The 272,870-nt window shown below is 41.8% G+C and overlaps 10 protein-coding genes and 1 non-coding gene across 21 annotated transcripts; 8 read left to right on the forward strand and 3 right to left on the reverse strand.

Annotated features, from left to right (window-relative positions):
* The first annotated feature begins 51,413 nt into the window (after positions 1-51,413).
* On the forward strand, positions 51,414-62,441 carry LOC143318143 (complement factor H-like). Its single transcript, XM_076726156.1, has 16 exons — positions 51,414-51,431; positions 52,057-52,173; positions 52,273-52,455; positions 52,694-52,799; positions 52,939-53,015; positions 53,198-53,380; positions 54,406-54,588; positions 54,736-54,930; positions 55,064-55,240; positions 56,166-56,333; positions 57,091-57,258; positions 58,274-58,441; positions 59,187-59,345; positions 59,477-59,665; positions 59,754-59,939; positions 62,176-62,441. The coding sequence occupies exons 2-16, from the start codon at positions 52,104-52,106 to the stop codon at positions 62,193-62,195; spliced, it is 2,232 nt and encodes a 743-aa protein (XP_076582271.1). The 5' UTR covers positions 51,414-51,431; positions 52,057-52,103; the 3' UTR covers positions 62,196-62,441.
* A 1,617-nt stretch (positions 62,442-64,058) lies between these two features.
* On the forward strand, positions 64,059-71,264 carry LOC143318144 (complement factor H-related protein 1-like). The gene is made up of 9 exons (XM_076726158.1): positions 64,059-64,223; positions 64,523-64,705; positions 65,155-65,260; positions 66,909-66,985; positions 67,511-67,702; positions 67,883-68,071; positions 68,698-68,883; positions 69,986-70,165; positions 70,914-71,264. Exons 1-9 carry the CDS (start codon positions 64,154-64,156, stop codon positions 71,105-71,107), a joined length of 1,377 nt encoding a protein of 458 aa, XP_076582273.1. The 5' UTR covers positions 64,059-64,153; the 3' UTR covers positions 71,108-71,264.
* A 1,131-nt stretch (positions 71,265-72,395) lies between these two features.
* On the forward strand, positions 72,396-80,334 carry LOC143318145 (complement factor H-related protein 1-like). Its single transcript, XM_076726159.1, has 8 exons — positions 72,396-72,570; positions 73,453-73,632; positions 75,425-75,604; positions 76,559-76,750; positions 77,528-77,716; positions 78,139-78,324; positions 78,823-79,002; positions 79,975-80,334. The coding sequence occupies exons 1-8, from the start codon at positions 72,501-72,503 to the stop codon at positions 80,166-80,168; spliced, it is 1,371 nt and encodes a 456-aa protein (XP_076582274.1). The 5' UTR covers positions 72,396-72,500; the 3' UTR covers positions 80,169-80,334.
* A 5,169-nt stretch (positions 80,335-85,503) lies between these two features.
* On the reverse strand, positions 85,504-105,724 carry aspm (assembly factor for spindle microtubules). Its single transcript, XM_076721588.1, has 26 exons — positions 105,439-105,724; positions 105,139-105,282; positions 103,205-104,768; positions 102,898-102,993; positions 102,674-102,775; positions 102,434-102,580; positions 101,985-102,224; positions 101,794-101,861; positions 101,562-101,703; positions 100,368-100,498; positions 99,551-99,726; positions 98,403-98,548; positions 97,396-97,481; positions 97,098-97,310; positions 96,429-96,633; positions 95,872-96,020; positions 95,486-95,614; positions 95,089-95,283; positions 90,046-94,887; positions 89,591-89,740; positions 89,269-89,460; positions 88,831-89,023; positions 88,067-88,221; positions 86,044-86,220; positions 85,745-85,917; positions 85,504-85,642 (listed from the first exon to the last, which is right to left on the reverse strand). Exons 1-26 carry the CDS (start codon positions 105,712-105,714, stop codon positions 85,540-85,542), a joined length of 10,194 nt encoding a protein of 3,397 aa, XP_076577703.1. The 5' UTR covers positions 105,715-105,724; the 3' UTR covers positions 85,504-85,539.
* Positions 105,725-106,490: 766 nt separating this feature from the next.
* On the forward strand, positions 106,491-106,562 carry trnah-gug (transfer RNA histidin (anticodon GUG)). Its single transcript has one exon. It is a non-coding gene; the product is annotated as a tRNA-His (tRNA).
* Positions 106,563-108,193: 1,631 nt separating this feature from the next.
* depdc1a (DEP domain containing 1a) lies at positions 108,194-115,899 on the forward strand. The gene is made up of 11 exons (XM_076726484.1): positions 108,194-108,329; positions 109,271-109,536; positions 109,657-109,804; positions 110,011-110,132; positions 110,418-110,548; positions 110,789-110,836; positions 111,231-111,368; positions 114,060-114,232; positions 114,340-114,516; positions 114,710-114,916; positions 115,052-115,899. The coding sequence occupies exons 1-11, from the start codon at positions 108,282-108,284 to the stop codon at positions 115,178-115,180; spliced, it is 1,587 nt and encodes a 528-aa protein (XP_076582599.1). The 5' UTR covers positions 108,194-108,281; the 3' UTR covers positions 115,181-115,899.
* A 2,686-nt stretch (positions 115,900-118,585) lies between these two features.
* Positions 118,586-125,855, forward strand: LOC143318691 (retinal Mueller cells isomerohydrolase-like). The gene is made up of 14 exons (XM_076727151.1): positions 118,586-118,711; positions 119,596-119,678; positions 119,851-120,001; positions 120,494-120,601; positions 121,225-121,366; positions 121,769-121,916; positions 122,097-122,178; positions 122,353-122,485; positions 123,099-123,241; positions 123,325-123,454; positions 123,652-123,766; positions 124,471-124,565; positions 124,654-124,765; positions 124,918-125,855. The coding sequence occupies exons 1-14, from the start codon at positions 118,701-118,703 to the stop codon at positions 125,061-125,063; spliced, it is 1,599 nt and encodes a 532-aa protein (XP_076583266.1). The 5' UTR covers positions 118,586-118,700; the 3' UTR covers positions 125,064-125,855.
* On the reverse strand, positions 125,841-132,438 carry LOC143318690 (biotin-dependent 3-methylcrotonyl-coenzyme A carboxylase beta1 subunit). The gene is made up of 13 exons (XM_076727149.1): positions 132,281-132,438; positions 131,109-131,210; positions 130,782-130,946; positions 130,510-130,706; positions 130,147-130,325; positions 129,918-129,998; positions 128,764-128,942; positions 128,466-128,658; positions 128,200-128,291; positions 127,854-128,010; positions 127,613-127,735; positions 126,949-127,182; positions 125,841-126,854 (listed from the first exon to the last, which is right to left on the reverse strand). Exons 1-13 carry the CDS (start codon positions 132,298-132,300, stop codon positions 126,768-126,770), a joined length of 1,809 nt encoding a protein of 602 aa, XP_076583264.1. The 5' UTR covers positions 132,301-132,438; the 3' UTR covers positions 125,841-126,767.
* A 1,992-nt stretch (positions 132,439-134,430) lies between these two features.
* fnbp1l (formin binding protein 1-like) lies at positions 134,431-177,992 on the forward strand. 5 transcript variants are annotated; one of them, XM_076723530.1, is made up of 17 exons: positions 134,443-134,562; positions 158,631-158,746; positions 159,956-160,006; positions 160,757-160,904; positions 162,038-162,100; positions 163,141-163,245; positions 163,932-164,060; positions 164,688-164,834; positions 164,977-165,204; positions 168,210-168,224; positions 168,957-169,066; positions 169,421-169,553; positions 169,768-169,862; positions 170,000-170,175; positions 170,684-170,721; positions 170,929-171,049; positions 173,129-177,992. In XM_076723530.1, the coding sequence occupies exons 1-17, from the start codon at positions 134,539-134,541 to the stop codon at positions 173,134-173,136; spliced, it is 1,707 nt and encodes a 568-aa protein (XP_076579645.1). In that variant the 5' UTR covers positions 134,443-134,538; the 3' UTR covers positions 173,137-177,992. The 5 variants fall into 5 exon arrangements, with proteins under 5 accessions (XP_076579651.1, XP_076579660.1, XP_076579645.1 ...); XM_076723545.1 differs by lacking the exon at positions 168,210-168,224 and having other exon boundaries at positions 134,435-134,562; XM_076723554.1 differs by lacking the exon at positions 168,210-168,224 and adding an exon at positions 166,382-166,555 and having other exon boundaries at positions 170,929-177,992.
* Positions 177,993-177,994: 2 nt separating this feature from the next.
* bcar3 (BCAR3 adaptor protein, NSP family member) lies at positions 177,995-221,090 on the reverse strand. 3 transcript variants are annotated; one of them, XM_076723488.1, is made up of 17 exons: positions 220,947-221,090; positions 213,689-213,884; positions 212,727-212,978; positions 207,212-207,254; positions 188,409-188,537; positions 186,744-186,869; positions 186,194-186,310; positions 185,661-185,893; positions 184,809-184,909; positions 184,119-184,253; positions 183,491-183,715; positions 182,717-183,330; positions 181,667-181,782; positions 181,085-181,256; positions 180,673-180,784; positions 179,688-179,891; positions 177,995-179,596 (listed from the first exon to the last, which is right to left on the reverse strand). In XM_076723488.1, the coding sequence occupies exons 2-17, from the start codon at positions 213,874-213,876 to the stop codon at positions 179,418-179,420; spliced, it is 2,946 nt and encodes a 981-aa protein (XP_076579603.1). In that variant the 5' UTR covers positions 213,877-213,884; positions 220,947-221,090; the 3' UTR covers positions 177,995-179,417. The 3 variants fall into 3 exon arrangements, with proteins under 3 accessions (XP_076579603.1, XP_076579612.1, XP_076579620.1); XM_076723497.1 differs by lacking the exons at positions 207,212-207,254; positions 212,727-212,978; positions 213,689-213,884; positions 220,947-221,090 and adding an exon at positions 198,874-199,301; XM_076723505.1 differs by lacking the exons at positions 207,212-207,254; positions 212,727-212,978; positions 213,689-213,884; positions 220,947-221,090 and adding an exon at positions 190,162-190,323.
* Positions 221,091-248,319: 27,229 nt separating this feature from the next.
* hps3 (HPS3 biogenesis of lysosomal organelles complex 2 subunit 1) lies at positions 248,320-262,078 on the forward strand. Of its 5 annotated transcripts, none has more exons than XM_076727088.1 (25): positions 248,331-248,619; positions 249,136-249,317; positions 249,429-249,500; positions 249,748-249,841; positions 250,069-250,142; positions 250,583-250,795; positions 251,086-251,149; positions 251,983-252,071; positions 252,536-252,650; positions 252,905-253,058; positions 253,154-253,236; positions 253,861-254,035; positions 254,246-254,327; positions 254,603-254,760; positions 255,006-255,107; positions 257,123-257,231; positions 257,336-257,598; positions 258,161-258,338; positions 258,440-258,673; positions 259,040-259,243; positions 259,490-259,693; positions 260,008-260,112; positions 260,568-260,774; positions 260,890-260,977; positions 261,246-262,078. In XM_076727088.1, the coding sequence occupies exons 2-25, from the start codon at positions 249,267-249,269 to the stop codon at positions 261,371-261,373; spliced, it is 3,246 nt and encodes a 1,081-aa protein (XP_076583203.1). In that variant the 5' UTR covers positions 248,331-248,619; positions 249,136-249,266; the 3' UTR covers positions 261,374-262,078. The 5 variants fall into 5 exon arrangements, with proteins under 5 accessions (XP_076583208.1, XP_076583205.1, XP_076583203.1 ...); XM_076727089.1 differs by having other exon boundaries at positions 252,908-253,058; XM_076727093.1 differs by lacking the exon at positions 255,006-255,107 and having other exon boundaries at positions 248,320-248,619; positions 249,127-249,317; positions 252,908-253,058.
* Positions 262,079-272,870: the final 10,792 nt, after the last annotated feature.

A 272,870-nucleotide genomic window follows, 5' to 3' on the forward strand; every position in this document is an offset into this window, starting at 1 on the left:
AGAAACGCTGCAGTGCCATCATAAACCAGTGCTATTTGCCTGGCATGGAGGAAGACGTCTGTGAATATAACACAAAACTAAGGTTTACAGTTATCATCATAATTTTAAATGATATTTGTCTGCTTTAGGTTGCTCAGTGTCCACAGTGCCAGTCCAAGAGGGCAAGTATTAAAGAAAAGAGTGAGTACAATCCAATAGAGGTAAAGAACAGCAGACACTTTCAGTGATGTTTCATTCTCGCATCCTTTTTTTCTCCTCTGTTTTTCTCTCAGGTAACAGATACTCTCCAACTTGTTGGGATGGACTAACACATGGTGGCAACCAGTGCATATGTGTCATGGTTGATTATATTACCAAATGGAAAGAGGCTTACGCACTACAAAAGAGCAAAACTCAGAGTTTTGCAATACAGTAATGATGCTTTATGCATCCCCAATACAGTATGTAGGTACTGCTCTGCTGTCTTTTTTCATCTTTGCCCAGCTGATCATGTTAAGGTCATCTACATCTGGCATGAAAGGCTAGCCAATGAAAGGAGCCTCTGCTCTCCCTACTGCACCATCCACAGACCAGTGGCCTTGTGGAGAAACTGAATGGTATGACACAGAGGGATATTTTGTTTTCAATACTTAAATGAATCCTCGCTCTCATAGAACAAGCTGTGCTGATTTGCTGTTCTGAGCAGTCCAGGTTTTTATGATCTGAAATTCTCCTCTGCCTTTCCATGCCTCTATCTAGATTCTGCATTTGAACAAACTGGTGACTGCTTGCCCAATATGTTGTCGCGATGGGTGGGGGGGGGATGCAGACCCTGTTTCAGGCAAGGGGAAATAAATAGCTAAACATTGATGGCTTGATACATTATGGCCAGCCAGAGGACAGGATCCCTGCCAAATTGAAGAAAGTTTTAAGTTTTAATAAGTTCTCCTCTGGCTGGTCCATCACAACAGACACACATAACACAACACACACACACACACAAGCACCACATCTGCTGACTGACCAACATCTGGCATACCATCCATGTGCTACACGCCCCAGAACCTTTAAACAATGCAGAAATCCGTGAGTAAACCTTCACTAAGCACAACTTCAAGAATGCATTTGACAAATGACTACTGTTTTTACAGTATTCAGAGACATTTTGGCAGGACAGAGGTAAGGAGACCCTTTCGTCAAAGATTGGGCCAAACACAGTGTATTCAGGGAAGGAGCTGGGCAGTCAGATACTTTCTTTTCAAAAAAATAAAATTATTATTGTTCTGATATAGATGATTGGTGGTCAGTGTCTGTGACAAAAAAAAAAAAACATGATTGGGACATCACTAACAATAATCAGATACAACTGGGTGACAAATTAAAGGAAAATACTTTACCTTTGTTAAGATGTGGTGCACCATGAGCCTCTACAGCAGCTTCACTGCTCCTTGTCACAGATTGTCCTCAGTCTCTGTAACTCGTCTTCCAAAAGACATTTCCTCATTTGGTGTTTTGATGTTGTAATGTCTCCCATAGGGGTTCAGTTTGGATGAGCTTTGTTGACTGAGTCTATAGCAGATGGTTTATCTCATTTTTATACTCATCAAATCATCAAATGACCCCTTGTGTCCTATAGGAATGCATCTGCTGCAGTAATGTTCGTCTGCTTTATTCTGTTTTTTCCTTTAATTTGTCACCTGTCTGTACAATTCTAATGAACAAATGTTTGTGTCAGTGGATGTTTTTTAATGGAATATTTCATACATTTCCATAGATTTCCTTAAAAATGGATAGTGACTTTTACTTGGAGACAATGGGGCTAAAGTCTGACTCAGCTTGAGTGAGCAGTGTTGCCTCTGATTCATAGACAGTGACTTCAAATGAAGAGCAAACAGAAGAAAATTGAGTGTAATGACCATATAACACGTGGATGATGCAAACCTCAGTCACATCATGTCTGTCCTGTCGGTCACTCATTACTGTGGCAGCCATCACTGAAATGAAGTGAGCCAACATGTAGCAGGATGAAAGGCTTGGGAGTTCCTTTACAGGGCAGAAATAATACAGCAGACACCCGTGGAAGACATCATCCGAACATCATCCTTAGATCATCCTTTGTGACGAGAATGATTGTCGCAGAATGAGTACAAATCACATGGAAGCCACATAACACCCCTTAGATTGTGTTTTTCATCATCCCTCATTAGCACCTAGACCTTGCACCGCTTAAGTATGCAGACTCATAACTTTACCAAGTCTTCACACAAAACAGTCTGAGGAAATTCTAATTGGGCAGTTTTATTAATGCTTTGCAACCACTCAGTCTGTCTCTCTTGCAAATGCGTCGGCATTGTGTTGCTATTTAAGAAGTCGGGGCATTGTGATCGGTTTCCTGGGAGTGCAGTGGTTGTTTTTCCCATTTTTTAGGTAATTAAATTTCTTTCTGCAAGCCCTTTATCAACTACTCTAGCATTTGCAGTTTATCTGTCACTCTAATGAGGCTGTGTTTTTTTCCCCTCCCTCCGGGTGTATGAAAGAATTTAAATCTATCAAATTATGCAATCCGACTGCACATGGAAAACTAATGAAAACAAGGCAGTGGGAAATTAATTTGAAGTGATTTGAAAGTGAAGTCTGCACCAGGAAACTCAGAAGAGAAATGGGAGAAACCTCATTCAGTGGGAGGAAACATGACTGAGCCCTTTAGAAAATCCAGTTGTCTCCAGTTGAAACAGTTGTCTCTCTGTACAGGCTGGAAGTTTCCCCCTGCAGTGCTGTAAAAGGTTCACTTTGAATACTCATATCACATGCCCTTAATTGGATCAGTGGTCATGTGAAGACTTCAGGGATGCAAATTGATTTTATAGATCACGTTCCCCTCATAGAAATATGCATAGATCAGATATAAGTGCTCTGCAGGCGAGGCCGTGAGAGATCAGACAGGTATCAGAAGTGTCTTTTTCTCAGTTATTCTTAACTTGTTATAAAATCTCTCTGATCTCCTCAAGCACCACTGCTTGGAAAGGCACTGTAAAGAATATGTTGTATTCAGTAAAGAAGATAAAAGACATTACAACTCTCTTGGAGATGATTTAGAAACCTAATGCATCAGTCAAAAGGTGAGATATCTGAATTCATCACCATCATCATTATCATTCCCACTACTGCTGTCTACCGTACTGTATATCCCGATTCATATAGACGTCCAAGACTTGTAATAATGTCAGCATTTTTTCTATGTGGCCATTTTGAATCCCAAACAGGTGTCTGTTACTTCAGCCCACACATTGTGACCACAAAGACCCAAACACCTCTGACAACCTGGTGAGGAAATGAAAGATCTTTCAAATCACTGAAGTTGTAGGAGGATAAAAGTCTGTCTTTTCCTTACAAATATAATGTCTTATCCTTAGCTGGTCCCCATAAATCCTCCAAAAATCCAAAACAATTGCATATAAGTGTTTGACTGGAGTGTGGGTGACATATTTCAAAGTACTTCATTTACATGAGAAAGTATATGTTCTTAATTACTGCACAGGGGAATAATTATTCTTTCACTAATTGTTTTGAATGGCATGTCTGCCCTGATTTTGTGTGGGGAAACACAAAATGTCAGTACTCACAAATTCTCCAAACACATTTTATAAATATTTAACTGTACTTAGTAGGGAACGTGTATTTGTAATGAAGTAGCAAAGCATTTTCTTCAACTGTGAACATTTTCTGTTAGTGGTAGTGGAGCAGTTAGGTCAGCCTGAATATGGATGGGTTTTGGGTTTTTTTAGCTGGCTTCCATCAGAATGTACACTGACCAATAACTGTTTTAACCACACTCTCAACCTTTTTGTGACATACGACATTAAAACTGTCTCCTCACAGAATCCTCTTTTATCGGATCATCATCTAATAACTTTTGAATTCATATTACCAGACTACCCGCCATTAGGCAAAAATTCTGACACCAGATTCCTATCTGATAGTGTTGTAGCTAAATTTAAGGATATGATCCCATCAGCATTTAATTCAATGGCATGCCTTAATGCAACAAATGACAAATGCAAACTTTAGTCCCTCCCCAGTTGACTATCTGGTTGATGATTGAAACTGGTAAGGGTTCATTGCGTATGATACTTGACTCTGTTGCTCCTTTCAAGAAGGTTAAAAAAAACAAAAAAAAAACCAGAAGAGGTTAGCTCCATGGTATACCCTCCAAACCTGCAAATTAAAGCAAACTTCAAGAAAAGAAGAAAGGACATGGCGTTCCACCAATTTGGGAGAATTTTGTTTCGCCCAACAAGACAGTCTTAAAACATACAAGAAAGCCCTCCGCAGTGCTAGAGCAGCCTTCTACTCTTCACTTATGGAGGAAAAGAAGAACAATCCCAGGTTTCTCTTCAGCACTGTAGCCAGGCTGACAGAGGGTAGAAACAGAATTCCTTTAGCCCTCAGCAGTAACAACTTCATGAGCTTCTTTAATGATAAAATTCTTACTATTAGAGACATAATTCATTATCTCCTGCCCTCAACAGGTACTGATTTATTTTCAAACACAGAAACTATAGAAATAGTTATTAAACCTGTCATATTTTTAGACCAGATTTCTCCTGTCCACCTCAACAAACTAATTTCAATAATTTCACCGTCAAAATTGTCAGCCCTCTTTATTAGATATGATCAATCTGTCTTTGACAACAGGCTACGTAACACAGTCCTTTAAAGTAGCTGTAATAAAATCTCTTCTTAAAAAGCCAACTCTTGATGCAGGGGTTTTAGCCAGCTATAGACCTACATCTAACCTCCCCTTTCTCTCAAAAATTCTTGAGAAAGCAGTTGCTCATCAGCTATGTGACTTTCTACACAACAATAGTTTATTTGAGGATTTCCAGTCAGGATTTAGAGTGCATCATAGCACAGAGACAGCACTGGTTAAAGTTATAAATGACCCTCTATCTGCATCAGAAAAAGGACTTGTCTCTGTACTACTCTTTTTAGATCTTAGCCCTGCATTCGACACCATTGACCATGGGATCCTATTGCAGAGAGGTTTATTGCTGGCTTAAATCCTACTTTTCAGATTGATCTCAGTTTATACATATTAATGATGACGCGTGTACACTAAAGCCAGTCTTTGTTTTGCAGGGTTCTGTCCTTGGACTAATTCTATTCACCAAATATATGCTTCCTTCAGGGAACAGCATCAGGAAACAATAATTTTTTATTGCTATGCAGGTAATACCCAGCTATGTTTATCAATGAAGCCAGAAGAAACCAATCAGTTAACTAGAATAGTAGTGTGTCTTAAGGACATAAAGACTTGGATGATTTCTTGTTGCTAAACTCGGACAAAACTAAAGTTATAGTACTAGGTCCTAAACACCTTAGAAACTCACTTTCTGATGATCTAGCAGTTATGGATGGCATTGTGGTGGCCTACAGCACCACTGTAAAGTACCTAGGAGTTATCATGGGGGTTATCGTGGGGAGGCTGTGGCTCAGGAGGTAGAGCGGTCGTCGGCCAATCAGGAGGTAGGTGGTTTGATCCCCGGCCTCGGCCACCTAAAACCTTCTGCAAAAAAGGCTAAAACTTCACTTAAAAGTGCTAAAATGTACACAACATTCAAAGTCTTTCTTAGGCATAGGTACAGAAGTATTAGCAGCAAAATATACTTAAAATTACAGGTAAAATTACTCAAATGGCAGATGAATGACCCATGTCAGTGTGATATTTATATCATAACATTATTATTATGAAGGCACCACCATGTATGCAACATTTTATGTCATAGGTGGATGGAGATGGGCTACTTTTAACTACTTTATATACTGTTGGGTAGTTTAATGTAATGGTATCCAGTCTAACTGAGTAAACTGACTAAGCAAAAAGTAAAATATTTGCCTTTGAAATGAGTAGAAAAGAGCAGAAGTAAAGCAGTATTTAATGGATATATAAAAACTACAATGCTTTCCACCACTGTGAACGATATGTATATCTGTTATATTTCTGGTACTAAACCTGTTTGAAAAACATTGTCAGCATGAAACAAGGCTCATTATTACAGCTCAAGACGAAATCATTTTGAAAAACAATCATTTATTTATAGCATATATATACCTTGAGGGGGTTGTTGTGGTTGCTGACCAATGTCTATATTTTTTTCATTTTAACTTGTTTGTGTCACAGACCTGTGTAGGAGGAAATCATAAATCCCACCGTTGTTATTGCATATGCTGTTAATCCTGCATATTAACACTAACAGGGAATTAAAGGTCCTGCAAAGTTTTCTTGTAAACAAAAAAGTTCTGTTTCCATTCAGTGTTAATGACCAAAATGCATTGCGTATGTCCTTGAGATCATGTTAGACCAGTGGAGTCGTGTGAAACCACAAAGGACTGTTTCACCTTTCTTATGAAAATAAGATTCTTCAGTATCACCCTCCATAATAATAAGTGTGTCATATAGATAATTGTTGTTACTTCTTCGCATTGGTGTTTGCACCACTCAAAACACTTATTTGATATCGTGTTAAAGCTGTCGCATTAGTAATCTAGCCAACATGTTAGCACATTTTATATATGCAGTATACTCATAAAAGACTCCAGTATATGCTGTGTGTTAAGTCATATGAGCATCAATGACTTACATGTACTGAGCAACAATTTATTGAGTCATAATCTTTTTTGTCATTGTCTTTTTCTTGCATTGAAAAGTACTTTAAATCAATTATTCAGTTTCATTACAGCAGCAAGTATGAGCAAGGGCAGCAAAAGTTATATTTCCTTAATTGTGTCCTTACATGGAGCTCTTACTGTTCATAGGCTGTATGTAATTTAAATTTATCTTAATTAAATCAATAATATTACGTTCATTATGCCTGGTTTAATTGCATGCTAATATATCCACTGGGATTTTTTTCTTTCTTTTTTTTGTCCTGTTTGTGTTTCTTTCTCTCATTTAGTCGACCTTGAGTCTGAAATCCCTGTGTGTCCTTCATTAGTAATTAACAGCTGTGTGTTCTTCTCCAGAGATGTATAGATGCCTGTTGCCTTTGTCGACATACGTGCTCTCTTCTGTTTCTGTGGGGGTGTGAGTGCTGATGGTCTACAGTTCTCTGCAAAGCTGAGGAAATTATCAGGACTTTCTGAACTCCAAATCTCCCCCCACCCCCCTCCCCCTCGTGAGATGAAGGGGCTGAATTTATTTCTCAGAATTACCACTTCCAGTATATGGTTGAGCTCTCCCTGGAAAGCCAGCAGATGCCACTCAAACTACCAGAGAGACTCCTGGCTTTCCATCCACTGGGTTTTGCTGTCAAATATTCATGATTTTCTCATAATACTGGAAGAATATTCTAAATCCAGCTTGCATTGTCATGAATATGAGTCTTCAGCTATGGCTTGTATTTGAATACAGTCTGTTATAAAATGACAATCATCTATTAATGAATTAAAATAAACATCAGTCTCCATTAATGATGTGCTCTGTGGTTTTTGAACAAAATGTGTTGTTTGTCTGGCAGACGCTCACAGTTCTGGCATTTATACAGTTTACAGTTATGAGGATCAAACTGTCAACACAAATCCAGAGGGACCCCTTCACTAATCTCACTGGGGCACTTAAGAATCTTGACCAGTGTTCGGTTTAGTTTTGGTAAGCTTAAACATTATTGTATGTGACGAAATGGGAGCAAACATACAAAGCTGCAGTTTCAAATTTAATTAAGGGCTCAACATTAAAGTAAAGGGAATCTAAAGTCTCTTAATCTCACTTAAGTTACAGCAATTACATAGCAATTTACATGTTATGTTACATATAATACCTGACAAAGCAGCTCATTGATTTAATGATAGGGCACTAAATATTATTTTAGGTTGTCTTAAAAAAACATGAGCAATCCAAAACAGCAATGAATTGATCCCGTTGAGAAATGTTGCCTTTTTTCTGCCCTCACTGTGTCTGTGCTCAGCCATGCAGTGATGAAAACACACTTCCAATAAAGGTTGACTGTAGTTGGCCTTGGACATTTTTACTGGATCACAAATTACAAGTCAGAAAAAGAGATATACTGTGAACAAGAGTTGGACTAAAAGGAGTGTGGAAATGAATTAATAAAGCATCAAGGAAACTGGACTCACAAAGTAAAAGACTTCACATGGGTTTACCATGGCAGGGGGGGTTGGGGAATGAATCCTCACTGTGCTCCTTTGTGATAGTGTTGAGTCGTTTGCGAACGTTGCGTTCAAAAGAGCAAATCTTTTGGAGGAACAAACTGAAGTGAGTCATTTCTGGAAACAATCTGTCCATTAGTCAGTTCAGTTGTGCTCTCAGTCATTTGCAGACGTGCAGGGATCCGGCTCATTCGCTGAGTGAGTGATGGAAGTCATTCGTTCACAGGAGGAACAGGATGTGTTCAAGACAGCAAATACACAGCTGACTGGGGTTGCTAACATTTAGCTGCAATGATTCAATAACCTTGGTCTTGATTGATCTTATATGTATAGACATACATGCATATAACATTTAATCTGTGGTGTTTTCTCCCTGTTCTGCTCCACACTGTTGATCACTGAAACTGTGAGAAGGTTTGATCGTATTGTAACAGGCAATCAAGGTGCAGTTTATTAGCTCATTCTCAGAATACAAGGCAGTCTCGAACTTGAAAGTATACCACTAGCCAGTCTCAACACATGAACTTATCACCCCTATGGTGATTGTTACTGTGAGACCAGGCACATAGCTTACAGACAAGGAAATATGAAAAGACAGGTGGCTGAGCCTGAGCCTGTCTCAGATCCTTGATGATGCTCAGTGATTTGTTCAACACTGAACACACAACACAGTGAATGTGAGCCCTGAGTGACCATGTCTTAAAGTCTCAGAGTACTCAAATATTTTATTGCAAACAGTATCTTTATCCAACTAAATTCTCAGCTCACTGGCTTATCCTTCATGAACGACGTGTTTCAGTTCAATGAGTGGGATTTGGTAGTTGGAGCTCCGGTCAAGCGCTGAACAATTCTGTGAGCAAATCTTCTGATGAATCTTTTAATAAATGATTCTAATGATTCAGTAAACTGAAAGAACAGCTTTACCCATCATTACCCAGTGTTAAACTCACTGTTCCGCATGGACTATTGCAAAATTACAGCATGTGATGGACATTCTGCAGGGTGAGACCAGTACAACAGACATTAAAACAACAAATTTGATGAGCTCTTGCTCTCCTGATGGTTTTCATTTTATTTCTATCATTATATTCGTTCTCAAACTGGCCAACAGGATATGTTTCTGTTATCATAATTCCATCTATTAGACTTTCAAAAACATTTTTCACTGCCTGTTTTTTTGAAAAGTCAAATTTCACACTGAGCTGATCTGAAAAAAATAAGTAATGTAGAAGGACAAGCAGTTCTTTTAAAATACCAGGGAAACTATAAAAGAAGGAAGGGCCATAACGTCGCTGTGCAGCACATGGATGCACATCGGTGCATTAGGAAATTAGCTAAATTGTAATAATCACTGAATTAACTCTGAGCCCATTAGCTAACATTAGGTCACATAATGTAGAGTTTTTGATATGGTGACCATGCGTTAGGTAGATGAGCCACACCAGGGCACCAGACAAATGGGATTACCGCCCAGGTGTTCGTTTTATCACAGCAGAGTTTGCCTTATTCATGATTACAATGCATTACTTTCTGATGATCAGATTAATCGTCTGTTATTGGCTCTCGTCTGAGGCAAAGCAGCCTCTGGATCAAAATAACAGGAAGAGTGAAGGAATGAAGAACACAGATTTTGTTAACGATACTGATTTATCTAAAACTTAACTGTTTTCTTCATTTGCCATATTGAGCATTTTAATGGGACTGTAAATTATGCTTCTAATCATCTTTGGATACTATCTGAAGGTCAACAGCAAATAAATAAACATTTGGAAACATCAGTAACTCTTCTCTCAAATGCACTCTTTTGTTAGGTAGAGGCATTTCTTCATCAAAGGCCACACAATGTACACATGTTGGGTTTAACTGTACTCCTCCATGCATCTCCCATAGGCTTCAACAGACACCAAAGTCTGGCCCCAAGCTGAGCATTAAAATGTTGGCATTTTGACTTAATGACCATTCCTCCTTTTATAGCTTCCTTGTAAAATACTAGGTAGTCGCTCTGGACTGGTTTTAAACTAAAGGAGGGTCCGCAAGTTTGGCAATAAATAATAGCCTAATTGCAGCTGTAATTATTACAAGGGTAATGGTGAAAAATTATCCACATACATGTGCCGGGTTTGGGATTAAAATCACTGGAGAGTGCACATCATGTTAAAATCACCTCAACCCTCTAGAGAAATAAATCCAGTCCAAATGGGACTTCATCACATTAGGTACACAGAAGCACAGACAGACAGGGTGGGGAAGTCAGGAAGTATCGAGAGACAGACAGCAGATTGTTGATTTTGGTCTTCTAATGGGATGTATTGCCAAAAACTAAATATAGACTGTTGTCATAGATTTATGTTACAGTCTGTGTTTGAATCCCAGATTCATTTAATTACATGTTGTATTACACAGCTTTAACTCCACACACAATAAATCCTACTAGAACTGATGAAAAGAGAAAATAGAAAGGAAATAGAAGAAGCCAATAATGCAATTAAAGATGAACACCTGGTGGCAATGATCCAGAATCCAGAAAAAAAGGATTTTTGTTTGAAGTGACAGTGAAGACAAAGCTGCTCACCATCAGGATACAGGTCCCACACTGCACCAGTGGAGGTTCACCACCCTGGACAGCAACCGCCACACACAGCTCCCCTGGAGAAGACGGGGAACAGGAACAGGGATGTCAACCTGCAGACCCGGACACAGCCGGTGAACCACAAAGAGAGCGGAGGAGGCAGTCCAAGGTGAGCTACTGCACGGCCTCATGGATGCAGCTCTCACCATTGTATCCCCACACTCAGACCTTGACAATGTCGAGGACTCTCAGGTCAGCTGTGCCGCCTGTCCTTTATCCTCTATACACTGAACTGTCCTGGCTTGCTCCACACTCTGCCGTCCTAGGTCAAGGATTGTTTTTCATGGTGTTGCACAGGTTGTCTTTGTTCCAAATGTGTTCCACTCTTTTTCTTCAAAGTCTGTGGACAATATGAATAGGGTTTCTGTTTTTGTTGAGCCAAAACTGTTTCAAGAATCAATGAATTACCTCTCTTTCATCTGTAAACAACACTGATCTGTTAGCAACAAGTCAAAAACTGTTTATTTATTGTGCTCTTGTATCCTTTAATATCTGCGTCATTTCACACCCATAATAAGGCTCACTGATGGCTTTGATGATTAGTCGAACTGACTGAAAGCTTTAATTCATGTGCTGTTTTTGTCAAACTTCCACAGCCAACTTTCACAATAAAAGCTCTTTGCTGAAAGTGGAGTATCAGACACATTTATCAAGCAGCTGATGGTATAGTATGGAGTGCAGAAGACTCTCAAACTATCACATGATTAATCTAGCCTGTGCTCAGAGCCAGGAAACCAGAAAGAGCCAATCAGAGACAAGGATTTACGCTCACATAAATCCTCACATTTCACCCAGTTAGACATTAATGATATTGATTTAATTTTTCAGTGTAATACATTGGTAATACAGTATATAAATAATAGAAATAGATAATATGGAAAAGGAATGGATACTGTCGCTGTGCTACAGGTGTGTAAGATCTACTCTTGATCAATTTAAGAGAGAGCTTTCTTAAATTTAAGAGCACTTTTAAGTGATTAATAGCATCTGTCCATCTATCTGCTAGTCATATATTGTTGAATATGGGGAGCCCCCCTGACACCAATCACCAATTTGCCCAACACCCAGTTTATCCTCCCTCTTTTCTGTGGATAAATTATTCCTTTGATCCCCAACTCTCTGGTCCCTCCCTCTCTCTCTCTGTCTTACAAAAAGCCCTTTCGAATGTGATGCCTTATGTCCAAGTCAAACATTTCCTTAAAGTGAGAGCTTGAGCTAACCTGGACTAACCCACACAGGTACGTTTTGTGGTTGCTGTATGAAAGTGGATGAAAAAATTAAAAAACAACTGGCTCGTCAAGTGAATAAATTGGTGTACACAATTTCTTCCTTGCAGTCTCTTCGTCTGCACCTGTCCCTTCAACACATACAACACCAGGTACATTTACTGTATACTAAAATCCAGAGTGGCCCCACCTGTGGCCAGATGGGTTGAACGAATGGTTTGCTGAATGCTGAGTGGGACACAACTGTTCATCAATCCAAACCAATGAACAGCTGCTCACGGCTACAGACTCAGATGCTGATTCTTAGGAATGTGCAGTGCAGTGCAACAAGCTGTAAACACAACACTGACATATTATCACATTATAAATTTGATGTCAAACAGCTGCATATTACACATCCAGAGGATAGAGCAAGATTGGCTTTCATTCTGAGTCATGTGTCTGGAAATCTGATGGAAGCAAATCCATTGTTTGTTCTCCTTTAGCTCTGTTTTGGAGTTTATCTGGTTGCTAAATGCTCCACTGTGTTCACCAGCTAGTTGATAACTATGTCTGCCTGCTGTCTGGTGCTGAGCAGGTACTGTACCATGGGTTTATCTGAGCTTTTTCTTTTTTCTTTTTTTTTTTGCCAAAAACAGGCATGCAGTGTAGAGACAGAACCAAAACAGTGAGCTGAAAGATGCTCAAATTCTCCACAGCACTGAGGTGAACTGCGGGGTTGGTTGATGATTCTCTGGGGGTTTGCCACTACGGGCAACACTTTTCACTTTCCATGTATCCATTTGACTGATTTTTCACATGAAAGCATTGATCAGTGCAGCTTTAATTCAACAACACTCATAAGGCAACATTTAAGGCAATGTAAAAGTTCTAAAAATATTTTTGGGACTGTCTACTGTTTTAAAATTAAGTTTGGCCTTAGAGAATGACTTCCCCAAAAAGTACACTAAAGTCTGTGAGCACACATTGCCTTCTTGCTGTTACCTGTATGTTGGCTGATGTGAAAAAGATGCTACTGAAAATTTAATCCCCTTGTTTTTCCTCAATGAACTGTATGGTTTGGAAGGGGAGTTGCTCAAAGCAACAGTGGACTGGAGTACATTGGAGGTGTCCCGTAATCGTGAAAGACTGTAAAGCCACCTCGCATTGTCTGCGAGAGGAAAACAATGGTATCAGTAACACAAATCCACTTGTTTGCTGGTGCACCTTCAGCCAGGAGAACATCCAGTAAATGTGTTGAATGTGTGAAAATCAGCCTGCTCTCTTTCTTCCACCGCATGGTTGTGTTCACTGTCACACACAAACACACACACACACACAACACAGGCACTCACAAACCTTCCCATACGCCTCAGTTCGGAGATTGTCTGGATCTTGCCTATTTCATGGATTAGTTACAGGAGGGGCTTTTAAAATTGTATCTGAGTGAACATTTTCAAAAGGAACCTCTGTGTAACCTTGCCGCTTCCACACTGTCTGCCAGACTTAGGCTCATCTTCTCTGTAATAAAGGCAGACACAAAAGAATATCCTTGCTCTTGCCCTGTACGCTGTGAATGTTGCACTTCTTTGTCGATCAGTCTTTTGGCTGCACTATTCAGGAGGTAGTTTTCAGCAAAATACCTAATTTAGAATTGTTGAAACTTTGAGCACAACAGAAAATGTCAGGCTTAGAACATGTAGAGAAAGAAATAATTAGCCAGGTTTCTTAAACAGAGTGAATAAATCAAACAAAGCTGAAAAGAAAAACAAGCAAATGTCATCAAATTACAGAAAGCTTCATGGCTGAACAAAGAGAAGCCCTCATGTAAAAAGTAAAACCCTTAACAATGAAACACTGCCAACACACTGTCAGGCCTTGAGAGTTGCAATATTTGAATTGTGATATTTGGTTTGAATGCAAATCCTGCTTTTACATTGGAACAGACCGACCAGAACTCCTTTGGGTTTTGCTTGTGTTCATTTCTTGCACCTTGTCTGGAGCCAGTAAGCTGCTTTTTATCAGTTAAAAGACCCTGTATACCCATTTCACCGTCTTAGTTAACATTTAAGCTAACTTTTTCTAATTAGCACTAAAAACAAAGTATAGCTGAGGCTGGTGGGAATGTGGTTAGGTTTGTAGATATTTAGTAACAAACCAAAGAATCTGACAAATTAAAAATTTGACCTGACGATGGCACTACAGGAAAAGTGAAAGGTTCACCAAAGTTCATCCTAAGAGAACCAGGAAATGTTTGCCAAATGTCATGACAATCCATCCAGCAGTTGTTGAGACATTTCACTTGAAAGCACGAATGTGAGCCTCATGGTGGCGCTAGAGAAAATGCCACAGCATCACAAAAGTCAGTATAAGTCATCTTCTGAGGACCATGAATGCCTCAACCAGCCTAAGCAATATGTTTGTTGAGATATGATACAACCAACATAGCCATTCTAACGTTGCCAAGTCACTTAAAGTGAGAAAGGTTTAGGACTAAGAACATGCCAATTCAATTGCTACACTTAGGATGCCCTTTAGCAAAATTTTCTATACCACTTGTTGAAGTGAAGCAACTCCATGGCAAAAGGGTTCAAATTAACATCACTTTCATTGAACAACAGAAAAACGTAGCAGGGGGGTGAATATCTGAAACTGAATGCATGGCTAAATAAAATAGCTTTTTCATGTGTAATGATGTAATGTACCAAAGGCAGCCTTTCCTCATCCCTTTTATATTTCGGGAATCAAGACCTTGGTTCTTTAATGTACATCAAAAGGATTCTTGTTGACAGAGTTCTGGTAACATTAAAAATAGATGTCCCTTACCTTTAATGAACAAGTACAAGCCTCAGGACATTCTGCTGAAAGTCTCACTTCAAAGTTTGCCGGCCCTGTTATGAAAGAGAACCTCCAAAGCTCCTCCTGTCCTTCAGGACTTCTCATCAATTCACTTTTCATGACCCGATCACACATGCCAAAGTGGAATACATCAAGGGGAATTAGATTATGGTGCCCACTGCTGTTTGTTAATGAGCTATCACTTTGTGAAAAATCAACTTGAAGGTTTATTTATTGTTAACTCGTTGCCCTGGAGTGCCAATTAAGCAGCTTCTGGGACCTTTGAATGCCAGTAATTAACAGTCATGATGAGGTGGGTTTTGGCCAAAGAAGAACGAGCATGTAAATATTAGATTTCTAGTAGACAGCCTTGCAGAAATGCAAAAATACAGCCATAAAATCATAATAAATATCACATCATAGTTGTGTCAAAGAAAAGTCTGCTCCACCCACAGTTACACGGTACAACACAAATACAAAACACAAATACAAGACACAAACTAGAGACACATTTTCTGAAGAAACTGGATGAGATTGCTGCATGACCCTAATGTGTTTTGGCTGACTTTCAGATGAAAGAGAGTGAGTGGGGGCTTTAAAATCTAAGACTCTGTATTTGTTATTAAAATGAGCTCCGTCACAGCCAGTCAGCATGTAATATCAAGCCTTTTGAATTTTGAATGGAGTTTGTTCTATGTACAGCTGCAGTGTTTACACACACTTTAATTTATTATATAGTATCTCATGAACTGTACATGTCATCACAATGAACTTAGGTACAGCTGACCAGTGTGGAATACTGTACATTTGGAATATGCAAAGAGTTGGTATTATGATGATATTATGATTATGATGCTGAGTTATAAAAACTAGGGGACTGCTCAGCCTCCTTTGACTTTAATGCAATATAAACTATATATGCCACCATTAGCTTGCACATGTACAGTTGATCAGTGTGTAATTTTAAGCATTTTGAAATATAATTGGACTTTGCACTGTATACAGATACTGAGTTATAAATACAGTGGGGCTGAAGAACATAACATTGGCACATATACAACATATTTGTATTTTAAATTGTTTTTTATGTGTGTAAATGAAAAGTTTATGTGTATTTGTGTTTCCTAGCTTGCCCCAAATTGCCCCCTAAATGGATGGAATAAAGAATTTTGCATTTACAGTAAATTAAAATGTATTTAATATTCAGACTGTAACTTGTACATTACCTGGAGCATGAAAAGTTGATCAGTGTGTAACAATGAACATTTTCAAGCCTAAGTTTTTATGGAGTACAATGGAGGTAAAAACACTGTCCGAAAAAAGTCAGAAAAAATCCTAGCCATTGACAGAATTAAGCATTTGACAGTTGTCTTGGTGGGACTAAAAGAAGTAGAAATAGAACAAATCTTTGTTTAAAAAATGTTACAAATATTTCTTAAAAACTCATGTGGACACATTAGAAATTAGAGCTCTCGAAAGAGTCATTTCTTTAATTTGTGACTCTCAAACCACTTATTATGAATGTTTCATTAAAATGACATTTTTCCATTCCTTCCATGCTCACTGAACACATTTGGTTTTACTCTTTGTCCACATCCTGCACCAAGTGATTCTGGGAGCCTGTGAAAATCTGCTTACACTGGAGGCTCTGCAGGACTAGCAAATGGATGAGATGCTTAAAACCAGACAGGATTTTTTTTTTTTTTTTTTTTTTTCTAATAAATGTGCCTCAGCTTTTAGAAATGGCAGAGAATAACACCTGTGAATAGCCACACATTCAATATAAATCCCCTATTCAAAACGACAGATATGGTTTTGAGTTGTGGTAAATGTGGGTACTCTGCCAGTGAAAGCAGTTGACCCTCTCCGCTCTCCACTTTTTTGTGCTACCTAGTCGCAGGCTGCTGTATCCATGCCAGTGCTTTATCGCTTAGGCTTTCTCCAGGGCCCTTTCTTTTTTTTCCTGGCAGCCCTCTGGGGGAGCATGAGCTCACTCTTCAATACACTGTGAAAACAACAGCAGAGGATGCGGCCTCTCTCTTTACAAAAAAAAAAAAAAAAATTGGCTCCTATTTACCTGAGATGTCACCGGCTGATGATGTAGGTGCCAGCTTGTCTTGGCTACTCATTCTGCAGCGGTCTGACTGCCTGTTAAGAACACCAGGCTAGGTGTTTAACAAGTTAACATTTTGCAGATGGACCTGGCCACACAGCAGTCCTGCAATTTGTTGGCACTTCTCAATCAAATGGTCTCAGGAACTAAGGAGCAGTAACTAAACCCAGGAGCCAAATTAGGACCTAAAAATACCTTTATGTGCACGTCTGTTTGTTTCCTTTGCATCTGAAGACCTGTAGAGATTAGGCAAACTGCCAGTAACAGATAACAATGCAAAAGCTTTGTCTGAGATACAATTTTCAGATGAAAGCAGTCACGTTCTCTCTCTGGCATTTACTGCGACAAGACTTTGATGTTTGAACTGAGGTTGGAAAAGGCTTATGGAGTGATAGAAAAAGATAAAGGCAAGATGCTCATCTCCAAAGTACCAATGATGTGCCATGGGTTTTTTACTTGACTTTATTTTTCTACTTCAGAGCATTAACTCTTTGACATTGGCTTTTCTTCCTCAATGTTTGGGGTCTCATAGACTCTTCAATACTTCTTTAAATGCTTTTTTTGCTTTCAGCCTTCCTTTTGCCATACACTGGCCCCAGTGATCGTCCACTAATCAGAAGGTCAGTAGTTCAGTCCCCTGCAGTCCACATGTCGTTGTCTACTTGTGCAAGATACTGAACCCCAAATTGCCATTGAATGGTTCTCACTCCTGATCAGGTATCTCTGCCACCAGAGTGTCAATGGTTGAACGCTGATTTGTTATGTAAAGTGCCTTTAGTGGTTGGTAAGACTAGAGAAGCACTGTGCAAATGCAGTTTATTTTTCATTTACATATACTCAATTGAAAAAAGTACAAAGACAATATATTTAAGGTTTGACCTCATCAACTCAATTGATTTTTGTAAATATCTGCTTATTCTTATTTTGATTCAGAAACACACTTCAAACAAGCTGGAACAGGAGGAACTAAAGACTGGGAAAGATGTGGAACGCTCCAAAAACACCTGTTTGGAACATTCCACAGGTAAACAGGTTCATTGGTAACAGGTGATAGTATCATGATTGGGTATGAAAGGGGCATCCTGGAAAAGCTCAGTAGTAAAACCGTTGGCGGTAAACACAGTTCATTTGCAAATGAAAAACTGTTTTTATTTATGTTTTACACAGCATCCAAACTTTCTTGACTCAGAATTAGTTGTTTTATAGCAGGAGCGTCTGTGACTGCAGAAGTAGCAGAAGTAACTCTTGCCTGTTTTCTGTGGCTGACTGAAACATGTAATCACTTCAAAATCATGTTTGTGAGCAATTCACAATGTTATGTACATTTGCACAAGACCCAGGCTCTCCATGGCCCCAAATATAACACTAGGATTCAACATAATTTTACTGAAAAGTATTAGAGTAGTAGTATTTACCAATAATACAATGTAAAATATGTAGTATTGGTAAAGAAAATATTTAAAATACTCAATTACAAGTAAAAGTCCTGTATTTAAAACCTTTTTAAGTGGTACATAAGGCTTATCAGCAAAGTAATAGCGGTCGTTATGCAGAAATTCAGCCCCTTTCAGGATTATATTATTAAATACTATTGGATAATTAACAAAGAAGCATTAACATGTAAGCATTTTAGAGTCAACTGTGTCCACGTGAAAAGCTGTTGGTTCTTTTGTCTTTAACAATGCATCATATTTTAAAAATTTATCCTTTGTTGCAAACTGTACAGAGACATTCAACACTGTAAACTCCTACCTTAGGGGCATTGGAAAGTACTGCCATCACAGCAGGGGTGCTTTTTCAGGTCAGGTCTTAAATTTAGACCCAGGTCCCCATATTTAAGAAGCAGGTAAAGTTCCTGAGTTACTAAAAGGTCCCTGGCTTTCTGGAAAGGTTCCTGCAGTAGAGCTTTATTTGTCCTGACTAGCTGACTGGCTGTTTTCCCTTCTGGGTGGCAGCGAGGGATACACAGCAGCTCGGCCCGATCAGGATTCATGTCACACGTCTCAGGGATGCGTAATCGTTCAGCTGTAGACCCAGCAGGTCAGGGTCTGACTCAAGGGTCCTTTCATGGTCGCTAACCTCAGCAGGGACATTGCATTTCAGCAGAATGAGGATCAGTTGAAGACACATTACAGAGGTGGCCACAGCATTGGGCTGGCGATGATGATCTTTGACTGTTCTGCCTCAGCAGCCACTGTGAAATTTATATCAATCAGGAGAAGTGACTCTTTGCTGCGGTACTTGCTGTGCATTCCAATGTGTTTATCTTAATGCAGTAGAATGAATTTTGAATGAATCCCTCAAATGCTGATATTTATATTTCCCCAGTCTGCTGCTTTTGTTGTATCACTTGAGACTGAAAAAAGTTCTGTGGCCAAACCCAAATACAAAGCTTTGAAATGCAGCTTGAAATTCTACCAAACAGGTCATTCTGACATCAACAAACACATTTTCAGACTGCAGCAGATGACTATTTTTATTCAGTTTGGATTTTTAGAAACTTTCAGTCATCTTTGTTGGCAGTCGTGAGCAAACTGCTTCATCATCGACCTCAACATCCCCTCTACCCTTCCCGAGAAGATCTATCTATTCAAAACAGTCATGGCTTACATAAATACCCCACTTCCATTCAATTTCAAATGTCTCATATCTGGATAAAGTCAGTTGCTGTATCACCTGAAGCTGTTTGAGAACTGCCAAAAACAACTCCGGAAGAAGAATGACTGTTGCACTTTAGCAATTTAGGTACAAGACGACAGTTTAACTTGCATTAGCTAGCGAACAGTAATCTATAAAGTAGCACAAACACGAGGATGAGTTGCGTTTAGAAGCTACAAGCAAGATAAGCTTTATCATCTTCACAGCTCTCACGCACCACGGTCCCTCGACCCTAAAGATCATTAAATACCTGAACTGATCTGGGATCAGACAAACACTAGCACAGCTCAGTGCACCTTCTGTATGGTTGTATAGGTTGAAATCACTGGAGCAGTTTTTTCCTGTTGCTTTAATGAGACAGACACATTTCACTGTAATTTCAGCTGCTGTTATCACAGGGGACAGACCCTATGAGTAACAGATGCAATTACACTTTCAGGAAGAAAGCTTATGGAAGCATCATAGAGAGACAGACGGATTTAAAGGATCTCATGCATTTACCCTTGGTGACTTTGTGCCATCAGAATCCTATTGAGAATCAAAAGCTGAGTGGGAATGGGGTCTAACTGTTTGCACCATGGCGTGCACTGGAGCCAAAAGTCAAAATGATGCAAAGGCAGAGAACGTTGCATCAACACTGAATCTCTGTCCATTCATAGCAAGATATTTGCTGTGCGTTAAAAATCACAAAACACACATATCTACATGCACATGCATAGCCCCACTCACTTGCCAAGTGATGTTGCCTGATTTTTCAGAAGGACAAATTTTGATAATTGCAGGTGAAAAAAGTAAGCAAATAATTGTTCCTGGCAGACTGAGATGGGCTGTAACGCCGTTGGGAGGACGGCGTGTTTACTGTTGCCACGTTATCAAAGGGTTTTCAGTGCCCACAAGGGTCTGGTTACCTGTGCTTGTGTGTGCTTTAGCAAAAACTGTGAATGAGTGTGGGCGTGTGTGTGTGTGTGTGCACCTTTGTACATGTGAATGTTGATAAGCTCTGAGACACACTGGGGTGCCTTTCTCTCCTCTGTCCCTCAGCCTAGCAGTAATCGCTGATTAGACGCTCAGCATGTCTCCTCACATTGGAAGGTTTTTCTCCTGATTCACAAAACGTGCCTCATCTGAGCCGTCAGAAAGCCATCGCCTGACACTCAGCCACTTTTGTGGGGGAGACACGAGTGTATCACAAGACACAATGTGCCTGCTGAGTCTGTATGTGTTTGTGAATATGTTTATGTTTCTTAAACAAGCGTAGAAAAGCCTGGAGTCTGAGAGGATGCAGGTCCTCAGTTGGTTGAAATGATAGGAAAGGTTTAAGGAGGATTTATATTCCTGCATGTTAAGAAGGTCTTGTGGATGCCTTCAGCATGGGAATGGATTTATAGGTCAGTGTAGAATTTCCACTCCAGTACAAGACGGATATGTCATAAATTATCGGCCCATATCGGTAAGTAAACTTGCTTCATTTTTTTCATTTACTTTGACATATAGAATGATGGTAGGAAGGTTTGCCTTGTCTCCTTGCTTACAAGGAAGGAATTCATCAGCGACTGAGACAGGACTGGCAAAAAAAATAATGACCAAACCTTTTCAACTGAGACTTTTCCGAGTTTGGTAAGTAACAAGTTTGGGCTGCTGTGTGTTGCTTCCAGAAAACAGCCACAGCTTCAGACTCTGTGTGAAACTCAATGAAACTCACTGTCTGATAAAGTTTAGCAACTTTAAGCACCTTGAGGCTCCCTGTAGCTGCATATGCTGAGATCACTCAGTACTAAACTCCTTCTCCTCACTCTCAAGCCCTTCATGACCAGACCCCATCTTGCCTCACCGACCTGCTCCACCACCTCACTCCTTCACACAGCCTCTGCTCCTCTGATGCCAACCTCATGTCTCCACCACTCAGGACCAAGCACCGGACCTGGGGTGACAGAGCCTTCTCCATAGCTGACCCTGACCTCTGGAACACATCTGAGACTGCACCGATCCGTTCATGTTAAAATCACTAATCAAACCTCAACTCTTCAGAACCGTTGAATTAATGTTATGTGTTATGTAGAATATTTAATGTGTTGTTTTCTATGACCATTTTAACTTGTGTAAAGTGTCTGTGGGTACCCTGAAAAGTACTCTATTAATAAAATTCATTATTCGTAGTAGTAGCAGTAGCAGTAGTAGAAGAAGAAGGAACCTAATGATTTAATAGGTTATCAGCCTTGTGTATCTTTCAACTTAATATTTTAGAGAGATAATGACACATAAAATTCTGCTTCCACTCAATAGCAGCACATCCTATTTGCATGCCCTGTGCTTTTGTAGCCTAAAAATGGGCAAAGCCACTGCTCAAAAACACCCCAAAACTCAAAGGTTTGATATATTTAGAGACCCAGCTCGACATATACGGAGGCAATATAACACTCTAACTTCCAGCATGAGTAACCATTTTACAGCCTTTAATCCAATTTGTGATATCACAATCACCACAAGCAGAAGGTTTGCAGTGAAAATAGCTGTGCTACATCACAACATACAGTGAATCTGGTGTTAATGAACAAGATAAATCTGCTGAGCTTTTCTTCAATTTGTCCAGTCAGTATGAGCCCTTCAGTAAACATTTACCCCGTGACCCCCCAACAGTTTAATCCACCCATGGGTAGGGGTTTGGATGTGGTCAGTAATGTCCGCTCAAAGTCTCAAAAATGAAGACGCGACAAAAAAAATGACTACACAGAACAAAATCATCCTGCACTCCTTTCGTCTTCTCCCATTCACACAAACTGTCTGCAACAAGAAGCCTCCCTCCCTCTCAACAGTCTCTTTGCCAAGTGGTGGGTAGGGCCATGGTGAGTTTCCAGAAAATGAATGTAAGTCTACAACTCCGCTTCCAAAAAGGTTGAGACGCTGTGTAAAATGTAAAATGTAACATTGATTATACGTTATATATTCATTTAGAATTTGATTCCAGCAACACTTTTTAAAAAAAAAAAAAGTTGCAGTAGTGGCAACAACAGACTGGAAAATTTGTGAAATGCTAAAAGAACAGAACAGCTGGTGGAGCATCTCACAGTAAATTAGATCAACTGGCAACAGGTGAGTAACATGATTGGGTATAAAAAAAGAGCATCCCAGAGAGGCTGAGTCTTTCTGAGGAAAAGATGGGGAGGGGTTCGCCACTCTGTGACAGACTGCGCTATTGTGTTCCAGCACTTATTGTCTGGGTAGGAACAGAAAATGTGTATATGTAGCACACGCACAGTTCCACCTTTTCAGCTTTAGTTTGGCAGTGTTATCATCCACATCACATGGCTATATAAAAACAGGAGCCCTTTTCATACAGAGTTCCCCAATTTTAAACGGACAGAAATATGTTGGACAAATTAAAATAGTCCATACCACAGTGTGCCCAGTGGCTGCATTTCATTCTGGTCTATCGATCATACTGTCAGCATAAGAATCTGACTTCAGTCTCTGTGATGGATATCCTGCATGACTGCTGAACATCAATGCAGCCCTAAAGAAACCCATGTATATTTTTATTCTCAGGAACTAGACAACGTGACATTTTCCAGTGACGATGAGTGAAAACTTGTCTCCTAATAAACCACATTTTAGCCATGCTGAACATTATTTCAACATTTTCAGACTGTGAGCTACGCAGGTTGTGAAAACATGCACCTCCAGATATGAAAAATGGCTGCTCAGAGTGGATTTTTAATAATTCCAAAATCTTAGAAATGCTTTAAAAATCCTCCATTATTTACTTCCAGCCCTTCTATAGGACTGCTATAAATATGAGATTATTACAATTTTAAATCCTTTGAGAGTATTAGTGGATCTCCTGGGCACACTACAAGGGGGCAGCTAAGACCAGGATTGGAGAGATAAACCAATGATTGCTCAGCTTACATTTAGCCCATGACCCTGTGGTCAGCAATCCCAAAAGATCTATGGCACTCTGATGAAGTCCTTTATCAACGCGTGAGAAACCACTGTGTTTGGACTCAGGAGACTCTTTGAAAGGGCAACAGAAAGACACTGGTCCCTGACGCTTTAATAAAGGACTTTAAACTGACATCAGAGTGCCTCAGAACTCTTGGGATTGCTGTCCACGGGGTTGTGACCTTAACGTGAGCTGAGTAATCAATTGTTTTATGTCTTACTTGCTCCATCTTGAAAAGTGTATGATTGTGTAGAGATTATCCTCCACAAGACCCAGTGGAGCTTTCACTATTGTCTGTAGCCATGCAAATGGTGAGGCTCTACGGATGGCAATGTCAGATGGTCAGTTGGTTTCAGTATTATGATAACATTGGATGGATTCCCATGAATTTTGGTACACACATTCATGGTGCTCAAGGGACAGACCCACTTTTCTGATCCCCTGACTTTTCCTCTGGCACCACCATGAGTTTGACACTAATTGATTTTGAATTAAATATCTCAAAAACTATGGGATGATTTTATTTATTTATTTATTTATTTATTTATTTATTTATTTTCAGATATTCTGATCCACCTCAGAATGAATTGTGTTCCTTCCAGGAATAATTGGACATTTTGGGAAATACATTTGTTTCTTGCAGAGAGTTAGATGAGGAGACTGATACCACTTTAGTGTCCACATGGCAAATATGAAGCCACTGTTGGCAGCTGGTTAGCATGAAGACTGGAAACAGGGGGAAACAGCTGGCATGTCTCTGTGCAAAGGTAACAATAAGTCTTCCTAGCAGAACTGCTGAGACTCACTAATAAGGAGAACATGTTACATCTCATCAATATCTCATCATGAGGGTAAAAACAGCACATGGCTTTATGAGTTTTCAGTCTATTGCTTGGCTGAGACCAGTAACTTCCTGGACTCTCTGCTGGTTGCCTGGCAATCAGGAAACAGTCCTGAATCTCCATAAATCGAATTGTCAAATTGTCAAATTGTGAAACAACTACACTCAACCCCAACACCAAAAATCATTTGCTAATCTCTTTTGACATATACTCAATTGAAAACAGTACAAAGACTATTTGTAATGTTTGACCTCATCAGCTTCATTGATTTTTGTAAATATGTACTTATTCTGATTTTGATTCAGCAACACATTTCAAACAAGCTGGGACAGGAGCAACTAAAGGCTGAGAAAGAAGTGGAATGCTCCAAAAACACCTGTTTGGAACATTCCAGGTAAAAAGGTTCATTGGTAACAGGTGATAGTATCATGATCGGGTATGAAAGGAGCATCCTGGAAAGGCTCAGTCACTCACAGACAAGGAAGGAGTGAGGTTAACCACTTTGTGAACGTGGCAAATATAATATATAAGATGTCACTGCATGGACTCAGGAGCACTTTGTAAAACTGTTGTCAGTAAACACAGTTTGTTTGCAATGATTGTGTTCTGTTTTCAATTCTGTTTTATGTCACACAGACATTGCAATCATCCTCAGCTGTACCTTCTGTTTGGTTCTAATTAGATTCTAAATATTGAATATATTTTAATATTAATATCAGATATTAAATATACCTGCTTAACACTTGGATGAATTGAAAGAAATTTAGACCAGACTATTTATTTGAATGAGCCAAAAAAGTGTCCTAGCTCCTGAGTCTGCAATGCAAGAACTGAAGCTCAAAGTGTTTTACAATAAATCCATGCACCAAGTGTTTCATATTAAAAAACAGAGTGAACAGAAAACACGGATAGAAAATTAATGTAAAATAAGATGGAGAATAAAACCCACTTCATAATAATGATTAAAATTCAATCAAATTTAAGATGAAAATAGAAGTGTTAAAGGTCTCCAAACTTCTTCCTTTCATATGACAACAGTCAGCAATTTTGCCTTGTGTGCACTCTGCTGAGTGGCCATTTTGTCAGCATTGCAAAGTGGCAGAGCTCTATTCCTTCTATTAGAACATCCATGGTTTAATATCAGCATGTTAGCAATATTATTTCGAGCATGTTAGCACGCTGACATTAGCATTTAGATCAAAGCATCAGTTTGCCTACACATACCCCCTACAGTGTAAGGGCCTGATTTTAATTTTGCAAGCACAACGACAAGTGCAAAGTTGTAGGTCTTCGGAACACAGACCATAAGGGCGTCTTCAAGCACCTGCTAATTTGTTTTATGCAACAGCGTAAAGCACAGAAGAGCTGGATGAAGCGGAATATAGATCAGAGGGTTGTTGAATGATACCCACTCTCAACCAGTCACATCACTGGTCCTATCGGTCTGAAACAGTCGTGCCAATTACACTGAAGCATGACAACAACTCAACAAATGGAAATCATATTTTTGTCTGGATAGCACAGAGTAACACAACATGAACACACAACACAATTTTGCAAGCAAAGGTAAACGGTGTGGGTTTTTATTTCATTTGCACAATGATGTCAGATTTTTCCAGGGTTTTTTTAAGGGCTGCTGAACCCACATCTCGTCTCACAAATAGTCACATAATAGCAGAAAATGTGACACAACAGCACTTGCACTGTTTTTTGCGTTTGAAGAATAAAACAAGAAATGTTACTTTTGCTTCAAAGAATGTTCCTGTGACGCACAGGATTTATGAGCTCCAGTATCTGTCTCCTATTTTGACTGGCAGAATACCAAGTTCTAATAACTGACCAGTCTGAAGTGTGTGGAGGTCTGTGTGGTTATTGTGTAGCTGCATTGTATCATTTGCACGTGATTTAATGAAGGTCAATGCAGTGGACATAGAGACATTCTGGTGTAGAACTTCCCAAATGAGTGGCTGCAGATTTATCAACATATTGGTTGTTGCACCACCACGAAAAGAGGGCCCTTGGTCTTGTTTTCTTTTTAGGAGCAGGATTGATGGTCCTCTTGTAGCATACACCTCCTAATTAGATCATGAATTATTCTCGTTGTATCCTTTATTCTATTTGCTTTAACAGCCAAATCTAAAAATTTAACTGCAGATCTCTCAATATTAGACCATAAAGAGCACGCTGGCAGTCCTTTTAACTGTACACACAGCACCCATTGCAGTCTCTGCGTTACTTAGGGTGTCTTAATTTTCGAAGCATTTACAAACAACACCTGCTCTAAACGCCGGCAATACATTTCAACCTAGCTCTCCCCAGCCAGTGAGCTGTGTGGTCTGAATGGCTCATTGGCTTTATGATGATTACATTTTCTGAGATAACCTTTTCTTGCTTTCCACAGATGTCAGTAATTTGGGGGGCAGTTTGTTCACAACCGCTCATTTCTGTTAATAGTCAGGGCCCTTTGGTATCCAGCATCCTCAAAAATCAGTGGTGGGTGAGTGTAAACGAAATCTTCTCCCGTCACCACCTCTGTTTGAAGGTTAGATGACAATGTGCGATGCATGAATCTGAATTGATCTTCTTCTTATGTTCACCACTTTTCATTTCCTCTAATATCTTATTTGTCTGTGTTTCTCTCTCACTGTCTGTTCCCAGTGAGCTAAAAATGGTGTGAGTTGCTTCCTAATGACCTATCCTCTCGTGCATATTTTATGCAATGTTCTCATTCACATTTGAAAAGAGGCTAATTCACAGCATAAATATTTGATAAGGACCTTTTATATCCCCACCTCCCACGTTTCAATTAACTGCAAAATGTATCTTTGGGCTCACAATTTACAGCTTTGCTATCCACCATGGAAACGATTCCCCTCATTACCTTTATGTTTGTTATGCTACCATAAAACCAGGCTACACAAAGCATTAGTAAAATTGCATTTCCTATTGATTAACCTTTGAAAACCTCTTCAAGTCTTCCCTCTTGACCACACAGGCCATGAGTAGACTGTTAATTTCTGATCATTCTGAGACAAGTGACCACAGCTTTAAATGTCATGAGGTGCCTTCACATCTTACAGCGTCACCTCGGTTCTGCTGAAAGACCAAAGACGCAGGAGACCACAGCACCTCATCAATCAAACTGGGAGTAATCAGACACAGATTGCTGCAAATCGCCCAGGAGGATGTGAATCAATGTAAAGCAAAATTAACCTGGGGAAAAAAAATTGATGAAGATGAAGCAACTGTTACAAAATTGGATATGAATCCCAATTATGATAAATACCATGGCTCAAGGCGTAAAGCCTTGTTTGTTGGCACTGGATTCTTTGAAGGACGCCAAGTGGAAATCTTCTGCACGGGTTGATAAGGAATATGGAGTGGTCTCCTCGGCCAATAAGGAATAAAAAATATCTGTGTTCACCTTGTAAATGGAATCCCAATTTTGATTCTCAGAAGCACCTTGCAAGAGCCAGAAGGTAGTACGATACTGCAGGCCATACTGTGTGCTGTAATATGAAGAAAGTACACAGAGGAAAGCATCTTCAAACAGACATGTTTCAGCACCTGTCAGTCCCAATTAACAGTGCTTAAGCGCAGGTGACTCAGTGCACAAAGAACCAACAAGAAGCAATTCACAAGTCAACCTCACCTGGATGGACAGAAGACACAAAACCCACAAACATATGCACATACTCAATTTGTGGATGTGCTGAGAATGGCAGGTGGTGAAACATGCCAACCCATAAATGATGAAATAATTTGATTTTAGCTTTGCTTTTTCGGGACTGCAGGTACATTTTTCATCTCACCATAGTTATGACAGGCACTGATGCACCAGACAAGCTGTGAAAAAGCACAAGCTATTTATACAAGCTTTTTACATACTGTGTGGGCTTAGAATTGACTATTGTGGGCTTCTGAAGCTCCAAACATTGTTTTGGACCAAAGCTGTTGTGCTAGTACAAGACTTACTCACAAGAAAAACAATGACATTGGTCTATTGACTGTTCAGTTGCTTACAATAACCTATCTTTATGTTTACCTGACACTTCTTGTCGCTGTGCAAATAACGACAGTTGTGTGTCAGGAGCAAAGCTGGAAATACTGTCACCTTGTTGTCAAGACCACTGTTTACATCCTGTTTCCTCCCAACAGCCAGAGTTTGTTTCTTTCCCAAACCTTAAATCAGCACTGATCAATTATATGATTTTAACAATGGCAAGAGTTCATAGTTACAACAAACCCACCTATCACCCAACACTTTAGTCCCGTCAGCATTTCAGTGTCTTTCTATTCATTTTACTTTTTTCTTAATTGTTTTTTTGGCTGCCAGTCACTGTTTCCTTTTAGTCTCTCTGTACACTACCTGCCAAGCACCAAACAAAGTAGCAGACAAAGTTGGTGACTAGCTGGTGGACATATGGATCATTTAGCAGCTGAAGAGCCAAGTATTTCCCTCATGAGTTAAAACAGCTAAAAGGAGAATTCATATTAAATGTACATTCATCAGGTGGTCAGAGACAAGACCCACCAAATGAATGCCAATGTTGCTCCATGATATGTAAAGAGACAAAGGTGTGCTAACAAGTTTGTTGAGGTGCCAATTATTATAGCTTGTGTCATTGCTCTAATTGGTCAAAATATCAATTAAATCAGATTAAAGCAAGCAATGTTTGCCTAAACCTGACCCAACCTCAACAGCAGAGGAAGCAGATCAGTCGTACGAATCGTTTTTTTAAATGGTCACAAGTAAAGGTTTTGACAGCCTATTTAGTTATTTAATTTGGAGCACTTGGTTGCCAATAAATGTTTACAGGAATTTCCTTTCAAAGTTCTTTCATTCTCAGGACTTAGTCTATCTTGGGATACTTGGTACAGGTTTTCCCAGAATGTTCTATATTCCTTCCTGATAATGAGAAATACTCATTATGTACATCTTTTAAGAAGCCGGCATCAGTGTAATCCTGACACACAGTGAACTGAATGAACGGGAAGCCTTGACAGGCGTATAAAGCCCGAACAGAACCGAGCCATCGTCTCTATCTGTGACAAGCCGCTGAACCCTGACCAGTTTAACTGATCCTTCCTAGAGCCGAGTTCTGCCGTGCTCTTATCTGAAGCAGTGTGTTGATGTGACTGTGTCATGATAATGAAGTTAGGGCCACAGAAGCCTGTCTCGGTGACTGAGTGGTCGCCTGAGGGCTTCTGCCTCCACGCTCATTCATCACAGTGATGATAGTTTTCTCTCTCTCTCCTTCCCCCATCTCTTTCTCTCGTTCTGTCTTTCCATCTCTCGCTCTCATTTCCCATTCCTAGGCCCTGCATTTGCATTCATACCCTTTCAGCTGTTCATTAACACTTGATGAATGCTGCTGTGTTAAAAGGTTTCCTTAAAGTCATTTAGTTTGTGAGTCATGAATATTTTCTGCACCCCCGCTCAACCCCCACCGCACCATCACACACTCTTTTCTGGCTACACGACTGCAACACGGTTTCTAATGCAGGTCATCTGTCAGACGCCCACTCCTTATTATCTGTTACCTCTGCAGACGGGACGCGGTTCTGTGCACCAGCACCTCCTTTCACCCCCAAGCAACCTGAAACCTTTGAATATGGGCAGGCCCGGGAGATTGGTGCAGACTGACATCATGTCACTGTAATGTCTCTCTGTCGCCATCTCTATTTCACCCCACACATGGCAGAGGGATGGCGCAGAATCTGATTGGCCACCTCTTGTGCTCCCCGTACCATAGTCAGAGGGTGATAGGTAGTTGGCTTGTTAGTACTATATCATGAATGCATTATTGAACAGGCCGACTGGGTACAGGCCCAGGAGCCCTTCATTATTTTCACAGGATTTAATTTCTAAATTCTTTTTGGAAAATGACCATAAAGAGACTAAAAAAATGAGAACAGAGTGACACAAAATGAGCATCAAGAGATGTAAAATGACCATGAAGAGGTACAAAACAATCATAAAGACATCCAAAACGTCTATTTCTGGTAGAAAAAATACTTGTATTAGTTAAAACTGTAGAGAGCAAATTGTCCAATCAGCCTTTTTGTTAGAGACTGTGGTGATGTCATTTATATCCTCTGCCTCCGCTCTTAAATCTCTAGATGCAGTCTACATTCCGCCCTTAGGTTCATAACTGGGAATGGATTGAAAACGCATCGATGTTGACTGCATGAGAAAGGAAGGTGGCAGCTGTCACAGTCAGAAGAGAACAACACTGCATTCTGTTTATCTATAAAGCACTTCTTGGCAAACTACCTGTGTACCCCTCATGTCTTCTTAACTATAAATCAAGTTCACACTGCACTCGGTCCCAAGACTATTTGCTCCTCGAGGATCACCATGTCAGCACTGAGATTGGGAAACTGACTATAAAATACTATGCACCACACAAGTGGAACCACCTCCAGGAACCCTTAAAACTGGACAAGCTGATCCCTTTCAATCAATTTAACTCTCTTTTGACAGACAGAGTAGTGTGAATGTAGGTGTTTTATTTGAACTGATGTTATCTTTCATGTTTTGGTCCTTTGCCTGTTTGTTGTGAGACCTGATCTGTGTACCTCTATTGGTTTACGTGTGTTGCAGTCTAGTTTTATTGTTTCATGTAGTCTGTATTGTTATTTTTAGAGATATTTTGAGCCAGAGCCATTATTGCCAAGAACCAAGGCTTTAAATCTGGGTCTGAACACATTTTTACTTTTTACTAATTGTACAAATGTGCCCACCTTGTTCAAAAGTGTGGCCCAGTTCACCACTGCACATCCAAAAGTTTCTAAACCTGCCCCTGCCCATATCTCATGTCACCTCTCCTCACTCTTTTTCCTGCCATCTACCATTCTTTTTCAATCACTTTCACTGTCATTTCCTTTCCCTCTCCCTCACTTTTTTGCCTCTTACTGCTCTTTCTCCTCATATGGCCCGATTTTGCACTTTGCAAGTGCCATTAATCTAAAGTACCATCTCTCATGCATTAACCATTGGCCCATATTGGCTCCCATTACATCTGCCATCTCTCATAGAGGAAGCGCTGAGGTGTTAGAAGACAGACTGAGTGCAGGAGCCTGATGCTTTTTCAACAGCCACAAGAAGGCAAACCATCGTGTGCTTATTTACATCCTGCCCAGTCATCCCTTTAGCAAAAGTTAGCACTTTACAGCGGAAGGCTTCATATTAGCAGCAACAAAGGAACTGATGAAACATGCACCGTCATGAGCTTAATGACTCGTATGCTAATTGTGATTGGTTGATTTGCTGCCAGATGGAATAACGATTGAGGCACCAAGGCTTTTTGATTACGGGAACATGAATGTTAAGACATAATCACATTGAAAATGACCTTTACCACCCTTCTGCACCTGTTGCCGCTCTAATTGGCACAGTGTTTTGATGTTTCACTTTGTGTAAATAATTGAAATCTTTATTCAAGTCATATACTTTCACTGTCAGTGGAATATTAGCAGATAGAGGCAAATGTTAACTCACTGCAGTCTTATCTTCAGTGTTGGAGGTTTATCACATAGCTTTACTGTCAAAAAGATTCAACCTCAAAAATATCTGTGAATATTTACCACAGACTAAATCTTCAAAGGTAAGGCCATGACCTTAAAATTGAACTCAACTCTTAACATTAGAAAATAAATCGCCTGAAATCTGGGCTGGAAGTAGTCAAGGTTATAAGTCCTGATGGGTGGGGTGAGGTTAAATATGTGAATTAATGACTCAAGTCTATGCTGTATTTGTGTGTTTTGTTTTTTCCTTCATACTCATGACATCTGACAATTAGCGCTCCACTTTGCTTCTGCTGATTACATTTGCAGGGGATATCTATTAGGAAATTAAGTCCAGGTGAGTGCCTGTGTTTTACCCAAATGGTGCATTGTAATTACTCATTTAGACACTAGCTCTGTTAAATGCTGTGTTTGTGCTTTCTCACAGACAGATGCGTTGTGTTGGTCACGTTACAAAACCTCTGTGTAGACTGACGAATTGGCTTTCAAAAAAGGTCGTTTCAAACAGAATAAAATCCTGAGGTTTGCTAAAGCCCACCACCAAACAGTGACTGTCCAGTCATAGCTTAGCAACTGTGACTTGGTACAGCTGGTCTGCCAAGCTTTGATTTCACCATATGTTCCAGCAGTGTGCAAGGGGCTCTAATAAGAGAGATTTAAAGGTCCAGTGTGAAAGATTTAGGCAGATCAATAGGTAGAATATGGCAGAAATGGAATATAATATTCAGACTGTTTTCATCAGTGTATTATCATGTGAAAATACGAATCATTACCTCAAAATGAGCTCTTTATATCTACAGAGGGAATGGGTCCTCTGCTATGTTGCACCACCATGTGTCTATGGTAGCCCAGAACATACAAACCAAACACTTTGCCTTTGGTGTTTTTGCTCTTTTTCCACCATAGGGGAGGGTGAGACAAGGGGTATTGAATTGCAACCTCTGCAACCTCACCACTAGATGCCAATAAATCCTACATGTAGGACCTTTTAAAAGGATTAAGAGTTGTGTGTTATGTTAGCTTTTCCAAAATCAAATAAATAAACATATATCTTTGTCTTCTTTAACGTAATGTATGTGCATGTGTTAGCATGCCCGGCTGACTATCTTACTATTAAGCAGTAACCTCGCCTTTTTCCATGGGCATAAACTAACTGAGGAGTTACATGATACGCTTGAAAATAAGAGCATTTAGCAAAACCAGAGCAAAAAGAGAGTAAATATCACACTTTGAAAAATGACTCTAAGTGCATGATAATGTCGCTCCGTAACTGCTTGATGTGAAAATAAGCCACTATTTGCTAACGAGCTTGACATAAACTTAAAATCTGGGCTTCTTTTATTGTTGATAGTGCAGCTGATGAGAGGCTGGAAATGGGGCAGAGAGTGGGGATGGCATGCAGCGAAGGGATCAGGGTTGGAATCAAACGCAGATGGCTCCATTTCGGACATAGCCTTAGTACATGGGGTGCACAGTCCACCAGGTGAACTATCACGGTGCCCCAAATATGTCACTGTTTTGTTGTAATGAACAAGAAAAGAACAAACATGCATACTTAGATCTAACTTAGAGAATCAGAAGGAAAAATATATTGGTCTTGAAAAGTTTTCTCTTGCCAATTCTATGTGTGTCTATCCCACAGACAGGGGCTTGCCAGTTGGATGTGGCTGTGACAGGTGACAATACACTAGCCAAACGAGCTCGCTGTCACTGGAATGATACAGCAACCCCTTCAGGAACACCAATCCTACAGCAACAGTACATAGTAGCACAAGTATGAAACCCAGAAAAACAGTGCAATTAAAAGCCAACTCAAACTGTTTACTCCTTTCAAAATCGAGATTTCTAACTTCTGTCATTTCTTTGTATATCTCCATTAACTTGACATGCAAAATACTAACAACCATGTGTAAATGGTATAAAAGATCAGGCATTCATTTGTGTAATTCATACTTAAGTCCCATCTCCAAATGATAATGACATCTTGATAAACTCACTCAAAAGAGATTTAAAGGCTTTGTTACATTCACACAATGTCTGACAAATTGTTTATGATGAACCATAAAACAACAACAATCAAAATGTCTCCAAGGTCGAACTAGACAAACACACAAAATAGAGTTAAGTAGAAAATAAATCAGGTTTCTCTGTACAGCGACTGCAGTGTGGGTGTAGTTACAGGATTTTCTGGTGTGACTGCCTCAGTTAACATGTTGGATTAAGCACAGTGAGTTCTGTAAGACCCCAAACCCTGCAACCGGCACACAGAAACACAATGAGGTGAGCTATTGTAAAGACAGCTTTGGCACTCTTTGGTCAACTTTGAATTCCTGCTTCATCATAATATTTAAAAGTGAAATCAGTTTGCAGAAGCATCGCAGATCCCTAACTGCATCTTTTTGTATGAGAAATAGAGGGGGGATATGGAACGATGTCTCTATTTTGAGCTCTTGGTGCACTGCCTTCCTCGCAAGGAGAATGTTTGTTTTCCTTTTGCTACTAAAACAGTCTCTTTGAATCCCCGCAGGACTCAGAGGCCTCCTCTCTTCCAGCCTTGATATTGATGCAATTTGATGTTCACATCTGTGTATCTGTAAGGCATTTTTTTCTCTGGCTGGTTTCTTCAAGCACAATATATACTTCAGTTTCCCTGCTGGAAAGATGATATAATTGGCCGGCACACAGATATGGCTGCATCTTTTCGCAATGGCCAATCAGGCATCATTAGTACAGGCTACCAGCGAGCTTTCTGTGTGTCTGTGTGCAAGCTGCTCTTGTTTTCCATCCTGCCATGCTTATTGGGAGGATCAAGGGTCTATCTCACCATGAAGTGCGATACGGAATTGCAGAAGCTTACCCACACACATGCATTGTCTAAGGCAGGATTGCTATCAACCCACTGGCAAATGGAGAAATAGGTGGAAGGCTTTGCAGGGGTTTAGATGCCACATTAGATGTGGCTGACTCACATTCGAGGTGCGCGGTGGCCAGCAGGGGTGTAACACAAAGCTACCATCTGTATTTGTATCTTTTTTTTATTTTGCAACAAGAGTCTACAGTCATGCTTGTGGTTCCATGAGGCTGTCCTTAAGCACTGTGGTACTTTGTGCTGCCAGCAACGTAAGCATGCTAACATGCCAGTGTTTCGAAGGTGTAATGTTTACTATGTTCACCATCACGGTTAAGTGGTTTAGTGTGTTAGCAACTTGTATTTGAACTCCACCCTCAGAGATATAAAAAATCTGAATAGAAGTTGCAGATGTTTAACAGTAATTAGTTTATTGGGTCACACTGCATGATGAGTAGTTTTAAAGAGAGATGAGATATATATTTTCTTAAAGTCGTTAAAACCATAAAGTTGTTCAAATGAGTTGGAAAAACCAATCAGAGCTCAACCACCAAAGCCAACAACATTTTCTCTTCAGATATAATTTTATTTCTAATTTATTAAAGATGGAATTATACAGAGAGACTCAAAACAAATGTTATATTGCCTTAACAAAGTCATCAGTAAGAGATGATGTGTGTTGGATGCTTGCATATTAGAAATCAACAAATACACAAACATTTAGTTGTTCATTTCACGTTATACACATCATTTAATAGTCAAAAAACAAATCAAGTCATTTGAATTTATCTGATATCTCTTGATTAAAGAACTGGGTCTGATGTGCTGCTCCATAAACCAGATGAACCAGATGTTTTTATGTCAAACACTCTTGGTGAAGTAGGCAGTGGTTGGTAGTGGTGATGGAATAAAGTTAAAAAAAAAAAAATGTCTCCCACCTTTCATTGTTCCAGGTTGACTTTCTCACTGAAGTCTCTCTGATCATTGTTCTCTCACTCTCCAGCCACAATAGTCCAGATGAGAGAAGATCTCAGTTTATGACCTCGCCGATGCACTCACTCAAAGCAACAAGCTTGACAAGCAAAACTTACTTTGCCTTGGATTTCGCCTCTCAGGCTACATACAGGCTGCCCTAACTCGTTGGTGAAGGTTGTCAGAGCTGTATGCAAGCTGAAAAGAATATCTGCAAACACTACTCAAGGCTAAAAAAAAAAAAAAAAAGGTCAGTCAATGTAGTTTCATTATTGAAATTTAAAAGGTAATATGTTGGATCTGCCACAAAGAAGTGGCAGATCGACATCTTAGTGTACAAGATCACACTGATATTGCACATACTGTACATTATTTCTGGGTGTATGCATGTATGTATACACATGTATGTATATGTATGTATATGTATGTATGTATATAAGGCATTGTATATTGTTTAGTTTATTCTAATTTAAGGTAGGTATTTAAGGTTTCCATGTATTATTTCTCCTGGAAACCAGAATGAGTCTGTATTTTGTGGACCCTCTATGGTTTCCCTTCCCGTCTATGAGGTCACATCAGCAGATTATCATTCAATCCACATGTTTTTGGAACATGACAGGTCATCAGAGTGAAGAAGGGGAAGCATGTGAACTCCACACAGACCAGTCTGTGAATTGATGGTGGTCGCTCCCTTTCAGAGGTACCTGTGTGAGTCCTTGTGATGCTCTGCAAACATATTGAATTCGTTGATGAGCACCAGGGCCTCTAATGAAAATTAAATAGCCACTCAACTGTTTATAGGCCTGGAATAAATTAAATCTTATCCCAACAATTCACTCTTGTTCTGTATCTGTTTTGAGACAGAGGGGCAGAAACTGATTAAAGAGACAAAGAAAATTCTTGCTTGATGACAATGAAGCTCATCTCATCTAAACGTAATCTCTGTCATTCTGTCCCTCAGAGACCCAACTCATCTTACTGCCCCATCACTCTTTCTTCCTCCGATCCTTCATCCTCCCTTCCCTTTTTGCTCTCGCTCTTACCTCTTCAGTTTTAATACCAATTCTCAGAGGCCTGACTGTGCATATAACCCTCCATGGCTTGATAAGCCTCTGATAAGCAGTCTGTCTCCTCTCCCCGAGGACCCGGGGTTTGAGTTTCTCTTTCTGACCTCTCTTTGAGGTCCAGGTTTCTTCCCTGTGGAGGAGTCAGACCCACAGCTCTCATCCGGTGACCCGTCCGAGAGAGCCGCACAGAACTGACAGGATCAAAAGCAAAGGCATGGAGCTCAGGGAATAGAAAGCTCTGTACATGCTTAGACTGGAGAGAAGGGATGAGACTCACAGGCTTTTCATGCAGGTCTCTCTCTCTCTCTCTCTCTCTCTCTCTCTCTCTCTCTCTCTCTCTCTCTCTCTCCCTTTCTTATTGCGGGTGATTGTTACTACATGTCCGGTCAGACATGTTGCTGCATACAAATGCATTCATACTCTCTGCGGCTTTGTATTTTTCCTTTGCTAACGTTCCCTGGCAGAGGTGTGATGTGCTGACCACAAGATGTTCGTCGGTAGATGTAAACAGAAGCACTGAACCAGAAAGAAAGGTGGACATGTTTTCCCACAAGGCAAAACAACTAATCACAGGATATTGTAGTCAGGTTCCATCGGATCCCACAGCTGTTGCAAGAAGAATTACATTACTTTGACAAAGGCAGCATGCACTTGAGAAGTTGAAGTCAATACAACATATTCTGTTTCTTTATTCTCACAAAATTTACATGTGTTCAAGGGTGAGTTCAACCAAATTACAAAAAGACATATGTTTTCAATTACCTCTGTATACCTGTATCGCTGTATCTGGTCTTTAAGATTGTTTGGCTTTATGTGTTGGGGTTTTGAGATAACTGAGGTCTGATATATTTGCTGCCAACCCAACACAATGGGGCTGGAGAGGAATTTTATTCATTGTCCTCTAAGCCTTGAAAAATTACAAGCCTTGTACGAGGCTGCTCTTAGGCACAGTGGTGTTTTGAGCTAAACACTAACATGCTGACAATAATTCGAATATGCTAATATTTAGCAGGTATACGATAATGTTAACAATGTTAACTGTCTAAGTTTAGCATTAGTATGCTAACATTTGCTAATTGTGCACTAAACACACAGTACAGCCAAGCCAATGTCATTAGTTTTGCAGGTATCTGGTAATTTATATAAACTAAAGTACCACACTAACTAAGTTTTGAGTTCACCAAAGTTATTCTAATTCATCCATGGGACATCATGAACGCCTGTATAAAATTTCATGGCAATCCATCCAATAGTTGTTCAGAATCAGTGGTCCAGTCTGGAGCAGTGGACAAACCAACCAACCAATCAGCTAATACTGCCATTCTTACAGCCACGCTGCTTTCAGTGGCTAAATATCAACTTGTTTTTATCAGGAACAATGTTCTGCAAATTTGAGAAAATGGCCACTGATCTCTGTGTGAACAATCTGAAACACAATTAATCTGTACTGAAGAAATAGAAAACTGTTGACAGCCAGTTTTAGGACCATATCCAGAGTAACTGGAACATTGTTTTTGGAGAGAGATGTTGCTGTTGAGGTTTTCAAAATGTCACTTTTTGCAGCTTTTAGCACCCAAGACAGCATTCCTTTTACCTCCATTACATTACGGTGGCAAAGGAAATTTCAGAGGCTGATACCTCAAAGCTTCAGCACAGAAAACCAAAAGTCATGCAAAGCCTATGAGCAAGGCTGAGATGACCCTTTAGCATAGACAGTGTTAACTGTTTTGCTTTCTTTTCACTGAAATGCTTGCCGTTGTCTTTCCAGGTGGATTTATTAACATTCAGGACACCTGCAGCGCCGCAGCATGTGAAGTGTTTTGTTCTTTAAAAACTCTCTTCAGAGAAAACCGACAACTGCGCCAACATGTACAATTCCTGGCCGTATGCTTTCTTGTGATTCCTGAAATTTGACAAGATTAAATCTGGATTCAGAGGAGATAATTTCTACTCCTACCAGCAACCCATAATCTCCTTTTTTTAGAAGCCTGTCATCTTAACAGATCTTGCTATGAGAAACAAGTTATTTTAAATCCTAAATTATACTTGATGGGCTCTGGAGATTTTTCTCCTTTCCCTTCTCTTTTTCTGTAATGATATTTCTGAGTTTACGCACTGTTTTGTGTTAGTCCTGCTCAGTTTGTATAGGAGTTAGGATCATAGCGCTGAATGAAAAGCCAAAGTTACAGTCCATCCTGAGGGGAATATGAAGGTCTGTATCAAATTTCATGGAAATCCATCCAATTGCTGTTGAGACATTTCCCTCAAAACCACAAATGTTAACCTCCTGGTGGAGTTAGAGGAAAACTCGGAGGATCACCAAAGTCATTAGAAATTGTCATCCAGGGGCTGTAAATCTCTATAAAATTACATACTGAAGGCTGTCCATCCAGTGGGACATTGCACTGGGTAGTACAAAAACTGTGACTTTGCGAACCCCCAGCCCTTGCCGCTGTCCTTCAAAAATGTTGCGGATATTTTGCATTTGTCTTCAATTAAAAGTGACGTGAAAACAAGGAGAAACTGAAATAAATTCCTGTTTCAGTTCTGTGCAGCACCACACCTTCTCAGCAGGGCTGTGCTGCTGTTTAAACCTCATGATGCATTTCAGCTGCTGTTGACGCACACTTTCATGACAAGGTCTTTCGTGCCTCTGCAGACAATACGGTCATGGCATCCAGGAGATAGTGCCTGGCAGAGACTTGCTCGACCCAACTCTGTTGATCACCAGCAGCGAAAAAGCAGATAAGAAGTGACAACACAGTCTCCGAGATAACACGGGTTGGATTTAGGTGACAGTAACAAAGACTTGGGGCAGTTTTCTTTTTAAGTTTCAAGAGAAAGAACATTAAAAACAACATCAAAGGTCAGGAGATGAAATGCCAGTGTTAGCTGTGGGGGGGCTTCGCCAAACCCAGGCACAAAATGCAAACGTAACAGATAGCGTCTCTAAAAAACATCAGATCAATTATTCATAGACAGAAGAAAATACAACCGGAGACATACTTTGAGTGAAATACAAGCCACGGTTCCAAACCACCTGAGCTAAATTCAGACATTAGAATCAAACTGAACACAGTCTAAGACGAGGAGACACAAATGACAATGCACGATATTTGCAAACAGTATATCAAGACTATATCAAGATCCACTATAATCATAATACATGTGTATTTTTTTGTTTGTGGCTCTTTTTATGAAATCTGATCAGCGAAAGGAGCTTGTTATTGTACTTGGCAACAAAAAGAACTACAACATACAATCACTTTACCTTGGCAAAGTAGAGAAATTATTCTTCGTCCTTGCTCTTATACGAGCTTGAGGAAAAATTCAGCTGAGTTAACGGCATATCTGCTTGAGTAATATGTTTCAGAAATCTTTCTACTTCTGCCATTCTGACAAATTGATTTTCAGCATCAATGGGACAGTATGTTCCAGCTCCAGCCTTCACTACTGAGTTCTTGGTGCTGCACATAACTACTAACCACTGAGCAATTATACTGGACACTTACCTGCTAAAAGGTGACTATTCTGCATTATGACATAGATGAAGAAATTAGGGGGAGTTATGCTTCTACATGTCTGCTTCAGGCACCACGTAGCCCGGGTGGATGTTCCAGTGACGTTGATAGCAATATGTTTGGTGATAACAGGACATCAGTTTAATAGCAATAGCATAGCAATGCAAAAAAAAAAAAAAAAAAAAAAAAAAATCACCATAGCCAACAAAGGAAAATTGTCTTTAAAGCAGCGCTCATCAAGATTTGCATTATAACAATAAAGTAACGATATGTGACAAATTATATATGTGATGCACTAAAGGTGACATTTTAAGTCAAGCAATCTTTATTACTGTATATTCTCCTTGTCTCATTTTTAGGTACTTCTTCAGTCATATTTAGGCTTTATTCATCAGTGTAACACTTCAATAATATGTGTATCTTTGTTTATTTAAAATATTAGTTGACAAGTGAAATTTTTATAAAAAAAAAAAATAAAAAAAACAATAATAATAATAAAAACTTGCAAAAAAAAGAAGTGAAGTTGACCCTGCAGCTTCAGAGATGACAAGTTACTGTGGCCATTTGAATGCGGCAAACATCTGTAGCAACATCATGGAGTTAAGAATCTATTACTAAATGATGATAACTCTAGGTCCACTTATTAGCTTTCCTGGTTGAAAGCTCTGGATTAAGAAAATGAGACCATGAATTTAACATATATAATTAACCATTATATATTATATATGTACTGTATGATTCCATGAAAAATCAACATGATTTTTCATGAAGATACCCATCCAACAGTTGTACATTTGACTCAAAACCACATGCCAGCCACATGGTGGCATTACAGGAAAAGTCAGGGACCACCGAAGTTATGAGGATTCATCTTCTGAGCACCATGAATATATGTCCAAAATGTTATTGCAATCCATCGAACAGCTGTTGATATATTTTAGTCTGGACCGAAGCTATGCATCAACCTAAGGACAGACCAGCAGACCAACCTCGCCATCCCTTGAGCCATGCTGCAAGCATGAGAATGAGAAACTGCTTTCAGCTACACAAAGCAGGTGCTGTCCTTACAATAGCCATAGAAGAGATGGAGTTCAGCGATCGACAGAGGAGCAACAAGTGGAGCCATCAGGTCTGTACTGTATGTCATCACCTCAAATGCACCTGCGCCCCGTCAAGGTGTTCACTTAGTGCAAACCAGAACGTCACACTGCAGCACCAGTGATGCCTTGAGTGCATGTCTCCCTGCTTTAGCTGATTAACAATGTAAGGACACAACATGAGCATAAACAGATTCAGTGACCCGGTTTTGTGTGATGCTGCAGCTGAGCATTATCATGGGGCCATCTATAAATAATAGTGCAGCCGTGAGTCGGCTCCATTTTGTTCTGACCCCTCGGAGTGACTGATTTTAGATCCACTCTCCAGGGGAGCTACTCAAACTGACATCAGGGAGAGTTTACACAGAGTATGTGTCGTTGGAGGTTTTAGGTGGAAAGCTACAGTAGGTTTCCAGTTATCTCATGGGTGTACTATGACTTGCAGCATGAAAGCCATTGCTGTCTAATACCTCCTTTGTAGTCTCCTACATGAGCAGCTAAAGGTGTAAAGACTACAGGACATCCGTTTAGGAGAACAGAAAAATACATCTGCACTCTCACCCCTTTTGACCTGCCTCCATTGGAAGTCTGCCTGAAGCCTTTACCAAGCAAACAAAGAATAAAAACACACAAACACACACAGGGATCCACACGTGCACCGTTTCAGTGGATACTGTACATGCACAATGAGGCTGGAACGATTCCTCCTTCTTTTGGAGCACCTGGCAGGTTAAGTGCCTTTGAGGCAGGTTAAGTGCCTTAAGAAATTACACAGTTGCTGATGGAAGAGAGAGCAACGTTTCTCACTCATGCAAAGGCAAAAAATAGTTTCATGGCCAGTGCAGAGATTTCAACAACACTGTGTTATATTGGATCAGTAGCAGTAAGCCAACAGGAATCCTTGGCAGATATCATTATGTTGTTGGACTGTTGTGATGCTTTATCAAAAACAAAGTGCTACCTTGTAGGATAACACTTTTTTTTGCTGCTAATATTGCCAGATAACACATTCACAATCAGATTCACAAACAAGCTGTTGGGCAGAAACTGCAACATCTTTGAAGAGCAGCTCCACACCAGCTGAAATTTTTGCTTTTGCTGACCTCCAGTCTTTTAACTTCTCATCTTGCAGCACTGATGTAGAAGTGTGCTTCAAGGTGTGGTCAGTACACTGTGAGATCAGTGTGGTATCAGGTGCAACAAAGCACACAACACACAACCAGAGATGCAGCAGGCTTGAAACGTTCAAAAAGATAGAGCCTAAAACATTGCTTCTCTGCTACTTCTCTAGTACATTAGCTTGAGACACTATCACGCGTCATCAGATTTTAAGTTGATATGGCGAACATGTCAGCAAACCTTTTACACATTCAGCTTGATACAGAGCAACGCTATCATTCATTTTGAGCCATGTTTCTGGCCACCTGGTGAATGTAAATCCAATGTTCACTCTCTTTTTAGTTCTGTTGTATTCTCCACGAACACAGGGGGGGAATATCTGGTTCTTTATAGCAGCTTAAATGTTCCACTCCAGGATATTCATTTGCTAAAAATGACAATAATGATGAAATCAGTGAGCTTCGACTGAAACAGGGAATCTTAAATATTATATATATACACACTGTGTGTGTGTGTGTGTGTGTGTGTGTGTGTGTGTGTGTGTGTGTTTGTGTTCGTGTTCCTCACTACGAGAAACGCCTTTTACATGTACTGTGAATTCATGTGTCATGTGATCCATTGTTCATATATAAATATTGATTACAGTCGCTGCAAGACCAAAATCATTCAGTTATTGTCTGGCATCAGCGCCCACAACATAAACATGACGTCCGGCTGAATGAATTAAGTGGAAGAAAAGCAAATTCAGTGTGAGTCAGTAGATCATCTGGGGATTGTTTTCACTGTCCTTCACTTCCTGATACTTTCCTCCAATTCTGTTGTGTGTTGCCAGAAACGACATAGAGAACAGGTCTCTTTGTGTTTGTCGCCGCTTTATCAGCAACTTGTAACTACGTTCTTAAAATACATCCAAATTTTAGTTATATACAGTAAATGTTTCTTAATCATATGAGGAGGAAATAGTATTGATGAAGCTGAAAAAACGTGATACAAAGACCACACTGTGCAGCAGTAACTGGCTCTGAGTTTAAAACAGCTCTTTTTGCAAGTTAACTGACTTATTGTCCTGCCTGAAAACCTCAAATAATAACATAAGTTCTGTTTCCAGAGCAGCTCTGCATTTAAAAAAAAAATATATTTTCATTGATCAATCTGATCAGCAAATGGTCCATCAAAGTGACAATACATCGGCTCCATTAAATGGAGCTTTTTCCACTCACGACAAAGCAATCATGATGAAAAAGAACCTACAATTCACACATTGCTCACAAGTTGCTCCACAGTCATTTAACACAACTTTCTTTGCACATAAATCCACTGAGTGCAATTTCCGAACTCGGTGACAAAGCTGCAGTCCTAAGGTAAGTGACAAGTATTTCTTGCAAACACATATGAGGCATTCATCACACAAATCAGGAACAACGGTGTTAAGCTCAGTGGGAGAATCACACACAGCAATCCTTTCATTCCCTTTCAGCCCTCTCTGAACTAATGAAGAGTTATTACTGAGGGTAGTCGACCACAGGAAAACCCTGTCGCTGTCTCTCTCGCTGTGGAATTAAAGTTAATTGACTGTACCGGGGATTAGGTGTAGGCCAGAACCAAATCAGTCTGCCGTTTGAGGTGCAAAGTCATTCCACATCCTCAAATTGAAGTATTCCTTTCAAACCACGCAACATCGCTGTCCTCTATATTTTTGTCACTTTTAACAACTGCTGGTGGCAATGATGCAGCTACAGTGTGTGTTTTTTCTATGGTACCATTTAGCTCAAAGTGAGCTTAGACCACAAAATCCCTGACTTTTTTATTCCAAACCTTTCCCTAAGGATGACAATTCTACGCTCACACTCAGACTGTAATAATCAATAACTCATTCCAGCTTGGTGTTTTATGCCCCAGCGTCATGCTGCCAACTGCTCTGCGACTGATAAAAGACTGCTGAATTAAAACATATATACACTCTGAAAGAGAGTAGCACATGTATATTTTTAATGATTAGCTGGGGAGCTCTTTCACATTTGGTGTTTTTCTTGGTATGAAACTAACCAACCTAATCCACAACCAAGTTGCACTTGGGACCTTCAATAGGGTGAATTTAACCCCAACAGTGTAACTCACTCATGTAAAAACCTAAAGTACAACCATAAATTTACCCAAATTGACAGTGTTTTGGATTTTGTTATGTGTTATGAAAGAGTAATACTACTCTTGAAATGTGATTCACTCAAAAGTAACTCAACAAACGAGTATATGAGGCTTTTCACTCACTATAGGTAAACAACTGGTTACAATTTTGAAATATGTTCTGCAGTGTGCATAAGAGCTAATGACCACAATTACCAAGAAGGAATCAAGATAACCGGAAAATATCTGAATGCTGTTTTCATGCATTAATATCAATGAATCTAGCATATAAACATACCTGCCTGCAGCCAAATGGCAGAAAACATTAGCATTTACCAGGTGAGCATGATGGAGCATCTAGCTGCTACATAAATATTGCACTTACTTTCTATTTTATTCATCTGGCAAAAACAAAGGCAACTCGGAATAGTGATGTTGCTTTGGATGCGTCAGTAGACAATTGTTTGCCACCACATTAGCTGTAACAAATTTATAAGGCGATAATATGTCAGAGCTGTGGGTTTGTCAGCTTATTGTTGAGTTTTTTGCGCCCCCTAGTGGACTTTGCTCATTACAAGCCTCTAAACAGCCATTTGAATTAATTACAAGGTGTTCTGTGATTTGCTTTTCAGTGATCATCACAAACATACAGTGTCAGACATAAGCTGCATGATGTTTAAGATATGACGCAAACTCCCGCAAATGATTTCTGAGTGACTCTACTCCAACCATCTGGCTGCCATTACCTTATTTTCAGGTCTCCAGAGTCTCCATAGTTATAATCATGTATGGCCCAAACATTACAACGTTAGATATTTCAGAATGTGATTATTACAGTGGGCCATGATCAATCTGAGCTTCTGAAAGCGGATAGAGACAATGTTGAAGCTGAGATTTTGTCAATATGACCCCACAGAATGCAGCTGTCATGGAGTTCCTGTCCGTCAAAGCATTTGCCTTCAGGGAATAAAGTTCATTTCGTTACATCAGCTTCCCATGCTCTATTGTTGAATTATTTCTGCAGAGTGAGAACTGTGAGAGCAGTGAGCTTTGCAAACTTCTTACTTTCCCCACTGCTGACAGAGCAGAAAGACAGAGAGAGATACAGACTCAGTTCGGACTGATATGGGATTTTCAAGACACGTTTCCAGTGTGTTTAGATGGCTTTTCAAGATCGTTAAATGTTTTGACCCTTCAAAACATTGTGTTTTTCTTGCAGTATTATTCCTGTCAGGGTAGAAAACCCACTGAAACGCTACGGTAATATGTGTAGTTTACAGCTTCACAGCTCCTTTGACAGTAACCCTTCACACATATTTAGGGGCTTGAAAATAGCTTGGGTAAGGTGTTAAGTGAGATTATTTAAAAAAAAAATGAAATTTCATTGCAGGTTTGTCAACACTATAAACCTGCAATACCTTTCTCTATTTTTCTTTTTCTTTTTTTCTTTTTTTCTTTTCTTTTTTTTTTTTTGCCACTTGGGGGCAGCGACTCTCTTTTAGCTGCGTCTGCACCAAGTCCTTAGAAACATACTTGGCTTTTTAGCTGCTAAATGAGCCTATGAGAGTGTTGAGAGAAACAATATAGCTGAACAATGAGCTGAAACTCTCCATAAAGCTGATAATTCTCTGTGGGTTCATCAGTGTGATGGACACCTGTCATTGTTTTCAGGTGAGCTCCAGGAGGAACCCCTCATTGTAAGTTTCATGTAATAAAGGAGCGATCAATATTGTCACCTGTTAATCAGCACGGTAAGTTTATCCTAACACAAATATGTTGACATGCTTTGGCTGTCTGGAGTGATCCCACCTATCTATCAAGTCAGTCCTGACTAGTCGCTGTGCGTTGAAGGCACTGCTTGGTCAGTCTACGGGTTTTAAATAAATAATGTTCCTGGTGCATTGATGGGCCACGTTTGTGCTTTTTGAAACAAGAGTCTGAACTCTGCAGCGACCTCCTGTTTCATCACTCTGAATCATTCATTATTCTTTTCTGAGCAAAGAGCTGCAGGAGGCTGAGCTGCGTGGAGGAGATAGATCGGATTTGAGTCGGTCAGCCATGTGTTTTAACAGGACCTCTCCTCTTGACAGTCAGCTGTAAGAAACATGAGGATCAAAGCAGGAGAAGCACTGGAACATAAATGAGTATCGACTCTGTAGAAAAGCAATGACAAAGACTAAGCTTATCGTGACAATCTGTCATTTTCACACATCAGCCTCTGCAGCGTTGAGGAGGAAATCTCTCGCTCGGCCGACAATCACGCTGCGTTCATTAACCTGTGAAAAAAAATTTTTGCTGCTTACTGTATATCATTAGCATTAAGCTGAAATCCTAAGGGAGGGCTTGGCTGTTTGTTACCGCGAGCTTATACATTATTGCTCGTCCTGTTAAATAAACAGGCTTGGATTATCCTGGCAGTCAAAGACAAGGTGCTAGCTGTTCCAGCAACGATCTGAACGAAGCCGGCTCATTAGGAGCATTACAGTATTTGCTGTAGGTGGGAGACAAATAAAGACATCTGACCAGCACTAAAAATCTGTTCATTCATACATTCATTTAAAAATGTTCCAATTCACACAGTAAAAGTATTAATTGCTTGTAGTTCTTAAAATTAGTCTTCAATTTTGGAAGGAAAAACTGAGCAGGAGGAGACTTTTTTCAATCACGTCTTGCTATAATGACTCCATATGTGGTAAAAGGTGGCCACAACAGCAGTCAGAAATAGGCAAAATAGTCAGGATTTAGTTCCTCAGCACTCCATCTATCCCCTCTGAGTGGAAATGCACACCTAAATGAGTGTGAAGCACAGAGTTGCTGAAACAGAGCATAGAAAATGGGTGAATACATAAGCAGTGTAAAGGTCAGATAGCAGGCATTGCTTTTTCCTTTATGTCCTTTGCATTATGTTTTCTTAACGTGCAACCAAAACCAATAGGCAGAACGGGAAAGCTCAGGTCAATAATAGGGTTACTGGAAGTAATAAAACCAGCTGGTGTCCATTTTTGTTCCTGTCCAGGCGTGCCTTAATAATAGAAAATCTGTAATTTAAAGTAATCCAATTGATTTTTGTATTTTATTTATTTATTCAGTTAGTTACCTTTTTCCACATTTCAGCTCAGTTTGCTGCTCCAGCATCCTTGTGGATCGCTTCTGGCCTCTAGTGGCGAAATATGGAAAGGGTTGAAAAAAATACTGTTTACCAGGAGCCATTGTGTGGATATTATGGCTCTGATTAAACTGTGGCTTTATTTGTTTTTTTCACTGAATCTTTTTACCCACTTGTGGTCTGCACCAGTGCCCTCCATGACCCTTTATCTATTCCATATATACTGTAGGTGGATATTTTTAGCATGGGGAGCCCCTGTGGGAATGGAGAAGCGTGGGGGCGGCCCAGTGGGGTTTCAATCTGCCTCTCAGCTGTGCTCTGAACAAGACTGACCCACAAAGCACAGTAATCAAGTATTGATTTTAAATTTCTGTTAGCTTACTGCAAAGCTGAAACCAAGTACTCCTTATGAAGATTAAAAACTTCTTTATGACATTTCACACACTTTTATTACACACTACAAACAAACTAAAGCTTTTAAAAGCAGCAGAGCTGAATGAGCACAAGAACCTATAGAACATGTAGCAGATGTATCTGACTGCATTGCAATGAACAGGACTTCTGTGGTCCCTACAATGGAAATGTAGAGACAGAACAGAAGAAAGATCTTGTGCATAAACGTATAATGCTCCACGCTGTTTTACCTTAATATAATCAAACTGTACAGTGTCACATAGTTTGTAGCATGAAATGAATTGGAAAATTTAAAACATTTTTAATTGTAATTGTCTCTAAAATGCTCAAACCAGAAAGTCTTCTTACTGCTTTTCTTGTCCAGCCAACAGTCCCAAAACACCATTAGATTTTATATGAAAGACACATTTTGTTGTTTTGTTTGGAGAACAACAAAAGTGACACCACATCGTGTGACACTTGTTATATTTGGGGTGCTGTTAAATAAATTGGAGGTGGTGGTGAGAAAGCTTCAGAAAGGTCTTAAATTGTTTTAAGGCATTTGACTGTATTCATATGTGTGATACAGCTATGGTTTCAACAAACACTGTTAATCTGATGTCTTTCTAAACTGCATTCAGCCGAACACCCAGCAGATGGACTGTTTCTAGCAGAAGACCTAAACACATCTTTCACATCATTTTATTTCTATTTGTTGCATTCTGCTTGTCTGTAATTGCATATAATTTGAATATTCAGTGCCATCTGCTTTAACCTCTGTTCTATACATCCATCTGTCTGTGTCTGCACCAGTGACTGACTTCATAAACCCGATTCAAGGAGTATTTGCTCGATCTAAAGAGGAATTGCAGCAGTGTTGATGCTGATATTTAATTGCATGTTATGGAAGAAGCAATAAAGTAGAAAAGTGTTGAACTGTCTTAGCATAAAAATGGTTTGTTACATTGTTGAAAATAGCTGCTGTGTCTGACTTTGTGGTTTGGCAGCTCCAGGTTCTGATGACCTTTCTGTCAGTGTTTAGTGTCTGTGCTGAAACCACAAGGGGTCACTGTTGAACAATTCATGGAACAGCTGTGTCCTTCTGTGAAGGCATCAATATGTGGTAAGGGTAAATTAAATATTCCTCTATGACCAGTAAGTGTTTGTTTGTTTGTTTGTTTGTTTGTTTGTTTGTTTGTTTGTTTGTGAAGTTTTTAATGATCGGTGTCTGTTCTGGGGGATGGACAGACATGGAAACCTTTCATGTGCTGCTTTGGACGGGGTAAGAAACAAAGACATGAACATGCATATGCATATGCATACAGGTGTGGTCTTATACCTTTAAAACATGTAAACATTTAAAACCAGTTACATATATATAAAATATATCAAGTGCTGTTCATTTCTAAACAAATTCACCACCATGACAAAATTATGTTACAGTAAATCTTCTTTCTTCCATTTTTTTAACCTCAAAACCCAGAATCCTCCACATAATCCCATACTCGGTAAACATGCAAAGGTTCCTTAGATATGAATCAAAGAGGTCATTTTGTCATTTTCTAACGTTACATTAAACAGGCAGACATTTAACGAATATGTTTGAGTTGAGTTGTAGGTTAACGGATAAAATGATGAAACTTTTGGACAAATATCACAGACTGTATAAAATGAGGTCTTCATGATGTCACCCAGAGGTTCCTGAGGATCCACTGTGAAGGTTAGCTACGGGGCTCCAGCCGTCACCATCTTGGCAGTGCCTGACTCCACCAAACTCCAAGCTCATCCAAAAATGGGCAAAAAGGTGAAGTGTGGGTGGAGCTGACGTGGCCTGAATGAAGCCTGTTGAGTGGTGCTGCCAGCCTCAGGTGGCCAGCTTCAGAGGTTGCTGCTTGGTAAATAGGCTGTGACTGTGACTCTCTACTTCTCTGAACAGCCCTGCCCTAATTTTAGTGTCGTCAGATTGAATTTACGAATGCACCCATGGTTGGCATCCACTTGATCAAAATGTCGTTAAATGCTGTTACAATGGGGCTTTTATAAAGATTTCTTTTGGGGGGGCTAATGGGGTGCTAAACTTGTTACACACAAACTAAGTGATGGGCTTGTGAATAGCTTCAATGACCCAATCTAGAGCCTTTTTGTCAACCGAGAGTTCATCAGCAGTCCATAAAAACAATATTGGAAGTTTAACTGAAATGAACTGTTTGATTCTCTATAAACTGCTGTTAGCACCAACACATTAAAAATGCTCCAGTCAGTGTTCTCCTCCAGTATGGACAGGCTGCAGTATTTTTTTTTAAATTCAACTCATTCTATTTGATCATTTCATTATTAAGTTTGTGTTTTGTTTTTCCAAAGAATTTGTCATTTTGTCGCTGTAATAATAATGTTTCCAAAAGTTTTAACTTGCAGCCAACAAAAATTGAAAAATGTGCTTTAGCGGCTCCCTTAAGGCTGAGATATAAGATGGCAATATTCTATCTGCAACATCCCTGGTTCACGTAGACGCCTTTGCTGCATCTTTTTCTCCATTGAGAAAATCAGTCCTGCACCACCACCCCCACCCCCCATGATATTCTTTGCATATACATGAAAATACAATGTGTCAGCAGAAAAAATATCCAGCATCTGCAACTTCTGTGTAAACTTCAGACCCTCCAAATCACTCAAAAACTACTGCACATCTCTGTCTCTTTCTGCTTTGTCAGTAATGGAAGAGGACAGTCGTTTCCAAAGGGCCCATCTCTCAGTTCAACAGTTTATTGCAAATTAGCTTCATCTTCCGATGCTAAGTGCTTTGAGGCACGGGAAAAACAAGGCAAATAATTGTGTGATTTCATTTTCTCATGAGGCAGATATCAGATATCTGAAGGGAAAAATATAATATCAGCTGTACACACATTTCTGCCTCAGAATGTGTTTGGTATCTGACTCAGAGATCCCACCTGCTGATTGAATATCAGAATAGTTTCTTTTCACAGATCGGTAACAAATGTCCTGACTGATGAGTTTGTGCAATGGAGTGTTTTCAGTGACACAGACTCTTCAGAACAAGTGTGAGTAACATAAAGCCATGTTGAGAAATAAAGAAAAAGCCTGCATTGCACAACAGCCACATTTTTTGTAGATATTTCCAAACTGAGGTCAGAATCTGCATTATTTGTTTCACAGCCTTTTGGCAGCTGCTTTACAAGGTCATCAACAAACAAACATTTGTACAAACCGTGTCTACATGTAGCCTTAACACCAACACACTTCAGTGCATCCTGAAAGACACTCACGTGAGTTTTTTTTTTTTTTTTTAATGATAATAATTATAGTTTTGGTCTAGTTTTGAACTGAATTTGCTTTGCTTATTTTTTCATTTTCTCCAGAGAGGAAGAGCCACAGCAGACTCACTGAAATGCAACCTATTTTGTTTGTTCAATTGATTTCTGCAAATGATTACCAAAAGGAAAAAAAAAAAAAAAAAAACAAATAAGCCCTTACAGGAATACTCTTCTTTGTCACTGAATAATAAACATAGAAAGGCCTGACAATGCAGGGCCATGAAACCACTGAAGCACTGATTGCCTTGCAAAAAAAAACAAAAAAAAAAAAACATAGCCGTTAAAAAGAAAGACTACTCTCTGTGTTGTGTTATTTCGCGAAGTCATTTCAGTGATTCATTGAGTTTATTCTGCAGTATAAATCGTACTCATACATACGCCAATGCAAGGTGTTTTCAAGGTTATTTTAAGGATCTAGCGCGTCATATAAGGTGTTGTGCGTGGCCACTTCCCCTTTTTTTCTGTTCCCTGTGAGCCTGAGATTGTAGCTGGAGGCTGGAACAGACTTGTGTAAATCATTGAGCAATCTCTTTTTGCCTGTGAAATCCACAGCTCTCTGAGTATAACAGTGTTTCAGTCTCCAGGATCTGCTTCTGCTTGGCGGTTCAGGGTAATGAAGATAAAATGCACCTAATAACCCGAAGCTGTGTCCTATTTTTGTGGATGCATACAGTGACCTTCGTGAAAAGTCTAGGTAAGACCAAGGAGTTCAATTCATTTGTGGTCCGTTTCATCTTATCATTTCATTTATTGTTAAATGTTGTGTTGTTGTTGGTTTTTTGCCGTCTCACAGACTGTACACTTGAACAGTTTATAAACAGCCGTCTGTATGATTCAAATTTTGACACAACTGGTTTGGAAGCCAGCTACCCTGGTGGAAAGCAAGTGAGAGTGGGCTGCAATGTGGGCTACAGCGGCTTTTTCAAACTGATCTGTGTTGAGGGAGCCTGGCAGTCGAGAGGCACTAAATGTCAACGTAAGTTTGGAAATAAATACTGATCGTGCCAGTATGAATGGTGAACACTGCATCAGTACATTCTGTTAAATGGACATAGTGTCATGGTTTGAATGAGTGCACAGTGCCAAAGTATAATTGTTAACTATATATTATATGATATAGTGTTACATAAAAAATGGTGTATTATTATTAAATGGAACAACCACTTTCTGAACAGTATATGTACTCATATTCTCTCTCATTCTTACGTTATAAGCAAGATCATGTGGTCATCCTGGTGATGCCCAGTTTGCAGATTTTCATCTGGACAAGGGAGACGACTTTGTTTTTGGGTCGGAGGTTATATATACCTGCCACAAAGGGTATGAAAATATTTATAATGGCACATTAATGTTGTTGTTTCCTATGTAACTTTGTGAGTATTCTGCTGTATCTCTGCAGTATGCAAATCTGGCTCTTAATGAAGCATTTCCTTTTTCCACATCATACATATACATTCAGTTATCAAATGGTCAGTCGCACAAACCGTCGCCGTTGTATGGCTGAAGGCTGGGATGGAGTTGTTCCAATCTGTGAAGGTAAGAGCTGAAATAAAGGATCTTATTCATTAGGTACCTGACGCTCAGGGGAAATGTCACTCTGTGTTTATTTCTGTGTATATTCCCTCAGAAATATTGAAAAGCTTTATTGCTTACCTGCATTTACATTTGAAAGTTATTTGGTCATCCAATTTCTTTCCTTATCGTGTTTTTCCTTCCAGCCAAACAGTGCCCAGTGATCCATGCGCGCAGTAATGTCTTTGCGAATGGGGACCTGGAGGAAGCAACCGTTGGCAATGTTGTTCGATTTAGCTGCAAATTGAACAATGAAATCCTCGTTGGGTCATCAGAGATCTATTGTGAAGAAAATGGAGAGTGGAGTAACAAAGATCCAGAATGCAAAGGTAAAGTGAGCTGTCCGATATGAAAACAGGAGGAGCAGGAAAGTCTTCCTGTTAAGAAAAAAGAAGATATCATTAAACATCTGAAAGAAATAGTTCAACATTTTCTTGCGTAGTTACAGTTAATGACAAGATCCATACCACACTCATATTGGTCCATTCACTGTGGATTAATAATATAGTAATATGGTATTACAGGCACTAGATGGCTATCTTAGCTTAACACAAAGACTGGAAACAAGTGAAAGCAGCTAGTTTACCTCTGTCCAAAGGTGGGGTCACCGTGAAGGTGCTGGGAGGAAGTCATTGCACTATCCAAGAAACTGTCCGGCACACAATGCTTTTTATTAAAAGAAGACCTTTTATTGCAAGAAGAGAGCAATTCAACAGTTAAAATGCCTCTCATATTCTTCTCTCTAAACCTATTTCCTACCCAAACACTTCACAATCATGGCCTGATCTCAACATCAAGGTTTCAAATATGAATTAGCAAGCAAGACTAAGAATTTAAAAAAATGAAATTCCCATTTTCTTGTACCGATAAACAGAAAATGTGGGGGGAAAAAATGGAACTGAAACCAAACTGGTTCTAACCACCAGTTACTTCTGTTTTCTGAGTTTTCTAAGTGTAACAAAAGTATTACATTGACCCACATTCAATACTTCCTATGTTTTAAGGAGACATAGTCTTTCAAGAAGCATGATCATATTTATGTTTCTCAGGAATTCTTGCCTTTACTTTGACAGTCAAGGTGTGACAAGAAATGAGAAAGAGGAGCATCCAACAAAGTTCCCCAGCTGCTCTCAAACTGGGAAACACATGATCACTGTCTTAAATTATGTCAGTTTTTCAAATTCTACTGGAAATGTTGAGTTTCATTGAAAGCGAGAAAGAACATAAAAGAAGAATTACCAGACTGAATTAAGATGTATAACCATTCATGGTTATTGCCATTAAATTTAATCCCATACACAATATTTGACTTTTGAATAGTTGTATTCTTGCTTGTGTGTGTGTTCTTCTACAGAGGTAAAATGTGAAAAACCCCCAATTGAAAATGGTTATGTGCCTGGAGATGCCGAAGAGTATAAGGAAGATGATGTCCTGCATTTTGAGTGCAATCCTCAATACACACAGGCTGAAGCCAGACCTTCAAAATGCAAAAAAGTAGGCATGAGAGCAGAGTGGAGCCCCACACCTTTGTGTGAACGTAAGTATAAACTGAGTAATCCAATTAATTGGTTATATCACACTGACTAGTTAAAATTGGTGCTTGATGGATTGATGTCATGTTAGTATAATCTGCCTTCTTATAAATAACTAACAGATTATATGATTAATTTCCCAACAAATGCAGCAGTAAAATGTAAACTGGAGGGGCGGCTGCCGGCAGGAACCAGGTATCAACCAAGTTCCAGAAATTTGTTTTTACCTGGTGAAACACTTAAAGTCATTTGTGGAGACAGGTACTGGATTTCTGAACGACAGCACATCTCAGCAGTGTCGACATGCAAAGACGACGGAGAGTGGAGCATCAGACCAATATGCTATGGTATAAAACTACATAGCCAGATACAGATTACAAGATATTGTTCTTTACTGTGTGATGGTTCATGGACGTGGAATGATGATCATGAATCCAATCTCGATTTGCTTAAAATACAGAAGTCTTTCTTTTATTCTAGAGGTTACATGCACTCAATACGACCCACTTGTGAAAGAATGGTATTCCTCTTGGAATCATCCAGTAAGAATTGGTAACTCTTTAAGATACAGTTGTTACCCAAACTACAAAAGCACAAATGGCAACAACTGGGCCAAATGCACCAGAGATGGGTGGACACCAAAGCCACTTTGTAAAGGTATTGTGAAATTAACCTTGTGTTGTGACATTTCTGTTCATTTTGTTTGTGTATTTGTTGAGTGGGGAAGGAGCATTTTGTCCTGCTGTCCTGATTTTTTTCCACCAAAAAGTACCAGGAACTAAGAGCTTCTATCCTCTGGAACAAAATGCTAAAGGCCTAACTAAAACTCCATTTTCTACTACACAGAGTTACTTCATTATATTAGAATTTGATAGTGACTGCAACAGGATTTATTTGCCTTTTTCCAGATACAGTAAAGTCAGCCTAATGCTCTCCTGTAGACCAAAAAAAATCTTCATGTTGCCTGCTACTCCAAGGCCCTAAACTACAAGGCAACGTCACATTCACTCCAATACACAGGCCTCACCCCAAGACATAAATACAGAATTAAGATTCACATTCAAAAAGAGGCAAAGAAACCCGTTGTTCAATGCACAAACATCTCCAGGGACTCAAGAAGCTTTTTAGGAACTTCACTTAAGTTTCAACTGCAGGAACTATTGTCTAATTTAAGTTTCTCAGCCATTAGTTTCCACCCATTAAAGTCTTTACTCCAGGAGTAATGGATGGTCCAGGAACCATGTGGGACGAGTTTGCATGCTGAACATCTCACGGGTGCAACAACTTTAAAGCTTTCATTCACACAGTAGGCAAGCAGTGGGGGTCAGCAGTATAAATATCAGGACTAGAGATACACATTTCTTGCAATGTTTGCGGACGTTTAAACCAATGTGTAGTGGACTAGCTGTTTGTTTCCTGACTCTGAAAATAATACCAAAATAGCCAGCAGATCATTTCTATTTTGTCTGCAGGTGTGTCACTATTCTCGTTTGTCTCTGTTTCTACCTATATTTACATGTGTACCAACATAAATGTGAAATAAATGTGTACAGTAGTGTATAACTGCTTTTCTTTTTTTCAGAAATAACATGTGAGAGAAAGAACATCCCTAATGCAGATATTGTAGGTGAATACAAGCCGGAATACAAAAACGAAGACCGCGTCCATTATGTCTGCAGGGAGGGTTATGAAGGAGAATTTCATCAAACCTGTACTCAATATGGCTGGCGTGGGGAACAATATTGCAGAGGTAAGGCAGTCCTGGCCAACACATTCAGTGCTGGCACATTTTGTTTATTTCTGTTTTTACATAGAAACTCCCATCTGATCTTTTTAAAGTGAGCACAACAAGGGTGAAACTAAGTTCTACTCTACTGTGCTGCAATTCATTCATTCATTTTTTTATTTTTATGCTGTATGAAAGCCTTACCCTTCAGGAATTGACATCTTTACAGTGGTTAGTGAGGACTGACTGCAGATTACATATGTGTCCAATCTTCTGCCTGAAATGTGAAAAACATGTCTTGTCAAAGCTCAAAGCCATGACGCATGCTGATCCTAAGTCAGTACTTTGATTAAATCATGGCTACACTGAAACAAAAGGCTACTGTTGCTTTAATATTTTCTTTGTATCCATTTGGCACAATATCAAGGTTTATGCATGATTTCTAGATCAATGCTCAACAACAGCAAATTCAGTTTTAGAGTTATCATTGGTGGCATAGGAGTTACTGAAAATGCACGGTGTTGCAGTCAAAAGCGATTACTTAGGACCTAAGTGCTGTAATCGCTGTTGTAGTTCATCGTAAGAGGGCGCCATTTTGAGGGTGGAGAGATCAATGTCTATGTATGTATACCACTTTTACTGAAGGTGAAAGAGCTGAGTATCTTACTTAACTAAATGATCTGAGTCTGGTGTACCAACTGTGATTTCCACTTACCATTCAGTGGACAGACTAACGCATTTTGGTTTCTGGGTTGTTTTTTTGTTTTGTTTTGTTTTTCAGAGATAACATGCAACATAAAATATTATGAGAATGCAGAGATTGACGGATATGCTCAGAGCCTATACAGATACAACGACGTGGTTCATTATACCTGCAATCGTGACCATGAGGGACGTTTTAATCTAACTTGTGGGAAAAAAGGCTGGATCGGGACTGCACAATGCACAAGTAAGAGAATACAACACACTATAGAGTTAAGAGGATTGTCTCTTCCATGCCTTTGGATGGGCATGGGTATTATTATTCATGCTTATGCCACAATTAAAGATACTTTTAACAGGCTCGCCCAAACTTTTCAGGCTTGATAATTCCAATTTTCTTGAGGAGGTGTCTTATTTTGTGATTCCACTGTTGCAGAATATCAAACTGATACAGATTTTAAACTGATATTAATCAATGTTAAATGTACAAGTTTGCACTCCTTAATCCTGATGACTTGATGGATTAGTAGGGACAGCAGCTTCGTGCCTTTTGAGAGTTTTGTTTAATGTTCCACATGAATGTGCTCATTCTGGAGCACTGGAAGATATTCAGTTCAATTAAAAATACGGTATTCATCTCTCAAGGGGCCGCTTGAGGTAAGCAAGCATGCAAACAGAAGTACACATGGACACTTTATGTACACATTAAAAAAAAGTGTGTTAAACAAACAAATATGACATATGTTAGAAGACACACGAGGAGTAGGATAGGGTCAGAAGTGCAGGTAAATTATCAGCCAATACACAAAGTAAACTGACCATTTCTTGTAGTGTGACGGTTCACAAGTCTAGTGGACTCTGGAATAAAAGCAAACTTCCTTCTATTTGTTTGACATACAGGCAATCTAAAACACAATCCTGATGGCAGCAGCTTAAAGTAGTCAAAGAGGCCATGTGTGGGTTCGCTGATCATCTGATACGCTTCCTCAGTATGAAGCTGTACCAGAGATCTTCATGTTTGTCCAGTCATTCTGGAGCTGAGGTTGATGAAACTTTACAGCTGGCTCTTGTCATTTTGACAAAGGGATGTAAACCAGCAGATAAATGAAGGGAGGAAGAAGAATGAAAGAAGAAGAAAGCATTGTCAATATTCTTTGAAGGAGTTTAGTGTATGTTAACAGTAAAGACCCTGTTGAGTCTTTTTCACAACGACATCTGTATTTTTATTAAATCTCAATTTGGACATCTGGGGTGCATTTCAGGTGTACGGTGTGAAAGACTTCACATCCCCAACGCATACATTATTGGCAGTGCCAAGAGCAGTTACAGCCACAATGAACAAGTTCACTATGAATGCATGAACAACGCTGCAAGCCGTTTTACTGTTACCTGTGACAGACGTGTTTGGACTGGGATTCAGAACTGTACAGGTAAGAAAATACAACTACAACAAATAGAGTTTAAAGAATAACTACAGTTTGACTGGAGTTTGTCTGTTTTAACAGTAATAAAAATAGTAAACCTAACATTTACAATGACAGGGAGATTGAAATTGCATTATTGGTGTGATTAATATAAATAAACAACAGATTAAAGAGCTGAATTGCTGTTACTTAATGTCCCTCCGATCAAGACAGGCACATCTGCTTGAAAATGCGGAAACGCTGAACGCGGCTCATCAAGGCACAATGAAGATACTCAACCGTTTTCTCTCTTGTCTTTACAAGATTAAGAGCACAGTGGTGCTTTGAGCTAAACGTTAATGCTAGCATGCTAACATACTCACAATGACAAAATTGACCTGTGGCTGTTTAGCAGGTAGAGCATGTATAATGTTAACTGTCATAGTTTTGCATGAGAGCATACTAATAAAGGATGTCCTTAGTTTTTCAGGTATTTGGTGATGAAGCAAAGTACTGGACAAACCAAAATTTTGAGCATGTGATGGCGCTATGAAGGTTAAAAGATCACCAAAGTGTTTTGGGCAACACGAATATCAAATTTTATGACAATCCATGAAAGTTGAAAGGTTTCAGTCTGGACCAAAGTGGTGGACCAACAAACAGACAAATATTGCCATCCCTCATCCCTACAGCCCTCCATTAGCATGGAGAAAATGTGTTGCATCTATCCTTTGACTGGTTCTGTCTGAATAGAACTTCTTTTTTTGTGCAGCATGTCCCATAGCTAAAGTTCCAAATGGATTCACAATTGGCCCATACAATGACAAAGTGTACTACACCTGCAAAGAAGGTTACAAGCTCTCCACCAAAGGCTGGTGGGCTGAAGCCACATGTAATGACGGCGTGTGGTCCAGATTCGAGCAGTGCATCGGTAATTCATCTTTAATGGCTACTTGTAACCAGCATGAAGCAAACTGGCCACAGTGGCTCATCTATGTAGGATATCTGGCTAATTATGGCTGATATCATAAACCTAACTGTTTGTCATCTTATCCAATATAGAGAGAACAAAATGTGGAGAAATTCCTGCGATTCCTAACAGGGAAGTGACAGATCAACAAACTGTTTACGGACATAATCAAAGTGTTGAAATCATTTGTAAGGAAGGATACCAAGCTACTGTCAAAAACTTAACTTGTCGCCAGGGAAAGTGGCGTTCAGAGGACATAGTATTCAAAACCATCTGTATACGTGAGTCATCATTCTTACTTCATCAGATGTTAATATTTGTACAGAGAATCCAGTGTAATCTAATACTGCACATTTTCATCTCTTGCAGCTATTGCCAATCTCTGCAATCCCCCACCTCAAGTTGAGAACGCTGTTGTCATGACGCCATATAAAAAGGAATACCTGTCCAACTCTGAAGTAACTTATGAGTGCCGTGATGGGTATACAATGGAGGGAGAAAGAACACTGCAATGCAAAGATGGGAAATGGGAGGAGAAGATCATTAAGTGCACACGTACGTACATCCAAAAGCATTCCCCAACATGGCACAGAAAGCTCGAGGAAGATTTTCATTTTGAAGCAAAGTTATGTAGCCTGCTGACTTTTCATGTCATACTCTGTGTCAGCGAGCGTAGAGGGAACACAGTGGCATTAAGAAGTCTGCTGAAATTCAAAATGTGATGTAGAAAACACTGCTGATTTTTAATTAATGTAGTAAGATTTCAGCTCAGAAATAACGTCTTCAGAAAGCAAAACACTCTGCACTCCAATGTGTTGTTTTTTCTTGTTTACAGACACACACGTGAGGCAGAGTACACACTGGTTTTAGCTTCCAGATTGGAATTTATTGAAGGAATAGATTAATACATAATACCGCTAAAACTTGAATCCAGTGAAACACATTGAAAGTCTCAGATGACACATCAGGTCAACAACCCTGTTTCTGTTTATAGAGCTAATTTGCAACAGCAAATATGTTGTGGTTATGTAATTCCAGCCACAGCACATTTGGCTAATACTGATAACTGCATGTAACTGGAAAGACGCAAAATGTTGACACTGAACGTAACAGTAATATATTCACTGACTACGTGTTTCATTTGTTGTCCGGCAGAATATCCAGTCTTATCGCTACCATATCTGCTCATAACAACTACAGCATGATTAGACTTTTTTACGGTCATGGTTTGGTACTTACAGCTCTTGTTTAAGTTTAGGAAAAGGGTTACGGTCTTTGTTTTATATGGAAAAAGAGTGAAGGGATTTGACACACAGCATGAAGCCATGATCTTTCCTTGACTTGAACTGAAGTGCTGATTGTTGCCAGACTCAGGCTGTGAACCCCGAATGTGTTTGGCTCTGTGCCTCGACCACCTCCATACAAATCCTTTCTGGTGCACATAATTCAAACAGGGATTTCATTTGACACCACAGCTTAACCAGAACAAATTTGTATATCAAACTTCTTTCCTGTGAGACAGGTTTGGACAGGTTTTTTTTTTTTTTTTGTATTTTCAGCATACTGTGACAGGCTCAACAATGAGAAGCAGACAATGAACTTTATCGCAGATCAAGAAAGATATTTGGAGGGCGCTGTCATACATTATCAATGTAACACACATGGGGTGGAAATTGAAAGTCCATCTTAATGCGATATAATATGTAGGTTGACAGAGTCGTGAGTCATTGTAATCATTCCCCATCTCCACACTGAACATAGAGAGTCCCTTCATAGTACAACTGCAGTGTAAAAGGTGGCGATCAAAATCCACTGCCCTCATCATGTGAACAAGTACATTCCAAAGATAAGCCAAAGCTAAATAGGCTCCAACAGTCTTAGTTAGCTAAATCAAGTAATCTTTATCCTAGGTAGATTTATTTCTGCCAATGCAGCTAACAGGACGTTTCCCCACAATGAGGGAATTTCATACAGTACAGGCCATAACACTGGCAGATTTTCTGAATATATTATTATATTATTGATTTTGTCCCCATTTCTTACAGCATCGACATCTCTTCAGAGCTCAAAAGAATGATTACAGCAACCCATAACTCTTTCAGCATGTATGTCACATTATAGAGAAAAAGAGTTTTTCCAGACAAGATATAGATTACATTCATGAAAATATATAAACTGGTCAGGGTATGTTAGATTTCACCATTTTACACACTTCAGAGTAGCACAATTTGTATTTTTAATACAGGTACAGCAACAGTAGTGACTGAAAGGTTACAGGAAAGGTCATCAGGACTGTTTAAGACAGCTCTGTTACGTAGTACAAACTGAAATCCTTTTGGATTTTAAATGAGATGTTATGAGGACTGCAGAGAGACTGCAGATGAAAAGTGGTACCATGCAGATGTACCATGGGGTGAGAAATGAGAGCTATATTGACAGTTGACAGATGTATGTTTCAGTAAATCACTGCTTTTTTTAATATGTAACATCTCACGAGGAAAATCATAGTGTTCACACACCACAACACCTGGTGCTTTGCCTTAAAGTACAGCATATGGACCTCACAACACCATGAGTAAAAAACATGAAAAAATAAAATATGCCTGCTTAATATTATCCTCCAAAGAATCACACAAGACAAAGACACATTTCCCTTATATTTGTCAGCTCAGATTGGGTCAAAGTTGCTTTGTTTTATTGCAAAAACTCAACCAGTTATAGAAGTGGATGTTTGCTTTATACCCACTGCATGCTGAGATGTGATACTGACCACAGACATTTTCTCATACAGCTCCCTCTCAGGAACAGTGATGCTGATTTTGTCCGAGGGCCAAGGAAGTCTCAATAAAGAAGCCAAAAAAGAGGACTTTTCAACGATATCAAAGAAAGAAAACTGCATTTTCTCTGTGTATTATTCATAGTGATGTAGCGTCTCATACATAATGCTTATTCCTGATCCATATAATCAGTGGAAATGAGTGAATCAGTAATTTGTGTGATAATGTGACCTGAAATTATGAAGCTTTGTCATATTGAATAAAAGAGGAGAAAGAAAAAGGCTTTGTTTGCTGTATGTATGTGTTAGGGTTTGCTGCAGTATGATGGTGCAGAATTGCAGAAAAAGTTTTGAAAAGTGTAGCTTGTTTGTGCGGAGCTTTCTTACAAGCACAGAACCAGTCAATTCACATATGGCTTGATTCCTACAAACAAACAAAGTTTCAAAAGAGGTTTCAGGCTTTCAAAGCATGCCAGGAAAACTTTTCTGTCAGTCGCCTCTCAATAGCATGGCCTGCTTCTTAAGACACTTGTTTTCAGAGATGGGAAAGTGCATTTATGAAAAATCTCGGAAGGCAAAGGAATAGCCTTTGTCTAAATATGAGTACAAGAAATTACAGCAGAAGCACAATACAGACCAATCTCTACAGATGTTTTTCTTTTTGTGAGAGCAGTGTGAAGACATAAAGATCCCACTTAATATAAAGTGGAATCTTTATTCATTAATCCAATCTTTTCATGTCCAGAGTGACAAATTAGCTAAACACAGTACAGGTGTCAACCATAATTTCTCTTGCATATCTTTAAAAATCTTTAAGAAAAAATAAATACACAGATTATGCAATTTATAATATATATATTGTTATAATGTAATTATACCAGCAAATTGCAGAATTACGAAAAAGCAACGCTTTCAGCAAAGATTCAGAAGCAGACAATGACTCAGCAAACTTCAAACTGTCTGGCAGGTTTATCTACATTTAGATGAATCTGACTGTCTTCAGTTTGGTGCTGTAAACTGTAGACTTATAAGCAGTGTGTTTGATTTAATGCAGTTAGCAGGGCTTAACTAGCTTACGTACAGGACAGAGTTTAACTAAACTGCATTATTTCACTCTGCTCATGTTTGTATTGGAAAAGATTATATCTGGCTTTTGAAACTTATTATCCTATTTTCGGTTTTCAAGGTTAATACTTGCTTAAAATTAGAATCAAATGTAGGTTATGTTAGGTAAGACTAGGGGTTGAGCATGTAGCAGCTACAGGATTAATGTACAGTAAGTCAACACAATGTCCTCACACTGAGAACTACAGGTGATAGTGACTCATGTTTTGAAGGTTTCAACGGCGAAATTTCTCGAGCAGCATTGTTCATTTGATGTATGAAGCATGAATCATTGTAATGCAAATAAACAGTTTTGCTCTCTCTGTATCATTTAAGCTAACGTCATCATCTCTCCACTGAATGATTTTTACAGTGGACTTTGTTCTGTATTTGCAGCAGCGCTCATGCCACATCGAAGGTGGTGATCAATACTCGACAGAAAGCGTTTAATCATTAGCAGCTACAAACATGTCAGACATTTAAATTCTGCTTTCATCCAAAGTCTGCTCAAGACAGTCGCAAATGAGTCTGTATGTGCTGCATTTAAGATAAATAATTTATCTTTGCTTTGTTGCTGGTGTCTAATAGATATATATGGTTTGTTATATTTTTGTACGTTTGCAGTAAGTCTTCCCACGGCCATCCTGTCAGGTCAAATTTGATGTGATTTTTCCTAAATGTTTTCAGTACTGCATATGTGAACAGGGCGTGCTGTGTGTGTGTTCCCATGTGTCATGTTGTGTTCCTGCAGCCTTGTGCAATCCCACTGGGCAGTCCATGCTGTGACCCGTGGTGCACCCTGAGACAAACACGCAGGAACTGCACAGAATAAAAGAGTTTTTCAAAGGAGTTGGCCTCAGTTAGACTCTCTGCGCAGCTGCTTGTCGAAATGCGATTGCCCTTAATCGTTTTGTTCCTTCAACTGTGGGGGAACGTGCAAGTTTCTTTATCCCAGAATGGTAAGACAGACTTTTTTTAATGTTCACTCTCTGAAAGAGCAGACAACTGTTAAGTAAAGGGAGTGGGCTCACAAAGAGAGGAAAAACTGAAAGACTTCTGTTTTAATTGTAAGCTTTGATTTGTGCTCTTGCCTTATTACAGCATGATTAGTGTATATGTATGGGATGGTCGTCTTGAGTATTACAGTATAGTCTCAAACTTCTATTATTCACATGTTTTGATGACTCTGAAAACTGCTCACAGCTGTTGAGACGACTTGTCCAGTGACCTCTTTTCCTCTCATGCTGCTGTTTGTTAGTAACTTGTTCAGAGCTCCCAGATGTTCATCATGCCCATGTGTCAGAAGAGACCAAAAAAGCTGAGTACCGTGAAGGACATGTGATACATTTCACTTGTGAAACTGGTTATATATCAGGTCCAACTATCAGATATGTATGTACAAACACAGGCTGGTTGGCAGTCCATCGGGGAGCATGCTACTGTGAGTGAAATGGCTTTCTTTTTTACTCTTCACTTTGTTGCATGTTTGGTGGTTGCAGTAATCAGGTTACAACAAATCTTTCAACGCCTGCAATTCATTATATTTTTAAAATACTTATTGAAATTTTATACTTCCGTTAGACAGTTGAGTGAACGAGAATGTGTTTTTAAAAAGCTCCAGAGAAGTTTGATGGACTACTGGATGCTTGTAATTACTTGTATAACTAATTATCTAGCCAATTAATCAGATTATGGCACTGAAAGAGCTGGAAAAAGATGCATTACATTGCTAACATCAATCTGCCTCTTCAAAATAACAAACCAATAACATGGCTGCTGCACAACATAGTGTCAGTTTGCTTGTCCTTTTAACTAAAATCCATTGAAGAATAAAATCAAAAACTAGTAGAAATTGTTTGTTTGATGAATATTCTCTTTCATTCTTTTCAGTAAAGCCATGTGAACTTCCTGATGACACTCCCAATGGCTATTATCAAATTATCCACGGGGAAGAGTTTGTTTTTGGAACAAGGATCAAATACTTTTGTAATGAAGGGTATGTGGATCTTGAATGATTGATTTAAATAATGGCAACACAGCCACTGTAAGCAGTATATAGACCAGGGGTCAGCAACCTTAGACATACTTACCACCATCAGCACGCAGCAGTTTAACCATTGGCTAGCGTGCCATTAGCAATGAATGTGCATGGAGTGTTTTTGAAATGTTGAAGTGCATGCCAAAGCCCCTCTTTCACATTGGCAGGTGCAGCTTGTCATTCCTCATCATCGTTTTGTGAAGACTGGCCCTACTCTGCTTGTGATTGGCTAGCACTCAGTGCTTTCTTTGCAGAATGCAGTGGGGAAAAACGTAGCACTGACTCTTTGATGATGGCAGGCCCACTAGCTAAGAAAGCTAAAGTAATGGTTTAACACATATGGCTTTGCATATGTGGGGCTCTTTGTCCCGGTCTTTTTTTTTTTTTCTTTTTTTCATCTTCTAAGATGATGTTTTCATAAGGATGGCAGCATTCTTGTAAAGTGCTCATATTTGTTTGTTACAATTAATTCTCCCTTATTTACATTTACTGCCATTGCAACACTTAACACACTAAATAAGGGACTAAAACATGTTGCTATACATGTTGCCTGTATGAATTGAAGAGATGTGTTTGAGAGTTAAATCTCGATGGGATGTCATAATTCATGTCAACCGATTAACAAGAAGATTTAAATATGGCACTTCATATAAAAAAGATTGCCAACCCCTGATATAGACACTTGGGGCCCATCCGAAAGTCCATACTAACATACTATTGAGTATGATCAAACAGTACATGAGATTTTTTAGTATGTCTGAATCCATAGTGCCCTGCGATCGGCTGGCGACCGGTTCAGGGTGTACCCCGCCTCTCGTCCATTGCTAGCTGGGATAGGCTCCAGCCCCCCGCAACCCCGAAAGGGATACGCGGGTATAGAAGATGAATGAATGGATGAATCCATAGTATGAATTAGTAGTACTTGAGGTGAATACTTCAGTATACAAACACTGGACACTACACTGGCACGAATATCCCACAATACGAGTCAGCATTGACGACAACAACAATGGCTAGACGCTACACATTAAAAACCCGTTGGAGTAATAGTTGCTTACCTTTTGCAGTAATTTAAGGATTATGGGAGATCCACAACGAGTTTGTCTGTGACTCACATTTCTTCTTATATATCTTCTTAATGCATGCATATCAAGGATGCATTATGTGATTACCTTATCAGAACGATTGCTGCTGGATGATAGATTATTGCAAAAGCCAGGACAGGTGAGGTTGGTTGGTGTGGGTTACCATGGTGACACAGTTACAGATATGTTGAATTACATATATTGTGATATACTGTCACCTGGTGCACCAGTTTTACAGGAAGAGTAAAGCAATAATCTTTAATAATCATAACAATTCCCAAGAGATTGGTACTATTTGTTTTATAATACCTTAATAAACATGAACAAACGTCCCAATGTGTCTATATTATAGCACATATACTGCTTACAACTGCTAAATAGGGTGGGTTGTGGTGTGTCACTGACACCTGAAAGTACAAAACACAAAAAGAGATATCAACTTGGCATATTGCTTTCTGATAGTGCTGTAATCAGGTGTTTTCATCTCAGAATGGTAAGCTTTATCGTCCTGTTCGTTACAGGTATCAAATGGTGAGTAAGGAAGACACCAGAACTTGTTTGCTGGAAAAATGGACCAATCATGTGCCAATATGTGAGCGTAAGTATCGCTTGCTGCTATCAACTTTAAAGCTGCACTGGAAAGTTTTTGTACATTAAAACTTTGGGGTAGAGGTTAACTATGACACCTAATGTCCATTTTGGCCAGAAACATCCAACCCAGTTCCACTAACAGCACCCGGAAAACAGACTATACAATCTGCATCTTAAAACAACTGGATTTGGATTAATTCAGCAACCATGGTGGCATATTTTGATCAATTTGTTGTTGAATTTTCTACAACAATGATTGTGCCTCTGACTGCCTTCATCTCCATGGGAACGGTGGCAGAGACTCATTGGTACTGTAGTATTTTAACCCATCTGCCATCCCTTGGTTGTTGCATTATCTAGTCCCCTGTTCCTATGTTAAGTGACAATGAGGATATAACTAAAACTGAATTTCAGGGAGGTTTTGCTCTCTGGTGAAACCCCACTCTGGGATTTTGGATGATAAAATAAGTTTATTTATATGTGAAATTCTTGCCTTTTTTCCATCATTGATCTGACTGTTGTCCTAACGCAGCTTTGAGCTGTGACCCCCCGCCTGCAGATGTTCAAGTAACAGTACAAGGTTTGCCAGAAAATGAAGATCCTATACTTCCTGACCGCTTCCTCAAATTCAGCTGCAATGACCCTTGGAAACGCCTGAATGGCACTTCATTGCTGATATGTGGCAAAGATGGACAGTGGGATAATCCATTCCCCTCTTGTGAAGGTAAACCCTTTAAGATAAAAAGTCAATTATGCACACAACATTGACGTGATCCTTTTTAATAGTAGAACATGTTACAATGAATTCAAATTACTGCATACATTATAAGGATGGCCCTTGTGTGACAGAAACCTACATCCACTTAAGTTTTTCATTAGATATTATCTGTTTTATTTGCTCCAGACATCACTTGTGAAGTTCCAGTGATGCATCATCATCTCAGTGTAGCTGGACTACCAGCAGCAGATAAAACAGTGAAGACTGGACATAAATTACAGTTTCAATGCCATGATGAATATACACTGGATGGGTCTGAAGAAATTGAATGTTTACAGACTGGACAGTGGAGTGCCCCCTTTCCAACGTGTACTGGTATGTTCACTTTCATTTATTTGCATTTTGTGAGTTTATCCGATATGTCAAAGGTCATATTAAACTCAAAGTTTGACAAGGCTGAACTTATTAAAGGCTTTTTCATCATATGTGCTTTTTCCCCATGAAGAGTCTGTATTTTTAGCCATAATTAAACCTGCCATTATTGATTTTTTGGCCACTTGGAGGAAGCAGAAACAACGTTCATTTGGTGAACTTCTTAGCAAAGACTTGCCAATTTATGTATGCAGCAGATATAGAGCAACACTAGCATTCATTTGCAGTTGTGCTTCTGGCCACCCGAAAAATGAAAATCCACTATCCACTCTCCTTTTAGCTCTGTTTTGGTCCTCACTAACTCATACGAAAAGTATTTGGCTTTAAACTGCTAAATGTTCTACTATGCTAACTAGCTACTTGGTAACAGTGTCTAGTCTGTGTTTTATTCAAATGTATATAAAATTTACATACATTTACATCACAGAAAGTCGAGTAAAATAAACTTCCAGAGATTTGGACTTAGATTTTCATCAGATTTGGGTTGATGAAACCCAAAAAATCAGATTTTAAGTCTCACATGCAACTGTTTATGCTGTATAAACCTCAGATTCTCTCCTTCAAAACAGAAAAATGCATAATCAGAGGTGTTCCACAAAACGTACAGTACACCCCACGTGTGCGAAACAGTCAACTACGTAAAGGAGAAAAGTTAACGTTTTCTTGCCGCTGGCATGGAGAAGTTGTTCGAGGGAAGAAAGAGATTGAATGTTCAGCAAGCGGACAGTGGAGTGATCCCTTCCCAACATGTGGAGGTAAAACAGTTCTTTTCTTGTTCCCTTGTTCGTTGTCTATGTTGACCCTGCCAGCCTGCCCTAGAATGTTGTAGTTATGCTTCATTTGTTTCATTAAAATGACTAAGGACATTTTCACTGTATTTAACATTAAGTCAATATAAAACATAAGGTTGAAATCCCAACTTTCTAAAAGGGATCTGAGCAAGACCTGCATATTACAGCCTTCATGAAGGTAGGAGTTATTGTAGAACTGTTGTATTTGCACCACATTCTCATACCTAAACGCCTAAATAGGTTGATTCCCAATGACTCTCAGGACAACATACGACTGTTGGAGAGTACCACTGACAGGCGTACCAGACGTTTGCCGTCAACATTGTGAAAGGATCTCACTTTGGTTAGGTTTAGGCACCAAAACTATACAGCTAGATTTAGGCACCAAACTGCTCAGTTAGGTTTAGGAAAAGAGTATGGTTTGGGCTGAACTGTGTTACTGTAAATAATGTTTCGTAATTAGGTACACTGTGTAAGCTAAAATAAGTCAACACTGACTTCCGGCGTTGTCCTGGGTGAAAGTCCTGTGTTTGTTTTACCCATTCATCCACCCCACCTTCCTCCATATGCAGACGTTCTTGCTCTTTTGCCTTTATGCCTTTGTACCTCACGTCCTCCTTCACCCCAGTCTTATTAACTGTGGCCACTAAAAGGTCGCCACCAAACAGATATATCGTAAAAAGAAGACCTATACAGCTGTTTTTCTGGTGAGGACGGGCTGTGTATTTGACTGCATTAGCAAGTAGTAGTAAGCTAGGTGTACCTAATAAACTGACAGCATAAATACACACACACATACACACACACACACACACACACACACACACGTACATACTGTATTTACAGAATATAAGAAATGACTTTAAGAGCTTTTCTAGAAGTAAGCCATTTGTTGTTGTTGTTTGTGGTTGTTTACATTTACTACTAGCCACAAAACACATGACTACAAAATACCACTTGCTGATCAGTTGAGTCTAAGATCTGTCAATCTAGATGAAAATCATCATAAATGCACCACAATAACATCAAAAATGTACTGTGTCTGTCATTGCCCACATTGTTTTAGAACCTTTGGGCTGTGAGAGACCACCACCCCTGACAGATGGAGACACCAAGGAAAGTCTTCAATTCCGGTACAGACATAATGCCAGGGTTGAATACATCTGTCAGAATTATTACATTATGGAGGGTCGGCCTTACAAAACCTGCAACAATGGTGAATGGATTGGACATATGAGATGTCTGAGTAAGTTACAATTCACTTTATGTTTTTCTTATTACATTATGTGACTAAAATATAGAAAGCAGATTTCCATGAGGCAGCCTGTAAAATCATCAAGGAGAGACAAACATCTTGTCTGTTAAAGATATATGAAATCAAAGGAAGCTGAGGAGATAACCTCGGTTAGCCTTAGCTAAAGCTAAAGCTAAATTTACTTCCTGATTTTTGCCTCATGGCTATCTGTACTTGAAAAAAGCTCAGCAGAGCAGCAGTAATAGTCGGCTAACTGCCATCTCAGCTTTTGGGTAAAATTCACATGATTTAGTTTTGAGTAATCTACCTTTAAATCACAAATTTAGATTACATTTAAATTGTAGCTTGATTTCAGTATACTTTAAATAAAAATACAAATGATTCCAGTCATCTTTTAATAGGATAAGACGGGTGAAACAGCACATTTTGTTAGTAGATACTGTGTTTTCCTCTGAAGATTGTTTAAAAGTAGAGTGCAGTATCTGCATTTCTTTACATTTTACGTAGGTTTGTAATCAACCTAAAAAAGGTATCAAATAAAGGCGATTTTAGTCATCTGTTTTGCTCAACTGTAATGCTCTATATGTTGAGTATTATACCGAATATGTTACTCATTACATTTGGGATGATGTATTTACTTTTCACGCACCAAGACCAGCAATTATCACATATGGGGTACGCTGTACATTAATTCCTGACTTTAAGAATAATAATAACAATTTATCTGATTTCTCTACAGAGCCCTGCACCGTGACTGAAGAAGCCATGAGAAAACATAATATTGCCTTCTACTATAGACGTGACGATAAGCTCTATTCAACCCATGACGATGAAATCCAGTTCAGGTGTGTCGGAAGAACAAGACCTGATGGGATACATAACATGCGTCAGAGATGTGTTGATGGTGTGATGCAACTGCCCACTTGCCTGTAGAGGTTTTTAGTCAGCTGGATGTGATAAGCATGAGCTGGCTGGACAAACATGTAACTGATTAACCAAAGTAAAAAGTACTCATCCCGTGTCTTTACCTGCTGTGCTGACTAATGCTATGTTTGATCATTTTAATAAACATGTATTTTAACTTTGTCAATTTTCTGCCTCCAGAATCAGAATCCTCCAGAGAAAAATCTTATAGACTGTCTCAGTAATTAATGCCACACCCTAAAATACAAGACTGTTCTCACAAATATGTTTTGAAAGTATAGTTTGAATGAAACATAATTAAAGATAGATTACACTGTTTTGTCAGCATGAAGAGAAAAGTTTTAGGAAACTGCCAATGCAAAATGTTCTTTCTGAATATATCAGCAAAATGTTCATCTACATATTTTATTTGTTTTCACAATATCCAAAAGCAATGATTAACATGTTTATGGTATGTTAAGGGACCTCTTTGGTATGGTTAGGGAAAGATTGTGGTCTTGGTTAAAGGATAAGGCTGGTGATATATTTTTGCTGAAACGACCAAAAATGACAAAAATGTTTTAGTGGACCATTCAGTAGTTTTTGACATTTCTGAGGGACTATTTTCAGCCGTGGATTTGATGCACAAGTTAGTGTTATGAGTATGAAAACAGGACTGTGTGTGTGGGATTGACTTAAGTATAGTGCCCATGTTGACCATAATGAAGGAACATGTCAGCCTGTGCAAAGCTGTGGCTAGCTGATGCATTTTGAATAATTTTGAGACAATAATGGACCTCTATGGCACAGAGGAATGCAGAAACCCATCAGGTTTTGGTTACAATTGCAGTACAGTTACACATCGTTTGAATATTGAACAGATCAACACTGTATGTCCTTTTTCTACGCAACTACAATGAGTGCAATGTTTCAGATTCCTTGTATGTGCACACAGACTTGGCCAATAAAGCCCATTCTGATTCTGATTCTGAAGCATGGTATGATTGAAATTTTCAGGTTGAACCAGGGTTTCAGCTGTGTTTTAGCAGACTGAACACCATGTGGAGCACAAGACGAGAACCCCAGTCTCTAGTATCAAAGCCTTCTGATTGATTGTAGATTGTAAATGAATTGAAACCTTTCAATTACTGCCTGAGAACATATTACACCTTTATGGATTGGACTGATAGGATACTGAACAAATATGAGATTATGTAATTTGAATGTGATTGTGCAAAGGATTAGTGTATCTGAGCACCTCTGTCATTTCCAGTATCGGGAACAGTGCATGTTGGTGTGTTGCAATACGACATTTGTTGCACAGTCCCACTGAGCGGTCCATGTCGTGAACCTCTTTGCTCCCTGAGGACTCAAGTGGACAAAGAAACACCAAATCTGCACAGAAAACATCTGTTAAGGGAAAATGCGATTGTCTGTAATCCTTGTGTTTCTCCAGCTGTGGGCAAATGCGGAAGTCTGTCTATCACAGGATGGTAAGTGAGAGTTTTTAATTACTTTGGTGTTGTGATTTAGCTTTGTGGAGATACAGACCATGTTTGGGCTGAACAGGATACTGTATGCAAAGAGAAGAGAAAGACTCTCATGTAAAATGCAGGCTTTGATTTGTGGTATTTCCTTATTACAGAAGAATTAGTGTAAACAGTATATATATATATATATATACTATATATATATACGTGTGCGTGTGTGTGTGTGTGTGTGTGTGTGTGTGTATAGATAGATAGATAGATAGATAGATAGATAGATAGATATAGATAGATATATAAGTATAAGTAGTTCTATTCTGATGTTTCCATATAACTCAAAAATGATATTCGTGAATTATAAAAAGTAAAAGATTTTTGCAACACTAAACCTCTGTCAATTTAGTTTTTGCCTTTTTCAAAAAAATTTTAATGTATTAAACAAAACTGACAAAACTACACTTTGTGTAGCCCAGTTTATTCGCTCCAAAGCAGTTTATGGGAATATGCATATTTTGCATTTTCTTTGTTTTTTCTTTTTTTGTGGAATTTCGAAATTTGGCTTAAAATTTGTGTGATAATAGATGTTATGAATGTTTCCCACCATTAAACATATAATTTGGTTTTGTTAACAAACAGTCGGATGTACACAACATGTGTAAGAAGCTGTACTGTATCAAAAATGGTAAACCTGATGAAAATCATGCAATTGAAACATTGCTCACATGCTTTTTAGACGTATTTGGGGAGTCCTTCAGTGTGGTGGACATCCTTTAATTCTGTAATCGTGTTCTGTGTTTAGCTCTTTATCTATCTGTATATGAGGCAAACAATTGATAGGACAATGTAAGACAAGGATTTTTCTCATGCTGCCATGTTTTTGTCTCTCAGTGTGTTCGAGGCTCCCAGATGTCCCTCATGCCTTTGTGTCAGAAGAGACCACAAAACCTGATTATCAAGGAGGAGACGTGATATATTTCACCTGTGAACCTGGGTACACATCAAGCCAAAGCTCCAAATACGTGTGCACAGGAGATGGCTGGCTGGCAGTCAGTCGGGGAACATGCTACTGTAAGTTGATTGGCTGTCTGTTGTACTCTTTCAGCATTGACTGAGAGACTATTGTTGTTGCAGTTCAGGTGTAAGAGATGTTGAATGATTGATACATCATCTCATCTTTGTGGAGCCATGTACTGAAATAAAAGAGGACATTTAGTAACCACTGCATCCATAGAAGGCCTGCACTTCGGGCACATGCTGTTCTACACTGCATTTCATTAAGCAACCCTTTATTGTGCAATCACAACACATCTGAACCTTGAAGAATTTCTCACACATACAACCACATTTCCAAAAAGTTGGAACACTGTGTAACGCGTAAGACTGTGACGATTTGCAAAACACTGTAACTACCATATTTAATTGAAACTAGCACAAAAACAACATACTAAATGTTGAAACAGAAATTTCATTATTTTTTTGAAAATTATATCCTCAGTTAGAATTTGACTCCAACAATGACGCCAGTTCACGGACCCGCTAGAATGAGAGGTCTAACCCATAAAGCCATGTCAGAGGGTGATGTCTGTGTTGAATAGTATGTATGTCTTAATTTGTGTGAGGAATTGGTTTGTATATTTTCAAGTCAAAATTGCAAGAGTGGACAATAAAACAGGAAGGATTTCTACAACACTGAAGGACAGATCTTAGGCCTCTGCTTTCACTGGTTTTACTATGGGCTGGCAAAAAGAGCAGCAATATTATAAGGGAGTGGCCAGTCACTGTGGCTTGTGGACAGATGGTTCATTTCCATCGCTGGTCAGGGGCATATGCCAGCTCCCCTCCCCAACACTACTGACATAAGAAGGTAGCCTGTACATTGTCAGAAATTGTGAATTTGATGAGGATCAAGTGATTGATAAGCTGTTCATGTGCAGTTTATTGTTAAATGGTTCAGTGTTGTGGTCATTGTTCAGTTTTCGTAGTCACATGTGTTATGTGGCCAGCAGCTGAAAAGAAGTTTGGGTGAGCCAACCCCACACCCGCCCCTTCTTTTTACAGTACTATACATGCAGCACTCAAGTGATGAGATATTGCTGTGTTTGAAATGGCAGACTAAGGTACTGTCCACTACATACTCCATCAGTATGTACTGCATCCTGCCTGCTAAAGAAAAGATTAAGTATAAGTATGCCATGTTCACACACATGCCATGTTCACACGGAAGTATATGCAAGCAACACATCTTCTCTGATCACATGACTATATCAATCACAACATTACCAGTTTGAGCTACTATCGAATGAAAATTGTTTAGCACAAATGTAAATCAGTATTACCTCCTCCACTTACTGTAATATTTTCTAGTGCTATTTTAAGATGAAAGATGGACGGGGCAATGTTAGCAGCTGCCATCGGTATAATTTACCCACAACCAGAAGAGGAGGCTGCTGAGCTACCCCCACAGATGCTATTTTAAATCTCCTCAACTCCAAAAACACAATGAAAATCTTAAGGGTGAATTTAGTGATGAAACAGCATATGAAAACTGTAAACACAAAAAAAACAAAGAAAACTATAGTGTGGTGCTAGAACCGTCTGCCTTGCATTCATGTTCATGTTGTGGTGTTTCAGTATGTACTGTTAGCTCATGCCACATACTCAAAAACTCTTGATAATCTATTATTCATCCAGTCATTTCACACGTAGACAAAAGTAACATAGTGTGCAGCTGAAACGCACTGCATACTCAATTTGACGTCACATGCATTATGAGTAGTTCATGCATTAAGTATGCGATTCCGAACACAGCCAGTGTGTTTAATCTCCCCTTCTTTTCCCATGTTGTCTTGTTGTTTGTTAGCATGCTCGAAGCTCCCACATGTTCCTCATGCCGTTGTGTCGGAACAGACCAAAAAGGTTAATTACCAAGGAGGAGACGTGATATTTTTCACCTGTGAACCTGGTTACACATCAAGTCAAACCCCTAAATATGTATGTTCGACCGAGGGCTGGCTGGCAGTCCATCAGGGAACGTGCTACTGTAAGTTGATTGGCTTTCTGTTCTAATATTCCATCAACTAAATGACTGTTGCTGTTATTTAGCATGAAGCTAGATGGCAGTCATCCATTTGCACTGTTGTAAGTTGCAGTTGCTTCTATTTTTTAGAAATTCGCTTCCGTGTTAGCGTTTTTGGATGGGGTAAACATAAGTACCTTTCAAACACAGGCCACATTATGTTCTTTAATGTGACAGCAGTTTTAATCGCTTCAAAGCTTTGAACAAGCTTCACAGTCATTTAACTAGATTGACTTAGTCACATTTCCATAATATTTCCATCACAGTTCAACTCTGAATTGAACTTACTTGTTTGCTATTAATTGAAACAAGTTACCTCATTGCGATCAAAATGTGTTTTTCGAGAGAGAATCGCACACGAAAGTGTTTCTCCAACCCTAACCAAGTTGGGTTTGTACCTAAATGGAGCTAAACCTTAAGTATAAGAGTACAAGATCAGAAAACATTTTTATTTTTGAAACAACCCCCCTTGATAGCATCAGAAAATGTATCATTGCTGAGCTCATGGACCAACAATGCATTTTCTTGTGTAATTTGGAGAACCTGTTGCCAGAAGGCTATGAACAGATGGCAGAATTCAGAGCACAGTCTAAATTTTGTTTTAGAAACATTTAACACAAGCTTATGTTGGATGAAAGGTCTTTGAAATGCATAAAAAATGAACTGTAGGTTTGCAATGGATCAATAAAGTGAAGAGCAAGCGGTATATGAAATTGTGTCATCTGCATAAAAACATGCATTACAAAATTGGTGTCAAATGAACATAAAACAAATTTCAGTGGTGATGGGCTGTTTCCTGTCTTGCAAACCTATTTTGCGATGTTGACTGATGAAATGGGTGCTTTTATACATTAAAATGTTGCCTTGTTCAGCTATTTTTTTCCTTCCAGTGAGCTGACTGTTTGTGTTTACTTCCAGCTTCTAGCTGTGATGCCCCTTCTGTAGATGCAGGCATCACAGTGAAAGGTTTACCAGAAAATAACGATCCCATAGTTCCTAATCACATAATCACATTCAGCTGTGATGATCCTGAGAAATATCTGGAGGGCAGTTCGGTGCTGATATGTGGTGAAGATGGACAGTGGAATAATCCATTCCCTTCTTGCGCAGGTAAAGATCAAAGTGACAGCGTATGAAACACCCATATAAGAAGTGTTTTTCAATTTTACTGTGGGGCATTTGTTGACAAAGCTGATGTGATACACCCATTTACACTTGAATTGCAGTGGGCATGAACAGAACACTGACACTGATGATCACCAGTTAAGCTGATATAGTAATAGTGATATAGTATCGTTAGCAGAGAGTTGTACACAGAGCAACATAATTATTCATTTGGAGTCATGTTTAGCTCTGTTTTGCTCTCCACCAATGCATTTGTCTCCTTAGCTGCTAAATGCTCTGCTGTGTTCACCATCTCTAACTCTGTCTGTTAGATTTTTGGTGCTGAGCAGGTAGTGCACAGTGGGTTTTTGGAGCTGTAATGGAGAAAAACAGAGATGCTGAATCACAACAGTAAAGTTGAGACCAGAATATCAAAGCAATGGGCTAAAAGAGGCTATAAAGCTCCACAGAGCTGAGGGGTGCAGTGATAATTCTCACTGTGTTCATCACTATGACTCATTTCACATAAGACCAGTCATATGGTCCCTTATTAATGTAAAAATATTTACTATAGTGTTTTTAATCAAAACATCGACATCTAGATTTAATCCTTGGTAAGTAATATCTCCATCTGCTCTTCTGTGTCTTTATATAAGGGCAATATGTAGTACATGTACATGCATTTGCATTACTTGTAGAGCATGTTAAGAGTGGCCCCTGTGGGACAGAAACCTACATCCACTTAAGTTTTTCATTAGATATTATCTGTTTCATGTCTTCCAGACATCACTTGTGAAGTTCCAGTGATGCATCATCATCTCAGTGTAGCTGGACTACCAGCAGCAGATAAAACAGTGAAGACTGGACATAAATTACAGTTTCAATGCCATGATGAATATACTCTGGATGGGTCTGAAGAAATTGAATGTTTACAGACTGGACAGTGGAATGCACCCTTTCCAACGTGTACTGGTATGTTCACTTTCATTAGAAGTTATTCCCATTTACACTTACATTACCTACCTTTTCATTTGCTTTTGAGGCAAACGCTAACTCACAGTAGAGAGACAGAGAATAGAGGAGCACAGTACCACTCACAGAAAATAACAAAAAGTGATGATAATTAGATCTAGACAAAATCCAAATACTTTATGGTTCCCTAGAGATGAGAGACACAGAGGTGGTTGTTCATTTTTGGAGCTTTTTCAGTGAAAACAGCTGCCTGCTGATGATGAAAATGCTGTAGAGCAGTGAGAGTCAACCAAAACATTAAAGCTGCAGGCTGGCAAATCATTTACATCCGATTTGGGTTGATGAAACCAAAAAGTCAGATTTTAAGTCTCACATGCACCTGTTTATGCTGTATAAACCTCATATTCTCTTCTTCAAAACAGAAAAATGCATAATCAGAGATGTTCCACAAAACGTACAGTACACCCCACGTGTACGAAACAATCGACTACGTAAAGGAGAAAAGTTAACGTTTTCTTGCCGCCAGCGTGGAGAAGTTGTTCGAGGGAAGAAAGAGATTGAATGTTCAGCAGGCGGACAGTGGAGTGATCCCTTCCCGACATGTGGAGGTAAAACAGTTCTTTCCTTGTCCTCTTGTTTGTTATCTAGAGAGAGAAAAGGTGATTCAAGACCCAACTTTCAGATGTTTCCCACCGTGCACTGAGATCTGAGAGAGCTTCATTTGCTATGTCGACCCTGCTAGCCTGCCCCCTAGAATATAACAGTTATGCTTAGCACTTTTTAGTGTTTCAAGTTTCATAAGGAGCATAACTTAAGACATTTTCTCAAGTATTAACATTAATTCAACTTTAGCATAGCATTGAATTAACACCTTTCTAAAACAGATCTGAAAAAGACCTGAATATTATAGCCTTCGTGAAGGGAGGATTTAGGGGTTTTGCTGTTTTGTTTTGTTTTTTGTGGTTGTTTACGTTTACTTTAAAGGCCACAAGGCATGACTGCAAAATACTATGTGACTGCTGATCAGTTTCAAAGATCTCTCTGGGAAAATGTCATAATTGTGTTCCAATAACATCAAAAGTGTACTGTGTCTGTCATTGTTTTAGAACCTTCAGGCTGTGAGAGACCACCAACCCTGACAGATGGAGACACCAAGGAAAGTCTTCGATTACAGTACAGACATAATGAAAGGGTTGAATACATCTGTCAGAATTACTACGTTATGGAGGGTCAGCCTTACAAAACCTGCAACAATGGTGAATGGATTGGACAGATGAGATGTCTGAGTAAGTTACAATTCCCTTTACGTTTTTCTTATTGCATTCTGTGAGGATTTCACATCAAGAATTACTGATTTGGGTTTCTACTATAGCATATAGCTGCTTAATTATTAACATGATTTATTAATTATACAGAATCATTACACATTAGTCATTAAATATTGCTGACAATAGAGCACAACTCCGCCCTAAAAAGCCAAAATGCAGGAAGTACATATTTGATAAAAATTTAATGTATAATATAATTTAATATTAAGACAAGACAGAAATCTGACTTTTTGGTGTCTGCTTTGCCTAATAAATCATAGCAAATAGATTTCCATGAGGCAGCCTGTAAAATCATCCAGGAGAGACAAACATCTTGTCTGTTAAAGATATATGAAATCAAAGGAAGCTGAGGAGATAACCTCGGTTAGCCTTAGCTAAAGCTAAAGCTAAATTTACTGATTTTTGCCTCGCTGCTATCTGTCCTTGAAAAAAGGTCCTTAGCTCAGCAGAGCAGTGGTAAGAGTCTCAGCTTTTGGGTGAAATTAATATCATTTGGTTTTGAGTAACCTACCTTTAAATCACACATATAGATTACATTTAAATACTTATTTATGCTTCCTCTTGCAGAGCCCTTCCAGTCATCTTTTAATAGGATAAGACGGGTGAAACCGCACATTTTGTTAGTAGATACTGTGTTTTCCTCTGAAGATTGTTTAAAAGTAGAGTGCAGTATCTGCATTTCTTTACATTTTACGTAGGTTTGTAATCAACCTAAAAAGGGTATGAAATAAAGGCGATTTTAGTCATCTGTTTTGCTCAACTGTAATGCTCTATATGTTGAGTATTATACCGAATATGTTACTCATTACATTTGGGATGATGTATTTACTTCTCAAGCACCAAGACCAGCAATTATCACATATGGGGTACGCTGTACATTAATTCCTGACTTTAAGAATAATAATAACAATTTATCTGATTTCTCTACAGAGCCCTGCACCGTGACTGAAGAAACCATGAGCAAACATAATATTGCCTTCTACTATAGACATGCCGATAAGCTCTATTCAACCCATGGCGATGAAGTCCAGTTCAGGTGTGTCGGAAGAACAAGACATGATGGGATACATAGCATGCGTTCGAGATGTGTTGATGGTGTGATGCAACTGCCCACTTGCCTGTAGAGGTTTTAATTAACTCCAAGTGCAGCTGACCTAAGATGGCTGCAAACATGTAATGAATAACAGCAGTACACAGTACGACCGCTTATTAAGTACAGTTACAAACTGATCTTCTGTGTCTACTTCAACGCTGTCAACTGTGATAGATTCAATAAAACAGAAGTGTTCACTCTCTGTGTTTTTGTTCTCCTACAATCAGATACTGACACAAAACATCTACATATTTCCCCTTTAAGTATTTGGTAAAGTACCTCAGACACTCATTGTTACGTTGTAGTTTCAGGCCTGCAATGCTGTGAAAATTTAGCACGGCAGTGGCTTTTTGAGGATTTATTTTCATGTATTTAATAAAACATACATGTTTTTGAATACTTAAGGAATAATTTATTCAGTATAGCAGACACTACATACAGTATATAGCAATAACTAAGCACATTTAATCAAGTACTGTTCTTAAGTAGATTTTGAAGGTACTGACACTTTACTTGAGTATTTCCATGTGTGTGTGTGTGTGTGTGTGTATGTATATATATATATATATATATTCATTCATTCATTCATCTTCTATACCCGCGTATCCCTTTCGGGGTTGTGGGGGGCTGGAGCCTATCCCAGCTAGCAATGGGCGAGAGGCGGGGTACACCCTGAACCGGTTGCCAGCCGATTGCAGGGCAACATAGACAGACACACAGACAGACAACTCACACACTCACACTCACACCTATGGACAATTTAGAGTCACCAATTAACCTAATGAGCATGTTTTTGGTCTGTGGGAGGAAGCCGGAGTGCCCGGAGAGAACCCACGCATGCATGGGAAGAACATGCAAACTTCACACAGAAAGGCCCTGCCCAACCCGGGGATCGAACCAGAGACCTCCTTGCTGTGAGGCACGCGCAGTTTTCCTTGTGTTCATCATGTCCCATCCCCTCAGATTTATCCTGTGAGCCTGCAGACGGGGCCGGACCCTGATAATATTTATTTAGTTTTACATAGGTATGGTTTTAAATGCAGGACTTTTACTTCTAATGGAGATTTTAAAGTCATTCCTGCCATTAACGAAATCTATCCATGATCTCCTGCACGGTGGATGGTGAAATATCATGAGGAAATATAATAATGCATTCAAACGTGGCTATGGCAAAAAGTCCATGTTCATCACATAGCACTGAACTTGAGATCAGGTGTACCAAAGGTATACCCATTGGTACTGAAAGAGTGTGTGGGTGTTTTGATAGTGTGATGACCCTGCCATCTTGCCAGTAAAAGCTTTAGTTAACTGGAAGTGACATTAGCTGGCTGGACAAACACGTAAATGATTAACCAGAGGAAAGAGGTAGACTGGACAACAGTTACACATCAATCACCTGTCTGTCCTCAGTTCAGTGCTGTCATCTGTAACAACTTTAATCAAACTTACAAGAAATGAATGCTTTTCTCCGCTCATGGATCACATTTGTGAGAAAACACGTATATGTTTTGTCTTTAAGTACCAAGCAATATAGAAATTTAATTTATCAACTTAAATAACTGCTTGACAAAGCCTCCATCATTCTACTGGAACAGCTCTCAGTTCAGGTTATTCCAGTTCAGATCAGCTCGGCTTGATTCACTTTCATTCAGTTTGCTTCACCTGGAAATGGCTCACGCTACTGACGGCAAGCTCTCATTGACTCTCCACCGCTTGTGCTCCACTGCCTCGATGTTACACCATTCAGCATCACCTACAGGGAGACAGAGAGGCAACATTAGTGTGTGTGTGTGCATTGCACAGAGAAAGACACAAGGACAGACTGGACTCAGGTTTGCGTACACGCACTGCTAACGCTTGACATTAAAAATAAGGGGTTAAAAAGTAATCAGCATGGATTCAAAGCATTTTCCATGAAATGTTTTCATTCAGTTGTCTACCCTCTCTTCTGTCCCTCTAAGTGAACGGTGAGTCGATCTACCAGAAACACAGTATTATTACCTCAAAGGAGGAGCTCACTGCTGAGCGAGGATCTGTTCCACGAACGTTTCAACCATTTCAGACGCCTGTGGTGGAATTCAAAGTGTCACAGAGGAGCAAAATAACGTGTTGAGCATCTCGTCAAGTCGCTCCGGCTTAAACGGCCTCTCTCCAGAGTGTGTTTAGGAAATTAAAGGCCAGGGATTTTTTTCATAATTGTCTATTTTATCATTTTATTACAGCTAGCTTTCCTCTGATGGGCTCCCTTTATGATTTATCAAATACAATTACTGCACGACGTATTTCAGGAGCCTCTCCATTGCTGAGGACCATTAATGTGTGTGTGTGTGTGTGTGTGTGTGTGTGTGTGTGTGTGTGTGTGTGTGTGTGTGTGTGTGTCAGCTCTGGTGTATTTAAATAGCATTAAGTAATTGGAAAAACAGGAAAAGAGGCAGAAAAGCTAAATTGTCTTTGTGGATTTATACCCCATCCCCCTTTCTCTCTGCTGCTGTTCGGAAATGTTCCAGAAGCTTCTGTTTAAATGGTGAAATAAGAGGAAATGATGGTTGAACTGATGCAGAGAAACTACTCTGGCTGCTCATCAGGTTGTGTTATCCTGCTGTGTAGAAGATCAATATATTTATTCATCATACACTTTTTTGGAGGGATCTGACTAAAGACTGACTTGCAAGGAAATATATTTTGCAGTTAGAAAGGTACAGAATTGGCAACAGCAAAATTCATTTACTATGTTTCAAGACATAGTAAATATACATTTAATGTATATTTACTATGTCTTCAGTTCATTTCTAGTATCTCAGCCTTCTACAGTAGATACAAATGTACAGTGGATGATATTATCTTGAGGGTAAAAACTGTTTTCCTGAAAGAATTACTGATTTATATTTATTATTGAAGTTATTTTTTATTTTATTTTTATTTGTTTATTATATTTTTTAAAGTTTTTATTTTTTATCCAAACTAATATGAGATTTAAACATCTTCCACAGCCCTCACCCCAAAGGTGTCTCAATATTTGTGAAACCTTTAGAACGGTGCCACAATCTAATACCTGAACTTGTAAACTTGTGTCTTATCTGGGCTCATATATTTTTAGAGCTTGTGGGTTGTGGGACGATTTAAGGTCCAGTCACATCGGCATTTAAAAGTGATGACTATTTAAATGAAACAAATTCATTTCAATGAAATTACTATGATTCATAGATTTGTTCACGGCAGGGAAGGTACTTCTTGAGAGCGCCAACCTTTGAGGGAGCAGCCGTTAGACAGCACAACATTACTTTACAATCTAGAGAGCATAAATGTGTCACTCATGATGAGATAATTGAGTTCAGGTGTAGCAGAGAATACATGTTGGTTCAGAGGTGATGCATCAGAGGTGCAATGGTGATGTGATTCTCCTGCCTGCCTTTAGTCAGCGCTTATATAGAGAGCAAAAGGGTGGACGTGTAATTAGTCACACGCTCATCCTTCATCTCCACTTTAATGTTGTCAACTGGGGAACTTTTATTACAAACATACATGATCTCTCAGCCTGTTTTCTGCCTCCTCATATGCAGTTTACCACATTATGAGCAGAGCTTAAAGTTTTTTGTTTCAGCACAAAGCTAAATTGATCTAGTATTAAAGTTTTTTTTTTTTTTAATGCTGAGCAAATTTAAATTCCCAGTCTAACCAATACTGCAAAATACTTTGTTTATTTGATTTATTAGAATGTCCCAATTTCAAACAAATTATATACACATAATTCAATACAAGGAATCATCTCGTTTATTCATGATTCATGGCTAACTTTGTTTGGGCTGAGGTCCACCTCAGAAAACTTATCAGAAAACACATGATGTATTTAACAGAACAGTCTCACCCCAAGGTCTATGTAGTAGCTGTTCTGGAGCTTTCAATCATATCAGATGAGCTTTATCAGCAGATAAGCGTGCTCCAAGTTGTCTTGGACTTGTAGATGTTCTAGTTTCCATGTTTTGTTTTTTAAACATTTTATTTTGTTTTCTTAAATGAATTCCACTACAACAGAACAAGGTGACCACACACATCTAAAATAAAGGTAAGTCAGTGTATATGCACTTATTCTCTGTCTTGCTGAGACTTGTTTAATCTGCCTTAATTCCCTGTTTCTCATCTTTGCATGATGTCAAGTGAGCCAGCTGCTGGTGGTAAATTCATACTCACTGTACAGAAATTACATTTCCCCAAATGTTACATTTCTCCAACTGTAGAACTATTCTGTTGAGATTCTCAGTTATTAAGTAAGTGAAAGAAGACACACACAAAACATCTCCAGACCAACTGAGGTGATATTTAGAGAAGATGCATACACTCTGATGCTGTGATGAGTGGTCAACCAAGAGCTCCAAACAGATAACAGCCTATAAGATCTAATATTATAGAACCACCAAACCTCCAGTTTTTCAGAGCACTTCAAAGATTTCTCATTCAGCTTCATCTAAGACCCTGAGGTCCTGCCACCTTAAATTGTTGGTTGTTTCACAACCTAGATTGAAGTTAAAGGGAGATTGCCACTTCACTGCCATGGTCAATCGACAGTGGAACAGCCTCTCTCTGACTGATAGGAATTTTTAACCATGAATTGTTCAGCGCTTTGGTCAACTAGTGTTGATTTTTCACATTTATATGAAGCAATATCAAGTGACTCAACTAAACCTGTGCTGTCATTGCCCAGATTTTCAGAGCCTGCAGGCTGAGAGTCCACCACCTCTGCCAGAAGGAGACATCAAGAACACCATGAACGGTCATTATAAGTCACAGTGAAAGAGGTGAATACATGTGTGAGACGTATCACACCATGGAGGGAGAACCTTACAGAACGTGCATCAATGGTGAATGGACCGGACAGCTGAGATGCCTCAACATAATTGGTACATTTCATGTGGATATTTAGTGGTACCTTGATGGTAAATCCTAATGACTTTAATGACTTTGATGGCCTGACCTCCAGCTCCACCATGAGGTTAACATTTGTAGTTTTGAGTTCATCCTGAGGGATGAACTGCAACAACTCAGCGACCCCTTCACTTTTTATGTAGTACCATCACCAAGTCAATTTTTGAAAATTTTATATTACCCACTTAAAACAGCGCACTTAGCATTGACATTATGAGTGTTTGCATACTCATTACATTTAGTGGTGTTACACACACACACACACACACACAGGCACATCGTTTCTGAGCCACGGAAAGTGATGTAACCACATTGGAAAGATACATGAAACAAGCCTTTGTTTAAGTAACAAATCATTTTAATATGTACATTAAAATGTGGAAGTGTGTTGGTAAAAAAAATACTTAAAACAACACATAAGAACAATGTCTTCCGAAGGGGAAAAAATGAGATGACACACAAAGATCTAAAAGCTTTGCTATTTACAATGTGATAGAGAGGGTGTTTGCCACCATTTGGATGGCCCTGAGAGGATCCACAATATCTTTTAGCTTGTCCTTTCTGAGAACCCAATCTGGTGCAAACCTGCAAAACAAAAACATAATATCAGTTACCCCTGCAAACACATACTAAGTGTACATCTCAGGCACTTGCAGTCCTGGGAAAAAGGATACATATGGTACATACTTTGGAACAGGGTGGGACTTGCGTGGCGTTGCTTGAATGAAGAAGCTCCCATTCAATGACGCATTCATCTTCTGTTTGATAACAGTTCTTTCTGCATCCATCTTGTGTTTGCGAGCAGTCAGGCGGTAAATACTGCGTATCTTATCCAAGAGCTTTGGTAGCTTCATGACCTCCTAAAAGATAATAAGAAGTTTGCATTATATTTTCAAAACTAGCTGTCTTTCCTGTAAATTAGAATTTGAGTTTTAATTTTACTGGAATTTTATTTCAGATATCTGTGCGTTATAGTAACTACAGACCACAGCACGGTGCTTGTCTTGCAGGAGCAGAGCAAGAAGGAAGCAGGCCTTGGTGAAGATGCTGCCTCCCTTTTCTGCCACTTTGTCACCCGCCTTCTCCCGGTATCTCTGCAGCAGGTCCAGCAGCGTTTCCACTGAGTGTTCCACCGAATACACTGCCTCAATAGTCTTGTGGTACTGGGGGAGGAAACCAAGAGGGAGGGCGTGGAGGAGAGGGAGAGAAAGAAATCAGAGGGAAGAAGGTAGAAACATGCATCAACTAAACTCAATTCACTGCTTCTTCAGCTGGACTTTGTGTTGAGTACTAATTGGCAATGTTAACATACTAACATGCTTAATTGAGATGGTAAAAGTATCATCACTACACCTGCTATACACCCAAATGTAAACACTGTCAGTGTGAGCATGTTAGCCTACTGATTTTATGCACAGCAATCCTTGAGCTAAATGCTAAGCCTCACAGAGCCACTAACATGTTTGCAGGCTCTTGGTATGTTTCCCAGATAGAAAGCTCTACAAGCTCAGATCAGGATGCCTGTACAGTTCTTTCCCAGCCAGTAATTAATGTCATTTTGTTGGTGACCAAGAACGCCTGAGCAAAAAATCTTATAAAGCAATATTCCCCAAAGACAATCCTGATGCTGCTGCCAAGTCTGATGAATTCAAGAATGCAACATGAAGCATAACTAATTTGGGAAGCAGAGCTTCATGTCAGTGTGCACTGCCATCGTTCTTCACTGTTCAAAGTAAATTAAAATGAAAGACAGGAAAGCAGTTTTTCACACTCCAACTGATCATTTTGAAAGCCGAGCATCAGAGACCACAAAGCAAAGTGAAAAATCAACAAATACATTCACTGACAAACGGATGATGGGATGCACAAACTCAGGGACAGCAAAGATGAATTCACATAAGACTAACATTACCTGGGGACCTCTAGCAATTTTTAATACTTGCAGAGGTCGGTGGTGTCTCTAACTGTGTGAATCTGCCATGTCCATAAAGTAAAAACACCACCACTAATTATCTACCATATTTTGCAAAACACTCTGATCTCCTCTCCTGCTGGGTGACTGTCCTCATTGCAGAAACGCAACATCTTAGTTTTAAAAACTACTATTAGGTGGACACATGATGGATGTAATGTAAATCCAGTTATCTTCCATTCTTTGTTTTAAGCTTGTAGTCATTTTCTTATAGAAATTATCGAATCATTTTCCCTGAGATGTGAATATTTAATGGATGTCTCGCACCCTGATTTTGTGTTGTTGTGTCATTTTTACTTATTATCTTTCAGTTCCTTTATCTGGTCATGAATAAAAATACAGACTTTGCAGAATGTTGCAGTATTATCCACAACTTATCCACACTAAAGTGTAGGAAGAGGAACCACTAAACCAAAAAGAGTCAGAAAGACATTGGCCCTCAGTCTGAACTCGGTTTCGCAGAAGAGAAACTGAGCCGTTAATTATCTGTAAAGGAAGTCACAGTCTGTGAGGAAGTGAGAGATCAGAGGTGATGAGGAAACGCTCTGACCTTCTCTGTCCATCCTCAGCTCAGCTCAGCTCTGACATTAAGGTGAACTTCAGTCTTGTGTCAGACAGGCGATGTGGTCATTACTTGTCTTTCAGCACTGTGTGCAGCATTACTACTGAAACATGAACTTAGCAAACTGATTAATATGTTGCTAAAGGGATAGTCTGACATTTTGGGAACACATTTATTGGCTTAGATGAGAAGGTTGATAATTGTCTCGTGTCTGTATGCTAAACATGAAGGTACAGCCAGGAGACAATTAGATTAGCTTAGCATAAAGCAGGGGGAAGCAGCTGGCTCCAGTCATAAAACCCCTCTTAGAGGGCGTTGTTACCCATTAAAATTACAGGGACCTAATACTGCATCTAAATGCTAAAATATATCGATATAAAAAGTGTGTGCTCTGTCAGATCAGCCATCGACTGATCACTACATTTCCCATCATCTTCATGTGTGACACCCCGAGCACGAGAGTCTGGCTTTGTACCTTGGAGAGGTTGAGGAGGATCTGGATGGAGAAGGTGATGACGTCCATGCAGGGGACGCTCCTGTTGCAGCAGCGGATGAGTGTGAAGATGACATTGGTGGCTCCGCTCTCCACCAGCCGCTCACAGCACTCTGGGGACAGCCTGGTGGCAGTCTCTGTATGTGCGCACACACACACACACACACGCACGCACGCACGCACGCACGCACGCACGCACGCACACACACAAAGGCCTTCTGTTAGCACTCATACACTTTGCATTTCAGATTACACACATTAGATTCTGTGTACATCATATTTCAGATCATACAATCAAAAAATGACACTTTCATGTCAGATCAGGAACAGATTACTATATCATAAAGATTTATGATGGGTTCAGACTAAACAATATTTTTGGTCATTGCATCAGATTTGGTGATTAGTCATAAATTAAATAAACTACATGCTGCTCCCCGACCAATCATCGCCTTGAAGACAGAAGACTTGAAGGTGACCTTTCCTCTGTCACAGTTGCCCCTTGCACCACCAACATTAACATTTCTCTTTTGTTTCGCTATTTTTATAGCTAAAAATCTGCCAGATTGGGCTATAATTAGGCTGATATAGTGTCATTTTAACTCAGCATTAATCAAAATGTGGGTGGGAGAAAAGAATAAGCACTGCTATCCTTCATCGACTGAAAACAAATCACTTAAAAGTAACTTTGTGCCTAAACGAGTTTTTGCAGCAGGAGGATTGATAGTTGTTTCACCAAGCCTTACCCAGGTTTTTCAGGGCCTCTAGAATGTAGGAGAAGTGTTTGTATCGAAGGAGGTAGTCCAGAGCAGACGACGTCTTGTTGCACAGTTTGTCCTCCTCCTGGACGTCAGTGGACACTTCGCGTAAGCGGTGTCTCAACTTCACCACCTTGGGATTGTCATTCAGTCTGCGGGAGCGGTGTCCTCTCCACAGAGCCTGGAGGGAGAGCGGGGGGAGATGTAGGGGAAAAAGAATGATTCGATTTTTACCACTAAATTGTGGCAATAACAGTAATGAATAGAAACAGCACAATGAAAATAATGTTACATTACAGTGACTATATTACAAAAACAAAACCTGGGTCAGTGTTCATATGGGCACCTGACTATTGTTTGAAAAGCTGTGAACCTTCATTTAAGAGTGCACGTCATCTGACTCAAATTCACCACTGACTGTTGTACCTGAGCTCTGACAATGCCTTTCTCAACCCTCTTCTGGCGCCTCAAAAGGAGGAATTTCCGGACAGCCTGCTGGATGATGGACGCAGCTTTGTGGCGACGAGCTAAGCAGCGCCTGACCACTCTCTGGGCTATAACCACCTTCCTCCTGTCCTCCAGATACTGTCTCCTCTGCTGCCTCGCTCTCACCCATCGCTAGAAAAAAAACACAAAGCAAGGCAATAAAACATTGTGCTGTGATTGATTTAATCAAATTTTTCGGATCAGTAAAGTGATTCAGTGTTTTTAAAAAAAAAATGGCGCTGTGGGCTAGTTGTCGCTGTACCTGTATGGTGATGACAGAATGGATTTGTCTTTTGGCCGACTCCAAAGCCCAGTGGGCTCTCAGAGCTCGTTGGATCTTTATGGCTCTGAGATGGTGGAAGACTGCCGATGTAAACCGGAGCCGCCTCTCTGCCATGGCTGCCTCTAGTACCTGAAATACAATGGCATGCAAAGGTGGTTTACCCGTTTTAGCCTGTTTTAGCCTGTAACTCACGTTTTAATCATGTTCCTTTCCAGCTAGGCAGTGGATTCCTTTAATTTCAGTATATTCACTTCAATTTTGTGTATCCACCATGTCAAGCTACCACTTGTTAACAGACGTAATGTTTGCTGCAATGGATCACTTGTTTTAAGCCATTTTCAAGTTTCTACAAGGTTAATGAATGCAAACTAAAAGCTGCCTGGAAGGCAAGAAAAAATACATTCAAACTATGAACTTTAAATGAACCCCGTTACCTGTCGCCTTGCAATCCAATCTCGGCAGTGTGCCTGAAGTGTGATAGCAGCTCGCCTCATTCGGATGTAGTTATTCCTCTCCGACCTGCCGAGCTGCACTGCCCGAACCCTCCGCTGAAGTCTCCGAGCTGCCTCCCTCTTCCTTTGGAAGATACGGCTGTGCATTGAGCATCTCCACTGCGACTGGATCACAATGGCAGCCTGATTTTGCCGGCTTATATCCCTCCTGACACACCAGCCTCTGAAAGCTGCCTGAAGGACGATGGCGGATTGTTTCATTTTCAGGAACTTTTCTCTGTCTTGTCTGTGAAGAACACAGGAGCGATAGTATCTCTGGATGATAATGGTGGACAGACGCATGGCCTGGAATTTGACTTCCTCTCTGTGCCTTCTGAATGCAGACTGGATCACAGTAGCAGCCTGATGTTGCTGAGTGACCTCTTTCCTGACCCACTGCCCTCTGTATGCTGCTTGAATGATGATGGCTGCACTGCGCATCTCCAGGTATTGTGTTCTTTGTGCTTTAGCTGCTACAGTAGCACGATACTTTTGCTGAATGGCAAGGACGGATGATTTCAATTTCAGATACTGCTTGCGTTTGCAGTAGGCTCTGTAAGCTCTCTGCACAACACTGGCTGCTTGATGCCTTTGTTTGACCATTCTTCTGGATTTCATTCCACGGAAGGCAGCCTGCAGATCAATGACAGCTTTCCTAACCTCTTGATAATGTTTTATCTCAATGTGTCTCTGTCTCTGAGCTCTGAACCTCTGCTGCAAGACACAGGCTGCCCAGCACTGCCTCCTGAAGGCTGACTGCTGCTGATGCCTCTTGAAGTTTGCTTGAATGACAGTAGCTGCCCTGTGCATCTTTGCAATGTTGGTTCTTACATGATGACCTCTGAAAGCTGCCTGAAGAAGGATGGCCGATTGTTTCTTTTTCAGGAACTTTCCTCTGTCTTGTCTCTGAAGAACACAGGAGCGATAGTATCTCTGGATGATAATGGCGGACAGGTGCATGGCCTGGAATTTGACTTCCTCTCTGTGCCTTCTGAATGCAGACTGGATCACAGTGGCAGCTTGATGCCAATGAGCAATCTTCTCTCTGACCTGCTTCCCTCTGTATGCTGCCTGAAGGACGACTGCTGCTCTGCGCATTGTTTTGTATTCTTGCATTTGTTTCTTTGCTGCTTCAGTGGCCCGATATCTGCGCTGGATGGTGAGGACGGAGGATTTCAAGGTCAGATACCGCTTATGCTCACAGTGTGTTCTGTAAGCTCTCTGGATAACACTGGCTGCTTGATGCCTTTGTTTGACCATTCTTCTAGATTTCATTCCACGGAAGGCAGCCTGTAACACAACAGCGGCTTTTCTGTGCTGTTGATAATGTTTTATCTCAATGTTTCTCTGCCTCTGAGCTCTGAACCTCTGCTGCAAAACACAGGCTGCCCAGCACTGCCTCCTGAAGGCTGACTGCTGCTTATGCCTCTTGAAGTTTGCTTGAATGACAGTAGCTGCCCTGTGCATCTTGGCAATGTTGGTTCTCACACGATGACCTCTGAAAGCTGCCTGAAGAAGGATGGCAGAATGTCTCACTTTCAGGAAGTTTTCCCTTTCTTTTCTCTGAACAACACAGGAGCGATAGTATCTCTGGATGATAATGGCAGATAGACGCATAGCCTGGAATCTCACTTCCTCTCTGTGCCTTCTGAATGCAGACTGGATCACAGTGGCAGCCTGATGCCAACGAGAAATCTTCCCTCTGACCTGCTTCCCTCTGTATGCTGCCTGAAGGACAATAGCAGAATGTCTCAGTTCTAGAAAGTTTCCTCTGTCTTGTCTTTGAAGAATATAAGAGCGATAATATCTCTGGATGATAATGGCAGATAGACGCATGGCCTGGAATCTGACTTCCTCTCTGTGCCTTCTGAATGCAGACTGGATCACAGTGGCAGCTTGATGCCAACGAGCAACCTCCTCTCTGACCCGCTGCCCTCTGTATGCTGCCTGAAGGACGACTGCTGCGCTGCGCATTGTTTTGTATTCTTGCATTTGCTTCTTTGCTGCTTCAGTGGCCCGATATCTGCGCTGGATGGTGAGGACGGAGGATTTCAAGGTCAGATACCGTTTATGCTCACAGTGTGTTCTGTAAGCTCTCTGCACAACACTGGCTGCTTGATGCCTTTGTTTGACCATTCTTCTGGATTTCATTCCACGGAAGGCAGCCTGCAGATCAATGACAGCTTTCCTAACCTCTTGATAATGTTTTATCTCAATGTTTCTCTGTCTCTGAGCTCTGAACCTCTGCTGCAAAACACAGGCTGCCCAGCACTGCCTCTTGAAGGCTGACTGCTGCTTATGCCTCTTGAAGTTTGCTTGAATGACAGTAGCTGCCCTGTGCATCTTGGCAATGTTGGTTCTCACTCGATGACCTCTGAAAGCTGCCTGAAGGATGATGGCAGAATGTCTCGCTTTCAGAAAGTTTTCCCTTTCTTTTCTCTGAAGAACACAGGAGCGATAGTATCTCTGGATGATAATGGCGGAGAAGCGCATGGCCCAGAATCTTACTTCCTCTCTGTGCCTTCTGAATGCAGACTGGATCACAGTGGCAGCCTGATGTTGCTGCGCGACCTCCTTCCTGACCCGCTGCCCTCTGTATGCTGCCTGAAGGACGACTGCTGCTCTGCGTATTTGCTGGTATTGTTTCTTTTGGTCCTTGGCTGCTACAGTGGCCCGATATCGCCGCTGAATGGTGAGGACAGAGGATTTGAAGATCAGATAGTGCTTGTGTTCACAGTGGGATCTGTAAGCTCTCTGGATAACACTGGCAGCCTGATGTCTTTGTTTGATGATTTGCCTGGATTTCATTCCACGGAAGGCAGTCTGTAACACAACAGTGGCTCTTCTCTTGACGCTCAGGACTTGCATGTCCTCTCTCATTTTCTTGTTGGCTCTGTAGCGTGCTTGCAATGCACTGACAGCCCAGTGGAGCTTCTTGTAGTAGGTCCTCTGCTGGTACATTCGGAAGTAAGACTGAATTGTCACAGCTGCCGCATGCTGGTTACGCAACTCCTTTCTGACCTCATATCCTCTGTAGGCTGCCTGCAGACAAATGACTGCCCTTTGCTTTGCCAGATAGTCCAAACGGTCTTTTCTTGCCAGACTCGCTGCTCTGTACATCTGTTGACAAACCAAAGCTGCAGCCTTGATAGCTAGGAACCTCTTCCTCTCCTGAACGGTCAGAAACTTTCTCTGAATGACTGTGGCAGCTTGGTGCATCTGGGCAATCTTCTTCCTGGCCTTGTAGCCACGATATGCCGCCCGGATGACTGCAGCTGCAGATTTCATTGTTCTGTACCTCTGCATCTCTTGATCCCTGAGCATTTTGGCCCTGTAACGTTCCTGAATAATGATGGCAGCACACTTGGTGGCAAGGTAAGCCATACGCATTCTGTGCATCCTGAATTGAGCCTGTATTGCTCTGGCAGCACTGTGCCTCTTTTTTAGGGCTTTTCTCACTCTAAATCCCCGGTAGACAGCCTGTATCTTTATGGCAGCCTGCTTAAGCCCTCTGTATTCAATTTGCTGTGCCCTGCAGACCACAAGAGCCCTGTATCGGCTTTGGATGATAATCGCTGCACTTTGGAGGAGAAAATATTGCTTCCTACATAAAAACATCCTGACTGAGGCCTGAATGACAGTCGCTGCCCGGTGCTTTTTCTTCTGCTCTGTCCTAACCCTCATGCCTCTGAATCCAGCCTGGAGAAAAACACAGGCTGCTCTCAATTGCAGGTATGTTTCCCTCATCTCCTTTCCAGCCACATAAGCTCTGTAGTGACGCTGTATGCCTACAGCAGCTTCCTTCTTGGACCTGTACTCAGTGTGCGCTTTGTGCCGACGGTAGTAAGCCTGTATCAGTGTTGCACACTGATGCCGTTTCTCTATCATCTTCCTGTCAGCTCTGCCTCTCCATTTGGCTTGTATGGTGAGTGCAGCATTCCTAAGAGCATCATAATCCTTCTTTGTCTTAAGAGCCAAAACTGTGGCTCTGTACTTTTGCTGTATCACAGCTGCAGCTTTTCTCAAGAGAAGGTAGCGCCTTTGGGCAGCATACTTCCTAAAAGCCGCCTGGATCGCTGCTGCTGCTTTGTGCTGTTTTTTCAGGGATTCCCGAGCCACTTTTCCACGATAAGCTGCTTGTATGGTAATAGCAGCGCATCTTATCCTCACAAATATTTGCCTTTCCACGTCTCTTTCCACAGAGGCCCTGAACCAACGCTGGATTATGACTGCCGCACGCCTCATCTTTGCCACCTGTTTTCTGACAGCACGCCCTCTGAAGGCACTCTGAATGACGACAGCCGAGTGGTGCTGCAGCTTCAACATCTGAAAGCAGCGCCTCTGTGCATGACCTCGGTATTGGGCTTGAATGAGCACAGCGCTCGTCTTGATCTTACTATATTGATGGAGACACCTCTGCATTCGATACCAAGACTGAATCCTCACAGCGGCAGCACTTCTTTCAGCCATTTTTGCCTCATACCATTTCTTAAACACTGCTTGTATCACTTTGGCAGCATGATTTTCCTTTTCAGTTTTGTGGATTTTCCATCTTCTGTACCCTCTCTGTATTTTCACCACTGCAGTTCGAAGGGAGAGATAATGTTCCCGATCTCTTCTTGCAAGAGCACATGCTCGCAAGTGCTTCTGAATGACTGTTGCTGCCCAGCAGATTCTTCCATAAGCACAGGCTGCCTGCCTCATTCGCCACTGTGCTTGGATAACAATGGCGTAGTATCTGAGGCGTTGGTAAGCCCGCATGGCCGAAAACCTCCTCCACTGAGCCTGTAAGAACAAGACAGGAGCTGTCTATTCAAGGAGCAATTACACAAGAAGGCTGAAGTGTTCTGGCTGTCACAAACTGGACAGTGTGAAATGGTCAGAATGAATCTTCACTCAACAACTCTACATGGTTTATCATGTACAAAGTGGTTATCTATATTTTGTGAGCAGCCCTTTTCATTTTCACAAGTGATAAACACCCACCTGGATGACAGCTGCTGCTTCATGCTGCAGAGCCCGAAGCTGAGCCTCTTTTTGCAGCCTCAGCCTGTTTCGGGCTGCGTAACCCCTCCAGATCGACTGGATGATAACGACCGCTCGATTCTGCCTCTTAGCTCTGCGCCTCTGGAGAAAACTCCTCACAACTAACTGGATTTTCACAGCAGCCACATTTCTTTCCTGTGTCCAAACAAGATCAAGAAACATGATAACTAAACCTGATGAACGATTATTTTTGATATTTGCTTCTAAGCCAGGCATCTATCACAATATGGCACTTACTCATATTTTTTCTTTATAGACATCCAGAACAGGTAGCAGCAATAGGATAGAATAGATTGGATAAATAAAACTATTCAGCTGAACCAAACACTAAACCAACCTTGTAGAGCTGTAGATCCTTGTTTAGCCTGTACTTCCTCCAGGCGCCCTGTATGACCCGAGCTGCTCTGGTTTCATTCCGCAGGTCCAGGAGACGAGCACACAGGAAGGACAGGTAAGACATCACAACCTGGGAATAAGCAGATGTGGATGAAGGGTAAGATGGATACAAAAAAACGCTACTGGACGTGGTCTCAGATTTGACTTTGCAGTGAAAGGTGATGCCAGATAAGACTACACAGTGAAGATGTAATTTACTGGGATAAAATCTTCAGGCAACAAGATTAAAAAGAGTGAGGTGTTTAATCCCTGACCAACTAATCTGTATTTGCCTCTTGGGGGGAAAAAAAAGCTGCAGATGATAGAGCAAACCTTATCTGATCTCACCTTCTCACTGGGGATGGTGTTGGACATGTCAGCTGGGTTGATCATGGCAGGAACTCCACCCAGGAAAGACACAGCAGAGTTGACTTGCCTGAAGTTGTTTTTCTCATTCTCCAGTAGCTCTTTAAACTCCACTGACAGAGAATCTGGGCCTGCTCGCAGAAATAAAACAGAACGTCACAAGTCACTGACTGTCTGCTTAATCTCATATAATCTCCTTTCTAAATCATGCAGACCAGTTTAAAAACATATTATCCTCCTTGGAAGCACACAGAAATCCAGTTAATGTGCAAAACATAATGCATTGGAGTTTGGCTAAAGATCCCTAACCTATACAAAGACTGTATGAACAACAGACAACACTCATTTATTCCTGTGTCAATAGTCATTTTTTCCCTAAATGCCTCAGACGTATTGATCAAATTCCCCATTTTCCACACTCTAATGCACCGCAGATGTCTGTATGCTGTGCAAATGATGTATAAACATCCACAGATTTGAAAAAAAAAGTGCATCCAAACAGACAATTGCACTGAAGACAGCACACAACTGACAAGTACCATTCAGGCCTGTTGGCAAGGACTCAAAGGAGTTGTCGGAGTCGCTGGCTGAGCAGTTGAGCTCCAGGCGGCCCCTCAGTGAGCACTCGACATTCTGAGTTGTGCTCTGACTGACAGCCTCCTCTGGCAGGAGCCCGGGGTGGTAGTGATGGATAAGGTAGCAGAGGACGCGGCCATCCGAGAACGCCACAGTGAAGTTCTCCACCTGCACAGACAGACAAAGCTACTCAGCTGCTGTTCTCTTAAAGGAGGACTTTTGAGACTGTGAAAGTAATTTAGGCTATAAAAACAGCTTGACAACAGTGAAACTATTGTTTTGTGTGCCTGGTTTAGATGGAGATCAAAAGGTTATGCTGTGTTGCTGTCATGTCAGATTTACAGTGAATACGAGGTGCGAACAGAGAGAAGGTCTCTCGTATCCTTTCATTGATGGTCAGTGCAACCTAGACAAGTTGTTGAGCGTGAATTATTGTAGACTTATGTTTAGTCTGAGAGACGTTTTTTGGTTCGGTGTGTAATGTCTCAACAACTTTGGGATAGACGATGCTATGAAATTTGATATAGACATTCATGTTCCCCACAGGATGAACCCCAGCGACCCTGATGATTGATGAACTGTAGTTTTGACTATAAAGTCATGACTGATAAATAATGAAATCTGAAATTAACCTTCAGATTGTAGAAGTCACACACAGCTCGGACCCAGTCCATCAGCAGGGTGATCTTAGCGCTGCTGTGTTCATACGGCACCCTGGCCTTTGCAGGACTGGACCGAAGGCCCCGATCGGCCCTCAGAGACGCCAGCCTCCGTTTGGTCCTCAGGGTTCTCTTCAGGAAGCCAATTTCCTCCCTCAGCTGATCCATGTCCAAAATCACCTCCACCTTAACAGATTATAGGATAACAGCATCTCAATAAACTCCGACGAGACTTGTAAACTGCCAAGAACAAACAAAGTCAGATACACACCTGAAATGCAAAGATGATCTTCCATAAGAGGCTCAGTGTCTTCTCTCTGTGTCCATCCACAATGTCTCTGGAGTCAATGGTGGAGCCTGAAAATAAAGACACAACTCTTACATACCTTTGAACCACAAGCAAGGGCGTCAGGATTTTCTGTTCCATACCACTGAAAGTCAAATATCTTTGGGTTTGACCCTTTGATCAGGACAATCAATTATTTGAAAATGTCTCTTTGGTCATAATTTCTAAATTCTGACTTTTTTCCAATAAACAGTAAACTGGAAGAGATGAATTGACAAGATAAATAATCATTACTTGCAGCTAGCACTGAAACAACCACTTGCATCAATGAGCCAACTGACAGACAGCTAAAAGAGTAAAATGCCAAACATTTGCTGGTTCCACCTTCTCAAATCTGTCATTATAAATGGGATATCTTTGGCCTTTGGACAATTGAAGACAAAGGAATTTTGAGGTCATCACCCCATTACGTCTTGTTTGTTGTGATGCATTTGTATTTGATAAAGCAGGAAAAGTTAGTGTGTTTACTCATTTCTTTTATGTCTGGAAACAGTACCCTTCATCCTGGACTGCCTAGTCACTCTGACACACGCTCACTTGTGCAGAAGTGCACAGGCACAAAGGATCATACTGTCACATAAAGTTCACACACATCCAACACAGCGTTATAAAGGGCAAAGCAATCCAATTATGTCGCTGTGCAGCAGATGTCTGTGATCAAACACAAAAGTTGTGCATTGAAATGGCAGGTGTTCATGCTCAAGTGACAGATGTAATAAATGAACAATGTCCACAAAAGCGCCACAGTGGTGGAAAATACAGCCCAGTATGAAAACACAATGAATATGTAACGCTTCTGTGAAAGAAAACATCATAGAGAAGATGAAAAAAAACAAACAAACACTGAATCTCATTTTGTGGAGGGCAGACACTCTTTCAGTCTGAGCGTCTCCCCGGTCTGCTGTTTGCTCAGGGAGAAAAATCTGAATTACCGTGCTCATCCTTGAGGTCGACCCCTTTGCTTTTGAGCACTTGCAAAGCCACGTCGACGTTGTGGACCTTCTGCAGGCGGCTGATGGCTGGCAGACGGAGCTTTGATGATAAACTCCAGTCCTGGATGAGGAGCTCCATCACACGCCTGGAAGCAAACCCCACATGAAAAACAGACTTCATAAAGATGATGCACAAGAACCCTACATGGTGTTACATGCTTGTTGCTTTTTCCCTCCACCAATGAGCCGGCACCTTGTAGAATCAATGAAAAATAATGGTCTGACATAAGACCATAATATGCATCATCATAGTTATGGGTGCACATATGTGGTACACAGGTACGCACATGTGACATAATCTGAACTATATAATGTTCAGCTGTTTCAAAATGTCTTCCTATGCTGAGGACAGGAAGCTTGAGCCTCACTGAAGTTTCTATGGGTGAATGTTGGAGGTGTGTATTGACGTATAATTGATTGATTGTCTGAGGGCACCTATGCTGTCATATCCCCTCACTACAGTTGTGCACTTTCCATGGCTGCGTCGTGTGCAGCCCAAAATTCATAACCCCCCAACAAACATGCAAGTACACAGACACCCAGTGTAGTACAAACAGAACCACATCCTTGTCTGTTTTGGACTATATTTCACCTGTAAGTCTGCCTTCTACCTGTCTATGTTCCAACATCAACTCTTTCACCTTAAATCGCCGTGTGAGGCCCTTTCACACTCACACCTCCTAAAACTAGAGAAAGACCGAAGACAAAGCCTGAAGTAAGTCACAGAAAGCCAGTCTAGTCACTGGTGAACATTCTTGCTCTACAGGTATCTGCTCGGTCTATTCCATTGCATTTTTCAACCTGTATCTGTGCATTAAAGGAAGGAAAGAATAAACTTCAACAGACACGCACGAGGCTGAACTGTGATCAGACAGCAGCAGTGTTACATGGGCAGGGCCGTCAGAGAGTATTCTTCAGTGAGAATCCCAGAGAGGAAATCCCCGGACTGAAGCTGCTGTGCTGAACAGTCCGCAACACTACATCCCTCCAGCTGCAGGGATCCTGCTGTGCAGCCGAGTCTGATCTCTGAGAAAAACGAATACCCAGCGGGGATCAGAGCACCGCATTAAAATTCATGTCTCACTCACACTAGACGAATGCCGCATTTCAAGTCAACTGCCAAATTCTTCACAGCGAAGTTGAACTCGTCCAGGGGCGTCTGCACGTGGGAGACGGGTAACCCGAGGTAGCCCAGGTGCCGGGGGAGGATGCCCTCTCCACTCAGGAAGTCCCTGGAGAAGGCCAGGAGCAGGTCTTTACTCGTCTGTAGAGAGAGAGAGAGAAAAAGCATACAGTGTGAAAAGGTTAACGGAATCCAAAAAGATCTGATAAAAGCCGTCAATTGAACCAAACGACCTGCTTGACAAGGATACTCTGGCTCATTTGGTAACAATTGTAACAAGTGTGTCAAAATGAACCAAACTACAGGTGTGAAAGCGTTGATGTCAGCTCCAAAATTATTTGAGCGGTAGGTCAAGGTAGGTAAAATAAACCCTGTTAACACTATGACGCCCCTGACGCTCATCTCATTACACTCTGCCAGACTCCATAATCTGGCCGACTGTTGACAACTGAAGCTGACAGCACGGCACACAGACATTTGCCACACACAGTTAAACCCAATGGAGCAACGGTGGTCCTTAATTTCTCTAAACCCAATGTCCCCATTCATCTGCCTTTAATAGCATTTACATCTTAATCATCATATGAAATGAGCAATATTTTCAGCATCAGGTCACAGACAGCAGATGATATAAAAGACCAACGCTGAAGTTTGCATTTTTTCATTTAACGGATGTATGATTTGACTTATTCAGTACGGCTGTACCTTTAATGAGGCAGTGATTCCCTGTTGGTTTTTGTGCACTGAATGTTTGGTGTCGACATGCGAAGGCCTTGGCCTACCTTGAACTCTGCGTCCAAGCAGAACAGACAGGGGTTGTGCTCGATCAGCCGGGACTCTTTGGCTTTGTCCAGGAAGCACACCAGCAGGAGCAGCTTCTTCAGAGTGAAGCGAGACAGCGCCTCCTCGTGGCCTAAGCCAGAAAAGGTAAGGAGATGTTCACACATACAATATGCTACACTATTCACATTTTAACTCTCCAATAAAGGAGCACAATAACAATCCTCAAGTCTGCTTTTTTTAACTTGCAAGTGGGATTCAAAGAATTCCAAACAGAAAACTGGAAAATACTTGAACATGATCTTAAGATCTACAGCAAAGGTGGATTTCTGGGAGGTCAGAAACTTTGCAGTGTATTCCAGGAAGAATTTCAGAACATCAGTGGTTTATTTTTCTACATTTATTTTACATTCTTGTCCATCTCCTCTAATGTGAGGCTTTGCTGCTGTATATGACTGTAAATAAAATATCTTTAGGATTTACGCCTGTTGATCTGGTGTCACCTCGGACTCTGGGAAATTGTGATGGACACTTCACATTTTTCTGACATTAATGGACAAAATGAATGATCGCTTAACAACCAAATAATCGGCAGATAACAAAATAAATCTTAGGGTGGAGCTCTAACTTTCAGGCAATTCTGTGTCTTGTGGATGAGAATTGCCATTTCATGAAAGATGAACAGAGCTGCAGCCCACTGCATATAGTGCATTCTGCCTGTAGCTAGCAAGCCTTCATATTAAGATGATTTTTAGCATCACACACACCCACTAATAAACCATATGACAGATAGTCTACATGCTCTCATTTTGGAGATAAAATGAAATTGTCATAGCTGTTGGATTGTCAGCAGGAAATGAGAAAGTTTTGTTTATGTCAGTGAAAAAAAAGAAAAGGAGTCATTTAATTAAAGTTCGACTCATTCCCAGGTTATTAAATTTCAAGTTGAATCATAAGGGCTGCGTTTCTGTCTGCCTATGATATGCCATAAGAGGTTTATGTTTCCGCTTGTGTGGGAAATGGGAAATACAACCTGAGCTGATAACCCACTCAATATCCCTTCAATTACTTTGGATTCTAATATATACAAGTAGCTTCCAAGAAAGGCCTCCACCTCATTATATCCCTGACATTCTTGCAGCCCTGACAGTAACTCGCCACAGTCTCCAGTTCAGGCACAGACACTCTTCAATTACCGTCTTTGTAAAGATGAGGCACTTTGGCGTGTCTGAACTCAGCGGCGATGTCTGGGTTCCAGAGCAGCCGCTGGAGGACGAACATGGCCAGACCCAAGGCGTCGCTGTTGCTCTCCAGTGAGATCAGCTCGCCATAGATTGTCTGAGAGTCAACAGCACTGTGTTTAGTATGCAAGCCGTTTGGTAAGACAAATGTTAAAAAGTGTTAGAAAACACTCTTTTATCAGAATACCTCAAGCCCAATCCGTAACCACAGCGGATTGTACGAAAGAAGCCAGTTGAGGACTTTTCGGCGTTCACCTAAAGGTTGACAAAAACAAGAAAATATCGTCACTTTCAGGCTTATTTCAGCAGTGACTGAGAGGAACTTCAGAGCATCTGAAAGCACCTCCATGCAGGTTTCGTACTGTAATGTTCATTTACCAATGTCCTTCCAAAGATGGCGGTCTTTCCGGACGCGCAGCCTCTTGGCCTCCACCTCCAGCTCCAGCCTCTGAATAGCCTTGACCATGGCCTCAGATGTGAACAGCTGGCAGGCAGAGCGACGGAGGCGGTTGAGCTTCCGTCGGGCTGTGTAGGTGCTGAAGGACATCTCCTCTTTGGTGGGAGCGTTAGGCACACTGAACTTGTCATTGCTGCCCATGGCAATGGACACAGCGTTCACTGTACGAGAAGCAAACAAGAGAGGCGATGAAAGACCTTTTCAGACTTTTGAGGTCTGCAGCTTAGCGACTGATTCCACTGCAGTAATTACCAGGTTTAAGCCATAATGTACTCAGACTCAACAACTGATCTCCTGCCTCATAAATACAGACTTTCTTCACATCATGACTGAGCAGTGAGAGCCTGCTGAATGTCTAAATGGATGCTACCATTAGCGACTTCAGTGTTGACTTTAAAGTCATCTGGGGTGAGGACGTAGTTGATCCACCACGTGAATCCCCGCTCCTGCTTCTCAATCCACCTCTCATCATAGAACATGTTCTTGGCCGCAAATGGCATCGGGTGTCTCGGTATGGCTGGAAGAAAAGAGCAGGTGCAGAAAATGAGGTTTGAAAATAAACACGCATAATTAATGTTCACTCATTTTACAGTGTTCTGCCATCAAGTACCTGTTTGCACTGGCTTAATAAAGGTCAGCTTTGACTGGGCTACAGCAATGACTTTTGCCGTCTTCACAGCTGGAGCAGCAGATGACTTCAGAGACCGGGCACCTGTGAAGACAGAAAGAAAAAAATCACTTTGAATTTCACCACAAAGTAAGTTGCCAATTTGGTAAAAAGAAATCTGACATTAGCAGCATCTCGTATATTTGAACCCTCAGAAGACTGCATACCTCTGGAGGTGGAGGTGGAGCTCGACTGCTTTGCCTGGACAGGAACCACAGAGCGTGCCGACTTTAGAGACGATGTGGTCATGGAGCGCACCGAGCCTTGGAGGAAAAAAAACATATTGGCCATATAGCACATACAGAGGGTCCAGAAATAAGGGAGATATTTACCACTAAAGTTCCATTTCATTGACTTCCATGGATGAATGCACAGATTCCATTAACGTTCATTTACAGAAAGTCTGTATATCTGACTCCAGGATGCAACTGCCTGCAACCATCAGTTAGGAGATGTTTACGTAAATCGCCTCACCTGCTGGTCTTGGCTGTTGCCTGTGTGATGCTCTTCTCCTCTCCTGGAGCGATCCTGAGGGCTCAGTTTTTGCAGCGACCACTTTGCTCCTTTTGACACGCTCCGTTTTCCCAGCATCCTCAATCTTGCCGTCACTTTTCAAATACTCCTCACTCTTCCTTTTCTTGCTCTTCACCGCCATGTGAATGGGGAAGGACTCTTCCTGAATGGACGGGGATCTGGAAACGCTGGGAGACAGCTCGTACACTTTAGGATTTGACGTGAGGTTGAAGTGAAGAGGAGAAGACGAGCCCAAGGGTGACGGAGAGGTGACGGTAAAAGTCATGGGAGCAGCGATTGCAGGAGGAGGGGAGGTGACTGAGAAAGAGAAGCGAGCAGGAACCAGAGATGGAGGGGAGGTGACGGGGAAGGTGATGGGTGCAGGTGAGCCGTCGAGCCGAGTCAAGCTGGGGGAGGTAAATTCCTGGGCTTCACATCCGGCAGCCTCAGAGCTCAGCCGTCCCTTGGTTCCTGTGTCTTGGACTATCACAGGAAGGATTGGAGTTCCTGGTCCAGAGTCAAACTGACTGCTGCTGCTGTCAGACAGCTCGAGTGTTTTCTCTAAGAGCTTCCGCCTTGACTTCTTTATTTTCCTCCCACTCGAACTGTTTGCCTCCACTGGTGCTTTACTCTTGGTCACTGTGGCAGAGGTAAAAGAGGCCTTTTTGACCCTTTCTGTTGCCTTATCGGCCTCTGAAACACAAACCTCACTCACGACAGTTTTGCTGACAAAGAAAGTAAGCCTTGGCTCACTGGACTCAGACCCCTGTGGGCTATCGGGTAATGCTCTGAGGACATTTCTGCCAGGTCCACAGCCATGATTCCCACTCTTAGACTCCAGTGAATCTGTAAAGCTACAGCTCGAACTAATGTCTCCAGGACTGTTGTTAATGTGGCTCAGATCAGAGTCGATGAGGGCCAGAGCATCTTTCAGGGACAGAACTGGTGCTCCAGACAACACACAGTCAGCATCATCTGCCTCGGCCACAGACTTCACAGGAGCAGAAAGTGGGTTATCTGACTGAATGTGAGGCATGAGCTTCTTAAACTTCTCCGGTGTCCCGATAGGTGACAGCGTCGTGTTGAGCAGTTTGGTAAGATCTTTATTTTCGAGTTTGCCCATCAGAGCATCTGGGCTAGCAGAGGCGTTGCCAGAGTCCATCAGGTTTCCGGCTGGAACAAGGAGGACAAGAGGAGAGTTCCTCTGAACATGACGGGTCTTCTCCTGGTCACACAAGGCCACAGACCGCTGGCTCTGGGTAGAATTCAAGGCCTTATGCTCCTCTGATTTCTGAGGGTAATCGTTAATGGGACTGTGCTTGGAGCGGGACCTTGCTTTGACAGCTCTGCCATCGTTGAGAGAAGCAAGCGGGCTGCGAGGCTTTCCCAGTTTGTACTGTGGCTTTCGGGACACTTGGAAGGTTTTATTGGCTGCCATCTTCAGTGGATGATCTGTTTTCTTTCTCATGGGCCCAGCCATTTTTTCACCCTCTCTTTTGTTTTTGATTGTGTCCCATAAGCTCTTCTGAAAAGAAAAACATGTAAATGAGTCGTTAAAGTTGGTAATGTTTGAATGAGAACAGTATGATCAAACTTTCTCTCTGGCAAAATCAAAACTTTGACTATACAACATCAGAAAGCAGTTAAAAAATACCCATCATAATTTCCTAGAAACCAAGGTCATCCGAAGAATTGTCCAAATTCACTATAACAATTAAAACAAGGAAAAAAACAGCACCTTTTCACATTTACTACACTTAGAACACAACAGCATTTTTTGGGTGTTTTACTTAAAATAATGACAGCAATGCAATCACTGATCAAACCAGTTGCAGATTAATCGTTGCAGCTCCACGTGTATTTGAGTGCGGCTGTGTGCAGCTGAGGATACTGACCTTCTTCTTTTTTGGTGCCTCTGCTCTGCCCAGCATCACAGCCTGGTGCTTGAGGACCCCATTGGCACCGATGATGAGGAGCTCTCTGATCCCACCTTCCTCTGCTGGTGTCCATGTCACCGTCAAAGTGAATGAGCCTGCAGGCTGCAAACACAAGGCACAAGGGATGCAAGAAGATCCAAACTAAAAGCATTAGGAGTACATTCAGAGATGTGTTTGGGGTAATAAAGCTGCTGAGTATGACAGCAGCTTACTTAACTAGCTCTGTGCAGAGAAAAGCCGTTCGCTTGGAAAACCTACCTGAATCGTGAAGTTGGTTGAGTCCACAGAGAAGCCTTTACTTGACGGGATCTTCTCTACAGTAACCTCCGCTTCGGCCTCCTCTGTCGGGTTTTCAATTCGCAAAACAGCCGACTTGGAGGTTCCCAACTTTACTGTTCCGAAGGTCAAAAAAGGAGCCTTTGAAAACTGGATCAGACTCAAAACGGGAACATTATTCTCTTTGTTGCCGTCGTCTCTCCTCACTGGACTGAAGTCCAGAAATCCTTTCCGTGTTGACGTTAACGTTTCTGACATTTTGAGTAAAAAAAAACAGCAGTATCTTAACCGATAGCTACATGTTACGTAGTTAGTAAGCGGTCTAGTAATCCACGCGCACTGCTATAACTAGTAAAATCAGCAGTTGTTCACCTACACTAGCAAACGTTAAACACGTTTCCTTCCACAACATACTGAAAGACGATGTGGTTTGAAATTCAGTCCAGTTGTTTAAACATCCAATGACAGTCGAGGGTTGACTACGTCTTGTCCAATGGGCGAAGAGAATGGATCGAAACCGTATGAATACACTACTACCGACCAATCAGAGATCGACTAGATTTTTTAAACCGCCGTTAACCGCGCCCATCGTCAGAGAGAGGAAAAACAAGGCTGTATCACTCTAACCATATTTTTTAAATACAGCCAAATACTACAGCCAAATGACACATTTATCCGCTCAATTATTTTCACCTAATTCTACCTACGCCGAAAGAAATGCTGAGAAGAAGCAAATCTGACTATTCGAAATGTCTGTAGAGTAAAATGCATGAGTGGTTTCCTTCTCTCCTCTCAACCAGATTGGGGTCCAACGTTTGTCTGTGCATACGGTCTTTGCTTCAATGTGCACATTAATCCTCCATCGGTTTGAATTCAGAGCGTTTGAAATAGTAACTTCATTTTGTGCCTGAGTTTAAAGCGTTAATTAATGTTTGATCCTTTTTAATCATCTACCACAAAAGAAAGGGTGTTTGCTGTTCGATCAGTGAAGGCTATCTGTCAAATCAGCCACTACAATGTCCAATAGACAGCTCGCCGTGATCGTATAGTGGTTAGTACTCTGCGTTGTGGCCGCAGCAACCCCGGTTCGAATCCGGGTCACGGCAGTATTTTGAGCAGACACATGGGTGCCCCTAATGAGACAAGTCTTTACAAACAGATGCAAATACCGATGAAAATGTATCCTCGAGGACAACTGAATGACAACTCATGTCCCACAATGAAAACTAACATTGAAACTTAACCTGCACATAGAATTTGTACTGCTACTTCACTAACATACAGAGTGACATCTTCTACGATCTACTCTACCACAATTATGTGATTCAGTTTTGGTACTTTAAGTATATCTCAGTGCTCATACTTTTGTACATTTACTTAAGTAAAAGATTTTAATAATATAGTAGAGTATTTCTGTGATACTGCCACTTTTACTTAGTGTATTTTATCATTCACATTTTGCTAATGTGCAATTCAAAATGCACTGTAAAACTGAGCATGGCAATATTTTTAGAATCTGTTATATATAATATACATAGCCTCTATAGTTGATTTGATTTTGTATCTTTTTATTGCCTACAGGTAGTATTGTTTTTGATTTTGTCTGTTATACTAAGGGGGGTGGAGATCACATTACTAATAATGTGTTGCCAGCTTAGTTGAGTGGTCTAAGGAGACTTTCTAAACATGATAACTTCTATTACAAAAACATTTTTCAAAAGCAAAAGGATATCACAATAACAAAAGATTGATAAATTAATACAATCCGCACTGTAAAAGATATAATGAGATTATAACTGTGTACACAGGATTCAGTTTTGCTCTCTCAAAATAATTGAACATACAAGGAGTAGCTGGAGATGTCCAAACAGTAAGTTCCCATGATGACCAGCTGGGGGCAGCCGTTACAAAACTTTTGAGATGAACATGTTCTGAATTTCCCTTGGGGATGAGTAAAGTATCTATCTATCTATCTATCTATCTATCTATCTATCTATCTATCTATCTATCTTATTTACATATTCATATATTCTAGATTGTTCAGTGAGGAAGAAGGACATGTCATTTTGACAATTTTTAACAAAGTAATTGAACTTTGTGGAAAAACCATATCAGACAGAAATGTTTGAACATGTGTGGAGGAGATTTTTAAAGCAGAAAGATGGATTTATTGTTAGTACTGGCTGCATACATTAGCATGTGTATACCAGTGTCTTGGGCTAACTCCATCCTCCTAACATCTAACCCTTTGAAAAGTCCCTAACCTCCACTGTCTCTGTCTGACCCCCCACCACTCTCTCTCTCTCTCTCTCTCTCTCTGCCTTTAACTGATGATCCCCTCACAAGGCCTGTTAAGAAATGCTAATGTTAATTCCAAGTGAGTGTGAGACAGTGAATACAATAGTTGACTCCACATTTGCATTGCTGACACTACAGTTCCTTCACTGTTCCTGCGCAGCAAACAGCGTCACACAGTTCGGTTTTAAATGTGCGGTGGCGGAGAACGTGATCGTGGTCAGTATTAAAAAAAAACCCTCACGTCTTGACACCGTAAATCAGATGTTTTTACAGTTAAAATGTGCAGCCTTCAATTTGTTTTGATTCTCCACCCTTCTCAGTTCGAGACTGGTCACGTGACCTGCCTGCCGTCCAATCCCGTGTCAGAAGAACACGGCTCGGAATTTTGAACAGACGGAGCGTCTCGTCAATGCAACCACACGTAAGCTGGTAGTTAAACTGCCCTAAATCCCTCGTCGAGTTATGGATATTTTTGCTTGTCATATCTGCTGAGGTGGAAACTTTAGCGCTATCTTTTTCTAATAAATATGAGTTCTCATGTTATCACTCCTGGACCGTACCGAGCCACGAAACTGGTGAGTTAACTTTGGCTGATATTGGCTTGCAAGAGGTAGTCGTGATAGCTAGCTCAGCTAGTTAGCTTTGTTCTTGCGAAAACTTGTGGTCAGTGGCGGCGTTGTCACCCTTAGCTGTTTTAAAATAAACGCCACACTTAACTGTGGGGCTGCGAACCGACGTTAATCGAGATAAACTGTCCTCTTGTCTACAACGTGGCTTTTTCTCAAGACTTAAATGATTTAGAAACTATGGCTGCAACTTACAACTATTGTCGTTATAGTGAATCAACTTTACACAACGATCCTCTCAGTCTTTTAATCTTTTAGTCTATAACATGTTTTGTATTACCAACAGTCCAAAACCCGATAGTATCATCTTAACTATCATAAACCTTATAGCTACTTTGTCTACTTTAACTCACAAATTTGGTGGTAGTACTAAATAATGGTCTGTCAGTCTGCGAACAGATTTAATGTTTTCATTGTTTCAGCTCTGTTAAAACTAACTTGTCAAATCCTCACCCAAAGCCCAGTCAGTGAATTAAGTTGCCCTCTTTTTTTGGTATATAGTTTTAAGAAATTCTAATTGATTTATTTGATCTAGCTTCACCCTTTACCAATTAAAGTCAGACAACTTGATGCTGGACAGTAACTCAGTCAGTGTGAGCTGAGGCAGGGATGACAGCATATGGGTCACATGTGTCTTGCTTCTTGAGCTGAAACTAAAACTCATTTTCGTTATTGATCCATTTTTTTTTCATCAGTGGTTCACAACTGAGATTCAACCCCATGTACTCTTAAGTTGCATGGAGGTGTTAAATAGTCTGATGGTCGACATTCCAGCAGGTCATCCACAGTTGTGGGGCAAACTTTACGGTGATCTTTGACCTGTGGCTCCTGGATGACCTTGACCAAAACTCTGTACCTAACTCTGTGTCTGTGTGGCTGCTCTCTTTCAGTGGAATGAGGTGACTCGTTTGTTTCGGGCTGGTATGCCTCTCAGGAAACACCGGCAGAACTTCCGGCACTACGCCTCCTGCTTCACCGCCTCTGCCGCCGTGGATTGGCTCCACCAGCTGCTCCGTAGCAACAGCAATTTTGGCCCCGACGTCACCAGGCAGCAGACGGTGCAGCTCCTGAAGAAATTTTTGAAAAACCACGTGATCGAAGATGTGAAGGGTCGCTGGGGCACGGAGGACCTGGAGGACAACACAGTGCTGTACAAGTAGGCGGAGAAACTTGCTTTTCAAGGCATTTTAAAGTCTGTAAAATATGTGGAAAGTTTGATGGTAGTTGTGCGTACACAAACACAGTGACACAGTCCATGTCCTGTCTTTTCCCTCAGATTCCCCTCGACTTCTCCTCTGAAGCCCATCCCCTGTCCTGCTCCAGCCTCGGCCCCAAGCTCCATTAAGAAAAGGCCTTCATTCAGGGACAAGGACGGTCTCTTTAGGTTTAAGAGTGTGAAGAAGCGTGAAAAGGAGGAGGCACAGGTGAGCAAAGATGGACATAAATTATTGTGTCTATGTTACATACAAATTAATCCTAAAAATTAGATGTATACTAATGTAAATCCATCACCAATCAGCTGCTTTCAAGACAAAATGTCAGTTTACAGCTGTAGCTTTGAGGTATGGTCTAAATGTGAAAACATAATCCACTGTGTGATGGTGAGTCATGCTCTCTTCGGGCCTTCTAGGAAAACGTAGATCCTGCCCTCCAAGCAGGGGATGATAAGCCAATGGGAGAGCAGCAGGTGCTGCGACGAGAGCTGACTGTGGAGGATGAACAGGAGATCTGGAAAGACATCACTCTGACCCAGTATAAACACACACACACACACATTGAGCTGAAAAAAAAAAAACGCTTTACTTTTTGTGTCATAGACGTCTACAACATGGATTGTCATTACTTGACTGAAATTGCAAATTTGTCTGAATGCACGTTTCCATTTATTTACATAACCTGTAGAATAAATAAGGAGAAATAATCTAATGTGTGAGACTTCAGCAAAGGTTAAAGGCCAGAAAGTGAGACAGATTTTTGTGTGTGTGTGTGTGTGTGTGTGTGTGCGTGCGTAACTAAACATTGTGTGTTGTGTTGCAGCCTGCAGAGGATTCTGGGTGTCGCATCCCTTGATGGCGTTTTAGACCAGCGTTGTGTAAACCCACAGAACATCATCCATAACATGACCAAAGTCAACAAGCATGGAGTTGTGACAATGGACGACAAGACCAGTAGGTTTATTCACCAACAAAAAAAAAAAAAACTTACACATCACAAGCAAGCACAAAAATCGTCATACACTGTAGTGGTATTCAATTTAGTTTTCTGTATTCAGCCCCCATAACTGAACACATCTTTCACTGGATACTACTCACTTTAAAAGAGCTGTACTCGACCACAGGACTTAAATTCTTGGCATTCACAATATACTGTAACTGACAACCAGTCCAACCTGTTCATCATCTCTCTAGATGACCTTCCACACTGGGTTTTGTCTGCCATGAAGAGCCTGGCCAACTGTGAGTAACAGCAAGCTAGGGGCACCTTTGTCCTGCATGATCATTGCAAAGAATTGAGCGTTTTGTTTGTTAAGTTTTGTTTTTAAATGAAAGTTTGGACCTACATTTTGACTTCTTAAGCTTGGTATATAAATTAATTATTGACTTACCTTCTGTACTACATATTCTCAGCAGTCTCACCACCGTTCATTGTAATTGGATCATGTGTCACATTGAGTAAAATAAACACCTTTTTTGTGCCTTTGTTGTTTAGACGTTTAGAATTCTATGTGGAGTTAGAGAATTCCACCTCATACGTAGGTTTGCTGGGATTATGAATGTAGTTAGAGGAGTAAAAGCTTTCAAATAGTCTTCACTTCCATGAAAGCTACAGTAACCTGCTGTTTATTTCCAGGGCCGAAGTACGACAGCGCACAGCCATCCTATCCCGGCTTTGAGAGAGATGTCTTCAAAACTGTGTCAGATTACTTCTATAGCCTCCCGCAGCCATTACTCACATACGAACTGTATGAACTATTTATCAACATCCTGGGTAAGTACTGTGGCCTAATTTTATTAGGCTGTTTTCTGTTACTCCTGACCCTGAGACAGCGGGTAAACGAGTTGCTTTTAAAAGGCTCAGTTCTAGTGTTACAGGGAAATGATGCTCAAACAGATCTTGTGCTCAATCATGTTGACATGCCGTCTCAGTCAGTGTGTGCGTGCTTTGACCTCTAACAGTGCCTTTTGAATGCTAACAGAGGTTTTGGTTGTCGTCACTTCTGTTTGTGGAGACCTAACAGCAGTCTGAGCAGCTGTGCTCTCTGTGTGTATGCCTGTTATGTGTTGTCTCTGACTAGCTGATGGTCCTGTTTGTACAGTAAAAGTTTGAAGTAACTAAACCCTCTCCCTCCCCTTCACTGTCTGCTTGCGCTGACCCTCTGCCTGCACCACTTGGCCCTCTCTGTCTCTGCTTCTGCTCTCAGTGTTTTGTGGGTACGTTGCAGCACCCACAGTACACCAGCTCGGGAAACGCAAGAAGCCTGACCTCCCCACAGCCCCTCCTCCAGCCAAGGCATCTTTCCGCTCCACTGAGTGTCTCCTGCTGTCGCTGCTCAGACAGGGGACATGTGATGAGACAGAGTCACCGATGACAGAGGTGCTTGGTGGGAAGCTTCAGTCACGCCTGGCAGCTCTGAAAGGAGGCGTTGGCAGTACAGGTGACGGTCAGTTAGGAGGCAGCTGCATGAGTCTGAGTACAATCGGTTCCATGAAGCCTCAAACCAGGAGTTGCTCACTGGAAACTGTCCTAGATGACTCTGCCCCTCTCACCCGGCAACAGCTGTTCCTGTCCAATGACAGCCTGGCATCCTGCGCCTATAGCAGCAGGAGCCAGGATGACAGCCCTGCCATCACATCACTGCACAGTTGCAGGGACTTTACATCTGTATCCAAAGCAGCCCCTGTTCCATGCGAAAGTGCTGCCCGACACACAACCAGAAACAGACCGTCTGTAGTTTCTACAGCAGGACTGTCAGGTTCTCTGAGGTCACGCCCACTGCGGCCACGCAGCATAGGCAGCTGTCTGGACATTGTCGTAGAGACCCGGGAGGAAGATGTCATGGAGACCAAGTGGCAGGGCCGAGCAGCCAGCTGCCTCAACGTGAACGCTCCTGCAGAACAGTACCACCCTTCCTTGGCTTCACGTCCTCCCTCGTTGTCCTCCCATCATCCTCTCTCCTCTTTCTCTTCATCTGCTATGACCAAAGTACAAGGGTCTCATGCTGCTACAGGACCCAGTGGACCCAGAGCCGCCTCCAGTACCTCTAATCTTCAGACGCTCCATGCACCCGCTGTCGTCCGGCGCTGCCTCAGCTCTCTAGACGTGTCAAAGCTGTCTCGTCCTGTTTCACTGTTCAAACCGCCTGTCTGTGCGCCCACCAGCAAATCCCCGCCCCCTCAACCCAAATGTGAGCACAGTAAGAGCCTCTCCCCTCTACCTGTCTGTGTGTCTGCATGTCTATCAGTGTCTAATCAAACTAACTCTATCTAATCACGACTGGTATGCAAAGTGTGAACTCCTGTTGAACTCAAAGGGTGAAGTCTAGATGATGACTTCACTTTTTGGTGGACCATAGAGCTCATCTACAGCTTGTTCAGTTTTACATTAGTTTTAGATGGGTTAGGGTATGCAGCTCATTAGAAGTTGCTTGTTTTTGGTACATTCTGTTTTATTTCCTCTCCGCTGCTCTTGATTTTTACTCTGTACTTTACCACATTTTCTTTGATTTAGGCAAAACAATTTTCAAACGGGACCTGCTAAAATGGACAGAGAGAATATCAAAGATAAAAAAAAAATGAAATCTTCAATAGTAATGGCTGTGGTGACAGAGGCATTGAAAGAACTTGAGAATTTAGATACACTATCTGATGATTCCTAAAGGTATTGATGCTGTATCTTTTAACAAGCTTAACAAAAAAACAAGCCTCTGACCACACCATGTTATAATAGTGCTGTAAATCAAGCCATTGAACCAGACAACATATACTGTGTGCATGATATCTCCTGGAACTTCGCCATCTACAGGGTTCAGCTAATCTGATATTAGCTGTGACCAGAAAACACTGTTAACTTGGTTATAAACTCAGATAACGCAGAAACAAATTGTATCAGCAACTAACATTTGATACAATGACCTAAGTAACCAACTTTGTTGCAGGTAAGCTAGTGTTTGTTAATATGTGGTTGTCAGAGGATGGTAAGATGAACAGTGCACCAGACTAACAGACGTAGATAACATTATCCAAAATTACCTGAAATTTTGAGCATATAACTGGTCATATTGCAAAGCGTATACATTTGAAGTGAGATGTCCCATCTTGTCTGACCACTACACCAGTTCCAGTGGATATCCATGCATGCACATTATATTGTCGTGGATCAGGGCAGTGAAATGGGATGCATGTGCTTTTTAATAGCATATTACAATCCATAGAATGTTTATTAGTCTCATCTGATTCATCTTGCATCCTAGCTGTAGTTGATTAATCTTGTCATCCATCCATCCATCCATCAGTCCATCCATTCCTTTATATTTAATCTAGTGAATGTGATGTAGCAGTGATGGATGAATGTGGCCACAGAGTTATTCTGCTGCTGTTTGTTTTTTTTCTGTGCTGTTTGAACTGCAGAGCTCACCTGTGTTGTCATCATTACTGTATGACCATGTGTGCATGTGTGTAGGCCTTCTCCAGCCTCAGTGTGAGCGTGTGGCTGTGGAGGCCCTGCAGCTTTGCACCCTCCTGCTTCCCCCTGCCTCGCGCAGGAAGTTACAGCTCCTCATGAGGATGATGTCACGCATCAGTCAGAATGTGGACATGCCTCGGCTCCACCCCGCCATCGGTACCCGAACACTGGTGAGGCTTAAACTGATGTGATGACCTTTCCTCTAGAGCTAACAAGCACGTGACTGTTTGTCTTTGTTTACCTCTCCCTCTGTTTTTTTTTGTGGTTCTCCTTCCAGATGGTTCACACGTTTTCAGGCTGTGTCCTGGGCAGCGCTGTAGAGTGCGATCTGGACGAGCTGTTGGCTACCAGACTGGTGTCATTTCTAATGGACCATGAACAAAGCATCCTCTCTGTCCCGGACTACCTGCTCACCGCTATTAATGACTATGTACAGTACCTGCGCACAGCACAGGTGCATCCTCAAACTGTTGATTGTATGAGTATTTTGAGTTGATTTAATAAACTCAAGTGTTATAAAATGTGGATGTACGAAATGCGTAATGTTATATTTTCCCATTAGAAGCTTCTGTTGAGGTTTTTTCGAATGAAGCTTTGTGTCTATTGTCACATACACAGACATACAGATGCTGTTCTCCTGTCCCCAGGTTCCAATGGACGCCTTTTCTAACATTGATGCCAGCGAACCAGTTAGCGTTCCTGTACCCATCTACGCGTTCTGCCATCAGATTAGCAGCGCTGAGTTTGAACAGCAGAAGCTGACATCTTCCCAGAAAGCCATGGAGGAGTTGCTGGAGGTGCTGCTGACAGACCAAAACATAAGTGAGAAGGACAGACGCAAGAAACTGAAGCAGGTAACAAAACATTCTTCTAATGCCGGAAATGGGTATTATTACACAGTGCTCAGTTTGTGTGTGTATGATGTGGGCTGTCGTGGCCATGTGGTCATGTAAGACACTCAGTCCTGACTTTCACTGTCTTTGCTTCAGTTTGAGAAGCAGTACCCAGACATCTACAGCCGTCGGTTCCCCTCCTCAGACCGGGAAAACAACAAACCAAAGATTAAACCCCCCCTCCTCAACATCAAGAAGACCAAAGCTTTCAGCATCAGGAACTGAACTAACCATAAGGTGTCACTATTAGAGAAGTCACAGTCTTGCATAGATTTCGCTGCACGACTACTGCACTGATACTGAGAGATTTGGAAAAGTCACTTCTCTCTGCAGCCATTAACTTTTTCTCGTTACATTTGAAAATATGTTAATCCTGTTGTCTCATTCATGTGTGAATATGAGGCTAGATGCCAGCTGGAAGACTTGTACAGTGGTAAATGTGTGTGTTCATGTGTGTATGACTGATGTGTGTTGAGTAAGATGAAGGTCGGCAGACAGACAGTGGCTCCTTGAAACAGGTACCGTGTTCAGATATAAAGTGTTTATGACGCAGGGTTTGTTTTTGTTTTTTTAGTATCTGTCTTCATTTGGATCAGTCAGATTTTCTGTCTTCACTCATTTTATTTACCCCCTCACCTGTCGTCTCTACTGCTAGCTGATACTGACCCATGTGTGCGTGTGTGTGTGTGTAAACAAGCTACAGAGTGCATTTTGGGAGAAAAAAATATGCAATTCTGAGATCACTGGTCCATTTGGGAATAACTAGATTATAGATGTGTTTATTTATATGAGCGATGACGTTGGGAGCAGTGCTAGAATGTGTTTGCTTAAAGTGTTTCTCGACATAGATGTATTTATAGACTTTACTAAACATTTTATAGCATCCAGTCTCAAGTTTGATTTGAAATACTCTTTTGTCTTTAGACGTCTCTTTTTCTAAAACCTTTGAGCCCCTGACTTTTCTTTCTCTTTCTGTTGCTTTCATGTGTGCGCTGTGTTTTTACGGTAATGTTTTAGGTTTTTTTCAGAAGGATTCTTTCAGCTTTTTTTTACGTGCACCTGAGGCCTTTTAAATGGACCTGGTCTTTTCCCAGTTTCCATTATTCCTTGTGTCTGTGTGTCTCATCTTGAACTCATCCCTGCTTAGGTTTTTGGCAACAGAAATGTTTTGCACTGAATTTAGGCATTGTGAATGGCCAGTAAGCTTCCGCCAATCATCAGAGTGGTTAATTTATACATATTTAATGCATATTAGACTTCCTAAAGATAAAGGTTTCACTAGACACTTGTCATACTTGGGTAAACAGTTGCTACCACTCATAAAACGTCATAAAGTGTTTTCACATCAACTGGCTAGTGGCTGTACCTATAGCTTATAATGAGGCTAGCTGGTGTTGGACACCATCAGTTTCAGTGGTAGATGCTAACAGGTATTTAAGTGACTGAGATGCAATACAGAACCCATCTTATGTCAAGTGTCTGAGGAAATGTTACAAGCTTGACTCCAAAGATCAAGCTGCCCTTTTTTTGAGTTATATGAAGTATTAGTTGTACCCCGATATGTTTGTCTATACCTCAGATCAGATGGTGTGTGTGAATGTCTGACCATGTGTGCACTCGTCAGCAGTGTTTTTGACTTTTACGGTGGAGTGTGTGTTCTACACCTGCACAGTTGTACTCTTCTTCTACATCGTTTGCTATGCAATGTCCTGGGAAATAAACCTGTTCAGCTGTTCTATTTATATGACTTTGTCCTGTTTCTTTTTGTGATTGCGTGTGTGAAATGATGTGTGCAGCGTGCCATAAATACTGTACAAACACTGTATGTTATTAAGTAATCAGGCTGGCACTCTGACAATAATAATTATATTCCTTCCACCTTTTTAGTAAGTTAATACTCTTAACCAGAGCACCTGAGACTTGAGCTGTAAGTGACTAGTCTGAGGCTAACACTCACTGCCATAGTTGCCTGACATGGCTATATATTGAAATTCCAAAAGGTTAATTGAATTAAAGTTTAATTATCTAATCTGTTTATTTGAAAGTAATAATAATAATGATTAACACACCCAAACTGTCCCATATATGTTTAAATAACACTGTAAAAATGACTTTATTGTAAGTCTTCTAGGTCTGCAGAATTAAGTGGATCTTTAATGAACTTTGGTTTCATTGATTTCATTCATTTGGTTTATTTGTAGTTTCTTCCACCAAATCCAGTCTTCATGTTACTGTGAAATGTTCTGAGCACGTTCACGATCCCCTGATGATAAACTCTTTCCATTTGACATTCATTTAGCTTTACTATAGCACCACTCTCAGCTCACATTGTCAACATAATAACTTTACATCACCCTTCCGCCTCTACAGGCATATTTCATGGCTACATTGCCAGTAAAGTTAAAGCAAATATTCATCCTCCCCAGAGAAAGGCTACTGATTTTGGTGATGCCATTATTTTTTTTTCATGTTGCCATCCTCACACAAAAATCTCTCATTGTGTACAATACTAGCACATAACATCATAGGTCATGATGCTGAGCACATCTCATTGAAATGCAGAAGAAAATATATGTCAATGAAATTACATATATTCCCCACAGGGCAACATGAAAGTCTATACAAAATTTCAAAGCAAGCCACGGAATTGGCTGCTTGATTAAATATTTCATTCAAAACCACAAATGTCCAACTCTTGGAGGCACTCCATGAAAAGTCAGGAGATTGCCAAAGTCATTAGGATTCACCCTCTGGGGACCATGCATGTTTGCACAAAGGTCCTGGCAATCCATGTAACAGCTGTTCAGGTGTTTCAATCACTGCTAGGATGGCTAAAATCAACACAATGACAAATTCTGTATCAGTAATTCTAACTCCTATCCTGAGGTGAATCCTTCCATTTTAGTCCCCATCGTGATGAACACTAGGAGCAGCGGTGGCCAGAGGGGGTCACTGAGAATCTTGGGGTGCTGCTGTCTAGAAGACAGATTACTGTTCCTTTTAACCCTTATCAATATGACCATTCATTTTAATTCACCATTCCATCCTTCTATTCAGCAGTCAATGTTCAATGATTGAGGGAAAAAATGCAGTCATGGTTAATCATTCACTCCCCCTCTTTTTTTCTGCTGCTCTTCCTCCCCCTTCAGAGCTAGCCAATTAAAATAGTTTTGGAGAGTTTGCTGAGGCTGTCTGGAACTAATTAGACAGCATTCGTTCTACGTCCATGCCTGTGTACAGACAACAAAATCAACACACTGCTTTTAAAAGCTGACTATTAGTTTGACCCACATCATTGGTAGGTGAGTGAGTGTTTGTGTTCCCAGGTTGACAAAGGCCTTGTTTCTGAGCCTGGAGAACATTCTGCATGGAGCCAAGGGCCAGGCAGCTCAAAGGACAGAGACAAAGCTGGCTTGTTCAGCTCTGGATAAGACCAGACGAGGAGGAGGAGGAGGAGGAAGAGGCCAGAAGAAAAGTGGGAGCAGGGGAGCAACAGACATGGAGGAAAAACAGGGAGGAAGAGAGAGGGAGATGCAGAGGAAAGGAGGGATTGGGGGAAGCAAGGCAGGATGGAAAAGGGGTGGAGAAAATGACAAAAAGGGGTGGATGAGAGGTAAAGAGAGGAGGGAGGAGGGGGCCCAGTTTCCATCCCACACCACAGGAAATCTGTGTGCGGTTTAGATGCAAGCCGGAGTCTCTTTCTACAGGCCGCTTGTGCGTACGTGTGTGGAGAACATACAGCAGCATGGTCAGCCGGTGAGGAAAGCTTTCCCTTTCTCTTCTTTAAAGGTTTCACATGTTTGAGGATAAAAAAAACGTCAAGATGAAACATATTGTTGAAAAGTACCTTTCAAGGTTCAAATGTGTTGATTTCTCTGGAGTGAAAGAGGAGGAAGCAGCTTGGAGACGCAACTCAGTGACGTTTGTTGTTTTCCTTGTAAGAGAAAAAGAGTTGATGATGCAGAGTTTTCCTCAAAACTCAGTTCCTCAGTTTGGGATTAAAGAGAAAAGGGATTGCTGCAGCCGTGAGATAAGACCTGATTAAAAGAAAATGAAAGAAAGAAATAAACACTGAAAAATGAACGCGTGATAAGAAATAGGGGCAGAACGAGACACAGATGTGAAGAGAGATGCACAGAGAGAAGGAAAAAAAAGTGGTCAAAAGAGAATTGACCGGTACAGAAACAAGCCAGGAAATGGCAGCTGACCAAACAATCTCAGCACATGGTCCATTAAGTAGCTGCTCTTCTGGAGCTTTTGATGGTATCACACCATCTTCCTCAGCAGATATCACCAAATTATAGATGTTCAAATTTACACTGAAAGGAATTACTTTGTTTTCGTTTTAATGACTGTGCTGAGGAAGATGTTGTGAGATGCTTTAAAACAGCTACTAAATGGACCTCATGGAGAGATTGTTTGGTCAAATGAACTTTCAGTTTCAGGTAAGTAATTATGTGCATCACTTGCAGCCCAGTCACTGTGTGGAATATATCATCGCGTTTAGAGGAAGTCCTGATTCAACAGCGAAGAGCAAACCACACAGCAACAGCAGCCTTTGAAGAAACAGTTAAAAGTTTTCTGACCTGGTCATGTTATGGAAGTGTTCCTTGAAATTTGTTTTTCACTTTCCTCTGCAGAGTGGAGCATCCAGCTGGAGGCTACAAGAAGATCTTTGAGACAGTGGAGGAGCTGGATGAGCCCATACCCGCTAACATCACTGGTACTTTTTGCCTTTATGAATCTGCTCAGCTGCTCAGCTGCACGTCCGTCACTCCGCACTGAGACACATCTGCAGAAATACGCTTGGAATCTCATATCAAATATCTGTGTTTGTGTGTGTGTGTGTGTGTGTGTGTGTGTGTGTGTGTGTGTGTGTGTGTGTGTGTTTGCAGGTGTTATACCATCCTGGCTGGGTGGCAGTCTCCTCAGGATGGGTCCAGGTCTTTTCGAGGTGGGAGATGAACCTTTCTACCACCTGTTTGATGGACAGGCGCTCATTCACAAGTTTGACCTGAAGGGCGGTCAGGTGACCTACTACAGGAAGTAAGAATACAAATCGCTGCCTTTTTTTTATGTCTGTTTTTCTACATGTTGTCTTATCTGTTCTTTATCTCTCCTCCCTTTTGAAGCACTGTGGAATTGTTAATGGGTGTCTTAGCATCGCTGTGCATTTTTGAACATGAAAAACAAATCTGGCAAACATTGTTTATCACTTGCTATTATTACTCTTGATGCAGATCCAAATCCAGATGCTGATCCTTTATGACATCTGAAATGTGTTAGTGCAGACAGGCATGCAGTTCTGTGCAGCAGAGGAATGAGCTGACAGTCAGTTCATCCGATTCATCCTGGAATTTTGCAAGAGAAAAACAACTCAGACGCAGAGACGCAGCAGCTACAAGCCACAAAAATGCTTCAGCCAACTTCTTTTCAAAAGGAGTTTTGCCCAATGAGTAGAATCAGTGATGTGTTTTAGGGTGTATCTTGTGACTTTGTGGTGCTCTGGCACATGATGTGTGTGATCTCTCTGCTCAGGTTTCTCAGGTCTGACTCATATGTTCGTGCCATGACGGAGAACAGAGTGGTCATCACTGAGTTTGGAACAGCAGCCTACCCAGACCCCTGCAAAAACATCTTCTCCAGGTCAGCCCAGTCCCTGAGCTTCTCAGCATTATCCAGATGTCTAGCCGTGGTCTGATTGGTCAAATGTTCTGTTCTTCGGTGCAGTGCTTAATGTAAATGGTCATATAGTCGTGGACATTTTGGGAAATACACCCAGTCGCTGTGTTGACGTGAGTTAGATGAGAAAATGAAGGAATGGACTTTGAAACCAGGTAGATTTTTGTTCTGACGAGCTCAAACGATTAGTCAATCAATCAATTAGTTAACTGACAGAAAGTAAATCAGCAATTATTTTGATAATTGATGAATTGTACCAAAAATGGACTCATTCCATTTCCTCACATGTAAAGTTTTACCAGTTTTCTTAGTTTAAGGGTATTAAACTGAGGTTTTGACTGCTGTTTACAAGCAGTATAAAAATGTTAACCTGGGCTCTGGTCACTTGTGATACATATTACTTTTAACTAATTCTTGACCTTTTATGGACCAAATAATTAACAATTAATAAATAAGTTTCTAAAATAACTTCCATTGGATGAATTGATATTGATAATGTTCCACAGTATTCATGTGCTTTAATATATGAAAGCGTGTAGAACAGACATACGATCAGCTGACCATCAGCCTTCCTTGTCTCTGTGCAGATTCTTTACTTACTTCAGAGGCATTGAGGTGACTGATAACTGCGTAGTGAACATCTATCCAATCGGCGAAGACTTCTACGCTGTCACAGAGACTAATTACATCACTAAGGTTGATCCTGATTCGCTGGAGACTTTAAAGAAGGTGAGAGCTGATTGGTTTACATCATGCTGACTGCACTGATAATGAATGTGACAAGTTTCTTGATACAGTTTTTCCATTTAAGTCCCTGTTTTTGTTTTTTTTTGTTTTTTTTAAAATGCAAAAATGTAAGATTGGAATTTGAGTAAATGATTGCCATTTCAGTTCGGACAAAGTGTTTGTTTGCTTTGTGCTACAGTGACAATGTTGTATCTGAAAAATATACCTCTGGTGTATACAAACCATGTCCATGGTTAGATTTTTTTACAGTAATGATGTATTTATGCATTAATGTGATGATGTCATTTAAACATGCTTTATACACCTTTACAGTGACTCTTCACCAGTCTGACTTTTTCTTGTATTCTTTCTCTTGTGTATTTTGTGTGTGTGTATTTATATTAGGTGGACCTGTGTAAGTACCTCTCAGTGAATGGGGTGACTGCTCACCCCCACATTGAGACAGATGGTACAGTCTATAACATCGGTAACTGCTTTGGCAAAAACATGAGTCTGGCTTATAATATCGTCAAAATCCCGCCTGCTCAGAGAGGTGAGTTTTGTTCCAAATCTAAACCGTCAGCGAACTGAATTTAATTGATTTTTTTTGCATTTTCTCAACTGAACAAAGTTGAAATTTCTTTAAACATGTTTGATGTTTTACAACACAATCACAACTGTTATTGTCGTTGTTGTTGTTTTAATGTCCCATACTGTGACGGTGTGTTTCCAGACCAATCAGATCCCATAGAGAAATCCCAGGTTGTGGTCCAGCTGCCCAGCAGTGAGAGGTTAAAGCCCTCCTACATACACAGGTACCCAGCTGGTTCTTTCATTTCTCACAATGAACACACAGCACAAGGAATTCAACTCAATCTTATGCTTTGCATCTGTGCCTGTTTGACAAAGCTTGTCCAAACCAGCCAGAAAAAATCACCGTTTTGCTGCTGCTCATGTATCCACCTGTCTGTCTGCTTGTCTTTCCATAGTTTCGGTATGACAGACAACTATTTTGTGTTTGTGGAGCAGCCAGTGAAGATAAACCTGCTCAAGTTCCTGTCGGCTTGGAGCGTCAGAGGAGCCACATACATGGACTGCTTTGAAACCAATGATACTATGGGGGTAGGCAGAGGCATGAGGCATGGCCCTCAGTGGGGGATGGGTCCTTGGCTTGTTAGTGCCACGGGTTGATTACAGACCCAGGACCTCTGTATGAAGTAACTGTTCACATTTCTTGTTGGAGATTCAATCAAACACGACTACAGAGAGCTGCAAAACAACTACGAAGATACACAAAATGATTACAAAGTGATATAAAATAGCTATGAAGATACACAAAATTCAACACAATAGATGCAGCTGTTTTGTGTCTCTGTCAGTCTTCTTGCTCCTGTGTAGGAGGGCTGGGGGCCTTTTACATGTCCCTGTCTGGAAGCCTATTGACTTGTAATCTGTGTATGGATGTAGGCTACATGGAGTTACAAAGATCAGATATTTATTAGTATTATTTCATATTAGAATGTAAGAAAGTTGTTTATTTGGCATTCACTTATCACTCTGAATAAACACCATAACTGGTAATAATGTACAGCGCATTATTGCGTAGAAAGGCTTTAAAATCGAGTCTTAATGCATTTTTATACTACTTTTACAATGTGCCCCCCCTTTGAATCTGAGCCTTCATCTTCGTGGACATTTCTGTTCACACATGCGTGTGTGTATGTGTGTGTTGTAGACGTGGTTCCACTTGGCCACTAGGGACTCAGCAGGTTATCTGAGCAGCCACAAATTCAGAACGTCAGCCTTCAACATCTTCCACCATATCAACACCTACGAGGAGCAGGGATTCATCGTCGTTGACCTCTGCACGTGGAAAGGGTGAGTGTGACCCTGTGCGTGTCTGTGTGAGTGTTGCATGATGGGTATAATTGTCTCATCCTGACATCTCTCTCTTTCCACAGTCATGACTTTGTGTATAACTACCTGTACCTGGCCAACATGAAGCAGGAGTGGGAGGAAGTGAAGAAAGCAGCAATGAGAGCTCCTCAGCCCGAGGTCAGACGATACGTTCTGCCGGTGGACATACACAGGGTGAGTCCACACACACACACACACACACACACACACACACACACACACACACACGAATATACACACTGCAAGTTAGTAATGTCATTGCAACCACACTTTCCTTACATTCCTGTGAGGGGTGTATAAAACACCCCTCACACTAGAGTGTGCTGACAGTTCGTGTGTATATCCATCTGCGTGCTTGTGTGTGTTTTCAGGAAGAGCAGGGGAAGAATCTGGTATCTCTGCCCTACACGACCGCAACTGCTGTTCTTCGTAGCGATGGCACCATCTGGCTGGAACCTGAAGTCCTCTTTTCTGGACCAAGACAAGGTAACACACACACACACACACACACACACGAGTCCCCACAATGTGACAGATTTCTGCCCCCACAACACAGTGATACATGGCCACACACACCCCTGTCTAATGACATTGTGCAGCCGTGATGAATCAGAATCAGTATGATGCTTTTAAGTTGAGCTTGAAGGTTCATTCTTGCTCGAAAACGTACTGTGGAAGAAGTAGGAATACCAATACAAGGTATAGAGGTATTAGCATTAAAATATACTTAAAGTACCAAAAGTAGAAGCAGTCATTATGCAGAATGGTCCATTACTGATGCGTCAATGTATTCATCACTTTAATATTGTAGCTGGTAAAGGGGGAGCAAATTAGGATGACTTTATATATTACTGGATGGCTGAATTTATAAAAATACATCGCAATATTTTGTGTCTGAAGCTGCAGAGTCACTAGTAACTGAAGTTCTGAGAGAAATGCATTGTACTTTATTGTGCAAATATTGTACTTTTGTACTCAATAGTACAATATTGGCCTCCAAAATGTAGTAGAAGTATTAAGGAATATAAAATGGAAATACTCAAGTCTGTGTACTTAAGCACAGTACTTGAGTGAATGTACTCAGTTACTTTCAACCAAGGCTTACAGCCAAGCTGTTTTTTTTGTGTTTATTTTCCTTTGGGTCTCTTTCATTTATAATATTTCTCTTTGTGCCTCTCTTTCTCTCTCAGCCTTTGAGTTTCCACAGATTAACTACTCTCTGTGTAGTGGGAAGAAGTACTCCTTCACCTACGGCCTGGGACTCAACCACTTCATCCCTGACAGGGTACGAACTCGTTTATCACCCAGCGTTTGCTGACACGGACGCTGATGTTAATGAAGCCTGTCGGTTGTTTGTTACTGACCTGCTGTAGATCATCAAGCTGAACGTACAGACCAAAGAGACCTGGGTGTGGCAGGAGGAAGACTGTTACCCATCAGAGCCGCTATTTGTACCGACACCTGGAGCTACAGAGGAGGACGATGGTAGGACGCACACACACATAAATACACTATTACACATACACAAATATACATGAAGCATATATGACACTGTGATCTGCACCATTCTGTCATCTTGCCATGTCTTCAGTGTAGCTGGAGCCATAAATATGACCTCCTCTGTCTCTGTGCTGCAGGTGTGCTGCTGAGCATCGTGGTGAAGCCGGGAGCAGAGCGACCAGGTTCCCTGCTGGTGCTGGATGCCAGGAAACTGACAGAGCTGGCCAGGGCAGAGGTCAACACCATCATCCCTGTGACCCTCCATGGCATGTACAAACCATGACCCTGACCCTCATCCTGACGCGGCCAAGACACGTCAGAAAATACACCATGTTCACTCTTCTGCCAGTCAACCAGATCGTTCTATCAGAAATGCACTACAAATAGTTTTTTCAATCCATCACAGCCATAACAGGGACAGGACACTCACATAAAGTCACTTCACTCCGTCAAATCTAGTGAGTTGCATGAAAATGATTGACATTGAATGTTATAGCTTCAAGCCAAAAGCATAAAATATGTATAACCAACTCATTTCTGTTAAGTACTAGTTTAGTTGCCTCACTGTGAATCTCAATTAAGCATTTCATCAGTGGTTAATGCAATTCTTTGAAATTTAGTTGGAATTTAAGCATGAAATTTTCCCTTTTTCATTTTTCTTTTCCTTGGAACACAGCGTAAAACGAATGAATGTACCATACATTCATTATTACTTTCTGGGTTCAAGCTCGCTGCCGTTACCAGCGTCTGTTGATTGTCATGTTACAATGTCCTTCTTCAAAAGGAGGACTGATCAGTATCCTGTAGCTGGTGGAAAAAACAGTGTGAGTGTAAAGAGACGTGAGCCGAAGCTTGACTTTACTTCATCCAGTTTGTTTTTGCTTTTGTTCAAACATTCACATTCACTGCATTGAAAGTGTTGGACTTCATTATTAAAATAGCACCAGCAGATCTGTGACATCATCCTTGGCAAGAACTACAGTTAAATACAAACGATGTTTTTGCATCACATACTTTAAAAGGTATTTACATTTTTTTCTCCTTTTATACAAATAAAAACAATTACATTACAGTGATCACTTGTTGTAATTATAATACAGTGTAGTTGTTCTGACAGTTAAGGAAATGCTACACATGAACACTCCCATGGAGAGAAGACTTTAACCCTTCGTCTCCTGACTGCTGACTGTTTCTGACATGACAACGACAAGAGCAGCGACTTCTGTGAAGATACATTTCAGTCCTGTATCCGCCAGATATTTTGACCAGAGAGAAACAGTGTGAATTATAAATCATTCCTAAACATCTCTGTGTTATGTGCAAGACGAACATTCAATTATTATGTATAAACAGCAGTCATACTGTTCATCACCTTCTATAAGATGTTGTTCATGTTAATGTTGGGTGCCAGGCTTCTTGTGCTGCCCCCCAGTGGTCAAAACAGTCAATTTATGCAGGTTTAAGGAAGCAATGACCACATTTTATTGGACCTTTGAAGGTATCCTCCACCTTATGGCCATAAAAATGAAATCATCTTCGTATCTGTGGCAGGTCTTTCTCTGCAGTGTCCATGCTAACACCTTTAAACTGCAGGTGATTTGTGTTATTCAAAATATGAAATTTTTACTTTTTTTTTTTTTTTTTTTTTACTTTTACTGATCTGGTTTTTATATGAATTTTGAATTTATGGCCTGAATAATCAAAACATAACTTAACATAACCAGGGAAGCAGCAGGACCATATATGACATATAATATGACCTGTGATAAAACAGGTTAAATGTAAAGTGAGTGAGTAATCACTGCTCCAGAAGTCTTTAAAGAACTGCTCCAAGTTCTCATCACCGACAATCACTGATCACTCTGTATGCAAAAGTGTTGGCATGAGATACAGACAGATTATTCTGGTGCAAGTCCCTCAGCAGCAGCTTAATCTCACAGATGTCTGTGGTGTCCAGAGGAGGTGAGGAGGAGATGGACGGAAGCTTCTATACACGTAAAAGTGTTGCCTGCAGTTTCTCTGTGGACAGTTGATACTGCCGCTGTTTGATGATGTCCAGGCAGTCTCTGAGAACCTGCAAACACACACAGATGTGTGCACAAAGTCGTCATAGAGGGGAAAAGGGGAAAGGTCAAGTTAACAGCTGAAACCAAACTGTGTTGTTTTACCTTCCTTGTGTCCTGAGGCAGAATGACTCCATCATCCCAGAGCCTGCCGGAGGAGAAGAAAGCTGAGCTCTCCTCCTCTAACCTCCTGTTCAGGTCATCCTCCAGCTTCTTCATCTGCTCCTCGTCCTGCTCGCTGTCAGGGGGAAGCAGAGAGCTGGAGTGGCCTGGAGCTGTCATCGATGCTCTGGCGCTGGGCCACAGGAACAGGAAATTAGGGTCAAAGGCCCGCCCACACTAGAGACAACCAGGTTCAAATTATTGTGGGATTGACCCTGTGTCCTAAATCCTACATGAGTATAATGTATGATTATACTGTAGAATAGTGGAGCGCTTAGCTGTAGTTCATAGCTTATGTAACAAAAATGTAGCTGCATTTCATTCCAAGCTGAATACAGAGACACTTTCCAGCCCAGACACCGAGATCTGGAGATCATAAAGAGGTTTCATGATTGACGATGATGAAGATTTATAGTTTACAATATGTGTTTATGAAACTGCAGACAAAATCCTTGAACGTCTGCAGTTTTAAAGATGCACTCATCTAGAAAAAGTGCTACGGTCATCAATAAAGACACCTGTTCATTCGTCAGCAGGTTTCTAATTCACCGACTCTGACTTGACGACGTCTGAGAAGTGTTTAAGGTTTAGATACTGAGTCTCTCACCATGGCGTAGCTGTCAGCACCATGGCAACCGCCAATCACCACAGTGATTTTGGGGACGGAGGCGCACGCTACTGCTGACATCATTGAACCCTGAGCCTTCAGACGGTTAGTGTTCGTCTCTGCCTAGAAGACAAGAGACAAATATTGGAATTCTGAATCCAAGACAAGTGGTTTTGAAGATTTCTGATCTGATCTGCATTTACACAGACTGGACAGCCTGTGAGTGGGTTTTACTCAATACCTGTGCTGTGGAGAGTGTTGGAGCTGCTGTGGGTGCTGTATTCTGCAGGAAGAGGAGGGGGACGTCTCTCTGGTCACACAACTGGACAAAATGGCTGCCTTTCAGTGCGGCCTGGTATGACAGCTCTCCATTGTTGGCCACTATTCCCACCAGGTGGCTAACAGGGGACAGACACTCGATCAGCATCACACAGAAACAATGTGAAAACACTCACGTCTGCTCTGACCACGCGCACTCTCAAACAATAAGCCGTCCCAGCTTGGTGGGTGACTGCTGTGCTGGTGTGCGACACGTGCTGAATGCAGACAGGAAACATACTCAAGGTTGCTTTTGTTTGCTCTTTTACCCATGGATCTTTGCAAAGCCAGTGATGAGTGTGGTTCCATAGCGAGCTTTGAACTCCTGGAAGCGGCTCCCGTCCGTCAGCCGACTGACCACCTGGACAGACAGAAGCAATGACAGGAACCGTGTGATCAATTCTGGATTCAGCGACAGCGAACTTTGTCCATAAAGCAACGACAGAGAATCATTTATAGGTCTGAAACTCTTTCTGTCTAACGTTACGTGGCTGCAGTCGTTCTCATGTTTCTTGTGTGTGTGTGCGTACTGTACCATTTTAACATCCAGACTGTAGTCGTAACTTCTGGGAGCGAGCCCCAGAAGCTCCTCTGAACGATACAGCGGCTCCTCCTCAACCTCCTCCTCTTCCTCCGGCAGTTGGAAGTTGAGGGTGGATATGATGTTTCTGGTGTATTCGTACGCCTCCTTTTCTTCCCAAGCGAAATGGTCCACACAGCCACTCACCCTGAAAGCAGGGGATAAGTAAACAGACTTGATGATGTGAACTCATTGTTATTCATGTTATTTCTTCAGTCAGTGTAAACTTGGCTGCTTTGATTTATGGACGTACTCAGCGTGAAGCCTGGCTCCTCCCAGGTTCTCTGGCGTCACTTCCTCTCCCGTAGCAGCCTTGACCAATGGCGGCCCTCCCAGGAATATGGTCCCTATCCGGTGCACCATCACTGTTTCTTCTGCCATTGTGGGAATATAAGCTCCACCCGCCGTGCACGACCCGCACACCACCGACACCTTTCATTGACACAAAGTTGTATGCATGAGTGCTTTCTGTGACCTAAAGAATTTAATCTGATGTAGTCAGAGAGGGTATTTGTACATCAAATCTACCAAAACTGCAGAAGAAGGGGAACCTTAAAACAGGCTACCCAAGACCAAATCCACCAGAAAGCCGTATCGGAGCCTCACGTCACAGGGCTCTACACTAACTTTTCCACTGGTAGCACTGGTGCGACCAACTTTCTCAGTTGGTCGCACCAGCACATGATTTTCCTATGAACTGGGCACATGCCTTGTCATTGGCATAGGTTGGGTTCACATTCAGCCCGTTTTTTTTTATCAGTGCGATCTGGGATTTGAATCTTTCGCTATGTTATAGGCAGTGTTAAACTTAATGACCATTTCGTTCTCTTCTGTTGAGCGATTACTCTCATCCATCCGCTGAAAAAAAGTCGGGAGGGGCTCAGTGTTTCGGGTGATGCATTGGTCCCGACAGGTCGTCTGATTCGGCACCTTTTGCTGGCTCTACCTAACCACCAGTCTCCTCCTCTCTCTCCTTATTTAGTTTTTGGAAAAAAATCAGCAACAGACCCCTTCATTTTTGAGAATAGCGAAACGCTAGTATTGGTGTCTTGAAGTTCTGTGCGCTGTGCGTGTACGCGACGGCTTATGTGCACGCGACGGCGCTGTCTCAACAGGAGAGAGTGCAGGTGGAGGCGGCTGACTAAGCCAGTGAAAAAAAGGACGACTTTCAGCCACAATGTCTAACACGGAGCAATAAAACTGATGCGCTCGCACGAACGCGACCAGATGAAATTCTTACTCGAAAACTCTGAAAAAAAGGTCGCATATGCGACCATTTTGGTCGCAGTCTCGAGCCCTGCGTCAGATGTGTTTAATGTTCATTGCAACAAATTCATTCATTCTCAGCACATTTCATGATCATTCTGTCCTGTCAGAGCAGACCTGTACATCTTCATATTTCTTTACCTGGGGGATCCTCATGGCAGACATGATGGCTTCGTTATAGAACGTCCTTCCTCCCTGGTTCTTATCAGGAAAGATCTCTGACTGGATAATTAGACACACACACAGAACTGGGGATTAAAATAGCAGTCGGTATGATTCAGGTAACATTCACATGAAAAGACCCGCAGCACTTATTATGGAGGTGAGTGTGTGTGTGTGTATGTGTGTGTGTGTGTGCGTGCGTGTCAACCTGCAGTGGAAGAAAAGCTCCTCCAGAGTCGACGAGGTAGACACAAGGCAGGCGGTTCTGCATTGCTACGTCCTGTGCCCGTAGCTGCTTCTTCACTGTGATTGGATACGCTGTGCCGCCTTTCACTGTGGCGTCGTTGGCAATAAACACACACCACAAGCCATTGATCCTGCCAATACCTGGATGGATACATTTACAAACACGGGTAGCACATGAGTCAGTGTGAGTCACATTTCCGTCATCATAATGGATGAAACAAAAGAAGTAAAGTGGAGCAAATCTGAGGCTGTAGTCAAACTAGTCAGATGATACAGTCTATAGTTAGTACCAAAGATACAGGATTGCAGCTAGTGCTTTTCTGACCAGTCAGGCAGCCGGCTGAAGGGATGTCCCCGTATGGTAGACCCAAACCAGCAAAAGGCGACAGCTCCAGGAAGTCCTCATCATCCAGCAGGAGGCGCAGCCGATCCCGAACCAGCAGCTTCCTGTTTCTCTGGGTGTGTCTGGTGATGGCGTTTTCCCCGCCTCCTTTCCTTACCTTCTCACTCAACTCCACGTACCTTACAGCGTGAGAGAGCTGATGAATGCCGTGCAATCACAACTCTATTTCAATCAATGACCAGAGCAGAACATACTTCTTATGGCAGGCGTTGCTGTTTCGGAGATTAGCTTCATACACGTGTCGGTGGATAGGCTGGAGGGGCTGCTCCAGCACTGGGAAGGCACTGCGCAGAGCTCTCCTCTTCCTGCCAGCAGAGCTCATCCAGCGGACTGAACACTGCCAACGCGGCTCAGAAAGCCTGCAGCCGAGATTGACACAGTGTGTGAACAGGGTTGGCACTGATATAAACGTCGGTTAAAGCAAAACCTGGGTGGACTAACAGGCAACACGCAGAAATGAGAGTTTAAAATGCAGTATGGGTCATATATTTAGACCACAGGATGTCTAGTGATGTACTCACCTGTGATGTTTCTCCTCTGCTGTGTTTCTCATGGTCCATGAAGGCGACTGGGTGTGAGGAGGTACAAAGGCAGGACACACTCTTCCTCCGCTACACACACTCCTTTTATGAACAGAGAGGGAAGTAACAAGCACAGACAAACAGGTGGGAATACAACCATGAATCAGATGCAGCAGCGTACGGCAGTCAGCTATGCATAATACAACATCCTCATATACACAAGGATCACATTACATCTGCAGGATTAAACACCTGTCCACTGATTAATGACAGGGATGGCACGGCACTAACGTTACCACTGTCACCTCACAGGTACAAGATCCCAGGCTGGAATCTGACCTGATCAGCTGAGGCATACGTACAGGCAGGGATTTTCTTGAGATGACACAGTTCCTTGACCAGAAGATTTGGTAGTTTGGAAGCTCTGTAAGTGCCTGAAGGTGTGTCTGTCTGCATGACAGACTGGGAATCTATCCACAGTGTAATTTTCCACTGGCGCATATCTGTTAGTTCCTAAGAGGACCGCTCCTATCAGTATTAGGATAAATCTGCACAAATCCTGAAATCAGGTTCTAAAATATGATGCACTGTTGGATTTAACTACATGGACGAAATTACCAGTTTAAACTACTGCAGTGAAACATTACTTTCACACTAATGCATCAGTTACATATATTTGAAATGCATGACTTCAACCTGTCATGAAGTGTCCTTCCAGTGTGTCTAACTTAAACTTCAGTAAATAGTCCTGAACACACTGATTTTCCTCTACAGAGGGTGGCATCAGCTTTGGAGGCTGCAACAGCTAGACGGCATCAACATCATCTCAGAGATGAGTGTTAACTTTGTATCTTTACATTTATTTTCCACTACAAGTTTGAACCTAACTGATCTGTTACTGAGCTAAATGAACGCATGAAGGCTGTAGGTTAGCCTCATATATAGCGTGTCAGTTTTCGCTAATGCATGAAACTAAACTAAATTAAACCTCACTAACAGAGTGAAATATGTTCGTAATAAGCTGCAGACAAACTTTTTTGACGGCGTATAAATCGTTAGCTACACAAAAAGAAATGTATGCCAAAGGTCGTGAAGACGTCTGAGTGCACTTCAATGGAGAAACAAGTGGAAGGTGATGGATTCGTGGATGTCAAGGGTGTCACGTCTCTTACCTTGTCATGCAGCGGTACATGTCTGTCAGTGTCTGCTGTAGTGCGGATAATTACACAATTTAGGAGCTAAATGTTTCCCCAAATACAACAAACTAGTCCACCACCTCTCAGCAGAGCGGAGGAGATTCTTCTTCGCTTCGCTTTGTTCGTAGTTTCCTGGCTGTGATGTACTTTACCGCCACCTACAGGAGAGGAGGGGGAGTGCAGACTGGCAGGAAGCTCAAACTGAAAGACACAAAATTACTTGATTCTGTCCACTTTAGGCACTTCATGCTCCTCTACAATCCAGAAGGAAGTATTGTACATTTTACCATTGATTTGACAGCTTTTTTCCCCCAGTTACCCTACTTTACATAGCAAGATGTTAAATGTAAAATACGAGGGGTTTTTAAAATCTGATGCATTGTTGTTTATTAAAGTGGCAGTATATGTAAAATTAGAGCTGAAATTATATGTTAATTAACTCATAAGCAGAAAATTTGGCAACTGTTTTAATAACCCACCATTATTTTTTGCTTATTATTAAAGCAAACATACATTACAGTAAACAGTTGGCCTTTGAAATGTTGGGTGGACAAAATAAGCATTTTGACGATGTCTCTTTTTGCTCTGGAGAATTGAAGTGGGTATTTCACTTTTTTTTTTTCAGATGTTTTACAACAACCCAAACAAATAATCACTTAATTGAGAAAATACATAGCAGATTAATCAATAATGCCAGTACACTATGTTATCTAGATTATGATCTTCACGTCTGCCTATGAGTAAACACTGTCACTAGACAGTTGGCCTAATTCTATTTTTGTCAGATTGTTGCAAATTAATTTTCTCTCTGTTGACGAATATTTTCAACTCTCATATTCAGGGACAATCTATTTACTTATCTGACTACAGCTGTAGTGACAAATAATTGCCGCTAGAGGGAACTGTTTATTCAGCAATTACTGAGTTGGGTGTGTGTCCAAAGATCGTTTATTACACATTATAAAATCATAAACTGGCCTTCGACCCAGTGAAATAATGCATAACAGGTTAAATTCCACAGCAGTAGTACTACCCATAGAGTCTCTTTAGCCCCACAAAGAGATGACATTAACTGATGAGGACCACCCGAAATAAAGTTGATTTTCTCAAAAGCCATTATCATCAATGTCAGTTTTAGTTTTTGTGCTTTTCTCATGTGGGTCATTTGATTTAAATAAAGAATAAATGTTTTTAAAGGAACACATTAACATCAGAGGGAGATATTTGGAAACTCTGTACATGTTACTGACCTAAATTGAGAGAAGCCTCTAACATCAGGTCCCTGATGATTCCTGAATTATTACTGTCTTACACAAATCCAACCCCCACTATGAATTCCTCAGAGTAATAAGATAGAAGAAACCATAGACAAACTCTGCCCATAAGGTGTTATTACATTTTTTTTCTTCCTTTGGCCTTGGTGAATTTATACTGTTCAATCTCACATCTTCTTTTCTTTTTATTTATTTGTTTGTTTGGTTGGTTGGTTTTGGGTTTGTTTCCTAACCTGTCAAGGGACATAAAATTTCAGTGTTATATGGGTCTGTGGTCAACAGTCAATAGTGTTATCCTTATGTTTTTTTACACTATGACACACACTGAAAATTGAGCAGGTGGGCTGACAGTAGACATAATGACAAACTAATATAAAACTGATTAAAATACAATTTGATGAAACTTGATGATAAATTCAGACAATCAGAAAATTCTTGTTTTGTGTGGCAGTTTTTTTTTATTTTTATTTTTATTTTGGATCTTTTACAGCTATTTTTATCGCTGAATTAATGAATGGTACTTACATTTAGAATAAATAAGATTACAAAGCATAATTAATTGTGTGAATAGATTGAATTGCTCTCTTTGTAGTTATTCCCTTCAGTTGATTGAAAGCCTTGTTGTTTCCAGGTCGTAGCCTCTGCTATGTTTTTAAGTGTAACGTCACATAATTACAGTTTTTACTGTATTTCAGCTATTTCTTTCTTTATTGGTTATTCTAAGGTGTGAAACCGCTTGGATGACCACAGCATTTTTCGGGCCGCTGCGGTCCAGCGCTCCTGGTTTGGGCGGCCCTGCAGATTCAGGCGGATAGAGAAGAGGAGGAGGAGGAGGAGGAGGAGGAGGAGTGTGTGTTTGTCGACAGTCAGTCAGAAGGACTGGAGTCCCAGCGGCAGTTCGGAGACTCTGAGCCGGGAGAACTGCGTCCAACACGGGAGAAGTCAGAAGGGGGATCAGCAATGAGTTGGGGAACGGAGCTCTGGGTATGTCAAAACTCTTAAAACTCCTTTTCTGAACAACTGTTCGGCTTGTTTGCGTGGTGTTTCCACACAGACAACACACCGACTCCCGGGAAACCGAGTGGAAGAAAGGTGCCGTGTTACCTTTTAGCTTTGTGTGGAAGGCGAGTGGCTAACGCTGACGCTAGCTGGCCGGCTGCGCTGTTAGCCGGCGGGGCTAAAGCTAAAGCTAATCCGCGGCGCACCTTAACGGCTGTGACAGCGGCGGAACAATAGGCAGGTCCGCAGACACACGGCCACGACTGCCGCTGCCCCCTCCGCCACATTGTTTGTCAATTCAAACGCTATCTCTGCCGTGAAGCTGATGTTTGTCTTTGACTGGCAAGTTACGAAGTTGTATTTTGACGTTTTTTTGTGTGTCACACCCTGTTTGAAAGAGAAGCTGGCAGCGGGGTGGAGAGGCGGTGTGGTCCGCGTAGAGACCACCATCCATCGCTTAAACCTCAACTTCACAGCCGTGTGCCTCACGCGCTGATGGGCATAGCATGCTCCTTTGTTGCCGGTTGTCCAGTCTTTTGTCTTAACTTCCATGCGAAAAGAAGGGGACACACGCTCAGAGGAGCCGGACCAGCCGACGTGATGTCTGTCCAGTCTTTGTAGCCCTCATGACTCAGTGAGCCGCTGAAAACAAGTCAGTCATATTAGATTTGATCAGAGGAGTCACTCAAATATGAGCCGGCGCTGCTCTTTGTCAAGTACAGCAAGTACAATACCCCCTCTTACACCAGCCCCGTGTCTCAAACTGGCTATTATCATGTGGTTTCATTGTTATTTGCACCATGTGGTGAATTTATTGAGGATTTGTTTGAATAAGAGCCACAGCAGACAGTGTGGTGAGCGCCAGCATGGATGTTTTTGGGGTGTTGGCCATTGCAAGCTGTTGTAACCAGAGAGGCAACCAGCAGCATCCCTCCTGTGTGTGTGTGTGTGTGTGTGTGTGTGTGTGTGTGTGTGTGTAGAGATGATACTCCTCCAGCTGACCTCAGTGGTTATTATCTGCAGTTTAATATAAGCTGAATTTTTGCTTGCTCAGCCCTCAAATGTAACCTGACCGTGCTACTACAGACAAAGAGATAACTTTGTTTTTCTTCCAAAGGATTGTGAAACAGTGTGCACATGAATGCAGATGCCAGTTGTCAGGATATCAGTGTTTTTTTGGATCTCCCATTCATGTTATCCATTCAGGTTTTCTTCCTTGTTTCCACCCTGGGCGAGGACCAAGCATGGAGAGGATATAATCAGCTGTCTCAGTCTGTGTTCCCAGATGGACAGATGGAGACACTGGCTCGTAGACGAGGCTTTTAAACTGGTGGAGGAAGTGTAATGTCAGTGATTGAATATAGCCTGTTTCTAAAGGTGTGAATGTGGTTTCAGTTCGCACGGTGGGAGCACTTCTCTGTGGAAGTCCTTTATTTGGAAAGCATGATATCAGACACAGTTTCCTCAAAGCTTTAGGACGTCAGTAAAGAAACGTTGGGAGAGGAAATTCAAGATAACAGAAAATTAATGGTTACAAAATACAACAGTGGGATTACCATTCAACAGCAGGATTTTGAAAATGTAGTAAATGTAGTAGATTCACCATCAGCTGTCCAATAGAATCAGTGCCATGAATACATCAGTACTAGAAGATGATGCAGGAGTTTCCTTTCCTACTTGCTGATGAAACCTGCTTCGTTCACCTCTGCGTGGTCCTGCCATCAGTGCTGTGGCAAAGCAAAGCACACAGTGATCTGCTGAGTGGAGGCGCTGCCTGACGGACCGACATAATCCCCTGATGAGATTAATATGTTGGCTGTCTGATGTCAGATTACACATGATTGGCTGTCTGATGTCGGATTACGGATTATTGTCCGCGGCGTAGGATGTAAAACAGGTGATTGGCTGTTGTGTTTTGTGTTCGATGGCCATCAAATCTCAGGCCCGTGGAAATAATGAAATGATCCCTCTGATTCTTCATGTAGATATCCCAACCGCCAGTTCATAGATAATAAACTAATCACTTAATCTCTAAATGCTATCAGTAGGTATTTTTTCAGCTGCATTACATAAACAAATGGCATTCAGCACTCAAGATAGCATCAGGCGTTTCAGTGCAGCTTGGCGCCGCTGCTTTTGCCCTGCGTCTTGGACTCAGCCCATGTCTTTGAGATGTTACAAAGCGAGCGAGGAACATCCTATTACCACGCTGGCTTCCTGCCCTCCGAGACACACACATAAAATAGGAAGTGTTTGTCTGAATTAAAGCTCTGTGTGCGCTGTGTGTGCGCGCTCAGTGCCAGGATGCTGCCATGCTGTGCTCTGGTCTGTTTGGTTGAGGTGAGCTGGAGGCCAGCGGAGTGGAGCGGCCAAGTCTGACTGAAGGACAAGAGGCTGATGGGCAGTCGTCTCCACTGATTGGCCAAACTCAAAGACAAGGATGAGGGGATAAAGGATGCAAAGGTGGAGAGGACGGGCTCGAAACGGCTGGATAGATCCTTGATTTTACTTTGAAGTCTGTCAGCTGCTAAATGAATAGGAGGCTTCACAGCAATTGTGGAAACCCAGATTCAGAGCAGTGAGCAGGTTCTTACCCCCTGGCAGATCATGGGGTCACAAGAGTTTGCTTTTCTTTGCTTCATGTGCTGTGTTCCCTCAGGTGTCCTGTGGGAGGTGTTGGAGTATGGGGTACCGGAGCTTCTTGTGAATCATTTGATACTTGGACCAAGAGGATTGTTTGTATTCTTGGCACCAGGAGACCGTCAGGCTCAGACAATCGTGCTCGATATCCCCTCGCATGGTTGTGATATTTATAGGCTGTAGCCTTCGGTATCTCGAGGTCTGGAGTGATTCCAGTTCACTGACTGTAAGGCAGCAAAGTAGACAACACCTGAATGTCAAACCTCTGACTTAGAGGTGGCTGCGTTTTTAGACAGGATGCAGAACACGGCTCTGTGGCAGTAGACCCTCTGATGAGAGGGCTCCTGTTGTTTGGTAGGCCAGTAGTCTGGTTCTTGGCAGGTCACAGCGGGTGTGAATCAAGTCATGTTGAAGCTGAGGGCACTGGTCTGGACACGACAAGCTGTTCTATCCAGGCTAGCCAAGGTTTTCAACACATTGTGTGCATGTGGAGGGAGGTGTTTTTGTAGGTGGGAGTGAGAGAACATGTTGTTTTCAGTCCTGGCTGTGTGGCAATGATATTTGAGGCCCACATTACTTTATGTATGTCCTGCATGTGAGGGTGGATGTCTGTTTTAATTAACAAAATTGTGCTAACACACAACTGCAGGAGCCGGGGATGGAGGGGGAGGAAGGAGGTGTGAGAGAAGATTGAAGGAGAGGAAAACTTCTGAAGAGGGAGGAGGGTTAATGAGAGAAAAGATACAGTATTTTCATATGGTGGGATGTGAAGCCTGATGGACTGAGCGATGACAGGAGTTTGCAGACATAATGGTTTCAATGAAACTTTAATGATCCCAGTGGGAAAATTGGCTGCTGCAGCAGTAATAGTAACAGGATACATCGAGAGCGAATGGGCTGTCAGTCAGAGCAGAGGAAAATGAGTTTTCACTGTATTAACAGATCTAGACTTTAACATCAGGTGGAAAATGGCAGCATGAGCTACTTTACCTCCGTATCTATTTGCCATCTTTCTCTTTCTCCCGACTGAAAATCCCATTTTTTTAAGCAAGTATGTCTGTATCCATTTCAAACAACGTTAATGATTAAATGTCTGATTGACATGATTAATGATGATGATTTTGCATGCCTCAACAAATGTCACTCAGTGAGACACTGATTCATTTATCAGTTGACTAAAGGCCTGCACTGCTTTGCTTTACCCACACAGCTGATTTAATTCAGATTGGTTGATTAGGTACATTCAGACAAACTGCCCTCTCACTTGTTTGCATGAGGCTCCACTGACCTTCTTCATAGGGTTAGATGATATTATGGCATACACCACGCAACAGTGGAGTTGGCAGTACTGTTTCCACCATGGAAGCTATCCCTTAGTGCCTCTGCTATATGATTGTGTTAGGCTACGGAGCAGATCAGGGCTGGATTCCAGAGGGCTCAGGCCAAAAGGAAACAGGGTCGTCCCTCAGAAAAGTTGAACCTGGCTCAGTTTTTGTTTGACAGCAACATGATGTCATCTGACCACAGTGCACAGATGGAAGTGACCACCACATTTCAGCTACCTTTGATAGATAAAATGTTTGATTTTCGGGACAATATGGGCAGCTGTTTGGGTGGGACAAATTACACATTTATCGTTCTTATTAGTACGTGGCGTTTGGTAACCTCAGGTAATTCCTTCAGCACAAACAGAGGTCTATCAGAATAACTGAAATGTGGTAATAGAGCTGTAGCAGAGCTCAGAAATCAATCTTTACTCAAGTAGTGATCAATATGCTATTTTGTTTTGGCAATTTTGTAGCATGCAGCAGCTGAGGTGTAATGTTTGAAATGTTTCTACGTGGTGACATGCATCACTTCTCTGAAAGGGTTGAATCAGAATCTGATGAAGGGAGGTCTGCCACAGATGACACACGGACGACCAAAATAAGCAGTGTCAAATGAGACATGGCCAAAAGGAACAGATGAATTGTGGAATTACTGATCCATACTTTTCTGAAGTTAATTTCATCACAGGGGACGAGTAATGATATACACAAGAGCTGCTGGCTTCTTCCTCTGTCCCCGTAGCTCCTCTCCCTCCCTTTCTTCCTTCCTCTCATCCTCCCTTTGCCTCACTCCTCGTCCTCCCTCCGGATGCAGTCACAGCTGTATCCACCCAGCCAGCTGTTTGGCGGTCCAGCTCCTCTTGGATTCAGACAGCATCACACCTGTACTGATGCAGTGACCCTGGATAAACCCATTTTCCGTCAGTCTAAACGGGTCAGCATGAGTCACATGACCTGACTTTGACACCCTCCTCCCAATACTGTTTTTCCTTGGTAGAAAAGGGGTGAGCAGAGGTATCTAGAAATCCAGGGTTACTTTATGGCCTCAGTTTTGTACCAGCAGGGTTTCTTGTCAGTGTGTGTGATGAAACTTCACAAAGCATCTCATTGAAGCGCCGTTATTTTTCTCTCTTCTGGAGAAGAAAGTGATTAAAATCTATTCCAAAATATTTGACCTGTGGCAGATATCTGCTTTTGGTGTATTGTGTTTCCTCATACCAGCCATGAAGATAAATTATTCTCATTATTTATAATTTTATTCAAATTCTGCAACATGAGTATGTATCATAATTTCTTTCCAGGAAGTGAAAACTGAATCACCAGAGACAGAAACTGTTCCAGACGTGTCAGAGTCATGACTTGCTTACATGCAGGGCTTTGGTCAAAGCTGCAGCTGCATTCACTGTTGCTCTGTCTTCCAGGAGTCAGTCTGTCTGTCAGCTGTTTATTAGTCACTTACTTTATTAGCCAGCGGAGATGAAAATGCAGGCTTCAGGACACGTGGAAAATTGGAAGATGTCGGGAATTTTTCTGGTGAATTTTCCCTACATCTCCAACCCAGTCATTACGCTAAGCCTCTGCTGGATGGCTGCTTGCTGTCAGTCTAAGGCCTGCTTGTGTAACACGCTCACAGGCGGTAATGTGGACTTTATACTGATGGCATTCCCTTTTCATAGCCCTGTTTATTACTGCAACGCTCAGGAATAGGTTTGGGCAGTATTACGGTGTACACTGTATGTGTCCCTTTAATGTCTCTGGTCATATCAGGCTCGTGAGGGTAATGTTGCGAGTCAAAGAGCAGAGCTCCTTTTGGAAATATTGGATGTTTTTTCCCAGACAATGTACTACATCATGGTGTACAGTATATCAGTATCACAATATATATAAGAAACTACGCTCTTAGCTTGAATTAAATAAAAATGAATCTGGCCAGTGTTTCTTTATATGCCTTATATGACTTTGCGCAGAATAGCTCTGCAGCCCCTCCCTCCTGTAACATGCCCTTTAATAATCATTTTGCTCACTGGCCTAATTTCTGTTATGCTTTTGTCATGGCTGTGAACCCTGTTGTAAACCTGCAGCAACTTTTCACGTTGGTGACGTAGAAGCGAGTTGTCCTCCAGCTGATCTGTTCTTTGGTCGCTGTGTACCAAACACATAAGCCGCCTGCTAAACCTGCTCACCTCTGCTGCACTGATGCTATCTGGTCTGTGGACAGACACAATGTCTAAGTACTTAGTGACACACAGGCTCAAAGACCGGCACTGAGGCACAGGGATAACATAATGCTAAAGATGACGCTTTCAGTGTGCAGCACAGTGTCCCCTGATTGTCGGTTCACTTCCCTGTTTAGTGATTTGGTTCTCTCTCCTCTGTAGCATCACTTCCCTTAAATACTAATGTTAGAGCATGCAGGATAAATCAAGCATGAATGAATCAAGCTCCTTTTTGTTCTCTGTTTGTGTGTGTTCATGTGAACAGCAGCCAGCGGGTGTGTGTTTGCCAGGTGACGATAGAGCATTAGCTCCTCTTATCCCATAGTGGAGTTGATAATTGCACCTCTTCCTTCCTCTCCATCCTTACGCCTACACTGTTCCTCTCCTCCTCCTCATCCCCTCAGCAAACGCTGCCTCTCTTCCCTCGGGACCAGGCAGAATTCTCCAGCACAGACATTTTTATATAAGGCTTTCCCACAGGCCGAGATAAAATGTGCAGTATTTTAGAATAGTTTAATGTCACAAACCCTTAAATAGACTGTAGAGCTGCTGTTTGAAAACGTGTTCTCCCAGGGGCCACATATGGGATGATTTTAAACTGGATGTCATAGTGGTGAGAGTGAAACCTTATAACGAGGAAAATTGAAGAATGTTAGTGAACCCTTGTGGTTTAATCCACCCTTCACATCCATTCCTTTATTTGAGATTTTTTGTGATTAACTATTTGGCCAAATGGCTAATTTAGACCAGCGTTGCTTCCTGGTTTTTTTTAAATCTCTGCAGGTCAGAAAGTGGTGAAGTTGTCATGTGAATTTGAGTAAGGGAAACTTGTGTTATTATTTTCAAAAGCATGTAGTGTGCTCCAAATGAACCCCTATAAATCATCTGAGGGTGAAACTAAATTGCTGACCTTGGAAGTAGTAGCTTTTCCGAAATAATCCTAACTCAACATCCACTTACTGTTTTTTCTGGAGCTTCTAGTCTTCACAGCAGTTTAGATCAAGCTGTTGTTTTAATTATGAAATCGTTTGTTAATTATTTTTGCATTTATTTGGTTATTCATATAACCTATTAAAAAAAATACAATCAATGAAAAATGCTTATCATGATTTCCCAGAGTCCTAAATGACGCCTTGAATTTTGGCAGTGAAATCTAGAGCTCTGCGAGGTTTCCTGTGGCTCCAGCTGCATATCAAGCTAAGGTTGCGACCTTACTGCCGGGTTTTCGTCTTTTGACTGCCAGGAACCATCTCAAGGGTTTTTGTAGGCCCTCCTTGTGCTGATATAGCAGTTGACATTGTGTACAACCAATACAAAAGCAGTTTCACGATGCCGCCTTATCAGGTGGTGGAATCTATTTGTGGTGCCTTTTTCAGCTGTGGATCAGAGCGTGTATGGGAAACACGGCATTCTGGCAGGAATGTGCCACAATGCACGTCCCATAAACACAGACATCAGGTGCAAAAGTGTGTATAGAAATGGGATAAGCGTAAGTAGGACAGCCCCCACCCTCGCCTCCCGCCTCTCCTTTCTCTGCCTCCCCCCCATCTGACTCGGAGCCTGTTTGCATACGAGGAAACAATGTTAATTCTAGCAACAGAGGAGTTTTCCCAGGCTGTTTATTTGGCCGGTGGAGTTTCAAAACCCAATAAAACTGCTCTGTGTGCTGCTCATTTGCACACACACACACACACACACACACACACACACACACGGTAGCTACTCAGCATGGAGGGTTTCTGGTTACCTAGGTAACCTGTCCATGAAGTACACAGTGTACCCCCTGGTTGCCACGGGTACCCCAGACTGTAATATGTCAGGTAGTCAGCGTGCAGGATAAAGGGCGATCGCACACGGAGCAGCAGGCCGAGTCTGAGTCGCTTTATCATGTTTGTCTTGAATGAGCAAGACAGGTTCTTTTTGTGAAGAACAAATAAAAGGGATAGAAGCATCAATGATTTGTTGTCCTTTTCTTTGCAAAGGTGAAAACACTTTTTTCCCTGACAACCTGAGACTTGTTTTGCCTCCGGTGCTTGAATCAGCCGTGTATAAATTGCAGAGGCTTGAGGTGGAAATCTTTCACAGTGAGATGACAACAATAGCCTCAAACAGGATTCAGCTTGCTGCAGTCGTTTGTGAACTCATTTAAACCCACTTTGTGACCCACTATTGTCTCCCACAGCAGCCTTTGACAAACACTACTTTGTGTTTTTCTAGTCTAGACTTCCATTGTTCATTTAAACCCTCTTAATGTTTACAAGTTGTTACTCACGAGTATGGAACAGACACTCAAACACATTATGGGTCCGTGCTTGTGTCTGACGACGTCCTGCCAAGATGTCGAAGCAGGAGAAACTGATATCAATGCTCGTCAAAGCAGTAGCACTAGTCAGACGTAATACTAGCAGCCGTGCTAGCATTAGAGGCAGGTAGTTGATGTAAACAGGGTTTGTGCCATTGCTGTGTATTTGAGTGAATTTCCATGAAATTTCCTGAATATATTCATGGTCCCCAAAAGATGAATCCTAGTGACTTTGATGATTGGCAGCCCTTTCCTCTGGCAAAGGTCAAAATTAAAGAAAATACTTTGGATTATGAGCAAATACTTGCAAAACTAATGGCATTCCCATGAACCATCAGCTGTAGCCCCTTATAAATGTACTAAATGACCCTTTTAACCCCGTCCCTGACAGCTCTGGCTCAAGCACTGTAAAAAGTACAGTATTTGAGCTGATGATGGCGGCAGCAGCAGCAGCAGCAGCAGCAGCAGCAGCAGCAGTACTGAACCCACATTCTGCCCTCCTGTCATGTATTTGTCATATGATGTGCAGTTGCTGGTTAATCCATATGATACACATTCTCAGGGAAATATGGCCAGTGTGTGTTTGCATTTAAACATGCAGACGACAGCAGACTAAGAAAACACGCTCATAGACTGTGCAGAGACTTCCTGTCAGCACGTCACATGAGGAGGCAGTCATGCTCAGTCCCTGCAGGAAGGACAGGGACATTTCTCTGAATGGACATGCTTATTTATACCGTGGTGAAGACATCTGAGGGGATGTTTCCACGGAATGCAGGCAGTCTCTGAATTAACACAAGCTATGTAAAGGGCATTTTTGCTGGATATAAGGAAACATTGTAGGAAATATTCCGTTTTTCCTAAAGCCGACTGAGACACTTTTCATGGGGATAAACGGACGCTCGAGCTATTTTCTCAATCAACACAGAGATTTAACAGCATATCTATAGAGCACATAGTCATCTGTAAACTGCCATGTGTCGAAAGGTTACTGGATCTGACAGCCTGTTAAAGGAATAGTTCCACCCAGACGATTTGTCTGGAGCGTACCGAGTCACTTTCCATATGGAAATGAAAAAGCACTCATTTACGCATGAGCTTTACTTAACACTCACTGTTGCTGTGCTGGTTATGGTTAAACTGTCAGAATAAAGGCAAGTAAATAGATTTTTCTAAGTCTTGATTGTCAGCACTGAACGGACTAAAGCTGATGTGATGTGTTCATTGCCTAAAAATAATGTCAGCTGTCAGCACCCAAACCAGAAGTGTCATGGCCTGCAGTCAGCCACACTAACCAACATGAGCATTGTGAGGAGAAGGTGTCAGGGTCCACACTCACACACTCACACACTCACACATACACACACACACACACACACACACACACACACACACACACTCACACTCGCACTCACACAGCTGGAAGCCTTATGCCAAACCCTGACTGTGATTAGGGCACTTGAGTCAGCGGTAAGATAAATCAAGGGTCCTGTGGCTTCTGAGATGAATGAGCTGTTTGTGTGTGTGTGTGTGTGTGTGTGTGTGTGTGTGTGTGTGTGTGTGTGTGTGTGTGTGTGTGTACACAGGCATGCACACATGGTCAGATGACACAGTTGAATGGATTGTTCAACAGATACTGTAATCATCACATCCTGTTTTTTTTCATATTGGACACACACACAGGAAGTTCTGTGCTTAATAGTGTGGACAACCACTGAAACAGACTGTGCTCGAATTAGCCATCTGTGTGTGAGTGTGTCTTTGTGGAGCGGCTCGCTGCTCCGTTCCAGACGCACATGAAAGCAGGGTTGGGTTCTGATAGCCAGTTCCAAAATATGTGCATTTGTTAAGATGTCAGTCATTTTGTTGGTAAAAATTACTGACATAAGATTATATGTTCTGTCATTAATTGAACATTAATTCCATAAAGTGAAACTTTGAGATGTTGTCTGGTTGATATGCGGTGTCCATACTTGGCCTGAGGTTGTTTGTGAAGGGAAGGAAAACACCACTTGATAATACAAACCTACAACTGAGAGTAGACTGTGTAATTCTGTAGTCAAAAGAGAAAACAAAGCTCGACTTCTGCTTTTTGTCACATCGATTTCAGAACAATATTCCATAAAAGTGGATGGAAATCACATCTATCTGTCCCACTTATCAATTTATTAGGGATGCTGATTCAAAGATCTAGTTCGGTACCTTGAGCATTGTGCGTAATGCCATCAACAGTGAACGTTGCTGTGATTAAACATGCTTTGCAGAGAGGGATGAGCTCAAAGTAAAGCAAGCCAGAGCAGACGAGCTCTGACCAGCGAGACAGCACTCACAAACAAAAGCTCCATCAAAACTACCTGTCAGTTGATCAGTGTTGACTGGGAGATGTAGTCCAGTGTCGTCCTCACCCAGACCCTCTCTGTCTGACAGATAATGTTTTCAGGTCTCAGAGTGGCTTTTACAGCATACACTAGCCCCCCACGATACAGCATAAGAGAAGATACTGTGGAATATTGATACCTCAGTTAAGAACTGTGTTATTGTGACAGAGTTGGTATACACCGTCACACCTTTCTCTTGTACATGTGTATGTAACACTGTGGGATCAGTTTTGCAAAATGGCAGCTCAACACACTAAAGCCAGCCCAGCACATGCAAAACAGCAGGTTTCCCTGTGTGTACGTAGCCTTTCAAACCTGACAATTTCGTGAACTGATGTCACCCTGAAACCCATTTTTTTGATTTAAGGTTATCTTACAAAACAAGCTCTCACTCCTCTGTTGAAAAGAACAGCGCTTCCTCTGTTTCACCCTTTTAGATCAGATAGCGACGCAGGAAATCCGCTCGTCAACCTTCAGTGTCAGAGGGTTGACCCCACCAGACTATCCTGGTCAAGATCAGGTTTGAGACGAGGAGGGTCAGACTGAGACAAGCTAATGGATCCTGATCAAAGTCTCTGTCTGACCTTTAGAAATAAAGCAGAGAAAAGTGTGTGGGTTGTTGTTTAAGAACACAGTCATATGAGGTTCGACACTGTTTAAACTGAAGCTGCTACGTAAACACAGCTAACTCACTGCATCATCTCTCATAATCTGCTTTGTATTTGGTTTATGTTCCAGGTAGTTGTCAGCAGTACGTTTTTGCTGGCTCAGTCTTGGCGCTGTGTGTCTCCTGTTTGCCCTGTGCAGTCAAAGCTGGGGCTCACGTGTCTACCATCAACAACACAGTATGAAGATATGTTGCAGCTAAAAACTGAATAAAAGCTGAGAGGCCTTACAGCTCTCAGATTTCCTTGCAAATGGAGGTTGGAGGACAAGGTTGACTGTCTGGGTAATTTTTTTCACCTTTGATTCTCCTTGGACAGAGATGGACATTTGACTTGGAGTTTTTGGTTGGTGGACACAGTGTGCTGACTTGCTGGGTAGAGACATTGATGTCACTTCCTGTCCCCTCAGCTGACATGAGAGGATGTGTTATCTTCAAACACTCACGGAGCGAGCGTGTGTTGGTTGGTTAAGTGTTGAAAATGGGTTTATATCCTGTGCTTTCTCTGGCATGATTTGTATCTCCATCTGAACAGACATCCAATCAGCTGTCTCTCCTTCCCTCTATCTGTCTCACTCTCGTCTAACCAGTCTGTCAGGGTGTGTGTGTGTGTGTGTGTGTATGTGTGTGTGTGTGTGTGTGTGTGTGTGTGTGAAGCAGTGGGAAAGCAAGACAATGGAGGGGATCAGGTTGCAATGAAACCTGACGAGCTAAGAACACGAGTGCCCAGGTGTGCGTGCGTGCGTGCGTGCGTGCGTGCGTGCGTGCGTGCATGCATGCGTATGTGTGTGTGTGGGTGGTTTTGGGATGCATGCCAGTGGAATAGCATTGCCTCACCAGTTATTCATGCTGTCTGCCAATCCTTGAAAGACTTAACATGATTTTAATGCATAATTACCACGACTAAAGGCCATTATGTCTTTAGTGTGGTAAAGCGTTGCCTCATGGGCCTGACGCTCTGCAGGCGATGGCCGCTCTTCTCAATTTATCTTCATTGGATGAAATGTGAGAAGGCGATTTTTATGAGTCCGTCCATGCAAAGCTACACGTGATGCTTGATCTCGTGAAATGTCACGCTGTTGCACGTTTACGTGAATTTCTTGGCTTATGATGCGAAAGTAACAGAATAGGTTGATAGACGGAGTTTACATTGGTGGACCAATGAGGAGGCTGGTCACTGCTGAGCAACTGTCAGTGTAAAATGCAAATTTACTGGCAGCTTTCAGTATATTCATCTGCTTTTTATATAGAAAAACAATGTTTACAAGTCAACAAACATGTTGTTTATATTTGTTTAACAATTGCAAAGATGTCAAAAATGCACAGCCGTGAAGATTTGTGTCACACTTTTTTTGGCTGTATTTACAAATTCTAACCAAGAGTTTTATGAGTAAAATCTTCTTCATATTTCTCGCATCCAAGCCAAGAATTTCATGTTTCCAGGGCAACAATTGTCCTCCAGCTGCTACAAGACACACACAGTCTACTTCAGAGCTTCCTCAGTTGCCTGCATGGTGTTGTACTTGGCACAGTGGACACTGTGATTTGTCAAGCCTTGTGCCTGTGGTCTGCTGTGTCCCTGTCATTTAGAGAATTCAGATATTGTCTTTGCAGTGCTCTAATTTTGCAGTGGGTAATCTTCCTTGGTTTTTCCTTTTGAAATTTTTTTTGGCAGTTTTGTTTTGTTATGATAGTGACAGCTGGAGAGAGTCAGGGGAGAGAGAGGGGATAGTGTAGAACTATGGTGAAGGCTGCGGGCAAAGAACAGGTGGGTTGTAGTTGAAGTAACGTAATGGTCACTAGCAGGAATTGTTGTCTTTCAGCATTAGGGAGCTTATTGGCCTACATGTTCTGTTTGTGTGAAAGAAAGACAGAGACAAGACCTTGTAATGCACCGACTGACTTCCGACTGGTTAAAGTGTGACTGTCACTGATACAGTTTATGGCCTCACTGAGGGCAGCCACGTGTTTAAGTGATTTAGTTTTTTTGTTCTCCTCCTACGCCTGCATACATCACTTGAGTTGTGAACCGACACCACAGCATTATACGTTTGCTATTATTTACTGAATATCACCATATGAGTACAGCGGGGCTTTAAGGCAGCACTGGCTGCATGGCTCTTGCAGAGGTAATAGCTTCACTGTTGTGGTTATTTAGTGGAACGGAGTCCACTGTGGCGGCGTTGGGTTAATCTTTGACTGACCCATCTCTGACTCGGGCACCTCCTGATGATTGTCTGTGTTCATTCAAAGAGGTCCACTATCTTGGGAAAACTGCCCCACAGCCAGAAAAATTTGGTTGAATCTTGCCTAAAACAGATATATGTATGACAATTAGAGAAAACGGTGATGCAGCCCAGAAATTAGTAAACGCTGGGATTGTAGGAAATGTCTTTTAGGGTTCCGTTGTATGAATCGTAGTTTGACAGTGAAACCCACATCCTGGTGACACATTGTTGACCAGAGTAGGTCTCCAGCTCTGGGTGGATGATACGACATAAAATCTATAGCACAGTATTTTTATTTATTTTAGCTATTACAAAAATCAAAGGGATCCTCCATTCAAAACATGTTTCCACCTCGTTTCACTCTATTAACAATGTAACGCAACACATCTTAGGAAAAAAAAAAAAATGGATTTGTTGATTGGCTCCGAATCGGAATGAAAATGAGATAAAGGCCTACATGTGCTTTGGAAGGAATAACCGGCCCCATAATGTAGGTTCAGTATTAGGTGTAATGTGATTCACTTACACAAAGGGCAGGATTAGTCTTCTCAACACCATTTATTTGGCAGACAACACGCAGTATGTTATACAACACACAGTGTGCCACAGGGCATGTCTATCAAGTGCATTTACATATATTTTCCGCGCAGCAGAGGGGGCCTTCCTGTAACAACAAACCCAGCTGATTCTGTGTTCAGCGTCAAGTGTGGAGATAACATTAGCTGTGGTTATGTGAAACAACACAGAAAGCTCTGTGAAAGAACACTTTCCCACATCCAACCTGCTACTCTGGTTTTAAATTGGCTTCAAATGAGGCTTAACGTTCACACTTTTTCTCTTGCCTGTCTCTCAGTATTGAGGACTCAACATTTCTCCAGCGTGTGGGTCTGCAACAGGTGCTACTGGCCACATGAGCCATGGAACACCAAATTCAACAGGCTAACCAGCAAAATAAACAGGAAAGCAACATAACAACGGCAAAACTTACAGGTATCAGTCCATCATAAGTTCATGGATGTAACTCCAGTTCTATGAGTATGTGTGTAGCTCTCTACCTGCGTGTTGACGCAGCCGCAGTAAAGCATACTGTTTATAGTATACTAAATCATATATCGTGGTAATGACACCATTGCAATGAAAATGCACAGTTTCCTTAAGCTCAAGTTTTTGTCTTCACATTGCATCTTCTGTTTGACCAGCAGACTAAAAACCCAACGATATTCTCCTTTCAGTGATATGATAGTCAGAAAAGAAACAGCAAACCCTCAAATTTGACTAACTGAAGCTGAATATGTTGTGTTGTGATACCAGCACGTTTGCCGTCTCTGTTCTACTCTGGTTACAAAGAGAAAACACGAAGTTAACCGTAGTTGACATTTTCAACCAAACATCTGTTGCAACTTTCCAGCTTTCAGTCACTCTCAGCGTTGAAACGTCTGCGTTTAAAGTATTTTTGAGCAGTTACAGTGTTTTTCCTTCTGTGCTCCTTTGGGGTTTTAGGAAAGAGTTGGTCCGTCTTGATGTTTTCCCCTGAGCTGTTTGTTGGCACGCATCAGACGCAGGTTCCTGTTGAATCACCTCCTGGATGAACGGACAAACAGTTTGATGGATCCGCCCATTTAAGAAACTGAAAGCTCACATTCCAGCAGAGAGTCTTTCAGGAGACGTTATCATAATACAAGACTTTGAGTTGTGAAGCCGTGTCTTGGCTTTGACCTCGTGCCGATACAAAGTTTCTGTGACTGTGATCTGAAGCAGATGGATGGTCTGTAACATCTGCACAGCTGTTAGCGAGGTGTAAGTCAGATCCCTCTATTTGAGGTAATCATGCAACTCAACAGTAAACGATGCACAGACGGGGAAACAAAAGCTCCAGTTATTACATAACGGGAAGAAACACCCATTTATTCTCCTCAACTGAACCATCTGAACTGATGTAATGAACATATTGCCTGATTTGACAATCGCTGAAACACCCCACAGGAACCCATTTGACTGCATTGGTGTACTCCGAGATACACACACAACCAAAGGAAGCACGACGAGGTTTTAATGACCAATGTGAGCGCAGCCAAACATTCAGTCATAGAGTGACTGCGGGAGTGAAGCAGCTCACTGACTCAGAGCTAACTGTGATCCCTGAGACTCCCTCTCTGATTCATTTTAATCCGCCAGAATTATCTATAATTTGAACAGCTATGAATCACGTATTTCCTCTCAGGCTTGTGTGTACAGCCACTGTGGTCAGTGTCAGTGCAGAGCTGCAGACATGCAGTAGTTTCTGTTTCCACAGGGGAGAGAAAAATCATGACAGCTGATTTCGCAAGGCACAAGCGATAGTGATTAAGGTGTGTGTGTGTGTGTGTGTGTGTGTGTGTGTGTTTACATGCTTTAGATTAAACAGTGTAAACAGCTCGTTTAAAACTGATCTTAACACTGAAGTGATTCAATTACCAACAGTGCTACATAAGTGACTTGTGTTAGGTTGAGTGCCAATTAGCATCATTTAGCAGCTGTAAAATAGGCTATCAGCACTTATGAGTCTTTTCAAGGCAACATTTAACAGAGCTACAAAGAGGTGAAATGATCTGTGTCGAGGCTGCAGGTACAACACAGCAAAATAAAAGCAAAACAATTGAAAATGTTAAAGGAAGCTGTTCTGAACACAGAAAACTAGGGACAGTGGTCTCAGTTTTTTGAAATTGTGGTGTATTTGTGGCTTTACAGATGGATAGCAAATAAACCTGTTCATGAGTTTTACTCCAAAGCAGTCACATGACATCTAGAGCAATAGTTGCTGATGGGAGCTGAGCGCAGGGTCCGAGGTTTCTGTTCAGGTTAGAAGTCTAAAGTTAGATTTGTACATTTCCATGTCAGTGCTTCTTCTACAGTTTGAGTATTTATCAAACCTCCAACACACAGGGTGAGGCTAATGGGATAGGAGGACTCCCTATTGAAATCTCTTTAACACAATAATGTCCATGCTGAAACCTTCAGCAGAGTGTGTGTAAAGCGGTTCAAGAAGCTGCTGGCTGTTCCTCCTGCCTGCAGCGCCGACCAGTCCAGTCAACAGCGTGCCAGTGCTCCTGTCTGTTTTGCCCATAGATGGCAATGGGAGACTTTTCAACACAGCAACCTTTTAGCAACAAATCCAAATCTATTCAAGTCCAGATGCTCTTGCAAGGAATAAGCAAAGTGTGTGTGTATGTGTGTCTGTAATATACGCATTTCTAAACTATGTGTGCTGGCTTCCTGGTGCTTTGGTCTCAGTTCAGATAGCTGCGGATCAACTCTTTCAGCTGCAAATAAAATTGCTTTTTTGTCCAACCAAAAGTCCAAAACCCCTAAATAATACTCTTGTTGAATTGTACAGAAGTATGAATCCATTATAATCTGTGTTAAACTATAAAACATCATGGCTAGCGTTGGGATTAAAAGCGATTTTTGACTTCATGTTGATGCTGCGGTAACTGTCCTTTCTATCCTTCTCTGGATCTATTGGGCCATTGTGGGCAATGTTGCAAATCAGCGAGCACTACTTTAATTCATCATGTATTTACATAGCTGGACGAGCCAAAAGCAAATATTACCCATGAGCAATTTGGTGAATGATTTTCCAGAAATGCCTGTTATTGCATTGATGTAACACGGTAATGTTAGACCAATACACACATTAGCGTGATCTAGATCTAAGATTACTTGAAGAGCGTTCATTTATAGTTTATGGTCTACTGAAATCAGTTTACTCAAACATTGTAATTCTTTAAGCTCGTTATTCAATAAAGGAATCAGGGGGCTGATATTCAGACTGAGGCCCAAATGTTTATCACATACAGATGCCGGCCTGCTCTCCTGTCCAATAGTCTTCCTGTTTTCCTCTTGTTTTTCTTACCTCCCCTCTCAAAATCCCTCTCCAAATGCCACTCTACTCCTCCCTCACACTCTCCCTTCAATCTTCAACACACACACACACACACACACACACACACACACACACACACACACACACACAAATCCTGTCTCCTCTCCCCCATCGCATTCTTGGAGGAGACCTTCTTTTACTGGTTGTTTTTGAGGAAAATGAACACAGATAGATACAACGTGCGCGCACACACACACACACACACATACACACACACACACACAGTGCAGACAGAGCCTGGGGGTCTTCAGAGTGATGCCAGTGTTTCAGACAAGTTGACATTTCCCACCCAGTCTCTGCCATGTATGGCTGAGTCGTGCACTCTGCTCTGGAATGCCTCAGTAATTAGTCTTTTGTCCTAGCAGCATTTTCGATGCTAATAAACCATTCTCCCATGGAATGCACACAGGCTGGTCTGGCTGTCTGATTGGCTGGGGAAGGGGCTGTTTAGCCATCTGATTGGTTATCAGGGTGTAAAGAAGCATTTCCACTGGGCGTCCTCAGCTCTCCTCGTCTGCAAGCTAAATGACTAATTTATTCTCTCACCCTGAGATGGAGGCTCACTAAAGCAGGGCAGCGGCTTTGTCAGCGAGAAACACAGCAGAAGAAGACCTGTGACCCATTTTTAGGTTTGAATCTGGAAAGCAAACAAACATTATTGTCTAATTGTCACAGTGGCATGTGTCCTGTTAGGCATGTGTCAACATTAAGACCACATTTACACCTGGTGTTAAAATTGGGGGAACAGATCCCATTTTAATTCCAGGTGTATCTTTATCATTTATGATAGGGAGCCCTCGGATCAGTTTTATTTTTATGTTAGCTAGTAATTTGCATGCTGTCTAATTTTTCTGAGGAAGCCTCAATAAGGCCTGTAAACTGTAGAACTGTAACATGTCATGTCAACATTTCAGTAATGAAATTCATTTCTGTCTTTTTGTTTTATTTCTTTTCTAAATGTGTACACATTGTAGAACGACCCCAATGTGCCGTGAAGGAGGGTCTGCTGTTATTGTTTTGTTTGTGAAAGCATCACTTCCTGTGATTATGTGATGATGATGTGACAGGATGTTGTGCTGCCGCTGCTGATAACGAGACTATTTGTTCACCTTTCTGCTGCTGTCAGAGATCAGCTGATATTAAGTCTGTTATTATTCCTCATTGTGAAAATGGTGAGGAAAGTTGCTGGACCATCTGGTGAACCCAAACATTAAGTGAGGCTATTTTCAGCATTTTTTGGGGTAGCTGTGGCTCTCGAGGTAGACGTCACGGTTGGTGGTTCGATCCCTGGCCTCGGCTGTCTGCATGTCGAAGTAGTGCTGGGCAAAATGACCAAAAATGTATATCACGGTATTTTTCAAAATTATAACGGTTTCACAGTATATGACGGTATTTTTTTTTTCTTTCATCTGGAAGACAGATGTTTTAACACAAGTATGTCCACGCGCTCATTTGGGCGCATCCAGGCAGAGTAGCGTTATCTCGTCTGAGTATACGGAGAAACTCCTCTATTGAAAATACTTTTTCAGCCTTTTTTCTGCTTGCTATTGTTCTTATCTCTCATAAAAGGACGAAATGCAAATAAAACAGTAAAATAACACCTCAGGCTGGTCGACAGAGTCCTCTGTGAGCACTCTGTCTATTCATGTGTAAATGAGACGGAGCGGTGAAACTGACTGTGTAGTTACACCGGTCAGTAGCTCAGCAACCCATTGGTCAGTTTTGATGATGGACACCTCTATCAACCAGCCAGAGTCAAGAGATTCAAGGCGCAGCGCCCAAATTCGCCATAGTAACACCAATGACGATCCAGAAGGAAGTAACCCCAGAGATAGGTTATGGCATGAAGAGCGCTCCCTCCACTCTAGAAACCCCCTCCTCTTTATGTAAACAACCAGGACCTTCGCAGTCGATCTCAAACTAACACAGAATCACAGGAGGAGACATTAGCAGCGTTTTTTCGAGCTGGAATATAACTTTTGACCACAAAACAGCAAAAGTAAGACATACTTTATGATTTAACGAAGTTTTTTTCTGCTACTCTTTGGTTGCTAGCTTGGCCGAGTTTTTGGCGCACAGTGAGGAGGCAGACATCTTCGTGATCAGCAGATTCTCTGCTTTCATATGATAGCAGGCTTGTGTGGTTTGGGTGTGTGGTGAAGTGGTGAAATCAGCAGACCCACTAAAGTAGACACTCACTATTTTCGTCTTCTTGTTATATGCCCATATAATTTATTGCGCTGTGAACTATGTTTCGTTTGGGTGGCAATGCTTGGTAGAGGCTTTTAGCTGAGTCTCTCCCCGTCATTCTGATGTGCTACAAGTTAGGATTGGTGCTTCATAGCGTAACCATTGATCATCTGAACCGCGGGCGTCTCACGCTGCCCCCTGTACAGGCGGCGCTCGTATTGAACAGGTTAATTGGTACAAGTTGGGGATTGCAACTTGGCTGAAGTGTTTTCTGCTCGGTATTTCATACCTGGGATCCACTTTGTTGATCATTTGCCTGAAGCCTTTCTGCAGTGTTAAGTGGGCCCATGTCTTTGGCCAGGTGGATAGTGATAGAGTTTGTAATCTCTAATCCCTCTAACAAACGCGTCTTGAAGTGACATTCGGCTCGATTTCTCTTTTGCTTTTCCAGTGTTTCCTGCTGATGTGGACGTCGCTGATCTTAACTTCATACATTCTTGATATTCCAAGACATGCTTGGGGCTAAGGTGGTGGAGCAAGTTGCTCGTGTTGCCGCCTCCACCGACAACTTCCTGACAACACTTGCTTTTTTTTTTTAAACCAAAAAAAACCCCCCAAACAACAGACACATCTTCTCTTTTTGGCAGTTAGCTACAGTTTACCCTCACCACGCCCTGCACCATGCGTGTTTAGAAGTGCAACACTGAAAACGGTCCCGTCTGAAACAGCGTTCCGATCATTGTGTAAGCACACACACCGGTGTGGCAGCATATTAAAAATTCATATCATAACAAATATATACACCGGTATTCGGTGGGAACCGGTATACCGCCCAGCCCTATGTCGAAGTATCCTTGTGTAAGATACTGAACCCCAAATTGCTCCCGATGCTGTGTCATTCACAGGGTGTGTGAATGGTTAAAGCTGATAATGAGCGGGTGTCTAGCTACCATTGTATGAATCTGTGTGAATGCAAAGAGCTCTATAAATACACTCCATTCACCATTTAACTGTCATTCAGGTTGTTAATAGCAAGCGTTTCCTTTATTATTTAATACAGCTTTTGTTTCATTAGCAGGTTAGCAGCTACTGATACGTCTTATACCCGAGTGGGAAGCCCAAATGCCAGAGACAGTAAGATCGGGGACTGTCTGGATGTGACGGTGCAGGTGCTGCAGCAGGGCGGGCGACCAGCTCCAGTCGGTCACGCTGAAATCATCCTCGTTATTTTCATCCTCCTACTACTTTTCCTGCGGGCTGTGAGACCCGGAGCCCAAAGATGTTGTCATTTCCCCAGCGAGCCAGTCTGTGCTCAGCTTGCCACAAACTACAGGATGAGCTCATACTCTATTACTTATTCATAGGCACCGTCACACAGGCTGACGCAACCACAGACACACACACTGGCTAAAAGGAGGTGGACGGGCGTGTGTGCTGGCCAGGTCTGCAACAGATGGGCTGGTAGGCGTTTACCCGGTGGCATCGGACCAGCAGGATGTAGATGATAATGAGAAAATGAAAAAACATCCGTCCTGATATGTTTCTGTGTGACATCCTGCAGAGCAGCTGCTTATCTTTTGTTTGCTGCCTGTTGTTTATCAAATCTTGGCTGCATCTTTTTGGGCTCAATGTTTTCGTTTGACTGACATAGTATGTTTGAAATTGGCAGCCAGACACGTGGCACTTTTTTTCTTCCTCTTCTTTCCCGCTGATGAAAACTGGCATTAGGCCTCAGAAAGCCCAGTGGACGCCGCTCTCTGTGCTCGTCCACGTTTCTCCCCGTCACTGCTCTGATTCAACACGCTGGGTCCTTTTGTTTGTCTCAGTGGGGCCATTTATTCAACCGATGGCTGCTTTCTGACCGCCGACATTCTCTTCTTTTCTGTTTGTGAATCAAATAAAATTTTCTCCTCCAGATCACAGTGGAAATATGAGCCCGAGTCACAGGCTTCAGTGAAGCAGTCATGGTGGAGCTCAGTGTACAGCGGTTGCACAAACACAGGAAAATGTTAGCGTGGTCGTCAAACTTTCACTTCATTCATTCAGCCCGACATGTTGGCCTGTTTCTGAGTTTGTTCCTGTTCCAGTATCAGCCGGGATCGAGATCCAGCCCTTGGCCCTGGCTTAAGTATGAAAGATCTGGTCCTGGTAAAACACGTTTTTTGACAAAATCATCCAGTCACCATATACACAGGCTGTTTTTCTCTACGCGCAGACACAATGAAAGCCTCTCTGCTGTCTTTGTATTTGAAGAAAACGATAACTGAACAAACAAGGAGGTCAACCGTCTCACATTTCTCCTGGTGACCTTTATTTGCTCCAGTCCAGGTCGTAGTTTGTGCTGACACAGACGCACAGAGAGGCACAGAGTGGTAACTAGCAGCACAGTTAATGGACATCATGATTTCAGCATCAAAATAATAATTCATTTCTGAACGTTTTGTCTGTTGGTGGGCAGCAGTGGCGTAAAGATCAGTGTGTGTGCTTGTACTTGGAAGGAGAGCAGACACACCGCAGATGGCGTTTGTACTGAGCAGGTTCCACGTGTGAGTGTGTCAGAGTGTGGAGCACAGTGCTGTGAACGTACCCTGGATTAATAAAGGTTTAAAAAACATTCGTAGGCCTGATGAAACTCATACTTCTGTGCTTGTGAGGACATTGCAGTGACATTCACTCTGGCCTTTGGGATCACAAGTTTCTGAAGTTTCCCCACATTCACAGTATCAGGATACTATGAACACTGTCCAGAGACTTGAAACGTGCTGCAAAGTGTTGTTAAATGATCACCCTGTGCTAACACTGTTTTATGTGAGTATCACTTTCATAACTCTTCATGGTTGTGTTCAAATGCACTTGAACATGTGACCACCGATACTTGGCTGCATGAGAGGCACTGCTGAGGTATGCTGTAGGAGAACACCAACAAAATACTCAGGATTCGTTTCAAACTGGTCATTTCTTGTATTAAACAGGTCGCTGTACAGTGACAAAACTTGTAAATATTTGGTCAATTTCACTGTAAATATCCTGTAAGATGACAAGAAACTAAAAAAGAGACTAATTTTTACATAAAACTTGACAATTTACCCTAAACTACATCTAGATCTGTTAACTGTAAATCTAATACTTCAAACTCTGTCCAGAATACACACACACACACACACACACACACACACACACACACACACACACACACACTCACAGGGCATGGTGGGAAGAGGGTGGAGATGTTTATTGTCAGTACAAATAGACATCTGACAACAAACCAGTCGCTATAACTCCTGTGTGTGCTTGTGTGTCTGCGTGCGTGTGCGTGTGTGTTCAGAGACTGTAAATCATTGTGTTTTTCCAGTTGAGAGCCTTTGTTGCCAGTCTATCTGTCCTTAAGACACACACACACACACACACACACACACACACACACACACACTCTGACAAAAACAAGGTAGACTGGTTGACTGGTTCACTAACTTGCGATGGGGTCGTATGTTTTGATGTCATTAGTAGAATGATCATGTTGATAGGTGAAATGAGAACAGCCTGATCGTGAAGTGGAATGAAGGAGTGACGAGAGGAAAACAGTGTCTGCAGAGGGAGGAACTTCTCTTTATTTCCAGTTTTTCCAGGGCTTCTCTTTATCTTTTGGCCTTCGTGTGCTGCTTTCTTGGACCATGGACTTTATATTGGAGGGGCTAATTTTCCATCTTGGCAACACTTATCCACATATTGATCATCATTTTGGCTCCTTGTAATGTTTGCTATGCATGAAATGAATCTGCAGCTGCGTGTATTGTAATTGCATCTGGATCTCAGCCTTTGCTACATGTGTGGGTTTAACTCTGGTATGAAGCTTGAGACGTGTGTGTGTATTGGTGTGTGTGTGTGCTGTATACACATAGACAAAGAAACTCTTAGCGCTGAGTCACTGGCAGGAGGACATGTGTGTTTTATTTGTGTGAATAAGAACAGGCTTATATTCAGGCAGACAGACTGCTGAGTCATGTAACCCCTGAATTTTAACCCCACATGTTGGAAAGCTAGTTTTCCATCCAGCAGTCAACGCACCTCCATTTTGCTCTGCACCCATTCATTTTCAAATCCTCTCAAATGGGCTTTTTTATATGCAAAAATGTCATTTGAATGTGTTTTTCATTAATCTGCCTTCATTTTCTCTCTCGTCTTCAGGACCAGTTTGATAATCTGGACAAACACACTCAGTGGGGGATCGACTTTCTCGAGCGCTACGCAAAGTTTGTCAAGGAGAGGCTGGACGTGGAGCAAAACTACGCCAAGCAGCTACGGTACGCACACACACACACACACACACACACACACACACACACATACAAACAACAAGTAAACACTGGGCAGATATACTCAGACACACCAAGGCTTTCACAGTACAGCTATGGGAGATGTAATGTCACTTATTTTCATGTTTCTGAGTCATTGAACACAGAGTTTCTCCCAGCGCTGAGTCCTAATCTCATATTTTTCAGTTATTGTAGTAAAACAATTGCAATAAAAATTGCTGAAGATCGTATGTTTTTCTTTTGCTTGCTGTGTCAGATTAGGCATTTATAGAGTCAGTCTTGCTGTCTTGGACATGGCAAAGGGCCGATGTCACAAACGTGTCATGGAGGTAGTCTTTGTGTCAGAACGTCCTGAAGCATCCCAAATCCAGATTCGGTTGCTTGCCATGACTCCGTCTCCACACACCTGTCGTGTTGGCCTGGTAGCCTGTAGTCTGATCTCAGCATGATTTGGGCGATCTGTCTTCATCTCTAGCACACACATAACACTACAGCTCAAGCACAGATCGGACAATATAGTAGTGCAAAACAATGAAAGTGTTCTATATAAAGGCAAAGTGACGGGGGATGCATTTATTCATTGATTTATTTTTAATCCAGTGTTGCAGCGCCTGTTGAGACAACTCAACAGGCCCGAACCCAGTAATCCTCATTAAAAAGCAGCACAGTCCCAGAGGTTGATGGTTTGTGATTTCAAAGGGGGAAAATCCCCTCAGAATTTCTAATACACACACACACACACACACGCACACGCACTACTGCTGTAGGTGTGAAGAATGATCAAAGATTGAGCTCTGTGTGTGTGTTAACGTGTACGCATTTTTACATGTAGTTCAGACAATAAGGCAGGCAGAAACACACACACACACACACACACACAAACACTCCTCTGCTCTCTAGTTAAATCATTAACTCGCTGCTTTAATGGAGTCTGTACGGTCAGAGCCTGAAGCAACGGACAGGCAGAGACTTTGATGTTTAAATCTTGATTCATCTTTAATAAAATTCTAAAATCCTCTCTCTTTCTGTGTGTGTGCACGTGCATCTGTGTGTGTGTGTGTGTGTGTGTGTGTGTGTGTGTCTGCCTGCCTGTCTGCCTGTCTGCCTGCCTGCCTCTGTGTCAAGCTGTCTCTCCACCAGTCTAAAATATCAGACAGTGTTTTAACCTCTGCGTGTCCTGTCTGTCCGTCCTATCAGGAACCTGGTGAAGAAATACTGTCCGAAACGCTCCAAAGACGAGGAGCCAAGGTGAGTACGTGATGATGCGCGTGTTTGTCTTTGTGCTTTGATTTCCTTCTTGAACGTCTCCGTGCTGTTAGAGTGTAAAAGGCCTGCTAGACAATATATTTTCATCCTTCCTGTGTTGGACATAATATTTTCCTCTTGGGCTGGAGGATCCAGGCTCTGGTTTTGATGTGGTTCTGTCTGTCTGCAAAAACACTTTAATTGGTCTTATGAGAACAGTGCACCGAGAGAAGTGCTTCAGGCCACTCGAGGAACACTTTATTTATAAAGCACACTTCAAAGACAAGGATAACTTGGTAGATCCACTCACCTGCCGCTGTCGTCACTGAAGCAGATGATCTGTTGACACACACGTTTTCACACTTTGACCTCAAGCGTTCTCGCTGTGTTTTCAGACTACTGTTATCGATACATGAGGCACAGGCATGCACACACTCAGAGCTGTGTTTCCATCAATTCTGGGGACATTTTATGGACTTACATTCATTTTCTGGAGACTAAGCCTAACCATAACCATAACCACTACTTGCCTAAGCCTAACCTTAACCTTAACCTAAGCCTAAGCTTATCGTAACCGTAATCCAAATGAGTAACACAAAGTTGATCCATGAATGTCACAGTTTGACTGTCATTCAGGCTCCTGTTTAAAATCTGTATCAACATTGTACGACTACAGACACAACTGGGACCAGACTGGAGAGGAAGCGTGCTGCGTGCACTCTCAGTCACGTTTAATGTTTGTCTGTTGTGCAGGTTCACATCATGTCTGTCCTTCTACTCCATACTGAATGAGCTCAATGACTATGCTGGTCAGAGGGAGGTGGTGGCAGAGGAGATGGCTCATAAGGTGTACGGAGAGCTGATGAGGTACAGCCAGGACCTCAAAGCTGAGAGGAAGCACGTGAGTACACAGCAAGTTAATGCTTCACCGCTCTCTGCATACGGTGTTACTGCATAAAAGTGACACACAAGGTTTATTTTCAGTACATCTATTGATGATTAGGACCACATTTCTCAGAAGACGGATGTCGCTCTCTGCCCTCAGTATCCTCAGTGTCGCCTCATACAGATGCGTGCGCATTTGTTTTCTGCTCGGCTTTTCTTAAGAGGATAAATATGCTGGATGTGATGTTCTACATCTGCCACCATGTGCTGGTGCTAGTGTGTGCTTTGGAAGAACAGCGCCCTCTTCTTGTGCAGTGCTGTAAAGTGTGAAATATCCCTCCTCATCATAAAGATCAGTCCCACCGGCAACACGCTGCGCGCTGATCCTGAAAATAAAGGCCCCTACATTTAATAGAAACAATTACACAAAAAAAATCAGATCAGCCCCAGCTCGAGCTTTACTTACTCATTTTCCTGGAGCTTTTAACCACATCACATGGTCTTTATGTGCAGACAGAGTCTGCTCAGTTGTCACGGACGTGGTAGATGTGTTGACCTGCGTGCTCTGCGGCTGTTATCCAGAGCACTTGTCTCCTCAGTGTTTTTTCTAAAAGTTAAGCATCAGAATAGCAGTTTGACCAAACGGTCTCAACTCAAGGTCCACTACTGGCTTCTTCTGGACTTTTGACCAAATCATGTGGTCATGATCAGCACGTGTCTCTATGACAACTGAGCAAACTCTGTGTGCTGATACAGCTGCCAGCAGTGGGAAAAGGCTCATAAATAGAGCTTGTGCAGGGGTTGTTTTGTCAAATTATACGTGCATTTAAAAATCAAAAATGCAACTCTCACCAGGAATGCAAAACTGAGCCACTGGCTTTCATAATAAGTAACAGGTTTTCAGTGCAATTTCACATTTTACTACTTTAGTCACAGGACTGTAGTCAATGTGCAGCCTCACCACCTTCCTCTCCGCTGGAGTGTTGCTGTGTTTATAACTGTGACACAAACCTGAAGTCCAGTCATTTTGTATATGTGCATATGAATGTGTCCTTATATACAGTATTTATGTGTATTTTCCTGTCTTCCTGTGTAAATGTCTCCTGTTTGTGTGTGTGTGTGTGCATATGTTTGTGTGTGTATGAGCAGCATCTACAGGAGGGCAGAAAGGCCCAGCAGTATTTGGATCATTGCTGGAAACAGATGGACAACGTAAGTGTGGAGAGAGGGGAAGGAGGAGAGATGGAGAGGAAAACATGGAGTGTTTAGTGTAAATAGTGTCTGTTAGGGACAGCCAGCTGTACTCATGTTATACATGTTTGCACGAGGAATGCAAGAAATGCTAACAAAGGTAACTGTAGGGCAAATGGTCCAGTTTTCCCCTAATTCCACACATGCCATTGTTTAGCAAAGAGACAAATATGGCATTTCTGCTGCTTCTATATGTGTTATATCAAAACTAGTGTCACAGGCTCCTCTGTGTCACTTCTGTCAGAATTCATGGAAAGTATAATATTCAAATGTTTGTTTCTGACTGAGAAAATACAGCAGTGTCCTTTTCTTCTTCCTGGCAAACTTCCCAGTCCATGGGGACCATGGATGGGGGCCAGGATCAGGAAACACACACACACACATGCACAGGCCTGAGTGCAGACCAGCTCCTCCCAAATCAATCCAAAGCAAAGGCCCATGTGCCACATTTGGCCCTTGACACCCTTCCTCTTGGCTCCTTAAAAGCTCCAGAGAGAGATTCCATGTGTTCACGTCTGAGGTCATTTCATTTGCTGAGTTATTTTAGAACAATCTGTTCATTAGAAGACTTCTAATTAACCACCACAATTCCATAAGAGCTGAAAAGCTAATTGCGGCTTGTTAAACGTATAAATAATACACATCCAGTCACATTTTTTTGTCCCATGGCAGATTAATGGAGCTACTCGACTGCGGCACATCTGATGCAGAGTGTTTCAGTGTGTGGTCTGCGTGACTTTAATAGTGACTACTTAATGACTGGACTGTAATGTCTCAGCTATTCACTGTGTTTCCCTCGCTGCTAATGTAACCCAGATGGGCTGGCAGGAAGTAAAGTATCTGTCTCTGTCTGATTCATCTCCCCCTTTTGAACTCTTTGAAAACGACAGGAAATAGAGACAGTGCATTTTAATGAAGAGGTTACACACTCCGTTCTTTGTTTTCATTGATGAATTTCACATTGTGCCGTCTTTCTTTTTTCTTCGCTTCTTTTTTTCCAGAGTAAAAGGAAATTTGAGAGAGATTGTAAAGAAGCAGAGAAGTCCCAGATTAGCTACGACCGATTAGATAACGACATCAACGCCACCAAATCGGAGGTGGAGAAGGTAGGGCGCTCCCACCTGCACCACACCTGCTGTCAGTCATTTGTTCTTCTGTAAACCAGCGTGATGCACTGTCCTCTGCTTCCCCTTTTAATTATCAGTGAGCAGCAGCTTGTTTACTTCCAGTCTGCGGTGGTCAGATGACTCAAGGCTTTAAATGATTGGATGGCAGACAGACAATAAACACACACATCTTTAGTCTTTTGCCATTGAAATCCATTTTTAAAGTTCCACAATTCAATAACAGAATAACCAACTTCATCATACGTAGTATTTTGTTTTGCTTAAAGTTAGCAGTGTGTAATTGATGCCTATGAAATTATACAGTAGCTGCTTTTTCCCCCCACACTTACTGTATAATTAGGCTGTGGATTAAGTCAAACCTTGACGGAAAATAAACCTTTCCATATAGAGTTTAGAGCCCAGTAAGCCTTGTTTTTAGAAGATGTGTATGTGTTTATGTGTATGTGTGGTTTGTGCTGTCGAACCTATATGACTACTATTAAAATGTGACTTTCCATCCTTTATAGGAAAAATACAAAATGTTGTATTCTTTCTTAGTGCAGCTGCGACTTCATTTGTTCGTTTCAGACTCAGTCTAAGTACCACTGTGCATGCAGTTGTCTTGTGTGGTCCTGTTGGACAGACGGGAGCTCATGTGATTGTAATGTTTGTCCTGATTGGTTCAGGCCAAAGCCCAATTCTACCTGCGGACTCACATGGCTGATGAGAGTAAGAACGAGTATGCTGCTCAGCTACAGAACTTCAACGCAGAGCAGTGGAAACATTTCAACAACGCCATACCACACATCTTCAAGGTAACGCAGACACGTTGGACTGCAGCTTCACATCCGAGTTTGACTTCATTTCCATTAAAGCTGTACTGCCATCTGACACCTTTTACCTTGAGCTTCAGATATTTTCACACTCGAGTATGTGTGCACATATATGGAATGTTGCTCTGAGGTAGAAAAAGAAAAACAGATAAAAACAAGGACAACAGCAATGATGAGAGTTAAAAAATAAACATAGTACATGCAGGTACAGCAGGTGAATAAATAGGTGTTCATATAAATATATAAAAAGCAACAATGACCAACAACATACAATGTCTACATACTTGTATATACTGTTCATACTGTGAGTGCACTGCAGCATATTTGACCATAGATGATTAACCTAAGAGCTCAATGTGTACCTACACTATAAATTTCTAACTTGTAGGTTAGGGGAAGTTTGAATGTTTGGAATCAGCCAGTAACAAACTGGTGGTTTCATGCGTTGTTCCTCACTAAAGCTGTTGTCTTCTTATAAAGTGCGTATCAGCCGAGGGAAAGGATCTGCTCGCTCTGACAGGTTGTTTACTGCTCAGGGATCTGTGTCTGTATGTACACTCCAGCGTCTGACTGGTCCCTAGTGTTTAGTCCATTTCCTCTGTGTCACAGAACCTGCAGGACATGGACGAACGTCGGACAGTGAAGCTGGGGGAGACGTACCGGAGCTTTGCCGAGGCAGAGCGGAGAGTCATTCCCATCGTCTCTAAATGTCTAGAAGGAATGGTTTCTGCTGCCAAAGCTGTCGACGAGAGAAGGGTATGTAGTAGACTGGAGGACGGGTGCACTGTAAGAAAGCTGTCCCCCAAGAAATAAGCTATTACTTTAGCTAGGGGAGGGATGGCAGAGGGACGAGAGGAAGTCTGGACGTCAGTCTGTTTCTATCCTTTCTTCTTCCCAGGATTCATCCATCGTCATCGAGTCATTTAAATCTGGCTTTGAACCTCCGGGCGACTTCCCCTTCGAGGACTTCAGTCAGAATCTGAGCAGAACAGGCTCAGATGCAACCATCAGCAACACACCTAAAGGAGACAGAGAGAGAGACGGGGCCCCGGGGCCACGGCCCGACCCTAAACACAACACAGGCAGAACCAAGAACAAGCTGTGGCTGTTTGGGAAGAAACCAAAGGTACAAGAAGTGAGGGGTGCTTGTTGTAGGTTGAACCAGGTGCTCAGCAGTTGTTGCATACTTAATTACTGAAGAAGTGCCAGGAAACAAGTGGGAATTGTATCTGGTGGCATCATTTCTTTAAGTTTTAACAAACCTTGTACGATATGACACAAATTGTCTTCTTACAGCTGTGCTGGAAAGCTGTTCATGAACATTGATAGGATGCTGGTTTCAGGAGTGCAGTTGTTACGCATCACTGTACTTCTTATGTTGTCGTAAGTCTACACAATAATACATTACGACTGAGTGGTAATGCTCATGAGGGCTCTTAATGCAGTATAGAAGTAGTAGTTATAGAAAGTACTATTTAATTTATCTAAACAACAAGGACTTTATGTCTATTCATGTTGCTGGTAGTCAATAAAACAATTACAGATTCACTTTCTCCCAGACATACATGTTCTAGTTAGTGCTGTAGAACATCCCTCCCTGCAGCTCTTAGTCACATCCTGAGTGACTAACAGAGTCCCCCCCCCCACCTAAACACAGGTGGACATCGACGTTATGACGTTTTCATGCCCCTTCCTCTCCTCCTGCCCTCAGCTGTAGGTTTTTGTGTGACTAAAACAGCCCCCCCCCCCCCACCCCCCCCCACCTAAACACAGGTGGACATCGACGTTATGTCGTTTTCATGCCCCTTCCTCTTCACCTGTCCTCAGCTGTAGGTTTTTGTCACCAGCGTTTGGAACAGCACTCTCAGATCTCTCTTCTCCGACACACTCCTCGGACCTTGGCCCGCTCCATAAAGACCATGCTGGTTAAACATTAACCCTCCGCTGTTGGTTTATGTTAGCGTCATCAGCTCCTCGGCGTGTGATGGATAAGGGTGTGTGTTTGTGTATGTGGGTTAGTTTAATTGTTTAACACATGGTGCACTGAATGTTCACAGGTGTGTCCTGTAGAAGTTGGACTTCAAAAAGCCTGAAAGCTTGGTTCATATTCATGACTACATTAGTAACATCATTCCAAAAACATCTGTCAGTATTATTTATTTAACTATTTAATTTCTAAAACTTGTTTAACGTGACTGTTAAAAACTCTCCCCCAGAGATAGAAACCACCACCAAACAAGAAATGTTCTTCAGTGAGTTGTCCTGACCTCTGGCTTTGTCCTCTCTCCCTGCCTCCCCACCAGTCCCCCTCCACCTCTCCTCCTTCACCACCTCCCTCCTCCTCCTCCCGTCCCCGGCCCCCCTCCCACATGTTTCCTGCTCCCCGGTTCAGCTCTGACCGAGTGAGCCACTATCTGTCTGAGATAAAGACTACAGTGCCCAGAATCCCCCAGAATTTGAAGGGCCTGAGGAGAGGGGTGAGACAGGAAGTAATGTAGTGGTGTGTTTCAGACAGGTTGATGTGATTTGGGTTTGGAGTTTCTTCTCACAGGGTGTCTGCCGTTAACGAAGAGACTTGAATCCAGTTTTTAGGTTTGATTTGATTAAAATTTCAAAATGTGATTTCATTTTAAGACAGACACCCTGTTGCACTGTTCCTTTCTGTTTTCTGTGTTCTCTGTACTACCTTCTTGGTTTGTGTTTCTTCCTTCCTCTCTTTCTCTTGTGTGATTTTTTTTTTTTTCTTCTCTCCTTTTGTTAATGAGACAGATCTTTGCTCCAATCACACGATGGACGATCCTTGCTGATTGATGGTGTGTGTGAGGGATTTGGAGGGTGTTTGGCGTTTTGGTGTCAGTGTTGTGTGGGGCAGAAGGCGGCTGAAAATTGTGTTACCAACATCATGTGTGTTGCTCTGATGTTGGTCTGGCTCCAGTTTGCTGTGATCTGTGTGTGTGCGTGTGTGCGCGTGTATGTGTGTGTGTGTGTGTGTGCTTTCAGACAGTTTAACACAGACTTGTGAATAACACCCGCCTCAGTGCCAGGCCACGTCTTTGATTGGTTTTCGTTCCCGTCAGCTCTGCCAGGACGTCTGTGATTGGCTGCTGTTTAATGAGGCTCTCAGAAGAACAGGTGGATGAGCGTTTGTTTGACTGCTGCTATGACGCCCAGTGTTTTTGGGATATGATCCCATTCAGAGGGAAAGTCAGGGATGTGATAAACTGTGGAGGAAGTCTATTAAAAGTGTCTGGTGGAGCTTTCTATAAACAGACACAAGTTTGCATTGAGTCTACCTCTGAGGCCTAATAATCATGTTGAATTTAAAAAATTTAATATTCCCGTACTTTAAATAGAGCTGCGTGGATGAATCAGTAAGTTGATTGACAGAAAATTAATTGGCAGCTACTTTGATTGTCGATCTCCAAAGGTCCTGGGAAGATTCTTTGTGGTATTTGATCGTAGACTGAGCGTCTTTAGGGTTTGGACGGTTGATTGACTCTGTAAAGACAAAGCAGTCAATCCATTAATCAAGGAGGTAATCTGCACATTAATTGATAATGACAGTAATCGTTAGTGACAGCCCTAATTTTAAGTCCTGGGTTGTTTACCTTCCATGCATTGTCAGCTTCTACCACTCATTCAATCCAAGTGTTTTTTTCCTGAAGGAATTAATTCTTTATTTAATCAGCAAAAATTTCAGTTTGATGAAAAGACTCTTCCTCGTTGAAGATTTTGTCACTTTATGCAAAAGACAAACATAAACGCTGACTCCCTTCAGAAGAATGTTTGTGTGAGCTGCTGATGAAAGCAGGAAATAAAATCAGAAGTGAGTCTTTGCACAGCAGCAGGCGAGTTTAATAGTTCATGTCCATGAAGTAACACATGCAGCTCTTATTTAATGGACATGAAGGGCTGCACTTATTTGCTAAACATGAACTATGTGAGAATGCATACACCGGCCTTCACTCTTATTTTGGCGTGGAGTTTTACCTTCTGGCCACACTGGGAGCACACATCGATCTGACTGGTTTTTAATGCTGACCAGCTGGCATGTTGGTGGCTGCTTGACATACTGACAACTAACCAGCATCTCATGTTTGTCTCTTTTTACTGTAATGGCTAATGCATCAGTGGTCAGTCAAGATGGTAAGTGTGTGTGTGTGTGTATATAGACTAGACCCAGCAGCGTAGGTGCTTGTGCACATATCCTCACCATGTAGGACTTCCTGTAGTGTCCAATTTTACAATCCCGTAGTGATAGTAAAGATAGCTCCCAATTAAAATAGACTTACTGCTGTCTGACATTTTATTCTTTTCACCAACTAAAGCTTTGAATACAAAGAGTTCCCCAGTTTTTAGTGTCAGCTGCTGAACAGTAAAGCTCATCAGTGCTGACACTGTCCCCGAGAGGAAGTTGTGTCACTTCAGAGGAAAATGATTATTTCTAGAAAAGCTGACTGCTGTAAATTATGTTTGAATTCCAACCTGGCAAACAAGCATCTGAATATCTAAATGCTGAATTTTATTTAGCCCCAGTTATTGATTGTAAATTAGACTTTTTCCTTCTTATCTCTGACTTGACAAAACAATCCCACCACAGCTAAAACAGTCAGTTGTAATGGCTTACATTTTGAGGTTTCTGTTTTCTAATATAGCATTGATAACAAGTCCCATTCAAGTCTCGATCTATAGAGAGAGTGTGAGCAGGCAGAGGCAGCTGGGCTCAACTGGAAACACGTCAGTTTAACAGACGTATAGAGGAGTGTTCAGTCTGCCTGGTGTGTTTTCCTGGGATCACTCTTCCACATCACTAACTTGTGAGTTCTGAGTTGATGTGTAGTTTAAGAAATGTCTTTGTTTGTTTTTTTTTACTGCCAGGCCCCATCTGTGGAGGATTTCAGCCACTTACCCCCCGAGCAGAGGAGGAAGAGGCTGCAGCAGAGGATCGACGAACTCAGCAGAGAGCTCCAGAAAGAGATGGATCAGAGGTAGAACCATGCAGAATCCACATTGTCATCATTTATTATTACATATTGAAAATCAAGGAAAATAACTAGAACAGAGAGTGTCGACTCAGAAAGCTTTTCAGCCACTTTTTTCAGTCGTCCAGCTAGAAAATAAGTCATCTGACGCAGCTGCATGATACTCCCTGCAGGGCAGTGAGTTGCAAGAAACAAAAGAATCATGCAAAAGCTGTTTTTGGTCAAAACTGTGGCAGAAAAATGACCCCAGAGAAGCTGTGGCAGTGTTGCTTCTCACTTTTATGACCTTTGACCTATGAACTGGTTATTAGCATTAGTCCATTTCATCAACTCCAGCCCATGTTTGTTTCTTCCTTTCAGAGACGCCCTGAACAAGATGAAGGATGTGTATGAGAAGAACCCACAGATGGGTGACCCCAGCAGCCTGCAGCCGAAAATATCAGAGACCATATGTAACATGGAGAAGCTGCGCTCAGAAATCCACAAAAATGAGGTATGAAAGGATTGAAATAGAGCCAGAAAACACCTGACTGTCAAACCCAAGCATGAGGTGGACAGTGAGGGATGAGAAGAAGAAGAAGTGAAACATTTAGCTCAACTTTATACAGCTTCTGGCCCCATCTCCTGGTCAACTCTGCAAAGAGCTGCTGGATGTGGATGATGCTGGTGGTCCTGCCTTCACACAAGTGTGCTCTCTGTGTTGACAGACTTGGTTATCTGAGGTGGAGGGAAAGCAGAGCTCCAGAGGAGACCGAAGACACAGCGCTGACAACCACCATCACACTCCTCAAGGCAGAGAGAGGTAAACACAGATATGTAAAATAAATACGCAGACAGAGAGAAAGATGTTCAGGGCAAACATTTAAACATGAGCTGTTTGGAGGCAGACTTCAAACTTCTTCCTGCTGACATACTTTCCTGTTGCCTGCATCCCTTCAGTCCTGAGGGCAGTTATACAGATGACACCAGCCAGGAGCATCACACACCTCACCACCGCTCCGGTCCTCCACAGCCCGGGAACCCGAACCCCGACCCACACGAGTTCGACGACGAATTCGATGACGATGACCCGCTGCCTGTCATCGGACACTGCAAAGCGCTATACTCCTTTGATGGTGAGGACGAATAAATGGATAAACAGTATCAATCATGAAGGGATTCAGTAGAGAATTAACTATTTGAGGGGACATTTGTGACAGCTGATAGAGGAAACGTGAGACAACGATTACACAAATCCAACCAAGCTATGAAAGTTGTGTTATTAGGATGTGATGTAGTAAACTGTCGTCTTCTCAAAAAAGAATAAGAACATTAAACAAACTGCTGCTTTTTGGTTTTCTGAGTTTCTTAACTAGCCAGTTGGCTAGCTTGGCAGTAAAACCAATATAAAAGTTAGCATGTTGCTGCTTTCTGGAAAGCTTCAGACATGTCTGACGTGAATGCAGTGATGGTTTCCTGTACAGTCGCTGTGGGTGAGCTAACAAGACAACATGATAGAAACACAGTCACTGATCAAAGCTGGAAATAATCATATTAGAGGTTACCCATGATCACAGTGTACCAACAGGAAAACAAAAGCAGTCTGAGGAAGAAGTTTAAGACCTGTGTTTGCTTGGCTCTCAGGTCAGAACGAGGGGACGCTGGTGATGGCAGAAGACGAGGTACTGCTCACTTCTTATTCTTATTTTCTTAAATTTGTGTTTTCTAATGATGTGCAGACTAAAACCTGCTGCTGTAAGTACACACTAGAGCACCAAATGTGTATTAATCCACCGCTAAAAGTAGTCCCCAACAAATGCACCATCTCCCCCTGTTTAAGTCTTGTTTGCTAACAAGCAAAAGAAGCTCATTGCGTTCGTTCATTGCAGGTGTTGTACATCATCGAGGAGGACAAAGGCGACGGCTGGACGAGGGCGAGGAAGCAGAGCGGAGAGGAGGGCTACGTCCCCACCTCCTACGTAGAAATCACCCTGGAGAAAAACAGCAAAGGTGCTGTCACCTACATCTGAAGCTACACTGTCCTCTGTCCTCTCATCCGTCTGTCCTCATCCGTCATCGTCTCCATCCCTGCTTTCTGTCCCTCAAAATAACACTACAGAAGGAAAAAAAAAAGACCACCTCTGAACACCTGCATGGACACTCGTCTGTTTGTCTTTCCTGATTTCCATCGCGTGTCTGTCCTCCTCCTGTTTATTCCTCTAACTCTGTAATCATTCGTCTTCTCATACCTGTGGGACTGGTGTTTCAGAGGTGAGTGTCTGAGCACAAAAACAAATAGGAAAAACCTATTTGATGGTGTTGAGTGACTTGTATATTGTATATAAGGTGTGTGTGCGTGTGCGCGCATGTGCGTGCGTGAGGAAGATGTCTCTGCTGTTTTGAGCCCAATGTCAAGGCTAAACCACTTCTTTATCGATCAAAGTGTTTAAGGTTGTTTTAGGTAATATATTAGAAACATTTTATTTTTGTTTTTACTTGTTCCTTCAATTATTTTGATGTGTCTTTTTTGACCTGGAGATGTTTCAAACTCTCTGATTTTTAAATTCTTTGGATTCATGTTTCAATGTAATTCTGATAGTCTGATTGCAGTGTGTGCGTGCAGTGTGCGTGTGTGTGTGTGTGCGCGTGTGTGTGCGTGCGTGTGTGCGCATGTCTGCTCATGTGTTTTTCTGTGTTACCTGTGCCATCCTTACTTCTACAGAGATTTGTCTGGCTCCAGCCTCATAGAGAGACTGTTTTCATATTGGACGTTTTAACAGTTTAGTCTTTTTCACATCGTGTCCTTTTTAAAGGACAAAGCTGGCGTTATCCTTCATTTTTCTTTATTGTCAACAAATCCCTTGAAATAACCAAAACCAACAATAATGTTCCAAATAGTTTCAGATTTCCCTCAGCTGTCTAATGATCATGTACATTGTTAAAAACAGGTTACAGATGTATAATTTTATTTAGTATATTAACAGACAAACACGACAAGATACAATACGATACGATACAAGTCAGAAAGAATACATAGAGGTTGGTCTTTGGAGCCTTTGAGGGGACCAGACTCCCAGGTTCAGAACCTGTTTTCTGGTGTTTTCTGGTAGCAGAAGAGATTCAGGCTTTGTTTGCACAGATAATACTCGTTAGTAGGACTTTTTTATGGTATTTGTTAACAATAAGAAAATACAGAATATCACCAGCCGTGTTCCTTGATCCTAAAATCTCAATGTACCCGCTCACCAAAGGCAGTCAGGAGCTAAAACAAAGGTAACAGAGTGCAGTATGAAAATAGTTTCACTCCAGCTAACAGAGGCTGTTTGGTTCTCACTGAAGAATCGTGTATTTGTTGTTATCTTTCACTGATAAACTGACTGTTTGGTCCTTGTTTGAGACACTGATTAAAAACGGCACTGAAGATTGGAGTTTCCATCCATGATAGTTCGGTCCTGTACTGTACGGATATCGTACAGCTCAGTATCGCTCCAGGATTATTATAGCAGCCAACACCTTGTAGTACAAACAAGGGTGCAGAATCAAGGCACACAGACACACTGAGCGACTCCAGAGTGTTGCTGCCATTGTTATCAGCTCATGTCTCAGCTCAGGTACGGTAAAGTGTGTTAAAGGGGAGGCTGCCAAATGTGACGAAAGCTCATGAACCTGCTGCTGTATTGTTTTAACAGTAGAGTCCAATCTGATCACCAGCTTTGAGGACACCTCCGCTTCAGGCCACTCACAGCAAACTGAGCTGTAGTTTCACGGCTCTGCTGAAGTTAGACCTATAGTCACAATAAAGACAGAGAGGACGGCTGTCCCAGCAGCTCTGACTGCTGATGACATAAACCGACACAAGCAGCAGGATACTGATGGAAAACCTGCAGTCTGCTCCTTTGAAGCCCAGCACACTGGCACAGTCTCTCCCCATGAGCGCTTCCATCCTGCTAAAACAAGAAGCTCCCTCTCAACCTTAGTCACTATTGTGTGTGTGTGTGTGTGTGTGTGTGTGTGTGTGTGTGTGTGTGTGTGTGTGTGTGAGACTCACCTGTCTTTTAGTAACCGACTCTCTCCTCTATGTGACTGCAGGTTCCTGAGGGCTGCAGGGTGGCCGGGCGATTTGATTGGCTGGTGGAGGGCTCACGCTGATTGCTGATTATTGGTGGTGGGGGTGACGAAGAAACAGAGCAATGAGGGGAAAGAGAGAGGTAGAGAGGGAAAGAGAGACACAGGTGGCAGGTTTGCATGTCTGCATGCTCACATATCCATAATCAGCAAAGCATTCTGGGATACCAGAGGAAGAAGGGAGGGTCGAGTAGAAGAGAAGATGACCTTAAAATCAGAAACAGGCACTAATATCAGTAAAATAAGTGGCAGCCACTGGAAGAAGTCCCGCCCTGACCTGCAGGAGCCTCCAGACGTTCTCTCCTGCTGGTGAAACAGCCTGTTTTTAAGACCTTTTGAGAGCAGACAGAGACAGATGCTGCAGCTTCAGTTAATCCTGCATACAGCAGGCCTCACCACCGTCACACCGGTGGTGTCTTCTCTGCATCCAGCTGCAAAGGTTTGAAAAGCTAAAACTTAAGCAGCAGCGGCAAGGTTTGCCGCCACAATCCCTCTCCCCTGCTGTTCAGCAGGCTGCAGCTTGCCTCTTACTGCTCTGTAAGGGTCTTAAAATATGGGACTTCTGTGGTGGCTGCACAGGTTTAACAGCCTTGTAACAGGAGAAAAACACCTGCTGATGTTCTGCTCTCTGTGGGTGGAAACATTCGAGTGTGTAGCACTTACTATACTACAACATGGTGTTTTTACCTTCGACAGCAAATGGAAAGCACCTGCAATGACCTCACTAACTGGGGTGTGGCTAAGGGTAAAACGTGTGTGCTCATAGAGAGCAGAGCAACAGCAGGTTCTCTCTGATTTGGTGCAGATTTATCCTTTAATGATTTATCAGGAGCATCTCTCCACCTCTTTGATTCACTGTCTGCTCTGTGCTTTAACAGGATAGTTTGCCTTTCATGAGTTCAGTCAGTCTCTGTAGGTGCTGGTCAAAGTGTTGGAGGAAAAGCTTCTCGAAGCCTTTTGTAGTGCCTGCCATTGAAGCTTCTTTTGTCAGCATTTTTAAAGCCTTTTTCACTCTAATGAATGAGCTTCACAAACCTTAAAATAGCATTTTGACAAGACATTTCTCATCACAAAAGACGACATGGCAACTGAGCAGCATCATCTGCTGAGGAGGGCTATGAGATGTGGCTGAACGCTTCAGGAAACCAAGTAAGTGATGAGCTTTTTCTTGGCCAAACTGCTGTTTTAAGGTCAACAATGGCCAAGTTCAAAATCAAATGGCATGTTAGCTCTTGTTTTTGAGCTGTTTCAGCTTGCTTTGTGAGGAGGATTCAGCATTTCCTTACCATCACCTCAGTATTCTCTAAATCAGACTTTACCCCCCAAACCTTTGGTCCAGCTCCTCATGAGAGTAAATCAGTTGACTTCATAACTTGGAACATCAGGATTTGTCATCTTTTAAGGGTCAGTCAGTCGTGCTCAGTATTTGCTGCCACTAACAAAGTCAGTGTTGCACCGCTCCACCTCATCCCTGTCATCATTGTCATCATCTGTGCTCTGTTGGTGATGTCTGCCTGCCTGCCTGCCTGAGCCACTCTGCTCCTCATGCCTGCCTTCACCCTCATACAGTCGCATGTCCCTAACGTGTCCTCCAGTGTTCCATCAGTGACTAAAGCCTGAAACTGTGCGAAAGTGTGCGTGTGCGCAACCTTGGCTGAGTGTTGAATGCCGTCGTGATGTTTTAATGGAAGTCCAGCATGAGGATGGTTTACGTTTGTGCGTCGAATGTCTTCCAAACAGCAGCTGAGTATAACTTGAGCTCCGCTTTAGGCAGACAGCAGGTGAATAGAGGACCTCTCTACCACCTTTCTCTTCCCACCTCTCCTCTCCTTTTCCTCCTGGGTTGTAATTCCACCAGTCGACCAGCAGATGGGAGCCTTCCCTCACCAAACCACAGCTCAGCTCCAGCAGGACTGGGCCACTGTTAGAAACACCAAACATCAAGAGGAGCTCTGGAGACAGACTCTGCCTTAAAACCTCATGTGGATTTACTGTGGAGGGATTATTCCACGCATACACACATATCTGGATGTGTCTGCTCTTCTGCCTGACTACATCTCCCATCAGCCACCTGGGCCCAGCCCTGCCTTCTTGGAGACTCTCAACTGCATCTCCACGAAATGTTTTTTCTCATTTAATCAGTTGTATTTTGCGAATGTGACGACACACGCGTGCATGTATGGACGACACGTTTCCACATTACGGAAAGCCAAACAGACCACAAAAAAAAAAAAAAAAAAAAAAGGTGTCAGGTTTGCATGTTTGGCTTTCCATACATGTTGACATGTAAATGTGTGTTTATGTGCCACCGTTACATGCATGACGTTAGTTTTTAACCATTGAATGATTTGTACATATTAACTTCTTTCATGTCATGCTGAATGTGTTTCCATGGTGGTTGTTTTTCGGTTTGTTTAAGACACTCTTCATGAGAGACGAGAAGGTTTGAATTGAACTGATGCACTTTGCCCTGAAGTACTACAGCATTTGAATCTGATTAAATGAACGAGTGAGTGAGCGAATGGACGGATGAGTGGAGGTCTGCGTTGTCTGCTGGAGGAGGCGTGAACGAAAACAAAAGCAGCTCCAGTGGTTCTCTCTTCTGATGATTTTTATACTCTTTTTGTAACTCTTGATGAGCATTGACAAACTTTCTTTGCATGATTTTCTCGATTCTTTGAATTCCTTCATCTTTCTGGTGCTTTTTTTCCCCACCATTCACTGTTTCTCCTCAATAGACTACCAAAAGTACACATCTGAAGTAAAGTATGACTTCGCTTTGATGCTATTTAAGACAGAAATGCCACTAATGATTCCGCTCTCGTCAGTCTAAACAGCAGGTGGCAGCGCCTTTGTTGTAATCTGTGTTTCCTCCATGAAGCTGTGAAATGTACAGAATGATGCTGTAGGTGTTGTTACTTGAACTTTGGGTCACACTACTCCACATTTCCTCTCCTGTCATTCATTTTGCATCAGAAACATAGTTCGAGATTCACTCTCCACAACTTTTTACACTTTGTACAGATTAAAGAAACAAGATTGATTTTGTTACCTTTGGACGGAGCCTGCTAGCTGTTTCCTTGTTTCTGGTCTTAATGCTAAGCTAGGCTAAGCTAATTTGCTGCTGGCTTTTACCATACAGACGTGAGAGAGGCATCAGTCCTCTCATCCAAGTCTCAGTGAGATAGCGTTATTCCCAAAATGAGCAGCTCTTCTTTTCAGACTCCCTCCTGGCCGATCGGGTTTAATTTGCTTGGGGATGCAAAATGGTGCAATTGAAAGTGAACACTTTCTGCAGTCTGTTTGTTTTTTTTGTTTTTTTTTGATGATGCCTTTTAAACCTGTACACAAATCCATCAATGCTTTATGTTTTGTGCTCACACGTGTCAGACGTCATGGCTGCATCTGATGCGTGTGTGTGTGTGTTTGTGTGCTGTGAGGTTGTACTCTGAGGTTGTGTGGGATTCATGTATTTGTCAAATTTGATGTATTCTGTCCAGTTTGATGTATTTGTGTACTCTGAGGCTGTGCGGAAGGTGGAAACAATTTTCCTTGCAGGGGGACAAATGAATCTAAATGTAACCTAGTTAAGCCAGAGTTGAGCAGAAACGTGTTGATGATGGATGTTTGCAGTTAAGTGTTACAGATTAGACTTTTTTGGTCCCACTAAGCAGTTAGGGCTGAAACTCATTCTTTTTCATTATTGATTTACTATTTTTGACTAAGTCTGTAAAATGTTGAAAGAAAAAAAAAAAAGTGAATAATGCCCATGGAAAGTTTTAAGAGGCCCAAGGCGAAGTCTTCCAGTCCAAACCCAAAGATATTCAATTCACAATGAGAGAAAATGGAACTCCTCACATTAGAGAAGCTGGAACCAGAAAGTGTTTTTGTCCAAAATTCATTTAAAAAAAAAAAAAAAAGCTTCAGCACTAAATGCTGCTTGTAATCGTGAATGCACTCAGACAGGACTGATCTGTGATGGAGGTAACGATCCTCTGATGTGACATGAAGGGATGCAGTGATGCGCAACAGTCACATCTGTGTCCTGGTAAATTAGCGTTGCTGCGAGGATGCTAGCAGGCATCTTTTACTAACTCTTCAACAGACGGTACACGCCAGATTTTCATCTTCTCTCCTCCTTTAGGTTGACTGAGGTTTGGAGTGTACTGTCCCTTTAATCAGAGAACCCGTGATGTCAGTGGTACCACAGCAGCTTTAATACTTACCAGTTTTTTTTAATTAATATCCATATAAAAACTGTGAGCTGTGTATTATAAGAGCCACTGTGCTGCAATTCTGAATATTATGCAAAAATACATAACAACAAATGAGCTTTGAGATGCTAAATATGCTAAAGTTTGCAGTAAGTTCTTGTACAAGCAGCTCTGTACTGAAACCTGCCAACCTACGGTGAGCGCGGTGCTGTTTACCATCCGGCGAAAACCAGACGTCTTCTTCCACATTCCTCCTCTTCACAAACTAATCATCATGTTTGTCCTGTGGAAACCTCTGACAACCATGTACAGATTCTCTCCAGCTGTTTGACTCAAGATGAAACTTTTTTTTTTTTTTTTTTTATCAGCATCAACATTCAGTCACAGTAAATAAAAACAGCAGGTACAAAGTGATTCTGCAGGATATTAACATCCATGTAAATGTGTGTGTTTTTACCATGTTGTAATAACCAATGGCAGTACTTCTCTTTCCATATTGATGTGCACATCTTTTTACTTTGAATGTTGTCAGACACTTTGTGAACAAAATGCTTTTTTTTTTGTTTTCTTCTTGCAAGATACTGTTCTAATAAAATAAGCAGCGATGAAGCGTGGATTTGTTTTCTGTGACCTTTTATAGCTGCAGGAAGCGATGACATGATGACCAAAGTAACTGAGTCTATATCCACTGAATGGATCACGTGACAAACACAGTCAATAATGAAACACAAAGCCTTCAGACATGCCTTTAAGTTTTCAAATGACTCATAATGGCATTTTAAACTTCGCTACACATGCAGATATTCAGTATATTACTCTGCAGATCTCGCACCTTATTTATTAAATCTTACAGCAGTTCATAATAATATAAACATTAAAATCATCTTTTTTTACAGTCAGTCTTCTACATAAAATATGTACAATCAATTGTTAACGTGTTCATATTTTAAATATGTACAGCTTAAGTTTCTCACATGTTAACATACTTGTTTTCAATCAGTTCATTCACGTTTATGCAGAAACAAAAATATGTTCATCTGTCAGGAAAAAAGACACTTGTAGCTACATTTACGCTTGTACAGGAAGTACAACTGTGAAAGTAAAAAAAGATGTGTCATTTGATGATTTGAGATAAAATGTTACCGTGTCTTAACTGTTTCTTGACCTTTAAACAAGCAACAAACTGACCAGGTGGTTTTGTATCAGAGTAACAGGCTGACGCCTCAGTCTCTCACTGTCACTGTTAAATACATGTACTTCTACCTTACACAGACACTGACTCAGGTACGTCTCTTTAGAAAAGGTCTTTGTTCTTACTGCACTGAATTTAGAGCTCTTCTCTGTTTTTCTCCGTTAGTGTTGTTGAAACATGTTCTGGATTAACTGGAAGCTTTCTAATATTTCTAAACCATCGTGTCCCTTAAAGCCTCTCTGCTCTGGTCTCACACAAACACCAGTCTCTGCCTCACAAACGTCATGCTTCTTTAGTTGTGACCAAGCAGCAATTTCACCATTTTGGGTGGATTTTTGTCACCAAAACATCAAGGATCTTTGTGACCTACGGCTCCTTCATCTCTTGATCTCTGTGAGTTAAACATAATATTAACTGATGGAAATGACGGACATGCAGGACCTGCTGTCACAGTGAAGGGACACAACAGTGTACAGTCTCTGCAGGTCTGTGATTCTTAAATTACTGGACAGTTTATCATCCTCCTTATGAGTTTTACCCAGATCTTCTGCTCATAATAGCCCCTGAAAACCTGCTGGATTATACTCCAAATGCACCAACCTGTCACCAGATCCTGCCTCTACATGTTACGAGCCCTGGACACACGTTAAACAAAAACACAGACTTCTCCTTTCACTGGTGTTGTGAAGTATTCAGCGATTACAAAGAGGCGAGTGTGAGCGGAGTGTGACATCCTCTTCCTCACACTGACAGTGACAGCAGCTTGTTCTCTGATCTCTTCTTCGTCACAGCTGATCCACCTGATGTTCTCCTGAAGTCCAGCGCGTGTCACCATGTGAGCTGCCGCTCAGATTAAGGTTTGTGTTTTGGGCGGCGGCTCCAGTTTCCGTGACAACGCTGTGAGGATGAGGTTGAATTTGTTGTAGCGATCTGATTGGTTGACTGAAGCGCCGCGGCTCCCCCACAGCAGCCGCAGCTGAAAGTCTGTTTTAAACACCTCCAACAGCTCTTCGTCGCATTGAAAGTCTAAAGACAGACACACAAACCGACTTTATGAGACTGAGAAACATTTACTGACCAAAAGAAGACGATGGAAAGGATTTTTGTTTGGTTTTACCTTGTAAGATCTTCTGCGCGTTGGCCGTGTAGCTCTGTGAGTTGTGCGCGACATCACGTGCAGCCTCCAGGTGGCGCAGCATGATGTCACAGCCTTGGTCGCTGGTCTCCCAGAGCTCTGCCCCCTCCGGTGTGATTGACGGGCGCTCCATCAAAGTGAGGAGGGGCAGCAGGAGGGGGACGCAGACCACCGGAGGAGAGGAAGCTGCAGCAAGAGGAGGAGGAAGAGGAGCAGGGAGGTGAGTGAATTTCAAACAAAGCAGAAAGGTTTGTTTTTCGTCACCTTTGACTGACACACATAAAATCCTTCCATGATCTCTGAAATATTGGAACTAGGACTTCCTTATACCATATTTCATAGCATGTGACAGTTATCTTCAGCCTGTTTGTGCTGTTTGAACACATTGTTGTAAAGTTATCTTCATGCTGATCTCAACACTTTTACCTGTTCAAGTGAAGGAAAAAGACCAAAGTGAAGCCTGTTGCTTCTGTCTGCTCTTGTGTTACTAAAGTGGTTGAACCACTTCATTTAACGTACATTTAAGCTCCTGCTATATGAGCTTGCAAAGCAGAGGACAGAGACATCAAATCCAGAGATTTAAGCAATCCTAAGTGAATATTCAGAGGTGTTTACATGCTGACACAACTAAGGTATTGTTCAGCCTTTTTAAGGTCTCATGTAATTTAATGGCAGGATGCTTCAAAACCTCTGTGTTTTCATTTCTGACCAAAGTACACAGAAATCTCCAGTGTTAAACTTCACAACTTGGAAAAGGCTGATTTGCACATGGATGCAACTTCAGGGACTGTTTTTAAAGATATTTGGTGTTTTTGTTTACTCCTTTTCAATTTCAGTTTAATTTCATATTGGAGCTGTTTCAGACTCCCTGACAATTAGTAATGCTCCTTAGATCGACATGTTGCAGCCATCTGATTTAATCAATGACTGCAGTGCGTGTGTGTGTGTGTGTGTGTGTGTTCAGTACCTGAGCCCTCGTACAGATTCTTGTAGAAAGGTTTGAGTGTTTTCTCGTAGCTGATGGCGGTCTGTGTGTAGTTCCTTCGCAGAGTCGTCCATGTTTCCTCCAAACGACTGATCTGCAGACAGCACAGCGCACATCGAGTGTCTCAAACTACCACTAAAGCATTTTTCAAACCTGTTACAAGACATTAAACTGGCTGGAGTGGTCACACATGCTTCCTGAATGTCAGAAAATGTCTCAGGAGTGTGCAGGTTTTTCAAGTTTGATGCTTTCATGTAAGCAGAAACTCAGCAGCACCAACAAATGGCACTTTGTTATGATGCATGAATGGGGATTTTATTTGATAAATGTGGCTCCAACACTGATTATCTCACTATTTTAAGTATATATTTGTATGTGTATGTGTGTGTGTTACCTGCTGCAGGTCCAGAGCTTTCATCAGGGCTGTGAAAGCGAACATGTCGCCCACCGTGTCCTTCAGCTCCAGGGCCACAAGGATGATACGATTTAAGGTGGACGCCCGCTCCTCCACGCTGCCCGTACATCCCAGAATATCCACGGCAACGCCTATAGCCATGGTGTGGTGCCTGGGAGATGGAGGAGAGGTGGATTATTAGCACCAGCCAACAGCAGGGTAATGTCTGTGTCTGTTTTTGCGTGGCTCCCTCAGTTTCTAATCTGATCTTTCAGTGGCTGTCTGGTCCCAGAGCAGGAGTGACTGTCTGAAGGAGGATTTATTCTCATTACAGGGCAGCCTCAAACAGGACAGTACAGAGAATCAGCAGGAATGAATCACGACTGACGCCAGCTCTAATTTCAGTTTTTCATGCAGGCTGGTGCACCAGCTTTGGTTAAATGGAGACATGTTAGAGGTCTGAAGAGTCAACTTCCCCGTTTTTCACAAGAAAAAAGCCAAAATGAAATGATCTGAACTTCCTGACAACCTCTCTGTGTTCGTGATGTAACGTTTGTGCTATTGTGTGCGCATGCTGTGTACCTTTCCATCAGATCCAGCCTCAGCTGTCGACCGTGCGGCAGCGTCACCAGCTCCAGACCGGAGGACACGCCCATCTGACCTTTAAGCTCTGGAGTCACTCCGAGTATCCTCGCAACCTGGAGGGGAAAAGCGTTTACAAGACGCCGTCAGTTCTATTTGTTTGATCGTCCTCTAGATTCTGTCTATCTACTGTGTGTGGGCGTGCACATGTACTACTCATGTTGTGGGGACATAAATCTGTTTACAGTCACATTGTGGGAACTCTCCTTCCTTATGGGGACAAATCACAGGTCCCACAGGTTAAGGTGAAGGTTAAGGTTAGGGTTAGCCAAGTAGTGCTTATGGTTATGGTTAGGGTAAGTCTGCAGGAAATGAATGTAAGTCTATGTAATGTCTCTAAAAGTGATAAAAACAAGATTATGTGCGTGTGTGCGTGCATGCATTTGTAAGTGTGTTGAGTTTGGTTCAGGGTTGTTTTCTCTCAGAGTGATTCTCCTGCGTCAGGAGGATCATTTTATTCCAGCACTAACATCAGCTGCAGGAGAGAAATCTAATTCTGTGACACACACACACACAAAGGATTTATGTGTACCAGCACCAGTAAACATGTTTACCTCCAAACGTGTGTGAACGTCTGTCTGGTGAAATCTTCTCAGAGTCAGTGTAAAATAAAACTCTGGTGGACAGGTCAGAAGAGGCCGTTTTTAATGCTGTAACTAAAGGCTTTAGTAAGGATGAATAAATCATTTCCTAATGTTTTATGATCAGTTTGAAGCAATTAACATAATCAGATGAGCTTTGAGATTGCTTTTTGTGATTATCTCTCTGGCTGCTGTTTATCCTCCTCTAGCACCACACTCACTTTGTCTTGTCAGCTCTTTAGTTCATCAGGAAGAACCGTTTGACCTCTTAGCTTCTGGAAAAGGGCTGCAGAGACTGATAAGCCTCTACATTACTGGTTTATTGGGAAGTGAGATTGAGTGAATGTGTGTGTGTGTGTGTGTGTGTGTGTGTGTGTGTGTGTGTGTGTGTGTGTGTGTGTGTGTGTACCTGGCAGTCGGCCATCAGCAGGTGTCTGGCTATGCTGTGGTGATTGTGGCTGAGCAGCAGCTCCTTCGCTCTCTTCAGAACCACCATCTCCAGCGGTTTGTTTTCTGGCGGCAGAAGTCGAGATCCGAACTCCACCGGCCGGAACGTCGACTCCATCTCTATGACCGGCCGCTGGAAACCGTTCTTTTCCCTCCTCTTGTCTTCCTCATCCTCTTCATCTTCCTCGCTGGTGTTCTCTAAGGCGGCAATGGCGTGATGGTAGGAGCTTCTGTCGAGCCCTCTCTTTCCCCCAGCCTCCCTCTCCTCCCCCTCCTCCTCCTCCTCTGTCCCTCCCTGCCCCTCTCTCCTCAGTCTCTCCACGTAGCTGCACAGGGTTTCGTCAGTGAGGGGCTTCAGTGCATTTGATTCCTCCCACTCGAGCGGGCTGCAGGACCTCAGGTCTGCAGGGCTCGGCTGCAGGCGTTCACTCCGGCCTGTTATGGCCTCTGAATCAGGATACTGAACCAGTTCAGCAGGTGAAACCACAGAGCTGGAGGAGCTGACAGAGTCTGCAGGCAGGAGCTGATGCTGGAACTTCAGGGGTTTGGCAGGAGGCACAGGAGGGCCTGTAGTGGCTGAGGAAGACAGTCCAATATTCACTCTAATTCAGCTGATTGGGCTAATTAAAACTGATCTGCACATATTCACTGTTTGCATCTGGTTTCACACACAGCTTCAAACGTGTAACACACATTCATATTTCCTGTGGATGCATTTCATGAAATATAAAGTTACCTCCACTCCTCCATGTAGAACCAGGAGTCTCCACACATGTTGAGTCCAGGGGAGGCACAGTCAGCCTGGGGGAGCTGGGGGAGGAGTCTGTGAGGCCGGAGGAGCTGGAGGGGGGAACCAGGGGCTGAAGGCAGGGGGAGCGAGGCAGTCGAGCCAGCGGCACCTTGCTGGGTTTGGGAGGCGGTTTAGGACACAGCTGGCTGTCAGAGCCCCGGATGGCCTGGCCTGGAAACACATGAGCAACGCAAGACATTTCTTATCTCATCTCTGTGACAGTGATGCCTGTCAGGCCCCAGTCTGTGTGCTGTTTCCTTCTGTGGATACGTTTAAATCAGAAAATCAAAGAACGTGTATTACTATGCATCATGCATTATTTTTGTAGTTGAAGAAAATTAGAAATATGTGTGACTAGAACAAGATGTCATATTTAACTGAACGCAATAAAGCCATTCAAATATGGTCAGGTGAACGTTCTTTAGTGACACAATATACTGAGCTAGATCCTGAACAAGTGGATAATATGGTTACCAAGTAGCACATAACTGTTAGTTTGAAAGGTCATCTTAAGGTTGAGTGGCTCGGGTATTGAACTGATTTGTAATGGATATTATCTTCCAGGTATACTGACCTGCCAGAAGCTCTGCAGATCTCCGTGGAACAGAGGGGCTCAGCGCCGGCTCACTGCCCGTCCGAAAGACTGGAGACTTGGGGTTAGGGCTCGGGAGGAGAGGATCAGAAAGTTGCTGGGGCTGAGGTTTGGATCCTGGGGAGAAGAGGAGATAAGTAAATGTTACAGAGAGAAGAGAAGAAAGGAGAAAAGGTATGAAAATCAAGAACAATATATTAAACAACACAAAAAAGGAGAAGATGAGAGGCGGGCATGACAGGAAATGAAAGAAGTGAGTGAAAGAAATAAGGCTTGACACACACCGTGTTTCAACTTTCAGATTTCCTCATCTAAAGTTGATTTATTCAGTAAAATCATCATCCGAGTAAAGAGTGAATAAAGGCTTTAATGTGCTTCAAACAAGCTTTGCATAACGGAAAAAATGTTTCTACAAGTTCCAAATAATTACATTAAAGGTGGAGCTGCTGACTGCCTGCCAGGAGCCACACACCATGAGTCACAAAGCAACACACACCTTTGAATAGTCAAAAGTTCACACGGTGTCTTACTCCTACACCTCTGCACACCTGACCAATCACTGCGCAACACGGGGGGAGATTTCTGAAATGGCGTTTCAGTCAGCAGGAAGAGGTTTCAGGAGCTGCTACGAGGACTTCGTCTGAACACCTTAAGAATCTCGCTTTCACTCACCGAGAGGCAGGTAGCTTTCTGACTGGTGCGCCTTGAGCGGGCGTCGCCTCTCTTGGACCTGGTTGAGACTTGCTGGTTGGCTGCCGCAGCGATCCTTCATCCTGGGAGAAAGAGGATATCGAGAATTAATATCAATAAACATGTTTACACACAGGAGAAATACAGAGAGGAAACAAAGACAGAACCCTCTAAAGACCTTTTCTGACTTTTTCTTCTTTATTGTTTCGTTTGTCTTACAGAGCCTTCCTCCTTCCTTCACCCCTCTCTTCTACTCTGTCTCTTTGTTCCGCTCTCCTCTGGAACACGTATTTATCTTTTCCTCGGTCTCGCTCCGTCTCTTCACTGAGACAGATATGGACTCCATACATTATGCTCCCTGTGTTCTTACGCAGCATGAAATTACACACTTCTGTTCTCTCAGCCGAGAAGTCATACAACATTTCTTTATTTATAGAAGACTTACGTACATACATATGGAACACGTCGTATATACAGTCTACAGCCTGGATGATGAATGTTCACAGCTCCAGGCTACATGTTAAGAGCTTAAAAGCAGGGGGGGATTTACAGGGTTGATTTAAGTGTTTCAGAGTGTGAGAGAAAGAGAAACAAAGAGAGACGACTGAGTAAAGGTGGGTCTCCATTATTTCAAATATAGCAGACAGCATGTTATTTGGTCTGTAGCTCACTACCCACTTTCAGTAACAGGTTTGTGTCACTCAAATCTAACAAATCACACATGCTGAATATGTGATCGTCTAGAAACAACACACACATCACTCCAGCCACTGAGGAATACTGGTGCTTGATGTTACTCAGAGTGTTTGTGTGGGTTTCCAGTTGTGCGCCCACCTGAGCTGGCTGCCTCGGCCCACGCCGTTGTCCCGGTAGTGTGTGCCGTCGTGTCCCGTGTGTGTGTTGTCGTGTGTGTGTCCATTGGTGATGTTGAGGCTGAGGCGCTTCTGACTTCGCCTCTCCTGCGCTGTGAGTCGATCTCGCTGATTGTTGGACAAGCCGTACTTTTCTTCCAAACAGCGCAGTGGCAGCCCTCTGTTAATTGGCTGGAAGATGATGGCTCCTACCACCTAAAGTGCACAGATAGAGGAAGAGATGAGACAAACTACAGTAAACTTAAATGTTTTCTCTAGCAAACGCTCTCTCATCGTGGTATAATTAATATTAGCAAGAAAGGCAGTTGAAATCATTTTTTGGATGGCGTCTGACATCCAGTCGTGTCACATAAAGACTTTGCACAATATTAACTGAGCTTGTGCTGCCCTTATGTGTTCCAATTAGGAAAACACACTGCTTTACATATTTTATTAAACACCAACAAATCAACCAAGAACCTATGAATAGCTGATGTGTAAAAATCAGACACCCACCTGGGAGACAGGTTTTCTGTTGCCGACGTAATATCTTATGAGTGCAGGAACGCTGTCAAACCCTTCCCTTTCCAGTCGGTACTCGACTCTGGTGTAGGCTTCATTCAACATCACTACCTGCAGGAGAGATGGAGCAAAAATGAAATTATGCATTAGTTATTAATTGATGGTTTCCAACACTTTCTCTGTGACCCCTTGAAAAAAAGCAAGGGCCATTTGTGACCCATTGACACGTGTTGATTGACTAAGCTGGGCCTAAACTCCAGAGATTATTGGACTTTGGTTTTCAGACATGAGAGCAGCACTGGGATGCCCGTCAGTCTTTCTGCCCTCGAGTGGCAAAAATAACTTATAACGCAGCTTTAATTTCATGACATCAGGAAAATGATATGAACAATTGAGACCATCACTGACAAGTCAAACTCTGCAGGAAGTTTTTACAGTGGAGGGAGTTTGTCATGTTAATATGGATTTCAGCCCCTTACCAAAGTATTACATTAAACACCTTCAAGTGTTAATTGTTTTTCCATGAATGCACATGTGGTCTTACTTTCTTGTTGATTTTAAAGTGCTGTGCAGCGTTTCGCCATTGGGAGGTCAGAACATAACTTCCTGGACTGGACAGCGAATCACGGATCAGGAAATCCCCATCACGCTGCACCAAGGTTTCTGCAACCTGGAACAATACAGAGGGTTACACATATGCTCACACACACACACACACACACACACACACACACACACACACACACACACACACACGTACAGGCACACCGTGTTTGTTTACAGTCCAAACATTTAATTAAAGCTAATAATGGTAGGCTGTTATACTGTCACCTTCTTTATGAGCTCAGAGCCGTCTGGTTCGCAGCAGTTGCATAAGACATGACGATATTTAAAGCCTCAACCTGTTACAGTATTTATGCAGCTAGAAAATCATCAGATTCACATTGACATTTTATTTCATCATGCATTCATAATTTACCCATTTTAAACCCATACAGATAGTAAACAAAAAAAGGTCAATTTATGAGATTTTTTTCAGAGATTTCAGTTCCTCTGAGTGACGTTTTATGCTTCAGGTCAGTGAGCTTCACAGATGACAGTTAAGGCATCTCCATCTGTTGTGCAACACCACAAGATTTGGTTGAAGGCTCCAGAAGAAGATTTTTCTGAAGAACTGTTCCAAGGTCAAGATGGAACTTTTTTTTTTATCTGTATATTTCAATAGATGCCAATAAGGCTGAAACAATTAGCCAATTAATCAATTACTTTGATAGAAAATGAATCAATCAGCAACCATTTGGATAAATGAGGAAACAAATACATTTGTTGAGTTTCAGCTTCTCACACATGAACATTTAATGCTTTTCTTTGTCATTTATGATAACAAACTCGATGTATTTGGACTGATGGTTTGATCAAACAATGTGACTCATAATAACTCATAATGGGCATTTTTTGACATCTTATAGGCAAAATAATTTACAGATTAACTAAGAAGATAATCAAAATAAAACCAGAAACAATCCTAAATGTAAAACTCTGTTGTCTTTAACTTCCAATCAATGGTCCACTAGTTGCCAGTGAACATTGAATACTAGCTTTGTTTGAAATGCTCACCTCTAATCAAAAGCTGTGTGACGTCACAAGGCGCAAAATTCACAGACATGAGATTTAATATTTCATTCAAAAATCTACATGAGTTAAAAATGCTTCTATTCTTTATATCTATCACACTCTTGTTAAATTTACTGCCTCTCTCTCTCAAACACACTCAGTCAGCCCATTACACACAGATACAGACTTTAATTAAGCAAGTGTTTGTGTAGTATATAATGGTAGTTTAGTTTAGCCAAAGGAAGCAGCTTATTAAAAATGATTACATCTCACAGCTGGCTTTCAGAGGGAACACACAATCTGTCTCTCTCTCTGAGTCTCCCACACACACACACACACACACACACACACACACACACACCATACAGAAAGAGCTTTTTATACACTGACCTTATGTTATAACCCCAGCTCTACTGCTGAGGCCACTTTTTAAACTACAATCTGTCTGTGCACACTGTGTATGTCAGTCTAATAATAGGTGATCTCGTTCAACAAGTTTTTAACCAGGCTCTTAAAGGGAGGGACGCATGACTCAGATTTATGTGTGTGTGTGTGTGTGTGTGTGTGTGTGTGTGTGTGTGTGTGTGTGTGTTACCTGTCTTGGTATTGCTCCGTGGTACCACGCGTGGCTTCTCAGCTCCTCACAGTCCAGCTTTAGTTCTTCCTCCAGCTCTCTGCGAAGTTTCTCTGAAGGGCAGTCCAGGATGAACTGATCTCTGGAGAACTGTGAGGAAGAAGCATGCAAAGAAAAAGAATCAATACTGTGTTTGACCTCTGTGGAAAAACACACAGGAAATAACATCAGTGTCTTCACCATCATGGCGCTGATGACAGCTAATGCTGAATATTTCCTGTACGGACCGTAGTGTGTATATATATGTGTAGTTATAGAGGTGTAGGGGACAAACCTCAAGACTGGCAATGATCACAAAAGTTTCAACAGTTTATTATTCTCCAGCACAAACAGTGTTGTAGTCAAAGCTCAGGGGCACAAAAATGACAAATATTACTCCTGTGACTCCAGAGTGACCACAGAAGATTGAAAGAAATATGTGGTAAAGAAACAAGTGCATGGCAGCAAAGGTGAAGTTAAAGGTCCTCTTCTACAGAGTCTACAAAGTTGCACTGCCATGTTTCTACAGAACAGACAAACCAAATACTGACTCTAGAGGGGCTCCAGAGAACCGTAGGTTCTCCTGTGCTTAGAAGAGGAGGATGATGTGAGGTGTATTCAGTTGTTTGCAACCTGCAACCTCACCACTAGATGCCACTAAATCCTACACACTGGTCCTTTAAATTGGCACAGCGGTACACATTCCTCAGCTGAAGATGAATATGTTAGTGGGCTCTGACCATGTGATTACTTTTGTTTTTAGAGGCCTGAATAGGCAAAATTATTTAGCAATTTATAACCAAAAACGTAAAACACAAAACAACTTTTTTGTCGCATAAATAGAATTTTCTGCTTTTTGTGAAGCCTCAGATTTATCTTGCAGTCCTTTGAGGCGTCCCAACCGTCAGGTTCTCAGGTCAACAACACTTCATTCACACCTCAGTCACAAAGCTAATGCCAAAGCTAAGCTACAGGAAATCTTCATACGTATTTGTCAAATGTGTATGTTATGATGATAGCAACATAAATTATGTAAATGCCTGTATTGTATTGATACAATCACTACTGTACTATACTATTACTAATTACAATAATAATAATAATAATAACATTTCATTTGTAACATTCAATTAGAAGGAAAACCTCAAATTGCTGCAGTTTGAAGGCAAAGAAAACTATAAATGTACAAGATGCATCAAATCACTGCAGCATTTTAAAACACATGATAAGGCACAGCACACACGCTTACACACAACATGACTTAATGGACTGGTGAATTGAAAAACATTTTTAAATAACTCCATTATAGAAATGAAAGCCTTCCTAAACAAAAAGCCATGTGACTTTTTCAAATGACAAAATGAAGTCAAATCAAGTAAATTTGATTCGTATAGACCAAAATCACTCATTTTCCTCATAGGACCTCACAGTCTGTACAACCCACAACATGCTGTACTGTTAGACCCATAATAAAACCAAATTAACTGAAGGTCACCTGAAACATATGAAGCTCCAAAGCATTTGCACTAAGGCAGATGACAGAGAGGAACACAGACTGAATGGTTTAATCTTATTCAGATAAAAGACTGACGATCCCAGCAGTGAGCCAGGAAGTTTGGAGAAATGAAAAGTGAAGGACAGACAGGTCTGGTAACCTGACAGGATGCAGAATCAGCACAGACACCTGCACCACAACACACACATACACACCCCAAACACACACACACACACTTACATGACAGCTGCTGGGTCTCTGCAACGCTCCCTCTTTCGCCATTCCTTAAATGCACACTTCATAGCAAACACACACACACTCTTTGTTTCTCCCCTCCGGTGTGAGACAGATCACTTTCAGACACACGCAAGATCTTTTCTCAGACTTTCTCTGAAGCAACGTGCTCACACACTTTGTCTGTCTCTCTCTGAGCTCAGTGATTTTCCTCTCCTGGCTTTTCACCTGGTGCCTCCTAATGTGATGTCACCAAACTGACTCCACCCACCTGCCCAGACCTGCCTCCATACACACCCTCACCTGACGTACATAAACACACACACACAGCCAAGTGACGCAGACACTTCCCTGAACTTGCACTGACACTTGACAGGTGAAACTTTCAGTAATATGTATTTACGTATACTGAGTAGTATTAGTTTTTATTGCCATCTCTTCTGTGGTCAATAGTCTTACCAGCGGTGATGTACAAAAACTTGGTATAATGGTTTATACTGTAGCATTTTTTTTTTAAAGCAGAAATAAAAATTGTCTAACTTTTTAGCACATTGAGCTTCACACACTTCACAGAAAACTCGGCGACGGCTCTACTGTAGCTGCTAGGTGCCTGATTGTATATTATTACGATAATGCTATGCTGTATAGCTGCAACATAGTTGTAATTTTTCTCCTGGAAATCATCGGTAGCAGTTCTGCCTGCTGTTGCTGCTAAAATCAGCTGGTTGGTGTAAAGAGACCTTCAAAATGAGCCTGAGGACACTGAATGTTAAAGCACTGAAGGCTCAGAGGCTCAACATGGAGGAGCTTTCTGAAGAAGACTTTGATCCAAACCTGCATGAATGAAGAGGTTAACATAGACTCAGGTGAGAGTGAGCTACAAGAGTGCTGACATTAATGCACACACACACACACACACACACACACACTCATACACACACACACATACACACAATTATTGAGCCATGAAAATGAAATTGGAAATATGTCTATGAAAGCGCCCTATGAAACTGAAACCTCGTGGATCCTTTCATGTCCACACCGCTCGCTCTCTCTCCCTCTCTGTGGCTTGTCTACCTCTCTTTTTTCATATTTTCTCTCTCTCTAAAGTCATTAGAATAGACCCCTCTGCCCTCAGCCTCCTCGTCTCCATACATGACAGGAAATCAGTGTATCCTATTACAGTTCCTGTACAGAAAACAACAGAGCAGACACAGCAGGCTCCGTGTTGTAATGCACATGAAGTGATTTTTTTTGGTCTGTTTCCAGTTTGAAACAGAGGCACCAAACAATGCAGCCTGACTTGTGTTGCGTGACTGTGTGCGTTTTAGTATGTGTGTGCTGGTACAGCAGTGGAAAGTACATGTGACAGTGGAATTGAGCTGTCATTGATTTTACCATATAGAATCTGATTCCGTGTATAACATAATTGCCAAGTACTTTGGCTGTATTAGAATCTATTGAAACAAACAACTCGATGAATGAATAATAAAAAAAAACCTGTCTCTACCTCTTATTCTCTTATTGTTCTACATGTATCACTTTGAATGCACTTATTGGAAGTCACTTTGGATGTGTGCATCAGCTAAATGAATGTACTGTAATGCAAAATAAAGAAAATCTTAATTACATCATCATTTGCAGCAGAAATATCCTGTAGTTTGAACATGGTTCTTTTTCTTCACTCATCAATTCCTTGATTTCTTCTTCTTCTTCTAGCGAGTGGGTATTTTAGTTAAAAAAACAAAACAAATGTAAACAAAGAAAACCTAATGTGTCATGAATAGTTGACAGTTGATACCCGACCTTTATTTTTTACTTTTTACTGCTTCACTTGGATCACGGAGTAATATCTATGCAACACAATGCATCAGTATACCTTCTGTGACAAAAGCCCACTGTGACACTGGTCTGACCATCATCAACTTCATTATCAATTCTTTATCGTTTTTAGTTGAGGAAGGCAGAAAGACGGAGGAGGATTAAACGTCTAAAAAGGGGACGATTTAGAAGTTTTGTCACCTTGATTTAGTTTTGCTTTTAGTTCTGTTTGTCCTCATTTCTTTTGTTCTGTGTTACACATCAGTTAATGCAGCAGCGCAATACAACCGTTGCTGCCCGGGCAGCATGTTTTTCCTGTTGTGCTGGCATTACACAACAAATTCAGAGTGAGTCAAGCTGAACTGGATACCTGAAATCATAGGAGCTGGTGGCCGCATTAACTTCAGTTTATTTGGCTTGTGTTGGAGCTCAGTAAATGACTGATTCAGCGATAAATATTTTGCTGTTTGGTTATTCATTATAGTCACGTCTGTGATTACATTCATTCCACAGTGACAGTGAAATGCTTTTATGCAGCTATACGACCAGCAGGACTGATGAACAAAGCTGTAGAGAACAGGGACGCATGGCAGCAAGGAGACAACGGTGTATGGAAGAAGGGATGACTAGATATGTAAAAAAAAGAGGGAGGGAATGGATGGAGTATGTACATAAGATGAACAGAGCAGTGGAAGAGAGCAGGGAGGGAGGAAAAAGGGACAGAGGGGGAGAGATGGAAGGAGAGAGGGAGAGGAGGACGGGAGGGAGAAATACGAAGAGATGGAGATGGTGAACGGGAGTGCTTTTTTATAGGCTGGCCTTTAATAAGACCCTGCAATATGATGTCATCCTAAGAGCTGCATTTATACTGAACCACCCCGTGTACATGGACCACAACACAGCAGTAACAGTACAGAGGGCTGCGCCGACCTGCCTGTCTCACCAACATCCTTATTTCCTTTCCTATCCGACTTCTCCTCCTCCTCTTTCCTCAAGTTCAGCAAGTTTACAGCTTCCTAACTGAACCATAAAAGCAGACAACTTCATATGACTGAAGCTAAGGTGAAATATCTCCAGCGACGCTTCATCTCAGTGCAGTTATTGAACCAGTTGTTTATCTTTCATCAGGGTGATACTGACCGGCACAGAATGACTCATAGACTATGACACTCAGGGGTTAAGTGTTGGAGTACGATTACTATGACCTGGTAGTGTGAAGAATCACTTCATACTGTCGAGCAGCATGCACGGCTGCTGTGCTGTGATGATGTATTTCTCCACTGTTGTGTTAAGTACTATTTATTGCACTGTGTTTTATAATATAGTCTGTTCTGCTCCAGGATAGTGGCTACAAATCAGATGATAACTATGATGCATCAGTCCCTACCCCGCTGAGGATTTTAGCATCTTTACGTGCGATGTACAGACCTGTGCTACGTAAGCCACTCAGGATTGTTAAAATGAAATAACAGCGCACTTACTGGTCCACAGGCAAGGCAAAGATGGATTGAATGGATTTAAATTCAGCAGAGGACCGTTAGGCATGTCATCCACTCTCACTTTCACTATCTTGTTTTTTTGTTGTTTCTCTCCAATGTCTAAATAAGATGACATGCCATAAAATAATCTCTTTCTCAGCATTAAAGTGCAGCAGTTTTCAGACCAACAAAAAAAACAAAGAGCATTGTTCAAAAGGATTTCAACAGTCACTGGATTTTCTTCAGATTTCCTGGATTTTCCACAAGAATAGAACCTTTTTTCTTTTAACTCTTAAAAGGTGTCTGTGTGGACATGATACATGAGTTCAACACCGGGTCTTCTGTTGCTGTGACAATCCAGTCTTAGCTGGTGTCGACCAATCAGACGCAGAGGACAACTCTGTAAGCTGCTTGTCCTTTGAGTTCAGTGAGGTGAAGACCAATAGCTTTTTAGCATTTAAACCTTGATTCCTCATCAGAACACACATGTGTTCACATGCACACACCAGTGGATATTAAAATCCTCATCTTTCCCAAATCCATGCACTGTATTATGATGGGAGAGCTGAAAGAAAGCACTTAGCCCAAGACTCTTGGATGACACCACTGACCTACAGTTGATCAACATCATCCATTTAATCTGAGAACGTGGGGGATGAGAAATAAAAAACTAGCCTTAAAGCTGGTAAGAATGCTTTGACACTGGTGAGCTGAAGCTCAGTGTACATCGTGGTGAAAGAAAACCTCAGCAGTACTTCTCAAATTAAAACAGGCTTTTGAGTCAATACACCAATAAAGCAGGTTTAGAGATACAAATAAAATACTTTCAGACAATATTTTCATTTCTTTCTTTTCTTCTGTGCTGCAGTAGTGAAAGCTTTAAGCATTTTTATAGCACTGTCAATGACTTTTATTCACAACAGTAGAAGGAAGTGTCAGTTTCCTGAAACAAGGCAGAAAAAGGCAGATCATCACACTTGTATTCACACGACAGGTGAACATTAGGTGTTTTGTGTGCGTGTGCTTCTTCAGGCTCTTGGCAGGCTTGGTTGATCACTGGCCAAACTTATCTCAAAAGATTTTTAAACTTGGTGCTTAAAGCAACTATAATTTGTTTTTTCTATGATGACTATCAAATGACTGTTAAAGCAATGCGACGGTAAAAGTGTTGGCTGGTAGTGATGAACCTACAGAGAGTTGCCAGCTGAGTCTGGAGCTCCGCTCTCCTTTATGTAACTGCTTATTTGTCCCACAATTTTACTGTTTCAGTTCATTTCGAGTGCTCTCACAGACACGACTCCAGACGAAACATAAGGCTGCTTCCAAACTGCTGGATGTGTAAATAAGCAGCTGTTTGCTAACAAGCTCCCTGTATTAAACTTAAAAGGTTCACAAATTGTTCGTTGCCTGTGATATACTGTATGTTTTTCCAGTATTGCCATGGAGACATCAAATGGCTTTCACAAGAGCCATCATTATCATCATCATCATCATCATCATCATCATTAAAATACCAACAGTTTGGTCTCCTGTTTATCTGGGATTTCCTCTTCTCCTGGTCTATCTGTCTCTCTCTTATGCTTTCTTGCCATCACTTTCTGCCTCCCCCCTCCTTGCGGCACTCTATGTTTCTCGCTGTCTCTAGCTGCTGTACTGTGTGCTGTCGAATTACCTCCTGGTGAAGTTTTGAGAAGTCACGACATGAAGGCAAACTGTCAGAGGTGTTGCTACTTTGGAAAATGCACCCAAGAGAAGGATAAAGAGAAAGTTTGGGACACTGTGTGATTATTCAGCAAAAACTTTTTCATTAACTCCAGAAAGCATATTTATTTATTTTCTGCAACACTGGAGGAATTCAACGCAAACTTATTTCTTCTACTCAGCTGTTTTAGCTCAGTACGGTCTGACACTAACTAAGCACAGGATGCACAGTCTCTGTCTCTTCCATTTAATTGGCTGGATGGTCTCAAAGATGTGGAAGGTTGCTGAAAGCTAATACCTCTGAATCTTTTGCTTTCTGGATCTCTACTCTTGTCTCAATGATCACAACGTCCCACCTTTCCTGTTTACTCCAAACTAAACAGATGCTTCATCCTGTGTTTGGAAGGGGAGGCATCTGACTGGTCAGTCTCAGACAGGGTTTATCATCAGACCCATCTCTGAGATACTGCTGTGTAGTGGGTATGTTTGTGTGTGTGTGTTCATGTTGTATCAACAATGAATCTAGCAATTTATGTTTTTATTTTGTGTTTATTTGAGAGCAGGAAAGGTCCAAAAAATGTACTCTGTCCTTGTTGATTGTATTGATATTTTCAGATTTTATTAAAAATGTGAAACGTTTCATGAACAGGTTTGAGACCAGTAGGTTGTTGATTTACATTCCTGGAAAACAACTGCTAAAAGTATTATCGAAAAGCAAAATCTTTTCCAAAAATATGAGTCCCAGACAGTCCCAGACTCTTCCTTAACAGCTGTTCAGAAAGCAAATTTCAGATTTTAGAAGGCACTGCAGGGAGTCATATTATCATTCAGTTTGTGAGTGGTTACTATACTACATGGCCAAAAGTTTGTGGAAACCACTGTCAAGTTCTTCCACACTCTAGAGTTGGTGTGGAACAGTCTGACTGGCCTGCACAGAGCCCTGACCTCAATCCCATCCAGCTCCTTTGGGATGAACTGGAACGCAGACTGTGAGCCAGACCTTATCACCTAACATCTTGGCTGACCTCACTAATGCTCTTGTGAATGGGAGCAATTCCCTGCAGACGGGTTCCAAAATCGGTGCAAAGCCTTCAGAGAATAGTGCAGGTTGTTGCAGCTTCATATTAACACCGATGATTTGGGGATGACATGTTCAGCAAGCATCTATAGATGCAATGTTCATGGGCGCACATGCTGTTGGGCATGTCGTTTATATATGTAACAAGGCTGAATTGAATCCAGTTGTTTCCAGACAAGCAAAAACTGAAAACTATGAAATTTTGCTTTGTGAGGCTGCTGGTTTACAGACATACTATGGGTCAAAACAGAAAATATCTGATAAAACATTACTGGACAGGTCACAAAAGCCATCCTGAAGCACGGGACTCTGGGTAAAGTTGGAGGATTTTTAACTTAAGTGCTTGTTGTGCTAAGAGCTAAAACTCTCTCTGGCTCTCAGTGAATTCCTTTCCATCGTTTTTAGAGAGAAATAGAGGCTTATTCAGCCACAAAAGACTGATGACAGACAAACAGCTTTTTCCATCTGACTATACTGTGCGTTTATTTTTGTATGGTAGATTCCGTCCCACTGGGATCACATGTAATCTGGGCTGCTCAGCTTCAGATAAAAGTGACACACTGTACGACATATAAAATCTGCTGAATCTCCCATGTTCCCTCTGTCGATAACTTTTAGGTTAGGTATTCAAAATGGGTCAGCGTGGTCCCTCATGACTGAGAATACAAGTTTTGAGACAGAAGCAAGAAGCTGGCTCTCTTTGGTTTAATGGCAACTTCCCAAAGTGACAGATGGAAGAGAAAGTGATGAATGAGGGAAAAGGAATGGAATAAAACCCCGGGCTCTTTGGAATCAAGAGCAAAGTCATGGGGATAGAGAGAGAGATGAAGGGGGAAGGAAAGGCAGTGCTCGAGGGATAACACATGCTGACGACAAGTTCAAGTCCCATCAAAGACACCCGTATTGCCAGACTGACACTCTGTAAAGAAACCCAGACATGACTTTGGGATCAACATCAGTATAAACTCAGGATGATCTCCTCACAGGCTCAGCATATCAGGTCTTTGTGATGGGCCACCTGGCTCAGCAGACAGTTATATTTTAGTCCATTAGTTTCTCTGACCCAGACGAGCTCAAAGCTGCTCTTCAGCACGCTGAATGTTCCCGTGACAGTGCGACTTGGGCTTTGAAGACTTCAGTGGCTCATGTGAGTTAATCATATGATGTTAGAGGAAGTGATGAGTTTAGGCGTTGATTATGAATCCAAATTTCCTTGTTTTTCCCTGTTGGATTTTTATGAGAAAGTTTGCTCTGAATGCTTCATGTTGACCACACTCACACATGGAGTTTCCCCAGTTGTCATGGAAATGTAGACAACATTCATATTCCCATTTTTCATGAACGTTTTAAGGCCTTCTCATCTGTGTTGGCTAAAAATTGAGATTTAACGTTCATGAAAGTACCCAGGGAAAATCCAGATTTGAACATTTACAATGCAAGCATGACTGGGCAAACTGGACTGGCAATGGACTCTGATGTGAAACTGTGTTGTCAGTGGGTTGTCTTGTGTGCTCCTGGGAGGTCAATCTTCAGTTTTTGATACGCCATGTTGCCTGGGTGGGCCAGTCAAGAGCAGAAGCTCGGTAAATAATGTTTCTAACCACAGTGACAGTCTCTGACTTCAATGCTGTTGATGGTTGTGCACTGTAATGAATTTGGTTACTTTAATCATTAGTTGACATTTGTTTATGTCTACTTGGCTGCATTTTTATGTGTGGGAATTAAAATCATTTACTATAAATGATGAATGGCTGCTGTGGGAGCTTACAGGGATCCTGAACAACTAAACAAAACTGCAATACTAAACTTTCTTATGGACCCCATCAACATGACATGCATCTACACCTCACATTAACATGTCTTCCTTTACCCAGGCACAGAATACATTTTAACAGCAGATGTAAATGTGGTCCAGGAGTCACAGAACTGACCACCTCCTGGCTGATCTGCAGGGGGGCAAAACATGTCACCTCAGCCTGCTGCGCCGCTGCTCGCTCCATCCAATCAAGTTAATGGCATTCATACATTTCACTGACGTCATAAAGAAGACAAACTATCACAAGTTCGTAATTTATCACCTCATGAGGACGATCACCCTTGTCCTGGTACCTCTCAGTCTATAACTATCTCTGTCTCACCCTTGCCTTCACACACTGCCATGTCTGTCTGCCAGCACTAGTTATGGATGAACTCAGCTATATATCTCGCACTCACACACACAGTCAGACAGTCACACAGTCGGTCATTTATGAGAGCGTCTGGTCCGAGTAATAAAAGCCCAGTGTTCAGCTCACAGAGGGACTGACGGAAAGAGGAGGACTATTCACTGTGATTCGATTTTGCTTTGGCTGGAAGTGTCACCATGCACTTTTTAGGGGAGCCCTAAAAATTATGCTTGCATGGAAGCACATCTGCAACATGTCCTCTTATTAATACTCTACGGACACACACACACACACACACACACACGCAGAAATATAGGCTAATGCAAAAAGAAAGGCATGACAACACACCTAATAAAAGCTGCAGCATACAAGCATGCACAAAAAACTTCACACACAAGTACACACACAGATATGAACACACTGACACACAACATACACACATCCTCACACACACACACTGTGCCCTTTCTCTCACCTTTGCAGTGATGACAGCGTTCTTGTGGTAGAAGCAGCACAGAGCTGCTGTCAGGGTCTTGAGGTTGCATCGCTCCGACATTCTTGTTAACGTCTCTTAACAGCCAGGACTAACTGTGTGACCGACTGCTGCCTGCAGCCACTTTACTTTAGCTGTAAATACCAGCTCTAGTCACCTTGACCACACTCTTTACCAACTGACAAGTCCATTAACAAATCCCATTTGCCTCTTACTAGAAAAACTTCCATCACAGAGTTACCAAAACTAGACTGGACTATACAATTTGCTGTGTGAATGCAAATAAACTAAAACAAGTTAGAATCTGCAAGAGGAACAGACTGTCAATGTCAGGTCCCAACATCCCCATCAGGATGACTTCTGTATCTATCACTCCGTCATCTCTCTGTCTCTCTCCTCCACAGTCTCCTGCAGAGTGAACCCTCCACTGCTCACTCAGCTCTGGGAACCCTTTCTCATGCTTTTTCCCCTTCTGCCCCTCCCCAAGTTCCATATATGGGTGAAAGAGAGACCCATGTGATCTGATGTGAGCCAATGATGTATGCACTAACTGGGAGTGGCCCACAGCCTAAGTCTTTCTCTGGTCCTGGCTGAAAACACATGGATGATGGATGGAAGAACACATACAAACATAGGCACACAGGTTACATAATTTGAATACACTTTTTTTTACTTCACTAAATATCACCCTGTGTTACTTTCATTTGTGTTTTATTAGGCTCAAGATCATTTGCATCTTGGGCTGAAATTAATGATCAATCGTTTAGTCGATAAAATGTCAGAAAATAGCTAAAACTGATCACAATTTCCTGAAGCACATGTTGATATATTGAAATTGTTGCTTTTGTCCAACCAACAGTCCAAAACCAAAAGATGTTCAATTTAGTTTGATAGAAGAGAAGACAGAAACAGCTTCTATTCATATTTGGAACCAGTGAATTTGCAATATTAATTTACTTAAAAAGTGTCAAATGATTAATCAATGGCCAGTGAATTTCCTGTCCTAACTTTTCCTCATTTCATTCAGTCACTGCTGTGGTGTTTCTGCACTGCAATAACAAGAGATCACCTGTCAATCACACAGTATGTTCAGCACTCATGTCGCTCTCTTTGGACCTCATGTTGATGCCGTTTAAAAGCACAGTATGTAATCTGTGCTGCTAGGAGTCCCCCAATCAAGACAATGAAAACAAAAGAAGTGGTTTGATGATGATGTGAAGCAGCGTGGGATCATGGGAGTTGCTGTCCTCATTGTCAAACAAGCACCATGAGCAGGAATGTTCACAGACCAGGTAATGTATTAAAGTTTTATTCACGTCACATTAAGTCACAAACGGCGACTTCCTTCCTCCCTCACTCTCTGATGTATCATCTGGTGTTTCATGAGTCCCCATTGCAGGCAGTGGGACTGAACATTGTTGGAAATATTTGAGATAATGTAAGTACACAACTCAACAAAATATATAACATATGTCTAGATATTATGAGACATTTGAACTTCGAAATGTTGCATATTGTCTGTCTAAGTATCTAGAGGAGGTGGTGTTTTCTTTGGCTGTTCAGCCATGGGTCTTTCACTGCTCTCACAAACTACTTAGTTCTTCTCTTCTTCATTACAGACAAACTAAAAACAGAAAACACATCACTTCCTGTGTTGGCAAGGTTTTTTCCAAGGAAATAGCTCCCAGACACAGACAACAACCATGTAAAAGCATTTAATGGCAAGTGGCTGAAGGTTCAGTCACTGCTGTGTACTGAAAAGAATCTACAATGCTGCTGTCCACACAACAGAAGAGAATAGACTAGATGTGGGTGTGTGTGCGCGCACGTGTATGTGGGTGTGTGTGTATCCTGCAGAGTGACGCTGATAAATAGCTGGCCATTTGTGTTCCTTAATGACTCTGAGCAATTACACCCACACACGAGTTAAGTGCCACAACTTTCCCACCAATTCACACACACACACACACACACACACACACACAAACACACACACACACACACACACACACACACACACAGGCGCATTACAGACACATACACACTAACGCTGACATCCAGAACAAATGGACATAACTGCCTATACACAGAGCATACAGCAGTGAGCATATACAAACACAAAAAGGGTGACAAACAAGGATTTATGTACACTATAGGCACAATTCTACACAGTACAGGCACAATCATGAATACACATGAACAGCCACATACATCAACAAAGACACAAACACACACACACACTGAGGGTGACACCCCAACAGCAACCAGTTAAAGGAAAATTCTGCCGCAGGAAATGGAGCCACTAATTACAGTGTGAACTCTCTGAGGATCCACGAAGGAAATACATGTAGAATGTTCCCTGGGGCACCACACGGCAACACACACACACACACACACACACACACACACACGCACACGCACACTGCTGCCAACCACAGCAGCCCCAAATCACCAGCTAGGCTAAATGTCCACCTTAAAATACACACATCCGTCGCTCCAGGAATGCTCTGGAAAAACAACGAGGGACAGAAATCGACATGCTGAGGTTCTATGTTTTCTATTTCTATCTGTTTGTTGTTTCATCAAAAGGACTGAGGACAGCAGAGCTATTTCAGCAGCTTCAGCAAGTTATGGGACAAAATGGGGGAGTTTCACATTTTCATGACTAAAAGTTGTAAAACTGTATTAAATATGGTATTCTTGACCCCGACATGGTTTCTCTGTCTTGAACCTGCGATCAATGATTTTCTTCTTTTTGGGGAGGAGGGGGTGGAGGTGGGGTAGTGGTCTACTGGGAGAGCAGACACAAGTTGTGAACACGATGTTGACCTATCATCAGCCATGTTTGGGTCCACATGATGAGTCCAATACTGACTCTTTTGGGTCTGCACCAACTCCTGAGGGAAATATCCATCTCTTTAGCAGCTAAATGGTCCACTGTGTTCACCAGAGAGTCTTCACTGTGTCTGTCTGCTGTTTGGTGCTGAACAGTTAGCGCACAGTAGGTTTTTAAGAGGGATTTTTTTTGGAAGAAACAGCTGCCTGCTGTTGCTGAAGATGATGCTACATGATAAGAGCAGTGTGGGAATGAATCAAAATGGTAAAGTTGTATGCTGGACAAACAATGAGCTGACACTTGCTAAAAAGCTCAATAAAGTGTAATAATAATAAAAATTCTCCGTAGATTTTTATACATTTTGTCATACTGCCATTTGATTCATTGTGATTATAAAAATATCAATTATTGTCTCTTTAAGTTTGATTTTTCTGTTTTCTGTATACGAAAAAACTACAGACTTGTATGACTTTTGACACATTTACACATAAGTTTTAAGCCTATATTTCTGATGGCAGCAGAGCAAAAAACCAGAGGATCACCTTAGTCATTAGGATTCATCCTCTGGGGACCATTTGGACAAAATATAATGGTAATCCATCCAACAGCACTTGTTTCTCTCTGTTTTTCAGTACACAGCATAAAAATAAAGTGAGTCCTCTCTCTGTTTGTAGCTTTTTTTGCGGTGAATCATCATTTAAAACATTTTCCATCATTCAGCTTTCATCATGGTCCAATGCCAGAGAATAAATATCAGTAACACTGCTGTTCACACCCTGGGTGAGTCTGGGTGAGTCTGGGTGTTTGTGCTGGTGGTGGGTCATCGATCAGTAACAGACTTTGATCTTGGTGATAGTCATATTGATTTGTCCAACATGACGCCCACACTGTGGAAGGCCTCACAACGTCAATAAAAATGCGTAGAGTCAGTCGGTGTCATGGGGCTCCAGAGAGAAAGCGAATCCGCAAGTTCAGAGTTTTTAGCAATGACGGAGTACTGGAGGTGATGGTGTGCAGCCCACACACTGAAAAAACAAAAATATCAGAGTTTTCCTATTTTTCACCATAGGGAAGATGAATTTAAATTAGATCTAAACAATTTCAGATCTCAACCAGGGAATATAAACTGATCATACACTGTAAGAGGCAATTCTCTCCAAATCTAATGAGCAAAAATACATCAAAAGCATGTCAACAGCATTTAACACACGAGATAACAACTCTGGAGACACGTGAGTAACATGAAGAACAGGTTTACACTGTGACACCGAATCTATAAAGTTTGACCCAAATCTAAGCATTGCTCATTACCCAGGGTGACCCCTCCTGTTCTAAAATGGGTAATATATCCACCTAAGGACACATTTTTTGTCTAAATGCTATGTACTGTGTGCTTTATATATGATGCCTGAGAAATCTACCCAAAGGTCACCAAACGTCCAGTTAAGTTGTCACTGGGTCTACTAGGATGACTTCACAGACGATCATCACTCCTCATTTACTGTAACAGGCTGCTGGTTTGCTGGCCAGCTGCCTGCTCTGCTTATACTGAATGATTGATTGGCTGTCCAGCTTATTGACTGGCAGCCAGATGCACCCTGAGGCTGGTTGGTAGAGTTGAATAGCTGGCTAGCAGCAAGACCAGCTGGTTGGCTGTTTGCCTGGTTGCTACTTGAGGTCATGCTGGTTTGGTCACAAACTGGTACGATGATCCTGATGAATGAACACTGCTGTTTGGACTTCTAACTGGCTAAATGATGCATCTACACTTCCGGGGTCTGGTCATCTTGTAGTACCTCGATTTGACCACTAGAGTGTACCAGAGTGCATCTTTACCTCCTCTAGCACTTGATGTTTTGTACATCCTTTCAAACATTAATTAATTCATGGCTTAATTGAATGTTTTGATCACTTATCTGTGAACGTGTATGTGTGTATAGTGTATGCTGTTAAGTGTCATCCACATTGAGATTTGAAAGCTATTGCAACCCGAGACCACACACATGCATTTGCGCGCGCGCGCACACACACACACACACACACACACACACACACACAGAGCCTTATTGTTTCTTAAAGCTCTCTCATGAGGGTAGAGCAACTTGATGTTTTCAAGTCAAAGACAGAGTGGGAATGAAAGAGAAAGAGCAAAAGAGTCTTTTAGAGGAGGCTGAGTCAAAGAAGATTTTTGTTCATCCTGAACAGCAGATCAACAGGGGAATAGACGTTCTTTATTTCTGTCTTTCACAATCAGTCAATTCGTTATTAAGAGAATATGGTGTATTATATTGCCACCTATTGTACCAGAAGGTGCTGTATTCAATTCAATGAATAACAATTTGATTCAATCGGTGACAGTATCCATTTATTGAAAGTCTCACACACAGTTCAGCTAATCTGTTTTGTCAGGACTCCGTGGGTGTGGTTTGATCAGATTTGACTGACAGTTCTGGTTGTTGTGACATCACATTTTCCCCATTTCACTCAACAACAACAACAACAACAACAACAACAACAACAACAACAACAACAACAACAAAACAAATCTAGACAAACCCCAAACGTAAAAAAAACCCACAGACCTTGTGCTCAATTTACTGCTGTTTACTACTTGACATGTAATAACCCCTTCTCTGCAACATTTCCTAATACCTGTTTTATAATCTGGTCAAATTTCCCAACATTATGCCAAATTTAGCTGCATGGGCCTCACTGGACAACATGGTTTCTTGCCCGTCAGTGTGATAATGTGAGTAGCTAACAGTGCATGCTTGCACCTTTAGAACACATGACTATACATATGTTACCCTGCCTAGTGCACTGAACACCCTAAGATCTGATTTTCAGTGTCACATTTCAGTGTGTATACTTGTTTTCTGCATTTCTTGTGGCTGTGCTGTGAATCCAACATCAACCTGTCTCGTCAGCCTTCAATACTTCTCTTCATTTCTAATCTATCCTTTCTTGCAATTTCAGTATTATGGTGCAGCTTTTATATTGTATTTAACCCTCTATCACCCCAAAGAGGTGCTTCATTGTAAATTTGAGTGAGGTTATTTCTACTTCCTTTTAGAGAGGGAAACCAGCTAATCACACAATGAGCAGAATTTAGACATCAAACAGCTCTGGAAATGAGACCATCCTCGAGGAGAGAAACTTGCTCACAGTCAGACAACAGAGGGATATCTTTATCCGATTGTTCCCTGCAGACACTTCCTTCCCTGCATACATCCATCCTACACACTTGCACTGTACATAACTAATGGCCTGATCGCACTAAACAATGCAACGGTCACTGCGCTGTTAATGTATGTTTTGACCTTTCCACCGGATATGACACAGAGAGCCTGCACTGTCTGTGCATGTGTGTGTGCATGGACATATGTGTGTGTTTTCATCCACAGTGGAAATGCAAACACACCTGGAGCAGCAGCCCTGACATCTACACTTTCACACATATTATATAATACCTGGGATACAGTAGCTCTGTTTGCGGTCAGCACACACACTCTGTTGACACTTGCACACAGCACTAATTTGACCAAAGAATTACACACAGGTACTGTTGTGTCTGTGTGTGTGTGCGTGTGTGTGTCCGTGTGTGTGTGGTTAGCTCCCACATGTGCAACTGCAACTTGCTCTCGTGGGAAGAACTGAGTTTGCTTTTCAGACTAAGGTGTCAGCATCCAAACATATGAGCTAATGGATGGAGAAAAGGAGTGATGGATGGGAAAGAGAGAGGAATGGACAGTTGGGGGGAAGAGAAGAGAAGAGAGAGAGTTAAAGAGAGGAAAAGAAATGGGGAAGCACTATTTCAGTACGTATTCTATGTATGTGTAGTTAGGACGGCTTTACACTGAAATCTAAATATATATAATAAATACTGTTAAAACAACAGTTCTATGTGATATATGAGAAGATTTTGATGAAAGATGAGGTGTATTTGCACAGCTCACTCCTGCATTATTTTGTTGTCTCATCTGATTAAACCCTGATTGATCAACCAAAAGGGGGAGGTTCCAATTCATTACAAAATAAGATCACAAGAGGGTTCAGAGTTTAGCTTTCTAAGGTCTATGAAGATGTTTTATGCTACGGGGAGATTCAGAGCTTCATAAATATAAAGGGAAATGTGAATTATTGTTTGGTTTCCACTGTTATTTTCTCTGTTTTGCTGTGCATGGCTTAACTTTTTGAATTCTGTTGGATTTGTTGTCTGTCTTTGATCTGGTTATGCATCGGTTGGGATGGGAACTATTCTTTAGGTAGAAAAAAACCTTTTAGAGTCAGCCAGACTTTCTCCCATTAGTCACTGTTTAATGCTGTTGTTTTAACATAAAAATAAAATTAGGCTAAATGCAGTATGACATCAATAATCCTGATTTAAATCAGGCAATATCTGATTGAATTTGTATATAACTTTTGGCACTGGTAAGTGTGTGTTATGCAGAAACCCTCTAATTGATTGGTATTCAAAAAGTGTTTAGATTTGGTACCTGGCCTAATCGTCTTGGTGTGTGTGTGTGTGTGTGTGTGTGTATCGAATGCCCTGAGCATTAAATACACACTAACACAGGGTGAGAATAATAAGGGAGGCACCGACAAAGACAGACAACATGGACAGTAAAGCATATCATATGTCAGATAGATGATATTGTGATAACTGAATGGTCACCTCTTCGTCATCACCTCTCTGTGACTTTGGAAAGCTGGGACTCAGGTGGCGTTTATGTGAATATGATTTGCAGCAGCGTGACAGCCAAAGCACAGTGGCGCATACACGATTTAGAGGTGTGTTGTCCTTGTGGTGCTGAACAAATTGAATTCACTTCTCCTATGAGTGATGTTTACATTGAAGTCTGCAGAAACAGCTGAATATAATTTCAATTTACAGTGTCTGATGGTGATGGCTTCAATCCATTTTCAGCAATGTTAATGACATTTTTTAAGAAAAAAGTGTTTGCAGAGTTGTAGTATTTTCCCAGCAGAGTGGAATATTTGAGGTTTTAAATATCTAGCTGCATTATCTATACCACAGCGAGTGGTACTGCAGGCCCCACCGATACCCCTTCCTACTGCTAAAGACCATACCTGCACCTGTAACTTCACTGACAGTTTGCTGAATCAATTTGAACTTGTGCCTGTCTTGGACATAATAGGTTGCTTGTGTGTGTCTTTTATCTTCATACAGTGCAACCAGTCCCAGAGAAACTGTACGTGCCTTGTAAATGTGTGCAACTACTGAAAGTGAAGGTACATGTATTATGTATGTATGTATGCATGATTGAAGTAATAAAAAGAGTACACAGTCCCACAAGCAGCATATCTGCAACAACTCACATGTTTCTAATGAAAAGAATAAATCCATAAAAACAGTGTTGGCGGGATTAAAAACCACCACAATCCAGGTCTTACTTGCAGTTACACTTTGCAGTAAGCAGCTACAGCAGTTTTTTCTGTAAAGAAAGCACTTGTTGTTCCTACCTTAACATAGTCCACGGCGGCATCCAGGCCGGCAGCGGGCTCCCTGGGGAACACAGACAAAGACAGGGTCCTGTTTAGTGAACACATCTTGCGACTGAGCCCACACTGCTGAGTGTTGATCTTCGGTTCCTCCCAACAGTTCCTATTACAAATAAACTGCTGAGCTGGTTGTGTTAGGTCCAGGTGGGTCCCTGACTGGTGCTGATGCTGTTTCTTTAGAGATTCAAACACTGTTCAGCTCTTTTAGGAGACGATGCAGTTCAGTGGAGGTGTGGCGCTTTTTGTAAAGGTTGAAATGGATGTCACTGGCCCAAACAAGCATCCATGTTAGCCATATGCGAGACCAAGAAGGCACAGCTGCATGTAAATGTGGTGTACAGAGTTAACTGTAATAGCAATGCTGTCCCAAGTGCCTCAAGTTCCTCTGACAGAAAAAAGTCAAGTGAAACCAAACCTCACACTGAACTGCTTTAAATCTGAGTCTGTCTCTTTTTCTGTCCCAGTCGCTGTCTGTCTCTCACTCTTTCTTTCTCTCAGTCAGTGGTAAACATGTTCACTCACTGCCTGCCTGACTTGGCCTCCCTCCCTCACTCTCTTTCTCTCTCCTCCCCCACCATAACACACATCGCAGCCACACGCCTACCCTTCTGAGTCCACTGACAAATTCACATAGAGGTTAGACTACACACATGCAAACAGCACCAGCAGTCCTTTTTTTTTTATTTCTTGCTTTTTGCATTTTCTTTCATTCCTTCATTAAGCCTAAAACTGTTTACAACTACATCAGACAGGAGATCTGTGTTTCCTTGACTTGGTCTGGCTGCTTTTCTTAGACACTGTTGTTTAAAGGTCAGAATAGACAGAAACATTTTTAGCCATTGAATTTTGGCATTTTGATTGTTTTGACCAACATTATAATTCATATTGTGTTCCTTGCAGAGCATCTCACACATGTATAGCCCGTTATTACCATTGTTCTCTATCTTTGCCTTGAACATTGGAACTTGAGTGTATTAATGTAGCTCAGAGTCTCTCGACAGAAGGCTTACAGCCGGGGGCTCAGTGAAAGAGGTAATTAGCTCAAATCCCAGGCTACGTTAGCAAGGTTGGTAGTTTAAATCCCTTAAGCCTACACCAGTGTTCCCACGGGAATATTAGTACAGTCCATTGCTTGCCGAACTAAATATGTTTAGCTCTAAGCCCTCTCAGTTTAATATGGCCCCAAATAATGAATGGGATTTAGTTATGTAACTAAACAGAAGCCTCCATTCACAACAATGTATAGTCATTATTCATAGAAAGTGGAGTGCTCAGGCCTCTCCATCACCCCCAGGATCTACAGCAGATTTCACTTTGCTGAGCCTAAGGAACTCAGTATATGGCAAGCGATCCTGCTTCAGTGGCAGATGCCTAAAACAACATATCCTGACATCCCACTACAGCGTATCAACAAAAATCCACTGAGCTGTCGTCGCAATAGAGGGCACATCAGTTGTTGTTGGCTGAACAATTGTGTCCGATGGTGCCAGTAGGACTGCAAAAACGCTGATCATCAACGATGAGTATTTTGTTATAGTGCAGTATGAGCTTCTGTGACAGTTTTGCCTCAACAATAGAAAGTTCAAGAGCTCATCAGACCAGCCTCTATTCCACAACATAGATTTTCTTTTTAAAAGCTGAGAAATTTCATTGAGCTATTTCATAATTGTACAGTCAGTAGGTACTGCTGCTGTGCTACAATGTGATCAGTTGTTATTAATGATGCAACTGACGATTACTCATCATCCACACTCTGTCCAAGGTTATTCCATTAATTGTTAAGTCTATAAATAGTAGAAAAGTTCAATCACAGTGTCCCAGACCCACGGAGATGTCTTCAAAGTTCACACAACATTACAATAAAAGATAAGCTTGTTTTTTTTAGAATAACATTAATACAGTATAATTCAATACAGTAGAAGCAGATGGTATGATAACCATTAATTTCCATGCCATGGCATACCGTGAAACCGGTATACCGCTGCTTCGGTTGCTTTGTTGGAGTCAGTGGTTGGATGGTCCTCTGATTGGCCCTGAACCTCCACCACACCAACCATCTGCCCCTCGTAACCCAGCCCTGGCTCTCTAGTCTGAGGTGGGAGCGATGAGAATCATCACATACCAGAAACCACCCATATAAACCCTCCTGGAGTTAAAAGTGCTACAACTGAGGGAAATTCCCTTTTCCACTCGGGGAGGTCAAAGGTCAGGTTCACAAAGAGAGTGGGAGCCCTGGAGCTGATGGAAATTCAGTGTCTTAAACCCAGGTTATCAGGTGAAGAATGAGCCCTCCACCCTGCATCTCGATGGATGTTTTGTTTTACATCTTTCTTCTTCCCTGATAAGGGTCAGAAAGCCTGAGTGCAGCATTAAAAGAAGTGAAACAAAGTATGGTGAAAGTGAGCAGGCCAGGCATTCCAGACTACACAAGCTGACCACAGCTAACTTTTCTGCCCATATTGCTGAAACAGCATCAGACACAGGATTTTTCTGCTTCTACAACCACAAAACTGACCTGCAGCACAGACAAGAGACAGAGTGATGAGGACAGAAAGAGTGGAAGCGAGTGAGAGGAAAAAAATAACATGTGCAGGGAGGGCAGAGGCAGGCAGCACTCGCCGCAGTCTTTTTCTGGCTACTGTTGTTCTTTGCACTTCACCACACAATACTCAGCACAACCACAACTGGCTTCAGTGAGGGACTGCACCATATTTGTGTGTGTGGGAGCGAGCAAGACAGAGGGAGAGAGAGTGACAGACAGACAGTGGGAGCAATGGAAAGAGTTCAGGAGCAGAATGCAGGGTCTGCAGACAGCCTACAGAGGTCAGTGTGTTTTCATAATAAAGGTCCACAGACTCTTAGTATTTGCTGTGGACAGCTGTGTTTCCAGTCCACTCCATGTAGGGATGGACGTGTGATGAAATAAATACTCAGAAAGTCAATATGAATACTGTGGAAAGCTGTAGAAAAATTAGAACAAATAGTGCAACAGCTCCAGGACCATTTTAGGAAACAGAAAAAGAACTTTTGCTGTATATTACTAGAAAGTTTTAGCAAAAAAACACTGTATATACAGTTTGCATGTAGTTTGAAATAGAGACACAGCAGGTGTGAGTAGCCTCTCCTCTACCTATTTGTGTTGCATTGTGGGACAATGGTGTCTAAAACAGTGCATGCTAAAATGTAGTGAATTTAGTGTAAACAATGACATCTTTAAGTGTGAATAATCTACAAAGTCAAATCTCTGTCAGAATTAGTGTGTTGGAGGAATTTAAGGCACATCCAGCGACTTGCTTAATGGCCTGGTTTCGAGGTACCAATAACAGGCACTTTATACGACTGCTTTCCAATGCAAGACAAACACATCTTTCCAGTCCTTATCTCCTTGACATGATTAAATATTTTACAATGGCACAAACAGAAACATATGCTCACAGTTTGCTTTAAATGGAAAATCCATTTTGTTTTTCTAAAACCTGGTGGTGAGTCTCGTTGACCCCATACCTCCTCATCTCACACCCTCTCTTTTATTTGCACCATTGAAGCATCACAACCTGCTGGTTTTCTCCCTTAGTTTGTCTGAGATGTTACTCGGGCAATAAATCATCAGGTATGAACATATGTGGATTCTGAGTCGATTAATATATCAATCTTTTGTCATTTAAAAGAGAATATAGTGTAAACACAGTTGAAACTACTGTTTTAAGTAACTGTTTAAGCTATCAGTCTGATTTGATCTAACATTTAAGAAGTGAATCCGAACACAATCAACAGATAAATGGGGTTTTAACTTCAGCTCATCTATGCTGATGAAAGGAAAAGTTGCATGTGTCAACAGTCTGTCACTGTCCATTTCTTCTCCACTCCCTCTCATCCCTCCCTTTGTCCTATCTCCTTTCCACTCTTTCTTTCTCCAATCTCCTCTTCTTCCCCCTCCTCCTCTCCTGGTGGTCTGCCGAGCTGCCCACAGAGGTCAACAGAAAGAAAAACTGACCAATCGGAAGCTAGGGCAACATAAGGTCAGGGGTCAGAGGTCAGCTGACAGCATGAGCGATGGAAAGTCAAGACCAACTGGCCAGCGGTTCCACTCCTTTATCTTTTTATAGAAAACTCAACTGTGAGGAGTTTCAAAGCAACAACACTGAGCTGTGAGGAAAGTTTGGACTTTTTTAAAACCACAGGCTGCTTTTCAAAAGAGAAAACTAAATATGAACGCAGTGAGATCTGTGTGTAACATTCTCATATCTGCTGTCACTCACACATAAGAGTCTGCTTTGTGGTTGAGAGGCCATTAGTGGGTTAAACTGAATTATTACCAAGTGCTGCTCTTTGATCTTCAGACAGCTTGAAGTGAGGCTGACATTAACTGATTAGAAAGAACAACACCAACCAATTACTCAGCTACAGAGAGATGTCTCTTTTCAGAAGATGCCTTTTAAGATGTAAAAGGATCCAATACCCATAAAACTGCATTGGCTTCATGGAAAAACCTTCTGAAAGAGACAGTGAGAGTATGATGCTGTTCATTAGCCACCTGCACAGGTTGAATCTGACCTGGACAAATTGTCCTGCTGTGTGTCAGCAGCGTATGAAATGGATCCAGCATGGAGGCAGAAAGACCGAGCGAGGAGACAAAGAGCTCACAGTAATCTGTGATCTGTCCTGCCACACCCTGACCTACAAAGGTAACCCAACTGCTGGGGGCTGCACGCACGCACCCACAGACACACACACACATGCACACCAAGCTGGCTACATCAGATACAGTCTGTTGTAACTCTACACTAGAGATAGAAAGATGGGAAGACACGATGAGGGATGAGGTGTGTGTGTGTATGTGTGTGCGCGCGTGTGCGTTCTCTCTGAAGTTGAGCTAACTGCTTCACCCCCTCAGGGCTCCTTACAGGTTCGCCTTTCTCCATCCAACTCCGAGCGCTCTTTCTGAGCTCTCGCTCTGAAGAGGAACAATTAGAGCAAATAAAGCTTTTCCTCCAGAGCAGTTTCAAGTGATTAACAGTAACAAAATAATGCCAAGACAGTGCGGTTTTTAGAAACACTCCACCAAAAACCTGTCTTTGGCTATTAATACTGACTGCCTACAGATGAAAAGTTTGCAGCATCACAACACAGAAATTTATATGGAAACTGACATATATTTTCTAAATTTTCTTTTTGGCATTTTATACGCAAAGTGAGTGTTTCTTCAGTCACATTTTTTTCTTCATAGTCTTCAGTTAAAGCAACATAGATAAGGTAACTGTGATGTAGACTGTATCTATCTATCTATCTATCTATCTATCTATCTATCTATCTATCTATCTATCTATCTTAGCCATGAATGTTGAAGACAAATCAGAAATTGTAGGTATCAAAATTCAATGTTGGTAATCAGTATAAAAGTGTATTGTCTGGACTGAAATGTGAGCCTGTGTGACCTTACGTGAGCATATTTATGTGTGTTTGTTCATGTGTTTACCTGTAACCATGAAAGTCGTCAATGATATTTTGGACCAGCGGGGAGGTCATGGGCTGATGGATGTGGCCGGGAGCCACTGACGTGTTCCCACAGAGTATTGGCTGTGTGTGATTGGCCCTGGGGTCCCAGGTGTAGTTTCCATGGGTGAGACTGGCCCCTCCTCGCTTGCGTCGAGGCAGAGTTCCATGAATGGAGATTGGCTGGTAGGCAGCAGGCATCTCTGACGGGCTGATGCCCTGACCTGGAGGGAGACTGGAAGGCAAAGGGAAGGAGGAGGAGAGGAAAGTTAGACTAGAGTATTGAAGTAAGCTCAACTAACTACTTGTGAAGACCAAATTTTGAAGAAATCCCCTTCCACATGGAGCAGCAGCTTTTTGTTTTGCCTTAAGATTCCACAAAAGTACTTTCAAAGGTAAGGAAAACGCTCCTTTCCACACTTTGACAGAGTCACACTCGGTATCGACTTGTTCCAACACTTCACTGACGCCTTTTGATGCTGCTTACTGTACACAGACTAAAATATTTAGATGTTTATGTCTGGTCAACATCAGATGGAAATATGTGCTGTGTTGTGTATCATCTTATAGATTTTCTCCTGTAATTCAGCCTTTCATGTTTGGTATTTTTGGAAAGTCTGGGATTTTCCTTTGAGTTTAAATGATGGCTTGCGGCTTTGAACAGGTTTTGTCCACACAACACGTAGTTGTAATACTTGACCCACCTATTGCTGAGGCAGCACCAAAGAACAGAGAAGAAGCAGATGATTATTTTTGACATTTTCTCTCTTCAGAGCCAAACTGCTTTTGAGCTCGAATTTACTAGTACCTGGTTCTGCTCTGTTCAAGAAATGCCAGCATACAGTTTGTTTAACTTGTTATTTCAGACAGACCCAGAATTTTCCCAAGATTCTTTCAAGTTTAGTTTTTATTCTGCTGCTAGCCACTGCCGGTCACCCAACTCACCTCGGTCTGGAGCTGAGGAGATCCATGGAAGAGGCGAGGGAGGCCTGGAGCCTCCTGGTGGAGCAGGTGCTGCTGCTGGGGACACCGTGGGAGGTGGAGGGGACTCCAGGGTGAGCAGTGCTTCCTCCCAGGGTGTGGTGCACATGGAGTGACCTGGGCAGACTGGCAAAGCGCCCCTCTGCCATCATTCTCAACTCTGGAAAGAAACACAGAGGACTTTAATGCTTTATTTTAACAGCACTTTAAAGGTCTGGAGTTCAAGAGTTGATGCTGCATGTATATACAGTATATATGTATTTAGCTTTATTACGGTGAAAGAAGAGAAGTCAGGCGTTAACCTCACAGGAGGAGTTCCTCCAGGTGTGTAGTAACCTAACATGCTTTCAATAACCTGGGGGACACAGCTATGTAACTATGGTAACACAAGACAGAGGGGTGAGACGTAATACTCTGTAATACATGACTGTAAAGACGTGTGACACTGATACACAATACTCACTGAGATGAAATATTGTGATACACGATACACACATAAAGAGAGCCAGTGCAATAAGGGCCCCCAGCGATGCACTCACATACCCTCTCACGTCATTATGCATACAAAATACACCTCTGGGGAGCTTGTCATTTCATAACATCACTCCAGTAGTTTCAGTTTAGCAATGTGAGTCTAATTCTAGGAATACAGAAAGAAGAATGTGTATCAACCAACAATTATATATGCTTGAACTATAGGAGACATGCTATTAGGAGAGCAGTAATATACTGTACAAGAAGGGTGACTTGTCAACCTTCCATGCCATGAAAATGACTGAAATGAGGACAGGAGTAAAGAAATGTAAGTGCATGCTATAGGCTGTATTATTATCTACAGACTCATACAATTAGGCAATGCTGACAATTCTTTATATCCCAGCAAGGAACTGACAAACAGCTTCTGCTCCAGACTTTTCATAAAGTGGACTGAAAAAGCAATCTTTTTCCTTTGCTCATGTGGGAGATCTTGTCCAATGACGAGCAGATATAAATACACAGACGTGGACAGGACAGATAGGTTGGCAGTGATGGAAAACACTGCTCAGGTTCTTGATAAATTCCCCTGCCGTATGATGATGAGTGCACAGGATGCTATCTTCTGCTCTGAATCACTCACCATGCAGCAGTTAGTCATACTGTACAAACTTAAACACCATCAGCTTACAGACATGTTGGATGGTACGAGATTCCAAAGAGCCTCCCCTCCCTTTCTAATCTCATCAAAACTAAGAATATGAGCGGAACAACTATAATGGTGTTTGTTTCTCTATTTAGACGACCTGATTGTGATCAGAGAAAGCAGGCTGCTGAGGAAGCTGCCGGGCTTGGTACTGTGGTAGTCTTGCCAGATGCAGTCAGCCCTGACCAAGAGGCACTGTTTGAAACAAGGCGATCAACATGGCTGCTGGTGGAAACTCATCTGATTTCAAGGCAGAGGATGAGAGTGTGAAGAGCATAAACTAACTGAAGTGAAGAAAAATGACCAAATTGAACTGAACTGACAAAACTGCCCTGCCCAGTCACACAGCTTTTACTGGAGAACACGATAATTACAAAAGACTACCCACAGTTAACAAGACATACAGCATGTAGATGAGCACTCATTTTGCAAATTATGCCTGTTTGCTTTCTTACAGGGACTTAGATGAGAAAATCAGTTTGGATTGTCCTCAAGATGTTTAGCCTGGTTTAGCACAAAGACGGGGATCACAGGGAAACAGCTAGTCTCCACCAAAAGAGAGAATTCATCTTTCAACGGTCTGAAGTGATCCTGTTTCTGTACTGTATATCTTGTTCTTAGTTAGCCACCAATAATACAAGAATAGCAAGAATTTTGTTCAGATTTGTGAAAGTATACCAAATCACAAAGATGATGCATGAATTCTCGTGCCTCAGCTGTAGGTCTGATGTGCATCAACTGATCATTAATCACCAGTGTCTTTTTTTTTTCCCCCTATTTTTACTTGTTCAACACAAACACCCAGTGCATGAACAGGACCACCTTGCATCTGTTAGAAGTCACCTTTCACACAGCCAGGCTACTTATTTACTCTACGTCCCCTGAGCTGAACTAAATAAATATGTCCTGAAGTTAGCTCTGAAGAAAATGCAAAGTGGTGAAAGTGATATTGATATTCTCGTTCGACTCCCAGTAAGAAAGAAAACAAGCACTTTTCCTCATATGCCCGGACTATTAGTACCTAAATGTTTTCTACACAGCTCTTTTTTGTGAATTGGAGATTTATGGACCCCAGAGCTTAGTGAATACAGGAAACCAGGAATCAAATTTAAAATGGGGCCTATAGCCCATTTTAGCAGGGGGGCACTGAGTCACCAGCTTGTGATGATGAATGACAATAAAAATGCAAATATAGGTTTAGGGAGAGGAACAGCTGGCCAGTTCAAGACTTTTCAGCATGACAAGTAAAGTTTATGCACACACACTCACACACACACAAACACACTGTAAAAGTCCTGCTAAGGCATGCTGGGTCAGAGTGTGGATTCCTCTGAGGGGCAGAACGACTACAGGAGGAGGACCTATTATAAGACCCTCCAGGAGGGTCAGCTGTGTGTATGTGTACTTGTGTGTGTGTAATTGTGCGTGTGTGTGTGGCCCTGACCATCTGCCAGACACACACCCTCCCCTCCAGCGGAGAAAGGCCTGACTCTCACTGAGTGAAAACACACACACACACACAGCACTTACACACACGAATACTCTGTCAATTAATCTAATAAATAAATTATTCATGCTAAGAGCTACAGGAAGTCACTTCAACACTGAGCGAAGGTGTGAAAAACCACACACTTTTCTTCTTCTCCTCTCTCCATCTCCTTATCTACACACTATCTTCCACACCATTCATTTCACTTCCCTCTCTCTCTTTTGACTCCATCCCTCCTCATCCATCTTTTCCCTTTCTCTTTCAATTGTGTGCCCCCCCCCCACCACCAAACAGACGTCCCCTCCCTCCTTCTGTCTGTCCATCATGATGTCAGCTCTTCTTTTGCCTCCTCAGTTTGTCACCTTCTTTCTGCTCTTTGTCCTTCCACCTCCTGTGATAATAAACTTTTCTCTTTTTTATCCTCCTCCTGCTTCATCCTTTGCTCCCTACAGCTGTTCAGCCACCGGCTCCTGCACCCTGCGTCACACACACACACATATACACGCACACACATAGAGAGAGAGAGGGAGTGGTGGCATTTCCTACACCAAGTCCATTATTTCTATTTTGGGACGTTATCACACATTTATCCTGGAATAAAAAGGGAAGTTTTAAAAGCTCATTCACTATTTAGTCACTTTGTACTCGGTTTAACCCGTGTTAGTTTCTACAGTGAGCTAACTTGTGACTCGTGATGCATGTAGTATTGTTGCAAGCATTTCAATATAACCCATGAGAAGTGACTGGCGTTGTGCTGACATCATTTTCAATTGAAACAAGTAATATGCAGATTTGACCTACAAACACCACGTAAAGCTGCATCAATCTCACTGACGACTGCTGCCAGAATTTTGCTAGCTGTGGCAAATGAAAAGGACGCCTTTCATTCTTAATCCTGCTCACAAAGCTCCGACTGGAGATGTGGACTACGTTTTCAATTTCTAATCATTTATTGCCTGACAGATATACTGGAACATCAGCCTATATGACCGATGAAGCTCTACTGCACAGCAATTCAGAGGAACCAGGCTTCATTGAGGATAAGCTCAAAATAAAACTCTGAAATGGGAATTCACAGTGAGGAAATACTTTGCAACTCTAACATTTAAATGGGAATGTGCCATCCAAACAGAAGTATCTTCCTTCACCGTGGTATAACAGACAACATATTGTGAAGTGCGGTGAGCTTTGTCACCAACACTAGAGAAGGCCTCGGGTTGGGAACACCAACACACTTACACAAACACACAGAAGGCCTTGGGTGGGAAACAAGTGCAGATTAACAGGAAGAGGAAATGGTAGTATAAACATTTAGATAGCAGGCAGCTCATTATAAAGGATTAGTAACACATAAAACAAATATCCCTCTCTCGCTTCCCTTCCTCCTTTTCTCTATCTCATTCTTTCTATAATTCTATCTCACAGGGTTGAACTTTACTCGTAAATTTAGCTGAATGTAATGTAATCCCCCCCACCCCCGCCCTGTCTCCCTGGCTAATCATATCCATCAGTCAGGAGTCAGAAAGCTTTGTCTTTAATCTGCTGAAGTAGTGGTTTTAAAAACTGGGCTTCTGGGGACCAACACTGGTCCTGAAGGTGGTTCAACAAGTTAATTCACTCGTACCATGGCTTAGCGTGTTTGGGGACTCAGATGTGACTGAAGGAATCTTAAAAGTCGTCTAGTTTATGCAACACAAAATCAGCATCTAGACGTGAAATGCGCTTTACACAATAATATGATTTAAGAATTAATTGAGGCTTAAACAGCGACTGTCGCGTGCTGCTCTCCTGGTCTCTTATTACACACACACACACACAATAGGGAGGACAACACAAACATCAACATGCTTGGGAATGAGGGGTTTCCTCTAGCAGGCTTAAAGTGTCTTCCTGCTATGGCATGCACACACACACACACACACACACACACACACACACACACACACACACACATCAGCGCATTAGCAAAACCACCCCTGGCCAGAAGTGAACAATGGGAACAACTGTCACATGACCGCTGTTTAGAGCCAGCCTTTGTTAACGGGAGAGAGAGAGGTGTCCTACTGCGCTCTTCAGTGCGTGGGCCCACCAGTGTGTATGTGCGTGTCAAGTATGTGTGCAACATATTAATGAGGCCGTTATTAAATCCCACAGCAGTAGCTGCCATTTAATACTTCTGAGTCTCTGAGTCTCTCTCTCTCTCACACACATCACCACCCCTCAGTGTGTGTGTACGTGTGTGTGTGTGTGTGCTCATTTTATGTGCCTACAGTGAAATGTAGAGATGGACAGGGAGGGAAAAAATGTGTTGTCCATGTACAGTCACTGAGCACCACACCATGAGCCAGTCAGCCACAGAGGAACGGCCAGCTGAGTCAGTCAGCGGTGGAAAGCAGTATTTAGCTCCTTAATTAAGTCAAATCAACAAAAGTACAGTGTAAAAGTCATCCAAGCACAGAAGTCCTCACAGCAACACCTAAATATCTTCAGTCTGTGACTTAGAAACAAACAGGATATAACATGTTAATGAGTGATCTTTAGAGGTGCTGGTAGGTGGATTTTCCCCATGTTTCCAGTCTTTATGCTAAGCTAAGATACCCATTTCCTGGCTCTAGCTTCATATTTAGCATACAGACACGAGAATGCTCATTTCTCATAAGTCTTTGACGAGAAGGCACATGAGTGCATCTCCCAAAACGTTGAATTATTCCTCCAACAAACAGAGCAGAGTTCAGCTTGAAAGAGGAAACTGACTATTCAATGCTCCCTTGCATTTCCAGGTGATGTCATTAGTGCCACTGTAATCATAAAGACAACCGGATTGTTTTTCCTCATTAGGAGAATTACGCATGAGTTCATTCATTCATTTAATCTATAATGGAGACACGACAGCAGATAGAAATGCTGCCAACAAGACTAGACCGCCAGTCAACCTTCATTTTCCCAGGAAACTGTACGCAAAGGCAGAAAAAAAGTAGTGCCATTGACCAATCAACTAAACTTCATAATCATATGTTAAAGCAAAAAACCTGCTCCTTTTAGAGTGCTACTTTGTTCATGTTGATAATGTCGCAGTGGGTCAGTAACTGCTGGATGGTTTAATGTGCATCCTGTTCTATGTGTTCATCATATATCGTGTGTATGCAAAACATGTGTCAGCAAATTAACTGGCAGCTATACGGGCGTCAGAGAAAGGTGGTGGAATGAAAAGTACAATATTTTCTTCTGAAATGTGGAAAAGCTTAAAATTGTACAAAGTGGTACTACTCGAGTTAACTACCAGTATCCCAAAATTACAGTTAAGTAAAGGGCTTCAAAATATATATTTACATTTTTACTTTCAACTCCTGCAGTCAGTGAGTCAGTCAGGCTTTGTGAAGACCACCAGTCACATAGTGTTGACGGCTGGCTGGAATAGCAACCGCCTCATCCCACTGGGGCAGGTAACACAACACCACACACACACACACACACACACAAGACGTCCACTGCAAGTACACGATCATCACAAGGTTAAAGCTGAGCTCTGTGAATCTGACACATGCACATTTCAGCATTAATTAAAGGTCCAATCTCATTTGCTCAGTTTAGCGCAGCTACAGGGTTCAGACACGACACTGACTAATGTCTGAAACAACCTGTTGCATGTATGTGTTTATCTGAACAACAAACAAAACATCAACACACAGATGCAAACATATGTCTGCCTCTGTCATCATCTCCTGGGTGGCTTGCTGTGTAAAGATGTGTTGTCATGACTGAACGGTCAGAGTCTCAATGTGAACAGCAGTCACTCAACCTGTTAACGTGTCTGTGAGCAAGACAGTGAAGAGCTGCTTGTTAGGAATTAAAAAAAAAAAAAGAAGTTAAACAATATGCTACAATAAATACTGATGACTCTGGAGCAACTCATATTAAGTGTTGCTGACTTCTAATACCACTTAGTCAATTCTATCTCTGGTAAGTGGCCATTAAAGTTGTTGAACTGTTGCAAATATGGAGAAAAATAAACCTCTGTGAAGCTAAGCTATGCCTTTAACCAAACCTTAACCAAGCAATCTCAAACTTACTCGAACACAAGCGAGCAAGGAAAGAATCTTGCTGAAAAATCTTGATCTTATCTGTCATATTTCATGTAATCGTTTCCTGCTGGGGTGTCTCCACAGTTAGCACCACCAATCCAAGCAACCACAGTTACACCCAGCGCCTTGGGATGGCAACTTATTGCTCAAAAAGTCCCTCAGCAAATCTAACTCACTGCAAGCTGTAAACAATTTAACCAAAAGGGATGGAGAGAAGGCACGAGAGCGTAGTGAAATCTCCAACAGCCACAGAGACAGGCAGAAGGTCATTTTCTATATTTAACCTTTAGTTTAAATGACAAAAAGTCTGAAAAAACAGAGGAGTGAAAATGCATCCAGAGGAGAAGATGACCACCAAGATAACTGTCTCACCTCTGTCTGCCTCGCTGCCACCAACTACATACACACATTCCTGCACACACCTACTGTGTGTGGATGCACGCTCAAACACACACAGATATTCAGTCCTACCTGTCAGTGTGACCTCTTCTCCTTTTTACAATCTTTGCTCTGACTTCTCTTTTAGTTTCGTACACTTCTATCAAAACTATTCCATTTCGTAGCTTGTTTGAATGACTGTGTAGCTGACGAGCTGACCGGCTGGGAGACGATGCACTCACGCTCCTTCAGACAGGCAACAACAAGTAGCGGCGCACAGTCACAAGCCCTGCCTTCCTCTTTCTCTCTCAGGGGAGTGATTTGCGAGCACCCAGCCCCTCCTCCTGCTCTACTGTGTTTGGGAGGAGTTTTCTTTCTTTCTTTTTCAGCCGAGTTGTCTCTTGTCCCCCCCCCCCCCCCCCAAACTCCTGCCCCCCAGCACCGAACAAAACTCTCTCTGCCCTCCTCTCCTCCACCTCCACCTCCCCCACCTCCTCCTCCTCGTCCTCTCCTCTGTGTTCCATGCGCAGCCTCATATTTCATGCTCCGAGTCTTTTTGTTTGGGACCTCTTACACCGACACCACCAACTGGTCTGGTACTTAGAGAAGATTTAGATCTGACCTAATGTTGCTATTTGCAGAGCGGGGATGAAACAAAGAAAAACCCCTCATGTCGGCATAGTTGTGATGTTTGAGGAACTTGCACTCAGGACTCATGAAGTTTAACAGCTTGACTCGGTGTTGGCTGAAAAATAAATCAGCTCAGCCTCAGAGTTCAGAAATCTTCTTGCAGCTTTCAAATATGGAAGGAATGCTGGCAGAAAACAATTAATTTCATCTCCTGAAGCAGCATGAAACAAGTAGGAGAGCTCTGCTTGTGTCATTACATCAAGTATGAGGTCATGATGAGTGTGTTAGTGTGTGTGTGCTGCCTGGCCCTCAGGACACACTCTCTCCTGTCTTTGTCCTCCTGTTCCTCTGTATTGTCTAGAGTTGATAACACCCAGACACGTGCATGTGCGTGCATGTGTGTGTGCGTGTGAGTGTTTGCTTTCAGACAATACAAGGAGCCCATCCTGCCGCTATGAAAGCCGAGATGATCAGATGGCCCGTATTGGACAGAAACACACACACACACACACACACACACACACACACACACACACACAACGCTGCCACATACATCACATATATGGAGGTCTTTTGATCTTGAGCTATTCACACTATATTTGTTAAGACTGAGAAAGCCACTGAAGTGCATGAGGGTCAGAAATGTCCTCATGGTGGTAAAGGAAGATTTTGTTTTCATAATAACCTTATTCATCATCGTAATAGACAAATTATTATTATGCCTTTAAAATGTATTCACCAACTTGTTTTTTTTAAATGTGGCAACACGGCAACACCAGTAGTACAGCTAATATATGAACAATAACAAAAAAAGAAAAAGACCAAAAAAATAGCCATCACCTTAAACCTTGTTAAACATCTATTAGATTTTTCAGAATGACTTTCTGGTTTAACTCTGACCTTCCACACTCGCTGCAGCTGTGAGTGCCCATTCAGTTTTTGGATGATATGCACATGCATAGACAGTTCAGACGTGCCTTCTTTTCGTTTCATTTCCAAATGAGTGAATTCAATATGGTGGCGAAACATTAGGTTTGTTTGCAATCTGTATAATCGTCTGACCGCTGCTGATTCCTTACTGTTACAGATTACAGCAATTAACCAGAAAAATATCAATAAAACTATGAAAATGAAACGTGTGGTGTTAAAACTGGTCATTTTGATCAGATTTCAGTGTTGTATGCCAGTGGTTCACCTCATAGGGGTTGTGAAGGGTCATGACACAATATAAGAGGTTGTAAGGTGTGGTAGGAAAATAATAAAAACAAAATTCTGCCTCACAGACCATTTTTATTTTTGGATCTTTTATCATTTTTGTTCCTGTGAAATATGCTATGGTTTTCATCCCACTATTTAAAATCATTAGAGCACATTTTGGGGAAATCACTCTTGAGTTGAACTGCTTGAAAAAGCGGGGGAACCACTGTTGAAGGCTGTATTCTCATTTTTCCTTTTCACCACAAACAGTAGAGAATAGAACATTCACCAAAACTAGTCACTGAAAGAAGCCTGAAAGTCATACTTCTAACAAACCACAGAACATGTGGTCAATTAAATGTATGCGCTGTAAAGGCCCAGAGGCATTAGGTAATGCTGATCTGATCATTAAACAAACACATTTTTAGCTTATTCACAACCACCAACAGTGGGAGCAGGGATCACAGCCTGAATGTCAAAGCCAAGCTTCGAAGTGGCTCCTGGGCTGCAGCAGAGGTGGAGGGACTGTTTGAGCATGAAAATATCCAGTTCAAGCTCAATTCCATTTTTTGTCCTGAGTAAATCTCGGTACCATTTCACACAGGCATGCGGAAATTCTTGGCATCTTTGTGTGTGCAAGGGTGGTATTTCCAGGAAGGTGTACAATGAGTCAGGAGTGTAATCTGTAATCATCTCCTGAATCACCCCTTGACCCCACCCCCCCAAAATTGGGGTAAGAGGGGGGTGTCACGTCAGAGCAGAGCTCTGGGGACTTTTTGCCTTTATTTGATAGCATAACTGAAGAGTGACAGGAAATGGGAGGGAATGACAGGCCGCAAAGGGTTGAAATTAAATTCAGGCCCCTGCTGTAAGGGCTCAGCCTTAGTACTTGAGCCTTTCATGAAAGGTACAGAGGCACATCCTTATCCTCATTTTAATGATCTCATTCAAGTGGCTTTCCATCGTACATTATAGTCCAGTTCGGACAAGACCGACTGTTCTCACAGAGGGCTGCCCATTTGTTCTGGTTATGCTCAGTATCTGATGTATCCTCAGCTGGAATAGGATCGTTCGCTCAGTCCTCTGACCTCGTCTTCTTTTGTTGTGGGATCATGATGCTATAGGTGGTAATACATGACGGGGTGTCCTCATATACAGAAATAACAGAAAAGGCGGGGAAGAGTGCCCCAGTGTGACGCACAGGAGGAGCTCCTCCACTGAGAAGTATTTCTGGAAGTTTTATGATGTGTACAGGATTAGTTGTACTGTACAGGAAGCCTACAAAATCAGGACAAAATGTTTACTTTACCACATTTTTAGCACGGGTTTGGAGAGTGCCATAGTGCGATTACGGCCATTTCATGCACTTCCTGTTAATGTGAGTCCTCAGGCCAAGCCCTGCTTCAGCACATTGGCACTCAGGCAGCACAGCGTGTTGGCACAATGCCTCGCTGAGTCACTCACTTCTGAACACTGACCACCAATCCACCTCAGGGCACCAGTGTTTCTCAAAGCATTAAATAGATAGGGGTCAGCTTCCCCACTTACCAGAAATGACACCTGCACATAATTGGATTTGAGTACTGATTTTCTACAATTTGTATTAGCAAACATTTTATTTTTCTTTCACTTCAGTTCCTTTCTGAGTTTTGTGGTGTTGCTGTAACTCCTCAGCGGCAAGATATGAACTGTGCAAGGCACGTTCTCATCCCGGCTTCATCCTCTCCTCCTCCTTTCTCCCTCTTCCCTCCCCCTCATTCCATCCACTCCTCGTCTCCCTCTTCCCTTCCCTCTGTTCTCCTCCCTTATGGATCTGTATCTATACACTTGCTCATGTTGATATGTGTGTTTCTGATCAAAGAAGTGCACACAGTTCCCTGTTTATGGCACTCCTCATTCCTCTGGTTGCAGCCTCAGGGTATTTCCAAAGAAATAAAAGGCTAATTATTGGTCCAAATGTGTTTGTTCAAGTAGAATGAAATCTACTAATTCTTCTCACTCATGCAATGATGGCTTTTGTGGACAACAGTTGATCCACAGGATTCCTGTCAGTTATTTTAATTAACCTCACAACACAGCAGAATTTGACAGGAGTATCACTCATGATTCATGGCAGCTTCTGTGTAATAGAAATCTGTAAAGGCTGTAACATGCGGTGGCCCGGAGAAGTACTATAAAATCCTGGGTGGTTCTCTTTTTGTAATTTAATTACTTTAACGTCTTTATAAGAGACCATGTACAACATTGCACATAAATGATCCCATTTCTGTATTTATGATGGACTGTACTGAAAATAACAGAGCAAGTTTTCTTGTACACCCTCGCCAGCAAAGGGACAGCACTCAAGATTTATTGATCGATATCAAATGCTTATAAGAACATGTGTTTTATCTGATGGGAATGATGACTGCTGTCCATCAGAAGTTATGGTAGAGGTAACAAAAGGAAGGCCGACATTCTCACAACCAGTTTCCTGCCACCAGTCAGAAGCCTTTAAAACCACAACCATAACTGTTCCTTAACTAAGTAGTTTTTGAGCCTAAAACTAACCAAACTTTCACCACAGAGGCAGCGGACGCCAGTGACAAACAATGTTCTGCTACTGGCCGCTCTGGATTAGGTGACGAATGATCTATTTTGTCATTTACCTTGAGCGACTTGTTTTTTGGATGAGTAGAATGACCGTTATAGCAGCTTTTGGAGTGGTGATGGTACAGGTCTGCCCGACTGAACTGTCAAAAACAAAAATACAGCAAAGCTTGGAGGATCATTAGTGGTAAGTGTGGCATTTTGGATAAGCCTCCAGGCTTGTTTTGTCAGTTATTATTATGTTTTTGATTGCCTACATTTACACTCAGTTTCCAGTTTATTAAGTGCACCTATTTTAAAATACTGTAGTGTAATCCCATTATGTCACGAGGCTAAATAACTGAAACACCTCTCTCAGTGACACAAACTACATCCTCCAGATGAAGTCCTCTTTAAAACAAAAGCTGAACATTGTAGCTTTCATGAAGGTAGGATTTATTGCAGTACTGTTGTATTAGACTGTATTCATTTTAGCTAGGTGTACCCAATTTCCTGAATCTAGTTGCTGTTGACAATAACACAAGACAGCAGTGATGTGTTACCAAACAGTGCGACACCTACACTGCAAAAAACAGTTCTACGTGAACACGAGCACATTGTGTATGCTATAAACATGAAATAAATATCAATAAAATCAAAGAAGTGCAAAGGATAGAGCCTTGAAATCCAAATAGTCTCCACAAGGTCCCAACTTTTGTTTTTTCTTCAACTAGTTCTGTTTTTTGGCTGTTCCTATCTTAGATGAGCCTAATTCCGAGAACTGGATCTTCCCTGTTTTGACATACAAGAGATAACAGTTGTCTGCACACTTGGCGTTACTGACAAACTCAGGCAGAGGGAGATGTTTATAGTACACTCAGTATTAGCTCTGGGTCATGTTGATTAGTCTATCACCTTCACCATGGAGATGATGCCAGTGCAGCCTGTGCTTCTTGGGAGGATGTACTGTAACATAAATATCCAACATGTACAGGTTGTGGACTTAAAGAGCTCTGCACACTCAATTAGAGGTGAGATCTGCACAACAAAAGAATGATATTCCACTTTTTTTCATGGATATTGCCAATGTGACATGCATTGTGATCCATCTGCACAGATGCTGCAGGTCATTTTTCAGTTATTGATCACAGCAAAGGGGAAAAGTTGACACAGCGCAAGATTGCATTTGAATAAATAGCAGCAGAATGCTGTTTTCACAAAATCTTAAATCTCTGCTTCTAAAAAAATCAGCTTTCTTCTCTTAGCTGTAACCCACAGTGCATTTTGTGGTATTGATTCATTTTGTGAGTGTTAATTTTAGTTCTCCGGACACTGTTAGTTCTCCCGGGCTGACAGTCCACTCAGTTGACAGCTATGAATGTGTGCAATTGTCAATACGATAGTTCTATATTTGGTCTCAACGAACTCCCAGCTGACCGCTGTATGTATTCTGTCACCATGGCAACACAACCGTCCACCAGGGTTACAAACAAGCAAACAAAAATGTCTGCATGAACACCTGCCGTCTGTCTCTCTGTCTCTTACTCTCTCTCTCCCGCAAACACACAAGAACAATGTAAAACTTGTGTCAATCCATGTTTGGCATGGCACAGTATCACGGTGTGCTCTCTGTGTGTGTTCTGGTATTCACATCACTCACTTCCTCAGCTCATATACTTCAGGAAGGGACAAGCAGATCCGATCTTTGGATAAAACAGCCTGTACAGCTCTGTGAGCCACACTGAAAGTATCACTGAATGGATGCAGAAATGGACGTGTGTGTTAATTGTTATGTGAAAAAGCTGCTTTCTCTGCTTTTAAGACAGACTAGAACACACTATTCCTGTGAACCAGTACAAAGACAGAAGTGGCGCCAGTTCAGGATGGGATCTCCTTTGAATGTGACCATCAGGTTTTTTTTTTGGTAAACAAAGGCAATGGTCACGTAGGCGATCAGATATGGCAGAACACATACTGCCTTGTCAACTTTCTTTTAGTATGGAAGCTGCTAATACTCCCCTCAATCCTGCAGCATCCAAGGCACTGTGGTCACTATCTACTAGGTACAATAAAATCCCATCCTTTATTTTGATGGTTGCCTGCACATTATTTTATCCTGGTGTTTATTAAGACTGCATTATAACAGTCACATTTGATGAATTATACTTCCATGTGCACAGTGATGCCTTTGCCATCAATACCTTGATTGCATATTGCTCATCATTAGCCTCTTTACACAACTTATGGGTTGATTTTAGAAAATATACTGGGTGAGAGGACTCTGCACATACTGCAAACTTGTTGTCGTGATGTCAATCCAGGTTACTCTTTAATAGGGGGTCTATTTGGTGAGCAATGAACAGGCAGTTCTGAGAGAGAACAGTGATGGTTGTTGGAGAATGGAGCTGTGTTAACAACTGTGTGCAGTCCATGCAGTTTTCTCAAAACCAGGTGCTTGATTAAATTACACCATCCAAGCCAGATGATGTTTGTTTTATTGTGCATGGCTTTGAAAATGTACAGCACATGATCCAAATCAGAGGCTGCAGGAGGAAAGCACATAGTGACCTGTTTTCAGATGACTACAGCAATCTAATAAAGCTAGTGGTTGTAAATAACAGTGCTGGGAGGGATCACCCGTTGATATAGTCAAGTGATATGAAATTATTGATTTCATCTGTGCCTATGTGAAGCACACAGCCCTGTTCTGGCATGGATAATGGAGCAAAATTACAGTTTCCTACTTTAACTTCAATCAAGCAGTGAAGCATTTATTAGCATTTGAGCTAATAAGTGTGGCCATAACCTGAAATTTCTTGCCCTTTTTTCAAGATAAAATTACAAACAAGAACACAGCTAAGGTCACAGTAAATCTTTTGAGCGTACCGAGTATCCACATAACAGCCTCAGCACCACAGTAACAACTGTAACTGTACTTTCAAACTTGTGAAATATGAGCTTGCACGTGTCTGTTTTACTGATGTCTCTTATTTCACCCTCTAATTGTTCTAATTGGAGCATCTCTGCTTCTCTCTTGCCAACGAGGAAAGTACCTGGCAGTCATGCACACACACACACACACACACACACACACACACACACAGATTCTTATTCTAGCCATGTAATCACACGTTGTGGCCAAAAAAACAGGAATATGATGAAATAAATATGAGGCTGGAAGCAGTGTGTCAGTGTGCGTGTGTTTCATCCTGAAGGTGCTCTCACTGGAATGCTCTTATCTGGGTCAAATGTTGAGTTGGCATTTTGAGAAGATGCTGCGTGTGTCTTTGTGCTGTGTGTGTGCGCGCGCACATGTGTGCGAAGGATGCCATTAGCTGAACAAATCTGGCCTTTGTGTTAATGATAGGGGTGGCAGGCTGCCAGGCAGACAGATAATACCACAGCAGTTGGTGACTGAGTGATTTCAACTAGAGGCTGTTTCACCTCAGCAACAGTCCTCAACCTGCAGGTTGGGGCTCCACTAGCGGTCACACAGAGATCTCAGGAATGTGAAAATTCATGCTTTTGAAGGGGTAATCTGTGAAGCAATCATCTCCTGTTAATATTTTTGGTGGTCAGCAGTCGTCACTTACAAAAGGTGTCACTGTGACATGTTTTTCAGATTTTTTTTTTATTAAGATATAGGTTTTTTTTTAACTTTCAGTGTTTAAGGTAATTCATTTGTCCTTCTCTTTATGTCTAAATATATTAGCTATGTAACAATGCAATGTTTTTTCATCAAATAATTTTTATTTCGACAACCATCGGATGGTCTGTCCTGAAATTTTGTGCATGCATTCATTGTTGTCAGAGGATGAATCCTGGAGACTTGGTGATCCCCTGGTCACAAACTCCAATGTCAAAAATTCAGAAGCAATTATAGAAAGGGGAAATTATTTAAAAGAAGAAAAACTTGTTACATGAAGTGTTAATTTGCACTATATGTGTTTCTAAGTGTAATTTTTTTTTTATGTTGGTTTGACTTTATGAGCAGCATGATCTACTTATTTAGTAAATCAATATAGTAAAACATGGCAGTCTTGTCTTATTATAAAGCAGGAAGAGATGGCAAAGCCTATGATACCACAGTAGCTCTCCACAAATAGCTTAAAAGGCCTCTTTTTATTCAGTTAGTGTCAACATCATCTACAACAAACTTCAACCAATAGTTGATTTCACCGTCTGCCAGATTTTCATCTGTCATGTTGCATTTTTGCATGAACCACTTTCAAACCATTTTAAACTGTCCTTTGGTGATTTCTGAGTCCTCCAACATTTTCTTTAAACATTTACACAATCGAATTTGTACAAAACTGAAATTCTGTCAAACTCAGAGGTGTAAGTGAAACATTTTTATACTCACTGCAGCATTAGGTCTGCTTTTGTTTTTTAAGACACTCTATTCCAGATGGTCAACCAAACTGACTAAGAGACAGGAAGACATGTTGTCCTTATAGTCCCTGATTCCTTTAACAACTTCACAAAGTCTGGCTTCTGAAAAATTTCTAATTATCCAAGAAAACTGCATCCAACTGCACGTTGAAGTAAAGGTCGTGCATTGTTGTGGTTGCACACTGGATATTTGCCTGTGCAAACACATGACTTGTTTTGAATATATTTATGCCTTAATGTCATGTAAAAACGGTTGCAAGAATCAACAAGTTAAAACGTATTGTGTTATATGTGTTATTCACAGCTTCAGACGAATCACTGAAATTATTCTTACTTGGTATTAATTGGACCTTCATACAACCCAGTCACCAAGACAACAGTTAGATTTAGCAGGATAATGCATGGGAAACTTGGCAAACAAAGCAGTCAGCCACACACACACACACACACACACACACACACACACACACACACACACACACACACACACACACACGCACACACGCACACACACAGGCACACACATCCATGGCATTCATACACACTCTTCTAGAAGTGATTAAACCCAGCAGGACTGCAGGCCTCAGCACCCTTCTCACTATTTACTGACAGCTTTGGAAGTGTTCACGTGTGTGTGTGTGTGTGTGTGTGTGTGTGTGTGTGTGTGTGTGTGTGTGTGTGTGTGTGACACAGTATTGTCCTCCCACCAGACAACCCCCTCCCCACCACCAGACCCCCCAGGCATAAGCATGTCTTTACATGACACTAATGCTATCTGTCTCTGTCTTTCTGTCTACAACACAGGGCTACACAGGGGGAAGGCAGAGAGATGGAAACTCGGGAGACTCAAACATGGAGCCAGAATCAACAATCTGATGGAACAGATAAGGAAAGATAATGTTTGGTCAACCGTGTGTGTGTGACTGCCTGTATGTGTATTTGAGTACCTCTCCTCCTCTCTCGCTCCTGGAGGAGGCGAAGAGAAGTGAGAAGGTGCAGGCGGTGGAGGTGATTGTGGACTCCGAGCTCCAAGAGGTCATATTCTGAGAGGTGGAGCAGGTCCTGGAAAACACAGAAATACAAACAGAAAGTTATTCTGAAGTGGTGGTGCTCTGTCGATAACATCCTGTGGACTTTTGATAAACAGAATATTAACACATCAATGTGTGGCTCTGAACACCTTCCAGACTTTTTTTTTTGGTTTTTCAAAAATACATGTACACCAGTCTACCGCAGAAGCTGTGCTTTCTAACAGCGAAAGATAGCAAACACAAAAAAATAGCTTGTGAGGAAAGTAATATATCTTGCAAACCAAAGAGGTATTCTAACTAACTGTTCACTAAGGCTATGGGTGAGGTGTTATATACTCTACATACTGCTGTGCTTGGTGGACATTAAGACAGACACACAATTTGGATAAGTCGATGGCTCCAGCAGAGCAAAAGAAAAACTGCTGAGACCACTGGTGACCTCCTGTCTTCCAAAAGTGTGCCGTCTCCTCCCCTCATCCTGCTCCTGTCATTACAGCATTGTCTTAAACACACACAGACAAAAACACATCCTGCCTCACTTTAACCCTCACTATGGTATTAAGGTAAATGACCCCTGAAACAGCCCAGTGAGGGAGATCCACAAAGTCTTTGAACCAGATCTCAACCTTGTACAGTAATGGCACGACACAAACACACACACACACACAAACATGTAAATGACACACACTTGTGTCATCACAGGACGCTCCCAGCTCAAACCAAGGCCTTGTTGTTTTGGTTTCTCAACAATACGACCATTCTTTTCACTTCATCACAAACACTGCTCTATTTAGACTACACACACATACAGTGGGCAAACCCATGAATAATCACAAACACACACATATGAGGCACACACACAGAAACAGGGCACAATCAAATTACAGTCATTCTCGGTCACATACAGCAAGTTAGAAGTTCTACACGCATCTCCAACCACAGACACATACCTGCATACCAAAGTAGCCAATTGCACGCATGCACATGCCCACAAAAGTTGCAGAAAAGCAACAGTTTCAAGAATATACTTTAAAAAAAAAAAACAAATGCAGACAAAAACTAAAATGAGTCTGAAAACCACAACAATGCACATTTACAGACACACATTAGCATGTGAGCACACACGCACACACATATAGCCGGTCATTGTGGTCAACGTGCCTAGACAGCTCGGTAATAACATGTTGGTAGGTTAAAGAAGAAGACGCTACATTAGTTCTGCTGATGTTAACACGAGTAACCCTGTGACTGTGTGTGTGTGTGTGTGTGTGTGTGTGTGTGTGTGAGAGAGAGAGAGAGAGAGAGATGGCTGGCATATCACAAGCATATTCTATCTCAGAATCCATCTCCCCCTCCCTCTGTCGCTCTCGTCTCCCTCTGTGTCCAACAGCAAGTTGACATGTTTTCTTTTTTCTTTCTTTTCCAGCTCATGCAGAGCTGAACAACAATATGAACTCTCATACCAGTCCTCTGGAGAGTTGATACAGCAGTTGTCAGTGTTGGTTTTGCCTGCGTGAATGTTGTTGTAAGGATGAAGGTGCTTGTAAAGACTGAGCAGTGTGGTACAGACAGTGCTGGGTGATAAACACCTCCACATCCACATTTCTGATATCAAAATGAATCAGATGAGTTTGTAAACCTTGATCTGCAGCTTTTTGGGGATCTGTTAACATACTCATGGTTTTGCATGCTAAATTAATCTTAACATGGTGTACATTCATTCCATTTATGCAAACAATGTTGTGGTTTTGGATGATCACTAATGGGAATTTTCATCATTGCATAAAGTTACACAAGAATGAAATGCTAAATTTGTTTTTTACAGGCTCTCAGTGGTGAATCTCAAAACTCTGTAGCTCATAATTAATGTAAAAATAAGTGTCAACACAAAAAACAAAGAGTTAGAAGATGCCCTTGGGACACTATACGTCCATGTAGCTGTTAGTAGTGTTGGTTATGCTGGCTGAGTTGGTTTTACCAGTATGTTTTGTTAATGGGCAGCCTGGATGGCTACGAGGTACTGAGCTGGATATTGTTATTCTAATATCCAGAGAAAGGCTACCAAGGCTGAGCCGAACTCATTATGAATGGAGGATGGTTCTTATGCTTCCTGCAACTGCATTACAGAGACAGAGAAACAGAAGCATCAGCAGCTCCAGTCATCAGCATATATCTTAGAGGTGTAGAGACTTTCCATTCAACTGAAGGAATTCCATTCAGTGCACAATGATGTTTATTGGTTGTATGGACACTTGTATGCAGATAATTTTGAGAGATAATTTCACACAGCAACTGTAATCTACTCCATTATGGTTAAAGGAGACTAGAACAACACTTTCTTGTCCTTGGCTCACCTTGTTTTCTCCACATCTGTCCTCCCACCCCCTCACCTTCATTCTTATAAACCTTCCTTATACCTTCACTAATTACACCAATGCATTCTGGGTGAACATTAAAAGGAGGTACTGTGATGGAATAATTCAATCTCATCTCCAAGCCAATGGCTGTGTAATGTTCAAACTGAAATTGGCTAATGGTGGGATGTTAAAACAGCCCCCACATCACTGTCCATTCAGTCTAATAGACCCATGATGAAGTTTTATTAGGCTGCTTTATTAGGCTGCTGTTGGAAACACACTTAACAACAACAGTTGGCTTTACCAGAATAGAGTTTCTTACACAATATGGTTTCATCAAATATTTAGTGAAATCCCCTTTTAAACAGACATGTTGTACGTTCAGTTCATCCAAATTACAAAAAATATATTTCTTCAATTACCCCTGTTGGAGTCTGGCCATACAGTTAGTGTCAGCTTTATGTGTTGAATCTCCACAGGAGCATTTTCTTTGGTTAGACAGAAGTTCAGATGAAAACTGTTAAAGCAAAGCTTTGAGCACCACAAAAGATATTCCATTACACTTCACTGTATTGGGGTAGAGGCAGATATCTCAAAAGCGAAAGTATCTTTGTGTCTAGCAACCACCAGGGCGAGGGCTTTTTGTGATTTGGGTTAACTGGCTATTGTTGGCTATTGATGTACTATTTTATATACAGTATTTTAAAAATACGTGCTGCTACAAAATTAATTGCAGTACTTTGATATAATTAGTAATTAACAGCATAGTTAATTCTCAGTGTAAAGACCAGTTTTTACACAAATGGTATTATTAATGCCACAGTTCCAAACTTCTTGCAAAACGGATGTTTGTACTCATGCCTCCTCATCTTTGACTGGAATCAAATGGATGATCATTGGGATGTGTTTGGGATTAGTTTCACGTTTTCTGAATGGAAAACATGTTATCTGTTCTGGAAACAAACAAATTTCACCCAGCAAAATCTGTTTCTGCAAAATAATTCTGTAACATGGGTCATACAAATTTGAGTCATGCTTAATTGATTATTTAATTAGTTATTTGTGAGGATAACTTACTCACAACTAGCTGCCTATTCAGGAGTTATAAGACAAAAAGTTGGAGACTGTCCTTGTGAATATAAGAATAGCACTGGTTGTTTGGTAAAAACAAAATGTAAACAACTGATACTAATGACATCCTGACCAGCAAACTCTTGTGGCCACCCAGAAAACAAACTGCTGTTTCTGGGAAGCAAAGGTAGAAGGACAGCGTTGCAAACGGAGGAGGTCTGGGGCCTGAATGCAACACACGTAGCAGCTGATATTACGTCAATGCATCATGGTGCCTGCCAACAGAACAGTAAGTAGATTCAGAGTGTCACATTTTCCAGGAGAAAAAAAAATTGTTGTCATTGTTGAAGTAAAAGACGAGCCAGTGTGTCACAAACGTCGGTTTGTGGAGACGTGGTCGCAGTGATGGGAAAAGGCTAATCTTGAGTGCCATTGCAGCTACATAACTTGCTAAACTGAATGAGCTGCAAAGACAAATGCACTTGGGTAAAGTTGGCAGAGTCTTTGGGAGAGTTAACCAAGCTTTAACCATAGAGGTGGAGCTCAAACAGCTCATTCAGTGATAAACAACCAATTCTGTCGTTCAGTTTGGAGGGTTTGTTCAAGAGCTGGCACTCAGTTTAGGTTTAAAATGCATCATCTAAACCTCTCCTCCCAGGTCACAGACTAAATTCACTCGGAATATATTACATACTTAAATTGTGGCAAAGAATTGAGCTTTGAACTCTCACTGTTGAGGCTAATCTACCTTTACTTTATTCCAATTCCCCGAAATCTGACTCAAAAGCACTCAAGTGCAGAAGCTGACAGTCTTATACGGTCTATTAATAATATTATTAATATACAAAGTTAACACATCTAAACAGTTCGCAGTGATTCAAGTAAATTTACTTTTCTCATGTTGATTTTCTCAGAAGGTTTTGAGGTTTGTTCCTGTAACCTTGTACAGTGGGTACGTTTAGTCTACTGCTAGCCCAACAGTTTTCTCAGGACCAGGCAAGCCTGTTTTCAGCCATTATTTACTAAATAGCAATTACAAATAAACAGTCATGTAAATGAATCTCTATATCTTGGTAGGTTTTGTTTCTGCGTGTACATGCATTTGCATTACCTCTACACCATCATACTCCTGCTCCAGTGCTATGCAGTATTGCGGCAGTCCCAGCTGGCTCAGCCATCTGGAGATAGACTGGTGCTTCATGGTGACACATACACACACACAGGCATGTACATACGCACACACAATCTGCTAATCACACGCTTTCTTTTTTCAGGCAGAACCTGGAACACAGAAAAGGAATAGAGGATTAATTTATTTTGGATGGCTCGCAGAACAAACAATGAAAACAAGTACACAAACATTTCAATTGATCCCAAAACTACAAATTGTAAAGCCTTTATTTTTTAATGTCACACAGTGGTAGATTCAATGTTGTGTGCAATTAGTGTATGTAATCTAATTAAAAGATGACACGCACACTAAGATTACTCATCCCATATCTGCGCAGTGACTTCTCTTGACTGTGGAATCTGCCAGTTTACTACGACTTGGCTTTTGGAAAGTACAACAGGATATGAATGATGCATGTTCACATGCGTTTAGCGGGTCTAGGAAAAAAGGACTGGGAGCTGCAGTCACACTGACAATATCCAAGCCATTCCAGTCAGTGCAAGACAAAACTTTTCAAGGCTGTTCACACACTGCGTCCTTTCAATGTAAAACCAAGCAGCATTAACTGACTGCTGAAGAAGAGGGTGATGTTTTACCCTTGGTTTTCTGTGTGTCAGTGTCTGGTGTTTGGTGTCTGGTGGGGAAAATGTGCTAAGTTAGAATCTGGCTCTCTTTAGAAAAAGCCTGTTAGTGTCTTCAGTTGGCAGGCAAAATGTCTACAGTACATCTGCAGACAAAGAAGAGGACAAAATGAAAGTGAACTGAAAAAACAAGTTGCCATTAGTGATTACTAGGAATATCCCAATAGAATTTTTTGGCTGTGGTCCTTTTCTGAGTCTTTCAATATTGGGAATCTGCCACTACTGAGTTCAATCTGATATTTTCCCATATGTGAATGCAGCTGTAGCCCACTAAATCTGACACACCTCATCTTTATGATGCAAATACTGAAGCTAGAAATATTAAGTTTTTCTAAGCTTGAATGATTGATATGAGATGAATGAAAGTTTACCTGGGAACATGTGACTACATCAGCTCGAGAGAAGATGTATCACTTTGCAAAAAACCTACAGTTCGCTTGTGATTGTACAGACACTTACAAAGAGCACACCAACCTAACAGCCGCCAAGTTTAATTTTGGCCTCACATCAAGTTACTCTCTGAATTAATCCTAATGTGTTTTGTACACTGCTGTTTGTGAATGATAAATAGTTTTGTACTTCCGTGCATTTTGCCAACCTCAGTGCCTGAGTCACTCACCGGTGCACCAAAATTATTTTTACATTTGCACACTAATTTTCATTTGCATATGCAATGAAATGCTGCACTGTAGAGACCAGTGATGAGAAAGGAGAGCCACACCTGCAAACACCAGCAGCCTGAGGTAGACAAAACACAGTCCAGTAAAGAGGGGCAAAGATCAAATTTTCATCGGCTTGAACTATGACCAGATCAGCCCCAATACCGATTCATTGGATCAGCTCATCACATCTCTATTAATTACTGTGAACATGTATCAACGCTACCCAATTTTAAAGGTTTGCTGATATCATTTGGACATTTAATTTAGTTCTTCATCACACTGAAAAACTGTTTCAAACCCACTGCTGCCATAAATCAGTTGTTGGATGATTTATGCATTGCCCACAATGGCCTAAAACAACCAGGGACATCAGAAAGATCGCTGCTACAATGTAAACCATATGGTGAACTCTCTGATGGTACATATGGTCATATTGCAAGTCAATTCAGCAGAAAAAAAACCCTTGTAAGTCTGTTGGAAAGAAGGAAAGCAGTGAAGACATTTGCATTACAGATTTTGATACTCTGCTTAAATTTATGTGAATAATCTTGCTCCAGATCAATAGCAAACAAATTTCTATTGATGAAAACAATAATGTCTTCCTCTGCTGTATTTGAGTACCTGCGTGTTGTCAGTTAGCATCATTGTCTGTGTGTTGTCGGTGTCATTGTGTCCTCTGTGTATTGTGTTATGTGAGCGGCAGAGCACAGGGTTGTGCTGTCATCATGTTTTATGCGTGTGTGTGTCTGTGCGTGCGTGCATGTGATAGGTATCCATCACTGTGTGGTGACATGTCACTGGTAAAAGACAGTACAAGTAAAACCTTGTCAGGCAAAGAGGCAGTGACTGAGCACGTGCAGTGAACCCCCCACCCCACCCAATCACATTAAGTGATGTCACAGGGATGTACATGATGTCACTGACTGTCTTCAGAGGTTGTAAGACCCCACCACAACCGACCACTCTCCAGGATCCATCTCTAGGCAAACATGGACACGCGCGCACACACACACACACACACATGTGCACACACACCAGCCCCCTCTTTCAATCATATCAATCTAATCTATGAGCGTGTCATCATGTAGATTAGAGGAGAGGAGTCGTTCATACAGTATATGGACTCCTGTCAGTGTCAAATACCATTTCCAGTTTAACCTACTGGAGAAATGGAGGTCATACAGGAGGATGAATGACCTCTATGTCCCACCAGCGATGAGCGTATACACAGTCCATATACAGCAGCAGGCAGTTCCTGTCTGGAAGATGAAGAAGAAATTGCATCTTTGGAGGGATTTCTTCTGAAAAAAGCTCTGATCCACATACATGTGCCTCCTTTGATTTCACTCTACATTAATAAAGTTCTTCTTCTTCTTCTTCTTCTTCTTCTTCTTCTTCTTCTTCTTCGTCTTCTTCTTCTTCTTCTTCTTCATTCAAACCAAAGCAACATGGAGCATGTTGAGCTGTAAAATCTCTTAAAAAGTCTAATTTGGCTAATCCAACAGAATTAAGCACTCAACAAATCATGATCAGGATACTTGTGCAAAAAATCCTGTAAAAATCCAACATTACTGTGAAACAATAACTAATATTGCTGAATTAATTTGATTTGTGTTGTGAAATGCTCTATAAAACAACATTAAGATTATTTGTCCTGGTGAACATTAGTCAGTGCTCTTAAAGTTGATGCAGACTAACAAAACTAAGCTACATTAGATAAATGACAGATTATTATGATGTCTGATGCACTGCTTATCTGTATGTAACAGTATGTATCTGTATAGTCCCTGTTAAGTATAATAAATAAAATAAACTAAGTACATGTTGACTCTTTCTGGGTGGAAGTGCTGTCATTACTTTGTGTCATTGTTCCACTGAAAACCAAAACTATACAAGAAGACCCGACAGCTCACCTGGTAGAGTGTGTGCCCCATGTACCACGCATCCCTGGTGACATTCCCAGGACCCAGAGCCACATTCATACCCACTCAATTCTCCCTTTCCCGTCTCTCCAGCTTAACTATCAAATAAAGGCAAAAAGCCAAAAAAAAAAACAAAAAAAAACAAGAATATTGGCCATTGTAATATCCTTGTTTTATTGATTACTCACCCTTGAGTGCAGTTACTTTAATGTTTCAAGGTAAGAGTGAAGCTGCCAATTTTGGAGGTTTAACAAAATAATAATAAGAATACAAGTACGTTAACAAGCTAATGCCCCTGTAGAGTTACATGAGTAATACAATCGTTTTGACATTAATAAGAAATGATAACTACTTTTTGGATTACATTTTTACAAACTACAAACACAAGTGATCGTTTGAATTATTCTAACTGACAACTCTTCATGCTTTTCGGTCATACTGATAAATTTGTGAGCTCAGATGACTTAGCAGCCAAACCAAAGGGTTAACAAATGTTTTCTAAAGTAGCGTTCCTGAACCTTAACTTCTTGGATTTGTACTGTCTAATTTCCCCTCCCCCAGACAACAGCTCCAGAGCTTCATTCAGGGAAGATGTGGATGCATTGACACCAGCTCTTTCTGTCTTGGTATGAAACTTTACAAAAAAAAGTGTGTGAAGTTTTACGAGTTATTTAAATTTTTAGCCAACCGCTATCTGCTACTAACCCAACACGCCAGATGGTCTGTCACTTGAACCATCTGAGACGTTGATCATGGACACTGGGAAAGGGCGGGGACTTTCAAAAAAAAGATCAATCATCTGTCTGTCAGTTTCCATCATGGCTAACTTCAACCAATCAGATCAACGAATCATATGACTTGAGAGAGTGAAAGAATCTTCCATGGAGAAAAGCCTTCAGTGTCATTCTTTGCTCTTCTTTCAATGAAGAAATACTCTCTAGCAGCATCTACTCTAACTTCTTTAGTAGCCACCATTGTTATTCTCAGAGAACAGTCACGCCTTCATCATATCTAAACCACACCTGTAGCTGCCAGTAGTTCCTCAAACCACCCTGATTGGTCCCATGACCATCATACGGCCACTGGTGCACAACTTGAAGCCTGACGAGCTGGATTCTTGTGTCATGTGATCTCATGAATCCAGCTGCCTTGCAGGGTAAAAATGTTACGACTATGGCAAATTGGCTAGTTTCACTTTCATTAATTTAAAAGGAATTTAAAAGGGTGATCACAGATGGAAAAATGTCTCAGTAACAGTGTCCTCCATATTGTAACCATAAAAACGTGCCATCAAGTCTTACAGTCTCAACAACTGCGTTAACTGAGCTTTTGCAGCGAGGCAATGCCACTGAAACCTGCGCTGGCCTCACTCTGCCTGTCTACAGCTCTGGCCTGCGCGCAGATATCAGGACCTTTTATAGCATCTTTCAGCCAGATGATCCATGTAACAACTGAACCGCACAGACTATTGAACAGCTGCATGTCATTTTCACGTGTTGAGGGTTTTCCCTGATACTGTGAGCGGTTTATCTTGTAAAAATTTCTAAAGGGCTCCACATGGCTGGTTGAAAACTGCTGAAAGATCACAGAACCTTCCCAGACATACAAATGAACACTGGTGTTTAATTTGAAGACTCGGTGGAAGGAAAGAAGTTTAAGGGAGTTACAAAACACTTCAGAAGAAACTATGCATATGTTGCATGTCCTTTGGGGAGGTCAGATTTCTTTTTTCTGGATTAGAGACAAACACTGGTTGTCCTAATAACATAGGGACAACTCAGTAGGGATGGCTTCAACTGGCTAAAGAGGAAGGTTTCATCCTGTGTGACTCCTGGGGATCACATTTTTACAGTGCTGGCATTTTCTCTCTTTGTTTACAATGGAAGGACATGCTTGTACACATTCCCAATAGTGCTGACAGGGCAAGAGCGTAAAGAAAAGGCCAGCGCTGATGAGCACAAAAGAAGTGAGGACTGAAGAAAAGTATTCTCACTGGAACCAGTGAACAAGATCACTGTAGAGAAAACTGAACCCGTACTTTGTCCCCAGAGGATCCTTCTTCCTGTCCAATCCAAGCTGCATCTCCTCTCCTCTCCCTGTTGGGTTGACCTTAGCTTTTTCCCATGACCACAACTCTCTGGAGCTCTGTCACAGCGTCCATTGAATTATAGAATATAAATTGACCTATCCCAGCATCTCACTTACTGACTGATCTAAACAGGCCCGGCGATTTGACACACTCACCAAATACCAAAGCAACTATGGAAAACATCAAACTCCAGAGTCCAGAACAGCCACAGCAGCATTAGAGGGCAATTTTCCATTCACTCAGTCACTCTCTAATGCCTCTATTGGCTGCCTTCTGTAGTCCAAGGGCATCTGTTTTGCCAATCACATTAGACGGACACAATCCAACCAATTGAATTAAGCTGCAAAAATAACATCAGCATCACCACCAAGCCAATTCCAGCTCCTGTTACTGAGCCAGGCTGCACCGTGTATTATTGTTTTAAATGAAGGTCGCTACGCAGGGGGAGATGAGACACCTCCACTGAGTTAAAATAATCCAGGTGGCAGGTAGGGTTGCTCCCCATTTGCACGATATGACTAACAAAGACAGAACAAACATGGACACAATACAACCAAATTTATCCCAGCTGGATTACAATCAAAGGTCAGTTCATGTGGCTCATTCAACATCTGCCATACACACACAATTAAACAAGAGCAAACTGTTACTGGGTGATAACACGTAAATGATTCCACCACAAATGGCACGATGTAGCCACTGGGGCCAGATGATACAGTTTGAGCTCAATATATTTTTCTGATATTGATATATATCTTTATATGGCAAATCTGTCAGCTTAGCTTTAAATCTTTTTAACAATATGATCATATCACCATGATACCACCAAAAGCTGATAAAATATTTTGTGTTACTGAATCATCGCCCAGCTGTAGTCAGTGTGTAATTCTTCATGGACACATAGCCACTCTTGGCAATTTATACTGTAACTATACGGGCAGACAAGCAGATCTCAAGTCAGTGCATCAGCCGTCATTCAGTCTAAATTTAAGAAAAAAATGCTTGGCATGCAACTCAGCCAAGTAAAGCTCAGCCATGCTGTTTCTTCTGCGTTGCAGGATAGCAACTTTATTCAAGCGAAACCCCTTTGGCTTGTGGTTTGCAGTGCTTTTCAGCCGTCTGCACGACTTCAAAAACAAAGCAGACTATCACTCGTGTAACGTTCAACAAAACCTTCTCGTTCTGTATTCAGTGAAATGAACTGAACTTTTTCTGAGGTGTGAATATAAACATTTGACAGAGGTGGAATATCATTTTCTCCCTGTGGTTGTGTACTTGCCTTTTGAACATGTCTGAAGATGTCTGCATGTGTTTACCTGTAGGTTACAGTAACTATAGAAGCAGCTGGAATATGACAGAGGAGCACAGCTCAGAGAGGATCAGGTTAGACTTTGAATAACTACTGTTTTTTACAACAAGGCGGCAGTTACTGTATTTAACGGCTGGTTAAAAACATATCCCCTTTGCTTATCTTCCTTTCTTCTAATCCTCCAAGCTTGTTTTCTTTTTCTATCCTCCTTCTATCCAATGATTTTTTCTAATCTTCTGTCCTGTTTCCTTGCATGGGTTTCAATCTGCTCCTCCTCTCCTGACTCCTCTTCTCCTTTCACCACCTCTCACTGCCTCATCACGAATTCACATCCTCCTTACTTCTGCACTTTGTCTCCTTTTGTCCCTCCTTCCATCTTTCCTTTATGCATATCAATCAGTTTACTTTCCAGTTTCTTCTCAGAGACCTCAATGACGAGTTAAAGCCATTTCACAGCTTCCTGCATTTGGTGCATATGTGCATGTGTGAGCTGAGACTAAACCATGGCCCGAGGGGTTTGTGCAATTGACAGCTTCATCAAGTTATCTCGCTCTCACACACAAACACACACACACACACAGGTGCATATAAAGCATGGCTGGGCTTGCAGCTAAATAGCCACATAGCAGCAAAACATCTTGTTTGTGTGAAATGCTAGATGACTTTCACTGTGTCTGTGCTGCAGGCAGAGTGGCTATTATCACACCGTACCACAATATCAGCAGTTTTCATTCGGTCTGGATTTTTGCCTTCAGGAGGTTGCATTTTTTTTTCTTGGTCCTAAACTGATTCCCATTCTCACAGAGGCTAATTTTCCCTGCTTTATTTGGTATTTAAATACAAGTGTCTGCATTTCTTTTACAAGTCCGGAGGGAAACAGGAAAATACTTTGGCAGTGTAAATTAACCCCATTAAATGATACATTTTCCAGTCAGAGTTCATCTCCTCTTCTTTTTCATTTAATGAACACACACTCGTGCTACTTAAATCACACGGCTGACGCTAATTAGTATATGTTTTTGGGGAATCAATATCAAGAAGATTAATTTGTTCCTAAAACTGGTTTAGTGGGTTTTCTCCACATCCCTGCTTGGATCTCTCTGATATTTTCAGGAGCTGTGAGTCAATGCAGAATAAACTGTAAGATCACTTGTATGGAATTTTATCATTACATTTGTCTTAAAAATAGGAAAATCTTATCACTGCATTAAAAAACTATCACTGCAATGAAATCTCACAACTCACCTGCACTGTAATTTCAACTCTTTCGACAATTTTAATGAAGAGACATTTGCTCACTTCCTCCTGTTGTAAAGAAAAAAGGTCACTTTTTGTGAAGATAATTTGTAATGTCACTAAAGGGAACCGAGAGATTTTATGTGAAAAGAACTCACTCTTTATGAAATGTAACTTGTACGTGAGGTTAAATGATTGTGGCCTGGTGATAACAGCTCAAAGATAGAAGATGGGAGAAAGAGAAGGGAGGTATAATTTGCATGACTCAGCTCTGAGGTAAGGGCATTCCTCCGGGGAGCTGCCTGTCTTCTGCACGTACTGTAGCTCCACAAACAGCTTTGCAGCATCTGTTTTAGTGAAGGAGCTATGAAGAAGGTCCAATAGGGCATACGGTCACCCAGCAAAGAGCAATACTTTCTGTGCAGAATAACTTGATTTCATGCAATTCCACCCAGAATCATAACTGACAAACAGGATTCAGTGGACCAAAGTCAAGAAAAACATTTTGGATTCACTGAAAACTCCCACTGGAACATAATTCCAATGAGTAGGTGCAAAACTGTTTTACTTCAGTTTTTCTTTCTCCTCGCATTGCCTGTTTTTAAGACTTCTACTAATTTGAGCGGGCACCGATCTATGTTAAAGTTGCAAGTCAATTATTGCGAACTCTCACTAATACATGCATGCATCCTGCCAGGTGCAGGCAGCTGTGATTAGTGGGCTACAGCTTAAATGTTCTGTAGCATTGCTGCATCTCACAAATCACAAGGCATCCATCATTTCAGTGAAAAAGTCTTACCTTGAGAGAGCTGCAGAGCTACAGCCAAAGACGGTGTGTCTGCTGCATGCAGTCTGCACACTTGCTGAGGATATATTGCAGAGTTGATGCAGGAGACCCCGGTTAGAGCACGGATCACAGGAGCCTCATGTTGGCACCTTGGACTGGTTACGGCAAAGTTTCAGTGGCCTGGTGCTATCAGCTTGAGCTGTTGTCGCCACCTCAGCTGAGGTCTGCAAAGAGCCACAACCTTGAAGTACCTGTCAGCGCCGCGCGCGAGAGGGCGAGCGAGAGAGAGAGAGAGAGAGAGAGAGAGAGAGAGAGAGAGAGAGAGAGAGAGAGAGACGCTGTCTAGGCACGTAGATGAAACTTCGTCCACATCACATTCAAGTCACTATAACGTTACAGAATGACAAAAATGAACGTGGCTTGCGATGAGGTGTTTTGGATGAGAGGACAGCCGCGTGCAAATCAACGTAACTACAGTTAATACTAGTTAGAAAACCCTCCGGCATCAATATCTCTGAAAAGCCTGGCACTATATACCACATCAGACTTGTGCCTTAAAAATGAAGCCCCCCCGGATTGTCAACAGTCTTAACTGAATAATTGATTATGCAATTTATTTATGCTGGTGCCTTGAAAGTTCATTGAAGCAGCATTAGATTGAAAAGCAAGGCAAATAAAATAATAAAACTAACCTAAATGTAACTCAAATTAACTGTAAAACCTTACAAATGTATGATTTCAAACTAACGGGTTATCTTTTAAACTGGAGCTTGGAAAAGCTACAGACCCTCCAATGTAGTCCTGATTTCAGACAAAACACAGTGTCTCATACTGTGGAAGTTACCGTCTTCGTTACTTTTTTTCATTCAAGAGCGATTTTCCACATACGACCGTGTTCCTTTCGGAATAAAACACTTCCGTCCTCACCGGAAGCTACAAAATAAAGGCCCTGAAACAAAACGCACGAAATGATCGTGACGCCTCACGGCTCAAAAACCATACAGACGCCATAGGCAAATGTACATTTTTGTACATGCAAATGTGTCTCGGATTCTTCCTCCATGTGCTAAAGGAAAATATCAAAAACAACATATCATCTGCATGTTCAAATACATGCTGTCATTTCTCTTATCCATCGCTCACTTTTCTTTTTTTTTTGCAAACTTCTGCCCACATGTGGTATTTCCTAGTCATTGCGTCAGTAGAACGTGAATTTATGCTTGTCAACGTCGACTGCAAAATATACATTGCCCATTATGTGAAGTCTTTTATTCTCCCTTTACCTAATCATTGTCCATATGTCCAGAAATATGTGTCCAGCAGCAACACCTGCTGGACCCAGTGTTAAAATGCTCCAATCAACAACTGTGATCCATCCATGCATTTCAAGCTAAATAAATAAATAAATAAATAAATAAATAATTTTGTTAAACACAGTGTCGGTGCTAGGGTCTCTTTGGGCTCAAAGCAAGAAATCCCCCCCCCAGGGCTCCAAGCAACTGTTTGGCTTGCCTGTCCACAAGCTCCGCCCCTGCTTAGACATTTTTAAAAGGATTAACTGTGAATTAATCACCTCCACTTGTTCCAATTTAGTAATTGAGTTAATTACTAATTTGGAACAAGTGAAATACATTGAGTAAACACATAGAAAACTAATTTTGGAGCAGTCCCATGGGTCTGTAAACCTCACTGTTTTTAAATGTTAATGTAGTAAAATTAAAGAATATAGCAAATCAAGTCAAACTGAAATTGTATTTATTATGAGATATGAAAAAAGTAAACTACAACTATCAAAAATCAAGACACGAAAAACACCTAAATTGATCTTTATCCAGGTCCATGTCTGACGTTACACAAACGGTGTGAAAGATGTTACACTGAACCCACAACACCAATCCAGAATCCTGTGGAGGATGAAGCTATTTGCACTGTCCACATTGCAAAATCTTGCTGTCCTTTTTTGGGTCTCTTTGCAGCTGTGTGACCTACTCAGAGGGAACAAAAACAGAATACAACTGAGAAAATAAAGTATTTACATGGATGGGGAGAGGAAGTAGTTCAAGAACCCTTTGAGGCCACATCCTGTTGGTGCTCTGTGCTCAGCAAAATCATATTAAACATTATAATCTACATTCTGAGTAGTGTGTATGCCTTTATATTTATATGTGAATGTGCTCCACATGTAAAATAGAAATGCTTTCTCTATCAAAACAATTAAGAAAGCTTTACCTTCCCATTTTTAATGCTGATCCTTGTTGACAGTGAGGTCATGTGGTGGTTTGCTGCTGGGAGTCACTGGCTGTGGGAGACAAAAGTGGGAGGACGGAAGGCTCTTTTGCAGCTGAGGTGAGAGTCACCAGGTAAGGTGTAGGAAGAGACGGCTGGGCTGATGTTTTCAGCCCCCTGCTGCTGTGTTCCTCTGATCAGTGTTTGGCCTCCCATTCGTGATATTTCCCATCAGCACGTGGGCATTCCTTCTGACCTTTCCAGTGTTTGGTTGGTTTTGGACAGGATGTGGGCCACATCCGCAGTTACAGTGGCTTGCAAAAGTATTCAAAAATAAATATATTTTATTGGAATTTTATGTGAAAGACCAACACAAAGTGGCACACAATTGTGAAGTACAAAGAAAATTATATATGATTTTAAATTCTTTTTACAAATAAAAAACTGAAAAGTGCGGCGTGCACAAGAATTCAGCCCCCCTGAGTCAATACTTCATGGAACCGCCTTTTGCTGCAATTACAGATGCAAGTCTTTTGTTTTGTTTAAACCACTCCATTTTAGCCCTGGCTTTATGTTTAGGGTTGTTGTCCTGCTGGAAGGTGAACCTCTGCCCCAGTCTCAAGTCTTTTGCAGACTCCAACAGGTTTTCTTCCAAGATTGCCCTGTATTTGGCTCCATCCATCTTCCCATCAGCTCTGTCCATCTTCCCTGTCCCTGCTGAAGAGAAGCACTCCCAGAGTATGATGCTGCCACCACCATGCTTGACAGTGGGGATGGTGTGTTGTGGCCTAAATACAAAACACATAGCGTTTTGCATTTAGGCCAAAAAATCCAATTTTGGTCTCATCTTACCGGAGCACCGTCTTCCACATGTTTGCTGTGTCCCCCACATGGCTTCTGGCAAACTGCAAACATGACTTCTTATGGTTTTCTTTTAACAATGGCTTTCTTCCTGCCACTCTTCCATAAAAGCCAGATTTGGGCAGTGCACACCCAATAGTTGGACAGATTCCCCCACCTGAGCTGTGGATCTCTGCAGTTCGTCCAGAGTCACCATGAGCCTCTTGACTGCATCTCTGATCAGTGCTCTCCTTGTTCGGCCTGTAAGTTTAGGTGGACGTCCGTGTCTTGGTAGGTTTGCAGTTGTGCCATACAATGTCCATTTCTGGATGATGGATTCAACAGTGCTCCATGAGATGTTCAAAGCTTGGGAAATCTTTTTATAGCCTAACCCTACTTTAAACTTCCCCACAACTTTTTCCCTGACCTGTCTGGTGTGTTCCTTGGACTTCATGATGTTGTTTGCTGCCCAGTATTCTCTTAACAAACCTCTGAGGCTGTCAGAGAATAGCTTTATTTGTACTGAGATTAGATTACACACAGGAGGACTCTATTTAATCATTAGGTCAATATTCGATCATTCAGCAATCATCAGGCAAGTTCTGGAGGCAACTGCTTTCAATCAGAGAAAATGGGGGCAGAATACTTTTGCACACCACACTTTTCAGTTTTTTTATTTGTAAAGAAAAATTAAAATCATGTATAATTTTGTCACGATACGATTACGATAGCTATAAATGGCCAGAGCGTGGGCCAAAACCCGAGACATTGTTAGTGGGAAACTGTGAATGGCTGAGTATAACCAGTACTCAACCAGGGAAGCCTCACCTTTGGAAGTGAGAAGCTGCCTCTGGCTAAGGACAGAAACAACAGCACCCATCCATAGAGTCAGTCATACAGGCTGAATTTTGGGATTCCCAGATACCGGGCTGCCAGCCTTGTGGTGAGCCAGCCTGCCTGCCTGCCTGCACGGCCTGCTCCATGGCTTTTCTAGCATTACCTCTCTTCATGTACCTGTCTTTGAAATGATCTTTATTTCTATCTTTAGTAAAAACAAAACAGAATAAAACAAAACAACATTGTTATTTGTAGAATGAACACACTGCTGAATCCGAGTGTTTACACAGCCACAAAATAATTATAAAATACAGACAAACAAACGTCTTAAAAACAGAAAAATCAAAAGTCATAACGGAGACAGAACCACTCTTTAGTTGACGACACCTCGATAGCCAATGAGAACATCCAACGCAATACAAGCAGGAATGTGAGCCAATGAAAATTGAGAGAGGGCGGGCGGTTCGTTGTTGTGGGTAGTGGTTCACTTCCTGCCTGTCAGTGCGAAATCAATAAGCTGCAGCAGAGAAAACTGAAGTAGGAAGAGAGAAGAAACCGAAGATCTGGCAGCAAAGTGCGTACTTTACAAAAGGTCTGTCCCTCATCTTCTCTAATGTCTCCATCAGCTTTGTCTGCGTGTGAGTCAACCAAGAGGACATATGTCCACCTGAGCTGAATCGGTACACCCCTCCGCTGCTCACAAGACTGCGGCATGTGATATCGATTAGACAAACACCCACGGGACCCTTCCTGCAGCTGCTCTTAGACTGCCAGAGATGCAGGAAAGCTGAATTCACTCAGTAAGTTTTGTTCGATTTTGACTGATTTGACTGAATACCTCCATGTCCGCAGCGTGAGACTGTTTCAGAGGAAGAGACTGAGCTGTGCACCGCAGAAAGTTTTGACGGATGGTTTCGGTTGATATGATGACCATGCAGGGACGTATTCACGGCTCATTTTACTAAAGAGCATTTAAATAGCAGTCCTCACTTTTCAGTAGCTGACATCAGAGAATATTTAACCTTTTGCTTAAAAAATGACAGAAATGATTAATCAATACTCAGAATTGTTAATTTTCTGTCGATGAACTTATCATGAATCGTCCAGTGGTTACAGCTCCGTGTTACACATTAAATGGATGTTTTCAGGTCTTACATCCCTAATATGAAAGTCTGAAAATGATGTGCCTGCATCCTGTGAATGTAAAGTGTAAGACACCCACAAGCCTAACTGTGAATTTTTCATATGTAAAAAACGCAAAGCAAGACATCTGCATGTTTTGTTTGTTTGTTTGTTTGTTTGTTTAGTGATTTTAGGAGTCCTGCTGGATGAAGCCTCCAGGAAACACAGATAAAGGGGTGGCATCTCTAGATTTCTCAACCAGCTCTAAACAGTAAATTAAATTTCCGTCCTGGACTGAATCTGCTCTCCAAGAGGCGAACCAATCATGGTGCACGTCTACAACTGCCATCCTTTCTCCTCACAGCAGATAGTGCAGGTAACCGGAGGCTAGCCGATGCTGATTCAAAGCATGGCTGTTTGTTTTTTTTTTAAACAAAATCTGCCATATCAAGTCTTCATCCATCCACCGTCCCTCTCTGTCCGTCAGGTGGAGCAGGAGCCTGGACTGGTCTGCTGTGGAGGCGGAGCGCTGTTTGTGGTGGCAACTGGAGGATGCAAGGTCACCTTACAAAATGCACATTTTTAAACCATAAACATCCCCAACTATACCCTCATTAGTAGCACATATGATGCTTCGTTAAATGGATATATAACTATTCAAAAGCTAATATTAACCCTTATATACAGCATCAGCGTAAGCTCATAAAAAGCCCACCTAAATGTCTGCAGCTTGTGAGAATACTCACGAGTCACACTGAAGGTTTGTGCAGATACTGACTATGTTGTGATATGTTAAATTGTTGAAGGTGGAGGCCTACAGTGTGGAGCAGGAGGGCTGCCCTCTCATCTGTCGCTTTGCCACCATGGGCACCGTGAAGAGCATCCGGCACAGCAAGACCGGTAAAAACGCTGCCTCGCTTCCTCTGTCAGCCTCTGTCACTGCAGCATCAACTGCACGAGTATCGATGCTCAGCCGCTGCACTTTTTTTGTCTGTTGTTGTCTGTGTGAGTGGAGCAGCTGGTAGCAATAAGTGGTGACTTTGAGCAGGAGAGAGAAAGAGACTGTTTTTTAAAAAGAGGAGTTTTTACATCCATGCTTTCCTCTCTGCCTCCCCTCTCACATCCAGGAGATTACCTGGTGACCATTGAGGAAAAGAATGGCGCCACCTACCTGAGAGCTTACACCAACTGGCGCTACCAGGTACTCGCTGATCAACTAATCTTTCTCTCAAATACTTATGTCACAGTGCAATGAAGCAGACATACATATAAGGCATTGATATGGTTTCAGTGAAGATACGTGATCTTCACTGAAACCATATGATCACTTTAATGTGATCTTAACTGACAGTCAGGTATTCCATTGCGGCGTTAACATTAAACATGGTTCAAACTGGTCCTGGTCCACTGATGGTGTGTGGAAGTATACCACAGACAGATGAGCTCTTTGAAAGGCCTTTTAAAGCCCAACCGTATGGTCTGAGACAGGCTTTAAACCTTTTAACAGCAGCTTGATGTCAAACCTTCCACCATCTGGCAGATCATCTATGAATGTCTGTCTGACGATGAAGCTACTCTTGCCTCCTCTAACCTTCTTTACTCCGTGTGTTTTCATGTCGTTATCTCCTGCTCTGTTTTCAGGCGGAGGAGAAGGCCCGTGTCGGGGTGCGTTTGTTGGGCCATCTGTTGCGTGGGGCGTCTGTGCGGGGCGGAGTGCAGATGGAGATCATTGAGATCCCTCTGTCAGAGCGTCCTGTTGCTGTGGCGTGTTGCTCCATAACAGGAGACCTTCTGGTCGGCTGTGAGAACACTCTGGTTCTGTTTACTTTGAGGAGACAGAACCAGCAGAGCCTGGTAAGAATCCAATAGTATTAGTGAGCTGTTTGATCTTGTAGCAGGGGCAGAAGGACGGGATTACCTGAAAACTCGTTTGATGGTTTTATTGGTTAGACTATATGCTTTCCACATCATTAAAGCATCCATTTCAGTGTGTCTTTGAGCCACCATAAAGTGTTCAAATGAGGCACATTTATCAGAAGTCTTTATCATCAGGTTTGTCTTGCCTGTGCAGCATGTTTCTGTCATTGTCACTTACCTACTGTAAACAACATAATCATAATTGTTTCTCTCTCTGGAAAAAACAGCAGACTCAGAGTCAGCAGATCCTTCAGAGCACCTGGCCGAACAGTCAGCAGAGCTCCAGTCAAGGTAACTCAGGGATATTATGAAAGTAAATGTGAACAGGTAAAGACTGATTTTGTAGCAAAGCTTAAATATAGTCTGTAATGTGTAAATTGGAGTCTTCCAGTTGCCACCTGCAAAAGGATAATAGAGTATAGAAAATATTCTCCATGAGTGGCTGACCAACACTGTAAAACCAAAGGAGTTCAGTCATTATGAAATAGCACTAAATTCTCACCACTGATCATTAGTGTATTTTTAACCTTAACGGAGCAATGTGTGAGCATTTAGTTTAAAAATGAACTAAAATTCTCAACAGAATGTGAAGCAGTAACAGTTTTGGCACTATGTCAGCGATGTCTATGTATTGTATTGCAGAGATGTCTACTGAAGTTAGCATGCTAACCAGCTAGGCTTGGCCTGCTGTCTGGTAATACCACTTTGTACCTCAAGAGGCAACAGTGAGTCACTGGAGCACCCAGTCATCTCTTAGTCCAGTGACACCGGCCATTTAAACACCAACACTCCCCGGCCTCAGTGCTCCGACTTGCCAGTCCAGACAGAGTCAGCCAACAGGACCATTAGCTGCACAGCTAACTGAGCGACAGAGCTAGTGGCATCTGCAGTTAACAGCAGTTATTGGCTACTCCGGTGACATTCATACTCCAAATAAATATCCCTATTTGTTTGGAGTGTGAATTCAACAGGTGGCCAATTCCAACATATTGCACCTTTTAAAGGGGACAAATGTTTTTGTAAACAGTGCATGTACTGTATGAGGAGTGGTGACGGAGGTCAGGGGTTGTCATGAAGGAAAAAGGGTTTACTTTGCTGACTCTTCCATGGCTCTTTGACTTTAGGTCAGACTTCAAGTTCAAGCCAGAATGTTTCCGCCCTGGATTTTGAGCGCTCTGTTATCCTGCACCTACCGAGAATCAATCCTAAACAGGTACTTTCAAAGACTTTTTCACTTTTTTCTTTATATTCTTGTGGTATTTTCTTTGTAGCTCCATCTATTTACCTGCTACACAATCATACCAGTTAATATCACCCATACTAAGTGGTATTTGGTTTCTAATCCCTAAAGTAAACTGTATATGACAGCGTAACTGCTTCATTGAGTTGTTCATACCCAGTCATTATTATCTGTATTAATTGTGTTTTACATTGACATCAGATACTGTTATATGAGTACAAAAAATCAGCCCTGTGTCCACACTGTGTTTTAGCTGAAATTCTCTAAAAAAGTGAAATATCTCAGTGATCAGCGTTCACAATAATTACAACAATAAAATGAAGGAATATCCTAAATGGGTCTTGACGATTTCACTAACAAAAGAATCATTTGCATTTATTTCTGTATTTTTCAAGTTCTGTGGCCTTCGTTAATCTAACACCTCCTCTGTCCTCTAGGTGGCGCTGTGTGGGGGATATGTGGCAGTGCAGGCAGAGCTGGAGGTGCTAGTACTGAAATTAGATGCGTCATCTGAGACGAAACCCCCAGAAGAGTCATCAGATACAAACAAAGGTTGTAACAACACAAACGGCTTTTTTGGTGGCACTGATGCTGTAACCTTCTGAGGCTTCATTATAGCTGAAGTTATGGGATTATAAATTGAAAAATATTTGCATATTCATGGGTTAAACATGCTTTAAGCTAACAAAAATTTGCCACTTTCAGATTTTTCCCTGTGCAGTTCACATCATTGAGCTTTAGTGTGGTGGATCACATGAGGGAGTCATTTGTGATGTGTGTGTGTCTTTGCGTTTGTGTGTGTGCAGCAGATCATCTAGAAGACCACTCTGACTTTCTGGTCCTCCAGAGACACCAGGAGCTGCTCGGCGATCGCGCCAAAGACTGCGACATCCCTGTCAGCATTGAAAAGACCGGGCTGGAGGACAAAGGACAATACACGCTGTCCTATGTTCTCTTCAGGTGTGTGTGTGCGTGTTTCTGACCTTCAGATCTTTACAGTGGGTGTAATTGAGCCACGTGAGGTGTATTTAACTTGTGTCGTTTCTCTCTTGCAGGCGTTTCACTCCAGACTTCTTCCAGGGCTGCAGTGTGGAGGAGACTCAGCTGCACTCCTTACAGCTCTACCCGCTGTTCACCCGTCAGTACAGCAGACACAGAGGCGCATGTAGAAGCAGCATACGTTGTCATAGGAACTGGGATGTTGGCTTATGTTGTGATGTTGGGTGGGCAATACTGTCTGCATCACATCATGATGTTGAAACTGTGATGAGCATTTTTCAAACCAGCTATGATTTAATTTAAGCCTGCTGTGCTGCCTGCTCTGTTGCTGCAAAGCCCTGCTTAAGATTCACTGCAACCCGCGGCTCATCTTCACCTTCAACAGCGTTTTTCTCAAAAAGCATTCTGCTCATTTTTACATGTTATCAGTGCACTTTCATATGTGTCAGAGTTGTCTTGAATTAAGGCAGCATTAGGCTGATGGCTGCACTGGTTCAGTGAATCACACCTGATGAAAGTATATTCATGAAACATTGGGCTTGATTTGTAAATCACAATCTATGGGTGGCTAAGATCATAAGAAAAATGGAGCTTTTTATCTTTAGTGAAAGTTGGTTAGTTTTGGAAATGAGTGAAGTCATGTCATGTGTTAAACAAACATTTTAAGGTTGAAGGAGTTTGAACTCCAACATGTGGCTGAAAGCTGTGGAAAAGGCTTTTCGGTGGACCTACAGGAACATTGTTTGTTCGTCTGCCTCTGCAGGAGCTCAGTCAGCGTCTGTGGAGGAACCAGCGTGCGTCTTCTGCTTCTTCTCTCTCCCCACCGTCGGCTACCTGTACAGTCTGAAGGGTGGTGTGGAGCTTCTCTCAGCCTATCAGTATCCAGAGAAGGTCCTGGAGGCAGTGCTAACAGACCACCTGTTGCACGTCATAACCAAGTACGTCTGTCGTCTGATGTGGAAATCAATCATTTAAACTATCATGCCGTCTTTGGAATTAGAACTAAATGATTCACCTTCACATCGAGTTTTTAAGCTTCTGTACCAGACTGAAGGACTAAAGATGGAATATGTTTACGACTGTAGTCTGAAGATTTCTGTTTGACATGGAAGTAAGTGTGTGTCTTGGTTTCTGTGTGTTCCCTGTAGGAGTGCATTGCAGTGCTTCACAGTGCGCTGTGCAGCAGTAGCAGCCAGGATTGAAGACCCCTACATCGACACCACCATGAAGGTGAGAGCCTGAATTTAACATGTTGCTTTGTGGCCATTAAATTTTCTCCTCTTCCCAGCAGCAGCAGGAACAGGAAACCGTTGTCAGTTTGCTACTTCACATGTGCCAAACAGCTGATTTTGGTTGTAAGCAAAAGCATAAATGCCTCAGAGTGTTATGAATATTAGGTATGTCGAGGATATATTTAAGAATTTATCTGTTTTTGCGAGTGCACCTGCATCATTTAATAATCTTACACTGTGTGTGTGTGTGTGTGTGTGTGTGTGTGTGTGAAGGCCTGCCCACCCTGCAGCCTGGAGGTGTGTGCGCTCAGGATGCAGCTGTTCATTGGTCTGCGGTCAGTGTGTGTCTACGGCCGTCACGTCATCCTGCTGTCCACCGCCGACACCGAGACGCCAGAGGAGACCGAACGCAACGCACAGCGCAGAGGCCTGTAAGTCACACACACACACTCACACACGTACAATACACAGACTTAAGCTTGCAGCCATGCCTAAACACACATGACTATGACAGCTCATCAGTTGCCTTCCTGCCAGTGCCAGAATGCTCTGAGGAGGCCTTTCTCAGCACTGGTGATGTGTGCGTGTGTGTGTGCGTGTATGTATGTGTGTGCGCGTGTGCAGGAATACATGCATTTACAAACCTGTTTACTGTGTGTGTGTGTTGTTATTTTAGCGAGTTGAAAGAACACACCATGCTGACTGGTATTTTCCTGGCAGTGGGAATTGATCCCGCAACCACGCCGGCTCTGGAGAGCCTTCTATCACGCCCCTTCCTGTAAGACAAACCCCAACCCCCCCCCAGTGTCTGTTGTCACTTCCAGGCCAAGCTGCAGTGCCCGGAAAGCCTTGAAATACTCACCTTAGCAGATGATTGTTAACCAAATCTTTGTCAGCCCTTATTTAAAGGGAAACCTTGATGGTTTGGATTCTGTTTCACCTTTAATGCCACAGAACAAAAATCTGTCTGCTTCCATCGAAGCAACTTGATTGTGTTTTTTTGTATTTGTCACTGAAAGCAGTATTCCTGGCTGCAAGCGAACAGCCTGGACTGGAATACCATATGAGGTTTTCCCTAACTGATGACAAATGATGGCCTTTTGGGGAAAAAGTACAGCATGTGAAGGCATTTCTTAAGACCTTGAGTCTAACCCTTCTCAGGGGCATAAATGTGCTGCTGCATTTAAAATAGGGAGGGAATAAAAGCATGAGGTAACTGCCCCTGCTGCCTTGATTCAACATGAATAATCAAATATTATTAAATAACATTAAATTAGAAGTTCAAGCACATGTCCTTTGGTGTAACAGCAATATGTGAATATTTGATGTGGCAAATTCTCTTTACCAGCAGCCAAATCTGTCCCTTATTTTTTGTATTCGATAGAATATGAAGCGTCCATCTTCTGCAAATGCTGCCAGCATTTCTTCTTGTTTTTATTGCAACACGTTCCAGGCAGTGATTTCTTTGCACCTTGGTCTGAAAGTGACAGCACTTCCTTTTAGTTCCTAAATCTAGCCAACCATAACCCACCTAACTGCCTCCAGTGTGTGTGCCTTTCTGCTCACAAACTAATTGTCTTTGCACAGAAAAAGTGTTGGATTTTACACGGCTAACGTCATAATCCAGGACATGTTTTGGAAACTGCACCCATGTGTTTCTTTTTCTGTATACTATATGTATAATACCGTTAGAAAGTGTGGATTTACTTGTCATGTTGATGTTTTTCTTCTTTCCTCCAATAATGGCTCTTTTAACATAGATAAAGACAGTATGTCTCAGACACAATGTACTGCTCGCATTTGAAACAGCTTTGGTCCCAAAAGAAGAAGAATTAAATGATTGAAACATTTATTTGATGTCCCCACAGTGTTGCATGACAGGTGAGAATACTGTCGGAGACATTTTTTCCTCCAAATACAACCACAACGGTGCCATTGGGTTGTAAATATTTTGGAAACTTGTTGGTCTTTGGGCCAGGCTTTTGGCCAAGGAATCCAGATATGGCTGACACCATCTTTGGATGGTTGACGGTTTGATTAGAAATGTCTTATATAATTCATAAAGTGCCCCGCTGAGCAGGGCTTGCTCGAAAGCAAGCTGAAGAATGAAGACAAAACGCACATTTTCTAACATCAACATCATCTGCTCTGCCTGTTTGTATTAAAAACCCAGATCGATCTACAGGTTTGAGGCCGCATGCTGCGATGAGTGTGAGCAGCTGCCATGGCACACACAAATACCCACACGAACAGATTAGTCATCATGGCATGAGTCACAGGGGTCACAGGTTGCCTTTTTACAATTCACTAACAGCTCACTAACGGTTTGTGTGGTCATGTATAATGTCGTGGTATGTTTTAGTAGTAGCCAGATGATGTGCTGTGTTACATAGCTGCAGTATCCAAAAGGCTGTTCTTTACTGGGGGTACTGTATGATGGTGATGCAGACAGTATTGCCCACCCAGTATGAAACCCTCTCTGGTTAAATGGTTTCTAATGCATGTCCAATGTCATGACACAGGCTGTTTGTGTATGTCTTCAGTGTTTTATCAGTGTCCACAAAAACAGCCGGTTACACATAAAAACCTGCCCACAATAGCAACAAAAAGTGAAAAAACTGAAGCAGAGGAGAACAGTTGATGGTCATTATTTCCCTGTAGCTATAAAGTTACTTGACAGAATGGTTAGAGTTGGAGGTTAGCCATTAGATGAAACATGAACTCTGTGCATTTAGCTCATCTCTCTGTTTGATTCTCCTGTGTGTTTTGTCTCTGTGTGACCTCTGACCCCAGGAGCAGGAAGTGGACAATCTCTTCTCCCAGAGAAACCAGCACAGTGGGCCACGGATGGAACCTCTATGTGGTCGACACCGTCTCCCCCCTCACTCTTTACCAAGAGATGGTAACACACACGCACACACACACACACACACACAGCCCATTCATTGCGTGTTTCTTGCATTTCTATGTACAGTTATTAATGATGATCGTGAACTTGTGTGTCAGGTTGAATACAGTCAGCGGTACACGGAGACAAACCCACAGGCCCAAAGCCTTCGGCACCTCCTCAGTGAGGCTCACCTCCTCCTCCGCGCCTCCATACTCCAAACACCAGAGCAGCAGCGGAGCATCCAGGGTGAGCCTGCAGCGTCTCTGCAGACAGATGCAGACAAACCAGCAGAGGAACAGACGGCAGTAGAGACAGACAATCAAGAGCTGGAGGAGGCACTGAGGCAGAACTGTGCACAGCTGGGAGACAGTTTCAGCAGGTAAAACACACACACATGCACTAAAGGACAAACATACCTGAAAACGTTAGAAATACCTCACTCATCTTTTAACTTTCCACCAGATAGGGGAAGCAAAACACTGCTTTGCAGCCTGGTGTTAAGATAAGCTTTAAAGTAAGTGGTAAGAGGTGATGATGAGCATGTTGGCGACATTTAGAGCTGGTTCTTTGGTCTACGATGGATTAAATTCAGTTGTACAATCCCCTGAAATTACTTAACCTATGCTCATTTTTTACATTCTCTTAATACATATATTTTAATGAGGTTTTAACATTTACAGTTCAGGGGTTTTGTTCACACACTTGTGTTGAGTATCAACTTTGAGTCTATTCTCTCCTGTGTAGTATCTTCAGTCTGTTTATTCAAATCCCAAATTATTAATTCTACGCTGAGAGAAAAGCAGCAAGCGGTCACATTTGAGAAGCTGAAAAGAACGCTTGGTATTTTTTCTCCATGAATGATTGATTGATGATCAGAGTTGCTGCTGTTGATCGACTGAAAGCTGTTCCAGCACTGATTGGATTCTTTTCCGCTCTGTAAGGGGCAGTCAGAAGGACTGCCACCTGGCTTTGCCGTACTACAGGATGTCTGGCCTGTCAGTCACAGAGGTCATGGCCAGGAACCGCCCGCTTCCCAGCAGCCCTCACACCTACGGCCCTGGCTTCCTGTTTTACCTGAAGCATTACCTGTTAGAAGAAACAGAGCAGAGCCTCAGTCAGGTACACGCACACATGCTGCTGCTGTGCTGCTGGTTAATGCTTCGGCTTGTTGTGTTGGGAGGCTTTTACAGACGGGTATCAGGAGATCTATCTTTCTGCAGGAAGCAGCCGATGAGGTCATAGACATTTTCAGCCAATCAGAGCCCTCGCAGCTCGTCAGCGTGTGTGCCAGCCCGCCCATGATAAACGTCAGTCCTGCCCGGACGCTGCGAATCTTACAACATCTGGAGGACACAGCTGGCGTCTCGGTTCCGCTGACAATCACCATGGCAACCATGACGCTGCTTTTGGGCGACCTGCCACAGTACACACAGCTGATGGAAAGACATGCTGAGGTCAGAGGGGACAGGGGATATGGGTGTGTGTGTGTGTGTGTGTGTTTAGGATTTATCAAGTGAAACTGAAAGCTCGACTTTGTTCTGTATTTGTCTTACAGAGTCGGTCAGTAATCCAGTACTACATGTTAACATCTAATCCCTTCTAGCTAGATTATCAAGTACTGTGCGTTATTCCACCTGTCGAAGGTGTGAGACCAGCTCCTTAAACAACCATGATTGTATTGGGGCAACTTCTTGCAGCTTGTGTGTTACAGTCGCCCTCCTGTGGTGTTCAGAGGACGAGGCAGTGATGGACGACACTCAGTGTTGTTAACATTTAACTCTCCCAGTGTTAACTCCCTCCTTCTGTTTGTGTGTGTTCAGATGGTGCTGGTGTACGGGTTCATCGAGGAGTCGCGGTTGTTGCTGCACGGCGGAGGTGGAGGCGGACGCCAGCACACGCACGTCCGTCCCACAGCGTTGACTCGCCAGTTGGCGAAGACCCAACCAGGACTGCTGGTGGCTGCCATGGTGGCTTTACACGAAAACAGCAAAGTTCAGCTGGAACAGGCCGACCACGTGTTCGAGGTGTGTGCGTCTGTGTCCGTGTGCGGCCTTGTATTACTCATGTTGTGGGGACATAATTCTGTTTACACAGTCACATTGTGCAGACTCGCAGTACTTGTGGGGGCAAAATGCTCCATAATGTAAATCGTTAAATTTTAGGGTGAAGACTGGGGTGAAGGTTAGGGTAAGTCTCCAGGAAATGAATGTAAGTCTATGTAATGTCCCCAGAAATTATATGTGTGTGTGTGTGTGTGTGTGTGTGTATAGGAGCTGTGCTGTGAGAACTGCTTCCAGGTGGATTTCTGGGAGGCGATGCTCATGGCCTCCTCACAGGAAGCTGTCATCCAGGAACTTCTTTTCCGAGTGGTGTCTGTCTACATCGACCGACTGACAAACACAAACTCAGATACACACCCCGTCCGTACACACACACCTCCAAGACACAGGCCGCTGAAGAGCGCTGATGATCTGGTATGATCTGGTTTGATTTGCCGTTGTCTTAGTTTAGAAGAAATTTTTTCTGTTTTTTCTTTTATTGGTGACACAGTTTTCTCCTCACACATAGAAAATATTTAATCATGCAAGCAGAACCAATTTAAAAGTCAGCTAGTGTAAGATTCATTGGTCAACTCAATTTGTTCTAAAAACACAAGATTTCCTAAATAACTAATAATAATAATCTTTGTGCAAAAACCTTTTTTTTTTTTTTTTTTTTTTTCAGAAATCAGTTCCTCCACACATCACTCTCACCTTCTAAGAGGCCTTCATGTTTGTGTGTGTTTCAGATCAACTCGTGCTCCCATTACGGTGCTCTGTACCCATGGCTCACTGTTCTCAGTCCAGCTCACACTACTAGCTCCCAACATCAGGAGGCGCTACACAAACTGCAGGTAATTTGCCACAAATGAAGCTGACTCAGCAAGAATCAAGTGACATTAACAGAGACCACAGAGACCATCTGCCTTCAAGCTGTTATCTGTTGTAAAGTAAGACTATATGTTCATAGAAAAAATATTACAATTTATATATATTTATACAATTTATATTTATTTGTTAGAATTTGTAAGTAATTGAACTGACTGGCACTAAGGGAACTAATGCAGCCTTCAGGCGAGCCATGTGACTTTTGCTAAACAATGAGCAGTGTGAGCACAGGGGACAATTATAGCATGATGGTAAATGCTTCAAGGTTGCACAACAGTAGGAAGGCTGTAGCTACGGTTGAGGATACAGTGATCGTGTCCTCAGTGTTTTTGTTCTGTGAGTTTCAGGAAGTGAAGTCAAGATTGTGTTATCTTTTCAAAGTGACTCTGTCCCCCTCTCATCTGTGTGTCCTTGCCTCCAGTCTCTCCTGTGTGGTCCGTCTCTGTCTGTGGACTCCGTCGTGCCTCTGCTGGAGCGTCTGTCAGAGGAAACCCTATGGGGCTTCAGCCTGCACCTCCTCTGTGCCACCAGAAGGGGGCAGTACGACAGCAGCATTGAAAAGCTGCTGGACCGATGTCCTCAGGCCATCATAGCCTACGCCAATCACCACTTACAAGACAAACATATGGTGAGTGCTGAGCAGTAGCTGGAGCGGTGAAGTGTGTAATCTCTTCAATCTGTGTCAAGTTTGCCTTTTATTCTCAAAATAATCTCACCCAGTCTGTCTTGTCTCATCTGTGCAGGCGTTGTGGTGGCAGAAGCTGCTCCCTGAGCTTTGTAACAGGACGAGAGAGGCCGCAGATAACAGCATCCTATTGGCTGCTCTCAGAGGTAGAATACCACCAGTCCTTACATCAAATATAATTGATTAGTTGAATACATAGAATGCGATGAATTCAAATAATCAAACATCAAATTATTTGTACAGGTTTGTACAGTTTAGTGAATTAAGTCAAGTTGCATTGTGGGTAATGTAGGCATCATGTTTTGAAAAGGAAGGAGAATGCATGGAAGATGATATCTCGGGTTCTGCTGTATCGTTTGTTTTTTTTGTCCAATGGATGACTGGGTTTAATGCGGCTGGTTTCCATGCCAACAGAGACGCTGGTTGTGGTTTCCATGGAGACGAGCCCCACAGAGTTTCTGGAGCTGATACCTGACGACGGCACCGCTTCGTACTTCCTGCCTCACCTGTTGGCATGCAGCCAGAGACACCTGTTGGCCTGACACACATGCATACACACACACACACACACACACACACACGAATAGACAAAGACAAGCTTGTCCATCCGTCTTAAATGAATGTCTGTTTCACATTCATTCATCCAGACTGATGCAGGGAACAACTGCAGTCTACTGTCTGTAACTGAACTGCTGCACTGGAGCAGTTGGGGGTTCAGTGATTTGCTCAAAAGACCCTCAACAGAGGTGTTTGAGGATGATTCAACCTGGCAACACTCACAACATAATCCTGACTCTCCAATCTCTGTGCACTTTGTTTGTCCTCAGACAGTCATGCACAGGTTTTGCATGTTGATGATGACACAGTACCTTTTGAGTATTATGGACAGTTAATCATTCGGGGGATGTATTCTTTGTTTTCTTCAGCTGACAAAGAAGACATACGAAAGAATAGAACATGCAGGATGCACAAGATCAGACTGCAGAGTATAGAGCATGTCATGCACAGCAGATGTGAATCAGAAAATGGTTCAAGGCTCCCTTCAGGTTCATGTTCCTTTAGTTGTTTGCACATGGATAGTGTTTTATATTCCTGAGTTTTGTTTGCCTTTCACATTGTAATATGTTGTAATTTTTGTAAAATTATAAAATGCTTGTATCTCCATGCTGTCACGGCTGCAGAGAAACATTTCTTAACGTGCTTCATACTGTATCTGGTGATAAAAGCTTAAATGTTTAGTTAACATGAGAAGTTGTTTTTATTTCTTGCAGTTTATAGCCCTGCAATCCTGAAACCAGGAAGCTGGTTCAAAGCACTTAATAGCTGTGGTGTCCATCACCAAATTTCTGTCCTCAATCAGAAGGAAACAAAGAAAGAAAGGAAAAAAAAAAAAGTTTGAAACTTCATGTTTTGTTCTCCAAGTCGCAAAAGTAAATAATCTTAAAATTTGCTTCCATGCTTTCACAGCTGTTGAGTCAAAACTTTTGATTAGATCAGCATGTACATTATGCAGCAAACATCTGAGGAGATACCAATCACTTAGTTTCTGTTTCATTCATACTGTCACTGGAAAACCTTTTATCTCTAAGATGTCAGATTCTTTTCAGGTAGATAAAAAATGTCCTCATCACTACAGCAGCAAGTAAAAGATATTAAAAAGATACCTAAAAGATATTTTAGCCAAAATGCAATCAACCAGTCACCAAAACTGATAGATTACTCACACAACCCTGCTGCATTTAACTTTTTACTTTTAATTAAAGAAAACTTTGAAACCTCTCATTCATACCTTTGATATTTCATCTGGTTTATGTCAAAAAGTTAGTAAAGAATAGGTTTGACTGATTACATTGATTCCAGATCACTTAGTGTGTGGTTTGCCAGAGCTTCACCAGAGATGTAAACAAACACTTTTCAGTTCCTCCCAGAAAAACCTGATAAGATTGTAGATCACTGTTGTGTTGTATCTCAATCTAAATTATTTTGTTTGTATTTTAGGACCAAATAACAGAGGTAGCGTTAAGAGATCAATTAGAAGTGACTCAATCATGAGGGAAGTGATGAAACGGGCCACAAAGGATGTGTGAAGAGGGATTGATTGATGACATTACCTGGCCTTCATGAGCCATCTGATAATCTTTTCAACACCACCTTTTCACTGCCAGAGCTATTTCACACAGCTCTCGACCAATGAGGGCTTCAAAATGGTCCACAGAACCAATCATAGCCCAAGAGCACAACTCTGAGCCAATCAGAGCTTTAGACTCTGATAGAGCTCAGCTTGAGCTAATGAGAGTTCAGCTGTTTAGATGTTTGGAAGGCCAGCAGCACCTAAGGAATATTTGGAGGTTCAGCTGTTTGGGGGTAAGCTAGAGAAGAAATCGAAAGCAGAACTTGGAATGAAAACAAAGAGGGACAAGAGATCGAGTTAAAAAGAAATAAGGCAAAATAAAGGGAAAGAGCAGCGAGAGCAAGGACAGGAGTCTAAGAAAAAAAGCACAGACAGGACTTGAATAAAGGCACAGTGAATAGGAGATTATTCTGTCAAGGTGTGGAACAATCCAGAAGAGAGAGTAAGAACTACAGAAGATATTCAAGTTGTATCAGAGGGGATGAAGAGCAAGAGCAAGAGGAAGGCCGCGTTGCTGGCCATCGCAGAAAACATCGAGATGGAGCTGCTGTCTTTAGAGGAGCCCTGCGTGGTGATACAGGAGAAGGAGGAAGAATACAGCCCTTATCAGGTGTGTCTTAAATAAGAAAGGTGAAAGAAAGCTGTGGTGATCCTGAGATTGTATGTAATGCCTTTGCCTGCTCAATTCATACACACTTCAAATAGCATGTTCTGCAGGTAAAAGCCTAGAATATGACCCTTCAGACTGAAGCCATATGAAAAATATTTCCCCTGTTTGCTGTAACTGAATGTGTCAGCACATATTATGGTTTCCATGTACAGTTAGGGTCATGGGATCTTTTAGGAATGGTTCAATTTAGTGAGATTAGATTCTGCTGATTCCTTTACAAATGAATCACTGTAAAGATCATGTGACTGGTCCACATGTACTGTCACAGGGTGATGTTATTTTAAACTTACATTGCTGATGTTACTGTAGCAATGTTATCTTTTGATTAAACCTCATACTGAAAATTACATAAAAAGGATCACCCAAATCACAAAAAACATGTTTTCTCACTTATATGATTGTAAAGCTATGCAGACATTTTTGGGTTTATTTGCCCAGGTTTTGAGAAGATTCTGCTACTACACAAACACAATGGAAGCAAGTCCTTTTATTGTTTGTTGTGCAGCTAAAGACTGTCTACAAGGAGGTCTGCCAATGACTTGGTTCTGGGAAGAAACATGGTCATTTACAGATTCATTGAGTACCAAACACTTAATTTTATCCACTTCAAGTGTTCGGGGTTGCAGCATAAGTCCTAGCTGGACATTTGACAGAACCCCAGGAAATACAACCAAATGGCAAATCTGAGATGTCAAGAGATGAGTAAGAAGATAGGAAAACAGGAAAGGTATATTTCTGTTACAGCAAGGTGTACTCATTTTTAAAGACTGTCTTCTTATCTTTTGTGAACTGGACCTTTAAACCACAAAGATTCCTCATTAGAACAACTTAGATTACTTGACCAGAACTCAAACAAGAATCAAACGCAGTCATGCACAGTCAATAGTTCACTTTGATAGAAACAGTTTGGCTTTGCAATAGACAAAATATGTTGCAACCAGTCACTATACCATGCCATCCTTCTAGCACTGTAAACATCCTCCTCTTGTCTTGAACCCAGAGACACCTGGAGCATCCTCTGGTCCCTGACTGTGTGGAGGAACCAGAGATGGAGGTTCAGACCCAACCAAGGCAGCAGGCCAAGCCCAAAACGGAGCCTCCCACCGAGGAAGAGGCCAAGCACTGCCTGCCTGTCCCAGGATTCATGGAGGAAGATATTGACATAGAAATGGAGGTCAGTGAATATGTAGATAGGGATGTAAGTACAGTAAGTAACTAAATTCATAGTTGTAATGCAAAAGAGAATCCACACTTACCAATAATACTGAGGAAAGAAGTGCAAATATAAGTGGGAAATACAAACAGCGGTGAGCAGCTGTTCAGGAGCTCTTTGTGGGGGTTTGCTTGTTTGCATGTGATATCTGCATTTTTCAACATAACACAAATCTAAGCAGGTCATTTTCTCCATGCAGGTGTTTCCTCCCCTCAGAGTGTCTGAGAGTGTGCTTGTGGAGATCAAGTCAGATGATCCTTCCATCATGACTCCTGTACGTCTCTTCAGCTTTTATTTTACCTGATCAGAAAAATGCCTTCCAGCTGGGTGATGTGTGCAAATAAGGAGCCTGAAACAAATTTATCTGGTTAAATGATGACTGCTGGAACCACTGGGCCTCCTTGTATCTCACTAATATAAGTGGTTACATAGAAGTTTATCAGTTTTAGTGTATTGGCCAAAAAAAGAGCTTTGTCATGCATTAATTCTGAGCACACAGTGAAAGACTGAATTGAACATAAAGTGGTTCATTTTAGAACGAGGGAGAGATAGAGAGAGGCTGGGACCTACTATACACATGTTTGGAATTTTTATTTGAGAAATTATTGAACAATTACAATAATCAAATATTTAAATTGTCTGTTAATCGACTAATCTGGTAATAATCTGCTTTGGTTCCATGCTGGAACCAGTTGATTCCTGCAACACCTGCAGCTGAATTTGAAGACGTAATGTCCTCAAAAAGCAACAAGTCAGAAGTGAAGATCCTTGTGCAATATGAGGAAGTGTGTTAAAGATATATATATGGATGTGTCTGATCTCCCCGTCTTGTCTGTCCACTGACTTCATCTTGTCTGTTGTACTTGGTGCTTCAGGCATCCACAAGCATGGTTAGCTGTCTCAAATGGAAGAGACTGACTCCACAGAAGACAGGACTGCTGGTCAAAGATGTGGTCTGTCTACCCAGAGGACACTACCTGGCACAGCTGGAGAGGTGAGAGCTGTTACTGTAGTGGTAAATATTGGTCTGAAGATAGTTCTCTGTTTGATGACTTATTATTTTGTGACTTCTTAAACCTTTTCTCCAGTACCATCATTCATACTCCTCAGAGGATGAACCCCCACCAATCTGGAAACTCTGTGATCATTTCTCTGGTGCCACCATTAAGCCAAAAATGCGTTAATCAATCACATTCATGCCCACTTATGCAGCGTGTGTGTTCTTTCTAAAGAAATGATTACATATTTACACAATTTCAATTTGAAGCCATGGTCCCTAGTGATTATGCAGGTGACATAATCCTAAATCGCTGATGCCTACAGATATTAAATGATGTAATAAAAAGTCTGTCTGTTCTTCCAGGTACAGTTTTCCACGAGGTAAAGAACGAGCAGCTCTAGCGGCCATGGGATTGACTGCTCGCATCACCATTGACTATGGTTGGTCGGCCAATCAGATGCAGAATCGGTTGGTGATGCTCTTCCGCAGGCACTTTGTAAAGCAGGCAGGACAGTGGTTCTCCTTCACATATCTACAGGTGTGTGTGTGTGTGTGTGTGTGTGTGTGCGCGTATGTGACTGTGTGCGTAGTGTATTTCTATCCTTGTGAGAGCTAGTTTGACTTCATTGTGTGCATATGTTACTGCTTCTTCCTTTCTTTGGAGGTCTATTTTGCTTAATTTAAATTTTTGGTAATTTATAGTTTTGATGCCTTCAATATTGACGTACAATGTAGAAAATAATAAAAATAAAGAAAGACAACTGAATGAGAAGGTGTCTCCAAACATTTGACTGCATGACTGATGGTGTGTGTGTGTGTGTGTGTGTGTGTGTGTGTGTGTGTGTGTGTGTGTGTGTGTGTGTGTGGTTTCCAGTGTGTGCAGGGCTCCAGGGTGCCATTTGTTCCAGACACCCCTGCAGAGGGCTGGACTGGAGAGCAGGTACTCAGGATCGCAGGACACGGTGCTTTGTACATCCTCAGCCACCAGGACTACCCACAGGTGAACCACAGCGGCTCTGTGTTTTCTGTTTTAAGCTTGATTTTACTGTTGCCGTGTTGATGGTGGAAGCTTTTGTCTCTGTGTGGCCATTTTCATATTGTTGCTCCCATTGAAGTCTTCCTCTATAATTTCATCCCATTCAAAGAGTCCTAAAAATAACAATAGTGAAAGTATTTGGCTTCTCTTTATTCTAACTTTTACACATTTCTTCCACAGTGCATAAAGTTAAAATACTCTTCTCTGTCTCAACAGGCAGAACCTGAGCGGTCAGCAGACGAGATACCTGTGGTAGACAGGTAAGAAAGCATCGCCTGTTTCTGCAACGACTCATTTAAAAATGCTAAACCACATAACTGAATGGCCTGAATGTTACTGTGTTGTCTCATGAAAGGAAGCAGTTCTGTCTGGAGGCCGACACAGAGAGCTTTCTGGACAATGACAGTCAGCTGGGAAGACAAACCAGGCCTCATGGTGGCAGCGCCACAGAGGAGGTGAGTTAATTTCACTTACAACCGACAAGAAAAAGAACAAAAACAGCCACTTTTTAACCAGACCTTCATCTTTAAAGTATTTCATTGATCCAAGAAAGTCAGGGATTGTTAAGAGGACAGTGAGGACGCTGTTTCCTTTCTGTCTCTGGTTAAACCTGTCTCTGTGATGTGCAGTTCAGCTCCGACCTGGACACCATCCTGAGACAGTTCAGACAGGAGAACATGGATCGAGATGTGGAAACCCACATCCACGTGAGGAGGAGAGACCTGCTCCACAGCGCTCTGAAGGAGGTGAGGAGGCCAGGCTTCTGCTTCAGGACGACACCCATCATCTCCTTCAGCGGGGAGGAGAGCGACGGCCCCGGGGGACCTCTCAGAGAGTTCTTCAGGTTAGGATGATTCACCTCATATTCTTCCTGAAGTGCATGTGCTGTGTTTGTGCTGGTGAGTTCAATCATGCTTCCTAACTTGACTGTGAAACATAATCAGAGCTGTCAGCACTCTCTGCTCCTGCTGTATCTTTTAATACAGCTCATCTTATGGCCATGTGTTGTAATGTTTGGTCTAAGCATAAAGAATGGTGATGCAATTTTTACAATAATAATAATAATAATAATAATAATAATAATAATAATAATAATAATAATAATAATAATAACAATAATACATATATTAGCTTTTGGCTTGAATAGTTCTTAGCTTGATATCCAATAAGAATAATGATGTCTCAAAGTGATATTTGAGAGGATATCAAGCTGGAAACCGCAAATGTTGAACGTTTTTGCTTGATAAATTACATAAAAATGGCAAAAAAAAAAATTCTGATGATCAATTCATTGATGAATCCAGACATCATTTCACCACTGATGTGTTGTTTTTTAGAGGAATGATATAATCAAAGTTTTTGAGTGTTCGACACCAGACCACTAAAGCATCACCTATAATATGTGAATTCCTGACAAAGATGTTTTAACTTCTTCTCACACAGACTGTCTTTGCTGGAGCTGCAGGAAAGTTGTGTGTTTGAGGGATTTCCGGGGCGTTTATTCTTGACCTATGACCTCACAGCTCTTGAAGACAGGAAGTATTACGAAGCAGGTGTTCTGATTGGCTGGTCTCTGGCTCAGGGCGGACCTGGACCTCGTTGCCTACACCCCACACTGTACCAGGTTGTGTGCAAGCATCTCTTTGTTATTTTGATTCCACCTTTCATGTTATTTCTGCATGTATATATTAGTCATGTTGACTTTCTATGGAGACAGTCAAAGAGATGACAAAGCTTGTCGCGCTGCCGCAACGTGGACAGAAAATGATTAACGTAGGTTTAACATCTTTTTTGAAAGCATGGGTTTACAATATAATATAGAACATAATGTGACATTAAAACACTGCTTGCTGATGTTTGTTCCATTGTGTGTGCTACAAAAAGAAAAGCCTGGAATTAAACATATTGTAAATTATGCCTAGCAGCTGTGTTGACTCGTATTATATTCTGTTGTCACAGTTGATGTGTGGCCAGAATCCATCTTTGGAGGACTTTAGCTGGACTGACATTGTTGATGCTGAAACACAGATCCGACTGCAACAGGTAGCACGCACGCACGCACACACACACACACACACACACACACACACGCACACACACACACACACACAGACAGGAACCTCACACACCTGCATGTTGAACTATTGAAATGAAAGAACCAGATGGTACCTGCTTCAGATTCCTGTGTGCCATGGTCTGTGCCTTAAACACATTCTTGTTTTTAATGGACACTGTTCTGCTACAGTAGAGACAAACTGAATACAAATAGAACTGCTGAACCGGTTTTCTTCCAGCAGGGGAACTTTGTGAGGACTCATTTCATCTTTCTCTCTCCCTTGTTTTCTGTGACCTCTTCAAGTATCCACCATCAAATGGACCAAAACTTTATCGTGTACAGTAACATGAACAGACACACAAATAGCCCTCCTCTGCTCCTCTTACAGCTGCACAGCTGTACTGATGTGAAGCTGCTGTCTCTCAGTCTGTGTGACTGGGTGTCGAGCTGTGGGATTCCTGGAATCTATTCAGCCCAGTCTGATGAAATACCAGCCATCTATGTCCGCCTGGTCAAACATTACATCTACCACAGGTAGGACACACACACACACACACACACACACACACACACACACACACACACACACACACAGATAAGACACATGCATTCACACACTTGTGGTTTATGTCCCATACACTGGTTTGTTGAATGTTTTTTACTTGGTTTATTTCAGTGCTTGTTGCCCTCTGATCTTCTATCACTCAGTCTTTTTTTTTTTTATTTGTGTGCACAGGATTCCTATGTTTATTTATGAAAGTGCTGCAGTCCTTTATGACTGCTGCAAGTTCAGCTGCCCTGAAAATTAAAGGAACAATCAGTGCTGTCTCTTTCTTCAGTCCTGAGCCAATGAAACAGTCACTCAGTCCCTGTGCTGTCCTTCAGGGTGGCCAGTATGATCGCCCAGTTCAGTGAGGGGCTGAACAGCTGTGGTGGATTGTGGGATACGGTGCAGTCCCACTGGGAGGTGTTTGTGCCAGTGATGACGAGTGAGCAGCAGCAGCCTCTGAGCCTGGAAGAGTTCAAACAGCTATTCACTGTCTGCTACAGCTGCCCAGACAGCCAGCAGAGGGCAGCTGAGGAGGTGACCGCTGGACACTGGGAAACAGCCCTCACCTTGGTCAGCGGTAAGAATGGAGGGATGGGTGGTGGAGTAAAGAATTGAAAACTCTTCATGGTTCTTTCATCAGGCCCTGATAGAAGAAAAAGGTTGAAAGTGACCTTAAGATTTCAGGGTTTACTATGAGAACATTCACTAAAATTTGTCTTTGTCAGGTGGTCAGGCAGATTTTTCTCTGGAAGACCTCCTCACCTTCATCACAGGAGCAGATCGTCTGCCTCCTCTTGGGTTCCCCAGATTGATCTCCCTGCGGTTTTACTCCCAGGTTGGTATCTGTCAGATCAACACAGGTCCGGGTATTAGAAAAATGAAATTGAAACCAGTACTAATGGGATCCGGCAGGGCTGTGTGGCTTTTACAGCATGAGACATTACAGCTATTCACCTGTGGGAGAGACAGTCTGTAAAAATGCAAGGCAGATGGTGAGTCAGTTCAATCAGATATAGAGCAGCAGTTACAGAACATAACATAATACATTTATGTTTTTACCACTTGGGGACAGCACAAAAAAGTGTTCAGTGTGATGTAATGTTGTAGGACCAAGGTCCAAGGTAGGATGTGGCAGTGCCACATTATAAACCTTATAAAGTTGATATAAGTTTGCCCATTTACACATCCAGCAGACATACAGTAACCTGTGCATGTATTTGAAGTCATGTTTGTGTCACTTGACCAATGTCTTTAGTCCTGTATTCAGTCTCCTTTCAGCCGTTTTCTGCCTACTCCTGAGTGAAATATGAATCTTTAGTGGCAAAATACTCCACTATGTTCTCCAACTATTTCTAACTTGTATGGTGCTGGTCTGCTTTTTCATTGAAAACAGCCGTGTGCTGTACCTTGAAAAGAGAATGATGAGGACAAATTGGCTTGGTTGAATTCAGACACCAAAATTCAAGATTGAAACTATGAATGTGAACATTCAGGCCACCAAGGACGTGCACTGAAATGTGACTGGACTCAGACTGCCATGCTATCAGGTTAAGCATTGTTAGTCAATGATCCGCGTAAAGAGATGTTTATGAATAAAACTCTCAAAAAAGTTTTTGAAATTGCTGGTGAATTCAAACACACATTTTGATTGATGGAAGTAAAAAATTCTTAGTGCTAAATATTCAGTGGTATTTAACATTAAGCACTCTTTGTTGGTTGAATTTCACAATAAGATATTCACTTTCTTACAAAATAAAATCCACCTGTTTTCTTCTGTCTTGAGATAAATGTTGATGACACATTAATCTCGCCTTGAATTAATTTTCCAGGAAGCGAGCATGTCAGGTGTACGTCTGCCCTACACCTCCACTTGTTCTCTGGAGCTCTTCCTGCCGAGGGGAGCAGCAGGGGCTGCAGACCTGTTGGTGCTGCTGAGCAGAGCCGTGCACGAGGCTCTGGGCTTCACATGTTTCCAGACAGAGGGAGACGGAGAGGACAGCTGCACAGAAGTGATGACAAGTCCATGAAGTGGACACCCTCTCAGATACTTCATGTCCTGCAGAAGCTGGCACCGAGGAGCTCAAAGGTTTCTGCAAGATATGAACAATGTGGCTGAGAAGAAAACCACCCCACAGGTGCTGGTCTGGGAGCAGTTTGTTGCATTAGTCACTATAACTCATGTGACCTGATGAGGGAGTGTAGACCAGTGTTTGTCTCATTAAAGGTTTTATTCATTTGGAGTCAGGTGTATAATATCAGCTGTGCACATACAGTAATTCTACTAATGCCATGGGAAGAGCAACGACTTCTAGAGGAGTGGAAAGGTGCTTGACTATTATGAGGGTGAGGAGTTTGGTCATAGATCAGATATGATGAACTGTGTTGACATAATGTACTCAGTTATTGACACAGACAGGGAAGTGGACTTGAAATATGAAACCCTCATGAGTAAATTCCTAAAGTTAAGATAGTTATCTATGTTTTGTTTTAATCTTTTACTAGTTATCCCAGTATACTGCAGAGGCAGATTCTAAAGTTATGCACCTCAAACACACATAGGCTGACATTTTCAGACTGCCTCTTTTTGACATCTTACAGAATACCTCATTTGAATGCTTAATAACACATCTTGCATTGTATCGCTAGTGATGTTGAATTTGATATATTGAGGATATTTTTAGACAATCAATAGCAACATTTTCCCTTGATATTATCCTTTGTTTTAAGGCAGATCTGTATGGTTAATATAATTCTATATGCTTTAAAATTAAATGTCTAATAAAGTTTTTTTTGAGGGATTTATTAAAGAACACAAAGAAGAACACTTCAAATAGACATGTCTCTTTATTCATCTTTCAAAAGATACTGCTCAATCCAAGCAAAATCGCAAAGTCCATAATAGTTTGACTACGACACAGCAGAAATGGTCATAGAGCCTAAAGTGAAAGCGATTGTGGCTACAAACAAAATAATACACAAAATTTTTCTAATCTACATCTGAACAATAAATAAGAATCTTAGTACAAAAATGAGAATTTGAAAAAGTATTGAAATCAGTGCTGAGAAGGAATACATTTTGTCTGCAGATGGAAAAACTATAACTACTATTATAAGATAAAAAAAAAAAAAATAAGACTTCAGTCAGGAGTTTAGGATCACAAATGGCTTATCCTGTTTAAGTGTGCCACATTTTCACATAATTGTGCATTTCAATAGATTTCATCTAGTAAAGTCAACACCAGCAGAGGCAAGTTTGCTTAATGGACAAGAGAATGAAACACGAAGCAAATAGCCAAAACCACAAAAATCTAAACACATACAGTACATGCTTAATCATTAACGTAAGCCTGTCTCAAGGCCATGCAACCTGCACACAGAATGTC

This window comes from Chaetodon auriga, chromosome 3 (genome assembly GCF_051107435.1).
Source record: "Chaetodon auriga isolate fChaAug3 chromosome 3, fChaAug3.hap1, whole genome shotgun sequence".
NCBI classification, from domain to species: Eukaryota; Metazoa; Chordata; class Actinopteri; order Chaetodontiformes; family Chaetodontidae; genus Chaetodon; species Chaetodon auriga.

What these genes read in the sequence shown, in the direction of transcription:
- LOC143318143 (XM_076726156.1), top strand. Translation starts at nt 52,104, where the DNA reads ATGCACCTAATAACCCGAAGCTGTGTCCTATTTTTGTGGATGCATACA. An exon ending in AGTTGTTCCAATCTGTGAAG is followed by an intron (nt 53,016 to 53,197) that starts GTAAGAGCTGAA and finishes TTTTCCTTCCAG; the next exon opens with CCAAACAGTGCCCAGTGATC. An exon ending in CAGATTCGAGCAGTGCATCG is followed by an intron (nt 59,346 to 59,476) that starts GTAATTCATCTT and finishes TATCCAATATAG; the next exon opens with AGAGAACAAAATGTGGAGAA.
- LOC143318144 (XM_076726158.1), top strand. Translation starts at nt 64,154, where the DNA reads ATGCGATTGCCCTTAATCGTTTTGTTCCTTCAACTGTGGGGGAACGTG. An exon ending in AAATACTTTTGTAATGAAGG is followed by an intron (nt 65,261 to 66,908) that starts GTATGTGGATCT and finishes TGTTCGTTACAG; the next exon opens with GTATCAAATGGTGAGTAAGG. An exon ending in TCCATTCCCCTCTTGTGAAG is followed by an intron (nt 67,703 to 67,882) that starts GTAAACCCTTTA and finishes TATTTGCTCCAG; the next exon opens with ACATCACTTGTGAAGTTCCA.
- LOC143318145 (XM_076726159.1), top strand. Translation starts at nt 72,501, where the DNA reads ATGCGATTGTCTGTAATCCTTGTGTTTCTCCAGCTGTGGGCAAATGCG. An exon ending in TCCATTCCCTTCTTGCGCAG is followed by an intron (nt 76,751 to 77,527) that starts GTAAAGATCAAA and finishes CATGTCTTCCAG; the next exon opens with ACATCACTTGTGAAGTTCCA. An exon ending in ACCCTTTCCAACGTGTACTG is followed by an intron (nt 77,717 to 78,138) that starts GTATGTTCACTT and finishes TCTTCAAAACAG; the next exon opens with AAAAATGCATAATCAGAGAT.
- aspm (XM_076721588.1), bottom strand. Translation starts at nt 105,714, where the DNA reads ATGTCAGAAACGTTAACGTCAACACGGAAAGGATTTCTGGACTTCAGT. An exon ending in AGGCACCAAAAAAGAAGAAG is followed by an intron (nt 104,769 to 105,138) that starts GTCAGTATCCTC and finishes TTTTCTTTTCAG; the next exon opens with AAGAGCTTATGGGACACAAT. An exon ending in AAGTCCCACCCTGTTCCAAA is followed by an intron (nt 85,643 to 85,744) that starts GTATGTACCATA and finishes TTTGTTTTGCAG; the next exon opens with GTTTGCACCAGATTGGGTTC.
- LOC143318690 (XM_076727149.1), bottom strand. Translation starts at nt 132,300, where the DNA reads ATGTACCGCTGCATGACAAG. An exon ending in CAACACTCTCCACAGCACAG is followed by an intron (nt 127,736 to 127,853) that starts GTATTGAGTAAA and finishes CTTGTCTTCTAG; the next exon opens with GCAGAGACGAACACTAACCG. An exon ending in TGCCTCAGGACACAAGGAAG is followed by an intron (nt 126,855 to 126,948) that starts GTAAAACAACAC and finishes GTGTGTTTGCAG; the next exon opens with GTTCTCAGAGACTGCCTGGA.
- hps3 (XM_076727088.1), top strand. Translation starts at nt 249,267, where the DNA reads ATGGTGCACGTCTACAACTGCCATCCTTTCTCCTCACAGCAGATAGTG. An exon ending in ACACCAACTGGCGCTACCAG is followed by an intron (nt 250,143 to 250,582) that starts GTACTCGCTGAT and finishes CTCTGTTTTCAG; the next exon opens with GCGGAGGAGAAGGCCCGTGT. An exon ending in CTTCTATCACGCCCCTTCCT is followed by an intron (nt 255,108 to 257,122) that starts GTAAGACAAACC and finishes CTCTGACCCCAG; the next exon opens with GAGCAGGAAGTGGACAATCT.
- bcar3 (XM_076723488.1), bottom strand. Translation starts at nt 213,876, where the DNA reads ATGATGGCAGAGGGGCGCTTTGCCAGTCTGCCCAGGTCACTCCATGTG. An exon ending in GGCCGAGGCAGCCAGCTCAG is followed by an intron (nt 184,910 to 185,660) that starts GTGGGCGCACAA and finishes TCTTTCTCCCAG; the next exon opens with GATGAAGGATCGCTGCGGCA. An exon ending in AGAAAGCTACCTGCCTCTCG is followed by an intron (nt 184,254 to 184,808) that starts GTGAGTGAAAGC and finishes TCTTCTCCCCAG; the next exon opens with GATCCAAACCTCAGCCCCAG.
- fnbp1l (XM_076723554.1), top strand. Translation starts at nt 134,539, where the DNA reads ATGAGTTGGGGAACGGAGCTCTGG. An exon ending in TCCAAAGACGAGGAGCCAAG is followed by an intron (nt 160,007 to 160,756) that starts GTGAGTACGTGA and finishes TCTGTTGTGCAG; the next exon opens with GTTCACATCATGTCTGTCCT. An exon ending in GCTGGAAACAGATGGACAAC is followed by an intron (nt 162,101 to 163,140) that starts GTAAGTGTGGAG and finishes CTTTTTTTCCAG; the next exon opens with AGTAAAAGGAAATTTGAGAG.
- depdc1a (XM_076726484.1), top strand. Translation starts at nt 108,282, where the DNA reads ATGAGTTCTCATGTTATCACTCCTGGACCGTACCGAGCCACGAAACTG. An exon ending in CGTACCGAGCCACGAAACTG is followed by an intron (nt 108,330 to 109,270) that starts GTGAGTTAACTT and finishes GCTCTCTTTCAG; the next exon opens with TGGAATGAGGTGACTCGTTT. An exon ending in AGTACCTGCGCACAGCACAG is followed by an intron (nt 114,517 to 114,709) that starts GTGCATCCTCAA and finishes TCCTGTCCCCAG; the next exon opens with GTTCCAATGGACGCCTTTTC.
- LOC143318691 (XM_076727151.1), top strand. An exon ending in TGCAAAAACATCTTCTCCAG is followed by an intron (nt 120,602 to 121,224) that starts GTCAGCCCAGTC and finishes GTCTCTGTGCAG; the next exon opens with ATTCTTTACTTACTTCAGAG. An exon ending in AAACCAATGATACTATGGGG is followed by an intron (nt 122,486 to 123,098) that starts GTAGGCAGAGGC and finishes TGTGTGTTGTAG; the next exon opens with ACGTGGTTCCACTTGGCCAC.